Source organism: Pezoporus flaviventris, unplaced genomic scaffold (genome assembly GCF_033815535.1).
Source record: "Pezoporus flaviventris isolate CSIRO_AGI_PZ_B2104156 unplaced genomic scaffold, CSIRO_AGI_Pfla_v1 ptg000073l, whole genome shotgun sequence".
NCBI classification, from domain to species: domain Eukaryota; kingdom Metazoa; phylum Chordata; class Aves; order Psittaciformes; family Psittacidae; genus Pezoporus; species Pezoporus flaviventris.
The window spans coordinates 4,978,941-5,267,298 of record NW_026892621.1 but is presented as its reverse complement, the minus strand read 5'-3'; the positions used below and the strand labels follow the sequence as shown (position 1 = coordinate 5,267,298).

Here is a 288,358-nt window from a genome sequence, read left to right as displayed (position 1 = left end):
TTTTCTGATGGTCTAGTTCAAGAAAAAAACAATGTTTTTTCTTGACAAAGAAATCTATGTATCTTTTGCACACACACAAATGCAAATACCCTAGAGACTCATATGCAGAGCCAGGACTGCCTGGCCAGTCCATCAACAGCACTTGGCTGACATGCCTTGGTTTGTTTTTGTTTCCCCTAGCACACCTTATTTCCTAAGTTTTCCACCCAGCACACTGTACAGAAGGTGACCAGGGGTTCCTTTCTATGTGAAGTATGCAGACCTCTCTGCCCCAAGGAGACAATGCTTCCCTTGTTCACCTTCCGGAAGGGATGGCTGGAAGATGCAGCAGCCTTCTGCAAGGAGATCAAAGAGCTGCTCAGACATGCTGGTCAAGTACTTCCCTTTCATCTGGATATATTGTTTGTGACCATATGCCATTTTTAAAGGGTGAAGAAGGTTTCTAATCACTGCAGAAAGAGCACTTTGAGATGACAGCAAGAGAAAAAGAAAGATTAAGAGTTGCTTATAAGCAGGCTACTGTACGGGAACCTCAGGTACATATCTGGAGTAAACTGGATATAGGCAAAAGCAGCACTAAAAATCACAAATTCATGGAATATGAAAGAAATAATACTTTATGATGTGACAGAGGTTGCTTTATTCCCAGTACAAGTATTATACTGTTAGTTATGCAATTTGTTCTGCATTTCCAAGAATTAGCACTGCACTACAATAAAAAGGACTTAAATTCTTTTCAATACACTTCATCATTCTACAGAATCAGAGAATCACCGAGTCCATAAAGCAAAGCTGTGAAAGAAAATTCACCTGTGTTCTGATAAACCTTAGAGACAACTTGCAAAGGAGACAGAACTTTCTGAACTGAAAAAAAAAAAAACCCAAACTGAAAACCAACCACAGAATTTAAAGTTTCCTCTAGTACAGCTTTGCTTCAGTTCAACACCTCAGTCTGAAACCCCTGAACTGAAGTCTGTCCAAATTTCACTTTATTGTGAAAACATTTCTCATGATAAAATGCATCAACTGTAACTCCATCTACAGCTGACTTGCTTTAAGGATGTGTCCCCCAGAAGGGATCTACTTGATTCTGTAATTAAAGCAATGAAAGGAATAAGTATTTTTTTTATATCTCGTTTTTCACCTGGTGGCAGCACTGAAGGGACCTGCAGTGAGGAGCAGAGCCCTGATCAAAGCGTGGGACAAGGCCGGTAGCATGTCACCACTGCAGTGCAGCTGCAGCCAGCACAAGGACATGGGAGCAAGACAGAGCTCACTGCAGCTCGATGCTCCAGGGCCCTAAGCCAAGCCCTGGCAGCTTGGCACCCAGCTGGGATTGCCCAGCTGGAGGGTGCTGCGCAGGTGAGACATCACAACGTATCTGCACTGAAATATGTTTGACCTCCAAGAATTCAAGCTCATTCAGACCCATCAAGTGGTTCAAGTGCAACAGAAGTGCTGAAGGAGGGCAAAGCACAAGGGCTGCTGCATGCCTGACCTCCCCAGAAAGAGGCAAAGCCTTGTGGTTTCATAGGTCCCCTGAGGCCAACCTTCTCGCACACAACATCATGCCAGTGGCCTAAAGCTACAAGCTCCTCTAGATTGTTGCTATTGAGGAAGTTTTACAGTGAGTAATCAGTGAAGCATGTGAAATCTTGAGCAGCAGATGGACCTGCTATATTTGCCTGAACTGCATCATATTTCTGTCCTGGTCTAGTTTAATAGTAATATTTTCACTAAAGCAGAATGAAAATAAGCAGTATTAAGTGCAAGTATCTCCTGTATAAATATTTAGATAAGGAAGAAAAAGTGTCCTTGTGTGCAAGCACAGGTGCACAGACAAACACTCACCACCAAATTCCATAGAATAGCCTTTGGACAAGAAGCCCAGCAGTGTTTGCACAGATGGCTAGTTCTTCCAGAAATGCTTCATTTCTATTGGGTTTTTTTGAGGGCAGGGTGATGCACTGGAAACAAAACTAAGAATCTACAGCACCCTTCTCATTTAGCACTTCCCATGAGTTATACAAATGAGTTACCACAGCCCACAGGGTCACTGACACATGCAAGGTACAGAGCACCAAGCATGAGCTGTGGGAGTCCTGCTTGCAAAGAAGCAATAGGAAAGTTGAAAGCCTCAGGGGTCCAAAACTGAAAGACTAAAGAGCCCCATAATAACTGAGAGGCATATTAACAAAAAAAGCTTCAGTGAAAAGTGTCAGTGAAGCCTGAAATAGAGGAAAAAATTCTTTCAAGTGCTGCAGCTAGCTGAGGCAAGTTCCTTGGTATTTCCTAACTGGGAAGATTCTCCCCTTTGGCTATATACAGCTCCTGCCTACAACAGAGGAGAGAGCTCATAACTAGGATTAGGTGAGCTGGTCTAGATAAAGAACTGACTTGAACCTCTGCCCAAGGTTTGAACCCAAGGCTTGCTTTAAAATTGATATTAGGAGGTAGTTTTTCTCCTTTCCTTTTTCTTTGCTCCCCCTTCTCCAAAACCTGCTCTTTCCCATTCCTGGCGAAATCAGGATCCTGCATCCCAAAGAACATTTTTCTTCTATTTTACAGTCCTATAATCCCTGTATGTCCTCCCCAGTCTCCCAGTTTTGCAGGTTTGAGAGACTGGACTGAGAACAGAGCTCAATCATGTTATTTGAAATGGCTGGTCCCAAACCACAGTGCCACCTCTATCTCATCTGCTGCTGCTTCTGTAGCCTGCTAGTGACATCTCATAGCTCATCACCAAGGAACCTTTGGATAAAATTACTATATAACATAAAAATGTGGGAAGAAAGGTATTCATATTGAGGAGGAGATCCAGGCAATATCAGGGAAGTCATTGTGACATTAGCTGCTGCGTACAGCACACACAGCACCACAGCTGATGCTCTCTCTAGGCAGCACACTGTGACAAGCCAGGCAAGGGAAGGGTTTTGCCTGTTGCCACACACTTGCTGTTGACAGCCATAAGCTGGGTTTTTTAATAAACTCTCTTCTTCTACTGTTCTACACAAGTTGTTCATCCTTTAAGAAGCAAAATGTTTATACAGATGAAAAGTCCAGCTACCACCAGTTCTGTGACATTAAAGCACATGCTCTTGGCAAAGTGGTAATGACATTATTTGCGGTACTTAAACACACAGCTATGCTCAGAATATCAGGAACATTTGCTTGGATATTTTCCTCCCCAATGACTTAAAAAAAGCATCATGTTTCTGCTGCAGATCTGTTCTCTCAGTTAACTCAGTGCCATCAGTAGACAAAGTGGATTTGTCTCTCTTCATACTCCTATTACCTTCTAACTGTACTTTGTCTAACCAGAACTTCATGGAGCACACTATTCAGTCTCTGAAAGTAGACATGAGTAGGTGTGAATTTGCTTCAGGAGGTAATGCTCTAGGAACAAACAATTAGTTTCAGATCACTATCTAACAGATCCTCACCTCTGGAGCTCACATTTTTGTGATGATCTCTGTCAAAAGTGACGTCTATATTGCCCTGTTTATAGTACCTAAAGTGGACACACCATTCAGGAGTTTATCCACCAAGTCTTGCAACCCTGCTCCCAAACTTTCCAAAACACATCACCTGGCTATTGGAAACATACTGTTGTATCTTTGTCATCTCAGATTGTCTGTGTTGCAGGCAAGTCCACTGTAGAGGGTCCCCAGCGTTATCCTCCTCCTTATCCCCCTGGGTAGACAAGGCAGGAGGCAGGCAGTACAGCCATGCAGCTACAGCAGGGCTGGGGACAAGAGCAGCAGCTGTGAGTGATACCCGCGTAAACTGATAAAGCTGATGGAAGAGATATCACTGGGGATGTCACCATGAATGAGAAACATTTGCTCAGGAGAAAATAAATAATAAGAGCCCATTAAATGGGAAAACAGTAATTGTGTGCGCTGATTTTCAAAGGTTTGTATCTCTGTTCTCCATCTTGGCTCAGAGTCATTATGGTAAAATGATGTTCTATGCTTCCTTGAAAGGTATTTGGTGAAATATTTCAAGCATTGGCAAAGAAACAATCCACTAACAGGTAAACTCATTTCCAATAGTATTTTGTCTAACATCTCCAGGAAAACTGCCACCACCTCAGCCTAACATTGGTTTCTTTGGAAAAGTAACACCTTGCATGTAAAAAGAAAATCACTGTGTCTGATGAAGGTTCCCTTCTAATTTATGGAGCTTTCTTTGGCTGCCTCACGTGGAATGCTATGAGCAAGACACAGCTGCTTTTCCAAAGTCCAGGGATTACAGAAGTTCAGCATTGATGCTGACTAATGCAGGAAGAGTGATTGCTTAAAAACATGTCCAACACATACATTAATACTGAACCATGAAGGTCAAAGATGGATGAATGTTAAAGAAATTTAGGTAGAAGAAGACACTATTGGAAGCCCTCTGCATGGTAAAGCATACCTAATGTATGCCTAAAAATGTACTTTCTGCTGGCCTCAGAAAGATAAAGGAATCAAATGGGACTGGAAGGTGGTGTTGATAGGAATTTGTCTGGCCACCTAAAGTCTCTACAAGCAGTTGAGATACTTTGCAGGTGCGCAAAGCAGTTCAGTCATATGGGAGTATGCCCATGGCAGGGGCTTGGAACTGGATGATCTTAAGGTCCTTTCCAACCCTAACTATTCTATGATTCTATGAAAGCTGGTCCTGTATGCCAGGCAGGCTGATCTTCATGTCAGCTTTGGAAGCAACCTGCAGCTTGCATGCTGTACTGTTGCTCTCTCAATGTTCTAAATCCTATAAACTCCAAAGAAGTTCTGGTATTCAAAGATATTTAAATCACAGGATCATGATAAGATGCTTCATCCAGCATTCTCCAAGGTGTATGTGGGCTACCCAGTGATGTGATGCATGAAGCTACTGCACATTGAAAAGCTTGCTTGAAAGCATTTAATCATCTAGTTATCCCAAGCATGGCTGATGGCCTCCCAGATCACATGCTGAATGAGAATACTGTCTTCTAAAGCTGCTCCATGTGTATTTTAAGAAGAGAAAAACTTATTCAGTATGTGAACATACACTTAGGAAAAAATCTATAAAGATGCCAGTCAGGCATCAAATATCTATTTACAAATGGCCTCTTTTCTAAAGCCAGGTGGATGGTATCAGTAAAACCAGAATCCTTAACTGAAGTAGCAATCCCTACTCAATTATTCTTTAAATATTCAGCAAATTTAGGAGCAAGGCAAGATCAAACTGCAGGATAATCAATAGGAGCTAACACAAAGCTGACATTTTAGCTGCCTGCTCCTATTTCTTTTCCAAAATACCAGAAGATGATGAAATATGGTTTAAAAATGAGCACACTTAATATACTCTCAAATGAACAATAAACAGCTCAAACGAGCTCTTCTTTTCAATTGTGCCATCCAATAACACTTAACATTCATTTAAATACAAAAAGGCTTCAGAAAGGTGCTAATAAAAACAAGACATACTTCAGATTTAAACAGACAGGGCAATTTGGATTTCAATTAGAAAAAAAATCACTGTTCAGTCTTGAGGAGAGAAATACCTTCACTCCTACACTGTATCCATTCATATGCACACATTTTAGCATCACTAATGCAAGCCATGCTTCAGGAAGACAATTTAAATTGCCCTTCAAAAGGCAGAAAAAGGAACATATCATTAGTGTGACACCTCTACTCCTCTTCAATGCATGAAAGGTTGGTTGTGCTACAGAAAGTTACAGGTAGCTGTAAATGAAAAAAAATACATTCTTGACTTGGTGATAAGGCAAATGTAGAAACAGAAATGCCTGTGTGACAGACTGTCTCCTGCTTTTCCTAACTAGGAGATCTGACAGCTTCAAGCTGAAGCTACTTTATAATAAGATTGGAATCCTTTATCTATTTGGAATGTAGTACATGTGCTGCTGGTGCTTTAACAAGAAAAAGAATGAATACAAACCCCAACTCCTCACCTCCCTCAGTCCTTCTGAGCCTCATCGACATTTTCTGTCTTGTCAACGTAAGTTTTTATTGCTACAGGATGGTAGTTTTTTGATGCCACCATTTCTTGAGGCCAACCTACCTTCAGCTCCTGCACACAGCAGGTGGGGTGAGAAACCTGCAGGGAGTTTTGAAAACAAAATCCTCAAGAAAATTCATCTTAACTGTCTTGATTTTTAATTTAATCAAACGATGACCTAAGTTTAGCCAGAAGTCGCTATAGCACATACGAACATTGGCTTCAGTATGAGGAACTCTCACTACATGATACTGGAAACTTGGGAGAAAAAAAGCAGAATCTGCAATGGCCACAGCAGAATTACTCGTTTTGCTCATGATGCAACACAATTGATCCATCTCAATTGATTTAGATTTACCATTGTAGATCCAGGGCACGCTTCTGCTGAAGCTCCTTGTGGAAGTCACACATTCCGCTGGTGTTCTTAGGAAAAGAGGATGATATTTGTGTATGGAAATTAGTGCAGGCTGTTATGGGAACACCTTGAGCAATTTCATGGAAAACCTCATGAGCTGCCAAGCCAAGTTTTAGGCTACAAAGGGGAATGATGAAGATGATTAGTTCTGAAAATGTGCTGTAGAGATAAAAGCCTGCACAATAAACCCTCTGCTTCTTCCTATGAGCTAAACTAAGGAAAAGTTGAAGCTTGTAAATTGATTATAATATTAGGTTTGCTGATATAAAGTTCCTAAAGCACACAAGTTGCTAAAATCTTCCCTTTCTTCCTCATGCATCCATAGTGATTTGATTATCTCCACAAATATGGGTCTGAGACAGAAGAGATTGCTGCTTGTTTCCTTTTTTTTGGTGAGCTTTCTTTTCCCTGTGACTTTTATGATTTTGCCACTGTTCAAAAATATCTTCTAAATTCTGATGTAATAAAGACAGAATTACATCCCCAGGCCCTCAGAACGATCAATAAGTAAGTTAATTTGCTGAGTGGCCATAGAGCTCCTGGTTTGTAAGAGAGGAAAAAGGACTAAAGGACACAGAGAGACGGTTCCAGCAGCAAATGTGATTCCCTGCAACTATAGACATCTCTTATGTTCATATTAGGCAATGCCCCTTCTCCCTTCACACTAGGGCATATCCACGTCTCCCACAAATAAGAAGCAAGTGTCCCATTCCTGGGGTAGCATCTTCTAGGAGCTACAGTGGGGAGGAGGAGGAAAAAGAGATAAGGGCAGCAAGCAAGAAAAGGACATCTGTGAGGGTTTTGCCTCCCCATAGCATGGCCTAGGGCATCATTACCTCACCTGCACCATAGAGGATCCACATGCCTCCTGTTCAGACTGACTCCTACTACCTTCATGGACACTTACTCTCACTCCTAGGAATAACAGGCCGTAGAGAAAACAAAACTAATCATAGAGAAAGGGAAAGATCCCTATGGGGAGCAGCCACTCTGCTATCCTCATTCTCAACTGCAAACAGGTCTACTGGAAAAGGGGAAGATTATAAAATCCTTTTTATGACAATATTCCTGAGCTTTCCCACTACTACAAACTCCAGCTGGGTCCTGTTCACTTGAGAGCTGGACCCAGACCAAGTGCAGGGAGCTGCCAGCACATCCCCACTTGTGATCTCAGCACTGCTCTCCAGCAGCAGAAGACAACACATCTGCCTATCTGCCCAGTGCGACTCCTGACACATGGCAGGGCAGTTCCACATGCATTACAGACCCCAATGCCTGTGCAAAACGCTTTTACAGCTCAAGTGCTTTTACTGTCAGTCTTCAGCATGTCTGCACTATCGCTGCTGTCTGGCTAAGCAGGCACTATACTCCATACTCAGCTATCACCACATAGAAGACAACAGCTGCATAACTGCTACTGTGACTAGCAGAGGTCTCACTGCTCCATTTAATCTGCAAGTTTCCCATATAAGTATTAGTTTCAACATTATAAAAGTTATAATGTCAAGACAACATTATTCTCTTTTAAATGGGAACCTAATGGAGCAGTGTTAGCTGCCTTCACAGATAGAGGCTTGTTTCAGATTGGTTCTGATGGCTCTCAGCTACCCACTCTGTCCTCTGCATCTGATGTTTCTCAGTAGCAAGCCTCTTCTTTCTGGATTAATGATAAAAACAAAAGTAGCACAGGTCAAGTCTAGTGAGATTGCTTTATAAACCCATTCACTCAACAATTACTGCCTGATTTATAGTCAAAGGTCTCATTTTTAGCATATTTTAATCCATCTTGAATGCACAAATTCCTTCTATCGTTCCACGTGAACCCAAGAACACTCTACCCAAATAAATTGGTATTTCCCACCAGAGAGCTGACAAACAAAGCTTGTTCTGGCTTTGTGATATACCAAGGTGTTATTCTCCTTGAAGCCACATTGATTTGCTGACACAAACCCATTCATCTATTCAAATAACTCACCCATGTTTTGTGTGTGATGTGCTCCATCTAGCAGCTCTACAGTTGCTGTTGTCATTCAGTGTATATTTGTATTTCCAACATGAAGTCCTAATGCAACTCCAGAACTTCCCAGTTTTCCTCGAGATGGGGAGGGTGTGAGAATTAGGAAACAATATTCCTTTCCCCAGTAATAATAATTCATACGTTTAACTCTTCAAAAGCTTTGGATGTCTGGCATCTAAAGACACTATGTTATACTTGCTTTTTAGCACCACTGCTGTTTCCTGTTAGAAGAGCGGGTACTCTACTCTCCCACTACACAAGCACGCCTATTTTCCTTGTGGGAATTATAACCTACCTGTCTGGATGGTCAATGGTTAGGTAATAGTACTGTAGTACCAGATTTAAGTGTGATCCAAGTTCCTTTTGTACCTATTGCTCTTAGGAAAAAAAGGAACTTGACTTCATATTCATTGGCCCCATACTGGTCTTTGCCTCCTCTTGCTGCCACCTGCAGTAATCCAGAGAGGATTCACCAACATCAGCCCCTCTTGCAGCCACTGTAATTTCCCTTTCAGCTTAGCATTTTTCTTCACATTAAAGCAGAAAACCAGCCCATCACAGTCTTTTCTCTCAACAATTTAGTGGCTTTGTAAGCATCTGTTAAAATATCTCTAAACAACTCCCTATTTTAATTGTGGATTTTGAGTCAAATGCTTTCTCCCAGTGAATCTGGCTTACAGTCACTACTTTTCACTTTGGAGTCAAACCCAGTAAGGTTTTTAATGCAGGAGGGAAAATAAAAGAGCAAGACTAGATAAGTGAGAATAACCCTGGGACTCACAATGCAAGCCCCCAACTCAGGAGAACTTGAAACTCATTTTGCCTTGTTTGTAAAAAGGAGGCATCTTGACCGGCTCCTTCTAGGCTGGCACCCTGCAGTGCTGCAGCTCGGAAGAGGGTGTGGGGAAAGGGAAGTGTCAGTGAAGGAGTTACTCACTCTCGTGGCTGCTGAACATTAGGAAGGTTCAATCTTCCTGCGCTGCAGTCACTAAACCTGGATACTCAGATGAAGAATCCAGCCTTCATTCAGCTTGTGTAACACCCAGAGCCAATGAGATGGATCCTGGCACAGAAAAGTGGAAGATTCCTGTCTACTGTTAGTTAGGGCACATCTAGGCTTACCAAACCCCACTTCTAAGCTTGGAGCTGCCTGAAGCCCCCAGCAGGTAGTTTATCATACTTGTCTGTGGAAGAGAGAGTTCTAGAAATCACCATCCATGGCTGTTTCAAGGAGTGCTGAAAAAACCCATCATGTAAAATTTAAGGTAACACAGGTTCTGAATGTTGCCTTAATTTCAGTTTTCAGGGTTCAGATGTAGCATATCAAAAGTTCTAAGGCAATCGAATCCACTTCAATAGGCCTGTGGTATAAAGGGCAACACATCTAAGCTTTCCTAAGCAGCTAAAAAAAGAGAGTTTGCGTTAGGAGATATAACAGATACACAACTGTGCTCAAGTATTTTTATTTGTCTAACATACGAAATCAAACAAGTCGCAGCAAAGCATGAAACCTGAGGAGGATTCTACCTTAAGGAAAAAAGTGCTGGCTTTTGTAATAACAAATAGTTGGAAGCGGCGCATTGCTCTAGCGACATTGTTCCCTCCAGGACAAGTCTAAACGCTTCAACATTATGAAAACTCTGCCTATTGCTTTGTACCAAAAAATTTATTACCCCCAAATCATTTACAACAGACAGCATGCATTCCAAAACTGATTTGTTACTTTAGGCCACAACAACTCACTTTCAAAGCTTAAAGAATCCCTTATACTGTGCAAAGGAAAGAGCATGAACAAGACACATATTAGAGAGGCGTTTAAATGGAATTCCACTACAAAGTGTAGATTGAGGAAGCCTACAAACATGGCCATACAATTCATCTGAAGCATTCCTGGCTCAGGGAACTGGGGAAAAAGACTGAATACAACTTTTATTTCATAAAGTGTGCAAGCACTTGTCACAATTTCAGCAACATGCTTGGTTGGCTGGGAGAAGGAAGCAAGCCAGTTCCAGAAGTCAAATATGATTAACATAGGAACTCTTCTCTTTGGGAGATGTTATTAACTGCTTCCAGAGCATGTGCCATTTATTCTACTTTAGTGCAGCACAAAAACCAACCTCTGTGTTCAGCATCACTCTGGTTCTGGTTGCCCAAGCAACAGCAGGCACTCAGGCCAGTGGGAGCTGGTTGATTCAAATGCCTTATACATGTTCCAGCTATGGAGGCCACTGACATTTAACAGCTGCTTCCCTGGTCTAATGAGTTTTCCTGAGATCAGAGTGTTGCAGCTCAAAGGCAGAGCCAGCTCAAGGAGCACAAGCTGCCACCACACTTACACTGACCGCGGGTTTTCCCAGGCCAGGATGGGAAGCGGTTGCCAGAGCCTGGGAACGGTGCAGAGAGTGCGAGGCACTGAACTGATGGACAAAAGGTGACACAGAGGCTCAGGTGTCAGCTGATGCTGTGCTTGCTGTGGCACCGGGCTGAACATCTGCATTTCAAGATCAAAGACCTTCTGCAGAAAGCAGCTTCAGAACGTTACTTCCACGCTTGATTTACAGCCTCTTTCATCACACCAGACAATCCGCAGATTTTTTTTAATCACTGCAAATTCACATCATTAAGAGTCTTTTTCTACCAAGTTATAAAATTTGAAATGTAGAGAAAGAGTGTGTAGAAGTGATATGTATTTGGTTAGCATTTTACAGTCTGTGTTCCTTTGATCTGCAGCATACCCAAAGAGCTCAACCTAGGCTTTAAGTTGTGTGTAATTCTATATGACCAAAATATAGGAAACTGCTTTGAAAACAAAACCATGCACCACAATTGGGAGCAACTGCTGTAGGTGCTTCTCTGCCTGCTGGGGTGAGCCCACAGCAGCACAGGCCCAGGCTCCTGGCAGGGACAGAGTAGTTGAGTTGGACAAAGGGGTGTTTGCAGTTTACTTTCATTCAAAGCCACAGGACAAAGAAACCCCATCACCACAGAGTCCAGCTCGTTGGTCTTGCAGAGACCTGCTCAGGACCTGATCAAGCTCAAAACTGTCTGGGTTCCTTCATCTACTGTCACTCTTGCCAAGGCTATTGATGTTCTAGGGCTCCATCCCATAACTGCTACTGCTGGAAACTGATCTTTTTTTTTTTTTTTCTTTTAAACCACTAAACATCTGCTCTTCCTTCAGCTTAAACAATTCTCCTCTTTTATTTTATGCAAAACCTACAACTTTTTTGTTTTGCAGTTCTCACTTGAAATATCGACTATAAAAAAGCCCCCAAACTGGCCAAAACCAATCCAAGCTATTCTAAGCATACTAACTGCTGAATGAAGCAAACAAGAGCATCATTATCGAGCATTTAAATGATTTCCTTAATACTGCCATTTAAGACCTGGGACTTCTATGATCTTTGTCCAAGAAAAATCACCAGTGACCTGAATGAGGTTTCTTTAGGCATACATATTACAGCATCAAGGTAACAGGGGATTCTATAACACATGGAACCAACTAGGATTCAGGTGAGCAGGTGAGCATTTACAGTCAGTAACAGCCAGAGGGGCTACTGAATGAGCTTGTATCCAGCTGATTATTTTTTTTTCCTACAGTAATACTGCTTCTTAGTGAAGATAATACATCATAATCATGAGGGACTGTAGTGATATGGCAAGGGGTAATGGTTCAAGCTTTAACAGTGGAGACTAAGATGAGATCTTAGGCAGTTCTTCCCTGTGAGGGTGCTGAGGTGCTGGCACAGGGTGCCCAGAGAAGCTGTGGCTGCCCCATTCCTGGCAGTGTTCAAGACCAGGTTGGACACGGGGGCTTGGGTGACATGGTCTAGTGTGAGGTGTCCCTGCCTGTGGCAGGGGTTGGAACTGGATGAGCTTTAAGGTCCCTTCCAACACAAACCAGTCTAGGAGTCTATCCTCAAAGAAAATGCCTTCTTTGCTCCTAACAGCATATCTGTATTTCTGCATCTGGGTCAACTGCCGATGCGCGTGTTCTAAAAAACATTTCTAAACAAGGGCAAGATATCACCTGTAAATTGACTTAGAACCACGGAAACAGACTGAGTCCAGGCCCAGAGCAGCAATGCCCTGAGTTCTGATAATCCAAACACTCAGACACACACATGCAGCAATACAAAATACTACTAGAAAGCATCCAAAGCCAGGTTAGTATACACCCCTGACTCCTGCTCTCCAGCCAAGCTCTGCATAAAACCCTCCATGAGGTCAGATGAGGAAAATGCAGTAATGCTTCCAATAGAAATACAGCTTCCAGTTCTTACTTGCAATTTGCAGTGTCAAGTGTTCCACACACCCCCTGTAACTGTGACTAATGCTGAGCTGCACTTTGTAAGCTAAGAGCCAAAAGAGTATGTTTCTACTTTCAAACCCAAAAAAAGTCTCAGAGCTTTTTGCTCTCATGTAAGCAGTAGGGAGGCAGAGATCAGCACACACAGCACACGGGTCAGTCATCAGCCTTCTCTGCACCAAAGCCTTGCTAGAGCTGGTGTTGAAAGTAAGGGTTAAAAGGCCAGCTTTAAAAGTCCTGAAGGTTGAGGGGGTGGTTTCCACCCTGATTTTTCTTCACCTTTTTTGGTCACTAAAGTACTGTAGCAGAACAATGAAAACAAGAAATTTTGATTCCTACCTGGGAGAAATCATTTAATGAGACAAATGAAAAGCATTCCTAGTTCATCACAGTCAGCTCTGGGTACTGAAAGCTCTTGTGCAGCTGGTTCCCTCGGCCCTCTCTGAGAGTTCAGGACCACATCCTCATTAAATACATACGCACAAAGCAAAACCTTCAACTGCAGGCATGTGTGAGCACTGTGGTAGTAGAAGGGACCAATTTAGAGGATGCTGAAATATAATTACATCATATATCCATTAGAAGGACGGTCCCTGCAGCTCCCAGAGAACTTGGCAAAGCATTGAAAGACTGTCAAGGTTGACCACACAGTAACTAGAGGGGAGAAAGGAAAAACACAACAAACCAAAGCAAAACACTGAAAAGAGATTTCTGGTGTGCTTTTGCCTTTTTCTTTGATCTAAAATAGAAGTAGTACTCTAGAAGTAAACTTAGGACAAAGCACTGAGAACATACCCAGCACACCTCCATCGCCACTTTGCTTACTCCCCAAACACCAAGGGGATTCTTGGCAGAATCCTTTCTTTTCCAAGGACATCCCCTTTCTTACACATTTCCCTGGAAGGTGGGAGACAGTTTCAAGCTCCAAATGTAAGAGTGGAAAAGTTCTGCAAAACTGCCCCTGACAACTTTTCCAGCTGAAGTCCCAACTGAGCATCCATATTCCTTCATTTTAAATCTGCAACTTGTTTCAACCTCCTCTTCAGAGATTCTTTTATGGGGCAAGAATAAGTCATATTTCTGATCAGCTTTAATTGCCATATAATAAACACAGATTTTGATCAACTTATTTCCAAGTTTAGAGAAAACCATCCGTGTCCTCCTCTTCCAATTCCCACCTCTCAGTAGTCTCCCATCCAGTTTTAGAAAACTGAGCTTAGATTTGGAAACCAAGTTTGATTTTTCCTTTGAGGATGCCAGTAGTAATTTGTTCTAACTTCTTAAGAGAAGCTCCTTACTTGTCCAGCTCTGTCAGTGCTAACAGGTTTGCCCAGCTTCATGCAGCCCCTTTATAATGGTCTCCATGTACAGGGCAGGCTTGTTTTCAGTGTTGCTGTTCTGGAAATTAACAGGTTCATTTGTGTGTCAAGTTCCTCTTCCCTATAGTAAGGTGTCCCAGTCTCTGCTTGGAGAGCTTGCTTCCTGCTTTTCTCAATACCCTCCCTCCTGCTCTTCTGGTACAAACAATTGATGTTGGAGGAATAGGCAGACAGCAAAGAGAAAGTTTAAATCTAGACCTACCTAACTAAGTTCTAGAGAAGGTTTGGGTTTAGTTTCCTGCATGGAAGCACAATTTTGGATAGACTTGGGGTTTATAGCATCATAAATGGCACATTTATCAGATTTATCCTGCTGGAAAGCCAAGCCTTTCTGCTCAAGTGTTAGGTGGTGTTAGTCTGCGGTCTTCATCTAACTTGGAGCAAACCAGCTTCACACCAGCATGGGCTCCAGCTCACACTTTGTGCTTTTACTAAAGGTTGTTCTGAGCCTTCATTGCTAGCTTTGACTCAGAATACTCTGACACTTTTTCACCCCTTATGGCTTTGCAATGAACTTGAATAGATTTGATTTTCTAATCCCCTCTATTGACTTCTAAGCATGTTTTTGAAACATTAAATGATTTAGATCCTTCATTTGGAACAAAGACCCTGGCACAGGGCCTTCTCACAGCACAACCAAGCTGCTGCACACACTGAGTGGACTGGAAGAAAGTTGTAGTGGTTCTGTCAGATCTCTGGACTGAAAATGATGTCTCAATAGCAGTATCTGCCAGCCAAATAGTCTGACACCCCAACACACAGCAGCTGAGGCTCACAGCAGCTGAACAGCAGAGCAAGGTTTCTCAGCTGACTTCCACAAGGGTCCCTGGGATGGGGAGGCTGGAGCAAGGCCTGTTTGAAGGAACATTTCTTTTTCTGCATCTTCTTGCCTGAAAAGGGTTTGAATCTGGTTTTGCCGCCAGTCACTGGGACTGTGTGTGCAGGCAGCTATCCTCAGCACAACAGAAGTCCTTAGAGAATTCAAAACCAGCTTTGAAATGTTAATTGATGCTTTGTCAGAAGCATCAGAGGGAGAAGGGCCAGATCCTGGACGTGTCATGGCTGTAGACAACAGAATTAAGCACTTCTGTTTCTATTCTTCATTTTATACTTCGATTCTTTCTGGTATTTACCCAGTGCCATATCCACTACTCACTGAGTTTGACTTTCCCTACAAAGACTGCATCTCCAACAAGCAGTTTTTTCAGGCACAGAAGCAAGTTTTACTTTTAAATACATTTTTGAATAGGAATTATTTCATGATGCTTAACCACCTTACTATTATTTAAAGCATTTCACTGTCTTATTATGTAAAGCATACTTTGCCAGACATGTTGGTCCAAAGGCTGTGCTCAAAAACATAAGGCCATCTCAATGTCATTGTATACCTTGGAACTCAGAAAATATACAACACATATGAAATTTAAAAGATTCTAACCATTGCTGTCGTAGGACGAGAGCCCAAAGCTGCATATTTATCCTATGTATAATAGTTCTATCTTTGCAAGAGTGGGAAGGAAAGAATACCAGTCACTGCCTGCCCCCTCTGATCCCAGACAGGATCAGAGAAGATACAGCTTGGATCTGAAATACCAAAAGTTCTGGATGAAAAGTTCTAAATTAATTCAATATATCCCCTGGTGAATCCCCTGCTCCCCTTGAAGCAGCAGCTTATCCCAAGAATTACCACACCTTCGCTACAGAGCCGGTGTTCCTAACCATGAGTAACCGGAAGATATACGCATTAACAGCGATGTGATTTGAATTTGGCCTCAATACAAGATATCTTGAGGAAATTCCTTCTCTACCCTGTGAAGGAACAAAAGGCAAAGCCAGAGCATTCAAACCTTCTTACTCCAAGCTGGATCCTATTGCAGACACTGGCCCATGTTTCCGACTCCCACTTCCCACAGAAATAAAACCCCACACACCCGCATATGATTTTATAGAGACCAGCGAGCTCTACAGAACCCACAGAATATATGTGCTTTAAATTCAAATTAGCAAATGCACAGCCCATGTGCCTCCATTACCTTGCAAACACTGTATTAGACCTGAAGCCAGTTGGGATTGCAGTGAACAATGGAGAAAGAAAAGAAAAAAAAAAAGCCCCAAATGAATGCAGACTGAGATGAGCTCTTAGGCAGAAGCTCTTCCCTGTGAGGGTGCCGAGGCGCTGGCACAGGGTGCCCAGAGAAGCTGTGGCTGCCCCATCCCTGGCAGTGCTCAAGGCCAGGTTGGACACAGGGGCTTGGAGCAAGCTGCTCTAGTGGAAGGGGTCCCTGTCCGTGGTAGGGGTTGGAACTGGATGAACTCTAAGGGCCCTTCAACCCAAACCAGCCTGGGATTCTATGAATCTAAATGGGTTCTATCTCAGCTTGTGGAAACGGGTGCAGGGGGGCTTGCTGACACTTGGCCAGCTCCACTAGATGGCAACAGGCAGCGGCTGCGCTGCCCTAGCTCAGCACCAACACTGCATTGCTGACTGGTTTTCCCCACCTCCTACTTACTGTCAAATGAATATTGATCAGAAAATAGAAAAAGATTTATTTAACTTTGTGCTTGTCACAACTGAAAACATTGCCTGAAGCGTTGTAGCATTCTCATCTCACCGTGCTCCACATCTGCTCTCTGCTTCGACTGAGAATCCACCCAGCTCTCATGCAATGGGCAAAGGGTGAGAAGGACTATTTTATGAAGTAAGTAATTGTGTAGGAGTGGGGGTAGGTACAGAGCAAGAAAATCCACGAGGTAAGGGCTTCCATATTCACACTCCTCATGCATTGCTTCAGGGATAACCATTTTGCATAGCCCCATCATGCCAGAGTAGCACTACATTTCCCCCTCATGTCAGGAGTTTCATCTCCTTGCGCTCCAAACACATCAGCTTGCCTCAACACCAGCTGCACTGCGAGTCAGCCATGAGGGCCACTGCCAACAACAGCTCTCAGAACCAAGGTCTGACTCCTAACAATGCAAAAATCCCAGCTGTCTACTGGGACCTCCTGTAGCAGAATCTCCATCAAAGATTTCAAAGCCAGCTCTTTTTGTTAGAGCTACAATCCATTTCCCTCTCATCTTCACTTCAGGAAAGCCAGAAGTGAGGTCTGGTTACACTGCTGCCTTAGTGACAAGTTAACGTATTTCAATAAAGCTCTCTTCTTTTATTGCAAACCAGTATGTTCTACATGAGGCAGAATTGCTTTATAGATTATACTGCTTTTGATGTCATCTTTGATCAGATTTACCCCTTAACTTCAATAGAGCTACTTCAAGTAGCACCTGCCCAGATGACATCAGAATCGAGACCAACATATCCACACTTTTTGTGATTTCTGCATTGACTGATTACAAGTGTAAATGAGCAGAAAACATCTTCCTAAGAATAGGTGATGTGCAGCATTAGCAGCGCATCCTTCCACAGTCTGTGCTCCTGCTTGTTACAAATGTATGAAGTACAAAACCCACCCAGCATTGCACAACACGAGCCCAGGCCTCGTCTCTGCCCTGAAGAGCTGACTTCCAGGATCCTTCACAGGCAGTACCTATCAGCATGCAGTTCAGGTACTCCATTTCCCTGGCATAGGAAGACAACATAGAGAAGAATTAACTGACACACAGAGAGCTGAAATACCTACAGAGTATACAGAGCATATACATAGAGTACAAAGAGCATATGAACAGCAGAACAAAGATGAGAACCAACAGTTTTGGTTACCATGCTCCAGTGGTAATGCAGCCTTGTGATCTCCTAACGGATGCAATACTGTGTGAACCCCCACGCCCCCCCTGAAAGTGACAGACCTGCTCTGAATCTTCTTGCATATGTAACGCCTGCCCTTCGCTCGCTTACAAAAGACCCTCTTGGCCATACTCCCATGAGGGTACATTATCATGAAAGAAACACACCTGGGTTTACTGTGATTTACAAGCTTACATCCAAATGGAACATTACATTACACAAATGTAACATTCAATGTTACAGCGCAAACTACTGTCAGCTATGGTTATGCACCAACAACATGCCCCAGAACACTTCTTTTACCACAAAATTTGGTTTTGTTTTTTTTTCCATATACTATTCTAAGGAGGTTTACAAGGTCCAAGGATGAAATGATGTAAGTTAACATATGAGAGAAGAAACTAGAATGAAACTGGCAGGGATCCTAATGCCATCAGCTTCAGGATTTCTTGCAAGCTTTTAGTCTGGGGGGGCATTGCCATAGGCAGTGTAATGTTTCCTCTGCCACCAACACTCAATCCTGCAGAGTGCAAGTTTATGAAGGACTGTATTTCGACTAATGGTACATCATATAACGTTAAAAACATTTTCTGGGTTTGCAATATTTTTAAGAGAAGTCAGATGATGCATTACAATGCAACCCCTGTGGTCATTAAACTTTTGATCTCTTCACAGTTCCAGTAGCCTAGAAAATGAACCCAGCTGATAAAGACTGGAGTCAGCTACCAGTGCTAGAGACAGCTTTTTCATTCTTAAGTTAAATTCTCTCGTGCCAGTAGAATCACAGAATGGTTTGGGTTGCAAAGGACCTTAAGATCATCCAGTTCCAAGCTGCTGCCATGGGCAAGGATACCTCACCCTAGACCACGTCACTCAAGGCTCTGTCCAGCCTGACCTTGAACACTGCCAGGGATGGAGCATTCACCACTTCTCTGGGCACCCTGTGCTAGTGCCTCACCACCTTCATAGGGAAGAGCTTCTTCCTTATATCTAACCTGAACTTCCCTGTTTCAGTCTGAACCCATCACCCCTTGTCCTATCACTACAGTCCCCAGTGAAGAGAAAACCTTTTGTTGGTTCTACCTACCTCATTTTCTGGCCAATTTAACTATAGTTGTCTTAGAGCAGGATGCATGGTCAGAATTCAGGAGCAAGAAAAAGATATTGTGTGGCATAGGCTGGTATTTCTAAAGTCAGGAAAGATTAGCTATGTACAAGGTGAGACTGGAAAAGAAACAAACCCAAGGCATTTCCAAACCCCAGCAAAACTCTGATGTGTTCTTCAGTAAGAAACTTTCTCAGAGGGGTACGAAACCTCTCAAAAACCCAGCAAGCAGTCTTCTTGGCCACTGACTACATTTGCTGCTTTATTCCTGGGTGCCCAAAGAAGATTCTTTGCTTGCGACAGATTGTCATCTGCTGGCAAAGGATAATGGGGAAGCCCAGAACCCCAGGATGCCATTTGCTTCACCAACATCCAAATCCCCTGCGAAGAACTGGACTTCAAGACAAGCAAAACCACAGTTCTCTTAATGCAATGGAGGATTTGTAGGGAAAAAAAAAATCCTCCAAAGCTGTTAGGCAATAGCATGGATACAGTTCTTCTGCTTCTGCAGAAGAGGCATGGAAGAAAACAAGGTATAACTTATCAACACATCAAGATGAAGGAGGGGTGCAGACAGATGTTCTTCACACAGTGGTTTCTGAAGTATCCTGCAAAACAAGGTGCAGGGGAAGGGGCATGGCTGTTGCTGTATGGGTGACAGCACCCTTTTAGTTTAATCCACTTGTACAAGAACAAACAACTTTTTTACCACAACAGTTTGCTTTTCCTGCCTATCATTTTTTCAAACCTCTTTTGCTCCTATTATACCCATGGATGTGCCTGGCACTTCTGTATCCAGTGCCGTAAAAGCCCCTCAGACAATTCTGGTTTAACAGCTTTTGGAGAAGGACAGAAAGAAAAAGTTCTACAATTTCAGAATAAGGAGAGATTAATTTGTTGGCAGAATGACTCCATGGATATGCAGTAAGCTGAGACATGACCAAAAAATACTAAGGCAGGGTTTCAGCTTGGGGCAGAACCTCCACTGAAGAGCTGCCAGATAAAAGACTATATGGAATGGGGGAAAATATAGGATAAAGATTAATTAGAAATGTTAGTTAAATCCAGGCAGCCGTAACTTATGGCTAAATGGCAAAGGAAGGCCTAATTTTGCCATAGTTTAAAAATGGAGTGATGATACAGAAAAGACTGAGAGCTGGGTAAGTAAAGGATCAGTGATAAAACCGTGCTTACAAATGCATCTCCCGAATATGCCCACCTAAAAATGCAAGTTTTAGAGTGATAAACTCCCCAGAGGTCAGTGCTCTGCCTGGAGGGCAGTGGTACACCTCTGCCTGTGCCCATACAGGTTTGTCTTGTGGAGGAGAATGCCACAGGAGAGCACGCAATGCAGCTGGCACATGAGTACTTCAATGCATGTACAGGGAGGTGATAAATCATTTGGAGCTGCGGGGATTAGGGACTCCTGCCAAAGCCTCAAAAATGCTTGAAACTTGATAAGAAAGAAACAAAGAACAGGCAATATTGCGTAGGCTCTATTTCTCTAACATGGGCAATATTAACTAAAAAAAAAAAAAGAGATTATCAGAGCATTTTATACAACTTATCCCAAGCTTCATTCTTGTAAACAACCTGAAAACTCACTGAGTGAGACTGATGTTAAATCCCAAGTTTGTGCACCCGATTATTTTATATACAGAAGTCACCCATTATGATTTTCCCGCTGTTCCACAAGGGAAAGGGGATGCTCATCCCTGGCATAAATTTTCATTGCATTAAGATAATTTTCAAAGCCTGCTTTCAAACCTGAACTAACTGAGGACTTCTGGGCTGGCCACAGCAGAAGTAACTTGTTTCTCTAGAAAAGTTCTGATTTTGTTTTCTACCAAGACTTACCTTAGCAGGTATCTGAGCCAATCTGGTCACGTTCACGTTGGTCAAATTCATGTTATTCTGTTGGCTTGGCAGGAACACTTGTGTGAGACCTGCAAACCTTTCTGACAGCTCACACAATTCAGTGTGAACTCCCTGTCTGGCACCTGGTGACAACCAGTGTTCAGGCACATAGGCAAGTCCTGCTCAGCCATACACTTGACTGCTCTCAGAACATGCAATCCTGCAGTGCTTGTCAGGCACAGTTTCACTCTCTGACAGGCGAAACCACAGAAATTTGGGCTGGAGCCTGGCAGTCAGAGTCACTAAAAGAAGGTGGGAAATGCCTGGTGGGTCTGGCCAAGGTTCTGTTTAGTCTGGTAACATCTTTGTGGCAAAAGGAAGCACTACTTAGAACATGCAAGTCCAGCTGCTTTCTACAGGCCATTCCTCCTGCAGATCCCTGACATCCACAACTGTTGTACTGAGGCTGTCAAGGAGATATCCCGGCCCAGTGGCCCATTAATCTGGCTTTGCCTTTGTAGAACAGCTAATACTCTTTGTCTCCACCAGTGCTTTGGGCAGCGAGCTCCAGAAGGTAAACTCCCCAGAGGTCAGTGTTCTGCCTGGAGGGCAGTGGTGCATCTACTGTGTAGAGAAGTATTCTCCCTTTCTGTTAAGTTAGTCTTACAGCACTTCTTTCAGGTGTTTCCCAGCACTAATGCACAGTTCCGCACTGTTCATCCACCACAATTCAGGATGTCCTTCTGGGATAAATCCCTCCCAAAATCCCACAAAGAGTGCAGCAGAACATGCAAGTAACCCGAGTTCCTACGATCCTTGATTAAGTCATACACAATATTAATTACGTATGACTAGGACAAGACATTCCAGCACATGCAAACATATTTAAGTTTTCCTGTGTCTGGTAATATGCAGTGAAAACCGGGATCACAATCCACAGATATTTCACCAAGAGGCCTGTTCTCAAAAGTTGTTGTTGAGGATGATCCACTGAACACAAGGAAATTTCAGTTCCAGAAGTGCTCAACATGTAGTTTTACATGATCTACTACTAAAGAAAATGAAGTCTAGCACTGCCACAGCAGCATCTGACCAAGACTGAACTCTGTAATGCAGGATAAAAGGCTATCCTCTTGCATGTAAGATATACGTACCATAAATGATCACTAAGTACAGTCAAGCACTAGGATGTTTCCAGAGCCCTATCATGCACAACTGTCTTAGCAATTCAGTGTGGCATTTGCCAGCACAACAAACAACCTGATGGAAGGCCAGGCTGGATGTGGATCTGGGCAACCTGATCTAGTTGAAGATGTCCCTGCTTATTGCAGGGGGGTTGGACTAGATGAGCTTTGAAGGTCCCTTCCAACCCAACTCATTCTGTGTTTCTATGATTCGTTACGCTGCTGAATGCCTTGCCCCACTTGTCTGTGCAGAAACTGCTGCATCTTCTCAAACTAATGATTTGCTGCATCCCAGAAAAGCAAACAGAAAGTGAAGATGAAAAACAGTATTTGAAAAATGGAAATTAGACCTGTAGTAAAGCAATTTCCTTTTGAAAACATGACAATTGCTCAAGGCATAGGAACAAAGTGGCAATTCCTATTCACCAAAGTATTGGATCACTCACAAAACCGAAGTCATGGTGCACCCCTGCACCCACGAGCAGCTGTCGGGCAAGTAAAGACAGCTCCTGTTTCGTCAGTACCAAACACTGCTCAGGTGCTTGTCTGCTTTGCTCTCCTCTTCAACAGCTTGGAGCTGCAGAATGCAACCACCACTGTCATCTCCTCGCCTCCTGAATCACAGGCTAATTCTGACTAATAATGAGGCTTTAGATCCTGACATAAAATGTCTTTATAATACATTGATTTGCAACCCCAAACCAACCTCAGCAGCCAGAGCCCTGACTCACAGTGATAATCTGTTCTGCTCCTTCCACCCCCACACAAATACTCTCAGGCTGATTCCTTTGAGACTGGTAACTAAGCACATATCTGGACTCTGCACAGGCCACGTATGGTTGAGTGACCGCATGTCTTTATTCTATTTAAACTAATAAAAGAACAAATTCCCTAGATTTCATTCAACATCCCCTTCCTCAGAAGAGCACGCTTCAGAAGCCAAGACACTCGAGCAAAGGTCTGTTTAGCCTCAGGAAGATAAGTACAATACCTGCTGCCTCCTAACTTGCTCGAGCTTGTGCTCTTTTCCTCTGTGGTCATGAAATAAAATTAAAGATCAATATAACCGCCTGGAAGAAACAAACCTATAAATAAGTAGTCATAAAACCTAGAAGACAAGGCAGGAAGAAACAAAATCTCTAACAAAGAAGAACAGAGGCAGACAATTTAATTCCAGAACTACCTACAGAAAAAGCAAACTTACTGTTGAATAGTGCTGGGAAAGAAAGCAATTTACCATTTTTCCTGGAAGCACTTGTCTGTCATAGATACGCCCTGAAAAAGGCAGATTCATGTGTCTTGGGCTGCGGTTTGTTCAGTTCTATGGAAACCGAGAGTCCCTACCCTGAAGAGTCTACAGCCTCAGTGTGTTCACACTGCTGCCATAGGTGTGACACTTTTTGTATAGGCTTCCAAGCAAACAACGCTTCATTACCCAACATCTACATCAATCATTTACCATTCTCTAAAACTCCTCAATGAGGATAAAATGGTCTGTTTCATTCTAACACAAACTCCATATCTGCAAAAACGTGCAACTTCTGGAAGTTCTTATGCAACCTCTTGCAATTCTGATTGTAAAACCATCATAGAAAAGGTGCAAAGGAGCTGGCTTCTAACTCAGTTGTAACTCAAATATTTTGGGGGAAAAGTGATGACTGGGGTATACTGAAATATTTTTTCCATTTTATGAGAAAACATACATTGCTAACCTAAAATCTTTGCTTCATTACGTCAGTGACAAAGTTCCTCTCAACTTCAGTAGAAACAGGATCATGCTCATGAAAGTAGCATAAGAATCTTGCCCAAAATTCAGGTTATTAATAAACACTGATGACTAAGAGAGACAGAAAGGCAACTTACTGCTGCCAAATGAGAATATATAGTGGAACTGAAAGGCACCCACATACATATCCTTCTTCAGGACAGCAAATGCAGTCATGGGCTGGATTAAGCAATATGTTCAAAGGGTGAGGAAGAAGAAAATCATAATATTACTCAATTCTTTCACAGAGCTATTTCTTTTCTCTAGTTCTGAATGTTTATTCTAGAGATTCAATATTGGATATTCCCAATTGCAGTTCTGATGCTGCTTGAACTTCATGGATAAGGTATTAACCTGCTCGATCGAAAATTCTGTAACCTCAAGTCAAAAAGTGGCTTGTCTGATTCCTTGCTTGGCTGCTTGCCTGTATTCCAAGTCAGGCTAAACCTGTACATAGAGACCTTGGAGTCTATTCATTTTGGGTGGGGAATTCTCTCCAGAGTACATATCCCAAGGGGTAAACATTTGTTGCTGCTTTTACTGCTTGCTGAGTGAGTTCGCTTCATTGCTGATTTGCAACATGACAAAAAACAAAAGAATAACTAAGAAAAAGTACCAAGACAGAAACAACTTCTGTCTCTTTCCTTAGGGTAATGAAGTGTTTTGACTGTTCACTAAACACAGAGGCTGTAAAGCATCAAGATTTTATATGTTCGATGCTTTGCTGATTCAAAAGAATCTTTTAATGTAGCTTTCAAGTGACACTGAAAACTCTCCTTTCTGATATACTGATGTTTATAATTTCATAGAACGAAAAAATAAATCCTTACAAATAAATAAGAATTTCATCATTTTCTCTTTTGTTTTGGGAGGAAAAAAAAGAAAGAAAGAAAAACTCCAAAAAGATTAGGAAGCTTCTTTCTTCTTAAAGAGAATCCATACACCAGGGAGGTGGCATTGTGTGGTGGCAAGAAGAGACACATTTATTTAGGTTCCTTCTGGACTGTTTCTTCAGGTGTTTCTCCTAGCAAAAAGCCATAAAAGATGGTCTGTTCCCTCAAAACCTGTCGAAAAGTGAACTTGTCTGTTGGCATTCTGTTGTAAGATGCTAACACCTAAAGGGAAAAGAAGGAAATAACCCAAGATCTCAAAGGCAAGAAGAAATGATTGTTTCTATATGGTTTTTGTCCCATCACTTATTAGAGTTCTGATACCAGTCACAAAAAATAGGAAAAAAGAATTATGAACCACAGCACCACTTGACCTTTATATTCAGATAAACCAGATTCCAGCAGACTTCTTCCATGCCAGGCCCCAACACAAGCACAAAGTCACAAGTGTATTACCAAACCCTTCTTTGCTGCAGATGGGGGAAAGATGCTCATAATAAGGCACCATTGCTGAATGAACCAGGGAAAATGTGCAACAGGAAGAACCAAACCTATGTGTCTAATGCACAAACCAGCAAAGGCAGCTTTCTCGTTATGGGGTGAACATTCACTTATGGTTGTTGGGTCTGAACAACTTAGTAAAGAAATTTTAAATTGTATAAATAAAAAAAGAATTTTTAAAGGATTCAGCCAGAGACAATTCCACCTTAAAGGAAATCTCCTCAAATCCTCACATCCGCAGATTCTTGTACCTGCAGTTCCTCAAATGTGCAATCTCTACCTGTGCAAAACTACAGTTTGACAGCGTCGTCTTAAGACAGAACTTAAGTTACTTAAGACAGGAGAGTCTTAAGTAATGAACCTCTTTCAGAATATTTATTCAACTATCTAGCTATATAGATAATAGCTCATAAATATTTATGAAAGCAGAGGTGAGACTGAGGAGGGGCAGGGGAACTTCAAAGCTCCAAACCACAGGTCTCTGAGATTTCTGCAAAAACCACCTGAGGAAATATGTCAAGTTGTGGGTGTTGTGCAGTGATTTTTCATTAATTTTAATTACTGTCATTCTATAGGATAGTGAAGCATCCTCAGTCCTTAGCCTCCAAATTGCACTGGGATTTATGCCAAACTTCTTCTCCCTCTTTGGTTCCCTCAAGCAGTATTTAGTAATGGAAGCGCTTTAACATGTTTAAATAAGAAGTGTAAATGCCAAACACTTCTGAATGAGAAGAAACCTGTATTTTAAATGGCATATGAAGCCCTTATTCATAATTCTATGAACTAAAAACATGGACTATTTGGGATCAAATAAAAAGCTTGATCAGGCTTGAGAAGAGAGTAGATGGAACATCCCCATTTAAGGAATAACAAAACAAAACATAAAGGAACTCTAACTTTTCAAAACCATTAATAGAGCATACTGGGGGCAGGGAAGAGACAAAAAACTCCACAATCAATTCCCTTGTCTAGCTTATTGTTTTACTTAAAAATACACAAAATATTGCCTACACCAGCTTTACAATCCAGGTGGCCTAATAATGGTAATATCCTAGAGCTGTCTTCCTTGAGCCGTGAGGGTCCATTCTCCTCTCACATCCCACAGCAACCTGAGAGCTGCTGTTCAAACTCAGGCATCTTTGTTGTAGTGCTCATATTCAGGTAAGTCATTCTGATGGGGCACAAGTCATGTGCCTGTGCAGAGCATTCACTCTGACCTGTGTGTGGAGCAAGTCATAGCCAACCGCCATGTAGCAGAGCACAGTAGCATCATTTTGAGCCCAAATTAGGTGCCTGCTTCCTAGGAGGCAAGAGGTGGGAAGGAAGTGAAAAAGAAACCTGCAAACTAGAAGTATCACAATGGGAATGGACACTAAGTGAACAAGATCTTAGTGGTTTGTGAAGTAAAGATTTCATTACGGTGTGTGTGCTAAGTGGGAAGCTTAGAGGCGGCAGCCACAATACAGTTTCCTGTTCTTCCACTTGGATAGCAGCGGATGGGGCAGAGATGGCAATTCCATGTTAATTAGAATTTCATGATAGCTGTGCTGCATTTGCAAAAATAGAGAACTTCTTTTCCAAAAAGCAGCATTTGTAAAGATTCACCTGAATGAGGCTTTAATGCAGATACGCTGCATCAAGCATTGCAAACAAAAGCTTCAACCAAAAGCACAAGTCAGACTCTGCTCCCCCATAACAGCCATTTAACTTCAGAGACATTTCCTACTTCTAAAGGAGCAATCCATTGAGCAAACTTCCCCGATGTTCATCAACTTTCCACAGTTGACCGAAGAGCAACTCACTTTTTGCAGTTTATATTCTTTCACACCTACAAGTGGAGCTCACCCACAAGCTCAGTCTTTCTTCATGCTAACAGTGTCAGTAGGAAGGGGAATACCTTCCACCCTCCACAAAAACAGATGCCATCCTGGAATCCTGAGTAAATGCAGTTACCAATTCTTTCCAGATGCACCTACATTACCATGTCAAAGCTATTTTAGTTGAAGAAACAGGCTGAGAGAGCTGGGGTTGTTCAGCCTGGAGAAGACATGGCTCTGAGGAGATCTTCTAACAATCTTCCAGTGTCTAAAGGGGGCCTACAAGAAAGAGAACCTCTGGAGAGGGACTTTTACAAGGGCCTGTAGTGACAGGGTAAGGGGAATGGCTTTAACCTGCCAGAGGGGAGACTGAGATGAGCTCTTAGGCAGAAGCTCTTCCCTGTGAGGGTGCTGAGGCGCTGGCACAGGGTACCCAGAGAAGCTGTGGCTGCCCCATCCCTGGCAGTGTTGAAGGCCAGGTTGGACAGGGCTTTAAGCAACCTGATCTGGTGGGAAGTGTCCCACCCATTCAATTTGGGTACAAGTCAGTTGGGTGCCAGACCCTTGGCTTTCATAAGGTTTCCTACAAAAGGCTTGCCTGCATCCTGGCCAGCCCAAGGAAATCTTCCACTGTGCAGTAGGAGAGTCTCTGTGGTACAATTCTCCTGTGACTACTCAAAATCTCAGGGTATAGAAAGGAAATTTTGAGAGCAAATATGTGCTGAAGACTATTTAGAGACCTAAATTTAACAGAGATACATCCAAGGCTGAGTCAGAACTAAGTTACAGAAGTGCCTTTCAATGTTCAGAACAGGAGATATTAGAAGGGATTTACTCATTCACTGTTAAAGGTATTTTTCACCTATAAAACAGATCTAGTTGCCTCAATACTAAATTCCACTATCTAAATTCTATTTAATTAACTACCATTGTATAGTGGAAAGAGCCAGTAGGTGCACAATACCAGCATCATAGATATGTTGACCTTCCCTCTCAAGCTGGTTACTACTCCTTTGAGTTGCCCCAGATGGATTTGGCCTGAACTCTCTACTTTCTGCCTGCCTTTGAACAGTGGTAGCAAGCTGAACTCCACCACATCCCACACAGGGCTGTCACAGCCTCCAGACTGGGTGAGACCTTTCAGAAAGGATGTGGTTGTACATCTTTAAAGTTGGAAGATTAAAAGCTGATCAAGGTAGTTTATGGCCAGCACAGAAAGGGGAGTCCATCTGCAGTAGAACAGTGGCCTGGGAGAAGCAATGAATGCTTTCCTGCAGTAAAGAGCTGACCCTTCACATATTTAACTTGAAATCTGAATAGATTTTCAGTCTTCAAATTGAAATCCCATACATAATCATAACTTCTATTGTTTGACAAAAACCCCCAAACAAGCCACATCCCCACAAGATTTCAACAGCAGCTCTATTTTTCTGGCCAACAGACAGAGTGGAAAATGAGTTTAAATTAATTTGAGATAAAAGCTCTATGTTGGGGTGATTTAATTATTCTGTTTTAAAAAATATATCAGATAACTCTGTTATTTCAGAACAGAACTACAATTTAACTGAAAAGATTTGGAATTGTTCTTGACCCTTCTAACGGTTTTGCTGGTGTCAGTTCTTGGCTGAAATATTGACTTGAAACTCTTGAATCTTGATGTCTGTGCTGAAGTGTCCCTTAAGGGTTCATTGAATTCTGGTCACACCAGAATTTCAGCTTTGTTACTTGCTAGGTCTGATCATGGTCTTCAAGACCAAAGCATTTTCAGCACCACAGAGAAGGAAGGTAATAGCATAATCAGGAAGTGGAAGCTTTTGCAGACAGAGTACAACATCAAACATAAGCTCTAGGCGGCATGTGACAGCAATGTGTCTGATACGTTACATGCAAAACAACGGAGCCTGCATTACAGAGAAACAGATCAGGACTTTTACAGGAGATACAGGAGGAACAGCAGAATGCAGCCTCTGTGCTTGCTTTGGCTCACATTTGATAATGTGAGAATTAATTTTCCATAGGGAGGGGATATTTTACTCTGTATTTGATCCAAGTACATGGTAGCCAGTGTAATATTTAAATTGCACAAGCTGGACCTGAAATGTTCTGCATTCTCTAACCATTAGAAAGGTAACGCAGAAGCAGTACAGAGATCATTTCCATCCCCCATTCCCGTGCTGTATTCTCTTTTGCAACACTTTCCACATAGATCCACAGATAAAACATTAATGAGAGGTTTTCATAATCATCTTATCAACAGTCTGAATCCTTGCACTAATGAGGAGCATGGAGCACTTTTGTATCAAGCTGTGGTGTTTGTTTAACTTTGCATGACACATTAGAGCCCAACCTCTAAGAAATACAAGGTCACTCCTTTACTGGTGTTCTCTTTAGCTGCTTGGCACCGAGATTTGGACATGTGGAGAGACACATCTTTCAGCATCAGCAGATTGAGAGAATACACGCTCTGCTTTGAAACACAGGAAAACTGATGCTGCAGGGCTGTTTTGTTCATCAGCTCACCTTCAGGTGCTATCAGGGCACCTGCATGTTGTGTAATTGCAATTTCTTTCTCAACAAAATATCAGCAAAGTTTGTAGTTGGTAAAGGTTTACTCACAGGGAGTGCTACAGCCAATGGCACAGGTCAGATTTAAACAAGAAAAGAGCTAATTTAGACAGATCTATTCAGGAGCCTACCTGCTCCATTCCCTGTATCACATGCCCCTTGAACTGGCATTAGCTTTGGAAATGTAGCTGATACGAGCACCTGCGCTAACGTGGTATATAGACAGACCTTCCTTTGTGTTGAGCTTTCATACAAACACTCACATGAAGAATTATTCAGATATACTCAGCCTTCCCAAGGATTGGGGGAAGCTGGATTTGGCTGCATGGTTTTGGTATGATTGGACAGAGCAAGGCAGTCTGAACAGCAGTATGTTGACCTTGGTAGAATTTTTCCTAGCACAGTTGCTGAAGTTGCTTTGAGTTGACTTACATTAAAAATAAGCCCATAACAGTTTGAGACAAGTCTATGCTCAAGACCACAGGTTTTAAAAGAGGAACTCAGCATTAAACTGCCCTGATTTATGGCTACGCAAATCCACAAAGCACAGACACATGCAAAGCTTTATTTGTAATCACCTTACTAACTCAGGATAGATTTTGAAATAGCAGCAGGTCTTCAGCCTCGCAGTTTAACACATGAGGCCTGAGTGACACTGTGCCATCTGATAAAACCCCTGCTGGTAGGTATTCAACAGACATCTGTTCAGTTTTATAGGGGTTTTTTTTACATGATTCACCAGCATTATTCAACTGTGTGTCTCACTTCCAAAGTTACTCTTCTATTAATGGTGTTCTGTTTCCTTGACTTTAATGAAGATAATCCTCTACTTGCTGTGAACTACAAACAGATGCTTCCACCACCACAAGTTCTGGCTTCCTTTTCTCCCAGCAGGATTCCAGGCTGACACAGCAGCAGCCACACTGCTACCAATGCCTCCCTTGAAAGAAGGACTCCATTTTCACACACTGTCAAGCTCCATGGGCAAGATTTGAGCTTCCTCTGCACTTTCAGCTTGCCCATCACCTCTCACACATCTGCAGTTTCATGGCATGTTCTGAACTGTATTGATCTGTACATAATGCGGAGTAGTAGAGCTCATCCAGGAAGAAACTGCAATGAGATTTCATCCAAAAGTTATTTTTTTCTGTACATTCCCCAAAGAACTATGCACGCCTTGAAATTCTTTGTTTAAAAGACTTTTTCCCTCTCACTTTCTGATTCACAGTAATAGAACTTCCTTGACCTGACCTTGTCCAACTGTTCTTTTTAAAACTCACTACGATAGACTACAACATGCAGTAGAGCTGTTGTTCAAGAAAAGGCCCTGATCGTCATCTGTGGACAAGATTATGCTGTATTTTCTGTACTCACAACACAAAAGCTTTAGGATAAAAACCATCAGACTCTTACTCTGGACCAAGGACATGAAGCTGTTTTTGTGATGGGACAAGTAAATCACTTCCACCACTTCCTTTTATTCCTCATGAAATTATTAAAAGACAAAACAAACAGTAACAAAGCCCCAAATTTTGAAGAGATTAAGAATCAGCACAATTCCCCCCCATGGCTGGATGCTACGGCCCAGTTCATCAGTCTCAGAATCTGGGCTCAGTGTCTGGCTTTGTGGGCTTCTTCAACTGCACACTGGTAAGATATAAGATGTTGCTTAACTACTGACATAGCAAGCCATGGTTTACCTCTGTACATAATATAATGGCGTAAAGTACACAGCACTTGCCAGAATGAATGTATGGATGAATAAGGATGCTTAAGGGTATGCAACAGTAAATAGATATTTCTCATGTGACTGATCAGAGTGAAAACCATATTCCAGTTTATTACATAGCCTGCAGACATAAAATTGAACGGTAATTGTTTGAACTAGATTCAGCAATACCTACCACAACCCACTAATGAAAGAGACCTGTGTTGTCTTGCACTTTTGGATTAAGACTGTTGAATACATTGTATTTTTAGAACAGCAATAAGGATCTCCTCCATTGCTCATGAAACACATGACACAAAGGTTTATCCAGGTAGAACAACTACTCTGGCTGCACGAGAAAAACTGGGGGAAATTCAGCTTCTACATGGCACAAGACAGAAGTCTGCAGTCCAATCTAAGGCTATTCTGAGTCGAGAGGACTTGCACTGGTTTCACTGGGTTTTACTCTAGTCTTTATGGAGGCCAGTTAACAAAGTTACCAGATCAGTCCCTGCAGAGCTGCTTGGGGATTTTTCTTTTTTAAAATCTGGTCCTGCTTTCCTTTTAAAACAACAAATATTTCATATGTTTGCGTAACAGTGTGAGGTGTCCCTGCCCATGGCAGGTGTTGGAACTGGATGATCTTAAGGTCCTTTCCAACCCAAACCAGTCTGGGATCCTATGATATACAAGAACCAGATTAAACTAAAAGTACAGATCTCTGCCCCATACAAAGTATTGGGAACAACAACAGAAAATCCATGCGAACTTAAACATTTAGTAAGAATGTCTACAAGGATTGATAAACTTCTTCAGGAGTAACTGATGCAGAACAACACCTGATGAAGTCTTTGGCTTCACAATCTGCTATTAACACCAAAGCACAAGAATGCGAGCATGAGTGCCAACACACATCAGCTTTATTACTTAGAGAAAGCAGAACGTGCATTTGTCATGGGCAGCACTGACACATCAAAGTGCTGATTATGTGCCCCTCTGGAGCTACCCAAACTCCATTGTTCCAGCTCATTCAACATCAGTATTGCAAAATGTTGCAGACAGACTTTGTTGATTCAAAGGAAAGGACATCACTTGTTACAGCAAAGATGAGGCTGCTGGACCAGAAAGAAACCAGAAAGCAAAGTGGTACCAGGAGAGCAAACAAACAAACAAGCCCAGCAGCTTTCATTGCTTCCCTGACTGCTCTGTGCAGGCCTTGCTGTTACTCAGAAAAAATGCCTTAAAGCAAGCTGGGAGCAAAGCAAATGCACAGGACAGAGAACGCACTAGTGTTTACTGAGGACTACCTCTGGTTACACCCCAACCATCAAAATACCAACACATCCTATAGCAGATAAACCAAGAACAGTACTATAGTCCTCACATCAATTATTTCCTAAGCAACATTATTTGACACAAGACCACAGTCACAAGAAAAGGCCCAGTCCAGAGAAATCCCTCCCTCCCCACACGCTGTAACATACACTCCTGCTTGGAGTCTTAGCCATGAATCTCACAACTGCTGTTTTTCTTCTTGAAGGACTGGAATCATCTGTTGTAAAATTGGAGCTCTCGATATAATCAGAGCAGAAAGCTTCCCAGAGCTACAGAACTGGAAAAATAACACCATTATGCAGAATAACCCAATACCTCCACCTAATGTTCACTCTCAACAGGCTGAGGTGACTATCAGCAGTTGGGTTTGCTCACAGCCATGGCTAAGTAATGGTGGGGTAGACCACAGGGAAAGTGAGCCACCACTCCCAACGCAGAGGAACATCCGACAGCCAAAGCTCTTCCTTTAAAACACACAATAGCAGCTCAAAACGAGAGAGAAACCACCTGCAGGATAGGTTTGCCCTACCACCACTGTGATGACTGACCACAGGAAGATATGAGGCTGTTGGGCTGAGCCTGCCCTGAGCACAGGGGGTGCCTGCCCAGCCCTGGAAACCCCATGTTGGCCCAGAGCTGAGGCAGGGAACAAGCACTCATATCTACCTGTACACAGAGCCCACCACAGCCCCAGCCCTCTCCAGGTGCTTTATTTACATCCTTTTGGCTTTCATTTAAGGAGGACAAAAGAAATAACCTCGCAACCACAAAAAAGAAGTATAAGGGAGCACAATAAAACACGCTACGCAGGGCTGTGTTTCTTTTCTCTCCCTACACCAAGGCCAGTGGCTTCATTACAGTTCTCTTCACTTGACATGAGAGCACTGGGGTTCCTGCTGAAAGTATTAAATATTTTGTCTTAAACCCAAAATTGATGCCCAGTTTCAGGCTGCTCACCTTAGAGGCCTACAAGGTGGCATGCGGACCAGGTATTTTGGTGAGAAATGGAAAGAACATAAAAGTGACCATTTTTCAAGTAGCTTTTTATGATTTGGCTTTTAGAGTTCAGTCCAGATTGTGGCCTGAACAGTAATTTACATTCTGCTCAGATTCTGGCATCTGTAAATGTACCAGATCTGACATTTACAGGGAATGCCTAACATTAGAGCAAGCCAATTATTTCTGGAAAAGCTTTGCTAGGAATTAATAAATATGGATATTTTCTAAAGGAAAAGATGCATTCAGATCTCTCATTTTATAGTCATTTACACATAGCTTGTAGCAGGGGATGGGCTGCAGAGTAAAATTCAGTGCAGGGAAAAGAATAATGGTGATAAGGTAACAACAAAATAATGGTGTGTGACTGGATGCTCTCCTTTCTTGCACAGTATTGCACCTATTGTGCTGTGTAGTACTCTTACACAGCACAACACTGCACCTGAGGCACAACACTACACTGAGGCTTTAGCCCTTTGCCATGGCTCCTGAGATAGAACAGGAACTTGCATTACTCTCTGTAGTGTGTTTATTCTGGTTGCAAATATCCAGTGAGATACTTGAAGAAAGCCTTATTATCTTATGCATGTAATCTATGTAAACCATGTAAATGACATCTTTCCAAGAGTCAATTCAATCATGAGTCAATTAGACCAGGCTCAATTATCCAAAGCTTCAGCATCCAGCACCATAAATGCTGTTACTGAAGTACAAGCCTGACATCAATGAATGCATTTGAAATATCTTGTTGGCTGTTGAGTGCAAGTTATTGAGTCTTCCAGTGCATTTTTTTTGAGAAATCTATTATTATCTATACACTTCTGCAATGGTCAAGGAATATTTTACAATGTAGTTACCTTTCCAGTTTTGTTACCATACCTTCTAAGTGCCGCAGAATGATACTTCCTGTTCTTTTGAAGAGCTGCCTTTTCTTACTTGCTGCTAGCACATTTCTCTGTGATTTACTCCTTATTGGCAACCCCTGCACAGCAGAAAAACAGCAAAGGTGTTTTGCTACTGAATTAAAGGTATAAATTTGAGCTTTGCAGTTAACTGGTCTGGAAAGCCATACCCAGGCAAGACCAATGCTTGCACAGGACTATTAGGTGTGGGAGTCCAGGTTGTGCTTTAATTTTATTTACTTCTTTTTTTCTTCACAATTTCATTAGGTATCTCTTAATAGCAAACACTGCGTCAGACTCATGAGGCTGACCAGAACGGTGTTGTTTGCATCAGTGCTTGAGAGCAGTATCCATCTCAGACCTCACATAATAATAACAGTTGCTAAGAGATCTCAAAGGGAAAATACCCTGTTGATTACAGTGGGGACTGTGAGGAAGCTGATGGGCAGATGAAGAAGGCTGAGAAGGAAACACATTGAAGGTGATATGGCTATAAAAAAGAGGTTCCCATTCTTTCAGCACATTTGGATTTGCAATCATATCTCACTTTATTTGTAGGAAGCTAAAGAGCTACACACCCTGTTATAAATATGGACATGAAACTCCCAGTGATGTTGCTTATGGCTTAGAGAAAAGTTTGCTGCCATTCAGCTTCTCCATGTGTCAGCAGGTACAGTGATATTCACCTCTGTAGCAGAGTTGAGGGGTGCAGTTTCATAATATGCACTGGAATTTTCACAAAAGGGATATTACTACATCAGCTGCAATATTCCCTTTACATCTGATTGTGAAGGGAGATGTGGAAAACATTGAAAGAAAGTGTCACTTGTGCTAATCTTGCTGCTAATTATTTTAACTCCTATATTTGGAATTCCTGTATATGTTTCTTCTACTTGCCTTCTGAAACTGGGAGTGAAATGTACAAAAGGGCAGGTATTTCCTCCTTTCTGGTCCTACTCCGCCTCTTATTGGGCCATGCTACATGCCTGGGAATTTCATAATGGAAACTGGAAATGGAATTAAAGAAAAGGAAATTGCTACAAATGAAGCCATTTCCTGGGTGTAAACAGTGCTTGTCATTTTGGAGACCAGATTTAACACTAAAAGGTATTTTGTTCTGTCAAACAAGTGTGATGATTTGCTGTATATTATTTAACTGAAAACACTCACAAATAACCTCATTATAACTTCTGATGACATAAAAAAAAGGGGCTGAACACTGAAGTCCTAATTTGAGCAAAACTCCAGAACGTCAATGATAATTCTGTCTCAGTAATCACATTAGGATCTGGCTTTGGCAGGTTCAACCCTGACAGACAGCAACACACCCTGGACTAACTTTTCAAAAACCCGGTAACTTGATGTCAAAACAATAAATTGAGACTGGAGGAGCTAAATCCTATTGACGTGCACCAAAAGTAACACTTAGTGTGTTGGTTTATGACAACATTTAGATACCAGGAGGGTCTGCACTAAGTACTTCCTCAGATCTCAAACCATTGAACACTGGGCATCTGCCTCATGCAGTTCCTGTGAATGTCCCACTCTGACTGCATTATCTTTTAAGACAGAGTGTCGTCTTCAGGCCACAGGCACTGTCCTCCTGCAGCAATGCCCTCCAAGAGCTCCTATTTCCATGGGACCTTCAGAAAGCATTGAGGAATGTTGCCTCCTGGTGAGTGGCAGGCCACACCTGCCATTCATTGTATCTCCAGTTACCCAAATCCCTTTGAAACTCTGTTCCACAAATATTTCAGAAATAGCAATTCTGCTCACACAAAATTCTTTTAACTTCTCTCCTGTTTAGTTCAGCACCGAGGGCTGCACACTGAGAATCAGTCTTCATATCTCTGGGTGGCTCTGAATGCAAAAGATTCAGTTCATTTGTCAAAACTAAACAAGACTGCTTGAAGTTGCTGGATGAACTAATATTCTGAACATCTTAGTAGGTAACACTGACAGACAGATGTGTTGACAGTCACACTGGTTTGAACAGTTAGGGCTAAGTTCTGCCTTCTGAGAAGCCCACCAAAGTTCCCTGGCTGCCATGAAGAATGGATCTGGTTGATGATCTGTTGCACAGTCCACAACTGAAAAGAGCAGGAATGTTACATCTGCAAACACTGCATCCTGCCACTATACATAGCGTTGTGTTTTTTTTTTTCTTTTTGAAACCCTTTGAAGACTTTGGATCAAATTTAAAGGTATTAAATTCCATTTTAGCCTTTGCTCTTCCCAATCTCGTGGCCTGGTGAGTATGTGCACCATACAGGCACAAAACATCAGCGTCAAAAGACCTTACAGAACATATCCACGGCAACATGTGAAACAAATTTTACCACCACAGACTGATACATCAAAAGTAATGGAGCAAAAGTACATCAGACTTCAGCAATCCTGGATGTACTGGAGGTAAGAAAATCATTCATCCAAGAATAATCAACTTCTGGAAATCATTCACAGCTGCTATAACTGAGCACAATGCACCAGCAATTAGTTGTGCATCATTGCTTTCACACTGCACAAAGCTGACTGCAGTGGGGGTGGTGAGAATTTGTTAAACAGGGTTTTATATTAAGTAAAAGATCAGCTAGAGGAGGCATATTACTGGAATTTACATTTCAGGTCATATCTGGGAATTTACATTTCAATTGTAGAGTGTCTCCATTTGGCTTTCACAGCTAATGATGTCATAGATCAAAGATACTGGGTATCTTTGAAAGCCCTGCTGGAGAGATACGGTGAATAATTCCACATTTGCAGACCGGCTCCTACTCTTATTTGTACAGGTATTAATAAGAAGTGATTCCATTGAAACCAAAAGAAAATTTTATTCCAGTCAGAGTGATATCAGAATGAGAGAAACAGACCTCACCCATGGTTCTACTGCCTTCACAGTGGGCGTCAGGCCCAGAGCAGTCCACCCAGGTTAACTGCAGTACTTAAGCTTTAAAGCTATCTTCTACAGTCCACGAAGAGATGCACGTTGAGAGGGAAGAGGACTACAAACTACACAGAAGATTAAGGCAGCTAAACATAGCTCAAGAATCTCATTGAAACATTTGATGATAAACCAGATGAATTCATTGCATACAGTCAAGGCAATTAAAACACAGGTCTGCACAGTAAATGTCTGTGTTTGGATGAAGTACAAATGAGAGCACTATTCTTTTTTTACAAACATTTTGCAATAGCAAGAGGAAACAAGCCTGGGAGCATTTTGTAATAGGCTTTTATGTACTCTCAGAAAAAACAAAGAAACAAACAAATCTCTGAAGAAGTTGAGATTGAGGGCTCAGTTAGAGCCTCATAAAATCTATGGCTGAATTGTACCAAACATTACCATTTACAGAATCATAGAACTATGGAATCAAGTAGGTTGGAAAAGGCCTTTAAGATCATCAAGTCCAACCGTTCCCCTGATCTTGCAAGAGTTTTGTGGCACGAGCGGGTCTGGAAAGACTGGCAGTGGAGGAGCGCGAGGCTCGTGAGGTACCGGGGCTGCAGGCGACCAGTGGCAGCAACTCCTACACAGAACCATAGCGCCAGCTAGGTTGGAAAAGACCTTTAGGATCGTTTGGCACTCTCCAAAGAGTGTACACAAGCTCCATGCTCAGATGCACCTGTCAGTCTTTACTGCCAAACCCATGAACCACTGTGCTCTCCTACTACATTTGGCTTCGGTCCCATAGGAAAGTTTCCAGTTGATGCCCTTTGCAAACTTTCCCAGCCAGACTTGCCTCAAGAGATTACTGAAGGGACAAAAGAGCCAGAAGGTCCTAAAGAACAGGTTCAAACGGGGAACAGGATGTCCAAAGTGGTAAATGCTCTATCCCTGGCAGTGTTCAAGGCTAGGCTGGACAGAGCCTTGGGTGACATGGTCTGGTGAGAGGCATCCCTGCCCATGGCAGGGGGCTGGAACTGGATGCTCTTAAGGTCCTTTCCAACCCAAACTATTCTATGATTCTAAGACTGAAGAAGTATGACAATAAGCTTCTGATGGAACTTAAAGAAGTAACTGATCTCTTTACAAAAACACAAAGCTTGATACAAAACCAGCTTTTATTCAACAGCTGAGAAAGAAATAAAGTACATGGTTACTTTCCAAGCCCCAAGTGATTTGCCCAAGGTTTTCTTCCTCTACACAGATCTCTCTGTAAATTTCCTTTTATGGTCTCCTATTATTTTCACCACTTTCTTCTATACTACTGCTATCCTAGAGGCAATCTCCCCAGTCTCGAAGCCTCAGATGATTTCTGACTCCTCATTTAAATCCTTCCTTCAAACACCTCTCTTCCATGAAGTTATCCAAGAATGCTTTACTGTAACTCCTGCAGCCACACTGAAATGACTCTCATCCTTGGTCTGCTGCTTATGTGAATGGCCTATTATTTTTCCATAGGAAACTCTTCAGCAGCCTTTATATCCCTTTATGCTGCTGTGCAGCAGCTATTTCACTGACACTGCACAAGTAGGTAATACATCTGGGTAAGTTAATAGAAAAGCCCCAAATTACACCAGACCATTTGGTAAAAGCAATAATAAGGAGCAATAAATACCATTATCATTTGCAGTCAGAATATATTGACTACCCACCAGTCTGGCAGTTCAAAAGCGAGCTAAGAACTACATCAGTAAGCTGTTTCATTTTAAATAATTAGTTTTATAAGAGAACATTGATCAAAGGCATAGGTAGCAAGTTTAGTGAAGTGTTCATCATGTACAAAGTCACTGGAAAATTGCTCAGACCTGAACTGAGCCCAGCCAAAATCAGGTAAACCATAAATAATCAGGGTTAAAGATGTACTGTCAGATCTGAACAAAGGAATTCCACAGACAGGAAAGCATGGCTACAGTCTCAGCAGCAGTGCACGGTTTGTAATGAGGACCTCTGCAGGACTTCACTGCCAAAACAGTGGCACTGTTGTATCATCCGTGCTCTGAACAGGGCTTACCCCTTGGCTGCAGTGACGAACAGGTGAGCTCTAGAAAATGAAGTCCATGAAGCTGCTACTTCACACAGCAAAATGATTCTCAAGGGCAAGAGAGCTGTATGGAAGCTGCCCAGTGCCACAGGAAACCTGCAGTGACAGAAATGCAAGGTTTCTTATGCCATCTGGTTTAATTGAAAAATGGTGAAATAGTGGAGATACGGGGAAAAGCTCATAATATTTTGTTGTGAGCAGAGAAAATTCAGACTTTCTGGAAGAAGTTCTTTTCTGCTCATCCTGCTGGGGCAAGGTCTTAACTATTGCTCAGGGCTACACAAACAGCTCACTGCAGATACTGCAGTTTAGTAAACAGTTGTCTTCTATGTTTCCTGCACGTTTACAGCTACCTAACGAAAGGTTCCCCTAAAGTCAAAACATTCATATTTCTCCTATAAAATTTTCTGTATTAGTAAAAAAACAGCTAAAATAAGCCTTTCTGTTCTCCAAAACTGCTGGCAAAACAGCTTGTTATAGTGGCTCATGCTGTACAGACATGGTTGGTAAGGAAGCAAACTGGAAGCACTCATCTGAGTGAGCACCCATCAGAGAGGTCAGTGATTTTTCACCCTCTCCCATTGGACTGAGAGTAAAGAGATTGTATCCTCCTGCCAAACCTTAAAGTCACGCGGACTCACATGCAGTACTATATAGTTTTAACCTTCTAGGACAGTTTACTTACACATAATAGTTTATAGCTATAGAGCTTTTTCTTGCACTCCTAATGAGAAAGACATAAGTAGTTTTCCAAGTACATAAGATGATTTTTTTTTCCAATATAGAAATAAACTGGAAATTTCATGTAATTCAACATGAACCTGCTGAACAAACTAAGTCTAGTAATTCCTTATTCCCTTTTCTGGGAATCAGGGAGGGAAGCACATGTGATAACTAACTAGGACAAACTAGATGCTGCTTGAATTAGTTTCTAGCCCCTAGGAACAGTTGAAGTAAAGCTCCTTGCAGCAAAATGCCAGCCTTAGGCCTCTTGCTCTTTTAACACCACCACCAAGATAGTGGCTAATATTTGTCACTAAGAAAAGGTTAGCTTCTCATTACTTGTGGAAGTTCACATTCGAGACAAAACCCCGAGGAACTGAATTTGACCTTGAACTGATTCCAAAAATTTGGCTTGTGCACTTCCAGTTGAAAGCAAACTCAAGGATCCTGGCTCAAGGGTGAAATGGAAGCCTTGTTTGAACTCTGAAATTAGTGCAGTTGGAGAAAAATGACTGTGGAGCATGGGAACATAAATTAAAGGTAAATCATGAAAACAATGAGGGGGTTTAAAAAACCAAAATCACTTTCCGTTAAAAGTCAATTATTTTGCTAGAAGGTCAAATATATGTTCAGAACTAACAGTGTTCACCAGTAGACCATGAAGACCTGTGCACTTCTGAGATCTTTCAATATGCAGAACAGCAACTGGCTGTTGGAACAGTGTCAAACAGTCTCTGCAAAATTACAATGCAAGTCGGACCATATGAAGTAATCAAAGTCTCAGTTTATTAAAATGTGTTATTTATGACTTACAGAAAATATTTCTTGTCTGTGAAAGAGCAATGAGTTAAGAATTAACCCTTTTAATATTAAAGAGGTGGGGTTTTTTCATTTAACTTACAAATACTGAATTTTATTCATGAAGCAGGCAAAACAGATGCCAAGTCTCCCACATTATCATGTGGATTCATTTTCTTGCTAATAAATCTTCTGATTCACATACTCTCTTCACAGAATCATAACATCTTACCCTTCTGGCTAGGGTTGCTGACATCCTCTATGTAAAGATTTCCTTGGCTGCTGGCACTGTATGGCACTGTACCACACTGTACCATAACTACAACTAAGCAAACAGTGATTTGAAAGCTTGTTTTAGAATGGTTAATGGTTGTCTCAGACCACTGCTTGTCAAGATATGTTGTCAAAAGCAAGATAAAATAGGCTGTCCTCCTAGATCAATCTAGTTAGCATGAACACTGGCTTTGCCTGAGGAAATAAAAAAGAAAACAGAGCTTTGACAACCTTATCTTGCTTATTTTAGGGTCTGGTCCTTCTGTTCACAATTACATTTTAGCCAAAAAAATTGAAGACCAGTATAACACTTCTCATGCTGATGTTCCCTATATTTGGTCAGATGAAATATAGCAATAGTGAATTTGAAAAGCTTGGATTCATCTCATTTGACTTGAGAAACTCATGACCAGACTTTGGCACCACAAACATGCACAGCCTGCACCAGCTGCTATGACAGCTTAGACTTCGAGCCTGAAGGCAGAATTCCCTTAGATATAGCCCTTAAGTCTCCCATGGTAGCTTGACCCACAGTCAGGAGAAACTGAGTAGAAAGTCAGTCATTGCTCAGTATGGCTCTGCTACATGGACTCAAATCCTAAAGGGAGCCTTGGGATTTGACGATGATGCCTGAGGCAGGGAAGATATTTACACCTCTCATATATGGATACACTCTCACCTTCTTTAGTTCAGTTTTGATGTATATTAGTTTTTAAGATGACTTAGATTTTTGATGTGGAATGCTGATATTTTATGTGTATGTTGGAATTTTTGCCCTTTTCAGACAATATTATGCTTTGCCTCTTAATCCAACATCAGCTTTTCAGCTAAAGTTGAAAAAAATGCATTTTTCCATAAAAAGAAAAGCAGAAGATTCCTATTTTGACTTAAACACAATTCACAGCACAAAATCACCACAAGTTAATGATTTCCCAGGGTCTCCTGGTTAGAGCTCCTTAGGTCAGTATCTCCCTAATAGCTCAGGTGACAGCTGCACTGGTATGATCAGCAAGTCCCAAGCCCACCCAGAACAGATGTGGAAGACGCAGCAGATACCCACTGCTCTCTGCATTTGTCTGCTAATAGTCCAGAACACCGAACGAATAAGTATGAATTTATGTTCCAATAAGGTGGCAATTTTAAACACTTTTTATGTTCTGGCGTATGTTATCTAAGTATAGATTTGAAAAGGGAAAGATGTGGTGTGGAGAAGACACATCAACAGGCTTTCCTGGTGTTGGCACATCAGTGTGAGGCTGGCATCAGCAATGGTATGAACAAACAAGGCACTCAGCACCTGGCTACATTATACAGGGTCTTAAAAAGCACCTTAAGTCAGACTTCTTACTCAGCAATGTGGTTGTATTGAAAGGTCACATAAAATACATAATTAGTCAAAGAAATAGCCTTGGTCTAGTGATTTTGTCTTGTTAGAATACAGGAAGGTGTCTTTAACACGCAACAGTTACTTGTGCTCTATTTGCTCAGTGAGGGTTTGCTGGGGTTTTTAAACTCACAATATTGAAATGATAGTGGGTTTAACACTTTCCAAATACTTTTAAGTCTGAATACTTCAGACCTGAAGTAAGTCTTCCCTTAGGGATTTAATGTATTTAATTATCTGTGAAGTTTTATCCATCATAATAGCTAAGTGAAATCACTGCTCTTGTATGGAACAAAGGGAAGCCAAACATATAAATCAATATTTGATTTTTTAAAGTTATTTACTGGAGTAATATGACAGACACCGAAACAGTCAAAGAATTCCCAGTAATTATGTTTTTTTTACAGGAAACGAACAAAAGGGCACTTTAAAACAACAAAACTGGAGGCTAATTACTGCAGAGCAATAGAATTGTACTCAGCAGCATGGTGGGAGAGACAGAAAGATGAACAATGGAAACTTCTAATTACTTCTGCATTAATCCCAGCCACAGGCTCAGGTAGGACTTTGACTGGTTGCTGCTTATGTAAAAGTGACCTTGAAGTTGCCTGAAGTTACAAGAGACTTGCACAAAAGCCCAGGGTAGCTGAGCCATTTTGTATCCTTCCACTAGGAACTTCATAATTCTTTTTTCCTTTGTGGTCACACTAATACAATCCCTGGATATTTGAAAAAGCAAGGGGAGATGAAGGGTTTTCTAGTTCCATTCCTTCAACCAGTCATAGCCTTCCATCAACAAGATGCACAAAGGTATAGACCCCAGTGCAACCACTCTGAAACTATATTCAGGATCAGTTCCCACCTTTAGCAGAAGAGTGACTTTTCTTGTTACTTTTCCCTATCAGTGTAGTAGAAAAACGCTAGAGGATAAGATGAAATCACCAGTCCTTTTTCAAGCATTTCCTGTGGTCTGGAGCCAGCCTTTTGAGGCTCAGCTCCACTTCCTGCTCTTCTATCCAAAATTCCAGTCTCTCTCCAGACCAAGATCCCAGCCCAGGTTTCTGTAGTTTCTCATTCTCCAGTCACACTCTTGTGCATCCTACAAGGTGTGGTACACCCAGGCACTCATCTTCCACAGGCTCTATGGCCTGAACAGCATGAATCTTGTAGCCTTTACCTGTGAGCTGGGGGTATGATTGTCTCGACTTCAGAAGGCAAATGCCCCAGCTGCAGCCAGCTTCACTTATCCCTGTGTGTCCTTATCCTTGTCTTCACCTTAGGAGACTTCCAGGTGACTCCCTGACCTCTGTATGGCCCGACATAGCCTGTCACCTCCTGACACAGCAGATAAGATCAACTGAGAGAGGGCTGGGGCGTGCTAAGCTGTCATTTGCTCCCTGTAACGTGGCCACCTCTGCCTTGCGCACATGAGGAGAGCTTCATTGAGCCAGTGACTAGTTTATACTCCACTTTAGCACACAAACACTATGTCATAGCTCAACTGTGCACAACTACATCCGCAACTTCTAAAACCTTTGAGTGTAAATTATGACATGTTCTGTAGCCTTTATGTAATCCCATAGATACCATGTCAATTTACTTATAACTTATGTTCCTAAACTTTGTTTTACTTTACATCTATTTCCTATCATATTACTAAATATTCAGTCTACAAGGGATGTAGTTTGAAACATTTCCAAACCAGGCATAAACCCATGGATTAATTCTTGAGTACATTAATCAGTTCTTTGCCTGTTGGCATTAATTCCTTGTCCCGTCAGCACAGCACCACTCCCCCCACCCCCTCCCCGTGCTGAGTGGTGGTGCTTGGTCCGAGCTATCACTGCCTGCCAGCCCTACTGCCACTGAAGCTGGGAGCTGGAGCAGCAGTTAGAAAGAGAACTATTAGATCAGCATTACTGTGCTGACACGCCATCTCTGGGGTCAACACTGGCAAAGAAGTGAAGCAGCCAAGTGGGGAACAAGGACTAGAGTGCTGCCTAAATCTCGCATCCCTCCTGCAGTACCTGCAGTTCATGTGCTCTCCTTCCAGGATCTGAGGCACTTGGGATTAGCAGGGTCACACCCTGCTCAGAGGTAAAGGCAACACCACTCCTCCAATAAGGAAATCTAAAGCATTTCCTTGGATTTATCAACCCCCAATGTTTCCTGGCCCATGAAGTTTTGTTGATGTAGGGTATGATCTGGCTGTTGTCTCCTGGCTATTGCAAATGATGCAATGGCAAATGCACTACCCCACAACTACAATATGGAGAGATTTGATAGAAATTAGCCATCAGGACTTTACTCTGCTGGATAATACTACTGCAGGCAACAGGGGAATAACAGCTTTACGAGAGGAGAGACATATGGAATCTCAATTTACAAACAAGAAAACTGGAGCATATGGAAGAAAACAACTCGCACAACGTCACAGAGGGAACCAGGACTCCCTGGGGAGTAGAAGCCAAGACTCCATGTCACAAAAGCACTGTTAGATGCCACACATTTCATATACATGATGGGCAATAACAAATGCTGAACATCATCTACTGCAGGTATGCACTGGGAAATATCCTGGTTAGTATTCTTGTATTTACTGTAAGAAGCTGCAGTGAGTGACCATAACACTGTACACGTATTGCAGGACCAATTCCAGAGGAAAGCTGGAAGACGTAGAAACGTAAGCACAAACTGACCAAGGAACAGGAAGTTATGTACATTCACGATCAACACCTGGAGAGACATTCAATTGAAGCAAAATAAATTATCCCAACCAGTGTTAGAAAGGGAGTCACTGGGCTGCTTTAGGTTTTTGTTTAAAGGGAACCCTGCAGCAATTAGATACCAATCACATCACCACACAAAGTTACAAACAGGAAAGAGCTGCAGCCCAACGCATGCACACAGGTTTCTTTAATCCTTTTTCCTTTCAGGCAAATTCCAGACTATTCCCACCTGCCTGCTGTACCCTTGCTGATCAATTATCCTGTTGAACTGAAGGTGAACCTGCTGCAAAGGGCTAAGGTGGCTGCACTGGCGCAGAGTCAATTGCATGGAAAACAAGCTGTGTAAAACCCTCCCGAGAAGCAGGATCAGCAGTAATAATACTGATGTCCAGCTTAGCAGGTGTCCCAGATGGACCGTTTGGTTTGTTTCATTAAGTGAAAGGATCATAATGTAATGAAGTGTAAATACTGTGGTCATTTTAAAAAGGATCAGGATGTTCTTTTTGAGACAAGACTTACTCCTTTAAAAAGCCCTAAAAATACCACAAAAGGTGCCATGGGCACTATACTTCCTAAGGCATCAAGCTTACCTATTTAGAGCACTTAGGGGAAACACAATGCCTAACTCACCAAAAAGATACCCATTCTTCAATTTAATAAGAGTCTTGAAGTATGAAGGTCCTTCACAGGGTACATCAAGGAAGGGCACCAAGAGAGGTAAAGTTTGTCAAGTGGAATTGTGGCTGTCCTGACACCGAACTGTAAGTGCCACACTGTGCAGGCCACCAGTCACGGCACAGAAGCCAGCCTCTGCTTGGCTGCTCCGTTAACAGTGTCAGTAAAGGAGTCATTTAGTAGTAATAGTAATGGTTATATTGGGACATCTGTGCTCTGCAAACAGCATCCAGAATGGCCTGCCCTACAGAGCTCACTAAACTTTCTTTAAAACTTCAACCTTTGCTGTCACTACTAACCAGACTCACTCTGAACTGGCTCTCTGCTTTTATGTATGACCCATTTTCTGCCTGGATACACAGGTGAGGACACTGCACAATTAATATTGCTCAGAATTTTGCATGTTGTAGTTTGTATTCGGATTCTCTGTTCTAATTTACATTTTAGAGTCTGCTCTCTCTTGCCTCTCTCCTTTAATAGATATATTATATATATATGTATTTTCCAGAAAAATATTAGTTTATATTTTCACTTGGTTTTCAAGAATTTTGTCGCTGGAATTTGTGAGGATTATCTTGATATGGAAAAGATTCCCCCTTCCTTCCTTCATTCGTACCGTGGGCACGTACTAACAAGCCATGGTATGTCACGAATGTCAGAGAAAAGATCTCTGCAGCATGCTGACAGAGAACTGACATACAGCGGTGACGTGTTATCTCCTGAGCCAGACTGATGTGCCATATGATTATACATCCCATCCTGCCCCAACTCACCTGAAACCAAAGACAATGGCAACAGGAAATTTTAACACTCATGATCTCATGGGGAAACAAAGCTGCTGTTTCACAACAAAGTAAAGCATTAACAAGTATTTGCACTGTCCTAGCTATAAACCTAAACATTCTTTTCAACAGATATGATTAAGTTGCTGGTTTTGTGGTATTGCAAACCCCTCACCCCTTCAGAAGTCATGAGTCAACCCCCAAAAGCTCATCAGATTGGCTAGAAGGGATCACTGAATATATAAATACATATAGATATATATGTATAAACACACACATGGATTACTATTTGCCTGCGAGATATCAAAACTTGAGGCATAAGGATTAATTCTGAAACATTCTGCTGCAACTAAGTGACCTTCAGGAGCTATCTTTAATAAGCAGATGAAATTCTAACATGAAAGATTATATTCAAGAACTAACTCAACTTTAAAATAGAAAATGGTGTTCTGTAGTACAATACGATTAGGCAAAGCTATTAAAGATACTATACAATTCAAATTATTGGACTTGGAGACAACATTACTGGATGGCAGGTTTTAAGGGGCAGCTTCAGAAGTTCTGGTGTTCAGTGGCAAGATCCAAGCTGAGATCAGGCTCCTTTAGATAGGAAATGAAACTGCCCTGTCCGGCAGGTGTTACACTGGATTATAACAATGGTTCACGTTTCCCCTTTAAAAAACAGCAATCCTTAGACAATTAAGAATTAAATATAAATAACTCAAAACTCAAACAACAGAGTAGTGGGGATCACTGTGAATTAAAGAAAACATCTCAGTTTGTTTCATTTTCTTTGCAAGGTCAGGATGGGCAGTGTGCTCTGAGGAACAGTTTGCTTAATGCGCAGTCTAATGAAAGGGCACCTGGTCATCTTATTATTAAAGCAATAAGTTAAAAGCCTCCAGATGCCTCAGAGAATGATTTTGGATTCGTCATTGTAACTTGTTCAAGAATATACTACCCTCAATGCAGCAATCAGACTGATCTTGTCAGACTCTCTGGAAATGTGGAATATCTCCTCATTTTGGCTATGACAAAATATAGCACTGGAATGGTTTTCTGAAGAAACTTTTATTTTAAAATCTTCCAGTAAACCAACATATTAATAACCAGAAGAGTTAATGTAATCCTAAAGCCTAATCCAAATATTCTCAGAGCAGCCTTCCAGTATCTGAAAGGGGCCTATGAAGATGGACTTGTAGAGGGGGACTCTTCATCAGGGACTGCAGTGATAGGAGGAGCGATGGGTTTAAATTTAAACAGGGGAGATTCAGGTTAGATACAAGGAAACACTGTGAGGGTGATGAGGCCCTGGAACAGGGTGCCCAGAAGCAGGTAAATGCTGCATCTCTGGCTGTGTTCAAAGCCGGGTTGGACAGAGCCTTGGGTGACATCGTCTGGTGTGAGGTGTCCCTGCCCATGGCAGGGGGTTGGAACTGGATGCCCTTAAGGTCCTTTCCAACCCTAACCATTCTATGAGTCTATGATTCTATGATTCTATGAAATACGCCTCAAGTCCAGGGAAGTCTTTCCTGATTTTAAGCACATCCCAGCTGATGTTGGGCAGGCAGTGCTCAGGATGGCCATGCAGTACTCCCAGAGTGGTTGCACAGACAGACCTGTCACACGATGGCCTTGATTCCAAATGCTATATTTTCCAAGAAAGGATATTACAATTTTTTCACTGGGTTATTGCATCATCAGAGATACTTCAATACCTGCAGGTATCTGCAGCTAAAAATCTCTAACCTGTGTGAACTGGCCAGAATTACTGTTCTATCTATGCTGAAAGTGAGACACACAGGTCAAGCGACTGTCCAGGAGACTTGAGTCATTCTATGAGCTACGCACAAAGCATTGGTAGGACTAGAACTTGGCACCTCCATTTCAGAAGACTTCAGTGTTCTTTCCAGTGGAACTATGCTCCCAGAGGACACACAGGGAAGTAAGCTGCATTAATTGAATTAGTGGGTTTGAATATATTCTTTACACTTGCTAAAGTGTCATAAATGTGCCATTGATTCTCTTTTTCAGTAGTAAAAAGGTGTTAAGTCTGAACAGGAGCCAATTCTGTTCATGAAATTTATACTTTGAACATGACTTAACTTTGAGTCTCCCAGTTTGAACAAGCCATCAGATACCTTTGGATTTTTAAGGCATTGAGTGTTCTTATCACCCCCTAACTTGATGCAGCTCCTTTTTCAATGGGACCTGAGGGTACTCAGCAGCCTTTCTAAATTCATTTGGCATCTTACAGAACCAAGAAGATAACATTTAGATTCAGCATAGCAGCAAACAGCCACTGCTGACCCCTAATAGGCAATGTGCAGCAATGTGTCTTGACATTGACACCATGAAAAGTAATCCAGGTGCTCCTTCTGCCTTTTTTTAACCCTTCCACATGCCTCTTTATCATGTTTCATTTTTCTTAGTGCCAAGGAGCTTTCATTTACAGTGCCACACTTTCACAGGAGGTACAGGGCTTTCCTGTACCCATTGTGTATAACAGAGATTCTGGCACTAGAGCATGCAACTCCCACACTACTACTATATTTGTCTGAAACAAGCACAGGCAGATCACAGAGACAACAAACTGTGATAATAGAACATTATGAATGTGCAATGCAGCTTCCAAGTATTTGGAAATGCTCTCCTACAGCATCTCAGCCACTGTGCCAGAAATGTTGCATTTTTAACTGAAGGGATTGCTCCTCCAAGTCAAATTCTGCCATGTCATATACATCTGGATACAGGGAACAAAGAAAATTAAACAACTGGCCCAGTTAGAAACATCCCCAACAGCACAGTGAGACTCAAAGAGGAACACAACAGGCCTCTCTGCAGCACAGACACATCAGGGAAAGAACTTCCCAGAAAGAGACAAGGAGCAGGGGAAACAAATGCCCACAGATTTATTAGGTAGCTGGGCGTAAGAAGTATTCTCCCATTAATTCCATGTGCACACTTCCCTTTTTTATTAGGGAGAAAAACCCCACAAACCTGCCATCAGTCTGTGATAACACTTTTACTACTGTATAGAGCTAGATACACGAACTAGTCTAGCAATAATTGATTCTGTGATTGTAAAGTGTTGGTTATTCTTTTAATCTTGCCTTGATGAGAATATAATTATGAATTTGCTGCTGCATTTTTGTTTGCTACTGAAACCGCTAGATTATGTATTAAGAAGACACACAAGAGATTCATGCTTTGATATGACCTATCAGAATAAATGAAACAAGGATCAGCTCCAGCAGCAGCAGCCTCAGCGCAGTTTGGTTGCCCCTGCTTCATGGGTGGACCCTCTGCAGTCCCAACATACAGAACTTGTCCTGCAGCTGGGGCATTCAGAATGCTTTTCACTCATCTCTCTAGCAAAAGCCCACCCTCTGCTCCTGCCTTTTCCAATAGTAGTAAAGTCTCCTACATTTGACCAGATACTTTTGTGAAACCTGAAGGAACTTTGAAAGTATTGCCCCTTGACCACATCTAGGTGGAATAAGCTGAGTGTCAGACTGGTGGGAGAATCCCACTAGCTCCTTAGAAAATGAGCTAAAGAAATAAAGGTTGAAGAAATGAGGAAAATGACAACAAAAAGTCTCTCAGCTTAAACCCAACAGTCTACACGCTATTTAATTGCTTACTCTGTTTTCAGTTTTAAGCATATGCTGTTGTAATCATCAAGTAAAAACAGGGTTTAGGTATGTGAGATAAGTTTGTGGATAATGTGAAAGAAAAAATGTTGAGGGATACTATACTCCGAGTATTTACATTCCTGTTTTTATAATTACCTTAATTAAGGAGTAATTATTTCACTCACAGATAGGCTTATCTCTAACATGAAACTACCTGTCTACCATAAGTAAAATTGAAAACCATCAAAATTGCACTTTTTACTGTCTTTAATGGGTGTTCTGTACTTTAAATGCTGTCTTCACCGCAAGGAAAATACATTGTTTTACTCACTTGGTATTCATTTTCTGTAAAGAGCAGTCATGTTGCTAATAATGGAAGCAGGATTTCCAGAAGCACAGAATCAGTTGGCTAACAAAAATACGCTTTCACCTTCTGTGAAATACAAGATAAACCCATAAACTGCCAACACAGGGGTAGTGATGAAAAATTAAGCCTGGCCACCAGTAAAGCGAGGACCTACAGTCAAACACGTGTGAGCTCCTTCTGTTTCCTGCCTTCCCCTGCTGCTGCCTTGTGCCTGGAGAGCACCCAGCGAGGCCAAGCCCCAGGCCCTCACCTGGGAGATCCTGGATCAGGAGCCAGGTGCTGCTGCAGCTGAGCTGAGCTATCAAACAGGCACATAATCAGGTTATCTTTTTGGCTGGCATCTGTGCTCCAGACTCCCTTTGCAAGACAGAACCAGGTCTCGTAAGACCCTGCCTAAGAGCTATCTTATGACATTAAAAAGTGCTTCTATTTGTAGGTAAACAAACCCAGGCATGTGAGACAGCATATGTATTTTCACTAGGGGTGACCTGTCTTCCCATGACTTGACAGCTCACTTGCATGCGGCCCTAGATCAAAGTGGAACAAACAGGGGCCTAATCCCAGGGAAGTTGCTGGGTTACCATTCTCATGGAGAACTGGCAGGGAAGAAGGTGGGACTTTAAAATAGGTCAGTTCACAAAACTTAACTCACAGGTATTAAACACTGCCTATGAATTATGAATTGGGCAAGGTCCTAAAAAGCTGCCAGAAGTCATACTCAGACTTACTTACTAATCCCTGGGACCAAGGGAAGCTCTCACCAATAGGACTATCTTTGTCTCCAGTGTATGTGCTACTTAAATAGATGTTTAACTTATCAGCTGAGGCACCTTCTAACCCCACTTATTTTCCCAGTCTAAATTCTTTATTTTCTTTTGGGGTTTTGGAGGTTAGTATAGGTAAATGATGTATTCCTTGTTCCCCAAAGGCTTTACTGCTTAGCTGAGCCTAAGCCTGTTTCACCTTCAATCACAATGACATGGCAGCAAGTACAGAAGGTGGACCTTAACAGAGCTGTGCTTGCTGGCACCAGCTGGGTTGCTGCTGAGAAGATGGTAAGACACTGCATTTTAGTATCAACAGCTTTTCTACTCCCTGTTGTATGCTGTAGGCCCACTGCACCTACTAGTTTATGTCATGACAGAAGGCACTGGATTTGTGGCATGAAAACAAACCAAAAGAAGCTACAGTGCATCACAAGAGATGCAGAAACCCCTGGGACGAGTGCAAAGCAGGAGGCAGGGGACTGGCCTTTCCTCCCTGAGGAGTGACAAGCACAGCACTGTATTAATGGCACTTCCCTAGTTTAAAACATGCTTTCTGAGTACAAACCCACCTCGCTTCCGCTGTGCCTGCTGGTTCTGTCACAAGGACTTTTAAGTTTAGTACATACACTGCAAAGGCTGTTATTTCTAGGAGTAATTTTGGGGGTGGGGTTTGTTAAGATATGTTAGGGACATTAATCTATACTAGCAACCAACTCCTTGCAGCAATATGAACACTCACTGACTTGTGTCATTCTATGTTGCTAGACCATTTGAAAGTGCCTGCAAGGTTTTCCGGAATGCTGTTAACCACATCACTGATACTGAGCAGAATGTATTCCCTTTAATAACAAACAATGGCAAAATCAAACCAAAGCCCACCCTCAAGAATCCACAAAGATCCCTTCAATACGGCACCTAAATCTCTTTACTTCTAAATAACTGGAACAACAGAACAGAAAACCTACCAAATGCATGGAGACAATAGTTCCTACAGCCATATGGGACAGTTGCATCACAGCTATGACCAGGTTGATATTTATAGCAGATACACAACAGTGTTTTACTTATGCAAATAGAGTAATCAATGAATTTGTCCAGCTTATGTGTTTTCCCAAAATAAAGTGAATTTCCAAACCAGACATGGTTTTGTCTACCAAAATTTGCCTGTGATGACACCGTTGAGCTAAAGCCTCAGCATATACTGCTGTCACATAGAGATTTCTTGGGTGTATTTCATTTTTGGCATTGTTTCTTCTGCAGCATGTTTTGCAGTGTACCATGAGTGCTCCAGGAGCCTTATGCCATCAGACTTCACAGAAGAATTTGCTATATATTGGCAAAAGGTCTTGACTCTTACTCAAAAGAACAGGAGTTTCCCCTCGGATTATTTGTGTCAGGATTTTACTGCGTAAAGCTTTAATGACAGTGTCTAGAACCGGAGCAGCCGAATACTGAAAAGAAACGTCCTACACACATAAATCTCTGCAACGTGAAGAAAGTCCCGGCTTGAAAACAGGTTTCCTCTGTCTCTATTCCGCCCTCCAGTGGTTTAACAACGGGAGAGGTCAAGGCAGAGCAAAACAGAAAGCACCGACCGAAACGTAGCAACCCGTTTCTCTGTGTGAGTAATGCACTGAGGGGTACGCGGAACAGGGCAGGGCAATGCTGAAATTATCACATTTTTAAAAAGAGAACAAAATAAGATTTTTTTTTTTTGTACGATAAAGTGTCAATAAAACAGAGACAAATGCTTCTCACTGAGGAGTAAAATCACTTTGGAAGTGTATTTCAAAGCCTCACATAGAAGCAGATTTGAATTAACTCTTTCTGAATAATATCAGAGTGTATCAACAGAACACATGAGCTGCTGATGCCAAAAGAACAGCCTCTGCCCATGGTCTATCCCCATGAAACATGAGCTCTCCTTATTGGAAGAGATTTCTATTCTCACCTAATCCCTTCCACAGTGATTGTGAAATTGCATTTTCCCAAAGTGGCTTTGTCCCGTACTCTGTATTTGAGAATGTGCCTTGTATTATTTTCTATGGTGTCACGATCCACAGAACACAGATGGGAGGGTGGCACAACATAGAAATACACTTCAAAATCTTCACTGAGACATCTTTACTTAGAATAAAACCTCAGCTTCTATCCTCTTCTGAAGTTCTTGGTTTCCCCTGCAGGAAGTAAGACTTTGGGAACGGAAAGAGAGCTCAGGTTCCAAACAGGTGCAGGTTTTTTGTGCCAGTGTTGAAGCCTGTGCCTGACCATTACCACTGCCTGGTGGGGTGCCTGCTGGTGGATGTTATGTGGGAGCATATGGATGGTCAATGCTACCATTAGCAGGAGAGACCTGCAGGATGAATGAAGAAGCCCTCCTCTCCTGGCTCTTGCTGCTGAGCTTGTCCTCAAGGACAAGTGTCTCACAGTCCTGAACTCTAAATGGCCATTGCGTTCCCCCCAGTTTACCGTCAGCTGGCTGTCTAGTGCCCATGTAAGACCACACAGAGCCAGGACCTGTGTGTTTTCTTCTCTCTGAGGCTAATCTTCCTGAGATAGGTGAGGTTTGTTCAGGATTTCTTCTGTCAGTCCCAGATGCTGTTTTTCAATCTGTGGTTTGACCTTCCCATGTATTTTTCCCCCTGTGGCAATGTTCTTTCTAATTCCACCTTGTTACAACCTTCCCTGTTTTCTGTGGTTCCGTGCCACACATCCACAGCTCTCCCTATTTCTATATCTTAACTGTGTGGAAGGATGGGTCCCACATTACACATCTGCCTTTACTGTTGGTTACTGGCTAAAGAAACATTTCTATATGAAAGAGTTAGGCATATGGCATGGTGCAGGACCAGTGGTGCAGTGCTGCACAGAGCTGTAGTTCCAGTCACAGCTAAAACGCAAGGAAACTGCTCAACCCTGCAGCAAGCAGCTTTTGAGGTTATGAGAATACCACAACTCAACAGCAAGTCAGAGGGGCAGAAGATCATTTTCCCAGAGCTGGGATGAGGAATAGCCCTGCAGTCTCCTCCTTCCCCACGTCAGGCAATAAGTTACAATCAATGAGATTTTAAAATAATACCTCTTTGACTCTTTTAGACATCACTGCTGGGTTTGAGCCTTCAAACTCTTCTTGAACACAAAGGCATTCACCCCACACCAATAGTGTGTATACAAACTGTTAGTCTACTGATCAGTTGGCAGTTGACACCCTTCTCATCCATATGTCCTTTCTTAGTGCGCAAACCAAACTGATCTAGTGTGGTTATTCATGCCCTGGTTTTCCTTCCAGCTTCTGCCACTCACTCTCTGTTCAAAGCCTGCATAAGTGTCTTAGTGGACCTGCAGTATGTAAAGCTGAAACGATGAACCTCTCCTTTCCCCTGCATATCAGCTGCCTCAATTCCACAGCTAATGCAGTTTTATATATGAAAGCTTCCTGGAGGTTCATACCTCTGAACACTCCCAGAATTGCCCCTGCATTGAGACATGCACCTAATCAAGATCTACACAGCAACTCAGCTGTTCCACTGCCCATGTCCTGCAAGAAACTTGGACAGGGGGTCTTACTAAAGAATGCAGAACACCCAGGGACAAGGTGTGTTCCTCAGGACAGGAGTGCCAATTGCTGCAAAGTTCTGATGAGCAGCACTGGGTATTATTTTACAGTAGCCTGATTTTTGAGAAGTGCGAGATAGAAGCTCAGCGTTCTGCCAGAGAGGAGCTGAAGGCCATTTCCCTCCCTTCCCAACAGGGCTGGCTGATCGGCCACTGTCCAGTCCATGGAAGATAGCACTGAGTGGTACATAATTCAAGCTCTTTTTAACATACTCACTTTGGAGTGGTTAGGGCCACGGACTAGGCATGGCCAGGCTATGTTCTGGTCCCAGCTGCCACATCTGCTTATACATCTTGAACATCAGAAGTTAGTTGGTGAAAACTGAAGTGACTACAACAAAGGGCAGAGACGGAGGTCTGCAGCTCAAATGCAGCAAGAGGAATGGGGTGAAGGTATCAGCATGACTTTGAGAAGCAAACAGACACAAAAATTCTTGTGCTCGGATCCCATTCTATTGAAAGAGGCCATCATTTCTGCTCATTGTATGGAAAACAGGCTTGCATGGAATGAAAGTTTGGAATAGACAACATAATTCCCAGACCATATTTCTGGTTCATAATGCAGCTTTTCCTTCTGAAGGGAATGACCAAGCCTTAACCACCTCTGTCTGCCTGAGAAGTTGCAACTTGGTGAAACATGTTCACAGTTGCACAGGGGAAAGGAGGATTTTTGCACAGATACCTAGGCTGAGGCTGGTTTCACAGTTGTTGTAACTGATCTAATACAAATGAGGAAGCACGAAGCACACGAAACATGACAGAAGCATGGCAACAGATATTCAAAAAAGAGTCAGACTTCTATATAGCTTTATAGTCTGGAGTATAACTGTTAATATGTGGAGAGCACTCCAATACCACAGTGATGGACAGTACCAGAAAAAAAACATGAAATCTTAAAAGAGATCAAACACTGATTCTGAAGTATTCAGAAACAGAAGGTGAAACAAGAACAATCAGCAGAACTCCATTATTCAAGATTTCCTCCTTAAGAGCACACTGAGCTGGTCCAGCTGAAGTCTTGGTTAGGCCCACTCCACAAAGACTTGAAATCCATGAGCTATGTTTTCCTCTATGTGTCACCAGAGTAACTGAAATAGTAAAGGGAGTTTCTGTGATCTCACACTACTAACTATAAAGGGAGGGTGGCATCTGGTTTTCGCTGAGAACATTAAAACACTGACTGATCCTTGAGGGCCATTAGGAAATGCCATCAGTACCCACACAACTGTTGTTTTGGGTAAACTTCTGTTGTGACCGGAACCAGGATTATATAATATACAATAAGGAACACAGACGAGGGCACCAGCTTCCCATTCCTGTCCCACCATATGACACACTTTCTTCCAAAGGGAATGTTTAAAAGTTCTATATTTAATGTTTAATCACAGATGTGCAGAAAAGGGGAAGGAAAAAGGGAATTAATAATTACGTTACTAAAACTAGTTATAACCGCCTGAACCATAAGAAGTCTTTAATAATTTTTAATAATTATTAAAAATAATCTCTATTATTGTTACAAACTTCCAAAAAGCTGTGCTGATTTTAATATTGTTTCCTCCAGACAATCAGAAAACTGGGTTAACAAAATGGTAAGAAACTACAACCTGGGAAGTTCTCACAAGCTATAAGTACTCTGCAAGTGCCAGCCACTGATTATTCTCTTCTAATTCATTAGTGAATCTTCCCAGCGATTCAATCAGAATGTCTCTGGTTCATTTCCCATCACTTGGTATTATGAAAACCAGGCTGGCGTTTAGTCAAACCAGGACAGCTTTACTGATAAAGCCAGTGGGGGAAGCAAAGAATTTGTCAAATCTTACTCCTCCTAAACATAAAGAGCACAGCAAATCAATACACGGAAGTGTTCTTAGTTTGATTCTGACTGCAGAGAGGAAAGGGCAGCACTGTGTTCACTGTCTCCAGCCTAATTGAGTGAGTGCATTCTCCATCATATCTACTTCTTACCAGAAAGGAAATGTGCAAGATACTGTGTCAAACTCCAGAGGGAAGAAAGGAGAATTAAGAAAAGATTTCTTGATCTTCACCTTATTTAGATGAACACCCACCCAGCTGACTGTATAGCATTTGATGGATGAAGTAGGATTCAACAGTTTCTCATCAAGAAAACATGGTGAACATAAATTTCATCTAAAGTATCTATAAATAGGCTCAGAAAATACAAATCCACAGTGCTGGATTTATCTTTAGCTACATTTATTGTTTTCCATATTATCATTTGTCATGGCTATGATTTCATGACATCTGCATTTTTGGAAACAAAAACTGAAACCATGCATGAAATCCATGTGACAAATTGATGTTCAAGACTCCAGATCTTTGCTAATGTCATTCATCAAAAACTTTGTTTCATTAATTGTGAAAAAATATTCGTAACACTTACAATAATGTCTAACAATCTAACCAACCTAAGTGCCAACACTACAGCCTGGAAAGTTTACCACCTCCGCGAACTCAAGTGCAACATTAAAATATGACCAAAGGCTGTGCTGAGAGCACCCATCTTTCTAAAAGGACAGCAAAAGTGAGCTGCTTGCAGCTCAGGCACTAACAGATTGTCACAACTCGCCCAGGTTTGCTAACAAGTCAGTAATTATCCCAAAGAGTCCCAGGAATACTAACGCCAAGAAAACTATTGCAATGTTATGAGAGTTGCATGAACATTTCTTTTAATCTAAAATTATGCAGTGAAGAAATCTGACTTTCACACACCTTTGCTTCCCCTCAGTGTCTCAGGGCTGAAACTTACTATTAAAAAGGAACACAAATACATTCTTTTGTTTGATAATGGCCTAACAGAGAAAAACAGCATTTATTTTGCTCAACTACTCTGTATGTCTCACATGGGTTTCATGCTTTCCAGGCATGCAAATCCTGCACACAGGCCCTCTGTCTGGCTCAAGATTTAAGATGCTTGTCTCTCCTCTTTATCACTGGTTAACTTTTATGCCAAAGACTCATTTCTCAACTGCTCCGTATAGTTTGACTCCGTCCCCTTAAGATACTCAGTGCTACCCTCCTATTTCTTTTCATCTTGGGTTGGCCCCTAAATTACAGTAGACACCAGCTTCACCTGCTGGCCCTGGCCTGGCTGAGGGCAGCACGCCACATTCCCAGGACTCCATTCCCAGCAGAGCACAGGAATGCATGTCACCAGGTACGTTTTGAGAGAGAAGCAGGCTGAGGTGGGTTGGTACTGCTGCTGCACTAGCTCACCCAGTCTGCAGTTGGTTCTGTGGGCATGGTTCTGTGACTGGAAATGGGCAGCCTGTCTCAACAGGACAGTGCTCATCCTGAAGATCTACGTGATCTTTTGATGCTGAGAATGAGCCAAATTGACATAAGCCCTTTAACTTCCAGGTTTGTGGACTCTTCTGTTACCCCACAGCTTCAGCAATAAGTTTGTCTTTTTTAGTACATTTTCAAAATGTCTCCAAGAGCCTTGAGAGCAGCGTGCATGTAGAAAAGCCATTTCACTGGTTCAGATCCTAAAACTACTGTACAAGCCACCATTTCTTACCCAAAACCTTTGTTGTAGCAGTGTGCAATATATCAGAGCTTATCACCTTTACCATGACAAAGAATCTCCTACTGCCAGCATTCTCAGCTTCCAATCAGACAAGTCATTCCCATTCTTCCATTAGGGCAAGTACTCGAGAATTAGTAACACGCTAAGGAACATCTTCTTAAAGGAATTCTTGCTTTCTGGGATGTTTACACTCATATTCTGAGAAGGGGAAGACCGAAGCACCTTTTCTTCTGAAAGAAAGTACATGAAATAATTAGAAGAACCAGAGACATACAGTCCTGTGCTTGATACACAGCTTAGCACTTTAAAAGGACAGAACCAGTCCTGGGAGCAGGGAACTAAAATCTCCCCTCCTAAATGACTTCTTTAAGAGTTATGTTCAATCCTTCCCTTCTATCTGGCCTAGAGTCCAGCAGGAGTGTGGAGGACTTCCTGTGTCGAAACTAGCCTGGCAGTTTAGGCATTCTCCTTCAAGGTGGGAGTTGAGGATGTTAATGCAACCAGACAGAGGAGGGAATTCTCTACCTCTCCCTGAAAAATCCCTTAGGACATTGAATAGCAGGTTGCAGAGCAACAAACTTTTGGAAAAAAAAATAAAATAAATCCAATAGCTTTGGCGTTTCTGTAGGAAGCCTGATCCTGTCTGTGCCATGGAGCAACCACATTGTTCAGGTCATGTTTCCTTTTAAGATGATATTTTCTTGAACATGGCAGTCATTGACAGTATAAATGCTGTTTCCTAGGGCAGGAATTAGTTGTAGAATCATTTAAATCAGGTGAGAATGATTTTTTGGAGAACAAAATCACTTCATTTCAGCTACACAAGACTAAACTCTAAGTCCAAACATTGCTTGCTTTCAATCTTGAGCCAATGGAACTTTTTGTTGCAGCATTACACACTGGTGGAAATGCCTGGTAGGTGGAACTGAGGTATCTAATGGCTATTTGGAGCTGTGTAAGAACACTGAACATTGAAACTATGGTTATAATATGAGACAGTAAAGTGGTTTAGTGGGCACTGGCAGCTTCACTTGCACTAAGAGCCATATTTAAGAGCATTTCAAGAAATGTTGTTTCAGCATCACCTGTTCTATAGTAATTGTATGCAAATATTTTGTATTCCAGATCAGTAACTCCTTTCCCTCAAGTTGAAGTCCTCCCAGGACATGAGAACAGCCAGGTTTACATTGAAGTAGGAATGAGTGGTATAGATCTGGGTAGTACCAGATGTAAGTACCTAGAAATGTTGTTTTTTTTTTAACAAAATAGATCAATTGATATGAAAGTACTTACTGCAGCACTGTATTGATTTAATTAATGTATAACAACAGTGCAATATGGCATCAAGACACATGCCTTACAAAATATCTTTTTCTGAAGCCATAGATAATAGAGCATCACAAACACAGACTTAATAAAGAAAAGTGATGCCCATTTACCTTGTGTCAGTAAAATCATCACCCATGTTATATTTAGCTAACAGACAAAAAGTTACAGGGCGTGAGCAGGCTTTTGCAGGAACATCCTCTGGCAGCTGATTCTCTGAGAGACATTGACTGTGGCCTTGGGAGGAGAAGGCTGTGAGATTAGCTTCTTCCTTCTGGTGGGAGCACAGCCCATTGCCTTGCCGATTGCAACAGAGACAGGAGAAATGATGCTAAAAGAGCTTGGGGAGGGGGGATTCATATATATCAGGAGGTATCGTATTTACAGACACCAGACAAGAACCGGGTAGAAGTCATGGACGGCTCTCAGAACTATAAATCACCTCTTTCCTGCCCATTTGCCCTCTCCTACTTTCCCTTCAGGAAGTACTCACACACTGCATGCATGCATGCTCAGTGTGGGAAGGGTATGCAGAAATACGCTCCTACAGCTTTGCTCTTGCAGTGCTAGCTAAGGCACAGTCACCAGTGTGACTGTTAACAGTATCTGCACTATACACATCTGAGTTAAAACATACTGAGCAGAGAAAGGGAGCAGAGGAGAGATGATATGGAAAATGCAAACAGTGTAAATGCATTTAGCAGTTCTAATCTCCTAAAAGACACAGCATTTTCCTATTCAGTTACAATCACAGAGAAATAATTCTTAGGAGGAAAACTAGTGAGATTTGTGTTTAATGCAAAGGTGTCTCTCATGCTTTCAGATATTAGATGTTTCTGGCTGGGCATAATCACACGTAACTGCACTCCTGTCTGATAAAGTGAGATAACATATCTGCATCTCTAGTCAGTGGTTCCTTTCCTGGAGCACTGTAATGCTGCCCTATGTCTTAATCGATAGATCGCAAAGACCTATCACAGTTCCAGAGCTGTTGAGGCATAAGAGGTGATGTTTTGCATCTCCAGCTTCTGTATTCAAGAGAGGGCTAAATGACGCACACAACAGGCCAGATTGACTAGCTGCTGCTGCACAGCACGAGAATACACTGATTATAAGCGTCTGTCTTCCAAGCCTCTGCAGCATGGCCTTACAGAATACCTTGTGCCAAAGCAGCACAAGCAGGCAACAAAAAAAAACAACCATTGTAATGAGAAGTAATTACTTCTTGAACAACATTGCACACAAGAACATGTGCGTGACTAGAGTGACATATATCTCCATATAAAAACTGAACTAGGGAAATAAAGTCATTGCTACAATAAAGCTTCTACAAAGCTATGTAGAAGTCCCACATCTGCAAGAAAACTCCCTTCCTGTCCTTTTGCAATCAGCTGACAGCGGTGGTTTGCTGCTGTTTCAGCTAGTGATGGCCACTCACAGAAGCACAGTCTTGGCCCTGTTCAAAAGCCATGTTTTCTAAATAACAAAAAGAAACGTGTGCCTTAGTCTTCAGCAAAAAGAAGAAAAAGTGCTGTCACCTGAGGTCTGGACCTTAGGACACATGCACGGAGTTGCTATATTTGCTGTCAGATTTAGTGCTACAGTGTAGAGCACTCATGAACCAGTTATTCATGCCCCCAGGCTCAGGGTTAAGTACAACGATTGGGCAACATCCCAGTAACAATACACCCAGCTTCCCCAGGAGCATTTGGTTCCCATTGTTTCCTAGTGGTATTTTCCATTTGCTTCCTAAGTGTTTACATCTCTTGCACCCAGTAGGCTCTTCAGGATACCCCAGTAATAGAGAACGCTCATCAGGAAGTCTCAGAGCATGAAGGGTGAAAGGCTACAATGGCTTAGAGAGACAACCTGGGCCAAGATATGCAGTGCCCTGAGCTCATTATCTGCCTGCAATCAAGACACTACCTAAGCAAATAAGCATGTCCAGCCTGGAGAACCTGAGCCGTAACTGCCTGAGAGGAGTCACCAAGACAGAGAACCTTAAAGCAAGATTCCAGATGCAGCTGCTGCAGGTGACCCTGCACAGACGAATGGCTGGAAAAAGGCTCCTTTGTCTCACATGGAGCTGTTCTGGATTAACATAGAGCCGATGCCTTCTTTGCTGGTAGAGATTTACATCCTGTGATGATCCTGAACCCAGTGGTTTAATTTTTTTCCCCTCTCCTTTCAGGGCAACTGAGGAGTTTCTCAGGACACTAACTTTACTCAGTGAAGTCTGTAGCTTTAATACATAAATGATTTACAGCCTTTCTCAAAAATACATGTGGGCTGTACCTTCCTGTCCACACTTAAGTCCAGTCGTGCTATTTGGGGAACTCCCTGGGGTCCGAGTTTGTGGTCAAGAAAGGGAAGGATGAAGACTACTCTTATAGTAATTTTAAAGAGATTCTGAAGAGCATAAAAGGAGCCACTTGGCCCAGATCTCTAACTGCTATCTGCCTTCTGCAGGCTTTCCCCAGTGAAGATCAGGCTGCCCTGAAAAACTGATGAGGAGAATTCAGAATCTTTGACAGCAGCTTCCACCACCAAGGTGTCGTGGTTTAAACTCGGTCAGACATGCAGTCTCTCTCTCACTCCCACCCTTCCTTCCCCCACTCCCGGAGGGATGGGGAGGGGAATAGAAAGAATGCAACTCCCACAGGTTGAGATAAGAGCAGTCCAGTAACTAAGGTATAACACAAACCACTGCTGCTGCCACCAATAATAATAATAATGATAAGGGAAATAAAAGGGAAGAGAATACAACAGCTTGCCACCCGCTGACCGATACCCAGCCCAACCGAACAGTGATCTAGCCCTTCCGGGTAACTGACCCCAGTTTATACAGTGGGCATGCCGTGCTGTGGTATGGAATACCTCTATGGCTAGTTTGGGTCAGGTGTCCTGTCTCTGCTTCCTTCTGGCTTCACCCTCCTCCCTGGCAGAGCATGAGACTCAGAAAGTCTTTGGTCAGAGTAAACATTACTGAGCAGCAACTAAAAACATCGGTGTTATCAGCGCTGTTCCCAGGCTGAAAGTCAAAACCACAGCACTGCACCAGCTACTAAGGAGAAAAATGACTGCTACTGCTGAACCCAGGACAGTATCCACCCCTTATTCCATACCATTCACGTCATGCTCAGATCCCACATTTTCAATATACCATCACTCTTATATATATACATATATATATATATCCACAGAGAGAGAGAGAGAGATCATTCCTTAGTGCATGGACCAATTCCCATAAAGCTGCTGAGTCCATCCGGTCCATGATGTCGGGCTCCATCTCTTGTAACAGTCTTTCAGAGCAGGAGAGGGAGTGTAATACAGTCAATCTGCCAGGCCTCCCCATATCTGTGCTTCAGCCATCGTCCTCCATACCAAAGAGGCTTTAACCGCTTGCCTTGCTTAATTGCAGCATGTCCACCCCTCGATCATGAGTCCATCTCTATGTTGCATCTCTGCCCTGATGGCCTGCGGTGTCATGGGCCCACCAGGCCCAAAATAATTCACCCTCCCCTTCAGCAGTTTCTGTAACTTGTCGCTGGGAACTCCATACAGCTGCCTTCCATCTCCAACACAGCACTGCACCAGCTACTAAGAAGGAGAAAAATGACTGCTACTGCTGAACCCAGGACACAAGGGAACATGCTTTGAGAAGTGATGGCTGGACCATGGGCAGGGGAAGGAAACATTCAAATTACAGCAGGTCTCCAAGAGTCCAGCAGATGTGGTTTCACAAGACAGCTAGCCAGCAAAGTCAAATAGACCCTGCCTTCTGCTGGCACTCGTGTCCATCCCAGATCTGGAGCTTGCCTCATTGAGGGGATGAATGCTTGCTGATCTGATGATACTGTCTACCAGCTCATGTCAAACACCTTACATGCCTCATGAGCTTAGGAGAGAAAACTTTCAAGACAGCACATCAGTCACAATTAAAACTAGAACAACCTAGAGCAAACAAAATGATATTTTTACCCAGGGACAATGTGACAATGGGCAAGCCCATTTGGGCTTTGGCAATAAACAGACACCAATGCTACTGCGTGCAAGGGCATGGTCTGCACTGTATTACACCCACTGAGAGAAAACAGAAGGGGATCTTAGGGGAGGCGGCAAACCAATGTATTATGAAGAGAGACTAAAACAATAATATTATGGAAAAGCATGGCAAAGAGAAATTAAACTACACCATAATAAAGGAAATTGAATTAATTGTTTACAAGTAGTTATGATTTATTTTTAATGACACAAAAGACAATGATCTTGAATGGAACATACAACCCCATATATATATCCCTGTCCAAGTCCTTTTCACACCCTTTCCTATATTTATAATTGCGAAGGAAGTCTTCTGATGATGTGCCTCAGGAAGAATGAGAAATTACTTGGGTAAGTTAAATAGCAGCTTCAAGTCCTCCTGGAAAATGGATTATGATCAGAGGTCACATTCATCAGTAGGTCTGAAGAGAATGAGAGAGACTCTTTGGACATATTATCCATGTGTAAATTAGCCACATTTATGTGTAATCAATATACAGCATATAAATAGTACGTGACTTAAGACAGCGGGTTTCCTACAAGCTGCTTTTGCACAGGTACTGAGAGTTTGCTTTTAAAAATAAAGTCAGTGTGTTATTTTGGTTCCTTGATGAGCAAAGCTCATATAATAAGGGTACAGCTGCACAGAATGGTGGCTTTGAGTATGTTAACGAAAATAGAGTCTTTACGCATAGAATAGCACCTTCAAATATAAATAAAAATCATCACTGGCCTGATACTGGCCTGAGGGAAGTCAGCTGAGTAACTGGCTGAATGCTGTCTGCATGCACACCTCCACTTGCCCAAAATACACTGCACCTACCTGGGAGCATCCTCCAACAGCTCATGACTCCCCATTAACAAAATCTGAGTGTGGAACATGCACATTGCTATCACAGCTGTGTACAATGTGGTACATCGTAGGCAGGTAGAAGGCTAAAGCACTTAACCTCTTACAAAGGCCTTGCAACCTGAACTTAAAACCTGTTTCCATTTTGCTTCTTGGATACTCAAATCTTTTACCTTTACGAAGAATTTTCTTTGTTGTTCTTTATGCATGCTGAATTTTTGTAAACTACTTAAAGTCTGGATTGCTTCAAGGACTGCACTTTTCTGGATGAGAGCTCAGCCTCTGTGCAAAGGTTCCTTCCCTCAGAATGAGTAGTTTTAATTCTATAAATGAGTGTCACCTTGGAAAACTTGACAAAACCAGCTTGACCTTGGCAGTGTATGTTCCTCATCTTCCCTTTTCACACACAACTCTAAAGATCCATTCACTTTGTTTTCTAGCCTCTGAGATCTGCCTTTCTCCTGCAGCCACAGACTAAATTATGGTGTTATATGCTATAGAATATGGTATCTATACAATATTGGTACCTATGGCTTCTACAGAGCATATAAATATTTAATTCCATATTCGTCTGAAATTTTGTTCCCTGTGTTCTCAGCTTGCATTTATCCAGAAGAGATAACCATTTCCCTTATGTCATAGGTCCTGCAACTCTCACTCTGGTAAAAGACAAGAAGACAATAGTATTTCAACAATATGCAACTGAAAGAGCAAACTGCTGGAAAGAGATGGGCCAGAACTTCCCTGTTTTGTTCACCAACATGGTAAGGTATTGCTTTGGCCTAGTCCAACCTGAAACAGCCTGGGACTGACCCACCTGAGTTACTGCTTTTGTCCTCATGGCTTTTTGTCAGAGTTGCTGAACCCTCTCATTATAAAAGAGCAAGGAACGGGTGTTCTTTGGGTGGACTCCAGGATGCTGGAATTAGTTCTTTATCTTGGCCCACACAACTGAATTTGTTGCCCTGCTAGGCATACTGGAAATAAAAAGGTTTGAAATGGAATGAGTTCTGCTTCCCTCAAAGATCCAGAGATAAAAAGGCATGAAGAGTCTTTGAGCTGTCATCATTCATCCACTCCAACCCAGGCTTAACAATGCCATTTTGTAAGATAAGCAGTAAGAGGGAAGGGCAGGCACTGACAGGGTGGGTTTGTGGAGCAGGGCACTAGCAGTTGGGAACAGAGCCCAGCAACTCTCCCAGGTCAATATGCTACTTGTATGACCAAGATAGCAGGCACTAACAAATGGAACACTACCAGTTTCTATTTGTGTTGTTAATTGCTCAAACTGACACTCTGCCTTTGAAACCTGGGTAGCTTTGAACTTGTATCATTTTAAACAGGCAGATTTTTACTTGGTGTGAATCTGAGTGAGTACAGATCGCATAAACACTGAGGGAACTGGGCACATGCAACTGGCTGGGTGTCACCGGGGCACGCAGTGTCTCTGGCTTTGCCTGTCTCGGAGTGACTTCTGAAACCTCTGACGTGACTAGATGTAATCTGGCTTGTTCTGGTGATGCATGCTCCCAGGTCACATCTTGTGCGTAACACAAGGTGACAGTGTTAACGAAGCAGGACATAGTGGTTATCCCAAATCATCAGATTTCAGTTTTGAAGTTTATAGTGAAAGTTTCCTTTAAAAATACCTCATTTTCCCCCTCACTATTTTCATTTGTTAGTGAACAAAATTACATGCTCAGGTCAGCAGTGTACTTGGCACATGCCTGTCCCAAGGAAAAGGAGGAAGCAATTATACTTGCAGCCTTGCAGCCCAGAAAGTACCAGCCTGCAGCCCAATTCTCACCAGACCTGTGTGTCCATGGTCCTTGGAGTCAAACATCTCTATGGCCAGACTCACTTATTTACATCACCTACAGACAACACCACAGTGTTAAAAGCGTGGTTAAGGTTGGAAAGCACTCCAGAAATACCAAGTGCCTCAGTCCAGGTCAGTGCGTCACGGAGCTGCTGCACAAGCCAAGGGAAACAGATTCCCACTGGTTCTGGTGCAGTTTTGAGGTGCTCAGTGGCACAACAGTAGTTGAGTCCTGCTGGCTTTGCCCATTCCCCCTAGAGCAGAGCAGGGCAGCACACCCCAGCACACCCACCTCAAACCTGTTAGCCCAGGGTCAATTTGACCATTCAGGAGAGAACTTTATGGCACCTTTTCTCTAAGCTCTTGGCTGTCCAGAGTCTTCCCCAGCTTGGCCCTCCCGTCACACAGCCCTGACCCCTGTTCCGTTCCTCAACCCACCACCGTTTGCCCATTACCTCCCATAGCCAGAAGAGGCCCCTGGCACCATGTCCCAGCTTCCCTCGGTGGCTCGCCACAGCTCCACGTCCCACCCGCCACAGGTCCCTCTGTCTGCGGTGACCAGCCCAGAGGAAGCCTCTCCTGCCCCGAGGGACACTGCCCTCCACACTGGGGGGGACACATGTCACCCCCCACCCTGAGGAGGGGACAACACATGGCCCTGCACCAAACGGCCTACTCCGCACCAGCTTAGGATAACACGACATTCTCTGTTGCTTCCTCTTACAACCCTACAGAGGATGAGCCCGTGAGCGCAGACAGGTTTCCGGTCCTCAACACATGCTGGGGACCCCTGTGAGGATTTAAGGACTTCCGCAGCAGCCGCAGCGCCGGGCGCGTGCAATAACCCCAGACACCACTAGATGTCACGGTTGACGCATTAAAAGGTCAAACCGTCCCGTTTCGATTCCAGCTGGAAACGCCCGATGTTCTCAGAGCAGTGACTGCCCAGGTGAGTTCCTGTAACAGGGACGAGTCCTTCCCAGGGGCACCCGCCCACCCAGCAGTCCCGACCATCGCCGCGCCTTTGACATCGCTGCCGGCCCGCACACCGGAGCAAAGGCAAACACTCGTATTGCTGGGCTGGCCGAGCTGAATCCGTCCTGGCGAGACGGAAACGATCACTTGGGCTTTAAATGGAGTTGGGTAAAAAACATGTCTTCTGGGCCTTGAAATCCCAAGTCAGAGCAGGTTGCCTCCCCTTCCCTAGCCAGGGCCCCGTGCCACCTAACCCCTTCCTGCCACGCCAAACAACACCTTTTTCATTTGTTTAAATGCGGATAAGACACATTTTCCCCAGGGATATATATTACATAGGATGCTGAGGAGATCTGCTCCGATTTCTTCTTTTCTAGAGCATATCTAAGGAAGGAGACACTTGCAGGAAAAAGTTTTCAAAGAGAGGCCAGGACTAAATGGCACATCTGTGCCCCAGGAAGCAGAGAAAGAAAAGATAAACGGGTGGGAAAGTCTTGGGGATAAAAAGAGATGGATACTGCTGAGCAGGGGAGGCAGGTAGAGAAGTGCAAGCAGACAAAGGGATAAATGCTGGCAGCTCCTGTGATCTTTTGACATTGGAAGCAAGGATGAAGTGGCACTTGATGTACCTCATGACAGTGAAGTGACCCAATTAGTAAAGGCTAAGGCTGGCATCTCAGTGAGATGAATCTACCATGTGGGAGAGAGATCTGCAGCTGAAGGCTAGATATGCTTGGAAAGAGGAAAAGGGACAGGATGATTCCTCTATCTTCTTGATACAGAAGGTGGAGAAACGGCAGCCGTGGGAGGCAAGGGCAGTAGCAGAGCTTGTAGGGATGGACAGACAGCTCATGGGAGACCACAGGTCCAAAATAAAGAGCACCTGGAGGAAGCAGAGGTCACTCAGGACAGTTATCAGAAAGAAATAAAGGGTGAGTAAAACTACAGTGACGAAGAAAGCAGGCCGGTGCTTTCCTTCACATACTATCCACCGAGTAGGAGAAAAACAGGAGATATGCCCACAAAAGGGATGTTTTCCTGCAGAGCAAAAGCATTCACAGTTACAAGCATCCTAAACTGTGAACATCTCCATCTAACAAAAGGCATGGCACCATTTGAGGTCTGCAGTTTCTACATAAGAAGGTTCCAAATTAGTTTTAGTTCTCAGGCATAGGGGACAACCCTGAAGCAATGAATGTCCATGGGTATCGCCTGGAAGAGATTCTGTGAGTGGTTAAAGCAATGTGCCCCTAGCAAGAGCTCAAAGCAAAATATCCCTATTAATTGGAGAAAATTTGTTAAAATTCATGTTGCAGAAAGGGAGCAAAGATCTGTCCTATATTCATTTACAACAGTAATTCACATAAGTGGAACTAAACTACTATAAAACTTTTAAATAGAGAACTGGCCTTGTGCTTTGGCAGCTTTTCTTTAAGTTAGATTTTTATGGCTTGGCTAATTGTTCCACTTGCTGTTCTCCCCTGAAGAATCCTGATGGGCTTTGCGTTAATTTGCTGAAAGCCAGGAATCAAGTAAAAATGTAATTTTACCCTTGCTAACAGCTGGAGAACCAATATCAACTTCAGCAGCTTGCTGAGTAATGAAATCAGAGGACTCACAACTGACAGAAACCTGACATGAGTGAGCTGAAGGGCAGTGCCATCACTTTTATTTAACCCACTGAACCCACCCTTCAGACACAGCTCAGGAGGGCACTGGGCATATCTTCTGAATCTTAAAGGAGGTTTATATTCACAAACAATACAATGGTAGATCACAGAAAGAAAGCCTGGTTTGTATTAAACTATGAGCCAAAACACGAAGGAAGATACTTGATAAGCTCTAATGTCTGTACATGCACATCAGCCATCTGCACAGCTCATGCCTACAAGATCTAGGAGTAGGAAAGGTTCACTGGGAGAGTTAGTTGCACTCACCAGTGCCAACTGTTTGCCTGGGAAGCTGCCAGACCCACGTTTGCTGCTCTTAAATTTAGCATCTACTTTTGATTATTTCAGAAGATACTGGACAACCTGCAGCATCATTAGCCAGAGTTCAGTTCTGTTGTACACCTTTCTGGAGCAAGGTCCAAAGGGATGCTCCTCTACAAGAAAACTGACTTGGAGTGAAACAACGCTCAGCCACCTTCCAGCTATCCATGAAGTTCCCATTGCTGTGGACCTACTACCCTCCATAAAGCTCAAAAGTGCTGGATTTGCTACTCAGCAGTCACCACACAGTCTGAAGTTAAAGATTTATTTGTGGTCACTCGGCCTATAAACAGGCAGAGGGTGAAAATAACCCACTGAGCAAAGACAGAGCTGTCTCCATCACTCATTAAAGAGCCAGTTTTTAAAACACAGGCCTACGTTTTACAGGTATTAGATTACTGATGCCGTTGGTATAAGGTACACATAATTCTTCTGGGAATAGGGAAGCCTGATATCTCCATTTTCCAAAACTCAAAGCTGAGCTGAGGGCTCTTTAAATGTGTGGCCTCAAAAGTCAACAAATGCCTTTGGACTGGTTATTGTACTGTTTATTTGGCACACCCCTTTCATCCAGAGGATCCCAAAGCCTTTGTAAGGATGAACTAAATGAAGCTTTCAGTGTCTGAGATAGGCAGATAGGTAACGAACCTTGAGAGATTTGTGGGACAGAGAGGAAACCAGCAATAGCTCCAGCTCACAGGGAAAGAACCCTGCCATATTCCTCGCCTTTACTGTATGATCCAGGTATTTGGAAAGGCAGAAAAACACAAAAGATTTTGCCTTACAGCCAGAAAGCCAGAAACTGTGTTTCTCTCCCACTGCTCGCCTCCTCCTCCTCTCTTGGGTGCAGATTATACACAGCCCCATGCACTGCTGCTTGCTTTCCAAGTGTTGGAAATAAGAGCAGTAAGATATGCCAGCCAGAGGCAAGAATGCAGCCTGGACCCATCTCAGGTAGAAGGACTTCATATTCTCCAGATGCTGTAAGAGGGTTGATGGCTTTGAGACACTCTATACGCTGGGTGGTGCAGGCTCCAGTGCTCAAGGCATCCTGACGAGGCTTTCCTTACAAGAGAGCTGTGCTCAATGTTTCTATGAAAGAGCCACCACCTTTAAAAGCATTTCAAGTACAATTCACTGGGAAAAGGATGCTGAAAGTAATTAGTGACTTGAATTTTTATGCCTTGGAAATTAACTGAGCTTAAAAATAACCCAAGCATATTAACATCTTAAAGAGAGACTGCACAAACTGGCTGCTGTAAGGCTATGGTGCATATTACAAGCACTTGCCCTTTGCCTTCATGATCTCTCTCCACATAATAAGGAATAAAAGGACATCCAAAGATCAATTTTTCTTTAGCAAAGAAACCCTGTAGGAGCAGCAGATAGCACAATGATTCCCTTATCTTACTTCCTCTCCGCAACCATCACATCAACTCAGCCCACACAGAAGATGAAACATGCCTCTCTGCTACTGGTAACAGCAGGTTTACCAATGTAGGGGTTGGGTTTATTTTATTCCACCCAAAAACATGATCTGCCACAACTTGGTAATGTTGTTTGATTAGAAAATCTGATACTGGAAAGTGGCCGATTAATTTATTATTTGTAAAGCCGGTCCCGAGTTTGCCATATAAAGCAGTCTAGTTCAGAATATTTATTTACCACTGACATACAAAAACCTCCTTTTACATCACAAATTAGAGATGTAGGCGAAGCATGTACTGGGAACATGCTCCTTGCAGGATAAGCACGTTTATGGATTAGAAGAAAACCCACCAGTTTATTAATTACTATCTTTTGAACTGATGGGTGGCAGCAACAGCAATGTTACTTCCAGACATCTGATTTATGTCGGCATGGAACTGCTCATTAAAATCCATAATGTTTATTTGCAATGTGCAGCTGGTAGGGATTCCCTGAGATCCAGTTCTGCCAGCAGGTACAGTTTTCTGCTGGGTAAGATCTTCCTGTCATCAGCGGATTAAACATAGTTATTTTTACATGCAACTGAAAGGCAGGTGAGCAATGTCTTTATAGGGAGAAAACCACAATATTAAAATCAATCTATACAGCTATAAAGGCAACACCACCTTTCCTCAATACTGATCCAAAAAAAAGGGCTTGGATAGAAGCAAACTCCTAACTTACAGTGCAGACTTCAATATGATGTGAACTGGGAAGTCTTCAGAACATGGTATCTACAGTGCAAGTACCCAAAAAGCAATTTCTAGCAGAAACCCTCTTCCGTGGTACATGCTGGCAACACTACTTCTCTTCTGCTTTTACTCCTCACACAGATGTATGAAATAAATTCAAGGGCAACACCCTGAGACGTATCTGTATTTGAATTACATTCAAGTCCTAACCTAACTGTATGTTATGCTGCTCCTTGTCCCTAATTCTTGCCTAAATTATGTATTATCTTCTTCTGCACACCAAATGAATTCCTAAATCCTCTGAGATCATCTCCTGGCACTAGTGCACACAAAGTGCACAGAACACCAGCTTTATGCTGCTCCAAGACCTGTGCTCCTCAGGGGTCCATTTTCTCCCCACAAAATAACTTTAGACACAATATACCTCAGGTTATATCACACAGTATCACAGTATGCTAGAGATTGGAAGGGACCTCGAAAGATTATCTAGTCCAATCCCCCTGCCGGAGCAGGAACACCTAGATAATGTTACACAGGAATGTCTCCAGGGAAGGAGACTCCACCACCTCCCTGGGCAGCCTGTTCCAGTGTTCCGTCACCCTCACTGAGAAGAAGTTTCTTCTCAAGTTTAAGTGGAACCTCTTGTGTTCCATTTTGTACCCATTACCCCTTGTCCTATCATTGTTTGCCACTGAGTAGAGCCTGGCTCCATCCTCATGACACTCCCCCTTTATATATTTATAGACACTTATAAGGTCACCCCTCAGTCTCCTCTTCTCCAAACTATAGAGACCCAGCTCCCTCAGTCTTTCTTCATAAGGGAGATGCTCCACTCCCTTAATCATCTTTGTTGCCCTGCGCTGGACTTTCTCCAGCAGCTCCCTGTCCTTCTTGAACTGAGTGGCCCAGAACTGGACACAATATTCCAGATGGGGTCTCACCAGGGCAGAGGAGAGGGGAAGGAGGACCTCTCTCGACCTACTAACCACCCCCCTTCTAATACACCCCAGGATGCCATTGGCCTTCTTAGCCACAAGGGCACAGTGTTGGCTCATGGTCATCCTGTTGTCCACTAGGACCCCCAGGTCCCTCTCCCCTACACTGCTCTCTAACAGGTTATTCCCCAACCTATACTGGAACCTGGGGTTGTTCCTGCCCAGATGCAGGACTCTACACTTTCCCTTGTTATATTTCATCAAGTTATTCCCTGCCCAACTCTCCAGCCTGTCCAGGTCTCGCTGGATGGCAGCACAGCCTTCTGGCGTATCAGCCACTCCTCCCAGCTTAGTGTCATCAGCAAACTTGCTGATAGTACACTCAATTCCCTCATCTAAATCGTTGATGAATATATTAAACAATACCGGTCCCAGTACTGACCCTTGAGGCACTCCACTAGTTACAGGCCTCCAACTAGACTCAGCCCCATAGACTACAACTCTCTGGCTTCTCTCCTTCAGCCAGTTCGCAGTCCACCCCACTACCTGATCATCCAGTCCACAGTTCCTCAATTTAGCCGTGAGGATGCTGTGGGAGACTGTGTCAAATGCTTTGCTGAAGTCAAGGTAGACTACATCCACCGCTCTGCCATCATCCATCCACCGTGTTATTTCCTCATAAAAGGCTAAGAGATTGGCCAAGCATGATTTCCCCTTGGTGAAGCCATGTTGACTGCCCCTCATAACCCTCTTATCCTTGATATGCCTTAAGATGGCACCAAGGATAAGGTGTTCCATCACTTTCCCAGGGATGGAGGTGAGGCTGACCGGTCTATAGTTACCCGGGTCCTCCTTCTTGCCCTTTTTGAAGACTGGAGTAACATTTGCCTTCCTCCAGTCCTCAGGCACCTCTCCCATCTCCCAAGACTTGGTAAAGACGATGGAGAGTGGTCTAGCAATGACTTCCGCCAGTTCCCTCAGCACCCGCGGGTGCATCCCATCTGGACCCATGGATTTATGGATGTCCAGATTGCTCAACTGATCTCTAACCCATTCCTCATCAACTAAGGCAAACCGCTCCGTTGACCTGACTTCATCTAAGGTCTCAGGGGTACAGGGCTCTTCAGGACTGCCTGCAGCAGAGTAGACAGAGACAAAGAAGGAATTCAGTAACTCTCCCATCTCTGTATCTTCTGTCACCAGTGCACCCATCCCGTTCATCAGTGGGCCTACATTGCCTCTGGTGTTAGTTTTGTCTGCCATGTATTTGAAAAAGCTCTTTTTGCTGTCCTTGACCCTTCTCGCCAGGTTTAATTCTAAGGATGCCTTAGTCCTCCTAGCTGTCTTCCTACATCCTCTAGCAGCAGCCTTATATTCCTCCCAAGTGGCCAGCCCCTCCTTCCATGACCTGTAAACTCTCCTCTTCCACTTGAGCATACCCAGCAATTCCCTATTTAGCCATGCAGGTCTCTTGGCCCTCTTCCTTGACTTCCTACGTGTCGGGATGCTCCGATCTTGAGCACGGAAAAAGCAATCCTTGAATGTCAACCAACTATCTTGGGCCCCTTTACCTTCAAGCAGCCTTGCCCATGGGATTTCCCCTAGCAATTGCTTGAAAAGGCCAAAGTTTGCCCTGCTAAAGTCCAGGGTTGCAATTCTACTTGCTATTCTACTAGTCCTACCACACAAGATCCTGAACTCCACCATCTCGTGGTCGCTGCAACCAAGGCAGCCCTCAACCCTTACTGCTTCAACCAGATCCTCCTTGTTAGTGAGGATGAGATCCAGCAGCGCTCCTCTCCTGGTCGGCTCATCCACCATTTGCAGGAGGAAGTTATCAGCCATACACTGGAGGAACCTCCTGGACTGTGGCTGGGTTGCCGAGTGGTCCTTCCAGCAAACATCAGGGAAGTTAAAATCCCCCACGACAACCACAGCCTGTGACTGTGAGGCCGCTCTCAGCTGCCTGTAGAAGGCCTCGTCAACTTCCTCACCCTGATCTGGTGGTCTGTAACAGAAACCTACAACAGTATCCCCCCTGCCAGCCTGCCCCTTAATTCTCACCCACAGACTCTCAACTCGCTCGTCATCTGTCCCTGGACAGAACTCGGTGCATTGTAGTTCCTCCCGCATATAAAGAGCAACCCCACCACCCCGCCTGGCTGGCCTGTCTTTCCTGAAAAGGACATAGCCCTCCATGACTATATTCCAGTCATGTGAGCTGTCCCACCACGTCTCTGTAATTGCCACCAGATCATAGTCTCCTGACCTGACACAGGTTTCCAACTCCTCCTGCTTATTTCCCATGCTGCGCGCATTGGTGTACAGACGTTCCAGGGAGCGAGCTGAGCACACCGATTTCACCCTAGGATTATAGGGGGCCTCCCAGTCTTCATTAATTCTGGAGCGCTGCCCCACTGGGGCAAGCCCAGCTACAACCCCATCCCCCTTCGAATCTAGTTTAAAGCTCTCCAAATGAGCCCTGCTAATTCGTGCCCCAGCATCCTTTTGCCTCTGTGAGACAAACCTTTCTCACTTGTCATTGTCCAGACTGGTGCCCTATAAAACCAGCTGTTATCAAAGAATCCAAAGCCCTGCCTGTAGCACCAGTCTCGAAGCCAATCGTTTATGAGCTGAATCTTCCCATTCCTTCCCACATCATCAGTGGAAGATGGAAGGAGTGAGGAGAAGATCACTTGAGCCCCAGACTCTTTCACCATCCGCCCCAAGGCCCTGTAGTCTTTCTTCATCCCCCTCAGACTGCGGGAAGCAGCTTCCTCCCCACCTGTCTGGAAGACCAGCAGCGGGTAGTAGTCTGTCGGGTGCACCAGGTTGGGGAGCGCCCTGGTGATATCCCTGATCCGGGCTCCAGGCAGACTACACACTTCCCTATGATGAGGGTCAACTCTGCATATCGGGCCCTCTGTTCCTCTCAGGAGGGAATCCCCTACTACAATGACCCTTCTTTCTTTCTTAACAGAGGCAGTCTTGAGGTGCAAAGTCGACCCCCTTTTCCTATGTGGCCTTGTGGGCTGGCCTTGCCCCACATCCTCACCTACCTCTCCTTCAAGATCCAGGGCCTCGAACCTATTACGGAGGGACACCCGGGGAAGCAGGGCAGGAAGGGGGGAGGGTTTCTCACGACACCAAACCGGAACTCTCTTCCAACCCTCGTCGTCTTTTTGGTCCCCTACCTCTGCGCAACAGCTACAGGGCAGGGGCTGTCTCGGGCATCCCCCTCTGTGTGAGAAGGCAGGGGGTCCTTCCCCTTTTGGGGGGTATCCCCCTGGAACCGTTCCGACTGGCACGCCAGGGAGTTACTCCACCAGTCGATCTCCCTTTCACGCTCCCTGATGGTCCTCAGCGTCTCAACCTCCTCCTTAAGTCTTGCCACCAGGCTAAGCAGATCTTCTACCTGCTCACACCTCCCGCAGGTGGAATGCTGTCCTCCCTCCCCGGCAGCAGCAGGCTCTGGCGCTCCCTGCACCCAGAGACCTGAACAGCCACGGTTTGGGACGGGGTCTCTGTCTGAGTTGCTGCAGTCACCTTACTGCAAGCTCTCTTTCTGGAGGCGACCATATTGGTCCGCAGTCTGGGACACGGGGCAGCAACAGGGGCAGCAACACGACCTGCTCGCTCCTCCCTGCACCCGGTGGGCAGCCATCGCTGCCCTCACCGAGGCTCTTTCAAGGCAAGCGGCAGGGGCGTGGTCACCGTCACCGTGGGCACGCCCCCCGCCACGTCAGCCGCTCTCTCGCAAGGGCTGCTGGGGCTTCGGGGATCGGGAGGTGTCGGGGGTCGCGATGTCCCTGCGCTGTCCCCGCTGGTTTTCCTCATCTCCGTTGACCCTCGCGGTCGCTGAAGCGTGCCGGCTGTGGCTCTAGCTGGGCTAGCTCCGATCAGCTGAATATAGTCAAACAGACCCTGAGAGACTGCAGAATATGAGTCAAACATCAGCTTCTTACCGCAGCACAGAATCTGATCAAGGAAAATAGTCCATAAGGTAGCACAACCCCTTTACACCTAACACTGGTGGCATCAGGATATGACTTAACTACAAGAGGTTAGACTGCCTGGGGTACTAACCATCTCCACCGCAAATGCTACTATGCAGTGAGAAGCAGAATGAGAACAAGCTGATTTCTCTGTATGAAGCAGCATGAAGTTCTGTGCAGGCTCCAAAATCCTTCCAGGATTTTGTGAACACAAACATGTGATTGACCTGCTTGGAGCTCCATGCTGCTCTGACTACTCAAGATACCCAGTTTGAAGCTGGCTCAGAATTAGATGCATATCAGTCACCCTTTTGACTTTAATTTAAAATTAACTGAACTGTCCATACAGTCAACTCATGAAATAAAACCATTGTCAACAAGCAGCTGCTTTCATATAAAAGAAAGAGGATGAGCATTTATAAAGAAAAGAATGTTATTCTTAAAAGTAATCACTGTTGCAGCCTCCATGCTTTCTCCAGCATAGCTCCTGCCTGTTGCCATACTCCAACACCACCCTTTGCTTGTGGAACGCATCCATCCTTGTGGAAGGAACACTGCTCTCAGTTTATGCCATTAGCTACACCAGTCTCCTGGAGAAAAGCCTCTTGCTCTTCCTAGTTTGTCCTACTGTGGAGAGAAGGTTCAGAAATAATCAGATAAAACTTTAGGTGGAAAGGCAGATTTTAACCTAAGACAAAAAAAGCACTTTCACCCCCGAGTAAAAGCACTGAATTTGGTACAAAGCAAAACCTGACTTGAAAAACTCTAGTTTCAAAGAAAGTATGGTCATGCTACTGTCAATGCATGGCTTAGAACTTACCAGGTTATAGTTAACTTCTTGTGCCAAGAGGGGTATCAGAACCTTGCCATGCTGAGCAGTGGTTCTGTCTCAGTATCACCAACAGAAATCCTTGCCTTAAGTAAGGAACTCAGTGTCTGGGGCATTTCACACCACCCCCCCCACCCCCCCCCCTCCAAAAAAACAACCACCAAACAAACCCACCCCAACAACAACAAAACCAAACTAAAAAATCCACCCACAAAAAGCCATACACCAAACACTCCCCCCCCCAAACCCCAACAACCCAAAACCAACCCCCCAAACCACATCACACAAAACCCAAAACCACCCCCCCAAAAAAAACCCACTATAACAAACTACAGCTTCCCACCCCCCCAAAAAAACCCTGACAACAACAAAAAACCCAGAAAAGTATCATAGCAGATGGTAGGATTAAGTGCACACCTGAGTCACTTTAGGCTAAGGGGAAAAAACATGTAAGATAGAGCAGAATTGAGAAATGACATTAGAAGCAGCATGTACGTGTTTATGACTTCTTAAAGGGGTGCAATACACTCAGATATTTCCTTCAGATGTCCCACCACACCCCTTATTATTTTAATAAATTCTTTGTAAGCAAGAGCACCCTGCAAAATTATGGGACATTTTCCCAGTCTAATCCAAACCACCTCAGCATTTATATTCTCAGTTGGTTTGGGTTTGGGTTTTTTTTTCAGGACTGATGCAGGTATATACGATGCAAGTTGTGAATGCTCCATCCCTGGCAGTGTTCAAGGCCAGGTTGGACAGAGGGTGCCATGGTTTAGTGTGAGGTGTCCCTGCCCATGGCGGGGGGGTTGGAACTGGATGATCTTAAGGTCCTTTCCAACCCTAACTATTCTATGATTCTATATTTCTTTTTTAACATAAAGAAAAAGAAAATCCTATAGATAGAAGCTTGATATTCTGGCTGTCATCCCAGCAGCTCTTAAAAATGTTTAATACCAAGAATCCCTGGACTCTGCAGGTTGTTAATGTACAAGCACAGAAGTTTACAAATAAAAATAAAAATCTTGGTGGCTTTTCTTCAGAAAATTCTCCTTTTTTTCTTTCTTTTTTTTTTCTTTGCAGTAACAAGTGAGTCACCAGCAGCTCCCTGAGCACAGCCTTGTCTCTGAGGAGCTGGACTCACACTGGACACTGATCAGCTGCACAGGCAGCTGATCTCCCAAGGCAGAAAGCCAGCTTTGCCTACTACAAGCTTTTCCATTTTCTTTCCCAAACCTACAAATATATCCCACATCAAAGCCTGTTAGGAGTTAGGGGGAAGAACATTTAGTATGGACTGACAGCTACTCTTTGGAATAACTTCAAGAGCTGGAATAGGAGGGCTCTGTGCAGGAAGAAGAGGGAGTCGGGATCTGGAGGCATCTTAAGGCCTGTGAGCTGCGCTGCAGTTACTTACTGTAAAACCTGACCTCTCTGCTGTAAATGAAGCATTTTTAAAGCTGTCTTTCCTTAAGGGCAGAACGAGTCTCTATCCTGCCCAACAGTGCAGATACTCTTGAAGGATTTCTTCTAGCAAAATGGCCTGCAGAGAAACATGGAATAGCTTCTGGCATGCAGCGAATTCTCTTAGTGTTGAATTACTGTGAAGGTTGTCCTGCATAAGATTTACGTACCTTATAAACTAGATACTTATGGAGAAAATAGGTTGTAAATAGGTATTGTGGTTTCCTGAACATGAACTTTATGTTCATTGTGAATTAAGCATGTTTTAACATGCGTATTTGTGAAGTTTCCAAGGGGAAGTTAGATTAATTTTGCTCTGTTTCTGACCTTTTGTGCATCACTCACTCTTAGCAGCCAATGTTTGCTGAATTTTAATCTGCCTGGGATTTTCAAAAGTAAGTATTGAATAAATAAGTAACTCAATAATCAGATGGTTGGCTAATGTCCCAAGGTGTGATTAGCCTACCTAAGCCATGAAGCAGAGTTCAAAGGGCTACACTGCATTCTGTACTGGTTTAATCTCCCACCTTAAGGAAACCAAACTCCCCTTGGTAAAATCTTTCAGCAATGAGATTACTTAGGTGGCTCTTGCTTAATGAGTTGATATAAATTCCTTGTCATCTAAGCATGAAAATAAGTGTGCCTTGTGCCTTCTTGTGTCTCAGAGCAGCATGTATGTCAGCCCATCCTCACTCTTCAAAATACACTTTCAGTATAACTTTTCATTGGAAACAAATGCCCAGGAATGCATGTCTGCAGTTAAACTGCACCCAATTCATGCATCTGTTAGGTACTTTGAAATAGAATTACATTGATAAAGATTTCAAATCCACAAACCAGGCTTTCATATCTTGTTTTGCTACTGATTCACTGTGGACCTTTGCAAATCATTTCATCTCTGTGGCAGTCTCCCGTCAGACCCATCTCAATAGGTCTGCATGTTGTTAGGACCAAGACAGTCTCTAACCAACTTTTAGAGATTGTGAATAGCCTTGCCTAGTTATCGGCAAGTTTTAGTTGAGAATCTAATAAAAAATAACATTCCACTTGTTTCTAAGGTAAGATCCAAACCAAACCAAAACCTTTCCAAACTGTTTCAAAGTATCTTAACAAAATACTTTCATTGAAGTCTGGTCAGAAGCCTTTCTTATTGATTTCTCAGCTTTGCAGCAGTTGAAGTCAATTCAGATTTAGCAGTGCACTACAGTAAATCACAGTTTTCCTCTCTTCCCCTTCTCATTTTTCAACACTAACAATACCTGTAGGATTACTAGACAGTCTCTGTTAAGCTGCTCCTGGTGCTAACATTCCACTTGAAGTCAAACACCGTCTTCAGCACCTGATTCTGCTTGGAGCTATGAAAATGACTACAGCATGTACGGAGATGCAAGGATGTGTTTAGTGCTAATGAGTCCAGTCTGGAAGTGGTCCCTAGTCCCTAAATGAAGCAAATGGTCAGAGTGTTTCTATGCACACTGCTCATGTGTAGACCTGCTTTAGCTCCGGTGTTTGTCCAGGTCTTCTCCAGGCTTCTCAAGGGATCATGTGCCCATAAGACATCACTATAATTTTTTTCTGAATTTGGTTTCTGTCATGAGGACTTTCACCCAAAGCATTTGGAAAACAACTCAGTGCTTTCCTTATAGGCCTCAAGAGTGATAGGGTTTTGGAATAAATCCAAATGTGTGCACTTGTGCCTTGCATTTGAAGGTGCAAGCCTTTACAGGATAGCAAGGATGGTACAGGACAGGGAAAGGTAGACCTGGCCTGGTCTTCACTCTGCACACTGGGGAGAGTTCCCGTAGTGAGGTACCCCAGGCCTGCACAGAGCCCATCTCAGAAAGAGACAAATGGTTAATTCACAGCAGAAGCAGTACCCAAGAGTGAACACATGCACAAAGGGGTAAGGATCTCCAAACACACCAGAGGACTAAGATATAGCCTGTACAGGCATTCCACAAGGGTTTCATGTTGATAGTACCACACAAGCATTCACCCTTGGTATTTATAATCTCTGTTGTAGTAAGACTCACAGAGTTTGCACCACCTGTATTCCAACAGCTAAAGGACTGATAAACACAAAAAATAACACTTGTGAACAAAAACCAGTTGTGATGGAAGCAGTATTTCTACAGAGAAAAGTACAGATCTACTGATACAGCATGGAAAACCCCAGCACGCATGACCTTGCAGTTCCTAAGTCTCTTAATACGGTGCTATACAGAGGACTACTTTTTTTTTTCTTTACAATTCATCACGATTGTATGCAGCCAAACAAAGCAATTCTGTTATGAGGACTGGGAAGTCTGGAATTGCCCCACAGTAAAGGGAGACCATCCGGACGACCGTGTGCTAAAGCTGTGCCTTTCTGAATGCAGCAGTGAAACAAAACTGGTCACTAGGTGGTGGTGATGAACCACTACAGAGCTGCCAGCTACATGCTTGGTTGATGAGCTCCAAAGCACCGTGGAGGGGAAAAAAAAAGCTAAATATTGAAAGTACTAACATTTACCTGGTACGTGTAGAGCTTTATTTCAGAATTCATTGTACATACTGGTGCGTTTGTCCTCCTCACACGCCTGTGCGGATGCTGCACTTGTCTTCCGCGCAGGGGAGAGGGAGGTTCAGGGGCACAGGGCTCTGCCAGGAGCCCTTGGGGCTGTTGGGCTGAGGAGGATCTCAGGAGGGATCCCAGGCACGATCTGTCTGGGGAAAGGGAGGCATATGCTCTCTGCATCACCTTTAAGCTGCATCATCTTGAAGCTCCTCTCTGAGCATCACAGCAACGCTGATAGCAGGGGCTGAGTGGAAGAAGGCAGGGCCTTCCACCACTTCATGGCTATATGTCTACTGGACATGATGAAAGAAATTCTGGCATAGTGTCTGCACCTGAAAAGGGATTATGCAGGTTGAGAACCCTCCATCTCCCAAACAGCTATACGTAAGCTGCAGCTTAATGTTTGCCTAGAGGCCTTGGTTTAGGAAGAAATAGACTCATATTTTCACTGCATCCCTCAGTCTTTCACTCAGGGTAGCAAACTATGCTTTGTCAGATAGAATATGATTTTTCTATCATTAGCTTTTTCACACAGGAACCGTGTTTTATTAACACTACCATGAAACACTTACATTCCTCAGAGGAAAGATTTCTAGACCACGCTTTGAGAGCAAGACCTTAAAATCCCCTCCACTGTCTTCGTATTTCTAGAAGCAATGTGTTCTCCCTACCCCCTTTGGGCAATCAGTCCAAGATGAAATAAATGAAGGGACGGTTGGGAGCAATGCAGAGAGATTGCAGCACGAAGTTAAATGATAAAAGCAATCTGTTTGGCTTTATTTAAATTTCAGTCCTCACATTAGAGACTACAATAAAGCTGAAGGTCAAGCACTGATAAGCGCTGTTGAAGTATAGCAGCCATGCCATCCATCCCTGTACCACTGGCCTGCTGCAGTAGTTCCAGTGATGTGAGACAGAAACTACACCAGGATGGGAGATGCAGGTACTGTCTTGAGTCACCCACAATGGAGTATTTCAGCCTACTCTTTCTTTTCTTCCCTTCACATAGCTGACATACTGTCTTTCAACCTTGTGTCCCCTCTGCAGAACCTTTAGCTTCCTAGCCATCTGCCCACTGCAGCCAGCTGGGAAGACACAGACATCTGGATGCCTCAAAGCCCAGCCAGTATTTTCAGTAAAACTTTTCACACACTCCTAGCCTGCCTTCTGATGAAAGAACTTGTGATGCAGAGCCCGTTTAACAGCAGGAGTAGCAATGGGAGTAATAGGGTAGTGCAGTGCTAACTGTGGCGCTTAGTGACTGTGACACTCTCTGACATTGACTGATTAAGAGGCTGAAACACTGAATGTGGCACTGGGCTGTTAAGAATAAAATGAACTTTCACTTCTCATTCATACACATCCATCACTAGCAGACAAGTCTTAGCTTTTGTAGTAATGACTGCATTTCTTTTGTGAGAGAGATACAAGTAAGATGTAAATGCAGTTTCTTCTATAATTTCAAAACCATTTTACTTCATCAACATTTTTTGAAAGGATCCTTAAAGAAGAAATAAAGCTCTTTGGTAACACAGCTGGGTTTCAGCATGTTCAGCATCTCAGCTCTCAAAGTCTTTTCCTTGTTTGGCTGGGAACCTGGCTAGAGATTTTGGAGTGGTTGTGCGTTGTTGTTCCCTTGGTGCAGCAGTCGATCCCTGTGCAGGATGGCTGTCAGCACCTACCAAAACACCAGGGTCTTGCCTGGATCTTTAAAGCTAAGAATACTCTGAAGCCCTGCCTTGGACAGAGCGCATATCTGGATGCTATAAAGGGTATCTCTATGGAATCAGCTTGTGCATTACAGGGTGCTCCCAGGTTTCTGTACTGTCCTATGCGTACATCTCCAACTATTTTGGCTTCAGTATTAAGCAAGATGGCAGCTGTGATTCAGGGCCTGGCTAATGAAAGTGAGAAAGGTCTGTGTATTAGATGTTAGCAGTTTAAATAAGACAGAAGGAGACTCCTCCTTACTTTGGCTTCTGCTTTTAGCCTTAAGGGACCCACATGCTAAGAATTCTTCATGTGATATTACTGCAGCCTTGGGCTGCTGCAGGAAGATGCCTGAAAACTTCATCAAGATACCAAGTCACAACACTGAATCAAAAGAACAAGCCAAAACAAGCTTCTAGAATATAAGCATTATCTTTAGGAATAATGACAGTACCATGAGTTTCTGAAGAGGTAATTGTCCTCAGCAGACACTCAGGAAGACAATATTACAAAGTCATTTAATACTGCAATCTGAAAGTGTCAGTATATAGAGACAGTGAGTATGAAAGCACAAAGACCCACTCAGCTAAATCTTTAAAGAAGCAAATAGTCATCAGCTGAAAAATATACTGCCTAGACTGGCTCATAAGCAAGTGCTTTGCTGGACCAAATCCCTTGGTACTATTGGATTGCCATGTAGGTACCATATTACAGTTCCCAGCACTGAGCTCTCTTGTTCAGATCATAAAATGACTTGGGTTTTTTTTCAAATTAGTTGACACAGAGCCCTCAGCTGCATCTGGCTCCAGTCTACTTTGAGCTCTCATTTTCCCTCGATCCCAAATGCGGGCTATCTTCAAAAAAAAAATTAAAAAAAGGCATTTACATCATGTTCAAATTAAGGCAGATTCCAGGAGAATTTCATCCATCCGTCCAGGACATTTCAGTTGTTGGAAACATGACATGCCAACCTCCGTCACCCTCCTTACAGTGTTGCCACAACATCGGAGTAAGAAGATGGCTACTGAAAAAGCTATTTAGGACTATTCCCATGACGTTAACTGCAACATCACTTGCCTAGTTCCTCAATTCATCCTCCACAGTTCGTCTTTCAATCTGTCTGATCCACTCACTGTATCTTGTCATAACCTATACTCCAGCTGCTTCAGAAATGGACAGCCTGTCACATAATTACACATCATCTAACATTACGGTGGTCCAAAATGTTGCGGCTGTACCAAAGAGCACAGGATCTTCACTGCAAGTGAGAAATAGGGGCTCCAGAGTGTTAAGTGTTGTTTAATTTGGAACTTTATTAGCCTCAGATCAAATACGATCCAAATGCAGGCATCAACTAACAGCATTTGAATGATTAATTTATTTGCCAAGTTTTACTATTGTGCTAATGAACTACCCAAATAGGAAACAGCAGCTTCAACTGTTACAAGATACACACGTTGCTCTAGTTCCCTAACAGGATGAGCAAAACTTTTAATATTTGTGATCAAAATAGACCTCAAAAGCAAAATTGAAAGTCATCATTTGCTGGTGTCCACACTTTCAAGTTAAAATTAGCTTCCAGCTAGTATACCCATAGCAAAATAAAGCCCTTGATGCCTATATGTTCCTACAGGAGGAAATACAAAGAGGGTGTGAGCAGAGCCAAAGCTAATCCATTCAGCAAGATGAACAGCTATCTGCAGAATGCTCTTTTGGAGAAGTCAATCAGCACAGACAGCTATGATGCTTTCCTCTTCAAAGAATGCTGGCCTTTCATCTAGGCTGGCTTTGTGCATAAGGAGAGTATTTTTAGCAATGCATTGAATGATTTGACATTGAGAGAACTGAGGGACATTGTCAAACTGGGAAAACTTGGATTGTTAGTACTTGTCTTCTACTTGAAGACTTTCTGGGCCTGAAGAAGAGCTTTCTCCTCTGATACCAGTCTGGAAGAATTCATAGACACGATAGTTATTTAGATTTCTACATCATGCATTTAAAAGAAACCTTGATGCTCTCATACCATTATCCAGTCTTCCCAGAGAGTGCTAAAATATTCCTGTGTGGACATCCCTTCTCCTACTTTATATTCAGGATTTAAGTAGACAAAAGGTCAAAGATGCTGGAAACTGTGTGGTACTTTAGTGGTATAAAACACAAATAGAACCAGATTTGTCTGCAAATACAACCTACTTCCCCTGGGAATACGGAGTCAGCACAGTAGCTGCATCCCTGTGGAACTTGCAGCCTCTGGAACCTGAGATTTCATGGGTAAAGATGTTTTCCACAGAAAATCTCTGCTCCTTGGTCATCCCTATTGCAGGAGACAGACCTTTGGAGCCATAGCATTCAGACAACTTGATCTAGTGGGCAAGAAACTGCCCCATCCCAGGAGACTTGTCATGTGGAACAGAAAGCTGTGGCTGGAGGGTGTCTTTCCCTCATTGTCCCTGCTGACCACAACCGCCCTATACCGCAGATACCTAACCAGGGCCTTGGACCAAACAGATACTGCCAGGGTAACACTGCATACTGATATTATTACAGTCTTAAAAGGAGACACCCAGTAGATGTAGACAATATATACAGTTATAAAATTGTATGTTCACCTTCACTACCAAAGCCTTTAGCTCTCACATTAATATTCTGCCACTGCAAATCCCAAATTCTGTATCTAGCTAATTAGGACCCAAGTGTTACACCATAAAAACCAGATCTGTCCCATTGGTGTCTATTTCAAGATGAAAACCTACAGTCCTTAAAAAACTATTCTAATGACAGCATTCTTAATGTCTAACTGAAAACTAAGAGAGAACTAATCAATATGCAAAGCCTTTCATGAACCAGAAGTCTTAAATTATGACTGCTATTAATTGTATATAATTGAAATTATAAACTCCAAGATAAATCTTATCTCACTTGTAAATCTTAACAAATATTTCTTCCTAACCTTTATAAGTAAGTCCTTGCACATAAGCAGTTACAGATTAATGCAGATCTATGGATGCAACATCTTTGCAAATGAACCTATGTCAACGTCACTGTTATTTATAAATCCTAGGCTCCATTTTTTTTTTGTCAGTGTAGCAGGTTATGGATCAAGGCATTTTGTTGTAGCTTGGCGTATAGGCCTTTAGAGTCAGACAGTGGCTCTGTAATCTAATTTCCCCAGAGATTATATAACAAAAGTGATAAACTTCTAGTTAGCACAGCAATGGTTTGACAGCTATAATTTTTTCCCCAGAAGAAAGTAATTTGAATTTTGATTAAGATACATCACTATAGCTTTCCTTATAAACTGCTGGATTAAGCTTCCTGATTGCTCTGTGTGCACATATGCCCAAATGAACCAAAATGTGGAAATTAAAAATGTAGGAAGAGAGAAGCTTATGCATTCCATTGACCTTTATATTAGTTAAGCATTGGAATCTTAATATATGTATGATGCGTACTTGAATTAAAGTATAAATCAGTACTCTGAATTTCTCAGATTTATGAGCCATGCATCACTGATGCTTCATTCCAAAACCTTCCAGCCAGAAGGCTCTGTTATGGAAGCATGTTGCCGTATGACACCCTGCTACATGCTGATAGTTAAAGAGCACAGAAACTAAAGGTGAGAACTTCTGGCCAGTTCTTATTTTCTTTAATTTAAATTTGAATATGAAGGTAATCAGAAGATTAGGGAGAGAAAATATTCTATCTGGCTGTGTAAATTAATAGTGACAGAGGAATCCAAGCCTTCTCTGTCTTCTTGTACCTAATCATTTCATAGTACAGTCTGTCTGTATTTTCCCTCAAGCACAGGGTAATACATATGTGCTCATCTTCTACTCTTGAGTAGAGAGTACATTCAGTTCGTAGTGCGGCACTGAAGTATACTGATGTAACAGTGGGTCTGCTGTCTGCCCTAGTGCCATGGAAGGGAAAGGCTGTATTCCCCCTCTTTTCAATACCATTTCACAAGAAGCTGTTTAAAACAAGCAAACAAACAAAAATTAATAATACTTAAAAAATAAAACCACAACACCCCCTCCCTCCCAAAAAACCCAACATATACCCCACCCCACCACAGCTCCCAACCCCACACCAGAAAACACTCCTTCAGCACAACCTACTTATGGAGTACATGAGGCTCAGAATCTTGCCTGTGTACAGTTTTTATATAAGTGGAACACAACAAGCACATCTTTCACAAATAACCACTCTGAAGGCTGCTAAGAAATACATATATAATTCCTCAGATTGACTGTTCAGTACTTCCCCTTCACAAATCCTTTACAATAAGTTGTATATTTATAGCAGCTGAAATGCATCCATCACAATTACCATTACTCACTACAACATTTCTAGCATGCTCTTTTACTCCCCTACCTTTTGTTGTACTGCAAAGCCACACAATTCTAAAAGATGCTAAAATTTAACTCTGGTTGGGGAGATCTCATCCTGCATTTCTATTAACTCTCATTAGATTTCTCCGGTGAATAGATGAGTCCTGGAACACTAGTTTGGATGGAAGACTCAAGGTTTCTTGCTTAGATTGCACCTCTTAGGAAGGCAAACCAGACCATCCTTGGAACCCTGCTGCTCCTGAAGCAGTCGCTTGGCTTACATAGCCCTCAAGATCTCAAGGACCCCAGTTTGAATGCTCTGTGAGTAACTGTGTTCTGTTGGGAAAGCAGGACTACAACAGAATTGAATCTCTGGTTGGAGAATGTCTGGAATTTTGCTTAGTTCTGAAAGAAACCCTTGAGGAGTGGGGCTTGATGTCGGTCATACTTCTCCTGGCAGGGTGGTGGTACCCATCATCTTTCTGACTATTTCTGCTGATGAATGTGATGGAACATTGTGAATTTTGTTTAGTTTTAAATCAGCTGATGCTCCCCTTTAGAAGGAATCTTTGTCCTCTGCAGCTGAGAAATAGTTCTGGCAACAGTTAATCATGAGTGACAAAATCTTTAACAATACTTTTCTCATTCTGGCCTATGTATAGTACTTAGATGTTGTTTCCACTCAGAACAATGTTATCTGAGATGGCACAATAGTTTGGTTGTAGTGCTGTGAAGGCAAATATAGGATCTGAGCCTCACAGCCTGTCTGCTGCCTGCAGGCAGCCTGATCCTGCCTCCAAGGCCTCTAGATCCATGCAGGGACAATGGTGTAGAAGGCAGAACTTTAGGAGTGCAGGAAACATACTGAGGTGCTACCAGTAACCCTAGAGTTAAATGAAACCTAGCCATTTGCACTGCCCGTTGCCTTCAAAAGCTGGTTTTTGCCCCTTGTGCATCCTACAGTTTTTGCCTACATGTTTCACAAAACACTGTCTCAGCACATACCCTGACCTGCATTTGCTCCAACTCAGCAGTTTAATGCCTTCTTTAGCAGCCAGGCTACATTGGTTACATAAATTTGTGGCATAACTGAAGGCAGTGGCCATTAGCCATACTTCTATTTTGACTTGTAAAACCAAAAACATTTGCATAACCAGGGGGAATGCTGAAACCAAGAGGGGAATGACAGCTGTGGTGTTGCCTCCTCCTATTATTGTGCACTATGTGATCATGCTGTGAGGACATCACCAACTGCCCACTAAAAACAGTCTACTTCGGATGCTAGTGCAGGGTTAGTCAGTTTGCAGAGTCTGTTTTAGCACTAGCTTATGCAATCAAAGAGATAATTAAGCAAGATCATTGTGGGTATAACTCTGTTGAGATGGTGCATTACATCACAAATGACTTGTGCCCAGTACTCCAAGCCTGGCTGACAAGCCAACTGGGGCTCCAGGCAGGAAAGGTGGAGATGCAGGTGTGGGAGCATAGCCAGTAAAAGTGCTGCAGTAAGAGAACTGCTAATTAATTCAGTACCAAAATACTTGCTTAGGTAGAAAGCCCCCTCTGTAACTCACACAGACTGAAAGAGCCGCATTGCAACTTCAACATTGCTCTGAGATTTGCAGCCTTTTCCTGAAAGACTCCAAGATTTTAATCTTAGCAAAGGAAAGAGATAACTGCAAACCAGCTTTCCTCTGAGCCATATGTGGTGGTATCCCCTCCGGGCCCACGCAGCAGAGTTCCCACTCCTGTCCTTACAGCTAACTTATCTTTAGAAACTGTCCTGCTACCCATTTCCCTCCTGTCTCATTCACGAGAGCCCCTCCAGATTCCCACTCTGAAGGAAGCAGAATGCATTAATTTCCCTTCACATATTCATGGGGTAAAGAGAATGTCATTGTCACTGGCTGATGGCAACCATTCAGGAAAGTCCAGCAACTTCAGGAGCACTGGCATGCTCAGAGCCTTGGAGAAACAGCATTTATTTTTTATAACAGGTCTTAATTGTCTCTGAAAACGTGCCCCTGACTCTCAAGGACAGAGTCCTCTTTTCTCTCAAGGCTCGTTTCTGTGGGCAGGTCAGTTCCCTCTCCTGCCGCCCTGGCTCCTCCATTCATTATTCCCACCCAGTCTGCTTTCCCCTCCTCTGCTGGCAAAGCAATCTCATCCCTCTCCCAGCTACAGCTGACATTTCTTTCTTTCCAGTTGCCGTTACCCACTTTTGTCCTGGGAAACACTGGATAGTCATAGCTGCACTCATCGCCCCTTCAAACACATAGACCAAGAAAAGGGATTTCTTCCTGAGTCAACTCTTCTTTCTCCACATTACTGAAGAATACAGGCAGTGTTTTAAGAGTTCCACTCTGGCATAGTTGTTATTCCTCCCACTTCAAACAGAGAGGGAGAAAACCCCAGTGCAGGGGAAAGCAGTAAAAAAAAAAAGAAAGAAAGAATCTATTGTGAAAAATATTCTACGAGCATAACCTAGTTGCCTAAGTTTAGAGATGGTATTTTCTGAAGGAAGGAGTTAGACCAAAGTCTCCTAAACCTTGTGAGCATCTTGTAAACTACCTAGCCCGGCAATCCTCTACTTAAAGGAAAATGAACACACTTACTGCCTTAACAGACCACACGGATAAGGGACAATACTTAAAGGAAGAAAAAAAATAAAAGATAAAAACAAAAAAGAGGCAATTGTGTTCTTTTGTTACATATTCCTTGAAAGAAATAAAGCAGCATCTTTCACAGTCTTTTTGCCCATCTGCTTTGAAATTCCCTGTGAAAGCTTCTGATTGTCCTTGATAGCAGATGAGTTTATTTTTGGTTTCAGCTTACACTGCTCCATCACTTACAGGGTGAGATCAGTGACTGCTCCAACTTCATTAGTCTCAATATGGCATCTAACCAGGAGCAGCAAACTTCACAGCAGAGGTAGTGGTGTGTTTAAACGTACAAAGACGGTCGTGTTTACTGGTTGGCTTTATGTTTTCATTTTCTAACTAATTCTTTCTAAAGATTCAGTAGGTTTGTCACAGGAGAGACAAGTTATGCCAAAACTGGAGACAGCCAACATTGTCTCCCAAGAAAATATGTATACATTCTGCATTCCACAGTGCTGGTGTCTGGGGAGGCCATCAGGGTACAGGCCAGGAGAAACTGGAGAGAGGGGCAGCAATCCTAGAGTACCAGGAGATGTTAACCTAACCTGTTCTTCTTCTCATGAGACTTGTGTCTTCCATCAGGAAACCAGTGAAGGAAAAATTGAGCATTCTTGTTCTTTGAGTACATCACATTACTCTGAATGGTGATAAAGTTCTGGTCACAGTGCCAGATGCTCCATCTGCAAGTGGATGTTACCCAGTGCAGCCCTAATCCTGTTCTCCCGAAAGCTTTGATAGGACCTGAAGATCAGTATCTATCATTTACCATCCTGTTGCTGCCTGTCTAAATAAGGAACACATTGCATTTACCACCATCTTCTGTCATCGCTTATCATGGTGTAGCCCATTATAACCCTTAGACATCCTCCCCTCAGTACTGAGGAGATGCAGGATTTGGCCAACTTAAAATTAATAATAAAGATAAATTCTACCTGAAGCCTTTCCTATCTTAGTAACTCACATGGGCTTCTTGTTTTGTGATTTGGTTTTATTGGCTTGCACTTAAGGCTCAGATAATTAAGTAGATTTGTATTTGTATTGTCTTAGTTACTCATGCCTGCTGCTTTAAACCTAAATAACAAACAATGACGTTACTCAAGTACTTATGATATCCACAATCTAAATTAAGAGCCAGTACAAATGACTGTTTATTTTGACTTTATGGATAAACATTCAGCAGTAAAACCAATGAGGACAGCAAAGACACCCTTACTCCCACATCCTCTGCCAAACATGAGGACATACAGCATGCGTTAAAGGTGGGCCAATGCAGACATCAATATCAAGTATGGGAAATTAAGTTAGAAAGTCAAATCCTACTCGTGTAATTTTGGACATGAAAGTATTGGAACACGAGCAAGACAAATTTGAGGGAAGAGATAACATCTTTATTGCACATAAGGGTAAACTGGTAGAAAGAAGTAAGTATTCAGGCTCAAAATGGTTTTGCAGCTTGCATGCTCTAAAGCTTCTCTGTTTTTTCCAAGTATATCATTATATCTCACGAACAATATTATCTCTCCCTGCAGACTTTATAGTGCTTTAAATGTCAGCTCCTCTTGAAGATCTCTGCTTTGCACCTTCCATCTGTTCCCAGAGCTGGAGCTGCTGTCCATCACTCCTTCTCACCCCTCCCACAGCAACGTGGGAAAAGGTACACTTGTAGATAGGCATTTCCAAATAAATTATGGCTTTTAGATGAGCATTAATCTCCTTTCCATACCTAAAGCTAGTGGCGGAGATCACAGAGCATGGATATTACATGCTTGCCATATGAAATTCTATTAATAGGACCCAGCTCTCAAAGTAAGCACAAGAAAAAGTTACAAGTTGTTTCAGTGCAATGTGTGTACAGTAAAATCAGTCTAAAACCCTCAAGAGAAATCTTTTACTAGAAAAAAAAAGAAGAGTTAAGAGGCAAAAAGCTGGTGGGTGCAGCAATATCAGTTTCAGTTCTTTCCAAAACAAACACCAAAGCAAACAGGAAATACCCTAACCTCATATTTTAGATGCTTGGGCAGCATTTGTTTTTATTAGAGGGAAAAAAATTATCTTCCATGTTCATGCAATGTGTGTTAAGGGCCGGTGTGTTTCCCACTGTGGGGAGGAGAGCCAGGTAAAGGGGGTTTGACTGATTTGACCGGTCACATCAAGTCTGTAGCAGTACAAAGAATTCAACCTTCGTCTCCCTCCAGAGGAGGTGCCCACACTACAGCTGGTCTCTACGCTTTGCACAGAGCATCCCTATGAAGGGCCACAGCCAAACCAGCTCTTGGGTGAAGTCCCACCGTGTTTTCACAGAGGACAGAAGGGAGGAGAGGCTACTGAGTTTGAGTTTCCACTCAAACGATTTTGCATCATTCTGCATGCAATAATGTGTGGGTAAGGTGGCCACAGGGTGAGGACAGGTTTGATTTATATCCCCTGAAATCCATTTACACCCCACTAAGGCCTCATCATCAACGGAAATGAGGCCCAAGAACTCAGTTGCCATGTTCTGGGTTGGCCTCCATCTCAGCAGCAGAGGGGCTGTACCACCATCCAAACTTAAGGGGACAGGGTCACAGACAGATGCAGCAGCGCTGCGTTCCCATGAAAGATCCCAGCCTTTCTGCCAGGTGCAGATGGAAAGATGCAGTCTCCTGGCCACAGCTGCTAGCTGGGGCAGCCCAGTTGTTATCAACCACTAACACTGTGTGCTCACATTCTCGATGCCAGCCACGCTTGTGGATTCAGGAGCACCAGCAAGAAACCTACCCACTCCTCTGGCTCCTTTCTTCCACAATGAGTCAGTCTGTTATAAACCACTGAAGCCAGCTAGCTCCCCATCAAAGCTCTGCACTCATGTAGTCAGAAATATTCCTCCCTTCTGTTCCTGCCAGCTTTCAGCAAGGGGGAGTTCTGCTTTGCTCCACTTTTTCAGCCAGCCACATGCCATACTGTGATGACTTCATGCGAGTCTAGAGACTAATCTTGCCAAGAACTCAGAACTAAACTGCATCCACTGAACCATGGTAAACCTCAGCACTTATGGTCTCAGGGATGTAATTCCTGGCAGGGATGTCTTAAAACGGTGCTTTCCAACTCTTGACGGTGGAAAGCCTCCAGAAGCGTCTGTCCCAGCGTTGAGTCTCCAATGTGTACACCATCATGCAAGGATCTGGAGCTCACTGTGTAGTAAACAGCTCACGCCTTCTGTCCGTGGCTTTTTGGATGTGCATTTCTTCTGTCTGTAGCTGAGAAAACGTAGGCATGACAGAACGGATGGGAATGCCTCGAGGTGCTAATTATGAACCAGTTTAAAACATTTATCAAGTCTGCTGATCATTACCTGGCTGCATGGCTGGGATGACTGCAACTACTTCAGTCATTGCTTTAACCAATTGCACTTAAAAGACATTCTGATTTTTTCCATGGGTGACCTGCTTTTTGTTTTCCTTTTTATGTGGTTTTTCCATTTACTCCTTTATGATGCTCCTCCCTGACCAACTGTACTGCAACATCCCAAAGAACACAGGAGCCAACTGTAAGTGTGCGACAGGGCAGGTATAGAGGATTATAATAATCTCAACTGAAGTCACCAAACCTAACTTCCTCCATACTCAAAGAAAAACATTCTGCCACCTTGAATCATTAAGACTATTTTAACATCTTCTCCTTTTCCCATAAGTATATATATTAATGCTTTTCCCCTTTTGTTCTGAGTTGCGTGGTTGCTCATTGTTTCTAAAATGGCCCTTCAGTACAAAAATGAAGAATGGCAGTAATTTCCTCAGGAAGCTCATAAAAACACTCTTATAGTCTATTCTAGAACATAAGAAATAAAGAGCAGATCAGAACACCCCTCACATTTCTGGGAATCTTTACATGTATTATGGATCTTGAGATGGTTAAATGGCACTCAAGTAAACAGGGAAGCTCCTACCAAAAAAAAAGCCTTGTTTGAGATAAAAAGTTCTCTTTCACCTCAGCATCAAATTAAGATGTGAGGACTATCAAAGATGTCAGCAGTCCTGTGAAGCTGGTGTTTATGAGGTGACAAGGGAAAAGCCTGCCCTGCACGTAGGCTCTCATCCTGCACTGCTGCCCCGACACCCTAGCCCAGACTTCCTCTGGGAACTGCAGCCCCCAGTGACTGTGCTGAGCTCCTGGCCCTTCCCACCCAGTGTGGGATATTCTTGGCAATAGGGATAAGGGCACTTGCTCCAAATAAGGAGAAATCTAGAAACTGGTTTGTCTCGGCAATCTGAGCCAAGCAAATCTGCCAAAACTGATGGGGCAGCCACAGAAGGCAGGAAAAAACACCAACAGAAAACCCAAATGAAGCAAGAATGAACTTGTGACTGTCTGTCTAGCCAGTACCAGCATAATCCCATTAGAGAGCCATGATGAAACACACTGACAGCAAGTGTTAACAGATTTGATGAAAGACCTTGAGATGTTTATGCTAATACAAGGCTTCGGTTTCACATTCCATACAAGCTTTTCACACAACAACAGTGCCAGGAAACTGGGAAGAAGGATTATCTTAAATTTTACCATCAAAAAACCAAAACCAAACCCCAAACCCCAACCCCTGCTCCCCTGCATGCAGGACAGGTTAAAAAGGGGCTCTTTTAAGTGGAAACAAATGTTTGAGCTCAGCCGTGGGACGAGCCTGCATTAGAACTATGCACTGCTTCAGATCACCATGTTGCCAAAACCTCCACTTAGAGTTTGCAGAAGCAACGTGGTCCTTATTCTACACCATGGAGGAACTGCCCCGCTGCCTTCACAGTTACTACACATGTATTCACCAGCAAGACACCCGTGTGCAGACAATGAACAATTTAGCACTCTGAAAACGAAACAACCCCCCCTAAAAGCTCTAGTCCTGGTTCAACTCCAACCATGCACTATTTATTCTGTCTGCCCCCATTCTACTTCCTCCACTTTGATTAACTAATGGCCAAGAAAAGCAATTAGCAGCATAAGAAAAATATATCTTTGGTATCTCGGAATGGCTGTGAATGCATTACTTTCTATGAGATGAGAGGAAATATTTCTCCAGTGGCTCAGATGAGAAACAAAAGGGAAAAAAGGTAGGAAGAGGTAGGGGAGAAACCATTATTAACTGATTAAATCAGCGTTGGAAGAAAATGAGCCTGCCTGCAAATCTCTACATTATTGATTCTGAAGGGGAAGCTGTAGTATACAATGGAGATAATGAAACACCTTGATTTGCATTTGAAACTGGCTAGAGCTGCCTGGGCAGGGGGATCCAGTGATCTGCTGCATCACCCAGTCCTGGTAAAGGGGCAGAGGAAGAGATCACTGCCAAGTGGCAGCTTATGAAACAGCTATCATGATGCTCCTGCTCACCATGAATGCCCTACTCCGGTGCTCTGGACAACCAGTTATAGCACAAACCTGGGCCAAGAAAGCCAGAATAGTACCAAGGAGGCCCCAGAATGACCTGACCTTGTGAGCACCAGTTGTGGGTCAGAGTAGACACTGCCCATGCCAGTTCTGTTGCTGGCTACCAGTGACAGTGACACTTACAGACACACACTGTAAACTCCAATACCCTCCCAGGAAAATGTACATGAAGAACATGTGGGAACAAATATTCAACATTAAACTCTATATTTGCTTTCTTCTTCTAAAACACTCTGAGAGAATGAAATATAATGCCTAAAAAAGGAGGAAACCCACCAAAACCAGTGGAATTTGGGAACACATAAATCATCTTTTATTAGTCATTTCCTAGGGCAGTCATTCAGCAATGGTCCCCATGATGTCCCCAGAGGCACGAAGCAGCTGCCTGCCTGACCCATAGCACTGCACTGTGTGAAGGCACAGTGTAATGTAAAACAATACTGTCCTTCAGCTCCTGACTGGGCAGTGGTGGTGCCAGCGGATGATGCCCTGCCAGCGCCAGGGTGGCCTCGAAGGCATCAGTGAGAAAGGGCTGATGGTTTTTTGGATGTTTCTGTTTTTGACCTGTGCCCCTTTCAAAAGGAAGAGATGCGATGAAACGGAAACCTCCTGGCAGTGGGGCAAAAGCACTACAGCTTACAGAAGGCAACCATGGAAAGGGAGAGGCTACCAAACACTCTGTGAAGCTCAGGGGTCTCTAAGGGTGAGAAGGCTGTGAAATGGGGCTGATGGGAGCTTTGCAGTCCTGAGCAGGTAAAAACTACACCGAAAAAGCAGCTCTGCACTACATGCCAAAGGGCTTGGACTCTACCCCAGTGAGGAAGAGACTACCCAAACAACGTACTCACAGCAGCGACAGGGACATCCACCTCCTCCTCCTCCAGACTAATCTAACTCACTAAACACACAAACCAATCCCTCAGTTCCCCACACACTGTGTCCGTACAGGGTGTGAGGTGGATGGAGGGATGGGGGGAGTCCCACAGTGACCAGTCTGGCATCTCCATTCCTGTCTGTTACCTCCTCAAGGTTCTTCCTAACTGGGGCCAGGCCTTCAGCTTCCTCTGACCCCTGGATTTACAAGCTGAAAGATGTGTTTTTGCACAATAGTATAGGTACCTATGTGGAGTAATTGTATTCTTAAACAGCCTTCAGCACTAGAGATGTGCGAGTCTTCCAGATGTGATTCAGGCAACATTGCAGACATCTGTCATGTGTCTTTGTTCCTCTCCCCAGGGGAAAATTAAGTTAGATTAAAGCTGTGTCTTCACCTAAACCATTCACTGCAATGGAGCTCTGCGTCCACAGCTGCTGGGAAACTGCAGAAAATTCTTCCCTGAAACAATTAAGTGTTTTTCTGAGGAAATCACTGTTTTCAGGGTCACTGAGGTTGGGGTTTTGTTGGTTGGCTGTTCTGGGATGGGGGTTTTGGCAGATAGGAGAAGATGCCCCGCGGCCCACAACAACTCTACATTTGTGACAGCTGGGAACACCCTCAGCCACACCAGCCACTGCTACCAGCTCTGGTGTCTGCTATGGGAGATCCTCAGGTGACAGGGAATAGTCAGTAGGATTTGTTCCAGCCTCTAATGCAGTAGATACCCAACCACAGATACTCTCACAGGGTAGAGAGTTTATTTTATAACTCTTATCCTGCATGCAAGGACATGTAGAGGCTGTAACTACGTGCATCACAATTGCTTTGCACTTGGTTATCTGTTTGGATAGAGCCCAGAACAGACTCCAGCACTTCCAGATCCCAAATCCCAGTGGAGTACTCAAACCTTCCCAGTTAATGGGATTACTTGCATCAATAATTGCTACCTTTGTGTCAATGGGGAGTGCAGACTCTTGCCTACATGAATTGTGGTGTAATATGTGGTACAGGGTCTGTCTCCACCCCCCCCCCCCGTTCCCTCAAGGCGTTTATGTCCCATTTTGGATGCATTTTCCTTAAATTGGAAACTGGTTTTACTAGCATGCTTCATGGTTACTTCCTAGAAACAGTGGCACTGAGGAGAGTTCTCTGCACATTTGGCTATTATTCCAAAATAAATTTAGATTTAAATCCTTCCCACGACCACTACTTCTCCTCCTCCCCCGCAAAGACAGCATTCATCACTTTTCTACTGGGTCTACCGAGTCAATAGAATGGGGTCCATAGGGTCTATTAATTCTACTGAGTCAAATATTTGACTCCTTCAGGTGGCCCTTTCCATAACCAGTGTTTCTCTTCAGAATCTTCATGTTTCTCTGTGAGATTTGATTTATTGCTTTAGTTATAGGCTGCTAATAATGAAATAAATACCCATGAGCCCTGGGTATAACTAATTTCATCTGCATTCTCATATGTTGTGTGTTGACTAACCTGGCCCTGGGTCACCTGTGAGCACAAGGTGTCTCACCCAAGGCCAATTCTTTCCCTGGAGTGAACCTTTCCCATCGTGCTGGTCTTGGTCTGACAGACTGGATTGTCTTGTTTGCTGCAGCAGCTTCCCGATCCCTGCACCACCCGTTCAGTTCTGCCAGCCCACCATCACTGTTGAACCATCCCATGGGCGGAGCAGCTAAACCCTGCTGTGAATTCCTGCAGTCAGAACAGTTCTCGGCTACCACACGGAACACAAGGATCTCCTCCTTGCCTCTCTCAATGGGGCCCCACAGCAGCACCCTCTGCCTCTCCAACCCTAGCTAATAAAGCAAAACCCACTGCACACGTTGTAATGTTCAACCCCACCACAAAGGGAACCTCAGCTCACCAGAAGCCGATGTCACCGTCTACCCTGAAACAGCTCCTGGGCCAAGCAAGCCCGTGCTGGGGTTGCAGCTGGAGAACCCATCCATTGCTCCAACACTGCCACCTGCACTGGGACGAGCCCATGGAGCAGCCTCAGGACAAGGGGTGACACTCCTTGTCAACTCCTCCAGCAGCATATGCCAGGGGACACCAGGCAGGAGCCCTTGGAGGGTGGAAGCTTATCTAAAGGTCTCCAAAGCTCTGGAATAGTCCTACGCATGGACTGCTGTTTGTAGAGAACCCCCCGGATAAAGAATTCTGGTTTAGAAGACAAAAGTCCCAAGTGTGTGACTTCAGTTTCACAGCACTGGAACTGGATATAATTAAATCCTGGTTTCCAAAAGCCTCTTCACAATGAATGTCTCTGTGATGCAGAAAACTCTGAAAGTGTGAAGAGCCTTTTGTTTAACCTCAAAAATCTATTTTTACTCTAGAGTCATAATTCTCCCTGGCTGGAAGTTTCTCTTCCTCCTCGCATGGATGAAAGCAATGGAAAGATGAAGGGGAAAATAAAGAAGAATAAGTGGGGAAGAGCAGCCAGGGGCTCTCGCATGAGCTGTAGAGGATAAAGAGGGAGACAAAGAGCCAAAGAACATGGAACAGATTCCCTATATCCTGCAAACCAGATGAAAGAAAATCCCCTGCAAAGGTCTGATGGGAAGCACAGGACTTACCCACCCCCAAAGGAGCCCAGTTTTAATCACACACCCCGGACTTCACCCCAGGGCCACACAAAATCCCAAATGCAGCACCAAAACCACCTACGACAGCACCAGGGAACTGAAGAACCTTACTCCAGTCTTGTTTAGTTTCACTGTTCCTCTCCTTTGCCTTTCAGTTTCTGCAGGCAGCTCCCAGTGCTGCTGCCTCCGGCTGGGCTGTAAAGAGCAATGTGCTGCAGGGCACAGCAGCCCCAAGGCTGGGTGAAGGTACCACCCCGAGCAGAACCTGCAGGCAGGGAGGGAGGGAGGGAGGAGCAATGCCTCCTCCAGCTCAACATAAAGCTGAGCCCTGCCAGGCGCTGGGCTCTGCAAAGCCCCACCAGCCACGGGTCCCTGTAACATCACCTGAAGTAATTTGCCACCGGCTCTGCCCATCCTAACAAACAACACCCAGCACCAGGGCTGACAGGGGTGTTCTGGATGGGACCTGATCCGCTGATGTTGAAGCCTCTGTTGCAGCATCACAGAATCAGACTGGTTGGGGTAGGAAGGGACCTTAAAGCTCACCCAGTTCCAACCCCTGCCACGGGCAGGGACCCCTTCCACTAGAGCAGCTTGCTCCAAGCCCCTGTGTCCAACCTGGCCTTGAACACTGCCAGGGATGGGGCAGCCACAGCTTCTCTGGGCACCCTGTGCCAGCACCTCAGCACCCTCACAGGGAAGAGCTTCTGCCTAAGAGCTCATCTCAGCCTCCCCTCTGGCAGGTTAAAGCCATTCCCCTTGGCCTGTCCCTGCAGGCCCTTGTCCCAAGCCCCTCTCCAGGTTTCCTGCAGCCCCTTTAGGCACTGGAGCTGCTCTAAGAGCTACCCTTCAGGAGCCTTCTCTTTGCAGAGTGAACCAGCCCAGCTCTCAGCCTGGCTCCAGAGCAGAGCTGCTCCAGCCCTCTGATCATTATGTCTCGTATTGCAGCTTTAACCTCAAAGGATGATCCAAACCATAAAATCCACAAGTTTGAAATCAACTTCTGTTCTAAATCACTAAACTGAGGAATAACTGATATAAAGAAGAAGAAAACGTACAGTGAATGAAGTTCTGTTTGTGGATCCTGGGTCCCATTACAGTTAACAGCTTGCTCTTCTGTGATGGATGACACATAGACTCTGGTCCCTTAGTGTGAGGAGAAAGGGTAAAGCCCAAGCTGAGCAATCCAATGCCTTTTCTCTCCATCAGGCTCAGGCAGGGATGCACAGACCAGTCAGCCACTGCAGTAACCCACAGACTTGTACTCTTTACATACGAAGAGACTGTAAAATGCTTCCTCCCTGGTGCAGAAAGGAAACCGTTAAAAACATCAGGTAAAACCTTCTTTCCCACCCATCTCCTGCTATTTCAAGTCTATGTTATGTTAATTCCAGCCAAAAGAACATGCATTGTTCAGAGAGGTCACATAAAGGCCATTTCCAATTTCGGGAATGTACTAATAATCTGAGTTCTTACACATATATAATCATCTGCCCCACGTCTGCTCTAATTCTTCATTAGGTTTGCAGCTCTTGTCTTCCTCATGAATTTATCAGCTTTCATAGCTCTTGAGTAGCTCTTCTTGATCCACCTCAACCAGGCCACAAGGAAGCTGAGGGAATAAATAAAAGCTACTTAACCCACGTGGTCATAAAGGTGCAGTCAGGCCTGAGCTCTTCTTGCTGAGACCCTTTGTGTACGTGGATATACACTCACATTCCCTGTCTCTGTTACCCAACCAAATGAAGCAAAAGGAGCATTCCTGAAGATGGGAACTGGCCCTTCTAAGAGCTAGACCAGAGGCAGGAGACTGAAGCTCCAGCACAAAGCCATTTGGACCCAGTGAAAGCCCACCCTTGCTGGCCAGTGGGTCTTTGGTGGACATGTCTGCTCCAGTTCAATCATGAAAACAGCCAAGGCTGCAGTGCCAATGGCCCCTGCATTGCAGCTCCTCCCAGAACTGACAGGGACCACGCTTTGGATTGGTAAGAGATCCCTCTGATCATATTGGGAACAGAAGAATGGGAAATGGTCTCCCACAAGCCTTTCCTTTGCTTTGACCAGCTGCACTGAATAACTACCTCAACCCTCTTTAGAATGCCTACTGTGCACAGTGCTGATGGAGGCAGACTTTACTTGTAATATAGCACTTCCTGATAATCGTATGCAAAGCCTTTCCTAAACTTTCCTCATCAATTACCTGTCTAGAAAATGAAATGTTGGTGTTGCAAACTGCCAGATCCTTCATATGATTGGCTGTGGCTGGGTTTAGTCAGCAAAAGGTCTCCAAGTAACAAATGGCTTGTCCATTTGTTCTCTGACAAGAGCGACTGTCGAGGCTCGAATATCATTTACGCTCAATCAAATAGTAACACTGATGGAAAACTCTGGTGTTGGTGACTCCTGATGTACCCCCACTGGGGCTTGGAGGAAGGTATCTCCGCTTAACACAGATCCTGCGCAATGGATGGGAAAGGCTCTCCTACTTGCTGCTGTGGCCGCTTCTTCCTGTGCCAGGGCTGTGGCTGTGAGATCTGCATTAACTGAGACGACAGATCACATGAACGTGTATTTGTCAGCTGGCACTTCCCCGCTCAGTGCCTATGGAACTGTTCACTAAGGAAAACAAAGGACGGATGGAAGAAAGTCACTTGTATGAACCAATTTTTACCGAAAAACCAAAGAAAAGCTTGATGTATGCAAACTCCCACAGCTCCCAAGTTTTACAGCTGGAGAACAGCAATAATTTTTCCCTGGTAATAGGTCTTTATGATATCAGATACAGAAAGATTTGCACTTTATTACTGGTAAGAGTCCAAATTAAAGAAATGACTTGAAGTGGTAGAAACTGGCCTTGGGCTATAGCGAATACAGAACATCTCCCTTCTCACCATACTGGTGGTGTTTACAAGACTTGAAGCTGCAGTTCAAACAAGTATTTTACAATATAATAAAATTGTTGGTTATGGCATAAAAAGCCCCAAGATTTGGTCTCTCCGTTTGTTTTGTGTACACACAGGTCAAAATAAGATCAACTGCAGAAAAGAGCAGCTGATTATTTTACCAGGCAAGGTTGGAGCAGATGACCCGTGAGGTCCCTCCTAAACTGGTATTCTATAGTTCTGTGATTACTGAGCTGTATGTACTGTAGCAAACATTCATAGATTGTAGCTATGATTTTCCTTTGAAACATTTTGCAGAATATCTATTTCTAGCTGGAGCAAGGGAAGCTCAGAACATTCCAGCACTGGAGCTTCTTTGCTGTTTTGGGAGGGAAAATAAAAAAAGAATTGATTGTGTGGAAGATAACTTCCTTCTGCAAGTAATAGAGAAGCGGACAAGGAGAGGTGCCATGCTTGACCTCGTGCTCACCAACAGGGAAGGGCTTGTTGGAAATGTGACTCTCCAGGGCAGCCTTGGATGCAGCGATCACGAGATGGTCGAATTTGAGATCCTCAGGACAGTGAGAAGAGCGTGCAGCAAGCTCACTGCCCTGGACTTCAGAAGAGCAGACCTTGGCCTCTTCAGGAACCTGCTTTGGAAGGTTCCATGGGATACAGCCCTAGAGGGCAGGGGGGCCCAAGACTCTTGGTGGATATTCAAGGATCACCTGCTACAAGCTCAGGAGTGTTGCATCCCAACTAGAAGGGAGTGCAGCAGGAGGGCCAGGAGACCTCCTTGGATGGATAAGGAGCTGCTGAGGAAACTTAGAGGGGTAAAAAGCAGCTTATAAAAGGTAGAAGCAAGGACAGGTGGCCTGGAAAGAATACAGGGATGTTGTTCAGGAAGCTAGGGACCAAGTCAGGAAAGCTAAGGCCCAGTTAGAATTGAGTCTGGCAAGGGATGTGAAAGATAACAGGAAGGGATTCTATAGGTATGTAGCAAACAGAAGACAGACTGGGGATAAAATGGGTCCTTTCCAGAAGCTACCAGAACTGGCTACCCTGCATTTGGAGAAGGCTGAGGTTCTCAATGACTTCTTTGCCTCAATCTTCACTGGCAAAGGCTCTGACCACACCACCCAAGTCTTGGAAGGCAGACGCAGGGACTGTGAGAATGAAGACCTTGGGCCACTGTAGGAAAGGATCTGGTTCAAGACCATCTTAAGAACCTGAACATGCACAAATCCATGGGTCCTGATGAGATCCATCCGCGGGTCCTGAAGGAGCTGGAGAATGAAGTTGTGAAGCCACTGTCCATCATATTTGAGAAATCATGGCAGTGAGGTGAAGTTCCCAAAGACTGGAAAAAGGGAAATACAACCCCCATTTTCAAGAAGGGGGAAATGGATGCCCCAGGGAACTACAGAGCAGTCAGTCTCACCTCTGTGCCTGGCAAAATCTTGGAGCAGATTCTCCTGGAAGACATGCTAAGGCACATGAAAATCAACAAGGTGCTTGGTGACAGCCAGCATGGCTTCACTAAGGGGAAATCCTGCCTGACCAATTTGGTGGCCTTCTATGATGGGGCTACAGAACTGATGGACAGGGGTAGAGCAGTTGATGTCATCTACCTGCACTTGTGTAAAGCGTTCGACACTGTCCCACACGACATCCTTGTCTCTTAAATTGGAGAGACATCAATTTGATGGATGGACCACTCGGTGGATAAAGAACTGGCTGGATGGCTGCACGCAAAGAGTTGTGGTCAATGGCTCAATGTCCAACAGGAGACCAGTAACGAGTGGTGTCCCTCAGGGATCTGTGTTGGGACCGGTCTTGTTCAACATCTTTGTCGCAGACATGGACAGTGGGATTGAGTGCGCCCTCAGCAAGTTTACCGATGACACCGAGCTGTGTGGTTCGGTTGATACCCTGGAGGGAAGGAATGCCATCCAGAGGGACCTTGACACACTTGTGAGGTGGGCTGATGCCAACCTCATGAAGTTTAACCATGCCAAGTGCAAGGTCCTACACCTGGGTCAGAGCAATCCCAGGCACAGCTACAGGTTGGGCGGAGAAGAGATTCTGAGCAGCCCAAGGAGAAGGACTTGGGGGTGTTGGTTGATGAGAAAATGAACATGAGCCGGGTCCAGTGTGCGCTTGCAGCCCAGAAAGCAACCGTATCCTGGGCTGCATCAAAAGGGGCGTGACCAGCAGGTCGAAGGAGGTGATCCTGCCCCTCTGCTCTGCTCTCGTGAGACCTCACCTGGAGCATTGTGTGCAGTTCTGGTGTCCTCGACATAAAAAGGACATGGAACTGTTGGAACAAGTCCAGAGGAGGCCACAAGGATGATCAGGGACTGGAGCGCCTCCTGTATGAAGACAGGCTGAGAAAGTTGGGGATGTTCAGCCTGGAGAAGAGAAGGCTGCATGGAGACCTCATAGCAGCCTTCAAGTATCTGAAGGGGGCCTATAGGGATGCTGGGGAGGGACTCTTCATTAGGGACTGTACTGACAGGAGAAGGGTTAACAGGTTAAAACTTAAACAGGGGAGGTTTAGATTGGTTATAGGGAAGAAGTTCTTTACTGTAAGGGTGGTGAGGCACTGGAATGGGTTGCCCAGGGAAGCTGTGAATGCTCCATCCCTGGCAGTGTTCAAGGCCAGGTTGGACAGAGCCTTGGGTGAGATGGTTTAGTGTGAGGTGTCCCTGCCCATGGCAGGGGGATTGGAACGAGATCTTAAGGTCCTTTGCAACCCTAACTGTTCTGTGATTCTAAGAAGAAAAAAGCCATAAGGAAGTTCTGATATTCATTTCTAATTCTAACAAATACTTTGATTATTCTTTGCTTTGTCACATCTGGCCTTCAGCTTTGGACCTCATCCAGTTTCCTGGAGAACCAGAGGAAATCCAGCTCAAAACTCTGGTTGTGCTCTTCTTGAAATGGTGTGATATAAACCACCAGCTGAACCAGCATTTTCCTCTGCACCACTTAGTAACACAAATGAAGTGATTTTGCTGAAGAAGAGAAGCAACCCTCCTTTGTCTTTATTTGAACTCACAAGTGATTCTTCAGTGGCACACCCAATCTTTAAAATAAGGAGCAGTAATGGATTTTTTCATTATTTCCATGTTTCCTCTTGGACTTTCCTTTGAGAATGGTAAAGCACTTACAGAACAAGAGAATGACAGTCCCTATAAAGGCAACTACTAAAAGTGGCAACGTGAGCTTCCACCCTAAAGCAGACATTCTTTTAAGGCCTTGGTCTTGCAACCATTTAGCATATAAGCAGTCCCACCAAAGCAAGTCTCATTCATAGGCTTTTTCTCTGGTGGAGGTTTCTTTTATTTATATATACTTTAGGCAACATAGTATGAAAGTTGGAAGGAGGAAAATAAACTGGTAACATGAGATGAGCCAACTATCAGTGTACACGTACGGCTGCCAACAGCATCCCAACACAGAGAAACCTCAGTGAATCCCGTGGCTAAGCCAAGATATAAGCTGGTGTCATAAAGAGAAATTGCTCAAGGTTTTTTTCCTTACTGGCAAAACCCAATACTCCCAAGTGAACATCCTTCCTCTCTAGTGCAATACCCTGCAGATGTGACTAAAACTAAAAGTCATTGCTAAGAAAAGGTTCCAGCATTGAACACAATGTACGTGCTGCCTCTGTAACCCTTCCTTCGTTCCTTGTCAAACGATGATGTAAAGAATTGCTTAAGAAAACAAAACACAAAAGATAAAAATTAACTTAATTTACACAACCAATAAAAAAGTTTAAAGCAATGATAGAAAAATAATATAAAGGCTAAATACATGAAATGCCAGTTCAACAGGATTAAGCTTTGGTAGAAGAGCTAAAGAGCATAGCACCAATAAAATCCAATGTCAATACATGCTTCAGTACGCATGAGCTGTGATGAAAATGTAAATTTTGGCAAGAAAAGTGGTGTATGTTCCCTGACGCCACAGTTTCATTTCCACATCCAGCAAAAAGTCTTTAGGCTCCTTCACTTGTCGCTGAAGATAGACAATGCCCGTATACGAGTTCAGCCTTCGAGTGCTGAAGTAGTTTTCTTCATTTCCCTTGATAATAGTAAGGATTATGTTGTCTCCAGCATAGGCAGGCGATGGTCCAATACGGAAAATGTGAGCTGGGACCACGATGTTGGTTTGGAAGTTCAGCTGGTAGTAGGTGATGCGCACTGGGGTGTTCTGGCAGTCCAGATAGTTAAAACAACTGATTCGTTCACACCTCCTAAGACATGAGAAATGAAGCACAGTCAGTGCACATGTAAAAGCAGGAAAGGGTCTATGTATTTAAGACTACAGCAAAATATTAGCCAGAGGAGTCCCAAACTTCAGTGTGCAATTACCAACTGCTTGTTCTGCTTTTACAATGCCCATAAAGCATTTGTAAATGATGTAACATTGTCAAAGTACAGTATCAAAAGGAAAAGATCATGGACATGTGCAGCTGTTTTGGGAAGTTCCACAATGAGGAAAGAATCACAGAATCAGACTGGTTTATGTTGAAGGAACCTTAAAGCTCATACAGCTCCAGCCCCTGCCACGGGCAGGGACCCCTTCCACTAGAGCAGCTTGCTCCAAGCCCCTGTGTCCAACCTGGCCTTGAACACTGCCAGGGATGGGGCAGCCACAGCTTCTCTGGGCACCCTGCGCCAGCGCCTCAGCACCCTCACAGGGGAGAAAGATCCAGTCACACCGCATAGAGCTTGGAATAGGAGTCTGTGATTCACCACCAACAGCACAAGCCCAGGAGAGTGCCCCAAGAAATACAGCCAAAAACACCCTTAAAAGGATAGCTAAAACATGGGAATGGGAAACAAGCTCCTCAACTTGCTGTTCCATTCTTTAAGGCAGGAAAAGTATGTTTTAAGTCATAAGCAACTAAATGTGGATTCCTAAAGCACTGGCAGCCACTAAGGCAGGAAATGGGGCTCCCAAGCCTCAGCTGCTGAGTAGCTGTGAGCTGTGGGATGTGCCATTCTCAGAACCCTGCAGCCTGGCCAGCTCCTGCTCCTGCTCCCCTTCAACGTTTCAACCCTCTCTGAGGAACTGCAATCAGAATATGAAACTGGGAGCCCCAGACCCACTGTAAGTGGTGACTGTTGCAGCCACTGCTGCTGGAAGCAGCATAGAGGATCTCATTTTTTGAAACTAAATTATAAATAGAGCTCTTCTAGAGCTGCAGCAAGTAGAGCTGCAGGCTCTGGTGACTGCTGTTAGAGCAGCAGTTGGAGGGCAAATGGGGGCTTGAGGGCTTGGAAGAAAGAAGAGGCAAAACCAGCCAAAAATTCTATACTGGGAAGGTCGATGTGTTCCAGGTACCAAAGCATCTCCTTAGAGCTCTGAGCACTTACATCCGCCTCATACAAACTAAAGCACTACGTAACACCTCAGGCTCTGGCCTGGGCTGCTCACTCTGTTCTTGCAATACTCACATGTCAGACACTTTTCTGTAGTTGGAAGGGCACTCGAAGGACAGGCAGCGGAAGCTACCCTGGATGTTATAGCAAGTCTCTGCAGCTGAGCAGTTGTGGGTTCCTATTGCACATTCATCGACATCTAACGAGAAGAAACACAAGGATAAAGACAGGGTAAGTTCACAAGTGAACACAGTTTAGGGGATGCAATATGCTCATGGGAGACTGTGCACAGGAAGCAAGAGGAGCCAGGGGCTCTGCAGGCTGAGGGCTCTTGTCCTCACCACTCAGTTGCTGTGTTACCTCTTCAGGCAGGACTGAGCATAGAGGAGACCTCGGGGGTGTGATGCACAGCCAGTGGGGTTTGCCAGGGTCACCTTGGTGCACAGGCACTCTGGGTGACGGGTCCATCACACTGCTTCCGACCTGCTAAAATCCATATGTCCTCAGTGAAAAAACATCCCTTCCTTGCCATGACCAATGAGAGCTGCCAGCACTGCTCAGTGTGTGCAGCAGCCAAGGGAGCCCACCCTACCAGCAGCCTGTGAGCCTTCCCCTACTGTATGATAGTCTCTGCCCTGCTTGGCAGCCAGCATGGCCAGGGCTGGCCCCCTACCACAGGCTAAGTTTGTCTCTGTGCCTGTGCTTTGCACACTGGCACACTCCTGCGGACCTGGCTGTTCTCATTCCAAACACATGTGATGCAATACAGGGTTTAACCTTCAGTGGAGAAACAACATGAGAAGGAGAAAAAGTCCTCAAAACCCAGGATCCTTCTGTCTTGCCGCTCCACACTGCAATAAAAGCCAAACACAGCCATGTTTGGCTCAAACCAAATGTGTACATCCAGACAGAACTGACCCTGCTGTATTCTCCCTTGCTCCTGATGTTTTGTAAGTCACATTATAAACCAGGCTGAAAGGAAACACAACGAAGTAACTAGGTAGCAGTCCAAGGCAGTGGAACCCTGAACTTCTCAGAGCAGCCAACCTGTCCATGCCCACAGCTGCTGTGTATGCATTCACCACTGCTTTGCTTGACACTAGTTTTCAGTTTCCTGAAGGTGATGGGCCAATTCTGACAGTTTCACAGCTCACTGGTACTCGCTGAACCACAGGTTCTTGCTCAGAGCCAGCCTATGTCATGCAAGGAGTTCCTAAACAAGCCTGGTGGATGTCCACTACTGTGCATGTGTGACAGGCTCATTGGCTGGAGGAAGCATCTACCTGGTTTCAAGCATCAGAGCATGGGCACAGACACTGGTCTGTGCTCCCTCTTCATGGATGAGGCTGTAAAATGTCCACATAGCCCAAGCAAACAAAGCTTGCAGAGGAGCCTTCCCCTCCTCAGAGCAACCACATGCAATGGATGGAGGCATATTCTCTGTCTGCCTACACATTAGCTATTCCCATGTCACATTCCCATGTCATATTCCATATTGCGACAAAAGCTATCCCTCAGGAATAAACAGATCCCATCCCTCAGGTTGCATCAGAATATAACCAACCCATGCTAAAAGCCAATAGGACCTTCTCACTGAGTTGTTGAGAACTGAGAAAGCTGGGCTATGTCAGGAGAATTTATCTGTGAAGAAGGTTGCTCTGGATTAAAGCATGGGGCAAGCACAAAGCAAAGTAACCACTGCAGACCAGCTGCAGTGTCCAGGAGGTACAAGCTCCAACAGATCAATGTGAACACTTTCTGAATGTGACAGAATGCGAACAACGCTTTAGGAGCAGTGCACACCTTTCTGAACATGTAAATTAATGCCACGGTTTAATCCCAGCTGGCAAGTGACTCCCACACAGCTGCGCACTCACTGCCCCCAGTGGGATGAGGGAGAGAACTGGAGGGTAAAGGTGAGAAAATGGGCGAGCCAAGTTAAAGGCAGTTCAGTAAGTAAAGCAAAAGCTGCACATGCAACTAAAGCAAACCAAAGCATTCATTCTCTGCTTCACACAGGCAGGCAGGTGCTTAGTAATGCCCAGGACAGCAGGGCTCCATCACACCTAATGGTAACTTGGGAAGCAAATGCCATCACTCCACATGTTCCCCATTCCTATTTCTTCCCCCCACTTTATCTACTGAGCATGATGACATATGGTCTAAAGCATCCCTTGGGTCAGTTGGGGTCAGCTATCCTGGCCGGGTCCCCCACAGCTCCTTGTGGACCCCCAGCCCTTGCTAGTGGGGTGTGTGAGGAGCAGAAAAGCCCTTGGCTGTGTGTAAGCACTGCTCAGCAATAGCGGTGTGATCAACACTGCTTCCAGCACAAAGCCAAAACACAGCCCCGTACCAGCTACTATGAAGAAAATTAACTGTGCTCCAGCCAAAACCAGCACAGTTAAATATAAATATCTCCCTGTAATGAGAAGTAATGCTGCAGAAGACAAAAAAAGAACATTTAAAGCTCAAAGACACTTTATGGCCTAGAGCATAAACATGGTTACCTAAATAAGGCCCAAGCCATGGACCTTAAAATGTTGAAAACCAGATGCAATAACAAGGATCCAGCCTGAGCACAAAATACTGGCAAAGACCTCACAGTCACATTGTGTACTCCCAAATGTCTAGACAACGCACGGAGGCTTTAAAATGAACTAAATGCTAACAGACAAACCATGTGGACTGTGCAGGGCTCTGCAGTTCTGCCAACTGTCACAGAGGAGAGAGATTCTTCAGAGGAAAACTATAACCTCCCACACCCTCCATTCCCCTGGGACGAGAACTGATCTCATGCACTGAACTGACTGGTTTAAAAGTCTTGCAAAGAAAAGCATACAACAGGGAGGAGGGAATCAAAGCAAACGAAATCCCTGGCTGATCCTCAGACGTGCCTCTAGGTGAAAAGAAAATTTCTTCCACATTGCAATCCCTGCCGTGAGACCCTCCCTTCACCAGCTTGGCTGTGCTGAAAAATACCACAGGCAGTTTCTCCACAAAGGTCCATATGTTGAGATGTTATTACATGAGCTACATCTCGTCTGTTTGGAATGAAAGGTACAAAGAATATACCACCAGTAACTCGTAAGAGCTGGTCAGATGATGTGCAACCGATGAGCAATCTTAGGTGGTGGAAACCAGTATCATCTTCTTGAGTTTAGTACAGCTGACACTGGTTCAGACTTTCTCTGACCATGGTTGCAGGGTCAGCATGTAAGCCTGCCCAGACCTGCAACTATGGACTTGCAGAGCTCAGGAAAAGGGCATGTACCTGGCGTTACTTCAAAGGCTTGACTAAATGCCACATGCAGAGCTGCAACACTCACACTGTTCTGCAGGTTGACCACCTTCGCCCTCTAAGGAGGGCACATGTACCAAGTGGCATAGGCACCTCGAAAAGCTTCTCCAAACACTGCTGTTTGGCTGATCTGTACAATAGGAACTCTCTCCACACAGGAGGAGTGAGCAGGGAGGATTTGACCCCATGTGTTGGTCCATGTGGCAAACCCTCTTCCTGCACCTCCAGTGACTGGAGCACGCTGGGTGCCTCCAGCTTGGAAGGGCTGTGCTGGCCAATGAATGAAGTGACTCACACTGTTAACTCTGGAACTGGTCCTCAGCTCCAGCCCCAGGTCTGGCAGAGGTGGCAGAGAACATGCCAGCAGCACTTGAGTTAGCAAAGGAAAGAAACCAAACAAACAAAGCCTGAGGAGAGGAACAGCTGCAGTTTCTAAAGGTGACTTTTACATGAGAATTTAACTGCACATGGATGTGACCACGTCCATACTTAAAAACTGAAAAGATTTTGTTGTTTAGTCTGCTCCTCTGCTCCAAAGTCAGGACCAAGCACGTTCATGCTGTTCATGATTTACACAGTGTAAATTTACTGCCCTTACCACTAAGAAGAGAATTTAAGCCTAGGAGAGACATAACCAAAAGTTATGTGACAGGTTCCTCAAAACCTAAGAGCAGGAAATGCCTGGTAGTTAGTGTAACAGACTGCAGGAATGCATGTAGAGTACGAAAAGGTAACCAGATCTTCAGTCATTCCACAGTCAGGGCATCCTTTGGAAATGAGGGATTTTTACTTCAAAACCAGACAGCTGTGCACCAAATGAAAATCATCAGACACCCAGAACACATTTCTACAGCTCTGGAAAAAATGGTGTATGCGTGGAGGACATGCCATTTACACTAACATTTAATAACACCAGTCTAATTAAGCTTAGGTGGCAGGCTTCTGGATGCCCAGGTCCTCATTAGAGCTCCTACTTTCACTCTCCCAGTTTTCCAGGACAGGAAACTGCAACCCGTAACAAAGCCACAGATTTCTATGTCTGGCACCTCTAAGACACCAGATCACTTCCTGCTGTGCCAAGGTGCACATACAGCTCACGCAAGTAATCAAGTGCACCAGTCTGAATGATGAAGCGGGGTCCCTCAGGAATTAATTTAAGCAATTAGCTCCAATTGGCAGCTGGGTTGCCACAGCAAAAAGCTGACACAGCAGATAACAATATTTGGCAACTTTGTCAAATACTGGCTTTTTAGCAGTGACTGATATAAAACATGGAGACTTGACTGAATCACCATAATAGCTTAGATCTTTCCAAGGATTAAAGTTTCATGACATAATGGCTTCAGTTCCTAAACTCCTCATTACCTCGACAGGTTCTTCCATTGGCTGCCATGGTGTATCCCTGCTCAGGACAAGCACACTGATAACTACCAGGAACATTCACGCAGCGGAAAGTACAAAGAATGCCTGCACTCTGTGTGCACTCGTCAATATCTGGGGAAAAAACACAGTTACAAACACATGTAAATAAAAAAACAGGAATCTGGAAAGGAAGGCTGCAGAACACAAGGAAATTCTTATCTGATGCATTTATAATACATTCTTAAACAAGAATGCAACCATGAAAGTTTGACATTGCTCTAGGACCACTGATGGTGCATTCTGAAATGCTGAACATGAGGCTGCTCCCCAAAAAACTGGTTGCAAGTAGTATGGATCCATGGAAAAGAAAAAGCCTAGAGCACATCTGAGTGAAAGGCTCTCTCTGGTAGCTCTGTAATTCTTCTAAGATTAGTTTGGGAGCTTCCTTGTGCTAGGAAGAACATGGGTTTCTTCATAATTTCTTAGAGACTCTCCAATGTCACTATTGGTAACTCCAAGCAAACGGGTAAAACCCTTCCTTTCTCCATTCTGATCACTCCTCATTCAGCTAACATGAGCAGAAATAACAACAACCCTTCACTCACCTATGGCTCAGTGGAGGCTTTAACTGATGCTACATAGGTAAACCTATCTTCACTTCTATTTATTTATTTCAGAAGCTCTAGCCCCATGAGACAACAACCCCACCAGTTCTACGGTCGCACAAGTGTATTCCAGCCCCAGCTGAAAGGTATGAAAATGAATTACATTTCCCAATTTGCAGTGTCTGTGGCAGGGTGTAACTCACAATCATCCTTAGGCATCACCTGCAGCATTAGGTGCTGTGGAGAGTCAGACAGCCCTGCCTGTTGAAGAGTATACACATTTAACTTGATCTGCCAAAGCAGCAGCCTTACCTTTGCAAGAATGCCCATCTTCTGCTAGCTGGAAACCTTGCCTGCAGTAACACTGATAGGAACCATAAACATTGGCACACTCCTGGCTGCAAGGACTAGTATCACATTCATTCACATCTGTATCCAAAAACAAACACACACACGTTGCCACAGTAGGTCAGGTATCTTCCACTATTTTTTACTCTGAGAGCAGTTACCAGGTCCTTCTGGTCAGAGTGAATAAGGAGGGACTAATTTGTACCAAGAAGATGTTTCTGCTTTAGGCAGAATGCCAAGAAGCATGAGGATGTCTGTTCCACCTGAATTTTATGTTCATATATGCCAATGAAAACACATATACATGCAAACTATGTTTCTGACCTTATGTTACAGTTGATTAAAATTATGTAATCATTGCCTTAAAAAATCATGGGTAACTTTCAATTCAAAATCAATTTTTTCAGGTTTTATCACTACCATGTTTCACCCTTACTAAAATTGGCATGAACAGTCTCCTGTCCTTACCTTGTTCTGTTCTCCTCTGTTAACAAAAAAAGTATGAGAGGGAAAAGAAGAAAGGGAAGAAACTTGTTGGCTCTCATCTGACAGTGTGAATATTGAATATTTGCAAATTTGAGGACATCATGAGTTTACTGTATTTATACTGAACCTCACTCCTTCTCTAAAGTTCCTTAAATCAGACTGCAATTTCTTCTGAGTGGGAAAAATGTCTGGTACCTTCACAGTGCTTCTCATCATAGGACAGGCGGAAACCAGAAGAACAAGTGCAGTGGTAGGACCCAGGGGTGTTCTCACACGTGTGCTGACACAGGCGTCCAGGGTAGTTCCAGCACTCATTTATATCTGCCAGCACACCAAGCAAACACACACTCAGCTTAGAAGCAAAAGCATCAACCAAAACGCAGGTTATTTTAAAATGCGTCAAGAGATTGATCTGCAGAGCATGAAATGCTGCAACCTCAGGTTTTATGCTGTCTGACTTTGTGCTCTAATTGGTGCACAGCAGTGATAAATCACAAGATGCCGTATCTTATGAAGAAAGCTGTGGCATCTTCAGAAAGATAAATACCTACAGCAGCAGAAACATAACCCATATGGAAGTACCTTGCAGATTACTTTAATTGATAACCTGCAACTAACCAAACCAAGGGCACCTGGGCCACAATCACAACACAGAATGGCAGAGCTCTAAATGGCTGGTCACACTCGGCGATGGCTGCTTTGGAGGTGACTCTGCTATCTACTGAGGCTCTGCATTGCAGAACTCATAACTGCACACTACAGTGGTGCTAAGCACTGCCTTGAGGTCCAAGGCTCAGTCAATCAGTCTTTTCATCTCATCTTGTGCCTTACATACCAATACAGCTCCTGCTGAAGGCATCGTACTGATACCCCATCTTGCAGTCACAGCGGTAAGACCCAGGAAGGTTATGACAAATCTGCCCTTCGCCACAACGATGCACACCAGTTTGACATTCATCCACATCTGCAGAACCAGAGAAAGTGATCAGTTAAATACGGTTTGCTAAAAATCAGTGTTTATGAAGAGAAAACACAAAGTAACAGGAATAGAAACTGCTAGGGTTGTTCCCTGCACAGAACAAAGAGAATCAGCCTTTCCCACTGTGCTCCTCTGGTCAGCTTTACATATCCTAAGTAAACTTTTGAAAAGGAATGCATTATCTTAGAAGTGAAAATGGCAACTGCAACGGACCTTTCCCAGTATATTCGGCATTTCAACCTACACACATTTTGATTCTGATCAAACCATGACATTTAAACACCCTATTCTGATGTTCTGCCATTCTGTGAGTCACGGCAAGGCATTTAAAGCAAACCGAGAACTAGCCAGAAATTCTGCTCATCCCTTCAATTAAAGCAATTGCTATTTTCATCTCCAGTTGCCCTTTCAGTCTTGCTTCTGCTGTCTATACTTTACTCTTTCTCAATGTTGATCTTTCTTCTTTTCTCAATCAACTCACATTTTAATATTCTTCATGGCCTTTCATCCAAACCCAACACCAACAAATTAGCTGCTTCTCCACTCACATGCATCACTCCCAATCTCATTTTAATAATGCTCAAATGAAGATGAGAGTTTTCAATACACACTGATTTACAAGACTTGTAACATGACTAAATAGCTCATCAGTATCTAACAAATCCCTGTTACCATCTGTGACAAGAAGCATCAGAAATTCTGATTAGCCCTCAGAAACTTGTATTTCTTGAAGCATTCTGAGTTCTGCTGTTTCCTAAGCCATCGAGTTCTGCTTCCTTCCTGTTACTGAGACCTTCAACTACTTTTACAACCCAAATTGCTGTTCATGTAACACTAGTTAGGATGATAGTCTAAGGCTGGAGGTTCTCCCTACTGCTCTCTTTGAAGTGATCAACTGGAGCACTATTTAACTTCAAAGGTTTTCTGGGCAGTTCTCCAACAAACAGCAGCCTTGGAGAGCACTCGGGAAAACAGTCACTTGTGGAGAAAATCCTAGGGAAGTGAGAGCAAGTTACCTGCCACAAAAACCTGGATGTGGAAAGGTGGGGATTGTATCAACCCTGGTGAGAGGTGCTGACAAATACTGCTCAATACTCAGCACAGACTCCCACCTAAAAAACTCCTGTTGGCACAGGGAGGGGTCAGGGATGGCAGGGAATGTCACTTGCCAAGCAAGGAATTCCTGACAGGCTCACAGATTTCTGCTGAAATGCTGTCTCACTTTCTTTTAATCCAGAGGCAGTATTAGAATAAGGAAGTTTTAAATGCAGATATACATTTGTAAAGTAGCAGTTTTATCTGTAATGTATTTGTGTGTGTAACCATTTTATTACTTTGTCCAGGATTATATATTCCATTGCATTCAGACTTTAGTTCTAGGGCATTATACCATCACCAGTATGCTGTATTTCACAATAGCTACAGTATTTTTCAGTTACATTATGAGGTAGCTTCTAATGGCTCATTTATTAAACCAGAAAATACCAACATTTTAAAGAGAGGTGAATCCTCTAAGCAGAGAAGATAACCATACAAGTAGAGTTCTGCTGGGGAAACGTGCAGATTATGTATTTACTACTGTGAATAAATTTGAATCAGGAATCTAATTAGCATTGTAATGCCTTAAAGAAACTAGTCTTTACCACAGAGAAGGGAAGTAGGACCACACGTTTGGGGTTTCTTTTCCTGCATGTCTCTGACTACTTAAAGAAAGCCATACAAAAAAATACCAGAAGATCCAGACTGTGGAGACACAGTGACATGGCAAAGACAGAAATCACGAGTTTACATTAAACATTTGTTTTCCCAAAATCAAACTAGAGAAGCTTCCTTATACGTGCTCCTTAAAAACATTGTCAGTCATGTAAAGTGGAGACAAAGCATCATCAGTAATTACAATGCATTGTGTTATCTCATCAGCCTATGAAGATATAAATGCTGCATGAACGGTGGCAATTTCCTCCTGTGTCACACATTACAAATACTCTCTTTTAGGAACAACTGGGGAAAGAAGCTGGCTTCTTTCTATAAATCATCCACTTGAAATTTAGGAAGAGGATTTGCACTAGCCACTGGCAGGACTTGAAAGTGAAGGCTATTAGCAATGCAGCCAGTACTTCAGAGCTGCTCAGTGATAACTGCTGACCTGTGAAAGAAATGGCAGTCATGGAGATGCTGGCATGGTGGAAACCCTAAAAACAATGTCGGGGCCATCACACTTCAGGTGGTGCAAGCGTACCCAGCCCCCTGACTTCTCTGCAACAGGACTGATGGAAACCAGCTGAAGAGCTGTGTCTTCACAGCAACAAAGAAAGACCTTCGGGGCCTTCCCTCTGTGACAACTGAAATACTTCAGGCTGCCCTACTCTGCCCCCTGGAGCTGTTTTAGGAAGCTTTCTCCACTTCCTCAGTTACACACAAACTGTCCCCATCTTGTGCTACTTCCAAATCTTCCCACCTTCTCAGTGGCCAAGCATGGTCTGGGTAGTCCTGGGGGTAAAATCACGAAGGGAGACAGAGCATAATGAATAGCAAAAAAGGAGAATGCAGAAATTTATGCAGAAATGGGGTCTATCTATACCACTATTTTTCATTTCAACTTGCTAATCACAGAATCACAGAATCATACAGCTTCTAACACAGTTTCCACCCACCTGGCGCAGCACAAAGCAAATCTTCTTTATTTTCCACCCTTCCTTTCATTCAAAGGTACTATAAGCAGAAATCATCAGGATTTCATCACTAACCAAAATGCTGATTTGTCTTATTTTTTTCTCCCCACTCTTGTTTTATGATTTCCTACTCTGTGTAACACAGAACATAGGGAATTAAAGAACACATAGCCAACCCTGCCTGGCCAAGCAGCAGGCTTTCAGTTCCTCTGTGCATAGTGTGCATTTACAGAACAAATGTTAATAAGAGACGAAATCTGCTATTCTGTGTCAGTAACTCCATAAACACATTGGAACAAATACAAATCAGAATCAAGCTGCATGCCAGCCTGTATGAATATTTCAACATTTTTTCACAAAGAAAAGTAAGAAGTTATCCTAAATAGACACACAACTGGATGTAAACGGGGAGCACCATTCATAGTGCTACGAAGAACATCCACTTAGTGCTACTCTTGTGAGTCCATAAACTCAGTGTCTGTCTTTGCTGCATCCCATGGCTTCAGATCCTGTCACTCACAGTGAGATACTGTAAAAATAGCAAAGGATTGTGGTTTTGACTGACAGCATGAGTTTGAAAAGTAGCTAGAGCACATTCACTCCAGAACAGCAGCCAGTAAATCCCATATGCAGTCAAAACCAGTGTCACCTGGTGTACCAGGAGGAACTCCATGCAGCAGCCAGACATCAGTGCAGCATCCTGTAGTGCAAGCATATCGCCGAGCTCATTGGACAGCAAATGCATACAGCAAATTCCCATTTCTCAAACACAGTTAGCAACCTCAAACCCCCTTTTTTAGAACTGAAATGTTCTTCTTCCTCTGAGAAAGCACCTGAACAGACCCTGGAGTCTAACCTTACCGACGCATCGCGTTCCCTCCTCGTTGGAGTGGTAGCCTCTGCTGCATGTCAGCATGTTCCTTTGGCAGGTGTAAGACCCAACGGTATTGATGCAGTTGAATCCTGGTTTACATGGCTCAGGGAGAGATGTGCATTCATTAATATCTGGTGAAGAAAATGAATTAGAATAGTGAGAGAAGCTACTTAACCTTTCTGGTCTGTTTTCTTCCAGCTGTTACTTCTTTTCCTTCATTTCAATATATTGTGCTGATGAAGGTCTCCTGTGGCAAGACTTTCAAATTCAATAAGCAAGCACGCATATCTTTGAAAGGACTGCGACGTTTAAGTTAAATTCACAGCAGGATTTGATGAAAACTACATGTGGTCAATATGTACCTTTTGGAGAGGCTAAAAGGAAGAGGAGTTGGCCAGTGCTGCTGCACATATGACAAACATATTCCCAGTCAAGACTTACCCACGCAGTTTCCCTCAGGGTCTTGTAAAAATCCATCCATGCAGCGTTGCTTTGACTCACAGTAGAATGATCCTTCTGTATTCTGACAAACGAAGTTTACCTTGCAACTGTGAGTTCCCCTCTTGCACTCATCAATATCTGTTATCAGATCAAAACACCAAATTGTGACCAGTGAAGCTGTAATTTTCAGTAGTCTTCATGACTAGCTAAATTCTCAGAAGGGAAGTTAGGAAGCATTACTGAAATCAGATAACAAACATTGCCTATGGGAAATCTGAGGTTTAGGTGCGTTTGCTCTTGGCCATCCATTTTAGCAGAGGCTTCAGAACTTGTCTACAGCAAATCTGACTGAGATCCCTACTGCCTTGGTCACAGCATCTCTTGTAAACCACAAATACTCAGACAACTGCAGTTTTAAAATCCTAAAGACCCAAATCAAAACTACAAATAAGGTACACAAAATATGTTCCACACTCAAAAGCAAAATGGTCTCTTGCTCCTCAGTAATTCCAGGTAGAAACCTACCTCCACTGAATTTGATATTAATAGGGCACCTCATTTCAACAAGGCTGGGGTTTCCTGTGTACACAGGTACATGTGTATATATACATGTACTTACATACACAGAACAAACACTTATCCAACTCTGAAAACTATACTGAAAAAATGGGAATGACAGACAGTGATATTAGTAACCAATGTTCCTCCTCTGCAGCCAGAGGCCAACACAGATTTCTCATTTCTTATTACATGTATGAGATTATTTCTCAGAGATGCTCACCAGCCCAACACTTGCTTGCTGGGCAGACTGAAAGCTTTAAAGTTTCAAGCTTATCAGTTTACACTCAACTGATCTGTGTTGAGTAACTGCAAGTACCAGCTGGTTTGCTGCCACTTTCCAGTGGAAGGAACCTCACCCAGGAAGAAACTTCAGCTGTAAACTCATTCAAAATTCAGTTCTGTGAATATTTTCAAACCCTGCTGGCTCCTACGAACACTCCCTGTGATGAACATCTTTACTAGAAGATAAGACAGAGGAAACTACATCTGCATCCCCATTCCTCCAGGAGGACAAGGATAGAACTGCTGGTACTTCTCTTTCTATTCTAAATCCTCAGTTAAATGCTAGGGCCACAAGGGAACATGCAGAAGGTACAATATTCATAGGTTCATAGAACCACAGAATAGTTTGTGTAGAAGGGACTTTAAAGCCCATCCAGTTCCAACCCCCTGCCATGGGCGGGGACACCTGCCCACCAGACCAGGTTGCTCAAAGCCCAGTCCAACCTGGCCTTGAACACTGCCAGGGATGGGGCAGCCACAGCTTCTCTGGGCACCCTGTGCCAGCGCCTCAGCACCCTCACAGGGAAGAGCTTCTGCCTAAGAGCTCAGCTCAGTCTCCCCTCTGGCAGGTTCAAGCCATTCCCCTTGGCCTGTCCCTACAGGCCCTTGTCCAAAGCCCCTCTCCAGGTTTCCTGCAGCCCCTTTAGGCACTGGAGCTGCTCTAAGTTCTCCCCTTGAGGAGCCTTCTCTTCTCCAGGCTGAACAACCCCAGCTCTCTCAGCCTGTCATATATTAATTGTTTTCTTACCATATCTATAGACAGAGACAAAGAAAAATGTGGAATTGAGTATTTCATAAACTGCAAATTCAGGAGATATCTGTAGGCAATTTTACAGAGCCGTTCTGAAACTTTAGTCTTTCTTATAGGCCATTAATTTAAAGGGTACTTTAAAACAATTTGTAAAATTTTGTAACCTTTTATAACCTAACTTTAAGACTAGAAAGATTAGCAATAAATGTTAGAAATGCTGTAGAATCAGACAGCAGAACAAGACATTCACAAATAACCTCTTCAATTAAACCAAGGTTTCTTTATAATGGCTGTATACAAAGCGAGATTTCTGAGCAGTTCTGTTTATGACCTTATGGTATATGTCAAGAGCTCAGTTCTTCCCCTGCACATCTCTTACTCCAGCTGTCAGAAAACTCTTTGTGTAAAAAATTTAGGAGTAAATAGCACTGACTTTTGCCCCAGAAGACAGGGCACATGTGTCTATTGCACACTCCCATGCTGCAGAGCAACTTCTGCTGTGCTGATGTTAGCAGCTCCAGTCGACCTCTATAACAGGCCAAGAAGGGGGAGATGAAGAATAACTTCTTAACCCCATGAGAATTCCAAATGTAAATAAATGCAAGACAGACCTCCTAAACACAGGAAGGGCCAGACTGAATCAACCCCACGATCCACTCAGGCTGTGATTCAGTGCTCAACAGCAAACAGTATCAGCCCCTTCAGAGAAAAGAAGAGCTGCGCAGAGGAATGCAATAGGAATTCCTCCATCAGTGAAATCTCTCTCTAACACCTTAAAAGCAGGGTAAATCCTAATTCAAAAGGTTTCATCAATTTTCAAATAATTTATAGGTATTGCTGGACTATTTCAAATAAATGCATTTCAGAAGCCAAACATTTGATCAGCCTTTTTTAGCTACAATCCTGGTATCACAGCCCAGCCGCAGTAAAATGCTTTGCTATTTCTTCCCTTTCTCTTTTGCTAACAGCTATTGCATCAGCTGAAGAACACTTGTCTTACCAACACATTCTCCATCCTTCAGTTCATAACCTGGCTGACAGCTCAGTTCCTGGAGACACTTGAATGATCCCACTGTGTTGAGGCAGTGCTCTCTCCGCTGGCAGGTGTGTGTGTCTGTCACACATTCATTGATGTCTACAAAGAACAGTTCAACAAGTCAGTGCCATGTATTGGCAAGGGATCTGCCTCTTCCTGCTCTTTTGGAAGGAGTCAAAAGCTCAAGTGAAATCGTTTTTTTTCCAAAAGATAGCCAATACAGCCTGTGCTCCAGTATTCTGATGAAAGACTTTTGTCCCAGGATCTTTTGTTAACACAGAGTAACTTAAGACACAAATCACAGGGAGATCTCCTTCTCCTCCCCTCTACCCAAATGTGCAGTGGCATTGAGGACAAGGGATGCACAGAACTGATTAAATGCAGGGTATGGGCAGAGGATTGATAATCAGCTTCTGATTTACTGGAGAGAAACCTCCTGGACAACTGAATGAGAAAGTGGTTAATGCTCATTGGTCATGACCAGGTTTTCCCAGCTCAGCGTATGTAACAATCTTGCTGCTTCATGCCACATGCTTCATGACAGGAGCTGCTGGTGTGGAACTGCTGCTGGAGACAGGAACTGAAACTGCCTGCCTGGCTGAAGGTGAAGGAGTCATGTAACGCACTGATTGCCTGAGAAATATGTCCATAGAAGTGGATATAACAAGGAAACATGGAGAGAGAAAACCTGAAAGGCTCAATCAACTTTGTAAATTTGTATTTCAATATTAAAAAAGATTTGATTTCAGCAGGTGAAGAAGGAAAAAAAGTCTTTTTTTTTTAGAAAAAAAAATAAAATTACTTAAATACAAGGTTGCAGAATGTAGGACAATGTGGGAAGGAAATACAATACCTCTAAAATGGTACATTTTGATAGGTTTGGGTGAAATAACCTCAGATTCAGGTTTTGCTTATTTTAATAATGAAAGCTAGAAATAGCAAGTACTTAAAAGCAACAAAAAAGGGGTAGAGACTGGGAGAGAGAATGGCCTGTGCTTCTCCACAAAATCTTACATATTCACATCTCTGTATACAGCTAAGAAGTACTTCTGGAACTAACAAAAGCCAAATGTGACCATAATCATTACCAGTCATCTGGTTTCTCTGTGCATGAAGCTGTTTTCATATATACACTAATGCAAGTAATCTTGCCCCTGAGCTTGCCCCTGTTCCAGGGCAGTCTGGATCAGTCCACGGGCAGATGGCAGGGCTGTGTTTCCATCCCTAAAAACAGAAATGTCAGAAGTGGGATTCGAACCCACGCCTCCAGAGGAGACTGCGACCTGAACGCAGCGCCTTAGACCGCTCGGCCATCCTGACCTGCATGAAAGTGTGCAGGTGATGATGTGCTCCCGTGGATGTGCTCATCTTGGCTGTAGAACCTCATTTTCGGAGCAGTACAACATCAGATACATTACTTCCCCTCATGAAGCGTGAAAACAGGAAAAGCCATTTTTAAAACTTTTTGTCTCAGAAAACGTGTCATTTTTTTTTCTACCAAGTATATTAGGACGAGCACCAAGACATTTCAGCTCCTGCTGAAGTCAGCTAACTGGTGACGTGCACCGAGTTTGGCAAGACCAGTGTGTTAGCTTGGTGCCATTTTATTTCTCATTTATTTGTGCTTTGTTTTCTTCTCACCACTATTATTCACATGCGGTGTACTTGCTATCCAACGGCACCTGATTAATCCACAGCAAGGTCACTGCCATGCTGGAGATCTCTCTGCCTGTCCCACACGATGCTGGAGTACTTCCACTGAGTGGCAGGTACTTGCCTACCTCAGTGTTTTTACATAGTGGTGTCCTCCTAAGGCTTGCACAGTTCCCTACTTGCTACAGATTAGAGTGAAGAGTAAGGAACAAAATTCTTGTAAGTGGTCTTGGCTCTGGGGAAACACAGCCAAAACAAAGAAAAATCCCCAAACCAAACGACCTCCCCCTCCAGCTCACATGAGCTGCTGTGGTAGACCTCTCTCACCCGATCAGACCTAGCTCTTAAGTAAATTTGAGAGATTTTTCTTCTTGTTGTTGTTGCTTGGGTTTTATTGAATTTTAGAGGTAAATGGCTCTGGATAGCCACTCAACAGCATCCAAACCAGTGCAAAGACTCTCTGCTGGCTATACAACAGATCTGAGATTATCTTTTCTTGGAAACCACAAAAAGCCTTCCCACATAAACAAACTGTCAGCACTACACTGCATCATGTGAACTCCACTCAGTTCAGCACGATGTTGGAAAAGCCAGTGGGAGGAAAGCGTGCTTGTCTGAAACACTACCCAGAGAAGGTAGGAGGTGTTCCGCCTGACTCCCAGGTGTACACAGGTAGAAAGAAGGTCAAGATTTCACAGAGGAAAAAAAGATCTAATATAATTTCCTGGTTTGTCTACATTGTTTCATTCAATTTTCTAATCTCTGAGTACTTGAAAAAAACAAGTCCAACAGGTCAGAATGCATCTGAAGAAATTAGAATGATGGGAATTAGAATTTCTGTCTTCTGTGAAAGTTTTGTGCACAAGTGATGCACTGACTATCTCTAAAGCCTAATGATTGTGACCTGGGTTTAAATTGTGAGCCATGCAGTATGCACAGCTCTGCTCTGTCATATCCACTGTTAGGGTATGAATGTCATTCTCTGGTATCAGGCCAGTTGCCAGCCCACTGAAGTTCCCTTTCATTTCATTACAGACATGCCCTTTTTTGTTCATTTTCCTAAACACATTCCTAAATGGTCATGCCACAAAATGAGATCTCTGAAGACTTCCACCATCTTCCTCCTGAGTTCCCACCTGCCCGTGTCGTTGCTCCTCCTACCAATACTTATTGCAAAACAGCGTCCCTTAGCATGAGCGTGGGAAAAGGCATCCCTGGAACTATGGTCGCAGTTTGTGCTGGGGCAGCACACAGCTGTTGCACAAGCTCTGTTCAGCCCGGGCTGTACCTACTATCACTTTGCTCTACCATTATGAAACACAGTAGAGGGAAGTGATGACTGACTGTATTTCTATAAAACAGGACAATCTCTCTCCTTTTTCCCTCCCTGTTGATTACCCATAAAATCAAGAATGCCCATAACCTGCCTCTCTTCAGTACTGGAAACCAGCTCAACAAGTCAGAAAGATGATTTGCAGAGCGCTAGGAAAAACAAGAGTTATGTTTTAAGTTTGAAACAAAGTTAACTCCCAACATGGGAAGCTGCAGCCTTCATCCAGTGCAGTTCAGACTGAGAGGTAAGGCAAGATGGTATTTAAAAAAAACAGGAATAAGAGGAAAAATAATTCAGTAAATATTAAAAACAAGGAACAGTTTGTTTTTTAAAAACCTACTAGGTCAATGTGTGTGGCAACAACATTCCTCATGTGATGTCAGTAAAACCAGAATGAAATGTAATCATGTAATACCTCTTCTTTTCAAGACGTACTTTGACATTAAAAATTAATTTTTATGCACTTTTTCTAACAATGTGAAATGCAGACTTCGTTTTTTCCTGCAGCTGTAGTTCCTCAGGATTTTTTTTCTCTTCAAATGACTTCAGCTCAGTTTGCTTTATGGAATACATCTGCTTAATGTAGACCCGCTGTTACTTTGCAACCACCCATCCTGTACTCACGCACAGTCCCTGTGGGTCAGCAATAAAATGACCACTTGCTGGTCACTGGCAGAAGGGGGAATTTAGACGGGAAGAGCAAAGAAAGCAGCAGTAAAGTAGCCTCCTGTCAATGTGCATGTAGGTGGTGGTAATGACTTTGCCTGAAAGTCACCAGGAAAAGCAATCCACATTAAAAACATCCAACCTGGCTCTTATCTCTGGAGAACATGGAGCTTTCAAGCCTAAAGACATTTTAATATCTGTTCACAAAGTTACACAAAGCTGGTGTGCGCAAGCTGTTTAAACAGCTGGTGACTCTTCACTGTGCATGGTTGGCTTTCAGGAATTCTGGATATCTGCTCTTGAGTGCACCTGGAATTATAATCTTCCACAGTCTGACTAAAGGCAATTCAAGAGATAAAAGGTTATCGGCTGTTTTGCTGCTGTGCAAAGATTGCTCCTCCTGTCCCTAAAAATATGCAAAGAGTAACATCATTAAAACAACAATAATTTGCAAACAAATTACCAAGAAGCTTCCCTCATGGAGTTTGAGATAGCTCAAGATGGAGCACAAAAGCAGTTAAGCTGGCAAAGGATACCTTAGGTGAATATGGCTGCAATGAGACAGTTGAACAAAACAAACCACAGTATGCTCGTGGCTTTCCCCTTTGACTAGAAAAGCAGAAAAATGTTAACTGCTGCAGATGTCCTCCAGCACCACAGAGGGCAGAGCACACAGGGCTCTGGTAGGGAGCACACAGGGCTGATCCAGCCAAAAAAAAACACCAAAAAAAAAAAGAGAAACTTCAAGTTTTCTAGATTATTTACAAGGATACCTGTAAAAACCTGACCTGCAGTAGAGAAATACAGAGGTTTGATACTTAGTGAAGGAGAAGAGGATCTTTTATCTTTACAAATGAGAGCTGTATCCTTCATTTAATGAGCAATGCCTGAGGTTTATCTTTTCTCAGTCACAATAAAACTCTCTATAATGTCATGGAGTAGAGGACAGGAGAGGAAGAAAGTGAACAAAAGGAAGCACTTGGCATCTTCTATAGCCTCTTATGCCAAAGATGCTGACAAACATGCATTAATTTACTTTCAGAGCGCTCATGGGAGATGTAGAAAAGGACAGCTCTCTATATATATATATCTGCATAGTCCGGGAAAAACATCAGGGGATTAAATAGCAAGATCTTCGGAAGCAGAATGCAAGGTGAGGCAGTTCCTTAGGCTGCTCACTTACCAGACCTTCTATTCAGAAGCGTGGTACGTACAACAGGCTCTGTGAAAGCCATGAAACCCATCATGCAGACTGTGGCCAACTACAAGTACCATTTTCCATCTCACAATCTGGTACTTTCACTGTAAAGACATCCTTATTTCCAGTAGCGTTCTCTCAGCCATTTAATTTAAACTAAATAATTTCATTAGTTTTCCATGTATCTCTGATTTCAAAAGAAATAATAAAACTAAATAAATAAAAAAACAATTGTGACAATTTAAGAAAAACTCAGAAGATACTAAATTGCATTTCTGCTCTAAACTATGACAATGCATCAACTTTCCTGCTCATGCCCTTATGCCATATCACAGAGTCATGGAATTGTTTGGGTTGAAGGGACCTTAAAGTCCCATGGGCAGGGACACCTTCCACTAGAGCAGCTTGCTCCAAGCCCCATCCAACCCAGCCTTGAACACTGTCATGGATGGGGCAGCCACAGCTGCTCTGGGCACCCTGTGACAGTGCCTCACCACCCTCACGGGAAGGAGGAACTGCTTCCTAGTATCTAATCTAAATCTCCTTTCTGTCAGTTTAAAACCATTCCACGTATGATGCTCATTAATAAGATGAGATCATAGAGCTTTAAAAGATAGGAACAAAACCAAAGCTGTGATTGTCAGAAGATCGATGTTATAAATGTAGGAGAAGGACAGGGGTGGAAGGAGGTGAATGTATTCACACATGACATTATAGTCACAGGCACTGCTGCTTTCATTAGTGACTACAGGTCTCTGCGTGCTCCGTTTTTCCAGCGTTACCACACAACACTGCTGCAGTTCAGGTGTCTCTTAAACCAGCCTCTATGAAAGAACCCCTAACAGAAACTATTTCATAAGCTCAAGCCTTGGCTTTTGGAAAGAAATTGAATCCTCATAAATGCACTTGTAAAAACAGATTGGTTTCTTACATGAACTTAAATAGCAGGGATGATACAGCAGAATTATGATGCATCTTTGACATTACACAAAGAAATTGGTGCCAGAATCACTAATAGACTAATCTGAATTTTTTCCATTATTTTGGAATGGATCTTTTCCACTGCCCAGACTTATGCAGATTTCTTGAGCTGTATTTATGAAGTTTTGTCATTTCACGATGTCTGGGGATTTGCCAGTATTGACACTGTCCAGAGAGATCAGCTGCTGTTTTCTTAGTCCACTTTAATAGTCATCAATACTGCTGTGGTCATCATACCTATGGAGTTTTATGATTTTTTGCACAAAGTTATATGTATCCTGAGAATGTATTGCTAGGGAAAAAGCCAAATAGCATACAACTCATGATGTTAAGTGGCTGAGCAAATGGTGCACATGTGTTTTTACTAACTCATATTGAAATGTCATATGCAAAGATGGCCAGAGAGCCTTTGAGCACAAATGGTTTAAATGCATTGCAGAGCATGAAGAATTATGATGCTGTGGTGAACGGCTTACACCTATCGTCTTACCAACACATTTTCTATGCCTGTTGAGTATAAAGCCCTCTGCACAGATCACTCTGTGGTTGACACAGTAGAATGATCCCAATGTGTTCACACATAATTGTCCTCTGGAACAAGCGTGAGCACCTGTGAGGCACTCATCCAAATCTATATCAACATGTTGCAGCCAAAAGGGAAAAACAGAATTCTATTAGAACAATTGCTGAAATGAAACAATACTTCTTTCACACTGGAGATGTCCAAATGAAGTGTGCTGGAACTACCGCATCAGCACCATGCTATAATACATACAGTGTTACACTGAAAATAGGGCTGGAATAAACCCCCAGAGATCATCCAGTCCTTGCTTGCACCCCTACACTGTTGTCATCACAGAAAGAGACATTCTTGGAAACAGGCAGTCACACAGAGGCCATGCACACTCTGCAGGAAACCTGCTCCAGTACACCACCCCCCTTACCATCAAATCCTTACTTGAATACAGATAAGAAATGTCTCTTGCTGCAATTTAAACTTACTATTTCCACTGACATCACCACATTCTTTCACCTCCTGTAGGAAAATGATTGCCTGGAAATGCCCCTTTTGATGCTGACATCAATTAATCAGATTAGTTTCCACCACACTTGAGTAAGCAATGCACAGTGACTATTTCAGCTGGTGATATTAAATTCCCATTTTCTTCACAGACTCTCCAGAATTTCATGAAAATGATTTGTGATCTGTTATTCAATCAGATCTGAGATTAAGAGGGATGTGGATCATGTGTGAGCAATTCTGAGCATCAGAAGCTTCTTTCATTTCTCTGCTGGCTGTTATTGCTTTCATACTTCCAGATTTATAATTAAAGTATGTCACAGGGCATTGCTTTTTAACCTCCAGCCCTTTCCCGAGCAAACATATCCTTCACCACTACCCAAACATGTCCATTTAAGATTTATACAACATGAACAATCATGATGCAGCTTTGGAATTCACCATTCATCATTGTGCAGGCCTGAGCTTCAGTGTCAAGTGAAACACATGGAGCTGAACTAGCTCACAATGGCACATTCTTCACAGCACTGAAGCCTCACTGGATTCAGGTTTTCAAGAAATAAAACCAAACAAAACAGATGACAGGGCAGAGCTATAGCTCTGAGGGGGTTCCCCAGGACAACAAACATGCCCAAGTCCTGCTAGCTGCTCCCGTTCTCAGGAAGAAAAGCTGCATGTCCATAGTTGTGTAGACAGACACTGGGGAGGAACAGCAGTGGGAAGAGAAACCAAGAGGGCTGAAAAAAAAGCCTGGAATGTCAAAGGGAAAAAGCACGTGTCCAGGCTTGTCTTCACCTAAAGTCCCCAAGTAATAGGCACACTGGACAGATGTGCTTCAGGAGTCATCTGTAAAGCAGATCTGGTATTCCTTCTGCCACTGATCTCTGTACTGCCACTTACAAGTCACAATACTGAAAAGAAGGAACTCTTAGAGAAACACCTAGGGGTATGAGGTAGAAAAGTGCTTTAACCATGTCTCTGTGGTGAACATGAACCACTTACCTTCACAAGAAATCCCATCAGCCATGAGTGTATATCCAGACAAACAAGAGCACACAACATTTCCTTCCACAACATTGCAGATGTGTTTGCAGGGACCATTATCTATACAAAGAAAATTGCGAAATACATTAGCAACCACAACACAGATCAGCTGAAGTTACAAACCTCCAGGTCACCCAAATAGAACCCCAGTTTAGGCAATGGGGAATGCAGTTTGTAAACAATCTGTCCAGGCAGCCCTAATCACTCAACTCTCCTATTATACTACCTGTATTGCTCACACTACGCTGCACAGCTGTCCTGCTTACCTTGAACTACACAGCAGGTGTGCAACAACGCTGAAATAAGAGAATAGCCTCAAATTACTTCCAGAGCTTTCCCCTGACAATTACTCAGCCTTATGCCAGAAGTAACAAATTAAGGACGTGCACTGAAAGCAGATTGGTGAAGGGATGTGTGGAATTCTATTCTGGCTCTCTAAACATTCCTCACTCATCTGCACCTTCAGTTTATACCTCCAACATACCTTTACACTTATCCTGCTCTTCTTCTAAAGACATGATGCGAAGAGGCTGAGAAGGAGAGGCTACCGGAGGGATGGTGGCTTCTGCTTCCAGCCTTGTCACCTGTCCTCTGTCAGGATCTGTAAGGCAAAAGAGATAGATCAGAGACAGCATTACCTCCACCATCACCCCATGGCAAGGCTCCCATTCATCCCACTCCATCGTGGTTTGCAGGAGGAAACATCCTGGTGACCTGAAGAACTGCCTTTGCATGGAGGTGAACAGTCAGTTTTAGAAGCTGCCATCTGTTTGATATGAGCAACTGTCTGACAGCCCAAACATGTAGAGTACTGCAAGCTAATGGAGATGCTCACAAACACCACGGATACAGATCAGGGAGTCTGCCTGAAAACAACTTCTGGAGAGTAAAATGAATAAAACAAAGTGTTACTTCTGTTTCCTCAGACACTGTTCTATTGTAAACACAGCGGCTGTCTTTCAGTCAGTGTATGACCAAAAAAATGCTGAATCCAAGCCAAGTCTTTAAAGTTCTTCTGTACATCCCATTTCAACATGGATGAAAAGGATCCACCTTTACAAGCATAGGATACCCTGGAATGACTTTTACACAACCAAGTGGAAAACATGACAGCTGCTATCTGTCACGAGGATTTTAAACAAACAGCAATGTTAAAGGTATCAGAATAGTTAAAAAGAAAAAAAGCTCTAGTACGTTAATAGGAGTAATCCAGTTTATCCATATCACCAAATCAGAAGCCTAAATCATAGAATCACAGAATGGTTTGGCTTGGAAAATACCTTAAGATCATCTAGTTCTAACCCCCTCTGCTAAGGCTAAATTCTCTCTGAAGAGGGATGTGTCCTGTTCTCATTGATCTGAGTACAAGTGTCACCCGGAGCAAAGTGTGAGCCACGGAACAATGACAACATTAAATGAATGTGATTGCAAGGCAGGTTTGAGGTATAGAAAGAGCCACTTAATTAGAAAAATATAAACATTAAATCAGAGACAACCAATGGGCTATAACACAGAGGCAAATAAGAGGTTATGCTTGTGGTATAACCTGAATTCCCCAGAAAGAGAGCAGAGAACAAGAAGTAGCTTCTGAAGTTTCACCAATGTCTGCTTTCTCCTTGCCTCGCAGAGCCACTGCAAGCACATCCTTCCTTCCAAGCCTCCGGAAAAAGTGTGACACGTTTTAAAAAGCAAAAGTTAAATGCAAAGACTTTCACAGTCCATCGAAGAGCAGGAAATGTGCTGGGAAAGGTTCAAATACAAAAGCATTCTATCTAATCACAGGAGTAAAAATTACCACCAGTATGAGATTCACAACTACCTGGTGTGGGTGCACAGAGCACATGACAGAGCCGTGCACATACACAGAGAAAAATGGGAAATGGAAGGCCACCGTGCCACGTTGCCAGGTAGAGCACAGCTCATGCAGGTGTAACAAGTGAGGTGTTCTGCCCTGCCAGCTCCCTTGCTCAACCTTTGATTTGACCCAGGACTGGAGGACAGCAGCAACCCTCCCTAACCTCACTCTACCTATGTGTCTCAGCTGTGTCACTTGCAGTCCCTACCCTTGTTGCAATCCTCTTCCTCAAGGGATAACTGAGCCCCCCCTCAATTCTTGGCACACGCATGAGGACTGCAGTCCTGCACATCTGCACTGACTACCCAGATACAAGGTGCATGAACCCAAATCTGCACTCAAGTTAGTAGTGGGAGAAGCAAAGCCAAGCTAAACCACACACATATGCTCCAGGTGAAGGATGCAGCCAAATTTTGCAGTGCTAAAATAAGAACCATTTTTTTTTGCCTCTTTTGGATCAGGTTCCTTCCCCAGAATTTTAATATAAGCAAGAGAGCAGAGCACTGCTGCAGAAACCCTGTCAAACACATTATTGATGCAAGCACTGTAGCATGACGTTGAGAAGAATGACATAATGAATGCTGTTTGGCTTGGGCAGAAAGTATCTGAAGTCTACGGAACTTTGTCATTGGATGGCAGCACTTACTCTGCTTGTTAAATAACTGAAAGCACTTGTAACTAATATAAGGTTTCAACGTTAAAGGTTATCTGATTTCAGATCTTGCCATTGGAGAACTCCAGACATCAAAATAATTACAGCACAAGAGACTTTCTTTTCAAGCCTTCCACCACACTAGATATATTAAGATTTTGTATCACTGTGTCGTGGTTTAAACCCAGCTGCTACTGCTGAACCCATGACACGCTGAAAGATGTTAATGATTTTAGATAAAAATCAAAACTCAGGAAGCAATGATGTCTGGGGAAAAGTTCATTTAAAGGGAAGCTAACTGTGAAATACAAAATGACTCTGAGAAGAAAAGGTATTTCATTAACAACCTTTACAAATCCTCTTTTGAATAGTGAAAACAGTCTTGATTTGAACATATTAAATACCACCCTGCCCCCATGCCACCAATACACAAAACCAAGGCATAATTAAGTTGCCTAAATTGTTGGTTTCCTCTGTATTATTAACCTGTCCAATTCCTACAGCAAATGTCTATGCACCAGTACCCATCAAATACCTCACAGAAACAAAGCAAGCTTGATAGATCAATGCAGTTGGCACAAAGACACCATCATTCATGGTGTTTCCTGCCCATTTTCTCACCTGGAGAGCAGCTGGTCCCATCCTCTTGCAAAGTGAATTCTGGAAAACACGAGCACTTGTAGGACCCCACCGTGTTTATACACAAATGCTGACAGAGCTCCCCACCATAGATAAGACATTCATCCAGGTCATCTCCAGGCAGATTATTTGACAGCTCAGCTTCATTATTGATGGACAAAGCTTCATTGTGATCTTCTGTCTCTGAAACTACAACAGAACAACACTTGCTGTTTCTCTAGCAGGATTAGGACTCTACAGTACAGAGTGTTTTACCAGATGAACTCCAGATATCAAATCCACCCAGAACAATCCAAGAGCAAATGAACCCATCCTGAAGACCATTGTGCTGCAGATCCACCACCTCCTTCCTGGAGGGACAGTCATTTTACAGGGGCCATTGAGAAATACGGTGACACTGGGAGGTCACAAGCTCACCTTTCACGTGGACTGCTAACACCGTTGCTACCATTATTTGAACCAATGCATCACACTGAGGACCTGTCTGAAATTGGCCCCACTGAAGAACAACACTGAATTTCAAATTTCAGGAGAAAAACTTGTCCAGTTGGTTTGGAAACTCTTGTCAACACAAAATACTACTTTATTGGTTACCTCTGTAGATAGCATCACAAACCTTCGGGGACCCTCTTGACAGTGACGTGGCTATCCTTCCTACTGCTTTTAAAGCCTCCCAGAAGCACGATACTTTTCCTTTCTTGACAAGGTTTGCCAAGACTTTCTACCATACTACAGTAAGTTTTTCAGCAAGTTTTTTAGTCAGTTTTCCTTAAACACATATGTGCAAACTTCCTCGCTCAGTAAGGCCTCAGCTAGGTCAAAATAAACCCTTACATTTGTTGGTGAGGAAGAATACACACTTAGTTCACAAGAAGAAAATGGGCAAAAATGGAACTCCAGCATATGCAGGAGGTCACCATGCAACTCATGTGTGACTGGTGGCTACAGAGCGATATCAAAGGAGTATGGTCTTGGGCTGAGGGAAGAAGCAAAGCTGTCCAAGTTCCACATTCCTCATGCTCCCTTTATCACGCCTCTTTGGCTGCCGGGATTTGACTCAGATCTTCAGCATCACCATGTTTGCATGTTGAAAGAGTTCAAACTAACTTGCAGTCCTCTGAGGCTTCTCCAGAGTGTGCTATGAGAAAGCTGCTGTGATGTTCAGCAGCACAATAGAAAATCTATTCCCGGGATATTTCACTGGTATCAGAACCCATGGGACTACTTGCTTAATGAAGAATCTTTCAGGATTGCTTCTGCTAAAAGACAAATGACCAGCTTCAGCTTTACTTCTTACCAATGTCTTGTGGCAGGTCTCTGTACTATGTGACTCGGGGAAAACCCAAACCCCCACACTACTAAAGAAGGTATATTTTAACAACCAGAAGCACCTACTTTATTATTATTATTATTATTATTATTATTATTATTATTATTATTATTATTATTATTTCAAACTGTTTTAAGATCAAGGAACTCTTTCCTGCAATGTCTTCAAACCATGACTGGACACTTACCTTTCTCAGGTGTCACTGTTGGCAGAGGTTCAGGTTGCCTTTTTATTTCTGGATGGATGAAGTGGTCTCCCCCTTCACAGCAGGACAGCATCACATGGCTGCAGGGATAGCCCAGATTGATGCTGGACTCACAGGATTTCCCCTCACTCCTCAATCGCAGGCCCAGATTACAACAGTCACAGCATTGCTGCAAGAAGAGATCAGTAACAAGGATTTAACACAATCTGCTCAGGGGTGAGCCCACACATAGCCCTGCAAAGATCTGCACTGTCTTCAACAGTGGAGCATCTGGAGAAGCCCCTTGGTTTAGACAGTTGCAGACATCAAAGCTTTGCTGGTGCTTGGGTTTGCCATCCTACACTAACTGTGCCAGGCTGCAAACCAAGTCTCAATGTGACAATGGTTTCAGCAACTCTGCATGCAAGGAAGTAATGGTGCCACAGACCATCTCTTTCTAGCTCTTGCACAGCCATTGCTCTGCATATAGCATATTCTAAACAAAGTAACACAGATGTACACATCTTTGTATTAGAGCTCAAAAAATGTTTAGTTGTTTGAAGCAATTTGAAACGACTTGTAAATATCTTGCATGGATATGAGGATCAGCATCAGCATCTCAGCTCTGGCAGTAAAGACTTTCCCCTGTGAACCACTGCCCTGCAAACCTACTTGTACCTTTAATCACTTGAGTGTCCAGGGGACACCCTCTTGCTAAGACAGTGGCTAATGAAAGACCAGGGTGTATTTTGTGAGCTATTTGCCTTCCTTTTCTTTCCTGAGTGCACCTAAGCAGCAGCTTCATTGATGATGCAATGGGGCACCCCTGAAATGTCATCTCTCCTCCAGTTTTCTCTGCTGCAGGATGCAGACAAAAGCTATGTTATGCTTTACTCAGTCACATCCAAATCTATTGCAGTCAGGCAACAGAAATATATCAGGTTTCTATCAGATTCAAAAAGTGCATAATATGTGGATACCTAATCAAGAAAGGAAGCTGAGGAGCTGCAAGTCTCTGCTAGAAACATACAGGAGTTATATGAGAATTGAAGATGCCTGTCTGGGTTTAAATGCAAGTGTCCTAACATCTCTAATATATACATATATTTAGGTGCTTTCATTGACAGAACAGTTATAAAATGCCGAGTCTCTTCCCCCCTGCAATTCCTTTCAGGGTCAGGACATCCAGCCCAGCAGCACTCATTTGAAGGTTGCAGCTACACTGTAACAGCCTCTCTGAACTAAGAGAAGTGATTTCAGGGTCTATTCAGATACTCAGTCTATAAAAAGGCATCAGACACACAAAATGAAGGTCATAATTCAAACTGGCCCCGGTTGCATGCGTCAACAGAAAGCCCAAGGATGGAACCGAAGAAAACTAAATTAAGCCCTGCTTCCCAGGAGAGGAAAAGCCCTACTTCCCTGACCTGAGGAGAACAAATAAGAGCAGCGGTGTTGTGAGGGTTGGACACAGTATGGAAGTGGAAAGGAATCAAGTTTCATGATTAGCAATCCTAGATGCGTATTCACACAAACCCAGAGATTGTCTCTGCTAGGAAGGCTGGGAACACTGTCCTTTAACAGGACTCTTCCCCCAAGTCACCTTTTTCCAGTTTCAAACACTGTTGCTTTTAGTTTTGAGCATTTCACACGCAGTTTGTATCCCTTGCACGTTCAGCGCAGTACCTATGACTGCACCTCATGTTCTATGTTCCTCTTCCTAATCTGAACACCTGCTCCAAACATCATAAATATTAGATGTTGTTCACATTTGTAAATATGCACAGCCATAAAGAGTTGCTTTTACATGCCCAGATACATGTTTGTGAAAAAATTAACAGAGCAGGTCCTGAAGATGCTGCATTATTTTTTATGCTAACTGGACTAAATCATCTCTTCCAAAGATGCATTAAAAAATAACATTGACATAACGTCTTGTGGTCATGCTAGAAAAGAGAAACATCCTGTCTTCATCCCCCCAAACCCAGAATACCCACATTTAAAATTTTATGAACTGAAAATTCTACTTTCTATACATGTTTTTAGTATGGCAACAATTTTTTCAGCTTCAATATGCAAAATAGAAGTAACTAAGAAAAAATGCATGTTTTTACTGAAGTATTGTAAAATACTGGAATATTTGCCTTGCAGAACATGTATTTTTCAGTCATAGATTTGATTCACAGTTTCTCCTATGTGTAGGCATCACAGGGAGTATTAATTCACTCACACACTTCTCACAGGGTTCACATACTTTCCAGGTAAATAGAAGTGTTCCATTTTCCAGTGGAAAAACTTGTTCATTGAAAAGTTCCTTTTAAAACGTAAAAACTTTAATGTCTTGTTCTTTTCTGAGCTCCCTTTTGAACTACACCAGAGTCCACAACTGATTTTATAACAAATATGATTATTTTTACATTGCAATCAAGAAACACACCTTGACAATCACTCTAAGATTCACAACATTCTATGTTTTTCTCAAAAATATCTTTGCAAGGAATCATTTACCATGGTGGCGTCTCCATCCACTAGGAAAAAGTCCCTAAGCATGTGCTTGTTGTATTAGACTAAGTAACAGCTGAAGGCAGCCTAAAATTAAGTTGTATTGAACACAAGTTGAATACCTATAGCTAAAGACCTGGCACTCCTGCATTCATCTAAAAGTAAAAGAAAGGACCCCACACCTAAAATGCCTGAAGAAGACCTACATATGTTCATTACCTGAAGTAAAACACCTGGCTTTTGGCAGGACAGTCCAAACATCTTGCAAAGTCTTTGGGGAAAAAATCTTTTCACATTCCAGACAAATACCTTTGATCTATAGCTCTCAGACACAGCAGTCACCAACAGCAAAGTGGATCAGGGGAAACACTGCTATACACGGTCAGCATTTTCTGTGAGGTCACCTCTGAAGGAATGTTTCATAGAATCGCAGACTGGTTTGTGTTGGAAGGGACCTTAAAGCCCCCCCCCGTTCCAACCCCCTGCCATGGGCAGGGACACCTTCCACTAGAGCAGCTTGCTCCAAGCCCCATCCAACCCAGTCTTCCTAACGTCTCTTCTAAATCTATCCTCTTTCAACTTAAAGCATTCCCCTTGGCCTGTCCCTGCAGGCCCTTGTCCCAAGCCCCTCTCCAGGTTTCCTGCAGCCCCTTTAGGCACTGGAGCTGCTCTCAGGTCTTCCCTTCAGGAGTCTTCTCTTCTCCAGGCTGACCCAGCCCAGCTCTCTCAGCCTGGCTCCAGAGCAGAGCTGCTCCAGCCCTCGCAGCATCTCCATGGCCTCCTTTGGCCTTGCTCCAACAGCTCCACATCCCTCTTGTGCTGCTGCCCCAGAGCTGGATCAGGGCTGCAGGGGGCAAAGCTGTTCCTTGATAATTTACCATTTCAGATAGTTTCTCTTGAAGGAAAACATGACATCGGCACTGGCATGAGGAGCTATTCCACAAGAGTATTTTGTAACTTGTTTCAGTTCAAACAGGAATTATGATGTTTTCCCTCTCCACTTCTTTCTGAGCAATGGCATGTGTGCTAAGACTTACTTTACAGCTCGTGCTCTGTCTGGCATGTAAGAGATCCATGGTGAAAACCTCAGGATAATAATCCTGCCAGACTTCAGAAATATTAATGTTTTCTCTCAAAGGTACAAATTCTCTTTCTATGGCAAACTCCAAACCCAAGTAAATAACGGCTGTGAAAAAGACAAATCAACACAGCTGATTAAACTTGAAACTCCTCAGCAGTCACCCATGTATTTTGCTTTTCCAGTGAACAATTATCCACAAGAATCACCAGCGTATGAGAACAGACAGAACTAATGAGTTCCCTGCTGAGACAACGGAAGCTGCACTTCAGCTTTGCTATAGCTATGTAAATTGTTATGAGAGTGAAATGACTTCTGATATGCACCCTTCTGGTAAAATGAAGAGCGAGCAAGCAAGATACTGAATCTTCGAACTGGTTTAAATTGGTTTGGCTCCACTGGTTCTCATAAAGCAAATCTCATTTGTATAAGCTGAGGCTGTGGCTCATGATTTGCGATTTGAACCATTCTTTAATGGTCTCTCTTTATTTATGAACAAAAGCTTTCATCATCATCTCAAATGCTTCTTCATCTAAGCTGTAATCTTGTTTAACTGAGAAATGAGGCTGCAGCTCAACCCTGCAGCCAAGTAAACTCTTCACTAATGGGTTTCACATCAGATCATTGATTCAGTTTTGCTCCATCATTTTCTAAAGCCTTCTACTCCCAGACAGAAAAACTAAAATGGTCTTTTCAGCTGTTTCCAAATTGAGGAAGCAAAAGTAATACAGTAAGTTACACCTTAAAAACAGAGCTGGAAATAATTCAAAGCAACATTCCTGTGAAGCTTTTGAAGAAGCTGCATCACCAGTCAATTGAAACCTCAATGCAAACAGTGTCATTTCCTTGCCACATTCCTGCAACTTTACAACCTTCAGTGCTCCATGATAATGTATGAAGAAACTACTGCTAAATGCAGGACATGAGGACACCTCATATTAACAGCAAAGCCCGTAGAAGCATCAGAGCAACTCACCTTGTATGCTGATCCTCCGCAGGGATCTCCTTCCTCTGGCCCACACACATCTCCTTCCTTCGCAGCAATCATGCCGGCCAGGCAGCTGTTCTCCTTCACGGTGGAGATGCAGCACTGCTTCTGAGCAATTCTGCAAAGGAATATGAGCTCAGGCACTCACTCACATTGAGAAGACATCAGGAGGGGATGCAAAACGCCCTGGACCTATTGGATTCACAACGTATTCCAGAGATGTGGTCTCTCTTTGACATATGTCTCAATACTAGTGTAGATGGTACCACTGACCTTTGCAGGATGTATTTTGTTCATATTACTAGTAAAAAAAATCATTAATAAATGCTCAAGAAGCATTGAGTTTAGGTCTCTCAACATCTGGTCACTGATATCCTTTACAGCTCTCCTGTATTTGTGCAAGGGTCCCTCTGCCCTAGGTTTTATTTCTCTGAAGTCTTCAAAGGTTTCAGAAGCAGCAAACAGACAGAAGCCTTCTTCCCTGGACAGCGGCAAAGGGAAATGCACCTCTACACACTTCTTCACCAGCCAGAGGGCTGAAGCTCTGGACAAAATTTAAGGGAAGTATAATGTCACAGAACCCCTATAAACTCTCCTTTATAGCTCCACAGATTGTAACCCAGAACTTAAGCTTCTGGTTATCAAATAGAAGGTTATGGGTGACTCGATCGCTGTATATAGGGTCAGTACTGGGACCGGTATTATTTAATATATTCATCAATGATTTAGATGAGGGAATTGAGTGTACTATCAGCAAGTTTGCTGATGACACTAAGCTGGGAGGAGTGGCTGATACGCCAGAAGGCTGTGCTGCCATCCAGCGAGACCTGGATAGGCTGGAGAGTTGGGCAGGGAGTAACTTGATGAAATATAACAAAGGAAAGTGTAGAGTCCTGCATCTGGGCAGGAACAACCCCAGGTTCCAGTATAGGTTGGGGAACGACCTGTTAGAGAGCAGTGTAGGGGAGAGGGACCTGGGGGTACTAGTGGACGACAGGATGACCATGAGCCAACACTGTGCCCTTGTGGCTAAGAAGGCCAATGGCATCCTGGGGTGTATTAGAAGGGGGGTGGTTAGTAGGTCGAGAGAGGTCCTCCTTCCCCTCTACTCTGCCCTGGTGAGACCGCATCTGGAGTATTGTGTCCAGTTCTGGGCCCCTCAGTTCAAGAAGGACAGGGAGCTGCTGGAGAGAGTCCAGCGCAGGGCAACAAAGATGATTAAGGGAGTGGAACATCTCCCTTATGAGGAAAGACTGAGGGAGCTGGGTCTCTATAGTTTGGAGAAGAGGAGACTGAGGGGTGACCTTATCAGTGTCTATAAATATATAAAGGGGGAGTGTCACGAGGACGGAGCCAGGCTCTACTCAGTGGCAAACAATGATAGGACAAGGGGTAATGGGTACAAACTGGAACACAAGAGGTTCCACTTAAACTTGAGAAGAAACTTCTTCTCAGTGAGGGTGACGGAACACTGGAACAGGCTGCCCAGGGAGGTTGTGGAGTCTCCTTCCCTGGAGACATTCAAAACCCGCCTGGACGCATTCCTGTGTAACATTATCTAGGTGTTCCTGCTCCGGCAGGGGGATTGGACTAGATGATCTTTCGAGGTCCCTTCCAATCTCTAACATACTGTGTGTGATACTGTGATATGAAGTGCTTTGGGTAGGTACATTTCCTACACATGGCTCTTCAAATCAAACATTTTAACAAGATTTACTGAAGGCTGAAATGAAACATATTAAAAATCTCAATGGCAATTTCCTAAATGAAATTCAATAGATGTTCATTGAAATAATATTCTTCCCTACTATTTTAAAGTCTATAGTGTATTTCCCCACCCCAGCCCCTTCAAAGAGGTACATGATTCTTTTATTCTTGTACAAAAGGGCAGCAAAATCAGTCCCTTTGGCTGTACCCCATGGCCCTGTCTCTCAATCCACGAATTGCAGCACCAGGAGGAACGTCTGGTCCTGGGAGAGGGAAGGGTCCCTGTGATAGGGAAGGGTGAGGACTAAGAGCTTCAGACCACAAGAATTCGCTTGAGGGGGTTATGCTGAGTACGTGACCTGTGGATTGGGCATATGTGACACAGATAATGTGTTAAAGCTCAGATTAACTTCTGTATTATGTTATATGAGTTAGGGTGAACTTCTGTTCTGGACAGATCTGGTGGCATGAAGGAATTAAACAAAGTTTTTCTTTCTCCAAGAATAACCTAGGTGTCTAACTATCATTTGCTGATGCACTGTCACAGGGCAGGCTGCCTTGTAGGGCACCCTGGTAATGGTGAATGGGAGGCTGATGCATTTTAACAGCCAGCATCTAATAGCAAAGCATTCTCCTGCAACAGAAATATTTGCAAGCAAACAACTTTTGTCAGTCAGATACCATTATTACTGAAATAAAATACAGTTGTCCAGGAAACAAAAGCTTTCCTTTTCTGAGAAGAATATATTTCCAATTCACAGCTTTCATCCTAATGCTTCAATTGAAATTAAAAAGGAAAGAGATGTCTCTTATTCCAGTAGAAACCCATCCACTTTCACAAGTGACAGCCACTTGGCCACTTTCCCAATGCCAGTGGCCTGTGGTGTCAGCTTTACATTAACATTTTTGTGCTGATAACATAAGGGAAGTATGACCAGGAAGCTGTGATTTGAGTTTGATTACAGGAAGTGGAACACCACCTCCATGCACTTTGTTTTCAAGGAAGTTAGTTTTCTACTCCAGTATTAATTACCAACTGGAGAAATACCATTTTTGGAGCAATGAATGGTTACTACCCAAATATATTTAAGTACCAGTAATTTAAGCACTACTGCTTAGCTAAGACACACCAACTTTCATTGAAAAATTAAAAAAAAAAAAAAACAACAAACCGAAAAAGCCAAACTAACTGAAAGGTTTCACCATTTGTTGAAATGACAAAATGCTACTAAAAGCATTTTATATATGCATAGTGTTTACTGCATTGAAACACTCCATAGATTCGTGTTCTTCTGAAGTGTGACATTTGTCCATGAGAAATTTCTTTCTGGTGTGAAATACATCCTGGGAACAGCACTGGCTGAAGCACTAGTGTATCACTGACCAGTTGTTATGTTAGTATTTCTTTACCTATCAGCATAGCTCAGGTTCAACTGCTCCTTCCCCAGAAATGAATTGGGAACAGTATTCATCACATTCTCTTGTTTCTTCTTCACAAACCTCCTCTTTGCAGACTCGATAAATGAGATGTTGGCTCAAAAATAATATTCAGAACATTTCTGCTTTAGGGGAAGAGTTAATGAGTTCAGATCAGTGAAATGATGTCAGCATCTTAAACTGATGTGAGTCTCTAATCAGGGCACAGTGTCAGCAGAAAGCAGGATTCATATTTGTACAGCTGATGCAAATGCCACCCAGATAAACACTGATCTGCTATGAAAAAACACACATCAGTTAGGAGATAAAAATTGCTATCCTGGGTCAGAGGAGATTCCATCTAGCCCAACATCCTATTTCTGATACAGCCAGTGGCACAAGCTCTGCGAATATTTTTATATCTGGCTATCAACTGACTATCTAAGGATTTCCTTAACTTGCTTTAAGTTCATCCACAAGTTACCACACATGACCTCTTTTAGGAAGCCCCAGGTCCCATCCTGCAGTTAGGGTTGTTGGCTGCTACACAGAGATAGGCCAATTTGATACATGAACGTCCAGAGACATCAAGATACATAAAATCCCAGACTGGTTTGTGTTGGAAGGGCCCTTAAAGCTCATCCAGTTCCAACCCCTGCCACAGGCAGGGACACCTTCCACTAGAGCAGCTTGCTCCAAGCCCCTGTGTCCAACCTGGCCTTGAACACTGCCAGGGATGGGGCAGCCACAGCTTCTCTGGGCACCCTGTGCCAGCGCCTCAGCACCCTCACAGGGAAGAGCTTCTGCCCAAGAGCTCATCTCAGTCTCCCCTCTGGCAGGTTAAAGTCATTCCCCCTTGTCCTGTCCCTACAGACCCTTGTCCAAAGCCCCTCTCCAGGTTTTCTGTTGCCCCTTTAGGCACTGGAGCTGCTCTAAGTTCTCCCCTTAAGGAGCCCTCTCTTCTCCAGGCTGAACAAGCCACATGCATAGTAGCTTTAACCTTTAAGTTTTCACCACCCTAAAACCCCAAAATTACGTTTGGAAGCAACAGACCCGTCAATTTGCAACTTCTCTAGAAACAATCTCCAGCCTTGGCACAGGGGAGGCTTCATCCATTTGCTTCAGCTGAAGCAAATCAATCCCTTTTGCAGTGATGATCACTTGTGAACCCCAAGTATTTATAGGATAGAGGAACCAATTTTTACAGTCAATACCTATCTTCCACTTTCTAAAATCTTTAGGTACTGAGTCAGGATAGCAGCAGACCCTTTGGGAGCTTGAATTACTTGCAGGCACTCTGCCATACGAAGTGGTGCACTTGAGGTTTGGATATGTGTACAGTGACCAGGTCTGCCACTCTCCAGTGTGGGAGCAGCAAGGTCCGGCCTATGCTTTCCTTTCTGAGACCACAGATTTGAATACGTCTCCACATCAAATGTTTGCTTTACACAGAATATTTACAGGTGGTTTTAAATCTTTAAAGCAGGGACACAACTGAAAGTTTGAAAGTAAAACAACTGAACTCCTGATAGCTTTTAAATCCCAACAGATTCCCAGGCATTGTAACATTTTGGATGTGGGTTTTTTCATCTAACCCTGGCCTCAGATGTGCACGTGCAGCTCATTACTGTATTGGATTTGCACCTACTTAGGGCAAGGCTGGAATTTTTTAATCTGTCTTTACTTCACAGGTGGTTGGTATGTGTCAGTTATGTCATGCCACATCCAGGTGGGGGGAGGACTTTCATCTCCCAGTAACTCCAGAAACGTGCAATGATACTAACTTTGATAAAACCAATTATCCCAGGCTCTTTTTAATGTTGAAAACATTGGGATCACTCTTAAAGAAGTCTATCTGGCTCACGTTGCACTGTGTGAGTCTCAGATAACTTTGCCTTCATCTCTCCCTAAGTCCCATTTCAGACTAGGGGGGAGGAGAGAGAGATAAGATGAATTACAGCCAGTGCAATATGCTGTCCATGTTACTCTGCACCCATTCTTCTTTCCTTCCTGTGCAGTTGGAATCTGGCACCCTCACTCAGTCCAGATGCTACCAGTACCAGCAGTACTGCCAAGGCCTATGGTCCCCACTCCAGCTGAACATAGACATCATACTGGACAATGAACGCATCATTTAATGATACAGATAGCCATTGCATTTAGCATTGCCAAATGGAAGACAAACTCTGCCCTGCTATTTTTCTGCAACTCCACAGACGTGCATAAAACTGGGAAGCACAAAATTGTGCTCTGCTCATGTGAGAGACAGAAAGAAACCCTAAGAGGTTTTTGTTTGGACTAAATTTTGGAAAATTGGAGGAGAAAATCCTTCTTTCTAATTTGCCAAGACACATTGCAAGTCTACCAATATTTCACCCAGTGAATTAAGCAGCTCCCAGTCTCCTGGACATCCCATGAACTGTACAATCATTTGATTTCTCCTGAAGGGCTGCTCTCTACATTAACCTAAACCACTCGGGTTTGCCTCACGTACCTGCAAATGTCACCATCCGTTCCACTGACAGGGATTTCTGTGCACTCCCCGTTGTCTATAGCCCACTGCTGGCCAGCTCCACAGCAGCTCTCAATCAATTCCTTTGCGGAACCTGCATAGAACACACACCCAAAATTATTTAAATGGAATGAATTGGGTTTAGCTCTGTTTTCTTAATTGAGAAGATCTTTAAAATAACAGTAGTTCAGCTTTTTCTTCTTTCTTTTCCCATCTCACTTGGTTATATGCAAAAAGAGGCAACTGATACCTGCAGTATCTTGACATGATCGATCATATGGTAATATCTTTCAGGGAGGAACAAACAGCAAATTAGAGTTTTAAACACAATAAAAGACACAACTGATTTGAAGACAACTCCATCTTTGACATCTCTGAATAAAAGAAGCCCTGTAATCATGCTTGGCCACCTAACTCAAGTTGGTTTAGTAAGTCATTATGCTGTTGTAACAGTGCCTTCAACACAAGACCAAGTTGCTCCTGAACACTGCCAGGAACAGGGCAGCCACAGACTCTCTGGGCACCCTGTGCCTGCACCTCAGCAATGGAAGGCACACATGTGCCTCACATGTCAATACATGTAATAAAGATGGTCTTTAAGACCACAGGGCTCTGCTTTCTCCACAAAGAGTCAATGGCCCAGTGCTGCACCTGCTCTCTCCACTGGCTCATCAGAATTGAGTTCACCAGTTCCTTTTAAAGCAATTTATATGAATGTAAGGAACATCTTGTGAATTTCATTATTCATACTTCCAGGCCAGTTTCTGGGATGGTTTGGTGTTGTCATAAAGAGGAAATAAGACAAAACCATCCCAAGTCGAGTTGTAGGAGATGTGTGAGTGCAATGGACCTTGGATGTCTCCACAGCTGGGCACTCTCTGACCAACACCCAGCAACCCCACGCTGCACAACAATGTGTTTTCAAGAACCCTCAGCTAGTTTTGGGCCTTCAGTCTGTGCAATGCTTCCATTTTATGCAGCATTATTAACAATGTTAAAAATATACTTCAGTCTCAAAAGCTGTGTTATGTGTAAGAGGTGCTGTATGACACGAGAGGGATGATATATGCAGTTAAACTAAGCAGGAAATACACTTGGTGCCAGGTAATTACAAGACATTGCTATAAAACAGTGTTTCAACACCATTTTAATTCAGTCCTGTGGTGGAAATGCCATTCATTTTACCAAGTGTTGAAACACATTTGTTGCTATATTACTGCTAGGTTTAAAACACAAGAATACATCAGAAATTACTAATCTACAGTAATCTACATGATTTATAATTCCAATCAAAATTAATTGCTCAGTCCTCAGTAAAGATTCAATGGCAGATTGCTGGGCTCGAGTGCCATTCTATTGAGCAGTCACACTTACCAAATATATCGCCTTCTGTTATGAGCTTATGAATAATTAACTCTAGAATGCAGTTATAATAAAATGAACTATTCCATTTTATCTCAATCAGGAATTAGAAAAGCTGAATAATTCATAGTAGGACTCAGTAGTTAGAATGGATTTATGATACTTTGATTTTACATTAGAACTAGATACATGTACAAGACTGAAGATCACATAGGTCTATGCGGGAAGGAGACTTTAAGCTATAACAGACTGAAATACTTAAACATTCAAACAGAGCTTTGTTTATTTGGGGCTTTCATAATTTTAGCATGATTTAGAAGTAGATTTGCATCTGCTCATGGAAAACAAAGTCATTTTAGTTGAGAACACCATAATCCTGAATATTTGTTATACTGTGCGCATCTCTGATACTTCATAGAGTCATTTAACAGGACCTGTTAACAGATAATTTGCTACTTATGTATTTCTTCACAAGGAAAAGAAATAACTTATTTCAGGCTGTACTATCAAACACCATCACATCCCCTTACTTGTTTTCCATTTAGTAACTTATTTCCTACAATTATCACTCTATGTCACTCTGAAGATATGAACCAAAGCATATTTTGACGTAATCTCAAGTTTGTGTATTGTCTTTTAGAGGCATTTAGAGTTTAATTGAAATAGTTAGAGAAACATTTCCCCCCCAGAGAACTTTAACTCCTCCTTGACTGCGCCTTGAAATGTCACCTTGTCTCAGTGCTGGGTACAAACCCGACTCATGGTGCGACGGCCTTCCAATGACCCAGGGACACATCAAAGTTTTCCATACGATATCTCTGCAGCTTTGACATGCTACTCCTCAGGAATTTCACCTTTCAGCTACAAGAACTGAAATACCTGCTATGGAAGGTAGGGGTTTGTGTGTGTATTTTAAAAAGCTCAGCTGAAGCTCAACCTTACACCGAGGAAAGGAGACACTTAAAGGCTACTGAAGTGCTTACACAGGGAGATAGAACAGCAAAGGAGACAAAAAGGATTTTCAAAAACCCTCCCTTCCTTTTCACCCCCACCCTACCCCCCCACCCCACCCCCGTATTCACAAATCATGTTTTGAGAGTGATAAAGCACTGGCCAGCTCTATGATGGTCAAGAAGGGATAGGATATTCAGCAGAGGTTTCCTGACACTAAAGTTCCACTGATTTCAGCTTCACCTGAATTTCCACAAACAGGCAACATTCGTACCTTCATAACTGAGCTGAGCTCTTGTTCTTATGATGAAGCAAGCCATCCAGCTACTATACCTGAGGAAAATCATTTATCTTCCTCAGAACTGCAGTACTTACTCTTGGGAGGGACGGACAACACTAAAAACCAACAAACACCACAGGATCTTGCAAGGAAATGAGTTTGTGCACTGAGATTAATTTTGATGTGGAGGCTTCTAGAAATGAGGCACTCCATTAAGATGCACCTTCATTCTGAAGGTCTCATTGCTCATCCACAGAGGAAGCTGACAGCCGTGACTCTCAAGCCATAACATCATTTTTGAACAAAACCACTGCACAAACTGTCCGAGCCCTGAGCTGCCATAAATTATCCACCCCCGAGCCCAGTAGAGCAGCCTCGCAGCCCAGCATCACCTGCAAGAAGGCAGCAGCACATCAGCTTGATGAACCGGCCTTGGAGAGCCCCAAATGAGCCTCCTCAGCAACACCCATGGCAGATAACAACTTAACAAGTAGCAAAGAGTAGAACGATAGAATCCCAGACTCGTTTGGGTTGGAAAGGACCTTAAGATCACCCAGTTCCAACACCCTGCCATGGTCAGGGAGAGCAGGAAGGCTGATTCCTTCACTGGAGCACACCTAGCACCCTCCTGCACCTTAAAACCAAGCTGTGATGTGGTATAAAAGTTGATCTGGTGGGATAGGTTGCTTTCACCTGCTGCAACTACTCTCATCCATCAGAGATGAGTGGAAAAAGAACAGAAATGGTACAGATCAGAACAGGAGCAGTTGCCATCACCTTTCCATGAGCAAACATGATCAAAAAGGGATCAAAGCAGAGTGCTGCTTTTCCTGTCTAGTCAGTGCTCATGACTTGTTTCCTGCTCCCTTATGAAAAAAACCCAAAGCACCTTGAACATATGTTTATGGTTTCATATGTGTCTATCTTTCCTCTTAAAAGAAGGGGTATCTAGACCTGCAGAGCAAGCAGCACGTCCATGTCACAAGATTTGTTTGCTCACACTGGAAAAAAAGGTATTGTATTTCTTTATCAAATACGCACCTTAGAACATAAACCCCCACATTATGGCGAATAATGAAGAACTTCACAGAACAACAATTAACTTGACGGAGTCCTTAAAAAACTGAAAAATACCTGCTTCCAGGGGGCCTTCTTTCTGCTCCAGTCTCTTCATCACTTAAAGCTTTAATTAATAACAATAATAGTACTGTAGCTTTCCCCTGTAACAGTTTGTCATTTCTTACCTGTCAACAGTCTGAGAGGCTTTATTAAATTCCCTCACTGAATTTTGCCATTCAGTGTGCAGTGCAACATGCTCTTGATTCATCAGAGGTGGGTAGGAAGACATTTTAATGAGTAAAGGTGAAGAGGAGAACATTTATCTTGGCAAAGACAGGGGAGGGGAGAGTGACAACACAGCATCAGAGCCAGTTGCTTTCACTTCAATCTGAACCACCACTTACGTCATTAGGCCTGGTTAAGCTTTCCTCAGGACCTGTTCCCAGATAAATGAGTGCACGGTTTATTCTGTGCAGGTTATTGCAAGCTCCTTAAAGTGCTCAGTGTCCAGAAGCAGATTTGACTCTAAATCTCATTGAAATGAGAGTAGTGCTCAAGTGTTTCCATGACCAAACCTCAGTTAGCTCATTGCTCGGGAAGGGGCTTTAACCCACATGCACTCATGAGGCTTTTAGGCTCCTCTCATTGGAAATAATGAAAAAGCAGATTGCAGGAGAAATACAGGCTGAGCTGAGTTCAACACACATCCCATGGCTTCAGTCCAGTACCTAATCCTTCTTCCCTCTTTTCCATCACCCCATTCCATTCCTACTGCACTCAATTTGCTATGCCATCACCACAGTAATGTGACTGAGTTCCATCACACTTGCAGCAACGTGCCTTCATTTTAAACTTCAAGCAAAGTGGGTTTCTACGATCTCCTTCTTCCCCTCTGGTCACCTGCATCTTTTTAGAAATCCATCCCACTGTTCATCCAGGACAAGTTCCTGTTATATTGCCTTCACTCCTTGGGAGGCATCTGCTTTCTATTTCAACCTGAAAATTCTGTTTCCTACATTACTCTTTTTTCATAAATTCCTTATGCTGGCTCACTTGGCAAAATATGAAGAGTTGCGTCTGCCCAAAGGCACAATGAAAAACTGGATAAACCCAAGTGAATGTTCTCATTTTACTACACACTGTACAATAGAGACATACATCAACATTGCCTCAGCCAGGATTGTTTGGCAGATTTTGTTCAAAGTGTGAATGAATAGCAACCTTATATTCCCTCTGGCTTTAGTTCTGGATAATCCTTGTAAGTCAAAACTTGTATTACCTGTGCCAGAGGTCAGATAATTTAGACTATGTTTTTGTCTATGTTTCCATGACAGCATCCTTTATTAGCTCCAGGTTGGAAGAATGGGGGGGAGAAGTGGTGGTGGTGGGGGATCAACTAAATAAATTCTTTAACCTTTTTCACCAACTAGAAATCTAAGCAATTTCTCTTCCTGCTTCTGAAAACTTTGGCTCACTGAGATCTATCCTTCTGTCACTGAGTTTAGAGTGAAATGGTTCGTACACAGCCATCCTTCTACTAGCTACAATAATAACTCAAAGCAAGCATAATGTTTCTTGCCCTTCAGCGTAGTCTTGGCTGTATTTTCCTCCTTGACTTTCCTTCCTCAGATATTGCACAGAGTATATTTCTGCTGGCTATTAACTTTCAAAAGAGCTGAGGCTTTGGAACGCCTGGTTCCCATTATCCTTGTAATTCCTGCCTAAGGAATTTTATCTTGGGGGAGAGTGCTCTTTGCATGCTCCTTTTTGTAGCTAGGTAGGCTCCTTTCTTCACAGCCATCATTTCCACCAGCCCTGTTGAATTTCCAAGTTAAATCAAAAGGCGCAGTGAGATGTAGGCAGGGACTGTCTGTCACGCAAGACGACTGAATCTGCTGCATCTCAAGCATTTAGTAACACAAGCACTTTGAGTATGTTCTGACAAATTGAGCTGAGGCTGGAATGGGAGTTAAATTACAGATATAATATTCCTTAAAAAGAAAAAGCAAATAAACATAAAAAGGCAGAAGGATGTGTAAGAGGTTAATGTAGCTTATGTGCTCCCCCACTTATGTGGGGTTTTCTACAGAAAAAATCACTAGTTTCACCACATAACTATTCAACCCCCACCACTGCAATGCTAGGGACAGCCACCCATCAAGACATGTTGCTGCTTCTTTGAGAGTGTAGCAGTGAAAAAGGTCTTTGGAAGGTTGATGAAGGACAAGCCAAGCTGCTGTGTCATGTCAGAGTTCAAGTGCTTAACAATGCTAGATACACCTTAATCATGCAACCCATATCAATAATATATGTATTTGATCCATATGTGATATATATGATCCATATCTCTCACCATTTCATCTCATACCAATCAAGGCAGAAATTGTACTTTTGTTTAAAGTCACAAAGAAGTGCTGTACATTTGTATCTGGATCATATCTTCTTCACTGGGGCACACACTGCAGGTTCAGACACTTCACATACACTGGCGGAGCTAACACATGAGAGGGAGCTGCTTATGAAGCCAATCCCAAAGTCCGCCCATCTTTCAGGTTGCATCTTTCAGGAGCTTTTAGGTATTTGAGTTTTGCAATTTGAAAAAACAAGAAGCCAAGCAGCTGACCAGTGCTTGATGTGCTTCCATCAGTCCAAGCACACGCAGCAAAGAGCCAGAATACGCACCCCGAGCTGCTCTCTAGGAAAGCCTATCCAGACACTGTTCACAGGACAACTCTTGGATCATTCTGGGAGAAAAACAAGCCAAGATTTTCTTTCTCTTCACAACCAATTCATGCAAAGTAGAAACCCAGTAAAATTCATCAGAGAAGTTATTCACTGTGAATTGAATGCTCATCTCTATTCAGAACATTGCTGAAACAAAGCGGGAAAATTGACTCACTGACTCATCCCCAGCTGCTGCCTTGTTTTTCCTGCTGCATTTCTCAGCGTGGCTTTCAAAGTAACCTGACACGGTGTTAGCAGGGGTTTCAGCCCTTGCAAACCACCTTGCATACCTTGAGAAGGTAACCGAAGGCAGGATTACACATCAGCATCAGGCATCGACCCGGTGTCCCAGGGGAGGTATGTGCCCTCCAGCTCTGCTAGGACTGAGCTGAGGCTTGCTCACCACAAACTGCTCATCAAAGGAGGGAAAACTCCAAGTTTCATTGAGTTTCTAATTAGTGCATAGGGATGCTTAAACTGCTCAGAAAAGCTGCTGCGGGGCTCCAGCTCTCCTTAGCTGGGTATCCTCCTGTACCTATTGCTAGTCCTTGTCAAGTTTCTAATCCTAAATGACATTGTTTATTTGGTTTACAATGTTCTGAAGAACCTCTCATTTCCTTTGACTCTTCTTTATGAAGTTCTGCGGTCAGTGTTTGTGCAAAGATTGCAGCAATGATTGTGGCCCAGGGCATTTCCTGGAATGATGACAGGCTGGAAGAAGTTGATGGCCCAGGGCTCTGCCTTGATCCATTAACCCCAAGGACTTTCAATTCTCTAGGAAACACCCATTGCCAGAGCAATTATTGCAAAGGAAATTCAGTGGGATACTTTAGTCAACAGCACAGAACAACCTTCCCTTTATCCTTCACAAATGTAGGAGGAAATATTAATTTGAATGAGCTGATAATGGTGTTTGGAATGTTTCAGGGGAGTTTTGCAGCCACTAGCAGGAAGCACAGCAGGAAATTTCTCTTGCCGTGCAGTGTGCATCAGAACCAGAGCTGTTTGGAAAAAAGATTGTTCAATTCCCTAGGAAATTAATAATTTGGGGGGGAAATTCGGAAATGAAGCACCTTGTTTGAAACTGGTGCTGTGGTTTCACACAGGAAGTAGTACTAGGTACTCATTTGTCTCATTTCCACTTCCAACTTTAACTCCAGCTCAAACTATCTGGTCTCCCAGCTGCAGCTCAGCGTAATCCCACTAGAGCCTTTGACCACAATACACTAAGAGAAATACAGTGACACAAGGTGTTTAATTCCCTGTTTCCTCCCTGTCAAAAATCTACACCACCCAGATCACAGGCAGAAGTCCGGTTTTGTTTCAACTCCATGTTTCTAATTAAAAGTAGCAAGTCTTGCTTGTATGTGCATATCAGTATTAACGATACTTTAGTTTACTTGCAAGTACTGTTAGTGAAGCCACCTTCAAATAAGACCCCATTTGCAAATTATTGTAAACTATGGTCAAAGTGGATGTTTTCACCTGAAGCTAGGGCTTGAACCAGTGTCCATGGAAGCCTACAGGCCCTGTCTGCTCCTCTACAAAAAAATTAAAGCACAGAGCCCTTGAATATGTAGAGTAACTCTGAACATGTTTATATCCAAGCAAGTCCTGAGTTCAGCAGCATTGATGAAACTCAGACACGTGCTGACTGAAGTCCTGTACGAGGCGCAGTGTGATCGAGGATAATAGTGCTTCCTCCAGGGAACATTCAACAAGAAACATCTGTCTCCCACAGAGTATGAACTAATCATAGGGATGTTGTGAATAGACTGGCATTTCATTAGCTGACAGCTTGTCTCCACAGAAAGTATTCCTTCAGCCATATCAGCATTTTATGCTTTACATAAAGACAGTTGTGATGCTTTTCCTTCTCAAGCTCTTATGCATACACCACTTGAACTAAGTACAAACACAACTGAGAAGAAGGAGCCACGGTCCAGTTTAGCCATGTTCTCCATACACAGCTAGGAAGGAGGTTTCCCTTCCTGATCCTGCCCAGCTGGGGGAGGTCTGTGTGCCACAGCAGCACCAGGGCATGCCCACCCACAGCACCTGAACCAGGCACGAGTTAAGTCTCAGCCGGAATTCCATCTCCTGCAATGGACTCTGGCTACACTTCCCACTTGGAAACTACAGACTGCAGCCAATTTTAAAGGAATTTACATTCCTGAACATATTTTACTTTGGAACCAGAGATGAAGAGAGAGAAAAGGGACTGACTTGTGAAAAACTCCAACTCTGACTCAAGTGTGTTTTGGAGCATTTGGGATAAAGGCCGCAAATTCTACTGAAGGGTGGAGGGGTCTCTGCATCTCTCCCACAGAGGCTCATTACAGTTACTGCAGGAGACTTCTGAAACAGAGTAAAAGAAAATACTGAAAGAGGCAGAGCTTTACATGCCACTTCATCAATACATTTCCAAAAAGCAGAATTTATTATTTGTATGTAAAGAGTCCACTGCTCACTTTCTTTCTTTTTTAATATCCAACCACAAAGTGGGAAAGCAATGCCCACTGGCACACAGCACCTGCTGAGGCGGAGGAAACAGAAGCTAGATAAGGGACGAGGTGATGGAGAACAGAACTAACTGCAAAATAGAGGAGGGAAGTGGGTTTAGTGCTCCATGTTTAAAGATCAAATTGTAATTGGATGATGGAAATATCAGGACAGTTCCATTTTGAAACTTCTTAACCAGGTTTCCAGTTCAAGTCAGCTTGCTACTAGCTAACAATTGGTGCACAGTCTCAGTACAGTACTGGAGGCTGTTGATAATAAGATCCATACGAAGCACTCAGTGGTGATGGAAACCTTTTGGGGCAGCACATAAGAAAGGAGCTGAGTGTCTGTACGCTTAAACCCAGAAAAGTCTGCACACAGCTGCAAAAAGAAAATAACTTGCTGAGTCATCAGCCATGAAGAAGGGATCCAAGTGGTTGAAACCAGGCTCTGGGTGGCTGAGAGGTTTTGGAGCACCACCAAACTGTAGAGGCCCACACAGGCAAGCACAATGCCTGGGAAGGACGAGGTCCTTCACATCATTCTCACAATTTTAGTTCTTAGCTTAACAACTGTGCTCCATTAGCAGAGTTGGCCAACAGCTTCAAACAGGACAGTGTTTGTTTATTGTCTTTATAGGCTACAAAAGGCTGATGCAGAGTCAAGCTTTTTAATGTCTGCCTGGGTTCAAAATGAAAGTTTTTCTCTTCCCTCTCTTGAGTTCTCAGTGGCCTCTTAATTTATAAGAAAAAAGAGCACAACCCTTGCACCTTCACTGAGAAGGACCTGCCCATTTTGTCTGGGGAATGGAAAAATACATTCACAGCCCTATAAGGCATAAATTTATCTTCACATATGAGACAATTACTTCATACAGAGCTGCTTGCATTCTGAATTGCTACAAGCACAACTCTGGTAAGTACTGACACATGGTTCACACAGTCTGCATTCAATCTGAATGCAGAATGGCTGAAGTGCGTGGTTACCCCCTCAACTGTGTTCCAACAATCCAGCTGCATTTCCACCCTTGAAATCAAAGGGATATAAATATATCCTGCACAGAGACCAAAGTCACTAGGCAGATACTGGGTTTCAGAGCTTTAATCTCCCTGTGTCAGTACACCTTCTGAAAAACAGATCCTTTAATATCTGAGAACACAAGTGAAAGAAACTCATCCCCTCTTGGTTGTTCAATAGATCCAGGACAAGAGGAGAAATATCTTAGCACTAACTATTCACTGGCTGTACTTGCAACCACTGACATCACTCTGTAAAGGGACTGTAATGTACATTTTAAATCCTGTAGCTGACAACCTGATTTGTTCTTTATGTGCACAAAGGTAAACGAGCACAAACCAGGTCTTTTATAACCTACTCCATAGCAGCAGGACTCTGCATAACTTCTAGTCTCTCCAGCAATCACAGAGATCTAATTTGGTTTTATCTGCATTTCCCAATTACATCTTTCTATACTGTATCTGAAATCTCAGATGGGGTGGAAAATGGATCTGTAAAGGCAAATAACAACACCAGGCAACCCAGAGATCCCAGTGAAGTGCCAGTGGCATCTCCCCATTTTCCTCATTGAATGCAATTTCTCTACTAACCTCCAAGCCAGCCTCTCTTGCTGAGAAAGACCTCTGACAAATCAAGATCCCACACATCCCAAATGGGATCCTGAAGGCAGGAAAGAGGCAAGTTCCTGTGGGAAGGACTCTCTTTACCACTGCCAGGCTCCAGGTCACATTTAAAGCCACAAACTCTTTACTTCAATACCTGACTAACACATGCAAGGGGAAATCCTCTCTTACAGCGCTAGAACTCAAATGGTTCAAGACTTCAGAGATGAAACTTGACATAATGCAGCCACTTCAGAACAATGTGTTTGCTGATGACACCTATGAGATGAAAGCTCTCACACTTGGCACCAGCTGCATTTCCACGTGGCCCAGGAGCTGTCGCACCACTTTCCACCCCCACTGCCCCATCACTGATAAACTGATGCAGACCTCAGCAGGAAGAAGGGAAGCAACGTGCGCAACAGTGTGGGACAGTACACCATGTTCTTGGCAGTGTCCGGGCACCAGCCACATCCCTCCCCCAGTAAGGAATGCATCTTTCTTAATATCAAGGGAGAGCTTCAACTCTGAACTTGCTGCTTCTCCCAGTCAACAAACACTCTTTGCTAACTGTCAGCTGTTTCCTAATCACTGCAGGACATCAGCTTTCACATAGGACAAGAGGTGAGAGGTGAAGAACTGCTCCCCCCCATACAGCTGGAAACATGGGGTCAAAATCTGACTTGTGATGTGGCTTTGCCAATCTGCATTAACCTGCAAGGAAAAGGAAGGGGGTGGAGTGAAGACAGGGTATGTATGATTCTAACAGAGTATCAGCACATATCTTCAAAGTGTCTGCATACCAAAATGAAAGCCAGAATTCTTTATCACATCAGAGAGGCAAGTCCTTATAAATAATTAAAAAACAATGTACCTGTTCCCAACACAAGAGTGCTTGGAAAGCCATTGACCCAACAAGCCCAAGCTGCAGGTATCTAAGATGCTTTTTGACCTGAAGGATTTTCCAGTCCTTTCTGCAGATGAGATGATAGAAAGTTTTCTGAGGCTCAACACTGTCCCCATGGCACTGATGTTTGGTACAAGGACATGGGAGAAGGCTTTTCTGTCACAGCAGTACCATGACAAGTTTAAGCTGCTGTGCCAGGGGGAGCTCCCAGGCTGTGGGAGAAGCACCCACTCGGAGCCCTGCTCTTGCCGGCAAGGGCTGAGACCACCAGCAGTCTGTTGGCAAGGCTGCTTTTAGGGAGGAGTTGTTTGTTTTTAAGCTCAAGTTAAATGCACTGCAACCACATTATAATGACAGATTGGCTATCTGGCAAAAAGACAACACAAAACCTCTTGGGATCACAAGCTTTCTAGGCAATTTGTTACAAAAACTTTCGCACAAAATATGAATATTCAGCTTTCAACAACAGAGAAGTGCCACCCACATGTTTCAGGTTAGGACCGCTCTAATCTTGCCTCACCCAAACTGCACTGAGCAAAGGCAGAGCTGCGCATGCAGCTATGGCCTGAGCCGAGTCTGTGCTCACACGGCACTGTACCGTGTTGATAAAAGCATCAGTAACCCAGCTGCTGGGACAGACAGAAGTAACCAGAGCAGCAGCAGCCCCTCCAACACTAAGCAATGGCATCTGTGTCCAGCTGGTTTCCTGTAGCTCTTACCCTGGAAGGTTTCTCTCTTTCACCCCTGGTTTTCATCTCAGAGTACCTTAGTCTTCTCCCTTTGCTAACAGCACATATTATTCCTATTTTCCTTGACCCTTTTTCCTTATCTCCCCCAAATATCTTTTCCCATGTCTTTTTGGAAACTCTCCAGCAGAAAAAAAACAATCCTTTCATGTCAGGGCACAAAACAACCATTCAGCAAGCCCACAATTCCTGATGCTCCACACACTGCCCACCACACTGCTCACACAGTCTACATTTCCCCTTGCCCTTCATCAGTCTTAAACCTCTTTGCACTTTGGCTCAATGACTCAGCAAAGCTTCTGATTTCAGCATGTATTAAAGGTCTGGGAAGAGGAGATCCATTCTGCTGTTGGCAGCACCAGCACGTAGTGTGTCTGCACTGCACCACCCCACCACACAATTCCTGCCTGCAACCACCTCAAGCCAATGGATGAAATCAAACTAATACAACACCTACACTGAATTTATACAGTTGGAAAAGATGTGATTCCTCTGCAGCAATTCGCTGACTTTCATAGGATGCTCCATCTCCAGTGTCTTCATGAGCTAGCACTGTAATAGAGTGAATAATACTTACCATAGAATCCCAGGATGGAAGGGACCTCAAGGATCATCTCGTCCAACCTTTCTTGGTAAAAGCATGGTCTAGACAAGATGCCCAGCACTCTGACCAGCTGAATCCTAAAGTATCCAACACTGGGAAATCCACCACTTCACTGAGGAGATTATTCCAGTGGCTGATTCTCACTGTGAAAAATTCTCCTCTCGAGTCCAACTGGAATCTCCCTAGGAGAAACTCCTACCCACCTTACCTTTTCCATCACCCCTTGTCTTTTCCATGGGGTTCCCTATAAAAAGGGATTCTCCATCTTCTTTGTAGACACACTTTAAATACTGGTACACAGTGACAAGGTCTCCTGTGAGCCTTCTTCTCTCCAGGCTGAACAAGCTCAGCTCTCAGCCTTTCCTCACATGCTGCCCAGTCCTTGATCATCTTTGTGGTCCTTCTCTGGACCTCTTCAGCCCATCCACATCTTTTTTGTACAGCATGGACCAAAACTGAGCCCAGTATTCCAGGGGTGGCCCGACCAGCACAGAGCAGAGTGGGACAATGACATCTTTACCTCTGCTGGTGATGGCCTTGTTGATGTAACCCCACATCCTGTTGGCTTTCTTTGCTGCAGCTGCACACCGGTCACTCCTATTGAGCTTGTGTCCCCCAAGACCCCCTTTCCACTGAGTTGTTCCAAATCCAGGCAGATTCCAGCCTGTGCTGCATGCCTGTGTTTTCCCAGGAGCAAGACCTGACACCTGTCCTTGTTGAACTCCCATCAGGTTCTTGTCAACCCCCTCTTCCAGCCTGTACAGGTCAACCTGCAGGGTGGCTCTCCCTTCCTAGGTGTCCACTTATCCACTCAGTTTGATGTCATCGGCAAACCTCATCAGGGTGCATTTAATCCTATCATCCAGATCACTTACGAAGATGTAAAACAGGTATTTGAAGAACTTGAGAGAACACAGAAACCTGAGTTCACAGTTTCATGAATTCCTAATGTTATTGAGGTAGCTTACATTTCCAGCATGTTAAGCATAGAGCAGAACTGCCTGGCGTAGCATAACAATTTGTTAGTAAGGCTGATTTCTTTTCTACACCCTCACCTGTTCCAGTAATGACCAGTGCAACTCCATGCACTTGATTTGTGGATTAAAGTTATTTAGATAGGAAGTAATATTTAATACTGAAAGGAGTGAAAAGAAGCCTTCTAAATACATTTTTTGCTTTCACCATTCTCATCCCCTCTATAAATCTCACATTTTAGTTGCTTAACTGCCTAGGAGTGGGGAACTGTTTCACCACCTTCAGCTTTCCAAGGCTTTATGTCAATGTTCATCTAGGATACAAAGTTTAATGACATCAATTGTCACTGACAATCAGAGATAAAAGAAGTTAACAAACATCTGTGCAGTGGGGTTGGCACATAAAAAACAACTGTGAATGAGCAAAATATTTTAACATTTAGAACAGGTTACATTAGTTCCCAAGACTCAACATCTGGCTTCAAACAAAACCAGCCCAAGGCCAGCAAGAGCCCAAATTGTCCAGTTCTCTGCCAGCAACATACAGATCCAACTTGAACAGAAACACGACAGGTAAGACTTCTGAAGGCTTTTTTCATGGAGCAGTTCCAAAACACCTCATATGTTGAAGAAGTCAATTAAATTTGATACGGTTGCTTGACATCCAGTGACATTTGCTAAAAAGACAGACTTGACATTTTTAACTCTTGATGTAATATTTTCACAATCCAGCCCAGCATAAGAAAACAAGTTACAAGTTGAACTTCCTAACTATTTACCTAGCACCATCCAGTATCGATCCTGTTGGAGGAATGCAAGCAATCTGAAGTTTTACAGGTATACATACAATCAGCAATGTAAAAAATTATTATTGATTACAACCACACAGCTTCACAAGTGACAGCTCCTCTCCTGATATTTCCCACTGCAATACATCCACTTTTTTAGTCACTATTTTCTCACTTGAAAGTCTGAGGACAGACTGACCTGACACGCATTAGAATGACTTCAAGCTGAGGACACTTTCCCTTCAGTATGGCCACAAATGTAAACCCCAGCAGCCTAACTCACAGCAATCTCTCTTTATGCATATCTTGACAACCTTCTCAATGCCTTGAGAACTGTTCTGGCTGTCAGCATGAAGTATTGTGCCCATATATGAAGCTATGTACAGCATGGCCAAGGTCACCTTCATTTCATACAGATCTCAGATGACTTTTCCTTCCCTTGTCACCCAGATAAATAGATGGGTCTGTCACACCCCATCTTTGCAAAATGATTTTTTTTAAGTAGGACCCAAGCTAACATGCAAGTTTTCTATGTTTTTTAATCATCTTATCAAGGTACTTTTCCCTTCATAGTGGTAATCTTCAGTTACCAGAGCTGGTGCAATACAAATGCCCCTCCCAGTCCTCCTTCCCCCCTAAAAGAAAAGATTATGCAATTTTTTATGGTTTGTGAAAAAAAAACATTTGTTTTCCCTTTGTAGCTGACAGGATTTGAGGAAACCAGGGAATGGGGATAGTGACAAAAGACTAAAACGTGGTGGGGCTCCTGACAACAGCAGGGAGGGGTAGACTCCTCCGGACAATGAGAAAAACATTGCTGCCGAGTTCCTGCTCCACGTCACTCGCTCAAGCGAAGGCTGCCAATTCCCGTGCCAAGAGCGTCCGCAGGTGCCAATATCCGCTGTGGAGCCAGAGGCAGGGAGGTGCAGGCAGAGAGAAGGTGCCAGCAAACCCCCTCAGCTGCACGGAGGCAGCAGCACACCCGGGCCTGGGATGACCCTCCTGTGCTGAATCGTTTTGCATCTGTGAGGCTCTCGTGGGCCAGGACACCCAGCACTGGTGCCCAGCTGTGGTCCCAGCAGCAGAGCCCTGCGCCAGCCCAGGGCCACTGACTTGCTGTGCTCCAGAGCAACCCACGTTCCTCCTTCACAGGGGCAGGAGCCAACAGGCCAGGCTCTCTTAGCCGAAGTTCTCCTTTGTGAGCTATCTCCCACTGAGGAGTTCATTCAAACCATGCGCATTGCTCTCTTCATTTACTACAACTACGAAACACATTCCTGCCTCCCCTCAGGAGACCTGGCTCAGCCAGCTCCAGCTCACAGGTATGAGCATTATGTTAGTTATGATTTACTTCCACATAGATACAAGTTTATTTCAGCAGACCAAAAAAGAACCCAAGAGAGAAAAAAACAACAAAAGATGCTGGCCATATGTCCCGTCAGATCCAGAGGATCACACTTTTTACACCTGAATTTGACACTCTGAAGAATGAAGATCTGTCTTGTCTCATCACATGGCTTTTGAATGTCATGTTCAAGAAGTACATTTGTAAATAAGGCATAACTGGCATAAACTGAAGAACACAGGTCAAAAAGAGTGATGCCCTGGCAAGAAACCAACAAAAAGTAGGCGCTACATGTACTGCTGCTCCTTTCTGACTTCCTTAAAAATGGATATGGAGATCCACCAAAATCCCCCACACTTCACTCCCTATTCTGTGTTTTCTTTAAAAATATCTGAGAATTTGCAGTGCAAATTATAGCCATGTCTGCAGAGCAGAGAGGAAGCTGCAGTCACTTACCTAGTACCTGACACAATAACTCCTTTGTTTTCTTTTTGTCCACAGGCTTTCACAAACTGCAAGTGACAGAAGTGGACTTTTGACCTGTAGGGATTGATGCTGCTTATCATAACACTGTCCCCAGAGGTAAGCCATTTTGTGTAAAGACCAGCCTTAAAGCTGCAATGACAGCTGAAGCAGGGATGCTGAGCACATCTTCAGACAGCCCACTCTCTGTTCTGCAAGCGTCACGGCAGCTTTAAGCCCTGTGTGGTGCGAAGCTGTTTGCTTTGCCAGGCTGTAAGAAGATAGTTAGCTTTTGCTTTTTCTTAGAATCACAGAATCACCTAGGTTCGAAAAGACCTTTAAGATCATCAAGTCCAACCGTTCCCCAGCACTGCCAAGGCCACCAGTAACCCACTGGTCCCTGAGGGCCTTGTCTACACAGTGTGTGAAACACTTCCAGGGATGGTGACTCCACCACTGCCTTGGGCAGCCTGTTCCTGTTCTTTCCTGACTGAAGAGCCTGTGTGAATGTCCTCACATTTGCCCATGGCTACGGTGCAAGCCACGCACACAGCCCGGTGCAGGCCTCCTTGTTACTCGCTGTCCCCTCAGCCTACCTGTCATTTACAGGCTGCATCCACCATGACTCTGATTTTAAATTTCTGATTAGGAAAACCGAGATACTGCTGCAAGACCCCATGGGAGCAGCACACAGGCCCTGCTTTGTTTGCTTTTGCACTTTTTTCACCTCATACCAAAAAGAAATGCCCTACAGAACAATACATTACATGTCTCTATAGGTATGGCCAATCTTACATTTTTTTTTTAAAGTTGTCAGCTAGACTTCCAGTTGAATCCCAGAATCCCAGCCTGGTTTGGGTTGGAGGAACCTTAAAGCTCATCCAGTTACAGCCCCCTGCCACAGGCAGGGACCCCTTCCACTAGAGCAGCTTGCTCCAAGCCCCTGTGTCCAACCTGGCCTTGAACACTGCCAGGGATGGGGCAGCCACAGCTTCTCTGGGCACCCTGTGCCAGCGCCTCAGCACCCTCACAGGGAAGAGCTTCTGCCTAAGAGCTCATCTCAGTCTCCCCTCTGGCAGGTTAAAGCCATTCCCCTTGGCCTGTCCCTACATCCCTTGTCCCAAGCCCCTCTCCAGGTTTCCACTGGAGCTGCTCTCAGGTCTCCCCTTCAGGAGCCTTCTCTTCTCCAGGCTGCCCCAGCCCAGCTCTCTCAGCCTGGCTCCAGAGCAGAGCTGCTCCAGCCCTCACAGCATCTCCATGACCTCCTCTGGCCTCTCTCCAACAGCTCCACGTCCCTCTTGTGCTGCTGCCCCAGAGCTGGACCAGGGCTGCAGGGGGGGGTCTCCCCAGAGCACAGCAGAGGGGCAGGATCCCCTCCCTGTGCCACTGCTCAAGCTCTGGGGGTGCAGCCCAGCACACGGGGGGTTCTGGGCTGAAGCCACACTGAAGCCAGGTCATGGGGAGCTTCTCACCCAACACCCCCAAGTCCTTCTCCTCAGGCTGCTCCATCCAGTCTCCCCCAGGCTGTAGTTGTGCTTGGTGCTTGATGTTGCTGACAGCCAGCCATATCAAGGCTCCTGGAAACACTGTGAGGCTGGCTGGCCTGGGCACAGAGAAGCGGCCCGACTGCAGCGCCACGGGGAGGACCAGCCTCATGTCAGGCAGCACCTCACACACAGACCTCCTCTCTGGAGGATTGTTTGAAATGCCTGCCCTCCCAAGGAGGCTCAGCTTGCACGAACAGTATTTAGGACAACTAACACCGTACTGAAGCGCAAAATAGACTTTGGTCTTTTTAAAGTGGGCAGACCCACACCTCAAGCACAAACAATTTAGAGACTGGAAGATGAAAACCAACTGTGCAGGACTTTGAAATGCCCTCCCCTTGAGCAGCTTCCAGGCTCTGATGGAACAAATGGTTGAACTAAACTGATTTGGCCAGAATGGAGATGATACTCTCTGGAGAACCTGCAAGTGCCTGACACATTTACTGCCGGGCAAGGTCAGGCCCCATGCACCCAGGTCCGAATTCACTCCTTTCAATTCAGTTCAGTTCCCTTCCTTCCTCTGAGAAAACTTCAGCTGCACATACCAATTGTTGCAGCATTATTACTCAGAGAAGCTGTGGCTGCCCCATCCCGGCAGTGTTCAAGGCCAGGTTGGACACAGGGGCTTGGAGAAGCTGCTCTAGTGGAAGGGGTCCCTTCTCATGGGAAGGGACATCACGTTTAAGGTCCCTTCCAACCCAAACTATTCTACAAATCAATAAAATCACAGGTAGCTCACTAGTTAACTAAAATGCTTTTTATTTTTCACACAGACACACTATGTGCTCTTCCTGTTCCAGCTGCAGAAATCCTTATCACATAGGATATACCTCTGCCTGCCTTGGCACTCTGGCTATCAAGTATTGCAATGTCACAATGCATCATCTCCTCTGCTCCCAGATTTAGGATTTTCTATCCACCCCCCTCAGCCTGGAAGAGGCCCAGGGCAGAGTCACCCTTACACCTCAGTGGAGCCAGCCTTTTACTTGGGCACAGATGCAGTGCAGCCATGAAACTTTCATGTCCCTTAGCACAGCATCTCCCTATTTACTTATTTCATACTTCTTTCATCACCCCTTCAAGTGTTCTTTCCATTGTGACAGTGACATTTCACTGGTGACGCTGGAGGACCACATGGATTGGCACTGCACTGGAGCTCTGCTGTGCAAGAGGCTTTCTTGGACCACAGACTCTACTGCTCAACCCATGAGTACAGGCCCAGAGATGAACAAGTTCAGAATCATTATGATGAGTGTAATTCCTTCAAAAATAAAGCTATTCTTACATTGTCTTACCTGCTTCAGCAAAAGGCAAAAACAATGACAAAAATAACACACAGCTATTCACAGAGTGGGAAATAGTTTAGGGGTTCATTCTGGCTGTACTAAATCCATCACGTATCAAATGTTCAGTTAAAGAAATACCTCTAAAGTAAAGAAGAAAGTCTTATTCTACTTTTTAAAGAAGTATTTAACAGAGTATTTAAAAGTCAAGCTCCATTAAAATCAACAGAAACCACCACAACAGCCTGTTACCTATCCAAGAGATAACAATTTCCATCTGTAAAAATGCAGCCCTGAAGTGACAAGACCCAAAGTGTGTGATAGAGAAACCTGCTTATCTGCTCATTAAAAGACAATTCAAAACTAAATCTCTCATTCTGCTGAACCAAATTACTAGCAAACAGATAGCTATTAAATGCTACTAAATTAATCTTTGCAAGCCTCAGACTCTTGATTTCTTGATTGTATGTGTAATAAATACCAAGAGCTTGAGGCAATACAATATTCAAGAGGTCTGAATCATTTCTTGGCCATACAAAGAGGAGATAATTTTAAAACTTTATGTAATCTTAGCAGACTGACAGCTGAGGTAACCACCTCAAATGACAGTTATAGCTAAAGAGCTATATGAAACACAGCATTATCCCAAAACTCCTCTCTCTCTCATCATTCACTGAGTGAAAGTTATTGTCAGTGTGCAACTTTGAATACTAGAGCCTCTTTTCAGCATGGAAAGAAAACCTTTACCCAAAATATGAAGCTTAAATAACTGTAAATAATACACGGAGTGGAAAAGTCAACCAAAAGTAAGGATGATTTGCTATCATGAATGTGGTACAGGCAACAAGAGGATAATTCCAACTAGTACAACGGCAGTGCCAGTTCACAGTACACAACTTCAGTAACGAAACCCATAAAATAGCAAAACAAATTATTTACTCACTACAGTGCACTGTATATTGAACATCAGCTTCCATTTTGCTCATAAAAAGATGAGAGTGACTTACAAAAGGAAAAGAAAACTTACCTGTAAGCATCAATACAACTAATGAGTTGGTTGATGAACGTTCTGACCAGTAACCCAGACCAACATGCAGACGAAGGACTGAGGAGGAGGAAAGACTCATCTGTGCACAAGGCCATCACTTCCCTCTCGCACACAGGACTCCAGGCAGCAACTTGTGGTGTTCCTTCAGGAGCAAAAATGTACTGTAGCCTTAAAGAGCAGATGTAAGTCTTAGATGTGTACGTACAGGCAGTTAATTCTAAGGAGTTACACCTTACAACACCTGCACCTCCACTCCTGCAGCCCAGCCTGCAAAGTGAGAGCCCTAAAAGGTTCTGCTGCAGACCCCGAAGCTGACAAACATGTCACACCAGCAGTACAAGCACTACATGACACTTGCCCACCACTGTAGCACAGCTCTGGAGCCTCTGAACTCCAGCGTGCCAGAACATCCTGCACAGAAGCACGTGACACTTCAGAGAGTTGTAGCCCTCACAGTCTCCTCTAATCAACAAGGATTTCTGTGAATCCCATGGGTTTGTTGCTCAGTACACTGCCCACCAATTAGCTTCCTTAAAACTTTACATTCACTACAACTTCAGTAACAGAATCTCAAACCTGGTTGCAAAGGTGACAGGTGACATCACATAACTCCACACAAACCATGCTATAAGATGCACAGATCATACTGGGAATTCATTATACTGGCAAACCACTCACAAGAAAGCTGAAAGATCTGTTCCCATTCTAGATAAAAGGACTCGGAGGCATACATCTTTGCAATCTGGGCTTCAAAGCTGCAGCTTCAAGACTTGAGACAACCTGAAAACATGAGAAGTGAATTTTTACCCTAAAACTTCCTTAAAACTCGAGTTAAATTTAAACGTGTGGCCAGCAGTGCCAGTCATTTTTAAGCTGGATGGGGAGTGAACTCCTTAGTGAGGCATACATTTTCACAGCACAATGGCAACGAGAGAAGACATTGATGACAAAGAAGCTGAGTCAGATCAGGAATAGACAGCTTGAGAGCATCTGCAAAGCAGGATGGCTGAGAACTTTCTGGGATGAGTCACCGGAGATAAGAAGGAAATGAGGATTACTCAAACCAGGAACAATTATCAGAGTTTTTGATGGGAAATTAATGTTTTATTCAAGTGATGTTTGGGAGGTGTAATTCCTTGCATCCAAGCAAGTCTAGAACTCCAGCTCCACCTTGAAGACGTGGCTCTGATGAACTCCCACAACGGCACAAGCCTCCTGAATGACAGACGTGGATCTTTTCAAAAGCTAGGAAGCAGAATGCTATAAATGAGATTTATCAGACATAAGATCACAAAGATGTGGATGCATTTTTGTTAAATAGATAAAAGCTCTTTGGGAACAAACATTTATCTCAGTATAAGGTATAAAAGATAAACAAGCACTGTAAAGTCTTCCATAGACTTTGAGAAAAGCTGAGCCACAGCGAACACTCAGCTCCAGCCTTATCCAGAATGTAAACAGTTTCAGGGGGCTGGTTGCCGTGCATAGCCTGCAAGTAATTAAACACTAATTCTCTACCACCTACTGAGCAAGAAATTGGAGAGGAAATATGACACAATGTTCAGTATGTGCTTTTCAGGCCAGACTGTGTCTTCTGCGCATCTCTGTCATCTTCACTAGAGCAGTACTTACTGACTTGCCCTCCCCATATAACAACACACAGATGAGGCTAGAAACCTCTACAGGCAGAATGACAGATTTCTATCTTAAAGTGAGGGATTTCCATGTCAGCTGAAATTGTCTCAATACGTCCAAAGCCACCCACAAAGCAGAAGGATAAGGCAAAAAACATTCCCAGTTCCCTAAGTGGGGCTCATTAGTGATGACCAGATCCTTGAGAAGACCTTCATACATTTCACCAAAACATTTTCCATTTTATTTGCAGATTCTTTTTCACTCAAAGAAGATGAAAGGCTTTGTTGCCTTATCTGTAATTAGACACACACTGGCCACACATTCCTGGGACAAATAAACTGAATTTACCTTAATAGGATGCCTTCATCCAGCTGAACTACTTAAAATGTGCTGCTGCTTTGTTGCACAGAAACATTTACAAAACACAAATCAAACCCAGTCCCAGGATTCCATGGCATTTTTCCGAGCTCTACAGACCTCCTGGGGCAAAAAAGGAGGAGAAAGTGTTTGAAGCATGAAGGATTTTTCCCTTCCCAGTCTCCAGGCCTATGTGAACCCTTCCTGGAGCTGCCTGGTGATGTCAAACGCATCCTCACCCTCTGTGGCAAGGCTGAATCAGATTGTGGCAACGCAAGCATCAGCGTCGCTCCTCAAACCCACTCGGGTTTCATCCCTAGGTCCAAGCTTTGCCTTGGCAGACAGACTGAACGCCTGGTCCAGACCTCTATTTCCAATTCAGACCTGTATCTATGGCAACTATGATACTATTTGAAACCACTCCTGTTTAGCTGCCTCCAAGTTGCAAGCGAAAGAGAAAAAGCCAAGCCCAGCCTATCACCCACTCCTCTACCAGCATAGTGTGTGACGAGCAGGACATACCTGTCTGGTCATCTCCCCACCCCTGCTGAAAATTTCTGCAGGGCTGATTTCCCTCTCCAGTGTTCTCTGTTAGGGCTCAGCAAGAGAAATGCCTTCATCTGGATCTCACACTCTGATTTTACCAGCTCCTCTCTGGGTCCTCCCTGCTGCAGTGACCTTCCTCTGAATGTGCTCCAGGTACATACACGGAGAGGTGCTCAGAAAGATGGGTCCCCCATGGGTCACGGCCACCCGACCTCAGCCGCCATGTCCACAGAGCATGACAGCTGGAGAAGGGCTGCAACAGGGCCTGAGCTGAAACATGCACATGTATGAATGCTTTTCATTTGCCTTTTTTCCTTTTTTCTTTTTTTAATTAACTTTTGCTTTCTTTTTTTGCTTCTTCTAATTGGCTGCATTTTATTTAGAAGCTGGGTTGGGTTTTTTGCTTGGTTTTAAACACCTGAGATCTACTTTTTCCCTTTGAGGAAGACTGTGGCTCTCTTACAATTTAAGTGAAAGATGATGTTTTGGGACAGTCACATGACTCTGGATGGTTTACAAATAACCGTAAATATCAGATTACTTGAATCACAGCGTAGGATTTGGCACTCCTTCCTTAATTCTGTAGGTGATGTTCAAGGCATGCATTTCCATGCTGGAAAATGTTTATTAGTCTCCCTCACCTACTTCAGCACCCTCCTAATCCTATCTCACATCATCACATCCTTAGAAAACAAAATGCTTGACAACTAAAATACTACAATAGTTTATGAAAAACACATCTTATAAAACGAAGAGTGAAGACTACACCTTTTCTTAGAGTTCCCAAAACATCTCAGTGTAAGTGGGGCTGTTCAGCCTGGAGAAGAGGAGCTGTGTGGAGATTCATAGCAGCCTTCCAATATCTGAAGGGGGCCTAAAGGATGCTGGAGAAGGGCTCTTCATCAGGGACTGTAGCGATAGGACAAGGGATGATGGGTTCAAACTGAAACAGGGGAAGTTCAGGTTAGATACAAGTTAAAAATTCTTTACTGTGAGGGTGGTGAGGCACTGGAATGGGCTGCCCAGAGAAGCGGTGAATGCTCCACCCCTGGCGGTGTTCAAGGCCAGGTTGGACAGAGCCTTGAGTGACATGGTCTAGGGTGAGATGTCCCTGCCCATGACAGCGGGTTGGAACTGGATGAGTTTAAGGTCCTTTCCAACCCTAACCATTCTGTGATTCTGTGATCTCAGAAAAAGAGGACTCAAACCTCTCTCCCCAACTCTCAAAGCTGGCATTTTACATTAAACTATTTCCTGTTATCCCTCATCCCTTCCCCTCCTAAACTACCCAAAATGCTCCACAAGAGAAGCCCTGAACAATCTCCAACACAAACAAGTCAACAATAGCCCTCAACCAGCCACAAAAAACATCCCTACACCACATGAATAAAACATAGCCACCCCGCTAACATCCAACTGAACAGAAACCATCCCCCACTACCAACAGTACCAACTCCTAACTTTCAATTCCGAATAAACTCCCTAAGAGCTGCCCCCATGACAAGTATTGAAACAAGACTCACATATACCCCATAACACACCAATGCCCCCAAAGCCTGGGTAAGGGCTTAGCTGCTAAAACAACAGAACAAACATTATTTTGCATGACTTTGAGGGCTTTGGGCTCACCTTCACCCAAGCAAAGGCTCCCTGGTTCAGGAGGGATACCCTGCAGCACAGCTCGATCTCCAGCTACCAAACCCAAGGGGCTCTCTGCAGCACCTCACTTTTCAGGGACGTGAATATAGTTTCCATCTGTCTATATGCTGAATCTTTACACTGAGATAGCAAGCATTCCTACACCACCATGCAAACCTGCGGAGTAATTCTGCCGCTCATAAAGCTCCTGCTTACAAAACTTCTCTTTTCAATGGCCATCACCACTGCAGGACTGAACTCTCCCCTGCTTGACAGACTGAGTCAGAGAACGTTAAGAAGTATTTTAGTGTCAGATTGAGGTGGTTTTATAAATACACAAGTACTTGAAAGTCACTCAGCAGTTTTAAAGTTAATAATCAAGTCTTGCTAACCAAGGAGTAAGAAAAGGGCAAACAAGACAAAGTCATTTTCCAGGTCCCCAGCACACAGCTGGAAGTTACTTTGCACTTTTTCTAAGGTATTTGATACCCAACACAGAGTCACACACAACCTGTACATCAGTGTTGGCGCTATTTACACATTCATACTTATGGTCAGGTGCAGGATTAACTCCCTGGAGGAGAATGGACTTTCCTGTGTCCCACCTGAAACACAGCAGCGTGGACCTCAGTTCTGTTTTGCAGGCATGGATGGGGAAAGCATGTTCATGGATCAGCACCAGCTATTTTTCCTGCAGGACTGTGGTTTGTGATGCCGGATCAGTCGCATCGAGCCCCTTCCTGCCTGTCATGGGAAGAGGCATTTAGCACTATGCTGTGCTGTGGGCTCAGTCACTGCTATCGACTGCATCTTCATAAATATCCATTATCCTGACATTCGATTTGTGGAATTTACAAACAAAGAGACAAATGGGTATCATAATGTATTTGCATAACGATCGTGGGGTTTATGAGGGTTTTGTTTATTGTAACTTGAAGATCTGGCAGGGGAATTTGAGTCTGCCTGAAAAATATAACATACAAGATTTTTGTGACTGCAAAGGAAGGCGTGTGAGGAGAGAGCAACCGCTCTATGCTCATGGGAGAGGTGAGGAGCTCTTTCTTACAGATAGAATTTAACTTTTAAGATTTCTAGCGCTTAACAGTTGCCCTTCATCACTTTAAAATACTACCGGAAGCAGCAATACAGCTAAAATGAGTGTATTCCTTATTGAAACAAATGGGGTTAATATGGCAATGATAGGACAGGATTTGACCTTCAAAGTCTTCTTTTTGAAGAAATGTTACCAACACGATTGACAAGCTGAATAGCAGTGTGCAACCCCCCTGAAATATCAGGTTCAGATTTCAAGACTATGTAAAGCTGCTCCCCATTCCAAAACAGGACTTTAGTGTCACCTAATAAAGGTCAGATCCCATGGTTTGAAAGACTGCAGACAAACAGCAGTGCTGATGAAGCACCCACCTTTGAAGGCCCTGACGTTTTCTCACCCAGGAGCTGCTTGCTCTGCACAGCTGCCCTGGAATTCTGCAGGGCCAGCACTCACCAAAGTGAGAATGTGCACTCAGAACTGAAGGACAAAGGATGCTCAGTTTCAGCCCCAGCATGTTAGACACATTTAACCTTAGCACAGAAGTGTGAGTATAAATATTAAGCCCATGCTGGCCTCTCTGCTACATGTCAGAATTTTTCAGCATATCAAATTATTCACACTGAAAAGCAGATGTAACTGGTTGACTCCACAAGCCCCTGTCCATTTTAACTGATTGGTTACATTCATCAAGAATAAGAACACCAAGAGTATAACTCTTTTCTCATCTGATTTGGTTAGTTTTACCTAATACTCAGGGAGTTAAAGTCCCTGCCTGTCCAACAACAGAAACTCACAACAATTCAAACCTGCTCCTCTTGTCCCTGAGGCCAAGAACAAAGGAGAAATAGTACAGGCACCACCAGGAATATTGCTTCCCAGGGCCAGAGGCCAAGCAAGGGCAAAAGTCCATTCTTCAACAACATATGTAAAGCACATTTGTTAGTTTAATGAAACAACTGAAATCTCTGAGACCAGTGCACAAGATCTTGGGAAGTCTCCATACTTATCTTACCCCTCACTTAGAGAGACAAGAAAAACACAATTTGCTTGTGACTCCAGTCAATCCAAGCTGGTTCAAATTAAACATCTATGTAAAGTTCTAATATCAAACCCAGCCATTGCTGGTGTGTACTATAAGTTTCTTTTGATTTCAGTGCCATGAGTTAACGCAGAGCTTATCAACTTTGATCCAGAACCAGCAAAAGTACAAGTTTTATCATTATTACACGAGACATTACTTAAGTGTATGTTATCTTCAACGAAAACAGTCCCTCAGAGTAAATCTCTTACAAAATCATTTGGCTAGAAAGCTGCAGTTCTGAATTTGGAAATTAAAGCTATGAGTAGTTTCATGAAAGGAAATTCCAACAAAAGGAAAATTAATGCACATTGCAGAGGAAGAATTCTTGGATTAGAGGAAGAACTACACTAATCTTCGGCAGCTTATAGGCCATAAACAAGATGTTTTATAGAAATAGCTGAAGAATTACAATAGGGTCTACTTGAGCTGTAGAGAGAAACAGCCATCAACTGAAGGCTTGATGGCCAAATACTGACAGTGTTTGGCAGAGGTGTTATGTGTGTGTAAGGCTTTCCATGCCACCAAGCAGCCAATGGATTGACTTAATACTCTTATCTGGAAGTCCTCCTCCTAGTGATCTCTCAGAATCATTATTAAAGAAAAAAATAAAGAAAGAAGACTCCTTAAACACCATTGAACAAGCCGAAAGTTTCCCTTTCTGCTCGCTCAGTGCAAAAGAGCTCTTTCTGGAAAGAGTCATAAGAAGTGACCATTATATACAGTAAGCTCCACTCTCGTTCAAAAGGCATGTTTTCAGTACCAAAGCTAGCCAAGGCTATCTGCTTTCACCACCCAGCTGCAGAAGATGACATGCTTTTCAGGTCAGTGTTTGCAGAAAATTCTGTTCTGCACTGAAGCAAGGTTTGTGTTTCTGGAATGTCACTGCATGTGCCATGCGCTAGTGGCAGGCTATAGATTTGGTATTCAGTACAATAAATTCTATGTTACAAATCACTGACAGCAAAATATAATTGTTTCCTAAATCCCTGTAGGATGTCTCAATCAGAATATACGAATACAAGAAACACTTCTGATGCTTCACTTCATACAAGATGTATGACTCTGTAATATTAATCAATTTAACTTGTGCTCAGAAAATGCTTCCAGTAAGTAGCACATACAATGTCTTTCAAACCTCAGACAGAAACTAACATATAAATAGCGAGAGGTGAGAAGAAAAGGGAACTGAAGTATAGCCAGATGTTCTTGCTGCAAGAGCTCATTCATTTTCTTCTCAATTCTGTTCCCTGCATATGAGCCAGCTCCAGTCAAACTCCAGCTCCCCTGCTCCAAACACAGCTGATGTTGTTCACAGTGAATATAAGGAGGAGGTGAGTACTATTACAGCTTCATGCCAGACTGCAGCCCTCACATGATGCTATCGAGGTTATGACTCAAAGAAATACACCAAAACATCTCGGTGACATACTAAGACCAGAATACACCATGTAAAGTCAGCTTAAAATTTCTTGGACTATGTATTTCTTGGGCTATGCATGGCCATGATGTTTTAACCTGTCTGGTATTCTTCTGTCCCTTTTCAGCAGTGCTCATTGATGATCCCGTACTAAGCACAGTTTATATGGGTTTTGTTAACCTGGTAACTTCCCTAACACCACTGCAGGCAAGACTTTCTCCTGCAGCTCTCTCAGAAGAGTTTCTCCACTCATCTCCAGTGTCTGGTGGCCAACACCAGGCTGCAAATTCCCTGTGCTAGTCCACCAAGCCCCCAGGCTGCGCTGCAGCCATCCATTGCCACTTCAGCAATCAGAGGCTGTCATTCTACCCCAACCTGCAGCTACCAGCATGCCCCAGAGTGCTGCTTCAGGTGGAAGGAAACAATTCCTTAATTGAAAAAACACACAATGTGGCTCCTAGAGGGCTATGGGGAGAGAAGAGGAGACAGCATCAAACAAGGAGGGGGGAAATCCATAGTGAGATCCAGTGACAGCCAAAAAACAGGGAAGGTAATGGTGCAGCACAGATGGGTAACACAGGAGAGAAGGTGCAAATTCTTGCTCTTGAAATAAGATTTCTACATAGTGACCTCATACAAAATAAAGCTTATTCTAAGCACTTACCTTACTTGAGACACACTCATATGCCCAATTCACCACATCACCCCTGTGGAAAGGGGTATAACTCTGTGTACAAACCTGTTCCTGTACCGTACCAGTCACTGGAGATGCAAGCAACAACTTGTCCTGTGAATGGTAGCAGTAAGGCTATAAGGTTCCCTTTGATGATGCTCACTGCTTTTGAGATGCGTATCATACACAGGGGATGCAGCTCCCTGGCCTCCAGGCAAAGCTAAGAAAGGGAAAACACTTCAGTGGAGGTTTGCTGTTCCTAAACGTAGCACAATTCCCTTTTTTCCACTTATCCTTCTCAGACTCTGGCTTAGTGCCCAAACCACCACTGCTTTGGGATAGCAGTTTAGGACTTTTTGGTGGCTTTGGAAGAGAATTGGTCATCTCAGGCATAGCACAGGCAGACTGGGAATAGTCAGTAAAACATAAAACCTGCTCACACATAAGGGGATCTTTATGAAATTCCAATTACTGCTGGCTTGTTACCTAAGAATCCCTAAGAGGTAGGAGAGATTGCTCACTGTGAGGCCCAGGGTAATGAAATTACAAATCCTTTCATGAGTAAGCAGATGCTAGAAAGCTACGTCTGTTTGGCCTATGTATTTGAAACTGTTCAAAAGGTTATTTATTGTCTCATCAAATGTGAATCACACGGTACTTTTGCCTTCCTCTAACAAGGAGCTGTATTCAGGGTCATTTTTAATTCCTCAGTGATTGATTAGAATACTACAAACACTGCTGCAAAGAAGTCTCGTTTCAATTCTGCCTTCCGAAGAAGTATCAATCATGCAAACGAACCCAAAAATACTCTCAGATACATGCTATAAATAACCAGCAAACGCAGTCCCCTCAGAAAACCTGTTGAGCCCAGCAGCCTGAGCTTTTCAAGTGCTTCATTCATTTGTTCAAGAAAACTCCCATCTTATTTCCACGGTTTGTCTCCAGCGTGTTTTAATTTCATAACTGAGATCAAATGTTCCTGTCGCACGCCATGGAGAGCTAACTTTTCACAAATGGTGATGTTTACCTCTACAAAATAGGTACACAGGATGGGATTCCAAACATATTTTGATGCCACCATAGGTCAAATTCTCAACTCCAATAGAATTTATTATTTCAACATGTAAGATTTGTACTCTCTTGGTAACTAAATCCCATGAAGTTAAGGATATCTGTGTTCAGTGTGACTGTGCAAGACCTGTCCCATGCAGACACTGCCTTTGAGGCTTGTCCCAGCAGCCCCGTGCTCCTGCCCCCCTGGGCAGGAAGGGACATGGACACCATAGTACCCACCTACAGTCCTCAGCCAGGTGTGAATGCTTCATCCTGCTTCACTTTCTCTTCAAACGTTCTCTGCACCTCTCCTTGGTGCCAACACAATGAATTTCCTTATAAAACACTGCTCCAGTCAGCTGCCTGAGTACCAGTCCTTGTGCTGCAGTGGAAGAGCTTCCCAGTGATGGGAAGTCTGACTACACCACATTATCACACCAGCTGCAGAAGATGACATGCTTTTCAGGTCAGTGCTTGCTTTGCAGGAAATTCTGTTCTCCACTGAGGCAAGGTTTGTGTTTCTGGAATGTCACTGCATCTGCCGTGTGCTAGTGGCAGGCTGCAGATTTGGTATTCAGTGTAATAAATCCTATGTTACAAACCACTGACAGCAAAATGTAATTGTTTCCTACGTCCCTGCAGGATGTCTCAATCAGAATATACAAATAAAAGAAACACTTCTGATGCTTCACTTGCAAAGAAAGAACAATGCTCCACATTCAGTATCTGCAGCTTTGAGAGGCACACTGACCTGAAGCCAGCTGGAAAAGCAGCAGCAGTGGTCTGGCCCCCAGCAGCTCCCAAAACACACACAGGCAAGCAGCAGTCACGCAGCAACGTGCCCAGAGACCAGCTAGACACAAACACAAACCCATGACCACTGACCCCACAGGTACGCTTGGGCAGGGCAAGGCTGGGTGCCCACAGTTCAGCTGCGTGCCTCGGCTAGCAGGATGCATCAGCTCTCCTGATACATGCTTAAATTCCTCACGTGGGACTACAGGACTAATGCTGCTTCCACTGAAAGCAAGAGCTTTGGAAATGGAAAGTCAGGCTGCATCTGGCAGTCCAGGGAATCACAGAATCAGGGAATCCCAGGTTGGAAGGGACCTCAAGGATCATCTGGTCCAACCTGTCCCACAAAAGCACAGTCCAGAATAGATGTCCCAGCGCCCTGATGAGCTGAATAGTAACAATTTCCAGTGCTGGGGAATCTACCACTTCCACAGGGAGATTATTCCAGTGGCTGGTTGTTCTCAGGTCTGAATGCCATTGTTGGCACAACAGAGACATCTATTTTGCAGTTCTCTCTAAAACTCTTCTTAATTTTACAGCATTTTAGTCTTCCTCTATCTCAGCCTGCCTTATCTCCATTCACACTATCTTCCTCCATAATCTTACTATCTCAGAACTTCTACTACCAAAGAAACAACTGAGCACAGTCCCCAGGGGCTGGAATTCATGCTGATTCACACTTGCAGGCCCAGAGGCTTTTCTCTCCACACCCCACTCTCTCAAGGTTTATTTTTATTCCTCAAGTTATCCTAGTTTGAGGGCTCAGAGCTGATTGCTTTCTGTTGCAGAGAGAATTGGGATGAAGTAGACAAAGTAGAATCTAGCCTGAGGTAATTTAAGAAGATGTGAAAGAACACTTCACTTGATACCAAAAAATACAACGTAATTGCAAACAGCTTGTGCTTCTGAGGCACCATTCATAGCACCCTCCCACCTGCAGGACATGTTATGGTGGCAGAAGGAGTGATGAAGGGTTGGTGTGCTCAGGGAAGACCTCACTGCAGGTCTGCTTCATGGAGCTCATTTCCAGATTGTCCTCAGTTCAGAAATTCATGAGACTCAGTATTAGCAATCATGCAGTAGATGGGCTGTTTGAAACCTCAAATGCATCCTTACAAGTTAAGAGAGCCTCCTAGTACCTCCTACCTGATCAGGATTCACATGCCATAAATGCCATTCTCTCATCCACTGCTCTCAGCTTGCAAATTGGTGAGAGCAGCTGGAGAGCAATTATCCTTATCTCTAAAAACAACCAGGATAAACTCATACACAACTGGGGACTGGTTTAAGTGGAAAAGTACCTCCATTCTGAAACACAAAGGTTCCAAGCTAGACAAATTCCTATCCAGCCTGCCAAACCCAGAGTACAAATTAAACCCCATTCACAACAAGGCTCTTTGCAACCTGAGTTACATTGATCCAGGAAACAGTACTCCACTGGCAGAGCATGGGGAAATGGGGAAAAAAGTGGGAAAATCATAACAAAAGTTGACAGTAAGATCTTTAAATACGTTTTATCCAACCTTCCTCTGTTCAGGGCATTTTTAGGATGAGGAAATATGGAAAATTAAACTCCCTGTGTTTGCTGCTCTTGCAGTATGTGACAGGGTATAACATCAATGTTTGGAAAGAGACTGTATAATGAGAACATTCTCCATCAATCTCAACCCTTCCCTTGGTGAAAGTACTAAATTTATACTTTCTCAGCAGAGCAAGTACCTCTACTTTACACTTACAGCTCCTTTACGAATGGAGCAATTAGCATTTGCCACAGAAACTGCAATAGATCTATATGTTTCTGAAGAAAGTTGCTCTTCAACCTGGGTAGGGCAAGGTATTCATGATCTATGACAACTGCACTTACACATGGGGTAACAGCCCAATGCTTCCTCTGCAGGGGAGTGCTATGGGCTGGCACTGAGCAGTGTGCTGGAAACCCCCAGCAGCCACAGCCACACCTGTCAGAGGGAGGAAAGCATCCACTGGGATCACCCAACCCTGCAGAGCTGGTGCTGTGTGTTCCACCTTGCAAACAGAAACCAGCTCCCCAAAGTCACCCCCTTACCAGTGGGTTTGCAACAGAGCCCATTTCTGTGATGGCAGCAGCTCCCTGGGGCTGTGAGTGCTGCTGCTGCCCCAGATCACCACCAGAGAGGGCCAGGTCCCACACAGCACCCAGAGAATCACCACGAGGGTGTTAAGGCGCTGGCACAGGGTGCCCAGAGAAGCTGTGGCTGCCCCATCCCTGGCAGTGTTCAAGGCCAGGTTGGACACAGGGGCTTGGAGCAAGCTGCTCCAGTGGAAGGTGTCCCTGCCTGTGGCAGGGGGTTGGAGCTGGATAAGCTTTAAGGTCCTTTCCAACTCAAATCAGGCTGGGATTCCATGAAAGCAGATGGTTCCAGAAAAGCTCAGAGCAGCTAAATAAGGAGAGGGGAAAAAATGCCCCCAAACACATGGCACCTCACTGGAGTCCATGAGTGAAAATGCTAAATGGATCATCTGAGCTGGCTGATGCAAAATACAGTGCAGTGTAACATCTGGTTGCATATGCTTGTGTCTAACAACAGCAGTTTTTCAGATGCAGTTATTGCTGTCCCTGGGTTGTCCTCATCAGGACACAGACTCTCCCAGTGACCAGACCAGGGCTCAGTGGAAGGGAACCAGCATGGGTCATACTGAAACACAGGGGAAAGCAAAGTGCAAAAGGAGAATCAAAACTCAGTTAACCTTTCCTAAGCACCAAAGTCCTCCACATTGTTTCCACCATTAGATTATATATGAGCCATTAGAGATTTGGGAGATGAAAACTCAGCTACATATAAAACCAAAGTGAGATATATAAAATATACGTAATGAAGCCAAGTTTTTAACCAAAGGCATCAGGGATCCAGCCACAGTTGAGTTCTTCTGCCAGGACACAGCTAATAAGAAGAACAAATGCAATAGCCATCTAGCTTGGGCTGAATTTTTAGTGAATTCCTGTGAAGCCTTCTATACTTTTCATAGAATCCTAGAATCCCAGACTGGTTTGGGCTGAAGGAACCTCAAAGCTCATTCAGTTCCAGCTCCCTGCCACAGGCAGGGACACCTTCCACTAGAGCAGTTTGCTCCAAGCCCCTGTGTCCAACCTGGGCTCAGACAGTTTTCTTAATTCTGGAGAATTATTACAAAATCCCACCAAACTGGAACTATCCTACTGCCACTAACGTGTATCTGAGTGACTCTGGAACAAATGTCAGAGAAGAGCTTTGTGCTTAAGCTTCACAGTAGTACTGCAGATTAACTCAGTGTACCACACAGGCTGATGCTTTTTGCCACTTGCATTTGCACTGGGCAGATGAAGGTGTTATGGACAGATCCTCTTATTCATGTTACATGAACAGGAATGCTGCAATCAGTTCACTACTCCCCCAGGATAATCAGCCATTCACCCGTTTGATTCACCTTTCATATAACAAAAAGGAGCTAGAAATAAAATACAACAGGCATCCATGAAGAGAAGATAGTACAAAGGTAAGGCTTGGAGCACAGGAACTATCTATTAAATCACTTTTGAAAGACTATACTTCCTAATGGCATCCCACTGGATGGTGTGTGTGAGGTTCTTCAAGCAAGATTGGTTTGTAGAGCCTCGTCTTGGTGAAATCCAGAGGTCAAGTCACCTCACTAACTGAGGTAAATGTTTACAACAAAAACAGAAGTGGAAGTGACAGATAAAAGCCACCATCTCCAATCACAGACCTGGCACATCTTTTGTGTGGTAAACAATCATGAGGTGCTGTTTGTGTTGGACCTAGAGTCCCAGCTGCAAATCTGCTCTCCTCCTATCTCCCCTAAGCTTCTTGAGTAGATGGAGTAGGCAGCTCAAGATGTTGAAGGGCAACCTCGATAACCTGGGAAGAAGTGTCACTGTCTAGGGAGTAATCAGTATTCTCTACTCAGACTGCAAGCACTATACATCTGAGTCTCAGGGGACCATTTTGTGTCACATCTTGAAAAAGAAGATATTACTCTTGATTTGACGAAAAATGAATTGGAAATATGAGCTGCATATGTGCTAATTTCTAGCAATGAAGTTTGCATTCATTACAGTAATGAGCATTGCATAAAGCATATAATCAACACCTACTGCAGATGTCAAGAGGAATCCAGAGGCACAGAGGAAATACGTATACTTGCCACAGTTGATCATAAACATCATAAACTTCCAGCCCCCAAAAAACATAAGGCAAGAGGCAGTCCTTTTTCTCCCTACTAGTCCTCAGGGGTATTTGAGTGTATCTATCAAGTTCTTGTACTAACCAGCTTAGACAACCTTTCAACCATGGGATAAATATTACAAGAAATCCTATCAATATTTCTGTAGTGGAAGCACAACGTACCACTTCCTCCCCAGCAAAAGACAAAAGCTACAAATGTCATTACATTTAGTTGTAATTGGAGGATCCAAGCAGAAAACTGATTAAATCCTGGTGTGTAGAGTTATGATCTTTCTCCAACATCAGATTAGAAATTAAAAGCAAGTAATGGAAAGAAAAGGTTGGAGTTCAACAAATCATCATCTGAAATAAAGTCCAAATACCAGAAAACACTATCCATTGTCTGTGAAATCAAAGCAAGGCAGGCAATAGTGAAACGGGATCTATTATGTCAAATGAAATACAAACCATCTTCTGACAGAGATCAAAGAAGGTAACTGGTTTCATGCCTGTGAGGAGCAATAAGGAGAAAAGAACGGTGGGTATGCACCAACATTATTATGAGTAAATGTTCTCTAGGCATCTACAATGGAAGCAGTTCTTACCTTCTGGCAACCTGGGGTTAGCGTGAATAGAGTTGGGGTCCCCATGCTCCTCAGGATGGTAACGATAAAGCGTCTGCGACTGCTTTTGGGATGACTGACTACGGTCTTCCTTTAGAGCAACAGGAGGAGAGGTTGTGGCACTGAACTTTACCTTGGGGAAATCATTTCCCTCCTGTGTTTCATGGGAAGATTTTGATGCACTCGGCTCTGTCAAATTCATCTCTTTCAAGCCTAGATACAGGCTGTTCCCTAGGTCGTCTTTTCTGGCATGCTTTTTCATTTTAGAGTGTGGGGCTCTTTCCTGATCTTGCTTCTCTTTGTCCCCTTGTTTTCCCTTTGGTTTCCTCTCCAATTCCTCCATGTGCTTGGGTGTCTCAGTGGTGGCTCTTGTGTGCCCTGGAGGAGCACTGGTGGTTACTGGTGTTCCCTTATGTGTCAGTTGCTGGAGTGATGCTGCAGTGGTGCGGGGCACCCTTTTTCGCTCACTTCTCTCTGTGGCACTTCGAACTTCAGAGGGGGCCCTGGGCACTGGTGTGGTGAGCAGCGCAGCCAGTTCCTCGGAGTCTGGCTCACCCGGAGCCAAAGCTGAAGGAGCAATGCTGGCTGGTAGGTAGTCATAATCCTCACTCTGCTCCTGGCTGATGCTCTCTTGCTCTAGGTGGGACGAGTAACTCCTGTATTTTTTTGGAGACTCCACCTGGGTGTTGTCTCCTTCTGGTGCCTCCTGGTCATAGCTGTATGGATCATCATAGTGCCTCTCGGGCTCGCTGTCTTCAGCATCTATTGGACTTGCAGTGTTCAGGGCAAATGTGTTACAGTCTGGAAGCTGGTAGCACATCAGCTCACCACCAGCGTTCGGGCAATGGCAAACCTTGCAGGGGGGCATGTGGAAGGTGTGCCCCGCTACATACTTCTGACCTTCGTGGAGGCAGCCTATTCTCCCACATTGAGGACACCCATCTGCTGGCACCACCGCATCGATGCAGTTGGGGGGCAGCTCTGGGCACAGCATGAACTGGCAGCTGATCTTGCCTCCTCCCTTGGGGCATGAGCACTCAGTACTTCCAAAGTCCACAAAGTAAGACTGCCCCTCAGGTACCTTGCCGTTGATGAAGCCCACGTTGACACAGTCGTAGTACTGGTAGCCTTCACATGTGCAGCCATGCTGCAGGCATGTGGCACAGCACTCGCCGGGCTCCAGCACATCCTCAATGCAGTTGTCCAGGGGCTGGCACTCCGCACCCGTGCAGTCTCTCTGGGCATGGGAAATGCTGCTCCATAGCAGCACAAGAAGGAAGGCATTCAAACAGTTCTGCTGCCAGCTTTGATACCTATCCATAGTCTTCCGAAACAAACACAGCTCCAATCCAAACTTGCACATTTAATGTTTTCGGGGTTTTTTTTTCCTAGAAGGCTGTAGATTTAGCTCCGAATCTGCAGTGTTTTCCTGAATTACCTTGTCTCATAGATCCTAGAGTTATGAAAGAAAACTCTGTTAAAGACCATACTCAGCACATATCCTGTTAAACATTAGAGGTCTTTAAAAGTTGGGACAAAATCCAACATCTGGAAACCTAAGTACAAAATTAATCATAATGTCTTCCAAGCATCGTAGGCACTAAGTTTGGAGTTGCGTGCTTCCCCCTTGCTCCCATTTTGAAACAGAAAAAGAAAAAGAAAAAAAGTTTTGACTGCTCTCTTTTGAATCTGTTCACAAAATGTAGATATTTTCAATGAAAAGAATGCTTTTATACTTCAATGCCTTTTTGTTAATCTTTCTAGCTAAAGAGAGAGATTTTTTTGGCAGATAAGAAGTAAACACACAGTTGTTCCTCTGCAGATGTAAGTTTAAGATAATTACTCTTTTTGGTTTAATTACAAAGACCCAAATCATAAAGATCTTTCTCAGACAAAACTTAGCCTTGAGACGTGAGAATTTGTCTGTACACATGTTAACTCAAAAGAGGAGGAGGCTTTTTCCTGCCTCCTTCCCCTACTTTGCAATCTTTTGTTCTTCAGGCTTCAGCATTAACAGCTACTTTTTTGCTCTAGCAGTGCTAAAATAGAACTTCTTTGTATACTGCGGTTACTGTGTGGTTAAACATCATATTAGCTATCCTGTAATACAGATTAGAGGCCGGATCCTCAGCTCACAGAAGCTGGCACAGCTCCACAGCAGGCCTGCAACTACAGAGGTATCAACTCTGACTTCACTCGAGTTTCAACTGTACATGCAGTAGATGTTCACACCAGCTGAGCATATGCCACCATTGGCAAGTACCTCTTATTTTTGACATCAGTAACACCTAATAGTGAATGATTATACTATGAATAGAATCGATATACATATATACACTAATACATAAATGAACTGGTATAATAACACTTTGTTAAAATGTGCTGAGGAAAAGGAAGTGGTTTGTTTTTAATTACTAAACCCTTTGACCACAGAAAACTTTAAGAGTTAAAGTAAATCAGCTGGTGTCCTTTGTATCAAAAGCACGCTCAAAAAGCTACACAATTAACAAGGAAAAGTAGTTAAAACCAAAAAGGTTTCCTATACAATTTTATGGGATTAGCAGCCTAATTCTTTTTCCAGAACCATTCCCATCAACAAAAAAATAATGACCCACAACCATTAATCTAGGGGGTAAAACGTAGTCACATCAGCACGAACAATGAGCCACACACACAACAGGAACCCTGCCAGAAAATCCATTCAGAAAGATTACTTCTCCCATTGAAATTGGGCTTCCAGCAAGTGTGTGGGGCGCTGCTGGCAGGGGAAGCTGTGCTGATAAGATACGGACACGCTGTGCTGAGAGTTTCCATAGCTCTGACCCACAATCTGAATGACTCCAGCATGGTGCACAGAGAGACACTTCTTACAAAAGCAGGTTTTCCACTACTAACGTGAGTGTAGTGGCGTCAGTATGCTCAAGGATACTGGTTGAAGGAAAAATGGCAGAAATATGGCTTAGAAGAATCATAGAATTAACCAGGTTGGAAAAGACCTTTAAGCTTATCAAGTCCAACCTCTCCCCAGCACTGCCAAGGCCACTAGTAACCCATGTCACTGAGGGTCTCATCTACATGGTGTGTGAACACTTCCAGGAACAGTGACTCCAGCACTGCCCTAAGCAGTCTGTTCCAACGCCTGAGCACCTTTTGGGGAAGGAATTATTCCTCATCTCCATCTAAACCTCCCCTCCTTGAGGCTGTTCCCACTTGTCTCATCCTTTGTTTTTTCGTGAGCAGAGACCAGCCCCCTCCTGGCTTCATCCTCCTGGTCAAGCAGTTGTTGGGAGTGATAAGGTTGCCCCTGAGCCTTCTCTTCACTGTTTCAGAACTACTCTCAAACCCAGAATATTTTGTATGGAGGAGAATTTTCAGTATGTGGTGCTGCAATTAATTCTTCAGAATCTAGGTTGGGAATTAATAATTTCTCCTACTTTCAGCAGCTTTTCCAGGTAATCCAAATTTGTAATTATTACATAGCTTTAGCTGGAAAATAATGAATGGAAGGACAACTAAATATAAACTTCTTCCATAAGGGTCCCACAGCAGGATGTTGCCATCATCCCCTCCCATTGGTACCTCCTGGCTCCAACACTCCAGCGCACACAAGTCCCTTGGCCAGACTCTGTGCTGGTGCCAGCTGAGCACAGCTGATAATCAGCACCCATAGGCCACATCAAGGGCAAGCTTGTGTTCATCACCCACTTCATATCCAACCAGCAATTGCTCACTACTGCTGGTAGTGAGGCAACTACTGCTGCCCTGGTGCTGTGCAGCCTGCAAGGTAAATGTGACAATGGAAGTAGGACACCCCCGTGAAACAGTGTTTACCCTCCAGCTTGTACCTTCAGGTTTCTCAAAACAAGCACTCACTTCTCAGGCATAAGCTTGAACTCCCAACAAGAAACCCCCAAATCACCTCATATGCTGAAGCAAGAAGCAGAAAGCCAGTTATGTCTATATCTAACATGCCTGGAAGTTCAAGCACACCTGAGGGTTTATCATGGCACAGCCCTGTTTTTGTGAAACAAGCTGCTCAACTGCCCTCCCCTGTACAGTTGCCTCCTCCTCTCCCCATCTGCATCCTTCTTCTGCCCAACGTCTCACTTGCTTGCTCAGGTCACCTCCATTTTTCCCCTCTGGTTCCTCTCCTTGCTCCCTTGCCTCTTGCCCACAGAGAGGCTGGAGAGCTGGTGGCCCCTCTCTGCAGCAAGCCCTGTCCCTGCTCCCCACCTCTCAACCATTCTGCTCAATGCCTCATTCAGTCCCTCTGTACCCTTTCTCTTTTAATCATTTCCACATCCCTCAACATTTGGTTTCTCAAGCTACTAACCTCAAACCGATAAGGCTGAAATCCTTTTTCTGTCAATAGCATCACAGTCTTTCCTATCCTCAGGCTCACTTTCCTTCATTAGAGGCTCCTTGCTTCTAGTGCAATGATCCCAACAAGAGTATCTCTTTTAATTCCTCTCAAGCACTGCATTTTCCCTGTGCTTTCTCCATCTGTTCCCCACACCCATCACTCTTCCACCCCATAAACTTCCATATCAAAGAAGCAGTCTCTACTTCAGGCACTGAGAAAACAGCTTTGAGTGAAGCACAGGCACGGCTGTTGAGCCCCACTGTGAAAGCACATCCCTCCAAACTGAGTGTGTGTGCTCGTGCCAGCCATGCAGCTGACATGCCATTGCCTCTGGATCTATCCCTTCCCAGTGCTCAAATGATGCCCTGGAGGCAGCAGCTAATTACTTGCTAATGGCATGAAAAGCTGGAGCTGTGAAATAGAGGTGTCTGCACCAAGAGGGTAAAAAAACCACTATCTCTGGAGAATAGGGGAGTCTAACACCAACAGATATTATTGCAATCCTTTGTTTCCATTAAACATTTTAACGCTTTCCTTAATGTCCTTTTACACAACCAGGACAACAGATTCACCGAAATGAGAATCGAGTCTTCTTACTCTCAGCTCTGTCCTTCACCCACAGTTAACAATGTCATGGACTTTCACTGCTCAGTTGAGATATCACTACAAATTAAGCCATGCACATCTGAAATAAAGGTCTTCCGAAGTCTCTGTTGAAAGCTTTACAGAGCTCTACAGCAAGATAACCCAAGTGTCACCCCAGTCCTGATGCCCATGAAGTCCTTCATGAACCAAAAGGCTTCAATTTACGTCCTTTGTGGAGCTCCCTAACCCACTGTGCTGCAATGTCTTGTTCTCCTATGGTTCGAGGATTAACCCCTTTGGCATTAGCAGGGCTGTACTGGGCCGCTATCAGTTTAGTTGTTGCCAGTCCTGTGCACAGTATGTGTACTGAGCAAGCATGAGTGCCCATGCACAGGAGGACCAGTGCTCTGAACTGGGACTAAGTCCCTCAAGGTCAACAGAAGTAAAACTGTGAGGTAAACCAGCAGTAAACAGAGGATGGTCAGAACACCAAGGAGTTGCTTCTTCCTCAATTCCTTCATTAACAATGATTCCTAGGACAGGCAGAGCACAGACACCGCATGGAAAACCAGCTTGAAGAAATAAGAGTCCATATGAACATGAAATATAGGCATACATATTCATAGAAAAGGAAATGAGAATGTTTCACACTGCAGATGAAACCATTATCTGTGTGACAGAACATTGAGGGCTAACAGCAACCACCAAAATTGTAACTAACATTGGCTGAAAACCATCATATTCCTGTCTCCTGGCAGGGAAACAGAACAGAATTTCAAAATGCTTACTTCAATTCAATTTAGGGCCAGAAAGTTATAAATTCTGATGTTTTTGCAAAACAATATACTCAGAGTGATTTACTTCAATCAAAGCCATAACAAAGTCAAAAGGAAGAATGTTGACTTGATTAAACCAGTTCAGCAGCATTGCTTGAAAATGTTGATGAAACCAGCATGCTCCCACAGAAGATCTAGACATTTTAAATGTGCAACTTCTTTAAATTAAGAGGAGTATTTTATTAGGAGATTCTTTTTCCAGATGGTTTCATTTCAGTGCTGAACCAAAAAGCTTATTTTAGGTAAGCAGAGGTGACAGGAGGCACTTTTCTTCAAAAACTTCACACAAACACCATCTTTCTGTGTGAAGGTTGCTTCAGAGACAGCAGAACAACAGCAGAACATGTGCACGTGTGGAAGAGATGCTGCAGGATCAAAAGCATTCTTTCAAATGTTCACTGCATAAAGCAAGGCAGCCATTTATAAGCAAAAAGCAATAAATAGAATAATTCAGCCCGTTGCAGGGGACACCACCTGCATGAGCACCCACTGACCTCCAGCTGTGCAGATGTACCTGCCATTTAACCAGCTGCAGACCCCTGCAAACAGGTTTAGACACAACGGTTATTCTCCCACTTCTCAATTCCTCACTAAACTGCCCTTTTTAAGGATGCTAAAATAGAAATGCTGGTTTGATACACATCATCTCCTGTTGAACCATGTGCAGGGCCAGATGCCAGCCTGATGTGAGGACAGAAGGTGGCAGACACACGCAACCCCTCCTGTGCCATGTCCTGGGAGCATGCTCCTCGCTGGGTGCAACCATGGGGTTTGCGCTTTGGTTGTCCATTAACCCACATGCAGGTTCACACATACAGAGAACAAGCCTGGCTGTGCTCTGAACTGTGGGAAAGCAAATGAACTCGTGGCAATCACCACCTGTGCACAAAGTAGGTTCATCAGCCCACAGTGATGCTGTAAATGGTTCTCCTGGGCTCCAGGCTCAAGCTGTCCATGGCCAGGCACCAAACACAGCCCTGCTCTGTGGCATCGCATCTCTTCTCCATCACGTTGGTGAGGGCATTGCAAAAAGCCCAGCAGCAGTCTGAAGCACATGTGCACACCCACACTGAACACCCAGGCGAATGTGTTTCACCAGCCTGTGCATTTGAGCACTTCTCTGCAGCCAGCAGTCTGTCTGCTGAGTTGCCAGCAGCTCCTGAATGGCTGCGGTCATAGTTTAGACTAAGGGAGGAAGGAGGGAGGGGACGGAAGGAAATATCCATTTAAAAACAATCCCTTTTAAATGAAAGAGAAAAATGGAAACTTGTGAGAGAACTTTCTCGTATGAAAAGCAGAAAAAAACCCTGAGCCTGGTCACTCCTGTGCCAGGCAGTGGATTAGCTCTTCCTTTCACACCCTCCCAGTCCGGAACCTGGTGATCTCATGGAGTGCTGGAAGGGCTGGATGGCTGCACCAGCGGAGGTACCAGCAGTGTTGCTCACTACACGGAGCAATAAGCAGTGCAGAAGGGTTTCCTCCACTGCTCTTACACAACATCCAGTGCACACAGACCGGCATGTCTGCCTGCTGACGAACACAATCTGGACGGGCTGGAGCCAGCCTTTGCAGTCTGGGCACCAGAGGTGGGGAGAAAAAGGAGAGGGGTAGGATAAACTCCAGCATAAAGCTAATCTCAATGAGCTGCTTTTGCTTATCAAATGGAAAGCACAAGATGCTTAGTCACTTCAGCGTTGTCAACACTCCAGCTCTTGGCAAAATCAGCCTGTTTTCAGCAGTCATAGCTTTTGCAGGCAGTTTTCCTCAGCTTTATTTTCAATAAACCATCAGTTACAGTTAACTGCCTTTTCATGGAAAAGATTAAAAAACCGGACATTTGGAAGTCCAGAGGATCAGTCAGGGAACTTGAAAGTGGGACAAACACAGAGCAAATAGCACGGGATCAAAACTCACGCAGCTTACCAAAAGCAACTCTGATAAGTCCTCCCTTCCCAGAAGCAGTACCCCAGGAAGAGATGCTCCCAACACTCTCCAGGACACTCCCAACACTCCAAATAGGAATCTGATGTGGTGCAGTAATGGAAAAGCATCACTCAAGTATTTCAGCTGAAGTACCCAAGTGTTAGCACTAGTGACAGGGCAGCTCTGGGATGTATCCTTCCAGACTGTGCAGCTTCTGAAGCCGTTTCTGAAGTCTTGGAGTGTGAAGGCAGCTTTTTTTCCAGAGCCAAGGAGGGGAGAATCGTGTCTTGGGTCTCTTGTGTCAGTGCTCCCTCTCACCCCAGACCAGCCCAAACTAATAGGGCAGGTAGCTGGCTCACTGAAAGGTGTCCTGTGCCATTAGCAGTCTCCACTGCAGCACGTCCAAGTGATAAGCAGGAGTATGGCAACTGCAGAGGAGCTAAAGAGACATGGAGGAACGGAGGTGAACAGAAACACTGTCATGCCGACCACATGGGGCTGGGCATAGAATCACAGAATAGTTGGAGTTGGATGGGACCTTCAAAGCTCATCTAGTCCAATCCCTGCAATAAGCAGGGACATCTTCAACTAGAGCAAGTTACCCAGAACCACATCCAGCCTGATCATGAATGTATCCAGGGATGGCACATCCACCACCTCTTTGGGCAACCTGTGCCGGTGTTTTAGACCATCATGGTAATCATTTTTCCTCACATCCACCCTGAATCTCCTCTCTTTTAGTTTAAAATCATCACCTCTCATCCTGTTGCAACAGGCCCTGCTAAAGAATCTGTCTCCGTATTTTTTACAGGCCCCTTTTAAGTACTGAAAGGACACAGTAAGGTCTCCCCAGAATCTTCTCCAGCTGAACCACCCCAGTTCCCTCAGCTATTCCTGACAGGAGAGGTGCTCCATCTCTCTGATCATTTTTGTGGCCTCCCCTGGACCCTCTCCAACAGGTCCATGTCCTTCCCGTACTGAAAGACTCCAGAGCTGGATGCAGTACTCCAGGTAGAGTCTCACCAGAGCAGAGAGGGAGAATTGGCCTCTGGGCTGCAAGCACACACTGCTGGGTCATGGTCACTCTCCCAAATCTGACCCCCTGGTAACGGTGAGCTCAGCAGAGGGGCTGTGTGTGGACAGGGGGACTGGAGCAGCTGAAACAGGACAAGCACGGAGCCTCTAACAAACCAACAGAGATCTGGTTTCCCTCAGGACAATGCAAGAGCAGCTTCCATGCACAGCAGAATCGGCATAGCCTTGCAGCTAGGCCAGGGTCACGCAGCTCTGCTCTCCAGTGAAAACACGTGCACTTGTTATTGATACATGCAGGTTTTTACACCACCAGGTTTCAGGTGACTATATATGCACCTCAAAAACACAACTAAATAATCCAGCTATTTCCGCTCCAGCCAAAAGAATCTGGGCAAAGATTAAAGCACGGCAACAGCCACTCAGAAACGTTTCCCAAGGCACAGCCAACAAAAACTTGTCAAAGCTCCCAAGTAATGAACCAATTTGCACAGAGAGCACCTCTGTCAGCAGGCAGAGCATGCCCCTCAGCGTGCTGCTCAGCACTTCAAGCAGTCATCCATGTCTGGACACAGCCTGAGGAGATGTGGCAGCACAGCTCCAGTGACGGCCCTGCGCCAGTGCCAGCCCCAGCTCAGGTGAACACTGTCAATGGGAACACTGGTGGCTGCTGTGATGAGTGAAGAGAAGGATTTTTTCCCATTTACTTAAAGAGCTGCACTCTTCGCTTTCCACTCAGGGACAAATCCGTTTCCACAGTGCTCCCCAGCACGTAGATACCTCTTGATGAGAAACTGTAACTCAAGCAGAGCATAACCCTTACAGACTCATAACTAGCTCCTCAAAAAGTATCCTTTCAAGTCCTGGATTACATTTCTCTCTCTTCTCCTTTCTTTCCCCATCTTCCTCCAGGATACTCCAATTCGCTGCCTCATCCAGCATTTCCCAGAGCTCACATTTCTGCAGGGCTGCTGCTGACTCCCACCAAGGAGAAAACCACCTGCAACCTCAAGGACAGTGCCATGCAAAACCTGAGCATCCCATTTCCACTCTCTGCAATTCCCTCTCCTCACTTCTTCTTTCCTCAATGACATGACTATGATGCCTCTTGGAACTTTCTGTAAGCACCAGATTGAAGCTTTGGGTTTGTTTTCTTAATCCAGTCTTACATTATACATGAGTCCTGCCACTGCTCTGAGCCCCACTGCCCTATGCAGGGGCCAATACAGATGATCTTTTGTTGGGAAACACATTGGAGCACCTGGCACTACAGAAGTACATCTGGGCACTACCTGCCTATTTCAGGCAGCCCTTTTGGAACAGCTGAAAATGGAAATTCCAACCCCACCTGAAACACGAATTAAGCAAATTAAAGGCTGCTGTTTGCTGACAGCTTTGCAAATGACCTTTCCTGCCCTGTGCACTGCCCCGTGCCAGACTGGACATAACGAACAACTGTTTGCATTGAGAGAAGGCTGAGGGGAACTGCAGCAGCCTTCCCCAGCCTACCTGTGAGGCAAAACTACTCACAGAGGAGCAGTGGCTCCTCCATCGCCTCAGCTTCAACTCAGAACTGAAGACTGCGATTTGAGACTCTCCAGAGCAACTTGAGGCGTTTGCTTCATCCTTCCAATTAATTCCAAATGAGAGCCAAAACAAAACGCCAATACAGGCAGTTTGTAGTAAATAATTCTTTGGTAAACATGTCCTTGCCTTGTCATTGTCATGATTAATAGTGAAATTCTATCTGCTGATGAGGTGAAAACACCACATATTATACAGTGAGCACTCTACAGTCTCTTACTAATTCGGTTCACAGTTTCTCCAGGGCTTCCATGCAGCACTTGATCAACATACCTCTTGTGATCCACAACACAGAGTTGCTGCCTACAATTATGATTTCCTAAGAGTAGACTATGAATCTTGACAACCTCCTCAAAAGGCAGAACAATTTTTCACAATGGAGCAAAATCCCCAGACGGACCCAGGATCAAACCCTTTTCTTTGTAACTCAACAGGATCCCTATCTGTCCCTCAAGAGTGCTCCAACTGTAACAACAAACCAGCTCCTTTCGTTAACTGTGCTCTGCTCCACAGCTGAGAAAATACATGTAGGGCTGTCACAGCTGCAGAGCACACCTACCTGAGCCCTGAGTGAGTGGTGAACTGCATACCCACCGTTCTGCCTGCGCTATACCTCTTCACAAGTAACACTGACACACAGCACACCAGGCCATCACTGCCTCTGCTCCATGCACAGAGGGCATCCTCTGCCCTGTTCTTCTGGATGAAGCCTGGGCGCACAGGGATGCCACTGGAAAAGGAAGACTCCTTAGCTTCTTATAAACTGCTAGCTCAAATGTAGCCTTTTCAGGTTTTGGAGGTATCATTGCTGTCATCCTCACCTCCACCTTACACTTGAAGGAAACATCTCTGTCTTGGGTCACAAGGATGACATCTTCATTACAGTGTGTGTTCCAGAATTTTTCATTTACAGCATTGTCAGCCCCTGTGTAGCCCTGAGCACATGAGTACTGCTGGAATTACCCCCATATTTGCTAGTTCTGCCCTTGACAGTGATCCTGAGAGTTTGCTGTGCTCTAATCTGCACAGAGAGTCTTCCTGTTAGAAGGAAGGAGTAGGAATAAATAGTGTAAGAAGGAACAATTGTCTTGACCACTACTTCTGCCTATAATGAACCAAGACCTGGAAGCTTCACTGCAGGACAGGATGGGCAGGAGCTCTACTGACTGAACCTTCACACAAGAAATATGGCTACAGGACGAAATGCATGGCCCTACAGAAACTAGTACCAGTATCACTGAATACTCTACTCCTTTGCTTTCCTGCTCCTCAGCCCCATTTCTTCATTCCCCAATCCTGTGGTTTTCTACAAGGACATAAAAGTTTAGAAATCAACTCCATGAAGACAGGCTGGGGGAAGGATCCAGCCATGTAGTACTGCCCTGAAAGATGTTCAGCTACTTAATCTGATTATCTGCCCAGACACTCTTTAGTGGGAAAACAAGGAACCCGTGTTTATTTCAGCACTCCCATCCATGCCCTCTCTCCACCCCACCAGCAGACAGTGGGCTGCAGACAGAAGAGTGTCTGTAGAAGTGGATGGGATGTACCATGAGGCATATTGCCAATTATAAATTAACGAAGCCCAGAAAAAGCAGCAGTGTCATTCCTCAGGAACAGTCTCCTCTCGTATGGTGAGGAAAGAGCTTTCATATCAGGGTTATTCTAGATACCAATTAAATTCTTTAGCAAAAGCAAAAAATACATTATTTTAATGGAGGAAAAACTAGACCATTTGGTTACAATGTTCTCCCAGAAATGTTAATTACCACAGGCATTAAGCAAACGGAAATCAAAGCCTGCCATTTGTTGAGCACTTTGAAAAGTTGTAATGCAAAAAAAAACAACAACAAAACTTGCTGGAAAGCAACCTGCAATTTTTCCTGATGAATGAAAGCAAATCCCTGTAAACGAAGCTACATCTACCACACTGCTAATCAGTCAGCAGCCGCAGATGCAATCCATCAATCAAAACTGGTCCTGCACCAACTCTCCATAAAAGATAATAGAATTAATTTGGTGTGTTGGATACCAAAATGCAGAAAGCTGCTGCTCTGCTATTCCATCTGAGAGCCTATTGTTCAGAGGCAACAATAATGCCAGATGTTACTAACAAGCTACACTTGCAACACCTCCCATCTTCCAATCTGTGGTTATTCTTCAGTCATCCTCAGAGATTGTAAAGAGTTGTGTAAGAGAAGCTGAGAGCTCCTGTGTCTGGAAAGCAAACTACCTGGCACTCCACTGGCTGGGCACGAAGCTGAGGAAGGTTTTGCTCCTCAGCAACCAGCGAGTCCTTGAGGTGATGGGACAAGCAGGTTGGGATCCCATGTACCCCCCCACACACACTGCCTGGGATCTTTTATTGTATCTGCTGTGGCACACAATTGTATAAACTAAACATGATGCTGACCAGGAAGATGTCTAGATAGACAGACAGGGTCAGTTCTCTGCTGGACAGGATGTGGATGGATGGTGCTTTGAGCCTTAGTTATCCTTCAAGAGATGTCAAGGCCAGTAATGGTCCTTTCTTTATTGAAGATTAAAATCTAGAGAAGTGTTTCAGAGGAGGCATCATGGAATCACAGAATCAGCTAGATTGGAAAAGACCTTTAAGATCATCGTATTACATGCTGGAGAAAGCCTGGTTTGTTTCTTCAGTGATAAGACCTGTTCTCTTCTGGGCAGTAAATGTATTTATAACCAACCTGACATAGATTTAAAGCTCTTTAGAGGCCGTTATAAAATGGAAGCTGTGACTGGTACTTTGAAACTCATAAAAGCAAACTATCTAGTATTAATTCTTGCTGAAAGGTTCCAACATAAACAGATACAGAAACTTGTAAATAAACACATTTCTTGTACTCCCCTGGCATGTTTTTGCTCTCCAAGGGAGGCACACAATCCATTTGTCTGCTGCACATGTGGAACTCCAGATCCTAACTCTTTCCATTGATCTCAGTAGCTTTGGACTGGGTCCAAATTGTCCAAGTTGTAACCTTAATGGGGAGGATGATTTCCTGGAGATAGGAGCACTGTTTTTTTCCTGTATACTGTAGAGAATCTCAAGCTGACGTACTCAGAGATCACCAACACAGTTTGCTGCATGTTTAAAAGCATTCAGCCAACTTCTGCCCTCAGATACACAAATTTAGTTCTTGTGCTCTAATGGTTTGTGGTTCTGCACCATATTTACCCTACAAACCGGAACAATTATTAGAAGAGCAAATCTGGTCTACTTTTTAAGTTATACACTACATTTTCTGTTACCACAGGAAGCTAACATGATCTGCTGTGCAAACAGGCAATCCATACTCCTGAAGATTTTAAGTTACTGATCGTCAACAGATACAAGTAAACCCATGGAAACCTGCAACTAAAGGCAGAACACCTACATTAGAAATCTCAGCAATCCACAAACACTGACACTGCAGAATTTGGCTTTATTCTGTTGGGGAAGATACTATGGGTTTACGGTATATAACAACTTGCAAGTTTAACTGCTGCCCAGAAAAGAATAGGTGTCGTCACTGGAGAAATCAACCAGACTTCTCCAACCTTTGTGAGAAAAAGACAGCTCCTTTCACACTGAACAGTAAGCTAGCCCTGTGTTCTGGTAGAGCATTTGCGGAAATGCACACGCTGGTGTAAACGTTGCTTTTCATGTCAGGCTACACCCAAGTATTCTGTCAATGCTGGAGAGAGAACCCAGTGCAATCAACTGATGAGAGCACTATTTTTGCATCAAATATGTAGCTGCAGGTAGACACACTAATATAACGTGCTGATTGAATATTTTTATGGTAGTTTATAGAGGTGCATAGAATTTAAACAAGAATATTTCCATTCACAACATCTTGTTTTTGTAGAACACATTAACCAAACAATAAATGGAATCTGATTTTCATTGCAATTAACAATACTCCACTAAGGTGGCACTGACTAGTGCACACAACTGGTTTAGTCTTGGTGCATTTAAGTATATATGTATGTATGCTTTGGTCAATCTTTCCCTGGAAAGGGAGGAAGCTGGTTTATTTTCCATCTGAAGAAATCTTATAACTGTAAAGATGACTTACGCAAGGGGAAAGAAATCATCAATGCAACAGAAGAAAGAGCTCATACTCCCCCCTTCCATGCTGCTTATGCACAGTCCAGCATATAACTGACAAGAAAAATTAAGATGACTAAATTACTAATCTGGAAAAGATAAAATAACATCTCCCCAGCATGACAGAACACTTGGTACTTAAAAAGCAACCCCCAGACTCCAATAAACCCAAACACGATGGAAAGTAAAGCAAGCTGAATGAGAGGTACCCCAGCTGCCCAGATCCTCTCAAATTCCTCCCTTGTGCTTCCACGAGCACAGGCTCCATCCAGCAGAAAGGACACCTGCAGAGAGGCTTCCTGAGGCACGACCTTGCCTCACCCCACATGTGATGTTACACACTCTGGCAGCCCAGCCAGACCTTCCCACCAGCTGCCTCATTCTGGAGGCTGGGAGAGGGAACAGTTTCACTGCATTTGCAATACTATAAAGGTACTACAAATTTGCAGAATCATTTCCAAAAGCAGGTTGCCGATACAGTGACCTTGGGTATTCAAAGTACAAAGAACAAGACTAGAACAAAGGAAGGGGACCATGAACTAGATTCTGCAGATCACATGTTCAGTTTAACTTCAGTTTTCTAGGAGTTACTTCACTGCTGAAGCTTCCTATACAGTCAGTGGAAAGGTGGGTAAAACTTCAGAAGGCAACTAATATCACTGATACTCTGTTTATGCCCCCCTAACAATATCACTGATAGTGTGGTTTTGCCCCCCTAGGTGTGAGCTTGTCTTCATGACCATACGGGGACCTTACATGATTAATCAGCTAATTTTCAGGTAGATAAAGCTGAAGAGCCTGTGATTTTTCAATTTGCAAAGGAAAACTCTACAGAGAATATGAAAAAAAATGTACAGAATTGTAAGACAGACAGATAAACTGAAGGGGATGTTACTTCAGCAAACGCTGACCTCAAAAGTGCAGAGGCCAGTGAAGAGAAAGCAATCATTTCCCAGGAGGCCAACTGGAAGAATCTCAGAAGACCTCTGAAAAGCATGGATTCCATCACTCTAACAATTCCTGGTCATTTAGAAGAATGGAGAAGGAAAGTGGAGCAACTTCTCACAATGTTGCCAATCCTCTGTTTGACCTTAACTTTCATGGAAGGTGCAAGATAGGCATTGCAATGGAGATGTTCAACTCAGTTCTGCACAGTTGGCTACATTATATATTGACATGAGGAGGACTGTCAGGAACTGGGTGCTCATGGCTTCCACACTATTCTCAGAGAGCCAAAGCTCTATAAACTTTATTGCATGGAGACATGATGAAGCCATAGCCAATCTATCTGACTGCAAACGTAACATACTTCTGTTACACTCAGACTACTGTCAGTACATACTGATCAGGTTATATACTGAGCACTGCCTTCCAAGCCCTAGTACATAAGATCGTCCATTGGGAATGTTTAACCAAAGTAAGTGTTCATTTAAATAAAGGTAAGCTATAGCTTTCCACATTACCTTCCAATGCACACTCCCACCTTAGCGTACAGGCACTGGTTTTCCTTCAGTAGAGAATTTCGAGTTTGACTCTACCCTGTTTATTTTACACAAATGCTATTCCTTTCTTACAGATGGATATGATCTATTGAAGACCTGGAACATTTTATCCCATTGCAAAACTCATTCAAAAGTACCATCTGTTCTTCCTGCAGGGGCACAGTAATGCCAGAAACTGTTTAACATTCCATAAATTAAGACCATATAATGGATAGCTCATTGCTAAAGTGAAGGAAGGAATTGTTTGGAACCTGATGACAGACATTTTGCTGGGGTTTTGCCTTAAAAATAGTATCCAGTGTATTATTTTTGGTTTGCTGCTTTAAAAACCTCACATTCAATATTAGACAGCAAAGGCATGTTGCAATCTAGACCATCTTAATGCCCGGCTTTATCCCCACTTCCATCAGTGTCAGCAGGGTCCTTTCTAATAACTTCAGAGGAAGGCTTGGACTGGGCCAGTGGGTTAGAACAGACTCACTGAGAAACCAAATTCTGCTCTCATTTACCCTGGCATGTGTCTGTTGTATCTGCATGACACAATTCCTAAGAGAACAGAATTCAATCTTCAAGAGCCATTAAAATACCTCTTATTTTATAACAGTACACTAATATATCACACACACAGAGAGCTCCCCACCCTGCCTTTCACTTATTGGGAAGAAACCTCAGCCAGAAATGAACTGCCATTTGCTATTCCTTTCTACATCCAAGTGCTAAGACATGCAGATGTTTAATGAATAAAAAGGCTGGACATAAAATCCCGCTATGAGTATGTATCACTGGAGTCAACATTCAAACAGCCTTCATTTGCCATTCATACAGAGAAACCACAGATGTAAAAAAAGAAAGTTTACAACAAAAAGAATAAACCAGGCACAGAAGAGCTCAATAGTGCTTAATTGGAACAAAATGGCACTGTGAAACCCTCCACCCGAGAGCGGGCTCAGTGGCACCATGCCCGGGGCTCCAGGCTGCCTGGGGACATGCGGTCCAGCCTGAGTGCAGCCCCTGTCACACACGCCAGGAGCTGAGCCGAGTGCCCGCACCTCTGCAACCACAGCACCGCTATGTACGGGGGCCATTCACCACCGAGACACAGAAGCAGGTGACACTCATGCACTCAGTTACGAGAATTAGCATCTAAGAATTGAGCTATTTAAGCACACAAGTCCTTATTTAACACTATGTGTGTAAGCATGGAGTTATTATCATCTCGTGGTGAGGCTCGCTCATTGCTACAGCAAGATTTGCAGAAGCAAAGCACTTTCAGCACAACCATTACTATTCCCAGGGACAATGCATATATTTTTCCATCACATCAGATCCTGGCTGGTGGGGGAAGGGCAGGAGCAGAGGGAAAGGGGAAATGCAACTTGAGAAGTGGTAAGCGTGTCAAAATCTAAATTACTTGGAGATATTTTGCAGCACAATCATCCTTTATGCTTGTGCAGCGTGGCTCATATGGCTCACATTCAGCCTGTCACAGTGAATCATTGCTACTTCTTGACTTCCATTAACAAAAACAAACCTTACTTTCGCTGCAGTACGTGAGGTAAAATGCCCCGAATTCCCACTCAAAAGGCCAGAAGCGGCGTTAAAAATAATTGTTTTTGTAAGAAGCGCTTCTGAGGAGAAGAGGAAGAAAAAAGCCCATGAAGATCTAACTAATGGCACAAACACGTGTTGCTTATGGAGTGGCTTGCAGAAGAGAAAAAAAAACCCTGACTGCAAAAAGCTTTGTCCAGAAGCAGACACAGCTTTAGCAGTGCTAACAAAGCCAACCCACACGGATCTACTTGAGTCTCCAAACTTTATCAAACAGAAGAAACTTAGCAAGAGCTTTAGATGAACAGTTAGAAAGGAAATCTGGAAAACAAAGTACAGAAGCAGAGAAACACATCCAGACAGAATCTTTGCAGCTAGCAGAACACAGGCACACAGCAAAGCCAGCACTCAAACAAAGTTCTTTTACACTTCTCCAAGTAAATTTGCAACAAATGGCCAGTTAGGAAGGGTTTCTGCTGACCTGTGGATGCGCAGCAATGCGGATGCAGGGAGTTTTTCTATCACCTTTTGTTCCCAGCCATTTCAGCTGTGCTCTGCTCCAAGTGCTGCTCTCACTCCCAAATCCCCTTTTCCAGCTCTATCTTAGGAACTGCCCAGATTTTGTAGTGTAATCTGAGCAGGGAAGTACCATGTGCCTATGATATGGTTAATTCTCGTTTTACCCCCCTCCCCAGTGCCTAAAGAAGCTGCTTCACATTTCAAAGCCCTTCCTATAGCCGCCTGACCCAGGTAGGGCCAGGGCAGCACTGGGGCTGCCTGCTCCACTCGAATGGGGCCCTTAAGCAGCTTGTTCCCACCTACCAAACTCTGGGATGGGGGTCACTGGGCCAAGGAGGCATTTGTCTCCTCTTCCCCGGGTGCCCACCGCAGAGGGGACCATAGCCCACACACTGAATGGGGCCAGCCCTCCTTGCTCAGGGCCACCACCCCCGTGCTGGGGCCACCAGCTGATACCAAGGGCCTCCACTGAGATAGCTCTGGTGAGGCTCAGTGAGGTGCCTCGAGACCCAGCAAAGCCTGGGCAGCTGGTTCAGGATCTTTGGCAATGAAGGTGTTACATAGGTCGAGCTGTAAGACTCCCATCCACTCCTCTCCAGTGCTGTTATCAGCTAACTGAGAAACAACCTGTTTTCTGCCAACAAAACAAAACTTTCTCCTAAAAAAAAAAAAAAAGTGAAAAGGTGCCTCTCAACTTTCTGTTCTTATTAATCTACTTGTGGTTTGTACTTGCAATCATCATCATGGTTAATGATAAGGAGACTACACTACAAAAAAGAAGGAAAAGCCTCTGTCCTGCGTTCAGCAATAGCAATCATTTTTCTCTTTCTTAGTAGCTGGTGCAATGCTGCCTTTCTGACTTTCAGCCTGGGAACAACACTGGTTCTGGGTTGCTGGCTGGGCTTAAACCATAACAGCCTCTCAGAATCATAGAACAGAACAGAACTTCTTCACCAGTTCTGCACAGGGAAGAGTTAAACCAGTTGTGAAACACACAGGCACAGAAAAGGCAATGGAGAAGAAAGGTAGAGTAGCCCTCAATTGCTGTCACTCCTGCTCATCCAGCCCCAACCACATCACCAGGTCCTAAGTGCTGTGCACCAAACCCAGGTGATTGACAACTAGCACCAGTCTGGTGTGGGCTTTTCCTTGATGTTTAGGTCTTGAAAAACTGTAAAGTGAAAGCTGTTATTCCCTTATTTTCTTGAAAGCCAATTCCATTAAATCCCAACATCAAAATGGTCAATGTCTCAAACACTGCTAAATCAAGTTACGCAGGGAGGCTGAATGATCCCACTTAACAAAGAAAGGGGAGGTTTCTACTATTCTGCCAGACCCAGGCAGATGTGGGGAGCAGCTGTAGCTGCTGTGAAACAGCTAAGAAAGGGCCCTTAAAAGAGATTAAAGGGGAGCAAAGCTCTTGGAAAAGCAAGGATGTAAGGCACAAAGATGGCAGAAAATAAAAAAGCTGGGGAGAGGGGAATTTTAAATCTTGGCCAGAAGACAGCAAAGCAACTTCATGTAAGGAACCTGCTTTTTACATTCTTGGCCTTGTAACACCTGCAAACATTTGTGTGGGATTTCTAATAATTGCATTATGCATCTACAGAGGTTTCCTTTCTTCAAACTCTAGCCTTTATTTTAATGCAAAGGTGCTAGTTGCAGCTTCCCTGTTGCATAATTTACTAAGACCAGCTATGTTTGAAAACATCATGTAAAACCTGACATAATGTACTCTGTAAGACTATGTCAGAGAAAAACATGCATTTTTCAATGATGAATTCAAGATCTCAGCTTGGAAACGTGAACTTGATCAGCAACTGCTTAGAAAAAAGTAACAAAGAGGAAGTGAAGTGATCTCAAAGGTTAGGAATTACGGCCAACAGACATCTCTCTTGCTGGCTGGCTGTGCTTCTGCCCACAACTTGTACCTCTTTCAGGCACAAGCATCATCTCCACTGCGCTCTGGGCACTGCTCTGTGGTCCTCACACCATTCAATAGGACTCTACGCTCCCCATCCTGACTCCTGACAGTGATGCTGGTGCACCTCAAGCCCTGCAGGTCTGGGCTAGGCGATGAGGCTGCACAGCGAGGGTGGGTCACAGCTAGCTGCAGGGAGCAGCTCTTCATTGCTTGCTTTCATTACCCCCCTGTAGCACAGGCTATAATTTGCTGAAATGATGATTAATCAGATCTTATTTTCCTCTAAGGCAGTTAATGAACAGCCAATTCTGTGTTTCAGTAATTCTGAAGTGACAAAGGAACACTTTTGTGACAAGAAGCAGCTACTTAACAGCACAAGCTAGCATCACAGCAGGAGCCAGTCTGGCTGACAGGGCAGAAGGTACATGACTAGAAGGTCCTTTCACCAACAACATCACAAAGTCACCAATTTTTCCTGCTTCAGACAGCCCTTAGAGCTCAGGTGCCCTTTACTGGCCACTAAGCATTCCACGTCTGGGTGCACCACCACCACCCTCCCTGCTTACTCCCAGGGCGTTTCCTTTTTCTTCCTGCACCCCAGGCTGCAAAACCCCTCCCTTTCCCAGCTGCAAAGGGAACCAACGAGTGCCTTCAGCCTTCAGCCAAACCCCTGTGCCCATCACTACCCCTCAGGCCTCTGAGCAGTGAGGAGAACCAAGGGACTGGTACCTCTGGCTGGGATGTTGGGAATGAGGGCAACACATGGCTACAGCAGCTCACCACCCAGCTGGGAGAGCTTGAGTCTGTGCATTCAGCAGGGCAGCGACTGCTCAGTTCATATCTTCTCCAGACAAAACCCATGAATGCTTGGTTTTGATCTCATAAATCAGGGTAAGATTAAGATACATAAACACAACTTAGTGCTGTACCCACGAAGCAAAGAATGACTCTTTTAAAAGAATCCATAATCTTGTTTTTGAAGTATTTCTTCAGTGGGAGCTATGCTGGAACAAAGAATGCAGAACTCCAATGGTTCCAAGAGGGGGTCATGTGAAATTACTCTATTTCAAGATTTTTCCAAATCACTAACATTTTGATTCTGAGTCTGTGTATTGGCAAGAATCTGCCAACAAGCCCTTTTTCACCAAAAGAACAAACAAGTCTTTGCAGTTTGTAACTGGCCTTCTTTCCAGGTTGAGAAAAAGAGGATTTCGTAGAGAACTTCTGCAATCCACAATGACACTGCATATTTTTTTCAACTAAAAAGCACCCTCCAAAAGAAGAACAAAGAACATCCTTTGTTTCAGACAAAGAATTTCAGGAGAAACCACAAAATGTTCAAGCAAAACATTAAACATTTGATTTTCCACCCCTTTTGCCAGCAGTCTAAGTTTTCCCATAGTCCTAATATCAGCGTCAATAGGAGGGGAGGAGAGGTGGGTCAGATGGATGACACTCACTCTGCAGCTTCAAGTCCATGCTAATTGAATGTGGATGAAAACAGGATGTGATTTGCAGAAAGCAGTTTTCTTTAACTTTGTTTTATTTTAATGAATTAACGAATTTTTATCTTCCTTCATTTACCCATCAGGAAAGACTGCACTGAAAAGCAGTTCGAAGCTGTTCAGAGCATCATTACCCAAACCCTGGGCTCTGCTTCTGCCCAGTCCTGCTATGAACCCCTCACTCTATGCCCATTCCTTGGGACTTACGGGAGCGCCATATGCTGGGCACTCCCAGGGACGGGCCAAAGTGAAGGGTGTTCCTGATGGCAGATGTTATTTTGGCTCTTTAAAGGAGTTTTAGAAAAGCAGGCTTAAAAAGCAATGGAAACATTTTCTTTTAAACCCAGTGGAGACTATTTTGTTTGAAATACACACACATGCTTGCCCAAACATTTCCCTGCCTCTTTTAGTGGGTTTTTCCCAGTGCAAAACAGACCACAATCATGGCAGCATGCAGAACCTGAGCTGTGTGTTAAGGGTACCACAGTGCCCAAACATGCAACACAGTGCTAGTCACAGCCTCAAAGCCAAGCAACCATGAACTAGAGACACGTAACCAAGAATCAGAATGAAATACATGCAACTGTCTAATCTACATCAAAGTGCTAAGTTTGTTTTCACTCTTGACAGAAGGAGAGATTATAGGAAACGTAAATACATACAGGTGAGTTTCCTTTTTGATTATGAGCATCTAAGTTAATTCTGTTTCAAAGCAGGAAAAGCAGTGGTGCCCTCAAGTTAACCTGTTTGCCCAGACAGGTTGCATATTCTTGCTCTTTTACACATCCTTAATATTCAGACACTTCCAGCACCCCAGGGTATAGTGAACTATGGCAACACTTTGAGAAGAATGCAGAAATCTTCATTTTTATATACAGCCATTGCCTATCATGCACTCCTGCCACTTCAGAAAAGCCCACAAATGATTACAAATGCTTTCCACAGAACGTATCCTTCTGGATACGCAAGTAGCCATGCCAGGAACCAAACTGCATGTCAGAAAGCTGATCGTCTGTTTGGTTTTGCTCTAAAGGCAAACTAATGTTTCAGAGTAGTTCCTCTTACTGAGCGGATCCATTTACCCTATTTACCAGTCTGGAACTGAGGAGTAAACCCCTACATAAATCTGCTCTGCACAGTATCCGTTTATATTCTTTCCAAGTGGCCATCCAAGTTTTACACACTAATCATACCCAGTCCCTCAAGATCATCAGGCAGTATGTGATACTGATTATATATATGATAGAGCTCCATGCATGAGGCAGATTAGTTTGGAAAGGAGAACATGACATGCTACCAAATATAAGTGTTCTGCTTATGAGAACTTAATAAGTAAAAACTAAGCCTCATCAGAGGTGGTAGAGTCACAGGGCAAGCCTCAGCAGCCCAGAAAGAAAGATGTTCTCCTTCAGTAAGGACTTCATTAGGCTGCTAGTGAGCCATGGTGACTATCCATCCCCCACCCTCAGCTACAGCAGTGCTGGTGAGGAGACCTCCATCTGCCTGCCCTTACACCAACAGCCCAGCTCCCTTCAGATGTGGCTGGTCGAGCAGCCTTTCATGGTCCTCCCTCATTCACTTCAGGAAAGTAAAAGACAAACCCAAAAGCCAGCAGGATTCTCTTCAGTAGTCTAATTACTGTCTTAAAATAATCCACTTGATTTGGCCTAAAGCAAGTTAGGAAGTGCTGCTGTGAACCACGTAGCAGGAGGACTGCTAGATTCGGCCAAGAGGCAGCACTGGGACCACACAGCCAATGTGAGGGGAAGGTCTCGCGCTGGGCAGAGAGGCGGGATATCTACAGATATGCCACCCTTGACCCATTCTCAAGGGGGTTCAGAAGGTGCAAAGCAGGTCCAGTAACTCTGCCCAGGGGAGTTGCTAGCATGTCTACTCCAACATGGAGTCTAGCCAACTCCATGAAAAACCAGCAATACATTCTGCAAAGCAAACTGATATTATAAACAAAACAAAATGGGGCTTTGGTATCAAAACTAAACCCTGGCAGCCTGTTCCCATGCACAAATCCATCACAAGTGAGACATTTGTGGAAGACAGCTGGAATAAATCCACGACAATTCATGGCATGGTAAAAGCAAACCTTGAGCAAACAACTTTAAATCATTTGAAATACTATTCTGAATAGACGAGACTTTACAGCACTCACAGGTTAGAATAATTCATCATTTCTAAACAGTTAGGTTTAATTCTTAAAAAAAAAAAAAAAAAAGAAAAAAATCATCATTTTCAGAAGTGTTTTTTTTTTTCCCATTCCAGACATATATTTAAAGTAGCATTCTCCTGTGAATAGGTTTCAGGCTACACAACACTTCAGAGTGTTAGATGTTCTGTCTCTCCCCCACCTAATGATTCACGATGCTAGCAAAACACCTTTCCCAGCTTCCATCTTCTTTTATAAGTAACCTGGCCTCCAAAGCCCAGTGCACAGGACAGAAAGGCAAAAGTTCTAGAAGCTGTTTCTATAAATGGGATTGCCACAGAAACACAGACATCAAACTGCCCTTCAATTTAAATGGGAATTCAGATCTGAAGGCATCCTCTCAATCTCTGTCCACACAGGAATATCCAGTATCATCCCAGATGGTTCATGAATCCCCAGGTAAAAGAACAAGTCTGTCCTTCCATGGGCAAAGTAAGTATTCACTCTGAACCACAGCCACCTGCAGGAAGGAGTTCAGCCAGTCCCACTCATGAAGTGTCCAACTGCACAGCAGCAGGGAGCGACCTGTGACATCTCCCAGGAAGAACTGCTAATGGGAGCAGAGCTCAGAGCTACACACTGAGGTGATTTAGGACAGCACAAACATGAGTATAAGGGGCACATCTTAAGCTGTCTCTGACAAACGTTGTTGATACTGAACAAAGGCTCAGCTCTCATTTAAGCAAAGCCTGGGGGACACACAGTCTCTCCTGGATGTGGCTACAGCAGAAGCTGGCTGAGGACCAGCAGCTGGCTGGTAGTCCTCCACCATACATTTGGCAGGAGGGACAGAGAGAACATTCACTGCACTAGTGCAGACTCAGCTAATTTAGGTCAAAACCAAAGGTGGATTGAGCTAACCTGGCTGGCTTTGCACTGAGGTGGATTAAGAACACCCATAAGATGCCTTCTGCCAGCTCTGTTAGGGATATAACCTTTGCTGGTTGTATTTTCTGCTTCCAAAAAGTCATGTATCCATGCCCCAGGAATTGCTTTCTCTCCCTCCATCACAAGTCTAGACAAAACCACATTAAGATCCTTTTTTGACTATACATGTACAGGTGTAAAGGGTTAGCAGTTACTAAAAGGTTTTGTGGATACAGGAAAAAATGAGCACCTTGTCTCCAAGGTGTCTTAACTGAATAGAGTCAAGAGTGAAAACCAGAACTGAACCGAAACAAGTTTCATGCTGAGGATCAAAAAGAAATTCCTACCAAAACAGGCAGGAGAGAGCCTGTGAGGCGAGAAGGGACACTTTGTAAGCCTTCACAACACAACACACTTCTTCACTTGCTCTCTCCAGGGTGCCCTGAGCCCAGGCCCCCCACAAGCACAGGAACACCATGGCTGTGCTGGGACTGGACACGCTCCCGGCTCCTGTCTCCACCCTCGTGGCTACAATAGCAGATTGCTGGCACCAGTGGGGACTGCCTTCATTCATAAAATGAGACCACCCTGAGGGAAGCCACAGGCTCCAGTGCTCCCGGGGTACAGGTCAGCGACATCTTCCGGCCAGACATTCACTTCCATAGCCTCCCTGATGTGGGAAGCCTGGAGAGCACATCTGGACAATGATGTCAGGGCAAGCTACTTGTGTGAAACAGTGACAGTGCTTAAACTTCTGCCTGACTTTGGATTTAATCCATAGAGTTCATTAGCAAACAAGACAGACAGGAATGTATGTCTGTCTTAAAGCAGACCAGGAGATGGAATTAACACGGCTTAATTTTCATGAATAATATATTAGGGTTGTAACACCAGAATGAAAAGGTAAAACCCAAAGGGTCTGGTCTGGCTCTAACCATGTTCAGCAGAAGGAAGACTGGATCCAGGCCACAAGTGAGCTGCAATTTCTTCATACCTATGCAGGATACATATTTGCTTCAACAGTTTGATTTCTTACAAAAAGACCACAGTAATGTAAGCAGGAGAAAATAAACCACTTTTCGGAAAGTCCCTTTCAGAAGTCTCTTTTCTTTTAGCTCTAGATCTGTACAAACACGGGAGTCAGAAAAAGGACTACTTGGGATATTAAATCCAGACCTATGTTATTAAAGGCAACATGTCACCTCCAGAAAAATGGAAGGATAATGTTATGCCAATGAGCTAGAAGGAAATCACATTTCTAATGCAAGAGAATGAGGGGAAAAGCTAAACAAAAGTGAATGCATGAGACCATAGCACTGTATCAGAGCCTTACTCTTAAAACACCCAGGCTTTTGCCACATCTAAGAGGAGATAAGAGGCAGAATAACTAAGATCAAAGTTCTTAATCCCACCAGGGATCTGCATGCAACTTTGCAAAGAAAGCCCTCAGTGCAGTTCAGCCCTGGCCAGAGGAGGAAGAGGAGCTCCAGCAGACACAGCCCTCTCATGGGGCAGATATGGCTCATGGAAGAGTCGTGCAGCCCTGGCACTGGTGGGCCACCCAGCAGCCCTCTGGTTTCTTCAGCTGGAAAGACAGAAGGCAGCTGCAGGAAAGCATGTGCCCACTGTAAGTCTTTCAGCAACCGCAAACATCTCTGGACAACTTAAAGGACACTTCTGGTCTTGCCAGAAGCAGTTGAATCCCACCTCTGACCTGCAAACTGGGGGAGGAAACTCTCAAGCATGGAAAAAATTCCAAAGAACTGCTTGAAAGAGAAGACCAATATTGTAAACATTTGTCTCCTCCTGAAATAAAGGAAAGAAGGCATCTGTGAAAGGCATGTTTGGCAGTAAACTTGGTTTGATTTACACAGGATAAAATGTAAGGGCACAGGGATGACAAGGAAGGACCCTCCATACCCAACAGTCTCCATGCAGGCTTTGAGAGCAGATACCAAACACTACAGCAATGAGCCACAGGAGGTTCAAACACACAGAAAATAGGGACAAAAAGCATGATTTTCAACATGGAGTGAAAGCAGGCCACAGCCTGGAGATAGGATGTAACTACTCTCTGCTCCTGCAAATCCTGAGGAATAGACATCCACAGGGCTGGAGTGGTTCTGGCAGTGTGGAAGTGCCCCAGCACTGTCCCTCCTGCCAAGGAGGAACTGTCCAGCAAAACAGTGTTTCCCAAAAGTGTAACAGCAGAGCTCAACACAACCAGGGACACAGCAGCTGAGAAGATGCCATGTCGTCAAAAGAGCCAAAAGCCAGCCTGAGGTGCCTGGTGGACTACACCCATGAGCACCCCAGTGCAGACTCCTGTGTGCAACTGATCCTCAGCTCTGCTTCCCCAGAAGTCTGCAGGTATGGGCATCGCTGTAGCTCTCCCATGCTGCATGCCTGAGTGGGACAGAAGGTGCTGATGGCACTGGAATATCACCTTTAATGCCACCAGCCTCTGTGGGACTTTGCTCAGCACCACCCCTGAAAGGCTACCTACCCCTCAGCGCACAGAACTGCATAAGGATGGCTTCTTCCACCTGCATGGAGACCAGGCAAATTTAGCAGTATGTAATGTGACATTATCACCTAATGACACTGAAAAGGTCTTCAAGTGGATGGAGGGATAACAGTGAGAAATCTCTCCAATTACAGAAACGGATTTTAATTAAAAGAAAAACATTTTTTCCTAGGATTTAAATACCTGCAGGGCTATCATTTACGTATTATTTACCCCATCAAGCAAAGCAGCTTCCTGCAGAATGCTCAGGCCAGAGGCCCCACAGGAGTAAAGCCATGTTTGTGGGATGTGCCCACAGCCTCCCTCTGCGACCCAAAGGATGCCTGAAACAAAGATGTCCCATGAGGAGGAGCAGGAAAGGAGAATTCAGGTGCTGATGATGCGCTACAAAACCATAGGAACAGCTACACTGCCAAACACCACCCCTCTACTCATCACCTCTAGGTGCAAAGAAACAAACCTCAGTACTTGTATAGCTCAGCATTAACATCTTTTCCTTCAGCACCAAAGGCTTAGAGAAAAAAACTCGCTGTGGCACCACTAAGCTCAAAGGACCTTCCTGCAGGTCCAGGAGGTGGTACAGACCCTGCGCCCAACCCCACCTCCTCTGGCCTCACTCCCCGCGGGTGGCTCAGCGCTGGGTGGACCTCCACGCCCCAGCACAAGGCTTTGAGTGACAAGAGGAAGAGATAAGGTGAGGAAGGCGTGGGGCAGAGAACAGGGTGGCTCTCGCTGAAGCCCTGTACGCGCCGGGGGCGACTCTGCTGCCGGGCTGGATTTCTGCAGCGATCCTGCAAGCCTTATTCCCCAAATCCCCCCAACACAGCCCACCCTGCCAGTGAGGCAGCTGGCAAGTGCCCCTCTCAGCACCCATCACTCCAGGAGTGCCAGCACACCGGCAAAAGCACGCAGAAAGCACTTTCCTTAGTTACCCATCTATTTCCTGCTCTTCTTTTCAAACTTGCCATTGGCTTTGGTTGAGCTCGCACGACGTAGTCCAGCCTGCGCAGCTTGGAGAGCGCGCTCCTGGAAAAATTCTGCCAGATCTCCCCCCACCTCCAAATGACATATGATTTCCAAACACTCCCACGGAACCGCAGGCTGCTCCCCCTCCACCCAGGGAGTTGTCTGCAGTAAAGCAACAGCCCTGAAACATCTACAGCAACTTTTCTGCTTTGACAATTTGCCACTTTCGGAACTACAGAAACCTAAAAGGAGAAAGCGCAGAGCAGCAGCGTAAGGAAATACCCGCGTGTCCCTGCAGCAGGGAAAGGGCTGTGGGTCGCGTCCCCCGCACGGAGGGGGTGCAGCCGGCTCCGCTCCGCCCGGGACCGGGATGTTCCGCTGTGCTCCGCGGATGGGGCACCGGGGCCAATCCGCGCCCGGGGCTCCGCTGCCGCGCTGCCTCCGCCGCTGCCCTCACGGCGCCGCGCTGCTTCTCTCGGCTCTGCGGGGGAAGGGGCAAGCGGACCCCGGGAGCCAGAGGGAGGGGCCGGAAAGCCGCGGCGGGGCTGCCCGAGCGCGGGGTGTTTGTCTAACCTGACACCGGCGCCGCCGTCCCGCTCCGTTCCCAGCGCCGGCAGCCCCGGCGAGCGCAAAGCGGGGCCGGGCACGGCCGGACAATGAGCGCGGCTGTGGGGCAGCGCGCACGTGAAGGAGGAGAAGCTGCAACCCGTTCCCAGGGGCTTGCCATTGAAAAGCAAACGCCACCACAAAACAAAAGGGGGAGAGAGGCGAAGGCCGAGCCCCGCGCCCTCCGTGGGGCAGAGCCGCCTCGCCTCCGGAGTCTGCCCAGCTTCACCCGCTCAGGCCACCAAAGGAGGCCTCAAGACTCTGCTCAGAAGCGCTTCTCGGTTTCTTTTCATCCCACCGCTGCTTACCGAGGTTTAAGCAGCCCCAAACTTACAGCGTTGCAAGCCACCATGGAAGCGTTTGGTGATTTCGATCCTAATCTTTACCTCGAGAGGGTCCAGTTGTCATATTTCTATGATAATAGAGACTGCTTATAGAAACCCATCCTGGTATAAATTAGAGTCAAGTCCCTGGGAAGAACAAAGTCACTGCAACACTATGTCATCGAGAAAACATCCTTCAGAGGGCCGTAAGAATAGCCGGGGTGCCTTCTCCCTCCAGGCAGCAGGATGTGCTTGCAGGCAGAGGGAGCTTGGCCCACCCTGGGTGGGGAGCTCTGGGACCTCGCCTGGGACACCCTTATGGCTTGGCTGCAGGGCCAGCCCTGAACCTCTGAAGCAAGACCCTAGGACAGGGAGCACAGGGAGACCCAGCTGGGCTTGTTTCACACTGCAGAGCTCCTCCTTCTTCTCAGGCATTTAGTTATGGGAGGAAGGGACTGACCAAACACCCCCAGGTGTGTCCAGGCCCCATTGCTTGTCCTGCTCTGGCCAGGCCTGCATGGGAAGCACCAAAGCGTGGTGCTCAGTGCCCCACCAAGGTTGCCTACTCAGCCCTCAGCACAGCAGCTCTGCACTGACCCTGCCCTGGCCCAGGCAAGGTGAACACCAGCCTGGAGCAACCAGCTGGGGAGGGTAGCACAGCAACCATGGTCTGGCTGCTGGCTTTGCCTTTCCTTGCAGTCAAGGGGTGGAGCAGCATCTACTCCTGCAGTCAGAGATGGTGGCTCCCTGCAGTGCTGGGTCAGCTTCTCCTATCACTGCCACTCTGGGGAAAGGTTCCTTGTCATGCCCTCTTCCTTCAGCGCTCTCCTCTTTATAGCAAACACAGCCCAGCCCTGCCTGTGACTGGAAAAATGCAACATTATCAAAGGAAGTTTGGGGCTGCCCCTGGCTCTCAGCAGCTCCCATCCACAGGCAAGTCTGAAATCTGCACAGGCACAATGTGCATGCAATTAGGGAGAAGCAGCAGTGGAAGAGTTTCCATTTCTGAATGCTGTGGTATCCTGTCTCTGACACAGCCAAAGCTTGGGAAAGTGGGACTATTTTATTTTGTGATGTTACAGCATGTGTGAGGGCAGGGATTGCTGCCGATTGCTGCTGGACACCCTCAGGGCTTGACCAGCTTTACAAAATCATTGCATAACTTTAGACAGAGAGAAAAATGGTTTTTACTGTGAGGGGAAACAATCAACCCTCAAAAACTGATCCTACACACTCCTGGGATTTCATTCACGGGAGAAAAAGCACAGTAAGAGCAGAGGACTCTGATTCCTCTCTGACGCTGCAAAGGTGCAACATGAGCACTGCTGTTCTGAAGGTGGCATCTACAGTCTCCTTAAAACACCTAGTGACAGCCCTTGAGTGCCACTTGCTGTCACCTGCTGCACCATGAGGGGCCGGGAAGCAGCAGGACCCACAGTAATGCCTCAGTCGAGTTTGGACCTGGCTTTGTGGCTGAGCTGAGAGCGAGCCCATGTCCCCCAGCTCCACACCCTCGAGTCTGAGTCACAGGTGTTTGGAGGAGACCAGGAGAGACCAATGGAGTCACCTCCAGCACTGGGATAGAATGAAAATGGGAACTACAGGAGACTCCCAGAATCACTCCAGCAGTTTTTGCTGTTAAAGTCATAGTGGCCTCAGCAAGGCAGAGTCTCTAAGTAGGGGCAAAATCTCTCAGAACAACTGATGCACATTGAAAATACTTGAGAACTTTTCAGGCACATAAATCCATCCTCAGATCTAAGTGGGGGTGCAAGCTGCCCCGGCTACATTAGACCTTTAGCATGAGGTTTCCTCTCCCTGAAGTGCCCAACTGTGCCCACCATTTTTGCCCCACTCACACAACCAACACAGGCAGAGGAAACGGAGATCCCAATATCCAGACCCGTTAAAGACTGGTTTACAATTCTTCTCACCACTTGTACAACAGCATTTCCAATGTCCTTGCTACAGCCAGAGTTGCAGGTACAGCAATGGGGGGGACTTCAGGAGGAAACACAGCCACAGACTCCATGTTTGTTGGTGCACCTTTAGGAGAGGTGTGGTGAAGTCATGCTCAAGGTGTCAGTCTTGTGTCCAGCAGCTGACGACCGAGCTGAAGGAGAGCAATGGCATTGTAGGGTGGGTAAGTGTGACATGGGGAGCAGACTCTACCCTGTTCTGCCATTAATCTCCTCACATACCACTGGGACAAGCAATTCATCCCTCTACATGCCAATGTAAAACAGCAGTGATGGATGCAATACAGCCCCAGAGGACCTTGCTGTAGAGCATAGAAACTTCTCACCACAGAGAGCAAAATGGCTGTTAAGAACCTGCCAGCTCAGCTCTGCTGCACAACACACCACCACTCACCTGCATAAACCCAGGAAGCCCTAAAACTAAATGGACAGTTGGAGTCCTATGCTGGTGGCCTGTCCTTAGGTAGTGCGTTCACTGCCCAAGTGAAAACATGGCTCAGAAACAGGATTTTTTTTAACAACATCAGCTCACTTAAAACATTTTGCTTTGACTTCAGGTGGCACTGAAGAACTAATACATCTAGGATTTAATAAAGTGAGGCTAAATGGAAATATCCACCATTCGTGAATGAAAGAAAACTGACAACATTATCTGGGGCCTGAAATGATAAGGCAGGTCATATGAACCCAGACAAAGATACAAAGCAGCCATCATCAGTGGTGTGATTAGCACATACACACATAGGGACTAGCTTTGGAAAACAAAACTAACTCTAGAAGTCTGACTTAAGGAGGGGAATTTTCTATTGGACTTGCATTCAGCCATTTTTTTGCATCTCTAACACTCCTGAAACTGAGCTCTGCACTGGGCACCAAAGGGGAGAGGGGTAGCACTGCCTCCTTCCAAGAGACAGGCAGGAAACCAGAACATATAGAGAAGACTCTATACATGGTGTGGTTAATCCCAGAGAACTTGACACACTTAGAATCAACTGGAGCTTTCCCAAATAAAAGCCCCAAAGAAGTGGAACCGAATCAGGGAAGGGAAAATGAGACTTTTTAGAATTCCAGACTTAACACAAAAAAAAAGTCTTTAATGTTTTCCTAAGCAACCATTTCCTAATTGCAAACCAGTGGGAAGCACATCCCAGTGTCCTCTGCCCCTTTTTTTTCTTGCCATTGTCAATAGGAGGAACTCATTTGTCACATCTCTTCCACGACTCTCTCTTCCACATGGCTACAGCATTCCCACTTTAAAGCAGTGCTACTCTGGTTGAATAACCACAAAGCAGAACAATTGTCAAGTGCAGGCAGGCTCTGACTGAAACATTTCCTCCCGTGTCCTCATCCTGCCACAGTTTTTCAGACTTTGGGAAGATGTCACACAGCAGCAGAAGACAATGCCTACGTGGCCAAAGTCAGGCTGGGCAGTGTGCCTTTGACTGCAGTGTACAGGTGAGAAGTGTAAGACACGTAAAGCTCACACAGGAAGAGCTTTTAGAAGATACTGCTGCTTTGAAATGCCAGAGTCTAACACATTTCAAATGGGACAAAAATGGCACAGTTTATAGACTAGCCCAGTCCAAACACATCAGTTGCAATGTATGTGTACTCTGAACCCAGGGCAGAAAAGCTCATGCTGCTCTGGAGACTTCTGCTCACCAGGACTCACAAAGGTGTCCTATGAATAGCACAGTTGAATTCTTAATGTGAAGTTAAAGAAACAGCTTACAAGAGAAGGTTCCTGCAGCACTGGATGAGTGCAGCGGGAGAATTACCTACTTAGGCAGTTTAGGAGGAAAAGGGCATCACACTTTCTTTATCATTAGAGATGTGAAAAACTAGGGACTATGGTATTGTTTATTAAGATTTATGCTAAGCCTGATGTAAAGATTAGACAACAAAAAAAAAAGATAACCGTGGTCGCTTGTGCAGATTAAACCAGACACCGCTTGCGCAAGTTTTGAGGAAACATCTGCAAGTTTTGAGGAAATATCTGCAAGATGTTCTAAAAAAAAAAAAAAACTGGCAGACATATGGGTGGGGGCAACTATTGCTTTGCTTAAGTGCTTTACTTGCATAAGTTGACACCAAAATTATTTACAAACCGCAAGACGCTTACTAAGGGCTTTTGCAAAACAATTCTAAAAATTATTGCACAGCAAGTTGAAGACCATATATGGAAAAGGATATCTAAAGGTAACCGAGGAGGACTTCAAGCCTTCAGCCTCAAGCAACTGGGGCATGCGCAGAGTACTCCGTTGAAGATACGAATGCGGAACTGGAGGACTGATAAAAAGGGACTGTTAGAACTGTTCAGCACGGCAGTTGTCGGAGCGCAGACTCCCCTGTCGTCCAGCGCTGTCTTTGCTCATATTCTACTTGCTATAATTAATAAAATTCAATTGGATTATGATCCGTTGTGGTCCCAATTTATAACAATTACTTGGTGCCGTGACTCGGATAAGGAACGGTGGGCTTTGGTCCTCCGGGGAGGCGCCCCGCGACATTTCGCGGCCCCGCGACCAACAGCTCACCCCAACCTTACCGACGAACCTAAATTCTAGAATAATGAGCAAAGGAGAAACCGGTAAAATCCCATAAAATTCTGTGCACAGGAGTCCGGACGAAGACGCAGGACGCGTAAGTATATTGCGAAATTTTTCGTGGGTTTGCCGTTCGGGCGGGATTGGGTTTCCTGGAATATAACAAATGAGAGGTTCGATATACTGAACCAAGCGAGTGTGGACACTTAAGTACTGCGTTTTCCATCTCCCGCGAGGGACTGGGCCAGGAACAAGGGGAGTGACTGAGTGTGTGTTTGTGGATATTCCAGAAGATGGGGGCGAAGGGCAGCAAGCCTTCGGCTCCCATGGGAAGGGTACCTACTGTACCTAAGAATACCCCTCTGGCATATATCTTAGATAATTGGAGATATTTCCCTGGAACCCAAGGGAAAGATAAGCAGAAGATGATAGAATATTGTACTAAGATATGGGGAGGGAAGAAGATTTTTAAAAAATGTCTTTTGGCCAGTCTATGGGTCAGAAGAAGATTGGGTAAGACAGCAATTAAACCTCTGGGTTAATAGTAAAAAAACCCCTTAACCCGGAGGAGAGTCAATATGCAGAAGTCTGGCTGGAAAAACCAGGAACTAGACTTTATCCATTGAATGAACTGAAAACTAAATTAAAGAAAAAGAAGGAAGAATTGGATGAAACCCTTCTGACCCCCCCTCCTTATATTCCTCCTCCTGCTCCCACAGCCCCTCCAGAGGCCCCCAGAGCATCCACTCCCCCACCAGAGTCGGAACAAGAGTCTCCCCCTCCTCCTAGACGCGTAACTAGAAGTCAAAAAGGGGCAGCTCAGATGTACCCTCTAAGGGAAATACCCATGGGGGACCTCAACCTGTGATCGGATATATTTCCGTACCTTTAAATTCGGCTGACCTACGAGATTTTAAAAGAACCGAGATGGGAAACTTAATTGAGGACCCACTCGGAGTGGCAGAAAGATTAGATCAATTTTTGGGACCAAACCTTTATACTTGGGATGAGATGCAATCTATCCTTGGTCAATTATTTACTACTGAGGAAAGAGATATGATCAGACGAGCAGGAATGAGACTGTGGGATGCTCAACATGTCCAGGGACCCCAAGCAGATATTAAATGGCCACTCCAAAGACCTAATTGGGATAATCAAGATCCGGTACATAGAACTCATATGCAGGATCTGAGAACTATAGTAATTCAGGGAATTAGAGAAGCAGTACCCCGTGGCCAGAATATCAATAAAGCATTTAATGAAATGCAAAAGAAAGATGAAAGCCCTACTGAGTGGCTAGAACGACTGAGGAAAGCCCTTCAACTGTACTCTGGGGTAAATCCAGACGACCCTTTAGGGCAAGCGCTCCTCAAAACTCAGTTTGTGGCAAAATCATGGGAAGATATCAGAAAGAAGATTGAAAAGTTAGAAGACTGGCAGAATAGAGGGCTGGATGAATTACTGAGAGAAGCTCAGAAAGTTTATGTAAGGCGGGAAGAAGAGAGCAGCAAGCGACAAGTAAAAATGATGGTAGCAGTGGTCAGAGAGGATCGCAAAGGGCGAACTGGTGAACACAGATCTGCTGGAACGAAACAAGGGAACGTAGTAGTAGAGAAGGAACAGAGATATTTTTTTTACTGTGGAAAGAAGGGACATATAAAGAAGAATTGCAGACAAAGGATCAGGGATGAGGAAATGTTGAAAACAGAATAGGAGAGTCAGGGGCTCTATATCTTAGGGGACCGGAGTCATCATGAGCCCTTGATAAAATTAAGAATAGGTCCCCATAAACAAGAGTTCACCTTTTTAGTAGACACTGGGGCTGAGAAATCAACTATTAAACAATTACCTGAGGGATGTAAAGTTTCCCCTGAAAAAGTACAGGTAATTGGGGCAAAAGGAGAACCCTTTAAAGTAAACAAAATCAAGAATGTGGTATTCGAAACTGAAAATAAATTTGGAATGGGTGAACTCTTGCTCGTCCCTGAAGCAGAATTTAATCTGTCAGGACGAGATTTAATTGTTGAATTGCAATTAGAAATTAAAGTAAAAAATAATGAACTAACAGTGTCTACTTATCCTTTGACCGTGGATGATCAAAAACAAATTAACCCCGATGTCTGGTACTCTCCGGATACAATAAGTAGACTGGAAATCCCACCAATTAAGATCCAGATTTCCGAACCCCACATACCTGTGAGGGTGAAACAATATCCCATCTCCCTAGAAGGACGGAGAGGATTAAAACCAGAAATCGATCGATTGTTGGCAAAAGGAGTCTTAGAGCCTTGTATGTCACCCTTTAATACTCCCATTCTGCCTGTAAAGAAACCAAATGGGAAGTATCGGCTCGTACATGATTTAAGAGAAATAAACAAAAGAACTATTACCCGGTTCCCTGTAGTAGCAAACCCATACACATTGTTAAGTAAACTAGGACCCCATAATTCCTGGTATAGTGTAATTGATTTGAAGGATGCTTTTTGGGCCTGTCCACTGGCAGAGGAATGTCGTGATTATTTTGCTTTTGAATGGGAGGACATAGAGACAGGCCGTAGACAACAATTGAGATGGACCGTGCTTCCCCAAGGGTTTACGGAGTCCCCTAATTTGTTTGGACAAGCCCTGGAAGAGCTCTTAAAGGAATACCAGGTCCAAACGGGAAATGTGTTGTTACAATATGTAGATGATCTACTCATAGCAGGGAATAATAAGGAGGATGTAAGAAAAGAAAGCATTCGACTCCTAAACTTTCTTGCACAAAAAGGACTACAGGTATCACAGGAAAAGTTACAATTTGTGGAGGAAAAGGTGAAGTATTTGGGACATTATTTGTTTAATGGCAAGAAGATATTGGATCCAGAACGCATTAAAGGAATTCTGGAATTACCTATGCCTGTCACTAAGAGGCAAATTAGGCAGGCATTAGGGCTATTTGGGTATTGTAGGCAGTGGATAGAGAACTACAGCTTTAAAGTTAAATTCTTATATGAACAACTATCTAAAGACAAACTACCCAAATGGACCCCACAAGATCAAGAGCAGTTTGCCAATCTCAAAAGGGAACTAAGCCAAGCACCGGTTTTAAGCTTACCAGATTTAAAGCGGCCATTCCATTTATTTGTTAACATACATGAAGGTATGGCATTCGGAGTATTAACTTAGGAATGGGCCGGACAAAAGAAACCGGTGGCATATCTATCAAAGCTGTTGGATCCTGTGAGCAGGGGTTGGCCGAGTTGTTTACAAATCATTGTGGCTGCTGCCTTATTACTTGAGGAAACGAATCGCATTACCTTTAATGGAGAAGTAGTTTTATATGCACCTCATAACATCAGGGGAGTGTTACAACAAAAAGCAGAAAAATGGCTTACAGATAGTTGATTATTAAAGTATGAGGGAATACTTCTAGAATCCCCTAAATTATCTTTAAAAACTATTGGGGCAGTTAACCCCGCTGAATTTTTGTACCCAGGAGAAGGTAATGAACTATTGCACAATTGCTTTCAAACAATTGAACAGCAGACACGTATTAGACCAGACTTAGAGGAAGAAGAACTACGATGTGGAGAGATACTATTTATAGACGGGTCATCACGAATCGTGGAAGAAACAGCTGTCCGGACTGCTGAGAGCGGATGGACTCATGCCAGTCGCATTAAAGGCCCAGTGACGAAACCCCACTGGAAAGTAATCAGTGCACCAGGTGATACCAAGATAATATTAAGGAGATAAAGTTATGATAGAGACTTGGTTTGATTATTTTAAAGCTTTACCCTTTGGAGTTAAGTGTGTGATTTGTTTTGCAATTGCTTTTATAATGTCTTTAATAGTGTATTACCTGTGGAAACATACCAAGTGCGGTCGTAAAAATTGTTAAATACCCATGCAACCTGATATAGACTATAGAGACCCCACGGAAAATAAGGAACAATTATATACAAAACCTACGATTAAGGTGTAGCAACCCACAGTGTGATTGTTATCCATTTGTATGTTTTAAATGCAAGGTATGCCAGGACAAATGGTGGGTGCACTGTTATGAGGGGTACCCTCCGAACGGAGTCTGTGAACGATGCTATAAATTTGAAAGATGGTTAACCGATTGGAAATTAAAACAATTTGAACAAAGACGAGAAATTGTAAAAGGATTCCCCCAATGGTGGGATATTTTTACTAAGGGAATACACCCCCAATATTATTGTTACCACTCAAATCAACCAATCCCTTTTGTGATTGAAATCGTGGCTGTCCAGTGCCGGAGGGAAGTACTAACCGTGTCTTGCTTGGCCCCATTAATTAAGGCTGTAAAGTGGGAAGCCTATGTAAGCAGGCAAAAAGCCCGAAACAGCTATTCTCCTGAAGAATTCGCTTGCTGCCGAGAAGATGGTACACCCCGTGGCTCGAAGCAACCGAGTCGACGGGCGAGGCAGAAGAGAAACAAACCGTGGAGAAAAGAGCCAGAAAAATGGGATGCAGAAGCAGCCATGGCCGAACTTCCCCAGGACTGGTAAGAATATATTTAAATTGGCAAAATTGACAAACACCCTTTTTCCTGGTATACCATTAGTCTTGATATTGATAATAACCCAGGCAAAAGGGGAAAACCCACATGAACCATTTAAGTGGGAACTAGTATCTTGGGAAGGAACGAGAACAATAGCCACTTTTAGCGACCCAGGGCCACCTGAATTCATAGTGGAACTTTATGTGAGACAATAGCCTCAGGCTGGTCAGTAAATGCGTACAGGTGATTATTGTTCTGAGGAGGTGTTACACCATTTTGAAGGAGACCTGAATAGACAAAAACGAGAGCCAATTACAGTGGTAACCTTAGCTACACTGCTGATAGCGGGCGGAGTTGGAGCAGGCACAGGCATAGCCTCCCTAGTAAAAGGTCAGGAATTACAAAGTTTGCAGATGGCTGTAGATGAGGATTTAGCAAAAATAGAACAATCTATCCAAAATTTAGCCACTTCAGTAAAGTCTTTATCAGAAGTAGTACTGCAAAATAGAAGAGGATTAGATCTGTTGTTCTTAAAGGAGGGAGGGTTATGTGTAGCTCTCAATGAAGAATGTTGTTCTTTTGCTGACCATACGGGAGTAGTCCAGGACACCATGTCTGAACTCCGGAAAAGGTTAGATCAACGTAAGAAAGATTGTGAGACGGGCAGGTCATGGTATGAGAACTGGTTTAATGTTTCACCCTGGCTAACCACTTTGTTATCTACTTTAGCAGGACCGCTTATTATGCTAATCTTAGGACTTGTATTTGGACCTTGTATATTGCGTTATATTTTACATTTTATTAAGGAAAGGCTTGACATAGCCAAATTGCTTATTCTAACTACAAAATTCGAAACAAAGTATAAGAAGGTATCTATCAATGAAGAGGAAGAATACTGTGAATGTACTATACCACGAAAATGCTATGAATGTAACTGCGAGGTATTACCTTGTGAATGTTATGATAAGTGTTGGGAGTGTGGGAACAAATTAGCTTACAGTACTGAGAATGAAAATGAAAGTAACATCTAATAAACAATAATAGGATAAAAAGAAAAAGGGGGGATTGTGAAAAACTAGGGACTATGGTATTGTTTATTAAGATTTATGCTAAGCCTGATGTAAAGATTAGACAACAAAAAAAAAAGATAACCGTGGTCGCTTGTGCAGATTAAACCAGACACCGCTTGCGCAAGTTTTGAGGAAACATCTGCAAGTTTTGAGGAAATATCTGCAAGATGTTCTAAAAAAAAAAAAAAACTGGCAGACATATGGGTGGGGGCAACTATTGCTTTGCTTAAGTGCTTTACTTGCATAAGTTGACACCAAAATTATTTACAAACCGCAAGACGCTTACTAAGGGCTTTTGCAAAACAATTCTAAAAATTATTGCACAGCAAGTTGAAGACCATATATGGAAAAGGATATCTAAAGGTAACCGAGGAGGACTTCAAGCCTTCAGCCTCAAGCAACTGGGGCATGCGCAGAGTACTCCGTTGAAGATACGAATGCGGAACTGGAGGACTGATAAAAAGGGACTGTTAGAACTGTTCAGCACGGCAGTTGTCGGAGCGCAGACTCCCCTGTCGTCCAGCGCTGTCTTTGCTCATATTCTACTTGCTATAATTAATAAAATTCAATTGGATTATGATCCGTTGTGGTCCCAATTTATAACAGAGAGTTTTTCAGCAGGTATGTGGTCAAATTCAATAGTCTGCTGTACCCATCCAGTGGCCTTGGAGGAAGTAAAGTTATACATGTGAAATAGAGTAAAGCATAATTCTTTAAGCAAGGAGCAAGTGTGCCTGACAGCAACTTTAATGTTTTAACTTAACTTAGTTAATGTACTAACAAACCAAGAGCACTTTTAAGCAGCATTTGATAAGGTGTTCTTTCAGATTCCGACATTTTACTGCAAGTGTCTGAGAAATGTACCCAAATGTAAGATCAAAGGGCTCTTCCAGACAAATAGCAGGAAAGTTATCCCTGTCTTGGAACCTGACTTGAAACTACTCTTTGTTCTCATGCTCTTTCACCATTTCCTTTTCCATCGTACAATGGAAGGAACAGCTCTCAAATCAGCACTCTGATGCCAGCAAATGTCACCTCATTGATGAACTCTCAGATGGCAAAGGCTACTGAAACAAACCCTCTGCCAAGGAGAGCTCTTCCTTTACCCCATAGTCTTAGAAATGGGTACTACATGCCCTCTTCCAGGGCTTGTTACCTTCATTTTTGTCACACACAGTCCCCAAGAAACGCCAGCAGAGCACACCCGACACCCTTTAGTTTGGACTGATTCCTGGTTATGCAGTAGTGGCTCAAACCCGACATCCACACAGATGTGCAGAGAGCAGGCAGAGTTGTATTTCCCCCCAGTGACCCCTGTTGGCATTTCCAGTTTCCTCCTGGCTATCCCAGTTCCTCTCACGGAATCTTCTGTACCTGAATGTTTTGCTGGTGAGGAAGTTGAGGGTGCAATTGAAACAACGAGTTTCTTTCTACTGCTTTTTTTTGAAAGGGTTAAACATTGACCTTGAAAGTTTTCAAAAACCAGATGAAGCTCTAGGTCTTCTCACGATGGAGGAGCCAACTAATGCACACTGTTCAGATTTGCTGCAGCAAACAGCATGCGGGTTGTAAACTAAACACCATGGATATTCCAGATAAGAATAACCATCAGCACGCTGCATCATGCAAAGCTACCCTCCAAGTAATGCTTCACATCACGATTCTGAAACATGCTCCTAATTTGGAAGGGGCAACAGTATTGAAATGTCATTTCAGCAGAGCATTACGAATATTTAAGGTTGTCAACTAGGACCCAGACCCCACAGGCTTTTTCTGTGTGGGCTCTTTTCATGTGGGTTTTGCACACATACAGCTCTGCTAACGTCAGCAGGGTTCTCTGTGGGTGCAGTGATCTGTCAGTGCTGCCCAGCCTTGCCGGATATAGCAATAGGTAGGATGCAAGAGAGCAGCCAGTGTGAAAGTCAGGATGGCTACAGGTTGCAAGAAGAAAGTAAGCAAGGGGAAGCCTGGCAGCCATGCCTGAGCAGGGCTGAAATGCCCTGTGGAGCTGTGCACACTCTGTGTGGCTCTTCTTGTAAAAAGCTGCTTCAGTTTTCAAAGTCTGGAATCCTCTTATACTTTTGTCCCCTATTGGTGCATGGAACAAATTAATGTCACAAGACAGTAATTTGTCTGGAGAGGACATAATGACAAGGCAAATAGGTGGCATTGCCCAGAGCTATTCAGAGCTAAAGAGGAATTAAGGATCAGGGTATCTCCTAAAGAACATTGACTGAGCAACTGGCAGGTGGTAAAACAAGGAGAGGGCCTGACAGCAAAGGGAACAGGAGGAAGCAAAGGGCCCCTGTTTGGTAATATGGGACCATTGCTTCTCCACGGCTAGGCAGGATCTGAGAATGGCTCAGGGGCACAGAGTGCTCCCAGGGGTGCTCAGAGCAGCCACTGAGAGGCACACAGGAAGCTGGGCAGCAGCCATGGGCCAGGGGTGAGAAGGGATGATGCTTCTCATGGAAGCTTCATGGAGAAGCGGAGGGGCACACAGCCAGCCCCAGGCAGCATGGCTAGGTAACTTCAACCTCTCTCTTCAGTTTGTGTGTGGTTGTTATTTAATCCCTTGCCCTTTCAATGCAAGCAAGGACTTGCCAGGTCGCTAACCTGAAGCTAATTATATCTTCTGTCATTCCTTTACTCAGATACGTAGTTTATGTCCCTCCCAACTGCTGAATTTTGCCTGCTCCTCTTTTACTGCCAGAAGCTCTTCCCTTTCTGCTCCCAGCGGTGTAGTGGCTCGTATTTGCATGAGCACCTCAAAATTAACAGTTCTTGCATTTGCTTCCAAGGTGAGCCCATATCCACCTCATGCTGTAGTATCCTGTAGCTATCAGAAGGAGCTGGTGCTGGAGTCAGCATCCTCATATACACCCTGCAAGCACCACAGAACTCCCCAAACCCAGTGTATGTGTGTTCACCAGGGCATAGACAGCACTGCAGGCACATGGGTCTGCACTCTTATTTCTGCTCTTGGAAAACCTGGGTTTCACTCTCATGTCCATAACATCAACTCTGTGATTTTCACATATCCCAGCCTACGCAGGATCCCCTTCTTTCCTTTCCAAACTCTAAATTAGTTTTGTAAAGGTTTCATTCCCATCTAGATGCCAATGGAAAGCTCATCATCCCCATAACACACTTCCCAAAATGGGAAGATTGTGTCTTCCCAAAGCAAGATATGATTTCCATCTGATCCTTCTGTGCTTCACTGCATGGGAAGCACCATTTCTCAAGTTTCTGCTTGGCCATCTGGCTTGCCCACTGCCTTTTCCCACTCCCTGAGGTACCAGAAAACTACTATAAACATACAACTCTTCAAACCCACTAGAATCATAAATAAGACTACCTCTGTCTCATCTCTGTACTCACAAACACAGAGGAAACTACTGTTTAAGCCTTCCACAGAGCCCCTCTATTCTCCAGCAGGGTCTCAAATCCCAGCGGTACTTTACATCCCCTTGTTAATCAAGGTGTGGCTTTGTTTCATCTGCCCCAGATACCCAGTCCTGCTCAGTCCCCACATATGACTCACACAGAGACATTTGTTCTAACCAGCACCTGGATTGCTGTGAGGACCCTGGTGTAACCCGAGCTGTAGTAACACACAAGACTGAGGCAGAGACCACCACTACTGATGAGAGGTTTCCAGCTCAAGCTGGTGCCAGTGAGTGCTGGTCATTGGCAATAACCTATGCACTTGGGAGGTACAGAATGGTCCCCTTTGACAAAGAAGCGCATAAGCCCCTAGAATTACTTGACACAGGTCATTGTTTTCTTCTGGTGGATGTCTCAAATAAAGATGTTTGCACTGAGGTCAAGAATTCAGGGTCTGAGCCCTAGTAACATCCTGTATTCATAACAAATACCTACCATACAAATAAACCACCCGAATGGCTGTTTCCCCAGACAACCAAAGTTACCCAGTTCACAAGTTGCTGTTTGATGCTGCCTGCTTTCCTGAAGGAGCGAGACAGGCAATTCCTTGCCAAAATACCTTTCGGTAGCTATTACAAGCCATTATGGTTAGAGCATGTGAGAAGCTGCCCGAGCCTGAATGTGGGTTCAGCCATGAGGCAGGCAGAGCTGTGCCACGTTGCCTTGCTCTGCCCTTCAGTAACACACCATCATGGGGAAAACATAGCACGGATTGCTGGTTTTACCAATAAACCTGTCTCTCAACCCCACCAGGCAGGGGTGACCACCACCAGAACACTCTTTTTCCATTTTCTTTCCTCAAAGCTATTTTCTAATAAAAGCATCATCCTCAGGCTTTTGCCCTTTTTTCTACACAAAACCAGCCTTATGCTAGAATAAACCACTTAGGTTAGAAATCAACTTATTGTTATTTAGTATGCAATTGTCATGACTGATTTCCTTGTATCTTTTAAAATGCAAGTCCAAAGAAACAAGAAAAAACATGCTTTGACTGCTGTGAGGAAAAGGGTGACCATCACCAAGTACTGGCAGACCATACCTCTCAGCCAGGAACAAGGCTTCGTGTTAGAAGCTTCCCAAATTGGGTAAGGGGTGGAGCTAATAAAAACTTGAATCAGCCTGGAGACCTGATGACTAAATGTTGGAAAGCTGAAGGCCATGTGAGCCAGTTAGTACTGACTTCTACTGTGATGGATCTCTAACAACATGTGAAAGTTATCATCTAGTGAGGCAAAACATCCCTGTTGTTGGGCAGCACAGATGCACAGCTAGCCAAGTTCTTAGCAAAACCATCTCATGAGCCCCACAGGGACTATCTGGAGATGTCATCCTGCACAAATGTATCTAGTTCACACAAAATCATTTCAATTGAGAGTTAAAAAGTGTTCCCAATGTTACCTGCTCTGGAAAATCCAACTGCAAAGTTTCCTTTTCTTTTTTTCCACTGCAGCTTTGGAGCTTGGTCCATGCAATAGGCATCCACATACTTCTTTGCTGAATTTATGGATGCTGTTGCATAGGAAAGTAACAAGGCTGTATGTAATACTGTGTAGCCCTGGTTAGTTCATACTCAAAGGCCAGCTCACTATTGCTTTGGATGCGCTTCTCCTGTTACTACTGAAGGGAATAGATGACCCACACAGTCATAGAGCAGACAGCAGCAACGCCCCTTTCACAGCTGTCTCCGGTTTCTTTCTCTCCTGAAATCTGGCTCGGTGTTTTCTTCCAGACTCAGAGCACAGATGTAAACTATTTAGGAATATCCCTATAGCCCTTAGTAATGCCCGAGAGAATGAAAAATGTGGCCCGTTAGTTTTATAACCATCAGAAAGCAAAAATAAACAAACAGGGACCCCGCTTTCCAGCGTGGGTCTGACATGCAGCAGCCTGGGCTGTCTGTTCTTGACACAGCACGCTCCATGGTGAAGTGTTGCTCTGCAGAAGTGTTGGGGCAGGTCCCACGCCGGTGGTCTCCAGTGTAAGCCATGAGCCTTTGCAGGGGAAAGAGAGGGTCACAGGGGAAAGGTTGGTTGTTGGGTGGGTTTGCTGTTGTTGAGATGGGAGAACTGGGGTTACCAGAGCACTGTGGCAGCTGCTCATCAGAAAGGCCCCACTGAACCTGTGCTACCTGCTGACCTCCAGGTTTCCTGGAACAGTTACAGCTGGGCTACACTCTGCCTTTCCACAGGGGGAGAGGGAAAACTGGATTCCATCTCTGCCACCAGAGCAGGAAGGAGGGTCTGATTCTCCCCCCCCCCAGTTTTAAACACAAGCCAGGCTTTAGGAGGAGGAGAGGGGATTCCACATGGCTGCCAAAGCCCTGTTCAACATGGTGAGCCCTTGGAGACAGGGCTCCTCCTGCCCCAGCGCCTCTGCAGAGGCTGCACTCGTGTCTGTGCAGGTGCTGACCAGGCCGTGCCTTGGCCCAGGGCCAGAGGCAAGGGAGGTAGGTAAGACAGGGAGCATGGAGGAGCGCAGCTTACAGCCCATGAGGAGGAGCCTCTGACCACGGGGGAGGGTTTCAGGCCAGGGGAAAGGCGACAGGCAGGAGGACAGTGTCCCAAGATGAATGAGCTTCACTTACAGCTCCTGCTGTGTGAAACGCCAGCAACAGCCATGGGGAGAGCGCTGCCCTGCTGCGGGGCGAGGGCCGGGCACCCGCAGCTCCTTCCCGCCTCCCGGCGCTCACCTTTGCCCAGGTATCCTCGGAGCAGCGCGGTGCCTTCTGCTTCTCATGGTTTCCACACAGAACCTGCCTTTTCCGCTGCCTTTGCACTGTGGCCATGGCGGGCCTGCAGGGTCTCTCACAGGAGCGGCCGCGGCACAGACATGGCCGGTTCCGGCCGCTCAGGCGCCTCTGAGGAGAGGTGGCCATGAAGGTTACAATTCCACATGGCCGTGAGGAAAAAAAGTGTTAGAACCAGCCCCGCGATGCCCAGGAGAGAGCAGGGAGGTGGTTTAGGGGTTTGTTTGTGACGGTCCTGGTTTGATCAGCAATAAATTACATTAATTTTCCCTCAGACCGACACCGGTCTCCCAGAAACAGGAAAAGACGACAAAGATTTCCCTCTGAAGTGCTGCCTGCATAAAGATCATTGGAAATTGTTGCTGTAAGTAACCACCTCATCCCGTTTATGGCAGGAGCAGCTGATCTGCTCGCAGTTTCGGATGAAACCGGACGGCCAGCACCCGCCAGCTGCCCCTCCCGCCCAGGGCAGCCCGCCGGCCGGCACACGGCACACGAATGCCGCCCCGGGGCGCTGCACGCACCGTGTGCTTCCCCGTCCGTGTGCTGGGGCAGCGCCTGGGAGACCCTCTGGAGCCGAGCCCTGCGGCAGAGCCAGTCCCGTTTGCAGGGCCCCGCAGTCACGGTTTCCAGCAGACCTTTCCGCGGCTCCCCGCGAGGGTCGGAAGGGCTAAATTGAGGCTTGCTGTTATTTAAGGGAAAAGATAATCAACTCACTTCTTAATGAGACATATCTGTGCGCAAGGCGCTGTGCGGGAAGCGTGCGTGGGCTTGAGGAGTGGGTGAGAGCTGTGAATAGAGTCAAGTTTGTCCGCAGTTACCAGGAGTCTGCTTGAGATGTAAATGCATCCTTAGTACCAAGAGCTTAAAACCCCGTGGAAGCCTGAGCTCGTGTTGTCTTTCATTTTGTGTAGACCTTTACCTTCAAATGCTAAAGCGATGCTTCAGCCTATGCAAGGCACTGCTGAAAAGAGAGAGAGAATGTCTTTTATCTCCTACTTTGTTGTTCTGTGGCCTCAACAAAGCATCTAATAAAAACCATCTTGATATAATAATAATAATAATCAAGTTTGTTTTCCAAACAAAGCTGTGTTTGGCCATAGTAATGTAAATTCGCAGTTCTCCTTCACCCTTCCCAGATGAGGAGAGAAAAAGACTCCAAGATCTCCCCAAAGGAGAGATTTAATTGTAAAACAAAGCACTAAGTATGACATTTAGCTGAGACTGTAAAGGCTGCAGTAATTAAAACAGACTAAAACATATGGTGCACTCATGAGAGTCGTTAACGTGATCTCCCAAACCCTTATAGTTACTGAGAAGAAACAGGAAAATACAGCTATTCTCCTCAATCCTGAATCACAAAAGAAGCCTTTGCTTCAGTCCTGGTGAATCAGGAATGGCACTCCCATTTTAATTCAGTTAATCCAGAGGAGAATTATTTCCTTTCATCTGCTAAGCAAGATATGAGGTACAGTTGTGATCTGCTAATGCATTTACAATCTGATATGAGGGAAGGATATTGTCATTAGTGGCTTGTAAATAGTTGGTTACTATTACAAGCTGATGCCAGCTCACGACCCTGCCATGATTCAGGTGGACAAGTGTCAGATAATAAACACTTCAGTTACACTCAGTGCACCTCTCTAGTCACAACAGCTAGGTTATATTTCAGTGACGTTGTAGATGTAACATGGACCACAACAAAGCTTTTGTCAGGAGGCTCTTTGACAGGCTTCTAGTTGGAGATGTTGCAATGCTGTCAAATCCCAGAACAGCGGACCTGGAGATAGAAACAAAACAAAACCAAGCCCACAACAATAACAACTTATGTAATCAGATAATTTATAGGAGCTGAGAGCCAAATCCTTAGCTGGTGTAAATTGGCACATATACACTCACTTTCTCCATTCTGGGCTTAGTTCTCATTATTTCATAGTTTTTAAGCTCTACCTTCCCACTTCAAGGTGCAGAGAGAAAGACTGTAAACTTAGAGCTAGCAGTCTGAAACTATTTGGTGAAAATCTGTGCTTGTTTAAAACCTGTAAATGTCTTTTCCAAACATTTACGTCTTTTGCTGCTGTGCTTCACTTGGGTACACACAGCTTGGAAAAGTGTTCATTTCATTTAGATGAGCTCTTAGGCAGAAGCTCTTCCCTGTGAGGGTGCCCAGAGAAGCTGTGGCTGCCCCATCCCTGGCAGCGTTCAAGGCCAGGCTGGACACAGGGGCTTGGAGCAAGCTGCTCTAGTGGAAGGTGTCCCTGCCCGTGGCAGGGGGTTGAAACTGGGTGAGCTTTAAGGGCCCTTCCAACACAAACGAGTCTGGGATTCTGTGATTCTATGACTGGCAAAGTGTTCATTTTTGACAGTATGTCAGTACCTGCTAATTACTTGAGCCTTCCATCTGAGAATGCACTATGAATTAAACTAAAAGTGATGAATATTCACAGGTTTTTTGCTTTCAGGAAGATAGTCCAAAAGGAAGCCAAGGAAAATGGTATATTTCTTCTTTCTGCTCCCTGAAATGGCAGCCAGAAAAATAAGAATATCAGCAAAAGGCAAAAATACATATATGAAGAGGGAAGTAGCTAAGAAAATACATCTGACTGCCATTGAGTCAAACATTTAGTATCACACACTTGCCTGTATGAGCCAGTGTATTACATGTACGCTATGCTACATACAGTGTATCACAAGAAGACTATCTGATGCTAGGCTCATTCTAGCTCCCAGTGCAATCCCTGGGTGTCACTGGGGAAGATGCATTACGCAAGCATGTGAGTGTAACATTGACCAAGAATCCTCTTCCTCAGTGTAAGCAGCCCCCACCACATAGAGTTTCCTCCCTGACCTCCTTTTGAATTGGCTCTAAATTCACAGTCACTTTGCTCTCAGTCACAAACACCAGCACCCAGGGGCACATGCTGTAATAACCACACTCAGGGCAAAAGCAAGCCCTGTCCTCGCATCTTAGCAGGCAGGAGGGCTGGTCCATCCCACGCTAATTGAGTCAGGATCTCCATCGATTCAAAGTGGCACTTAGCAAAGGGAAAGAGAGAAATTTTGGCATGCTTTCCCTGGAGGGTAACCTGAAGCTCATAGCCTTCTGCCAGCACTAGATATAAGAGATAATTTGCCCAATTAAATGACGTGACTGGTCAGGAAAGATGGGCTGATCTGTCAGACCTGCAAAGCAATAAATGTCTTGGACAGCAGCTCCTAGAAGAGCAAGTGCATAGCAACAAGTAGCCCAAACCTTTAGCAAAGGAAAGAAAATTCTTCCCTGAGATACACATTTCCTGAAAAAGTAATATCAAGCTCATAAAAGCTGGTAGGTTTTATTATCTTTCCTTCTTTTTCTTCTTCTGTATAAGTAACATGGAAACAAAACGGAAGAAAGAGGATAATTTCTCTGATGTTAAAGTTCTTTCTGACTGCAGCTGTTTCTGGATTCCACAAACCCAACAGTTGCAGTTTCATCCCGGTTGGAAATGGTGTGGCTCGCTTTTTTGGGAGACAAGATCTCAGATTAATTTGTGCAGATTGGGATACAAATTACTTTCAGGCTCAGCTTCCACCACGATGACAAGTCTTGTTTGTGACTCCCCAGCTGTCTGCAGTCTCCAGTAATTGTAGCAGTCTGTAGGTATTCTCTCAAATTGGGTTTACTTCATTCATTTGAGAAAGAGCTCAAAGGCAGAAATACATTCTCTTCTACCAGATGCCTTATTTAGATGTGATTTACATAAGGGAAAAGAAGTGTGAGAAATATCAATATTTGCATTTTAAACATGATTCCAGGATGTCAGTCATGGTTCATTCATCTGCTTTTTGGCTCTTCAATAGATTTAGCTCACTTTTATTTGCCTACACAAGCATATGGGTCTCATTAGCTTAATGATGTGCTTATTTATTCTTCATCCTTGCTGGCAGATTTTAGCTGCAGTGGGGGTTTAGGTGAACTATGTTGATATTCAATATTGCCCTTATCATAACTAACCTGATTGGTAACTTGTTGATCCTGGCTAGATACCCAGGGAAACCAGGTGATGATCATCTTGGACTTCCTCTTTTTAGGTAAGATGAGGTACCTTGCTAAGCAGAGGCTTTGGATCTGGAAGGCCATCAAGGAATGGTTTCTTGAAGCTGACTCAGGACTTATAAGCCTCCAGGCATTCATGTTCCAAGTAGGCTGTCTTGGGTCTCCTGCTGCCACATGGAAACCAGGAACAAATATTTTTCCTGCAACTGTCCTGCTTGAGCAACCAGGCAAAATGCTGGAGAGAAGCACCCTCCAGAGGCACTGGTTTAACACAGGCATGTGTGCTGGTGACTGTCCCAGATGACACTGGGGTGGCACAGATGCCTCCCCAAAGCCCAGGGCAACCTCCAGTGCAGAGACAGGGCAGTTATGATGTAGGTCCAATGGCCACCTCTAGCTTTGCATTCAGCTCCATGAGTTTTCCTTAGAAATCCCTGCAGGTTACCTGCTCCCCTGGTTGAGTTCAACAAAAGCATGACTTTAACTTGGGTAGTGTTAGAATAGCAGATATTTGACCTTTACTCTGAAGGAAAGGAGGTGCAGACATAGATATATAAAATTAATAAAAGACTAAGCCAGCTCCTAGGACACAGAAAAAACTCTGTGCTTAGATCTGTTCAACAGCATCTGTGCCCCTCAGAGAGGAGGTGTGAAAGGAAGGAGTGCTGGTTGGAAAAGCTACTGAGAAAAATGGAGTAGCTGTCTTTGCTAAGGAAGTACTTCAACAGCCATTTAACACTCCAAGCTGAGCTCACATGTCTAGGCAATACGTGGGTAATTCACCACTTACCAAGCATTAGTGCTGCATTGAGCCCAGCAGCTCACAGCACCGACCTGCTAGATATCTGCAAAAACACTCCGAGCACATCTCATTTTTCACTCTAATCCAGCTGATAAATACAATACAGCAGTTTTGACCTTACTTGTAAGATGTTTACATTACTGCTTCCACTGCTATTTGTATTTCTCTGTTGGCTTTTCTTCCATCGTGGGTGATGACTGACTGATGCAGGCCCACAGGCTCACTTCCAGCAGCAATCCCACCCTGCTTGGTGCCCGCTATCCCTTGCAGCTGCTTGGTGCCTGGCTGCTGTTGATGTCGTGCTTAGACTTTATAGTGAGTCCCTGTGGTGGTAACAACTTGAAAGCATTAACACCCACCTGACATGCCGGAGACAAGAAAATTGGTGAAAAATAGAGCAGTTGAGTTTCCCAGCTTCCTGAGTGGTGCTGAGCAGCCTTCCCCCTCTTCAGGCTTCACACAGAAGTCTCTCACTTTCTGTTGTTCCATCTATGCTGACAGGGTTTAAATGTGAAGCAGGCTGTAGTGATGCAGAGCTTGTTTCAAAGCTCCCCTAAGCCCCTGCCACTGGGACTTTCTAGCAAAGGCACAGTTTGGCTCCTGTACCCTCACTGTGCTTCCCAGAAAAGTAACTCCCCAGAGCTCACCTGATTAAATTCCATCTTGTAGACTGCCAAAAATATCTTCTTATTTAAAGTCTACCTTTAACATTATACACAAGAGCTTAATTTTTTGTAAAGAACTACTTTGCATGATACAGAAATAACACATGAGAGAGGTTAAATAGAAAATTATTTTTGTTTCAAGGAATCAGTTCCAGGACAAGCTTCCAAATGCAGATATATTGTTTCCTTTCAAATGTCTGCTTATAGCCAGCAGGAACACCTACAATAATCTCACTAAAATAGAAAAAAGAAGTAAAAAAAATAGCACTCTCCAGAGTAAAGTCTTCTGTATGCAAGAGCAAGTGAAGCCAGTACATTTTTACAGCACAATTCACTCTGCTGCAGAAGGAATGTCCCCAGGGCCCAGGGTTTACATACTTTATCCAATCTGTCCTACACCTCCCATATGAAGATAGGCTGAGGAAGTTGGGGCTGTTCAGCCTGGAGAAGAGAAGGCTGTGTGGAGACCTCATAGCAGCCTTCCAGTATCTGAAGGGGGCCTATAGGGATGCTGGGGAGGGACTCTTCATTAGAGACTGTAGTGATAGGACAAGGGGTAACGGGTTAAAAGTTAAACAGGGGAATTTATATTGGATATAAGAAGGAAATTCTTTCCTGTGAGGGTGGTGAGGCACTGGAATGGGTTGCCCAGGGAGGTTGTGAATGCTCCATCCCTGGCAGTGTTCAAGACCAGGCTGGACGAGGCCTTGGGTGATATGGTTTAGTGTAAGGTGTCCCTGCCCATGGCAGGGGGGTTGGAACTGGATGATCTTATGGTCCTTTCCAACCCGAACTATTCTATGATTCTGATTCCTTGCTCCCTCCTGCTCCTGTGTCTTCCAAACCAGAGTCCTCATCAGCACTTGGGGGGTTGCAGTGGGCGTAGGGAGTTAACACCTGACCCCAGCTAAGCTATCCTGTGGAACCTGAGGGGATGCTCAAGGGCAGTTTAAGTTTAGCTCCAGAAGACAATGTAGAATTCTGATCATTTCCTCACAGGGATGTGTGAGTTTGCAGAAATCAGTGGTTACATCCTCAGGGGATCCCAAAGGCAGAGGTGCTTCACTCCTCAGAGGGGCAGAGCAGGAGGAGAGGCAGCTCCTGGCAGGACACACGCACTGCAGACTTCCCCCCAGCATCCTGGGTGGATAATTATCCGATTTCCGCTAATTGGATACATGGCCCTGGCCATTTCTGTAGCCTTCCATGTCCATCTTAGGCTGAAATTTGACAGATATCTACCTACAAAGCATCTAATAAGGGGTCATTAGTGGAGAAAACAATGAAGTATTACACTAGTGCTACGCAGAGATCTTAGAGAATGAGTTAGCTGCAATAAGCCAGCTTGTCACCCGAAATTGTCACCCTGACAGCCAGGTCACCCCAGGGAGATTAAGAGCTCAAGAGCAACATGGAAGGTTTGCAAAGTGATAAACAGGCAGAAGCAGCATCCGGTCAGCTATTCCCACAGCTTGGACTGAATAAATAGTGCCAACCGATGGAACTGTCAAACACTGCATGCTACCTCCTCCACTGCAAGCACAGACCTTCTGGGACTATGTGAAGAGGCATGAGGCATGGGAACCCATGTGAGCTCAGACCAGCCACTGCCTGGGAGCTGTTCCTCTGCCATCTACCAATTCCACACTCCATCTTAATAGACGACCTTAAGATGCAGGGCATAGTATCATCTGCCCAGAAGAATAACTTAATAAAGCAGTTGGTTGCCGACACGCTCCTGACTTTTTCCAATTACGAAGTGCTATGCACAACTATCAGTTTCACAGGAGCTGGGGCACAAGCAATAAGACTGTAGGTAACATCATTATGTACCAATGTCGAGAAGAGGGAAACAAGGACTCGCCCGAGATCCTGTCTGTGCTCCCAGCACAGCAGTGATGAATGCAGTGGAAATGCCAGGGCAGCTCTAAGCCTGGAAAAGAGGAGATACTTTGCTGGAATGGCAGAAACAAAAAACAGAGCTCATGAATGTAGCTGCAGTCCTGATACCACTAGTAGTGAGGCTGCATCCTCTTCAGCCTCAGGCTTGCAGGCAATGTTAGTAGTGTTTTTAGCTGTACGAGGAATGCTGAATAAAGCCTTAAATTGGTCTGCTGTGACAACAGAAAATCCTACATAGGAGGTGAGCTGCATGAGCATTAACAATGAGGTTTTGCAGGTCTGGTCTAATAAAACTTTACACACCACAATGCATAACAGAAAATCCAAAGCTCTCCGGCTGAGCCCAGCAAACCTTTCCTACCTGCCTTTATGCACTGGATCTGCTTGGCTGATGGTGCCTTCTGTGTTATGGTTTAAACCCAGCGAGTTGTTTTGTGTCTCTTTAACAGAATATGGCCTAATATTAAGAAATGTTCCCTTAATATTTTGAGAATTAATGATGCATGAGTAATGCAGCAGTCTGATCCAAGAAATGTTCCAGTATACTTTCGTATTATCAAGTTTTTCCAGATACCTAATTTCACCAGCTACCCACAAACATTGGAGGGGACTAGTCAGCAGCAGAAGAAGCAGTGGCTGTGGGTTTAGGAGCTGCAGCAGTGGAGGCTGCTCCGGTCCCTGCCAGGCTCACCGACAACACAGGGCAGGAGATTGTGAAGGGGCATCTGCAACACATGCACTCTCTCTCTGGAGGCTGTACAGCTTCTGAAACTCACTTCCATGAGTTATCTGCATTCGTTTAGAATTTGCAAAGAGGCTTTCCCAATGCAGTCAGACAGAAAGCTCTACACAGGCATATCCACACAGTTCTGCAGCAGTATCTCCAGGAGCCAGCATGCTGTGCCATGCAGCTCTTACTGCAATGCCTGAGAATTTACAGTCCTGCTTTCCTCTGCTTTGTCAAACCACAGGATTCCTATTAGCTAAAAGCCTCCTCCTAATCAGCATTTTCTGAGCTTTTGGAACTCAAAGGATCATAGGTGGTTACTTAATGAATCGCATGGTTTGTATTGCTTCTGCTTGTTGATATTTTTAAGATAACACTCATTAGTCTGCCTCACCCACTGGTGTTTGTCAGCTGGTCCATCGCCAGGATGTTAATGTGGCTGTCTTACAGTATATGTTGCATTACAATACATTTAGCTCCCCTAAAGCCTGAAGTTTCTTTCCATTACTGATAATTGCTCAATTCTGTGGTGAGGACACCCGCAGTGTCTCTATGAACTTGGAGGCATATTTCCTAAAGAATGGGTAGATTTGGGCCTTTCCAAAGTATTAGCAAGTTCCTGAGAGGTTTTTCATGCACCCCTTCAAGTGAGCCTACCTGACTGTGCCCTGGAGGTGGCAGACATCAGGATGCGGCTGCACGCAGCCCACACCACCGAGGCCCTTTGTACTGCTCTTTGGTTCAGCTCCAACCTCCTGTTAGTGACCCCTTTCTTCCAGTGCAATTCCACTCTGCAGTTTGACATCGGGAAGCGGGCCTGGTGGGGTTTCACAGCAAGCTGGAAATCCATGGGAAACGATAATATGTGCACAGTTCACAGGGGGGATTTTTCCTTTGCTTTTTAATTTATTGCTAAGACTACAAAACCGAATCTGGGATCTGACAGGCAAGCTGGATTCCTTCCTTGTCATACCCTAGCAATAAAGAGCTGTAGGAAAAACTCGCTTAACCCTTCTGCCTAATGAAAACCATGCAGAGCTCTGTCTCCTGAAGCTGTTTGCGCTCAGCAGTTGGGAGGGAGGAGAGGGCAGGGCAAGGACAGGGAACCAGCACTGACTGAGCTTGTACCTTTATTGAACTTGCACCTTCAAAAACTAGGCAGTGCTTTAAATAAACCCAAATATATTTAGTACACTTTTTGTCAGCAATGAAACCCAAAACCTATTTCCAGTAAAATCCAGGTGCTAATTAGCTTGTTAATGTTACTGTTAGATTCTCCACAATTACTTAAAACTGACTGGATAAAAGGGAAAAGCTTTAACAGAGCAAAATCAGAGGTTTGATTCGATCTCTTATTTCCCTGCTGTAGTCCAGACTCACTTCCCAGCCTTTGCACACTCCCCAGGGATTCTGTCTGTCAACTGGCTGATCTGAAATTTTGGGTTTAGCTTCCTCTATTTCTACCCAAGTTCCCATAGTAAGTCTCAGCCATGTATCACCCTGAGCCTCAGCCTTGTCTTCTTGATTCTCCAGGCTGTCTCCACCTGATTGTAAGGCATTTGAGACATATAATCCTCTAGCAAACCCTTACTATTTAGCAAAGGTAAATGCTATGGCTCTGCTCCCATCTAGTCCAACTGCCAAGGCTATCAGGGCAGTCAATAGGCAAATATTTTGCTTGGAAGCCCTGGTTGCAGTAGGAACATTGTTTTGCAAACTGAATTTAATGTCCAGAGCAATGAGTTGCTTTGTATAATGCCCTACAAATTATACAGGAAAGTATGCTCAGTTTCCTGTACCTAGTATGGAAAGAAAATTACTATAAACCACATAAAAATGTTAAATCAGTCTATCAGTTGATGGCACTGCTACTGTAAAGTGAGGAACAGACTGGTAGCTGCAGTTTGAGTATACACATGTGAAAACCACAGCTCATTACACTCATGGAGATGAGATTACTTGAAGGGAACCCTGATGTGCAGAACAGAATTCTCCTTTCCTTGTTATAAGGCAAAGATGACAAACCAGTAAACAGTTGTATTTTAAAGACATGTGCCAAGAAAATACCGAAGCTGCTGTTGTAACCTTAACAGAAAGAAGCAACCATGTCAATATTTCCCATAAATCCTCATGTGGTGTGAAAAATATATGTGGTTTATTCTGCTTCTGGAGCTCTAAATGAAAAATTGCTCCATCTTTCTCCCAGAGCAGCTCCCTGTGCTATTGTGCAATGGAAAGATATTTCAGCACAGTGTAAACTTGGAACTGGATTTCAAAAATGCTGGGGGGTTTCTTCATGGTTAATACTGCTGTTATGCAGAAAAGAATAATCTTTGCTTGTACCAAGTCCCTGTTGGCTTCACAGTCCAGAGACCTTTGCACAGGGAAGATGTGATGCGGTATTTGTATATTACACACACACACAGAGCCCTTTACTTTTCACTTAGAATCATGGAATCCCAGCCTGGTTTGTGTTGAAGGGCCCTTAAAGCTCATCCAGTTCCAACCCCTGCCATGGGCAGGGACCCCTTCCACTAGAGCAGCTTGCTCCAAGCCCCTGTGTCCAACCTGGCCTTGAACACTGCCAGGGATGGGGCAGCCACAGCTTCTCTGGGCACCCTGTGCCAGCGCCTCAGCACCCTCACAGCAGCTCCTGCTGGGAGGGAGATTCCAGGGCACAATCCTCCACCCAGCCCCATTACTGTAAGAATATTTCCTGCATTACTGTACATAGCAGTGGGTTTCCCAGGAGGCAGCAGTGGCCTTCTTGTCATTTGACCTAACCAGCCATAAAGAGTCAAAAAGCCAGTTTAGAATTGAAGGCAGTTTGGAGAACAGATGAAAAACTCCTAATAAAACAAAAATACAACATTTTTCATTCCTCCATATAAGGTGGTTTTTAACAGTTGTATTTGACCAGAATACTCACAATTTAAGCCCAGGACCATCTGGTCCCATTTTCAAGTAACCAGCTCTCTGCAAGACCTTGGAAATCTGGCCGCTGCTTGGACCAAACCAGAGATATTTTTTGGTAAGGCAAAGAACAAGCTGATGGCACCTCGTTCAACTATATCATTCCCAGAGCTGCCTCCTGCAGCCCCATCCCAGCACTGTAACACTGGCTGTGGTCCTCACCCTGACATTTCTGTGCTCAACAAGAAGTGCTGCTCTGGGATCCTTTCGGTCCCCCATGAAGTTCAGTTTCTCATTACCTCCAGACAATCTTTTTTTGCCCCTTACCTTATTCTCTTTGCTGCCTTCAGCAGAAGTACAAATGAAGCTTATCCATACCGGCTCACTGGCCTGTGAGCCGTCTGTCAGCACCCAGAGTGGGGAGCCAGTCCCTTTTGATCTCTTTTCTTGCATTCAGGCTCCAGCCCTGTGCGGGGTGGTAGGACCTCATTAGACCTGCAGCCTCTTGGACTTCATTTTGCACCTACTGCTCAGCTCCTTAGGGAAATCCTGCATGACTGACTGAACAGCACAAGCATTTTAAACGTGCTTTGAGCACACAAGGTGTTTGTCCCTGTGCCTCTCTGCAAAATTCCAGCTGGGCACTCTCCTCTTCCCACATTGTTCTTGCTGCAGGTGAAAAGCTGGCCTCCATCCTGGGCAATACTAAAGGACACGGCCACCACTGTCACCACAGGCAGCTGAAGCAGCCTCTGGCACTAGCACAGCCGTATAAATTACATGTGTTTCCTTACTTTGTTCCTGCAGCTAGCGGAAATGTTTTGTGGCTACAAAAGATTTAATACAACTCGACTGAGGGTCTTTAGGCTTGGTTTCACTTGTTTCTTCGTATGCTATATGGAGGCATCTGCTGCCTGGGGGAGTGAGGCAGCCACAGTTTTACCACGCAGCTGGTTCTGGAGCTGCTTAGGCTTCTGGAGGCAGGAGAAAGCTGAGGCTTTGCATACGGCATGCTCTGAAGTTCTTATCACATTCCCATTCCTCACCAGCAGCACAGGCATTTCTGACACAGCAGTGGCCAACTGGCAGGCGCCCGCAGAGATCAAAGCCTTCCCTGCAGCTCCATGGCTCTCCAGTGGACTGCTCGCTGCAGGTCAGGCCAGTGCTTTGTGCTGTGAATTGTGTGACCCTCATGAACCTGCTGAATCAGGACCAGAAACATGTTTGTCCCATCCTCGCATCTGTGAAGCCTACAAAGAGCAAGGCTATTTTTCATTAATTGCTAACTATTCCTCTTGGCAAGCGCCTTCTCCTCCCACTTTTATTCACTTGGAAAAAATTATCAAGAGCCCATTTACTCCAACACTACAATGGGGCTGAGAGTATATCCCTAGTTTCTCTTCCAAATTCCCATACAAGCTATCAAATGTTGGCACGTAACAACTAATTCAGCGTATCAGCCACTTGAAATCTGAGATAACTGTAATTTTAAAGATATCGTTTAAGTGATGCTTAGTGGTCAGTCAAAACCAACACCGTGCTTCAAAGAGAGAGCTGCAAGCCCAGCTGTAACCAAGCATGGTGAGAAAAGCAGGCAAGCTCCTCTTTCACTCACAGCAAGAGACTGTTTCTGTGAGGACAGCATAGCAATCACTGTGGGGACAGGGTTTTGGATGCTGGCTTCAGTTAGCCACATCTAGGGCTTTCCAGGTCACTCAGCTCTGTGTTTCATAGGCTGGTCCTGACATAAAGCTGCTGCACCCTTCTGCATTAGCTGCTTCACACTCCTCATGCTTCCAAGCCTTGTTTTCCACCACACAGGACAAGATAGACAGGAAACCCACAGCCAAGGAACACGGAGACTGTTTCAGAAGCACAGAAACACTCTTCCAGTGGGAGCTCTGTCCTGGTGCCCACATCTTCCTCCACAGCATTAAAAATTGAATGCTTCGGGTGTCTCTGGTATTTCCTGCAACACAAAGTACAAAACATTCTGCTGATTGCTCCATCCTGGACTCAAGAGCTCTGCAGCCTCCCAGCAGTGGCAGCGCTGACTTCTGATCAGTTTTCATCACAGCTCGAAGTGTCAGGCTGTTAGTATGATTCTGATATAAGGCTGTACCTTTCCCCTTTCCTTCATTTCATGCTAATTTGCCTTTTCACTTAACACTGGTATTTACAAATTTAAAATACATGTTCCTTTTTAGTCATCCATTAAATATCTGCTTTGTCTTTAGTGAGAGTGGAAAGAGGCTCAGCCATTTCCTTGTTGCCTGTGAAACTCATTTGAGAGTTATCACCAGATCAACATGTCAGCAGTGTCCTCTTTTAGACATTACCCCTAAATAACTGAGGGCTGCAGCAGCCCAATAGCCCCTGTGTGAAATTCCCCCTCCCCACTTCTCTGGAGTGAAGGTTACACCAAGTCCACAAGACAAGCCATATGCTTGCAGGAGAGGAGGGAGACAAGAGCAACACTCAGAGGTCCATTTCATGTTATCATTACCTAAGCAGTTCTCAGTCTAACCCCCAAAATCTCACAGGTGATTCCGTTTTCCCCCACCCTCTTTCACAAGATTGAAATCACAGCATGCAGAATGTTTTGGATACAGCAGAAGCTGTGCCTCCTAAGCCTCCCCAGGCCTTAAGAAATGAGGCTATGACAGTTTCAGGGTACTCCATACAGCTCAAGGGCCTTGTTTTATATAATTTTTTTTCTATTTCTTAATTTCTTCCACTTCTCAAAGTAATTTCACTTAATCAGTATGGATGGCTGGGTGAGTGGCTTTTTGTCCCTCATCCACAAGTTATCCCTGGATCACAGGGTTCTTTGCTGAGGAGACACCACCTTCAGAGCTGATTGAGTAGAACTTCCCTTCTCCCAGCAACTGGAGTTTAAGTTCTGATTCTGATTTGGTAAATTTGGGAGAAACATTCCTATTTTAACTTATAAAACCTGAGGGAAAAAAAAAACAAAACAAATGTAATAGCTAATTATGTATTCCAAGCCCCTCATAAGGCACCCAGTAAATGTGTCCTCCCCAATATAAGCAGATCATCTGCAATAACCATCAGCTCCTTCTGGATAGCTGGCTGCTCCTTTCACTGTCTGAACATTCAAATAGAGGTCTTTACAAAGCAGTGACCCAGAATAAACACGTAACTAGAAATGCTGCCTGTTTATGAGCTGTCATTTGACATTACTGAAACTCAAAAAATCCTCTTTGTAAAATATCTATTGATTTTGTCACTGACTGCTAACATTGGCGTAGTGATAGAATTCATGTCTCATATGTACTATTATAGAATCATAGAATCATAGAATAGTTAGGGTTGGAAAGGACCTTAAGATCATCCAGTTCCAGCCCCCATGCCATGGGCAGGGACACCTCACATTAAACCATGTCAACCAAGGCTCTGTCCAACCTGGCCTTGAACACTGCCAGGCATGGAGCATTCACAACCTCCCTGGGCAGCCCATTCCAGTGCCTCACCACCCTCACAGTAAAGAATTTCTTCCTTATATCCAATCTAAACTTCTCCTGTTTCAGTTTGAACCCATTACCCCTTGTCCTATCACTACAGTCCCTAAAGTTTAAGTTATTAAATCTTTATTAATATCCATTAGAAAGAGCAAAAGCTGTCTGAATTTAAGACCATTGTAAATAGAATTTCCTCAGTATGTTTGTTCATTGAATGATCAAAGCAATCCAAAGTGGAAATAACAAAATACTGTATAGAGTGTAATTACATAGAGAATATGTTAAAAATGTAATGCAAAATCTGTGTTACTACATGTGCCAAAACCACAGCACAACACTCTGTAAGAGCATATTGTGTACATGTGTACCAGTCTAACAAAGCTCTGGGGACAAAAAGCAGGGGACCAGAGCACAGGACAGTATTTCATCACTAGCCACCTGCTTTGGGAAGCATTCCTTGTTCTTATCAAGTTTTATATTAAATATATTGTACCTAGAAGATGAGAAGGATGTAAGAGAAAAACCTTGACAATTAAGAAGTTCTGTATTTTATTTTGCGTGGGTAGCTCATAAAATGCCTTCAAGGCCTCTCCTTCAGTTTTGTGCTACAGTGCTGGATGTCCATGCAGCTGACATCACATACAGCCCCAGGTGCTGTCAGTGCTCCCAAGGCAGCGGTTACTGGACCAAAGCGGGTTTGGCCTCCTGGTATTGTTAATTCTTTCCCTTTTCTTCCCCTCCTCCCCCAGCTACAAGGTCCTGTGCTGGTGTGTGCTGGTCCTGAGCTCAGCTCATGTGGCTGACCTACCCTTGCCCCCAGGCACAGAGAAGCTGTACCACGCACCATCAACTGACCGCTTCCTGGGGCTGAAGAACAAGGCACGCTGCAGCAGCGCTGGCACGAGCATGGAGCTGCTTTTGCAAGGAAGCACATGGGAATTCACACAGAGCCCAGCCAGGCTGAGCAGCCAGATCGTGTGCAGCTATCAATTAGATTTACAGAGGGTGGTTCAGAAGGTTCACCCAACACCTCCCAGTGAAACAGCACGGATCTGTTTGAAAACACTGTACAGGAAGTTACTGTTGTTGCGGCATTTGCTCAGACTTACAGAAGGCCAAGAGGGGTTTTTCCCCACCCAGGTTATTTTGGCTGCTGAGGTACCAGGGTTGCCAGGGAACTGCTGCAGCAACCACCAGCAGGAAAACAGTCCTTGCATATGGAAAAACACCTCGGGGAAGACATTCATCTCATCTGTTCCTGCTGACTAAGGGTCCTCCATAGGTATAGAAGAAGTTTTGTTCTTTAACTGGGCTATTACTTCTTTTCAGTCATCTCCAACCAAGTCACCTCATTAAACTGAACTTAGACTGTCCTGGAGGTGTGTGGTTTTGGTTTGGTTTAGAATGGTATTTGGCCTGTTTCTTCCTCACCTAACTTCACCATTACATCCTGTGTACACTGCTGTGAGTCCCATGTGCTTCCCAGTGGTGTGCTGCATCAGTTTGGAGTTTTAAGGCCCATATACCTTTGAAGTGGTTATGGTGCTATGCCTTCACCAAGAACAAAGACATTCTCATCCCTTGAAACATTGCACCGCTGAAGAATTTTGTCTACCAGATGGACTGCAAAGTGAAGTATTGCCACAGACGAGAAGTAATTTATGATTTCCATTAATTCCTGCCACCAACCATACTAACTGGCATTTATCAGCAAGGAATGGATGAACAATTAGTCACAGGAATAAAAACAAGGGAGTAGACCCTTGAAATGGAAAGAGGATTATTACTGCTTACAAATCAAAATTATATTGGCTCCTTTTTAAGAGATTAGGTGGGGAATTTATAGGAAACTATGCCAAGAGCTCAAACATGAACCCACTTAATTGTGGGAAAAAATTATAATGGATCTATGTGCTTTGGTGGGTACTGTCAAACTACTGCTGCATGAGACGTTCTTCCAAGATTTAAGTGATGAGGATGAATTGCCTTCAGCCCTTATTGCCAAATAGTCACTCATTTCTACAGTTATTAGGGAGGAATTTCAGTGTAAGAGGAAGATGGAATCCAGCCCTGGGACAGGCAAAGAAACAGCTCCGGCCCTCCCACGTGTCCAACAGCCCAAGTTCCCATGATCTTCCCTCAGAAAAGGACATGCTCAAGTTCTGCTGCACTCGAAGACGCTTGAACATGGTCCCACGGAGCAAAGTGCTTATTGTAGTCCACTGAGCCCATGCAAAGCCAATGACAGTGTCCCTTCCCTCTACACCACCCAGGCTGCATCCCAGGGGCTCTGCAGAGCTGGGATCCACGAACATGAGTTTGTCTGTCCCAACAGTTCTGGTCATTTCCACAGCTTACACTCGGAGCATCGTGTTTCCGGGTTAAAAGATTAGATCTGTAGAACACTGATATGAGGAAATATTCCCTGTGGGTTTTTAAAGAATTCAGAGTCCTTCCCTGAACTATGGTTTTGATCATTTTCTTAATGGAATGCAGCTGGCTGAATGAAAAGGAATAGTCAAGAATCGTTTATTCAGTGACTGATGGGAAGAAGTGTCCCAAATAATATAGTTGTACTCTGTGAAAATGATCTATTAATGAAGGCATTTGTTCATAAGAAGTATGTTCAACAATGGTGGTGAAAATTAATCAAACATGTTACTAGCAATTATTCTCCCACCATTTCTAATTTAGAGATAAAATGTCCTTTAGCTATAGTTTCTATATGAAGTGCACAGGGAAATAATTATTCAGGTACCCGCATCAAAAATAGCTCAGCAACGGATGCATCAGACAATATGAATTAAACCCATTCTGGCTAAAAATGGCAATGTTCTCCTTGGGGTTTTCGCTGCTTTCTAGTTATTTTGCATTATTAATTTGGAGTAATGCTTACACAGAATACCAACAGGAATTTGACAGGAAATTAACGTAGTGACTCCCCCCAGAGATCTTCGATGTTGCTAAGCCCATTTTTCCTTACCCAGAGTTAATGAGTAATGATCTCCTTGGCAATGGTTCCTGGAGTACAGACTTGTACTTGGGTTCCTGTTAAATACAGAAAAATAAGAAGTGTCAGATAACGGAGGTATCGGAGGATTTATCTAAAGAAACTTAGTGAGTAAATATCCTCCAATGCAATGAGTCATTTACTTGCTCCAAACTGTTAAGAATATTAATACAGCTAACTTCAGTTTTAACGAAAGTTTTATATACAAGTAACACTTATTCCTGATCATTCTAAAGATCCTTTCATGTCTCTTCCACATCCAAAAGCAGCCCCCCCTCCAACCAGTTCAGAAGTCCAGGGATTTCTTGATTCTTTCTTTCTCAAGTTGTAGGACAGCTTCTTTCATAGGTGCTGCTCTGGTATTTCATTGCTGAATTTATTGGAGGTGCAAAGGTGAGTGCTGGAAAGTCATTTTCCTGTTGCTCTTGTGCTAAGGAGAAGCTGGCCTTGGGGGCAAACTTACTTGGAGCAGAATTCCCTTGCAAAACCTGAACCGCTGAGCTTGAGCTGAACACCCACTGAAGCTAACAGACCATTGATTCAATCCCACTCACTGTCTGCCGCAGGATGGTGCTGCGGTGGCTCCCAGAGCAAGCAAGCTCCACTTTTCACTCCTCAGTGTGCAACACCTCAGTACTGGTGTTGTGCAGGCCAGGCTCTGAGGCACCGCTGCTTACCTGAGCTGTCAGTGACTTCAGGCGGGAGAGTGAGACCACGGTGGGTATCCTGATCTCCATCCCCTCCAGTGCATTGCAATGGGACCAGAAGGGCACAACAGCCATTTCCAGGATCAGAGCAGTCTTGTCTTTATAGGCTGATCCCTAATATCCACCCCAAGGAGACACAGAATGACAGTGTTCTCTCCCAGAGTAGATAAGATTGTCTTGTCCAGAGAATATTCTTCATCATGAGATGTCCCAGCTAAATGCTAGTGCCAAATTAGATCCAAAGCTAATTTATTTTTGCTCCATAGCTACCTCCAGTAATCCCCTTTTCCCTCTAACCACCCACTCAAGAAGAGCTGGAAGAGGCGGAAGAGGATGCTCAGGATCTTGTGTGGTAGGGGACCAACCAATGTGCAACTTCACCATCACTGAGCATGAGATGAACTAAACACATAAAATCCAAACAGTGTGAAAAGCAGGTTTGTGCCTGTGGTGGTGCTGAGCTGTGTCCCTGCTGCCCCTCCAAGCACGGCTCAGCACCTGCTGAAACCCATGTCAGCGTGGCTTGGCTCAGCACATCCCATCAACAACCAAACAAATGCTTTACCATCAGTTTTCCACATGTGCTGCAACAGCAATAATATATGTAAATAGATCAAACCTTATATGAACTTTTGCATAGACTAGCAATGCGTGATCTAACATCATCTTCCTATTTTATATGTATTAAAAAACGAGATATGCTAACCCCCTTTGAAATCCTCATATTTTTAATGCACAGTGTAAATAAGGTTACTTGGGTTTTTTTTCAATGAACATTTAGAATTACCACTGACATAAGAAAATTCTGTTTGCAAGTCCCATTTCTACACCCTTACAGTCACCTTACTCAGAATGGTCAGTTCCAACAGGGACTGCAGCAGCAGCAAGTCCCAGAAAACACCAGGGGAACTAAAATTCACGTCAGGAATACAAAAATAAAACACATACACTGTTTAAAATGGACAGCCAGACCTGAAAAACTGATCTTACACATCTGGAACTGTACTTCTATCATTAGTGTCACAGGGAGACAATTCACTTATATTCATTTCTGCTCATGTCCATGCACAGGGCCAGGCACCAGTCCCTGGAGTCTTTGAGGGATGCAGTGGTGCAGTGATGCAGCTGGTTTGTGGTGGCTTTCATGGAGGATGGTTACTATGGCCTGGGGCTTCTCAGAGGTGAGACTAGAAGCACCAGAAGCTGTTTCCCAATATTTCTCGTCATGGATTATAACTGAGTTTTTCCACATTCAGGGTTGGTTTTTGCTTATTCCCTCTCCTTTTTAAAAGCAATATTCTATAGTTGCACTTTGATTTACTTTAATAACTAACAAAGGTACTTGTTACTCGTAACAAAGGTACTTTTAATCTGGCCTATGTCTACGTATCCCTCTAATTAAACCTTTCAAGAACCACTTATGTTAGAACTGGTTCTTGAACCACTTCAAGGTAGAATTATCTTATAAAAAAGGCAAAAAGCACATCTCCATCCTGCAAAGCCTTCAGATTAGCTGAGCCATGCTGGGCTCTGTCACCTGGATCTGTGGGAGGAGCCTGGCAGAGTTAGCCCAAAGAGGTGAGTGATTGATAGTCTAGAAAACGAGTTGCAAGTAGAGGAGAGGAAGGGGCAGGGACTCCGAGCTGTGCTTTAAGCCCTTGCTGTCAGACCACATCCCCCCTCAGGGGACTCCCCACAACCCCACATGATGGAGTCCCCCCAGACAGGGCTGAGCTCTCCATCTTGCTGTTCAACATCTGACCCTGAAGAAGTGGCTTCACCTCCCTGGCCTCTGTTTTCCCTCCTGAGAGTACCACATGCCTGCTGTCAGTACCATCTGGAGGTGAGAAGGGGACAGAGGATGAAGAAAGAGCAAAGGCAAACAGTGCACAGTGAATGCTCTTGCGCAAGCACGCACCACCTTTCTGTAGGATGCCAAAAACCAAACATGGTTTGAGTTCAGCCATCGCTCAAACACGGCTGTATCTGTAAATTCAGCCCTCTAATCATGAAGAGCAAGAGCAAAGAGATCAATCCATCCAGCCCACTGGGCATCGCCCTGTGTTTGGTAAGCTCTGATTGGCGTCATTAAGTCCAGGTTTCTGTTTGGAGAGTTCAGTCTCCTCCTCAAACGAAAAACAAACTCAATGAAAAGGTAAATGTACAAAAGGATCTTGCTCACCTCGAGGTCTCTGGTGGGTGCCGAACTCTGAATAATGCCGAGGGCAGTTCTCCTCTGCCATCTGCATCCAGCCTTGCTTTGCCTGGGCCCAGACTAGGGAATCATCACCTTTGCAGTAACTTCAGAGAGCACTCTCAACTTGTGCAATGGTCCTGCTGTTGCTCAGACTCCCTTGCAAAGATCAGGAAGTTCAGAACCCAGGCGGTGACTTTGGCAAGGGCAAGGTGAGGCTGGCAGAGCTCAATCAGAGGAGGGAGATAAGTCCAACTGAAATGACTCCCTTGAGGTGGCTCCAGCATGGGACTGCAGGCAATGTCAAACCGCAGCCTGTCCCTCCTCCTGCAAGAACATTTATCACTGAAAAAGGACAGCTTGTTTCTGAAACACTTTGGGAAGACCATGGTCATGGAGCCACTCCACCAAAGCTGGGGTTTTCCTTCAGCATGGGGGGGTGCCTTCCCCAGCAGAGCGCTGGCTGCTGCTCACCCCTGTTGAGAGAGGAGCCCAGCTGAGCCTCATCCACCAGTTTATCCTGTAGGAGCTCACTGCTGGGACTGCCCATCAGCAGCCACTTCAGACCTGATGGAGTAATCACTGGAAGGTTAACTGGGGAGGCGCTCATACGTTGTAATGCATGGATCACTTCATTAGGGTGTTTATTTCTGCTATCACCATCCTTTGCTAAAGCAGCCTAGAGAATGAGAAGACTGAAGGCACAGGAAGTGCTCTTAACGAGACATATATCTGAATGTGGATCATTCCTCTTGGTTCAGGTGAAAACAGAGCCATTTTAGGTAATGTTTGCATCCTGTAATGGTTCCTTCAACACTTACATAGACAAGGGCAGCAACTGGAGATTTTGGTAAAAGCAGTAATTACATAGAAGTGGTGTTGGGAAAGGAGGAGGTAGGAAAGTACAGGTGAAAAGAGAGTTCATATGATGTAAAATTATCGTACTGTTTAATTGATATACTGCAGGACACTGTTCCAATGGTATGGGGAAAAAGAAATAATGATCAGTTAACTCATTATTAATGTTCATTTTCTTTTGCAGAATTGCCAGAGGCTTGAGTTAATTATTAAGCATGACAGTTGGGCTTTAATATATCAGCTATAGATTCCAGTCACAGCAGTCTAGTTCAATAATTGGGTCTCTTTCTGCTTCATTTTGACTAATAGCATACTTACAGCAATTATTAACATTCATCATCGCACAGAAATAGGCCGTTTGAAACCTCACCAAAAATGGCAGCACAGCAGACCTCAGCTTGTTATTTAGTGCTGAATTCAAAGCAGGTACTTGGAAAACATTGAGCAACTTCTCTGATAACTTCTGAACAGTCACATCAGAACATGGATGTCCACTGAAAGCCAGCGATGCCTCAGGTGAGCCGCGGCAGTGTCAACCGAACAGGCTGCATTCAGATTGCACAGGAAAATACACTTACCCCTGGAAATGCAAATTCATACACAGTTCTTCAGCTACAGGTAGTTCAGTCATGGAATGTGGTGTTTAAACACTCTATCATCAGACTTTGATAGTCCCCCTTCAAATGGCTGTAGGTGCAAACGGACACAGCTTCTGCCATGAGGAAACTGAATCAATGGAGCTGTTGGAGTGAGGCCAGAGGCCACAGAGATGCTGCAAGGGCTGGAGCAGCTCTGCTCTGGAGCCAGGCTGAGAGAGCTGGGCTGGGGCAGCCTGGAGAAGAGAAGGCTCCTGAAGGGGAGACCTGAGAGCAGCTCCAGTGCCTAAAGGGGCTGCAGGAAAGCTGGAGAGGGGCTTGGGACAAGGGATGTAGGGACAGGCCAAGGGGAATGGCTTTAACCTGCCAGAGGGGAGACTGAGATGAGCTCTTAGGCAGAAGCTCTTCCCTGTGAGGGTGCTGAGGCGCTGGCACAGGGTGCCCAGAGAAGCTGTGGCTGCCCCATCCCTGGCAGTGTTCAAGGCCAGGTTGGACACAGGGGCTTGGAGCAAGCTGCTCTAGTGGAAGGGGTCCCTGCCCGTGGCAGGGGTTGGAGCTGGAGGAGCTTTAAGGTCCCTTCCAACACAAACCAGTCTGGGATTCCATGATAATGATGAAATCCTCCTTACCAGTCTTGTAGCCTCTTTAAAGAAGTAGTTTAACTTCCAACAGGAGCACAGCCCCACATAAGCATACTCAATGTAAGACCTACAGGTATCATGTCAGTCAGCAGAAGTCCTGCACATTCCCCCCATGCTAGAGAGGGAGGGGCCTTACACCATAACTGACAATTAAGCAAGATTTTGAGTGTTGAAAGAGACAATTAGTTATAAAAATATAAAATGAATACAGAAAACTTGAGCAGAGCCAGGCTATAGCCGCTGGAGAGGGGCTGAAAGGACTGCAAGCGTCTGACTGACCATCTCTCACAAGTCCACCAAAGGGATGGAGCCAAGGTTTTGAACAGACACATGGTATGGTGAAGGCAGTAAAACCATTATAGACTCGAAATCTGTTCACAAGTGAACATAAGGTCAAAGTAATCAAGAGGCTGGTAAATGCCTCACTATTATAAAAGGCTGGATAAATTTGTGCTTAAACATGACCCACATAAATCATCACCTCTTGTGCCCATCACCTGGGCTCTGTTCAGGCAATAGCCCTTGAAACAAGTTGCTCCTGTGGCTGTGCTCTGGCTGTAGCCCGCACAGAGAAATGGGTCACCACAGGCCCATAGAGGAGCAGGGAGAGAAACTGTAGTTGCACCTTGAAGATGAAAAGGGAGCAGTTTGTACCTGAACAGCACTTTCACCCCCTAAATGATCTAAAAGTGAAAGCAGAAAAGGCTTAGTAATGAAACAACCCTCGGATTAATATTTGAGCAAAACTAAAGGCTGGAAGGGTAACAAGGCTTACCCCAGAGATCAGTCAGCGGCACTGATCACAACACTGATCACTGATCACATCACAACCAAACTCATCCTTCAGCCACTACAGCAGGAGAAGACCGTGGAAGGGAGAAAACACCAGTTTGTTAGATTTGCTCTGAAAGAAAACCCCAAGGAGCACCACGCGTCCACACACGGTGCTCCATCGTTTCATGCTATTGTTAAGAGCCTTGTTCTATGTGCTCCGATGCTGCAGAGCCCACCAGTAGGCTGAGCAGGCTGAGGCTTGGAAAACCAGAGAACCCCATAAAAGGAGTGGAAATGATGCTGTAATTGCTGGTTTGCATAGTTGTCTGCTTAAATGATCACCTCTACATAACCAGCTGAGCCACTCCACCTGGGAAGCAGAGCAGAGCACACTGCACACTGTGCACACACAGTACACACCTGCACAGTGCATATCTAATGCTGTAGGTGCATATTGAAATGCAATAGATTTTTATTTTGAAATAGATTTAGCAAATGATGATCCAAGACACTGCATTATACTGAACACATGGACTGCTAGCATGAGAGGAAGCCTGAGTTAAATAACAGCTATTTGTAATACCACAGGACATATGTAGAGGATTATTCTTTCCCCATGTGGAGTGACTTAGGTAAACAAGTCGTAGAAACTGCAGTAAAAGATGCAAAGCCTGTTTCAAACACAGCCGTTCTGAAATGAAGTGTTCTGTGCCAATATGGGGTGAGAACACAGTTCAGACAATGTTGTGGCAAGAGTTAAAGATTTCCCATAGCAAGGAGCTCTCTGGAGATGTACTAAAATACACATGGTTTTAGGTGAGACAAACCTACATGCGGCATCCTCTTGGTTTCGTCCCAGTTTTGGACAGTAGCTTTCAACTATGTGTTAAACCTGGCTCACCTGCCTTACGAGCCTTCACTCAACAATCACACCAGTCACCTCACATGAAGGCTTTGAGTGATCTCTGAGACCCCTGGGTACCCTGTAGGGTTTTTGGATGGTTAGGTTTTGGGTTTGGGATTTTCCTGACACTCCAGTGTGAAGGACTGCAATATAAACTACCCCAAAATGGCATCCTGCAGCACTACCCACCCGCTTGGCTTGCCAGTTGCTCTTGCACAGGCAAACAAAGGGCTTCACAGGAGCTGCTCCTTGGACTCCTTCATCTTCTCCCACAGGCACTGAGGGCAAGGCAGGCTCACTGCAGTGCTCACAGCTTGTGAGCAGAACTGCCCAAGGCCTCTTCATGGCATTTACCTAACACATCCCCATCACAAGTGCTACTTGTTTCATGTAGGTGTTGTGAAGTATGAAATAATCTCAACCTGAAGCAGTTGCCATAACATTCCTGTGTCTCTGTTCCAACTTTTTAGACTACTCATTCCACTGCAGTAACCAGCATTCAGAAAATACCAGGAATGCAGTTCAGTTACCTGGTGCGCAGCAGATGCTGCTTTGGCGTTTGCAGTAATGGAGTGAGTAAGCTCAGACATGGCTGTAGCAAACCCAGAGTGCTCTGCACCAGCGCAGCAGTGCAGAGACAGCACAGGCCCACCTGCCCACATGTCCTCTGCATCGTGAGAAGCTTCTGCTCGTCTTCTGGCCATGCACAGTCACATGGATATGAGCACAGAGACATGGCAGGAGTGACCAGGATTAATAACCCTTGGCTGAGCATCATCAGATGGCATCCGCATCTCTGCTCAAAGTTCGGTCCACACCCAGAGCATGAAACAGGAGCATGTGCTTCAAGCCCCACCAAAGCACTTGCTGGCACCAGCACCTCTCTCTCATCAGGTGTTTGCACCCCCTGTGCAGATTTCTGTTTGTTGATTTAAAAAAAAAAGGTAATAAATCATAAATGGTTCCTGAATCCACTGCGGCAGTTTCGCACCTCCCTGTTCTAATCAACAGTAGCAATTCGACAGTTATAAATTGCATTTGTAAAGTGTCCATCTTACCTAACACCTAACTTTTAAACAAACTTTACAGGTGCTCCTTGTCTTTAATATTAAAACATAAATGAAGGGAAATTCTTACACCCGAGGCCACACTGCTGGTGGCGGTGTCTGTCTGTGTTACCTGTCCGGTTTTCACCACTCATAGAACATCAGGGAAGCAATGTGGGACAGCATCGAAGACCCATGGAGGTTTTAAAACCCACGTAGTTTGTTCATGTTTCAGACCTGGGCTCCATTTCCTGGTCTCACCCTAGAGGCTACATCTGTGAAAGACCAAAAAATAACCATTTCACTCTTGCTGTGCTGGCACATGCAGTTCCTCCACAGCCACTATTCTCTCCAGGAATATTACAGTGCACCAAATGCCAAAGTTCTAATTTCATTGGTCATAGTTTTAGCTAAGATAGAAGCTTGTTCTTCTGTATCACGCTATTGGACATAATACCTGTTTATGTGTGGTTTTGTGGAGTGACCAACCTATGCAGCTCAGAGATACCCAGAAGAAATAAGTGTAGATATAGAACTGAAGCTGCTGGTTTGCTCATATGTGTATTCGGGTCAGGGTTTCTGAATCAATCATTGCAGAACATCAAGTAAGTATCAGCATAGAGGCAGCCTTCTCACCCAGCGTTGCTTGTGCAATAGAAACAATAACAGTCTTTATTTAAAGGCATATTTGTTGTTTTCTAGGACAATTTGGGAATCAAAGGTGTTTTTCCAGCCCCTCATCTTCACAGACGCTGCAGTGCACACTGGCTGCTGAACACCACCTTTACATGAGCTCCTGACTGATCAGCCAAAACCTCTTTCTTGTCACCAAGCTCATCCTTAGCTACGACTCTGCACATTCAGAAATTAACTGATAATGGAAGGTTTTATCCCCCTAATAACAATAATGCAGGATAGTAGCAGATGCAGTTTTACACTTTAATCAAAACCTCGTCCCCAGCGATGCTCCAGAGTTACCCAAGAGTTCAGGAAAGTCCCAGCTCCCTCAAACACAAGTGCTCCAGCCCAGGACATTTCATTTCATGGCCCGAGGCAGCAAAACACCACTGTTACAAGGCTCTGATGCCAGCGATCCACACTCCAGAGCAGATACTCTCTTCTCTTGCTACTGCTTTTCTTTGGCAGGGGTGGAGGAGTGGGAGATTTAACTACTGAGCTCACCTGGGGCTGATCAACATCTAGGAAACGGGTTTTGTTGTCTCTACGTGAGGGCTCAGGAGTAGGGTCCCAGCCAGGTCCTGTCTGCGCCAGGGATGTCACCTCCTGTACACACACCTCATAAAAGCATTAGAAACCACGGGCATGCCCCTGCTGTGTTTGCATTACTGTGGGGTTATGTCAGTGCTTCCATCATAAAATCATTTCAGCAGGTTGTAAGTCAGGTGTAAAAACTCTCTTTGGGCTGAAACTTGGCACGTGCACACATGCAAACAGACACACACAGCCTGATTTCTGGGAATGGGAGAACAGGGGAGAGATCTGCATAACTTCTGGATCCTGAGCAGGAGCAGAGGATTTTCTGTGGGGAATTCCCATGGGGAGAAGCTGCACAGCGCCTGCAAGGGCAGTGGGGAAGGCAAGGACTGCTACAGGTGTGACAGAGAAAGAACTGTCCTGCACTGCCATTCCCAGCCCCATCCCTCCTAGCTCTGCAAATGAAAAGGGAAAGGTGACTTGTCTGTCTCGATGTTAAGGTCCCTCTCCAAGGGGCGCTTGGACACTCTCCAAGCTCAGTCTAAATGTGAAAGTGTATGTGGACTCCCCTGCATGTACTGCAGTCCCCTGGTGCAGCGAGAAACCTGGAGAGGGGCTTGGGACAAGGGCCTGTAGGGACAGGCCAAGGGGAATGGCTTTAACCTGCCAGAGGGGAGACTGAGATGAGCTCTTAGGCAGAAGCTCTTCCCTGTGAGGGTGCTGAGGCGCTGGCACAGGGTGCCCAGAGAAGCTGTGGCTGCCCCATCCCTGGCAGTGCTCAAGGGCAGGTTGGACACGGGCTTGGAGCAAGCTGCTCCAGTGGAAGGGGTCCCTGCCTGTGGCAGGGGTTGGAACTGGATGAGCTTTAAGGGCCCTTCAACACAAACAATTCCATGTTCTCTTGGAAGCCCACAGACCAAGCCAAGCCTTAAAACAAGCTTCAGGTTAGTCTGGATGCCCCTCTGCAAACTGCAGAGGAGAAATGCCCTTATATAACCAGGACTTTCCTCGGACTCCACTACGAAGCGTGCAAACCCCACTGCTATCAGAGGACCCTCCTACAGGGCCCTCCAATTTCAGCGCTACTAGTGAAAGGAGAAATCATGCAACTCGAAGCTACATCCAACAGTGTTTGTACAGGACATTCAGGGGGACCAGGGGAGGAGTTTTTAAGAAGCATAAAGGAAAAGAAACCCTCTTGCTGTCTCTTGACTCTTCACCCAGCTCTGGACCAGCTCCTTGTTTCAGAACTTGAGGCTTCCTACCAGAAGAGAGCAGGGCAGGGACTGACTGTGGCTGCAGCATCCTTTGGCTCATTTGCAGCTGAAGGTGTTCAGCATACTTGACCTTTTGTAATGCAACAAGTACATTTTCTTCACACTTACTTCACAGCTACAAGTCTCCTACTAAAACAGGCCAAACTTCAAGCAGCCATTTGCTGTGACATTTTGTTCCCTGAATAACACAATGCTCCACCTTTATGTCAGTTTTACTGTAGTTTGCTGGGTCAAAAATCCATGTCTAGCCCATGGGAGGTGAGTCATTACCCCATGTGCTTCCACTCCTGCTGCAGCTGCAGCCCTCCTAGAGTCTAGATGATGAACATACATTAGGAAGAAACATACAGAAAGAACTATAATAATATATTACTGTATCATCTGGTGATAAAAAAAGGGAACATGGGTGACAATAAGGGTATTCTTATTCAATTTCATGCAACCATATTCAGTGATATTAATGGTTTGAGCATTAGTATCCGTCATCCCAACTAGGAATTATCTGACTTTCTGGTTACAGACACCGTGTGAGCTCAGGAGCCCATTACAGCTCCATCTTTCCATGGCACACACAGCACCAGCTCTCAGTGACTCTTCACTGAGCAGACCCTGAGCACGGGGTGATACCAACTAAAAACTTCCGAAGGATAAATTATGAGGAGTATCATTCCAGCAGGAACTCCGATGGTTATCATGAGATAATCATCACACATCTGCATTTATAAGACATAGGGCATAGTCTGGTGCTTTCCAGTCCCGAGTGACATGATCTCATAACCACACACCCCTGGAGCTGTACTGTGGCTGCTAACGGAGTGCTTTATGGTGGGGGAAGGATGCTTTTCTATGCTGGAAGAACATGGAATTGGCAGCTCATTGCTGTAGTTTACACAAAGCTGTTTGTTCCTTGTAAACAGATTTATTTTCCTTCAGTGGTAGGGACCCAGGAGACTCACCACACAGCAGTGTAACAGAGAGCATCTTCTTGCAGCGCAGCACCAGGGGAAGCATGGACCTTCCGGCACGGGCAGAGTGCTCCCACGGTGATTATTTAAATGAAGAGGTGTAGTGAATATGTAAGGTTAGATAAGGTCAGGAGATTCTTCTGCTGTATGAATGAACTCCCCACTATTTGTGTTGCTGTGGTTCCAGGCATTCAGGCTCCTGCTGGGCTAATAATCCTTCCCAAACGGAGCTGGTGCCATGTTACTCATTCCCTGGGTCTGTCTATGACTATTTGGCTATTCCTCAGGAGCTATGGCTCTAACCCAGTCCTCTGCTTTCTAATCAGTAGTAAGCAAGATTAAAATGTCCCTTATCACCCATGCAGAGAGATCTGCTGATACCGACCCACACTCACTATGGAAAACACCCATAGCCAGAACACCACCCTGGTAAGGCCCTGGTTGACACATGCTGCCATGTCACCGCCGAGGGGCAGCAGGAGAGCTCTGCTGAGCTCCAGCTCCCCCAGCACTCCTGCCTCCTCAGGTGGATGTGGGGCCTGTCTCCACCCAGCCTGCCCCACTGCTTCCCCCCGGGGAACATGGGCAGTGCCCATCAGCAGCCGAGGCAGCAATGGAGCTTGCACAGATGAACTTCAGCTCGCTCTGATCTCACCAGCTTGGTGTCCAGGAACAGCACAACCCTGAGCCAGCCACGGGCTCAGCAGGGATTGCAAAACCTGCTGGAAACCTGCAGCAACACTTGGGTAGTTTTCCATACTAACCTCCACTTGTCCTGTGCTGTTCACGGTACCTGTGCTGGGTGAACCCAGGATGGAGATGCTCTTTGAGCCGAGAGGAACTTTTGGGGCTGGCTGCTTAATGGCAAGGAGGTGTCAAACTGAAGAGTTACTGGTGGCCTCTGTCTGCCCTGCCACAAATCAGGGTAAGCACTGTGGTCTCCTTCCCCAGTCATAGAACCCCAGACTGGTTTGGGTTGCAAGGGAGCTTAAAAGCCCATCCAGTTCCAACTCCCTGCCACAGGCAGAGACAACTTCCACTACAGCAGCTTGCTCCAAACCCCATTCAACCTGGCCTTGAACACTTAAACCTTCCCACCTGGTTTATTCCTTCCACATGCTGGGAGATGCACTGGAGGGTGGAGGTGGAGAAAATGGTGGCAAGTGGACCAAGCCATTTACACAGGAGAGAAAGAAGGGCAGTACTTTTCTGCAGCCCTGTTTTTTCTCCACTTCCTGCTCCAGCAGCTGAGGCAGTGCTGGAAAGGCTGCCCGACCCCTTTTCCTTTGTCCCATGCAGAGCTTCTACAAGCTCCTGAGAGAAGAAAGGAGAACTCTGACCCAGGCTCCAGCTGCCTGATCCTCTCCTCTCACAGCACAATCCTCACAGTGGGATTGTTCCTCCAAGAAACTCTGCAGCCCCCTCACTGCAAGGGCTTCCCGCAGCATCTCCTGCTGCACCTGGGCCCAGCCACACACCAGCATTCCCGGTGTCCCTGGGGATGGAGCTGCCCCTTTCACACTCTGCTACCTACCGGGACTCCATTCTACTCTCCTTTCCACCCCAGGAGATGGCAGCTGCTGCATGCCCAGTGCCCACAGAAGGACCCAGCGCCTCCTCCAGCACTTGCCCACATGTCAGAAGTGTTGGATGAACAGGGACTCTGAGGAGAGGAATCCCTTCTGATACAATGAAGGGATTTATGGTGATGTGAAAGGAAAAGGCAAATTGAAGAGAAATTTGCCTTTTAGGAAAAAAAGTTCTGCAGTGAACATGCTATTTTTTATCACAAAGCCAAATTATTTCAAGCAACATCTGGTTATTTCTTGTAATCAGAGTTATTTACTATGAGCAAGAGGAGAAAAAGAGAGGAACACACACAAGCATATTGCCTAGGATGCTCTGCTCCATGGGTGACTGCTCGGTACAGTCACTACACAATGGAGGACATACACACAAACACAACAGTGGCATGGCATGGCATAACATGGCTAAAAGAGGCTAAAAGAGCCCCATTCCAGACCCCCATGGAACACACACACACACACACCCCCCAGAACCTATTTTCATCTGGGAAAGCCACCATGAATGCATCGTGCAGCTTCTGCAGCTGCAATAATACACCAGCCTTTGAGAACCAAATCCTCACAGTGGGCACGTTTTTTCTCCTCCTATTTCCAAACAAAAATCAAACATAAAGACTAAAAAATCAGCCCATCTTCACTAATGAATGGCAGCATGAGAACATCAGCAGTGGTTTAAGTGAAAATCTTTCTGGTGCACTGAATTAGGTTTTTCCTGGAGTGGAGCAAGACCCTTTGTGCTTGAGCAACTCACGTCCCAGTTAATCCACAGGCTGTGGGGAGGAGTGGCCTTTTTTCTGTTTTTAGTCCTTACTCAGTTTTTCACTTAGTTTTCCATACCCTGTAATTGCCAAGCACACTGTAAGAACCCAGTAGCACTTAAATGACTCATTCTGAGAGCAGAAGGTGCAAGACTGAAGCATCAGTTTATTGCATGACTTCTCCTGTAACAGTGAGTAAAGCTGGCTCCTCCGGAGCAATCGCTCCCTTTCCTGCTCCCCACCCTGCCAACCCCCCCCACACTTGTCATGAACATCCTTCAGAGCATGAAACCCTCACCCTGCCCCTTTCCTGGGACAGGGCTGCAGTGGTCTCGGCAGCAGCACCACATCCTCATGGGCTTTGGAAAGAAACCTTGGCGCAAAGGCAAAGGGGAAAATATAAAGGGAGATGCAAAGCAGGTAACAGGAGATGCAAAGAGGACAACAAGCCACACAGAGAAGATACATTACAAAGAAGTACAACATTGTTCAAGGCCATACATTCACTCACAAAGAGGGGCTCCAGCTGTGCACCTTCTGGTCCTCAGGCCCTGTGGGAACTCCAGGAAAGGCAAACCCTGGTGCACCCCAAGGGGCCAAAGCACATCTAAGAATCCCAGAATCCCAGAATGGTTTGGGTTGGAAGGGACCTTAAAGCTCCTCCAGCTCCAACCCCTGCCACAGGCAGGGACACCTTCCACTAGAGCAGCTTGCTCCAAGCCCTGTGTCCAACCTGGCCTTGAACACTGCCAGGGATGGGGCAGCCACAGCTTCTCTGGGCACCCTGTGCCAGCGCCTCAGCACCCTCACAGGGAAGAGCTTCTGCCTAAGAGCTCATCTCAGTCTCCCCTCTGGCAGGTTAAAGCCATTCCCCTTGGCCTGTCCCTACAGGCCCTTGTCCCAGGCCCCTCTCCAGGTTTCCTGGAGCCCCTTTAGGCACTGGAGCTGCTCTAAGAAGCATGGAAACACCAGTCATACTGAACTGTGAACGTCGTGCACCAACACGATGGGCTGCAGAGCTCAGCACAGTGCGTGTCCTCCCAGAGTGCTTCCCCGGGTGAGTGCTCTGCTGGGCAGCCCTGCGCTGGGCTCAGCTGGACCACAGGCCCCTGTGCACGCTTGCCCTGTGCCCAAGCTTCCTCAGCCGTGCCTGGCAGCAGGAGCTGTCCTGCTCTGGTACTTGGAGCAAAGCTGCCTGTGTCATTGCTGAACATCCTGGTGCAAGTTCAGTGAATCATCTCTCACCGGGACATGCATCCAAATATGGAGGAGCAGGGACTCGTTGACCTGAAAGGCCTTCCATAGAAACAGGAGGGCCCGGACCGGCAGGACTGCTGAAGCACAGTGGGGAGAGCATCCAGGCTGGCTGCCCTTGGCCAAGGTTGGGGCAGTGGAAAACCCACAGTGGGAAGTAAACAACAGAGCACCTGGTATCTTGAAATGCAGCTGCAGTTATCCTGGGTGTCACTAGGAACAGGCTGAGAAATCCCTGTGCTAAGCTGGTGTCTGTCTTGGGGCTGAGCCATGGGGTGTTGCTGGAAGAGATCATGGTGGGGTCACTCAGGTCACTGGGGTCCCCCAGGCAGAGCAGAGCCCATCTGTGGGATCCCACCCTTCACATACAACATCAAAAGGTTGCTGAAGTGATGCATCGCCACTCTGATGGATGCTCACCTGCGCAAGGGGCATTCAGCAAAGCAGCCCCAGGGACAAACACCTTCCAGCAGGCTGAGCTGCAGTGCTGCTCTGCCCCAGGCACTCAGCCAGCCTGGCCTGAGCAGGAGAGCACAGGATGGTTTCTGCAGGAAAGAAGAGAGGCCCAAAGCCTGAGGTTTCAGCAGCAATAGCAGTGCTGTTCAATGGAGGGAAGGCAGCAGTGCACCTTCCCTGGAGGTCTGTCTCCCATCACAATGGGAGTAGGGCAGGGCGGCGAAGAGGAATCATCTCCAGGAGATGGCTGGGGAGCAACAGAGCCTCCTGTGCCACCACGGCCAAGCACCAGGAAAAGAAAGCAAACAGCAGCAGAGCAGGGGATTTTCTTTCCTTTACTAGACTAGCAGGACAGCAAAGTGTTTGTGTGCATAAACATCATTATGGAGACAGAAGCGTGCCGGTGATGACATCTGTCCAGGGAGCCTATGCAGAGTGACAGCCGCACAGGCGCAGCCCCCATTGAGGGGGCAGTGAGGTGGGAGGAGAGGTGAAGAAGGTCAGACTGGTCCTCAGTGCCCTCAGCACACCTGCAACCACGGAGGTGTGAGAGGCGAGGCAGGAACCATCAGCTGGCCATCAGCAGCTCCAGTAACTCCAACAGGGAAACGCAAATGCACCCTTGGAAACCTTTTGCCTCGGTTCCAAGGGCCGGAGCAGGAAAAACACTCATGAAGGGTGTGTCCGGCCCCTCCCCCTGTGTGAAGGGCAGAGGATCCAGCCTGGGATGACCACTGTGCCTGGTGAACCTCCCCAGCCAGCAGAGCTCCAGCTCAGGGCTACATCCACACCCCCAAGCGCCAGCCACAGCTGAGCCCAGCCCCTGCTGCGAGGCTCCACAAGAGTGCTGCCATCCAACAACCACCACCCGCGGTCCCGCAGGCACTGCGGAAACGTCTGCTGCAGCCCCTCTGCCCGCAGTGCAGAGACAGCCTGAGACGAGCCCTCCAGGGCTGCTACCTGCAGCACCAGGCACCGGGACCAGGCTGGCCAGTGCCTGCAGGGCATCCTTCATGTCACCCATCCCTTCCAACTTGCAATGCCTGCAGGGCATCCATCATGGCACCCATCCCTTCCACCCTGCAATGTCTGCATGTGTCATGGTTCAAGTGCAGTCAGTAACTCAGAACCATGCAGCTGCTTGCTCACTCCCCCCCCCTCCCCCCTGCTCCCGGAGAGATGGGGAGGAGACTCAAAAGAATGTAAACCCCACGGGTTGAGATAAGAGCAGTCCAATAACTAAGGTATAACACAAACCACTGCTGCTACCACCAATAATAATAATGATAAGGGAAATAACAAGGGGAGAGAATACAATACCACCCGTCAATACGCAGGCTGATCAAGCAATAAGCCAGCCCTTCCAGGTAACTCCCAGTTTACATCCTGGGTATGACGTGCTGTGGTATGGAATACCTCTTTGGCTAGTTTGGGTCAGGTGTCCTGTCTCTGCTTCCTCCTGGCTTCCCCTCCTCCCTGGCAGAGCATGAGACACAGAAAGTCCTTGGTCAGACTAAACATTTGAGCAGTAACTAAAAACATCGGTGTTATCAGCGCTGTTCCCAGGCCGAAAGTCAAAGCCACAGCACTGCACCAGCTACTAAGGAGAAAACTGACTTACTGCTGAACCCAGGACATTCCTTCCACTTTGCAATGCCTCCAGGGCATCCATTGTATTACCCATCCCTTCCACCTTGCCAATGCCTTCAGGGTATCCATCATGTTACCCATCCCTTCCAACTTGCAGTGCCTGCAGGGCATCCCTCATGTCACCCATCCTTTCCGCCTTGCAATGCCTTGCAAGAGATACACAGAGGAACCAAAACAGTAGGAGGCAGAATCCCAATTCTTACTCTCAAAATAAATCTCTAAATAATCAACACACCACAGATCTCTTAAGGTCCTGTTATCATACACAGTGAAAGGTGGGAGCACTTGCATAGGGCTGTAAAAGACCAAATGAACAGTGAGAAGTGTAAGAAGGTTCTGATAAAATTCCTCTCCAGGCCTGCAGTGAAAAGGAACAAAACCATTTCTCCTCCCAGAAGTGAAATTTCAGAACCCTGAGGCTGCATTTCTTCAGAAGGCTGCCTCGTGCTCTCTAGGAAATTACTGGATTGGCAAAATCAATCTCTGACTACGCAGAGTGGGGATAAAAAAGAAGTGATGAATTTGTATCAAGAGAGACCTGAGCAGATAAAAGCAAGTATCAGCTGTGTGATCAATTCACATGCTGAAAACAACTGCCCATAAACAAATCCAACCACCTTACAACCTGTTTTTCTACAAGAAGCAGTTTTTTTCTACCAATAATAAATTATTTTTAGGGCTAAATCCCAAGCATAGAGGAATGCACTAGGAAAACAAACAAAGTTTCTGCAGTATCACCTGGAAACCTCAGCTATAAACCAGGATCCCCCTCGGGCACATATTGCACAGTGTAAATGCTGAGCATCACCATCAGCAGCAGTTTTGATTTCATAGTATGGTTTGTGTTGGAAGAGACCTTAAAGCTCATCCGGTCCCAACCCCGGCCACGGGCAGGGACACCTTCCACTAGAGCAGGTTGCTCCAAGCCCTGTCCAAAATGGCCTTGAACATGGCCAGGGATGGGGCAGCCACAGCTTCTCTGGGGTTGGAACCAGGTGAGCTTTAAGGCTCCTTCCAGCCAAAACGAGTCTGGCATTCTATGATGCTGTGGGAGACTGTGCCAAAGGCCTTACAGAAGCCCAGGAGAGATGACAGCGGTAGCTCTTCCCTTGCCCACTGGTACAGTCACTCCACTAAAGAAGGCCCCTAGGCTGGTCGGGCAGCAGATACTCGCTGTGTGCTCTCTCACAGCTTCCTTCTGCATGTCAGTTTAAGAGAATATGTTTTAGTTTACTGATTGACTTTGTTCTTTGAGGACCCGGACAGAAAGTCTTCCCTTAAACTCCATGGGAACAGGAAATGGAAAAGTAAAGGCTTCATCTTTCCTGTAAGGTGAAAGTGACTTGTGAGCCCTGAGGTCCCCCAAGGTGCCAAAATGGGCTCCAGCCTGGGAGATGCCTCCAGGAGGGGATCTTGCACCTGCTTTGGGACTGAAATTGCTCGCTCCTCACCCCTATAAGCTGCTGGTTCTGCACCTGAGGAGGTCAGATCTCCCTTGGCTGTGGTTTCCTGTGGTTCTCGGGGACTGTGAGCCCCTCGCTGCCCCCATGACAGTGCCTGGAGAGCAGGACAGAGCTGTGGGCTCAGCTGCGGGTGGGCTGTGTCCCAGCCCCTGGAGCAAGCTCACCTTGGAACGTGCTGCCCTCCACAGATGGGCTGAGAGCTGCCCCCACTCAGCTTGGCCATGACGTCACAGAGCCCCATGGTGCCAGCCAGCAATAAGAGCCACTGCTCAGCCCCCAGCCCTGACGGCAGACTGCAGCGGCAGTGGGGGAGGCCATAGCAGTAGCTGTACAGCTGTAGCAGCAGCAGCAGCAGCAATAGAAGCTGTAGCAGCAGCAGCAATAGCAGCAGCGGCAGCAGCCTCAGCAGTGTGCTGCGGATGCAGGGGGCAATGGCCCTCACTGACCACCTCCTCCTCATCCTCCTCCTCCTCCTCCTTGCCCCACAGGCTGCAGCTGCTCCATGGCGAACACGGAGAGCAGGTGAGCAGTGGCTCTGCTGCTTCAGGCAGGGGTTCCTCTTCGAGCAGGAGCACTCCTGGGAAGAGCGCCCCAAGGGGCCTCATGTTGGTCCTTCCGCCCCTCGAGGGGTGTTGGACATGGCCTTGAAAGAGGGTTTGTAGCTGCTACATGCCAGCCAAGAGCTCACAAGTACCCCCAGAAGCTCTGTCAAGCTCCCACATTGCTACCTGACCCTCGCAGTGCCTGCAGTTCACTAAGTCAGAAGTGGATCCCAACATGTAGCGGCAACGTTTCTCCCCTGTGCTTGGGTCTAGATATGGCCGGTGGCAACGGTCAAGAAGCTACTTGGCAGGATGCTGATTTAGTGCCCTCGGAGACCTTGGAGCAGCCTGAGGGTAAGTCCTCAATGTCCCTTTCCTTGACAGAATCAACAGCTGTCAATGTGGCAAGAGCTTATGCGTGTGCAATTTTCCTTCAGATCCTCTGCAGGTCAACAATGTCCTAGCTCCTACTGCTGATCTTCTCCCCAAGCCTGAAAGCAATCCCAGAGCTATGTCAGAGGGAGGAAGAAGGAGAATACGTCCCTGGAGCAGTCTGAAGACTCAAGGCAAATATTGGAGGAACTGGAGAGAGGACATGGCGGGTTTTCTGTGACTATTTGTGTGAAACTGACCCAAATACTTCCCGTTCAGGTCTTACAAGAGCAAAGCCCCAGGATGAAAGAATAATAACTACCCCAGAGCCCTCTGAAGTTCTGAGGCAAATACTGGAAGAAATGAGGAGAGGACACGGTGGGTCTACTTCACTCTGCTTTAGCTGTGAGGCTGTAGCTACACATCTGGAGCTGCCATAGCCTGCCAAGAGGGAAGGGATCGATCAGAGTCTCACTGCAGCAATGCTGCTTTCATGCCTTGTAGGAGCTGGAGAGCACAGAGATGGGTCAGAGCCTCTGCTGCCAGATGTGGCTCCAGCGAGTGCCAGGGGCAGCTGCTCCCCAGTGTTGCCATTACAGCTGAGCTGGTCTCTGCAGATGGCAGTAGCAGAGCTGAGGCCTAGCCTGGACCAAGCTTGTGTTCAGCTCATGTGCAGTACTGCTCACCCACGGGGCCAGTTCCAGGCAGGAGCGAGGTCCCAGCCAACCTGGCGACCCTTTCCCCGCTCTGGAAGTGAAGTGGAGATGCTGATTCGGCAGCTTCTTGGGATGTGTTCCATTTCCTGCCTGCAGAGCAATAGCTGGATGGGATGAATGTGAACACTGCTGGTGCTGATAGGGATGGGTGCAGGAGCCCTTCTCAGAAAGGCTGTTTCCCCACTGGCCTCGCTGCAGCTTCTTCCTGTCCTCTCTGAAGGACCATTTAGCATCACCTTACAGGGGACAAAATGCACGCGTGCACTGCACACCATGAGGCATTTGCCACTCCGTGGTCCCCAGCGCTCGGGCTTGGAGTAGTGACGAGGTGCAGTGGGGACGAGGTGCAGAGTGATGAGATCCCCAACACTACTCCTTGCAGTAGTGATGAGGTGCAGCACCAAAACCTGATCGATGTTCTTGAGAACTATTGCCTCATGAAGATGCCACCTCTCTGGTGGGGAACGGTTCCATTAGATCCAACTTTCTTTCCCAAGCGATGGAACAAGAGGCTGTGCAGAGTGAGGCGGCTGTGGGAGGACACAGCATCTCAGGGCCTGTCTCTGCTCAGCACAGTTGCAATGCAGGACACTGACAAGCCCAGTAATTGCCCTGATTGCCAGATTGGGCAGGGGCTTAGAGGGAACCTCCCTGTCCTCCTGCCCCCTCTGGGCCAAGCTGAGGCTCTACCTGTCGTCTCTGCTTTTTGGCAGTGCTGTCACAGCCTGGAGAGGATTCGCATGGCCGCGTCTATGCCTTCTATTCAGTGGACTCAGGTACTGACCGCTCTTGCTGGGGTCCCTAAGAAGGAGACACATCCCACATGGGAGGGGCTGTAAACCGTGCCTGTACTGGAGACAAGGCAGAAGGGGAGAGCAAGGCTCAAGTCTCTCCCAAGAGGGGTGACTGTTCCCTTGGGGTGTGGGAGCTGGCCCGAGGCGAGGGAGAGTTGGGGCTGGCACTGCCTGCAGCAGGGATGGCTTCTGTCCCTGTCCCTCGAAGGGGCGGCTGGTCAAGCAGCTGTGCCCCCCCCCCCCCCGGCTCTCCTCCTGGCCCCCGAGTTGTGTTCACTGGGACGCCCTGTCCCAAAGGCAGGGAGCGGCCTACAGGCACCAGCACTGCGGGAAACAGAGTCTTTCCTGGGCATAGCACTGTGCTGCCAGCTTAGCAGCGGTGCACAGGCCATGCTCACCTTCTGAACTGCCCCTGCAGGCGCTGGCAAGGAGAGATCCTCGAGCGATTCCAGTGCTCAGGGTGCCACAAGTTTTGTCTGTCCACAAGACGTGAGAAGGAGCTGCATGATCGGCACAGCAGCCATCGTGATTTCTGTGCCTCTTGCACTTGCATTTTGTTGTTGCATGTACAGGCGGCAGAAGTCATAAGGGTGAGTTGGTCATTTCCCCCCCCCACACTGCTTCCTTCATGCCTGCTCTTGGTATGAAGCATTTCTCATCAGGCTGCTGTGGAGTGGGAAGTGAGTGCTCGGCCGAAGATGATCTGGGGAGGTTTCTGCTGCAGTCACGTGTTTTAATGTGCCAGGAATTATGTGGCCCTCCTTATGGGGAGCCTGCTCTGACTTCAGCCAGTGCCAGCTCCAACACCCTGCTGGGACAAGAGCAGCTCCCAGGAGAGACAGGCAGAGGCAGGGCGAGAGGGGGCAGGGGATGACATTGCTCTGCAAATGGGTACTCGTGCCCTCTTCTGACACGTGAACCTGCCCACAGGAATGCCCCTGCTTGCTGGTGCTGTGAAGTGCACGTGTTCACCTCGGCCACAGTGTGCCAGCAGCTGCACTCGTGGTGGCCTTGCCAGCTCTGCTCCATGCTGTGGAGGAGAGTCCCTGTGCTCCATCTACAGCTGAGGGCCTCAGTGGCCTCCTGTCCCCACAGGCACCTCTTTGCAGTTCAACAGACCACCTGGAAAGTGGTGGCTGCCCCTCGTGACCGGCAGCAGGACCATCCAAACCATCAGTCTTGGGAGCTGGACCATGCAAACCATTACCCCTGGGAGCTGGACCATCCAAACCATCACCTCTGGGAGATGGACCATCTGAACCATCACCTCTGGGAGCTGGACCATCCAAACCATCACCCATGGGAGCCAGACCATCCAAACCATCACTCCTGGGAACTGGACCCAACACCAAGAACTGCTCCTGCCCGGAACACCATTGCTCTCAGCCTCCCCATGGGCCTACACCTTCCATCCTGCCATCACATTGTAAGGAGCCCAGCATCCTGTAGCTCCAGCTGAAACGGCCCCACTGCTCTGGCCCTCCATCTGTGGCTGAAGGTGCCCCACCAGTCTAGGGACTGGCGGTGTGCTGACAGAATAACCCACAGCTTTGGAGATCAGCCCTTTGTGGGAGTAAAGATGGGAAGCTCTCACACAGGGGTCCCAGAGGAGAAAAAATGCAGAGAACCTTGGATAAAGTCAATGTAATAGGAAAGACACAGCCTCAATCTGTGGATCAAAGCAGAAAAGGGAAACTGAGGAGTCCTCCATCACCACTGAGCGCAAGAGGTGATGGGAGATGTGGTTAGACAAAGGGCCCTCCCTGAGTGCATTAAATGGGCTTGCAACTCCCAGTTACAGCAACTGGTCGGGTTTCCCCTCATGAATTCCTCACCACTGTCCTGCGGGGTCTGTGTCAGGAGAGGGATTGACACCATACAATATGGTGTTCAGGGTGTGAGCCCCAGTCTATCAGCACTGAACCTAGGCTGCCAACATGCAGGAATCAAGACTCAGACCTTGATCCTCAGGGCGCTGTCCCCGCTGCTCTGGCTCCCAGACCTGAGCTGATGGCAGCTGTTAGTGACTGCTACTTCACAGCATTCCTTATGGACACAGGCACCCGAAGATTGATGCTAGATAGGGACACATGAGAAGGAACAGGCTCCACTGAGGAGGCACATCATTTCTCTTGCAGGTGGCAATGGCAACTACCCGCTGGTCAGGGCTAAGTTAATTCTACCTAACGGACAGTCTGGCTTTACTTCTAGGTCACATAATAGGTTTGGTATGGATGCACAGAAGGGTCACTTGAGCGTGGACTCGTCGGGAAGGTGGGAAATAGGGGCACCATTCGCTCTGCCCCCCAGTTTACTTCCCACCAAGACATTCCTGGGCATGAACCTGTTGCAAACACCACTAGCAACACCACAGCACATCCAAAAGTTAACAGACACCTCACAGTTAGATTATGGGGACCTGGTTTTCAGAAGGATAGATGGGAAGTCCATATCCTCTTCTGTGTAACATTCTCCCACAAAATTTTATGATCATTTGTTGTCCTTAAGACCCTAAAGACAAGAGCAGGCTGCACGCCAGCCCACAAGAGTTCACTATGCAGGTGCCCCAGGACAGCCCAGGTCCCAGGATTAACACTGGGAGCACAGAACTCAGTGAGACAGGTTTCCTTGACCCAGGCTGGGCAGCAGTGAGACAGCCCCCACAGCACTCCTGGCATCAAACCAGGCTGCTCCCAGCTTTGGAACACTTAGGTTCCTCTTGGGCACTGCAGCACAGCCGGCAACACGGCCCCCAACAGGCCCCCAGATTCCATGCAAACCAAATAGTGAGCAAAGAACAAAACCTGCGGCCACCCCTTCCCGCAGCCTCCCTCTGTGCATTGCTTCCAGTGCTGTGGCTAGATCCACTTCAGAACATCAGCTAAGTGCGTCGGTTTGCCTTCCTGTTCACCCATCCCCATAAATATCAGGATGGAGACAGAAGAGTGCCGGTGATGACATCTGTCCAGGGAGCCTATGCAGAGTGACAGCCGCACAGGGGCAGCCCCCATTGAGGGGGCAGTGAGGTGGGAGGAGAGGTGAAGAAGGTCAGACTGGTCCTCAGCGCCCTCAGCACACCTGCAACCACGGAGGTGTGAGAGGCGAGGCAGGAACCATCAGCTGGCCATCAGCAGCTCCAGTAACTCCAACAGGGAAACGCAAATGCACCCTTGGAAACCTTTTGCCTCGGTTCCAAGGGCCGGAGCAGGAAAAACACTCATGAAGGGTGTGTCCGGCCCCTCCCCCTGTGTGAAGGGCAGAGGATCCAGCCTGGGATGACCACTGTGCCTGGTGAACCTCCCCAGCCAGCAGAGCTCCAGCTCAGGGCTACATCCACACCCCCAAGCGCCAGCCACAGCTGAGCCCAGCCCCTGCTGCGAGGCTCCACAAGAGTGCTGCCATCCAACAACCACCACCCGCGGTCCCGCAGGCACTGCGGAAACGTCTGCTGCAGCCCCTCTGCCCGCAGTGCAGAGACAGCCTGAGACGAGCCCTCCAGGGCTGCTACCTGCAGCACCAGGCACCGGGACCAGGCTGGCCAGTGCCTGCAGGGCATCCTTCATGTCACCCATCCCTTCCAACTTGCAATGCCTGCAGGGCATCCATCATGGCACCCATCCCTTCCACCCTGCAATGTCTGCATGTGTCATGGTTCAAGTGCAGTCAGTAACTCAGAACCATGCAGCTGCTTGCTCACTCCCCCCCCCTCCCCCCTGCTCCCGGAGAGATGGGGAGGAGACTCAAAAGAATGTAAACCCCACGGGTTGAGATAAGAGCAGTCCAATAACTAAGGTATAACACAAACCACTGCTGCTACCACCAATAATAATAATGATAAGGGAAATAACAAGGGGAGAGAACACAATACCACCCGTCAATACGCAGGCTGATCAAGCAATAAGCCAGCCCTTCCAGGTAACTCCCAGTTTACATCCTGGGTATGACGTGCTGTGGTATGGAATACCTCTTTGGCTAGTTTGGGTCAGGTGTCCTGTCTCTGCTTCCTCCTGGCTTCCCCTCCTCCCTGGCAGAGCATGAGACACAGAAAGTCCTTGGTCAGACTAAACATTTGAGCAGTAACTAAAACCATCGGTGTTATCAGCGCTGTTCCCAGGCCGAAAGTCAAAGCCACAGCACTGCACCAGCTACTAAGGAGAAAACTGACTTACTGCTGAACCCAGGACATTCCTTCCACTTTGCAATGCCTCCAGGGCATCCATTGTATTACCCATCCCTTCCACCTTGCCAATGCCTTCAGGGTATCCATCATGTTACCCATCCCTTCCAACTTGCAGTGCCTGCAGGGCATCCCTCATGTCACCCATCCTTTCCGCCTTGCAATGCCTTGCAAGAGATACACAGAGGAACCAAAACAGTAGGAGGCAGAATCCCAATTCTTACTCTCAAAATAAATCTCTAAATAATCAACACACCACAGATCTCTTAAGGTCCTGTTATCATACACAGTGAAAGGTGGGAGCACTTGCATAGGGCTGTAAAAGACCAAATGAACAGTGAGAAGTGTAAGAAGGTTCTGATAAAATTCCTCTCCAGGCCTGCAGTGAAAAGGCACAAAACCATTTCTCCTCCCAGAAGTGAAATTTCAGAACCCTGATGCTGCATTTCTTCAGAAGGCTGCCTCGTGCTCTCCAGGAAATTACTGGATTGGCAAAATCAATCTCTGACTACGCAGAGTGGGGATAAAAAAGAAGTGATGAATTTGTATCAAGAGAGACCTGAGCAGATAAAAGCAAGTATCAGCTGTGTGATCAATTCACATGCTGAAAACAACTGCCCATAAACAAATCCAACCACCTTACAACCTGTTTTTCTACAAGAAGCAGTTTTTTTCTACCAATAATAAATTATTTTTAGGGCTAAATCCCAAGCATAGAGGAATGCACTAGGAAAACAAACAAAGTTTCTGCAGTATCACCTGGAAACCTCAGCTATAAACCAGGATCCCCCTCGGGCACATATTGCACAGTGTAAATGCTGAGCATCACCATCAGCAGCAGTTTTGATTTCATAGTATGGTTTGTGTTGGAAGAGACCTTAAAGCTCATCCGGTCCCAACCCCGGCCACGGGCAGGGACACCTTCCACTAGAGCAGGTTGCTCCAAGCCCTGTCCAAAATGGCCTTGAACACGGCCAGGGATGGGGCAGCCACAGCTTCTCTGGGGTTGGAACCAGGTGAGCTTTAAGGCTCCTTCCAGCCAAAACGAGTCTGGCATTCTATGATGCTGTGGGAGACTGTGCCAAAGGCCTTACAGAAGCCCAGGAGAGATGACAGCGGTAGCTCTTCCCTTGCCCACTGGTACAGTCACTCCACTAAAGAAGGCCCCTAGGCTGGTCGGGCAGCAGATACTCGCTGTGTGCTCTCTCACAGCTTCCTTCTGCATGTCAGTTTAAGAGAATATGTTTTAGTTTACTGATTGACTTTGTTCTTTGAGGACCCGGACAGAAAGTCTTCCCTTAAACTCCATGGGAACAGGAAATGGAAAAGTAAAGGCTTCATCTTTCCTGTAAGGTGAAAGTGACTTGTGAGCCCTGAGGTCCCCCAAGGTGCCAAAATGGGCTCCAGCCTGGGAGATGCCTCCAGGAGGGGATCTTGCACCTGCTTTGGGACTGAAACCACTCGCACCTCACCCCTATAAGCTGCTGGTTCTGCACCTGCGGAGGTCAGATCTCCCTTGGCTGTGGTTTCCTGTGGTTCTCAGGGACTGTGAGCCCCTCGCTGCCCCCATGACAGCGCCTGGAGAACAGGACAGAGCTGTGGGCTCAGCTGCGGGTGGGCTGTGTCCCAGCCCCTGGAGCAAGCTCACCTTGGAACGTGCTGCCCTCCACAGATGGGCTGAGAGCTGCCCCCACTCAGCTTGGCCATGACGTCACAGAGCCCCATGGTGCCAGCCAGCAATAAGAGCCACTGCTCAGCCCCCAGCCCTGACGGCAGACTGCAGCGGCAGTGGGGAAGGCCATAGCAGTAGCTGTACAGCAGCAGCAGCAGCAGCAGCAGCAGCAATAGAAGCTGTAGCAGCAGCAGCAATAGCAGCAGCGGCAGCAGCCTCAGCAGTGTGCTGCGGATGCAGGGGGCAATGGCCCTCACTGACCACCTCCTCCTCATCCTCCTCCTCCTCCTCCTTGCCCCACAGGTTGCAGCTGCTCCATGGCGAACACGGAGAGCAGGTGAGCAGTGGCTCTGCTGCTTCAGGCAGGGGTTCCTCTTCGAGCAGGAGCGCTCCTGGGAAGAGCACCCCAAGGGGCCTCATGTTGATCCTTCCGCCCCTCGAGGGGTGTTGGACATGGCCTTGAAAGAGGGTTTGTAGCTGCTACATGCCAGCCAAGAGCTCACAAGTACCCCCAGAAGCTCTGTCAAGCTCCCACATTGCTACCGGACCCTCGCAGTGCCTGCACTAAGTCAGAAGTGGATCCCAACATGTAGCGGCAACGTTTCTCCCCTGTGCTTGGGTCTAGATAAGGCTGGTGGCAATGGTCAAGAGCCTACTTGGCAGGATGATGATTTAGTGCCCTCGGAGACCTTGGAGCAGCCTGAGGGTAAGTCCTCAATGTCCCTTTCCTTGACAGAATCAACAGCTGTCAATGTGGCAAGAGCTTATGCGTGTGCAATTTTCCTTCAGATCCTCTGCAGGTCAACAATGTCCTAGCTCCTACTGCTGATCTTCTCCCCAAGCCTGAAAGCAATCCCAGAGCTATGTCAGAGGGAGGAAGAAGGAGAATACGTCCCTGGAGCAGTCTGAAGACTCAAGGCAAATATTGGAGGAACTGGAGAGAGGACATGGCGGGTTTTCTGTGACTATTTGTGTGAAACTGACCCAAATACTTCCCGTTCAGGTCTTACAAGAGCAAAGCCCCAGGATGAAAGAATAATAACTACCCCAGAGCCCTCTGAAGTTCTGAGGCAAATACTGGAAGAAATGAGGAGAGGACACGGTGGGTCTACTTCACTCTGCTTTAGCTGTGAGGTTGTAGCTACACATCTGGAGCTGCCATAGCCTGCCAAGAGGGAAGGGATCGATCAGAGTCTCGCTGCAGCAATGCTGCTTTCATGCCTTGTAGGAGCTGGAGAGCACAGAGATGGGTCAGAGCCTCTGCTGCCAGATGTGGCTCCAGCGAGTGCCAGGGGCAGCTGCTCCCCAGTGTTGCCATTACAGCTGAGCTGAGGCCTAGCCTGGACCAAGCTTGTGTTCAGCTCATGTGCAGCACTGCTCACCCACGGGGCCAGTTCCAGGCAGAAGCGAGGTCCCAGCCAACCTGCCGACCCTTTCCCAGCTCTGGAAGTGAAGTGGAGATGCTGATTCGGCAGCTTCTTGGGATGTGTTCCATTTCCTGCCTGCAGAGCAATAGCTGGATGGGATGAATGTGAACACTGCTGGTGCTGATAGGGATGGGTGCAGGAGCCCTTCTCAGAAAGGCTGTTTCCCCACTGGCCTGGCTGCAGCTTCTTCCTGTCCTCTCTGAAGGACCATTTAGCATCACCTTACAGGGGACAAAATGCACGCGTGCACTGCACACCATGAGGCAGTTGCCACTCCGTGGTCCCCAGCGCTCGGGCTTGGAGTAGTGATGAGGTGCAGTGGGGACGAGGTGCAGAGTGATGAGATCCCCAACACTACTCCTTGCAGTAGTGATGAGGTGCAGCACCAAAGCCTGATCGATGTTCTTGAGAACTATTGCCTCATGAAGATGCCACCTCTCTGGTGGGGAATGGTTCCATCAGATCCAATTTTCTTTCCCAAGCGATGGAACAAGAGGCTGTGCAGAGTGAGGCGGCTGTGGGAGGACACAGCATCTCAGGGCCTGTCTCTGCTCAGCACAGTTGCAATGCAGGACACTGACAAGCCCAGTAATTGCCCTGATTGCCAGATTGGGCAGGGGCTTAGAGGGAACCTCCCTGTCCTCCTGCCCCCTCTGGGCCAAGCTGAGGCTCTACCTGTCGTCTCTGCTTTTTGGCAGTGCTGTCACAGCCTGGAGAGGATTCGCATGGCCGCGTCTATGCCTTCTATTCAGTGGACTCAGGTACTGACCGCTCTTGCTGGGGTCCCTAAGAAGGAGACACATCCCACATGGGAGGGGCTGTAAACCGTGCCTGTACTGGAGACAAGGCAGAAGGGGAGAGCAAGGCTCAAGTCTCTCCCAAGAGGGGTGACTGTTCCCTTGGGGTGTGGGAGCTGGCCCGAGGCGAGGGAGAGTTGGGGCTGGCACTGCCTGCAGCAGGGATGGCTTCTGTCCCTGTCCCTCGAAGGGGCGGCTGGTCAAGCAGCTGTGTCCCCCCCCGGCTCTCCTCCTGGCCCCTGAGTTGTGTTCACTGGGACGCCCTGTCCCAAAGGCAGGGAGCGGCCTACAGGCACCAGCACTGCGGGAAACAGAGTCTTTCCTGGGCATAGCACTGTGCTGCCAGCTTAGAAGCGGTGCACAGGCCATGCTCACCTTCTGAACTGCCCCTGCAGGCGCTGGCAAGGAGAGATCCTCGAGCGATTCCAGTGCTCAGGGTGCCACAAGTTTTGTCTGTCCACAAGACGTGAGAAGGAGCTGCATGATCGGCACAGCAGCCATCGTGATTTCTGTGCCTCTTGCACTTGCATTTTGTTGTTGCATGTACAGGCGGCAGAAGTCATAAGGGTGAGTTGGTCATTTCCCCCCCCCACACTGCTTCCTTCATGCCTGCTCTTGGTATGAAGCATTTCTCATCAGGCTGCTGTGGAGTGGGAAGTGAGTGCTCGGCCGAAGATGATCTGGGGAGGTTTCTGCTGCAGTCACGTGTTTTAATGTGCCAGGAATTATGTGGCCCTCCTTATGGGGAGCCTGCTCTGACTTCAGCCAGTGCCAGCTCCAACACCCTGCTGGGACAAGAGCAGCTCCCAGGAGAGACAGGCAGAGGCAGGGCGAGAGGGGGCAGGGGATGACATTGCTCTGCAAATGGGTACTCGTGCCCTCTTCTGACACGTGAACCTGCCCACAGGAATGCCCCTGCTTGCTGGTGCTGTGAAGTGCACGTGTTCACCTCAGCCACAGTGTGCCAGCAGCTGCACTCGTGGTGGCCTTGCCAGCTCTGCTCCATGCTGTGGAGGAGAGTCCCTGTGCTCCATCTACAGCTGAGGGCCTCAGTGGCCTCCTGTCCCCACAGGCACCTCTTTGCAGTTCAACAGACCACCTGGAAAGTGGTGGCTGCCCCTCGTGACCGGCAGCAGGACCATCCAAACCATCAGTCTTGGGAGCTGGACCATGCAAACCATTACCCCTGGGAGCTGGACCATCCAAACCATCACCTCTGGGAGATGGACCATCTGAACCATCACCTCTGGGAGCTGGACCATCCAAACCATCACCCATGGGAGCCAGACCATCCAAACCATCACTCCTGGGAACTGGACCCAACACCAAGAACTGCTCCTGCCCGGAACACCATTGCTCTCAGCCTCCCCATGGGCCTACACCTTCCATCCTGCCATCACATTGTAAGGAGCCCAGCATCCTGTAGCTCCAGCTGAAACGGCCCCACTGCTCTGGCCCTCCATCTGTGGCTGAAGGTGCCCCGCCAGTCTAGGGACTGGCGGTGTGCTGACAGAATAACCCACAGCTTTGGAGATCAGCCCTTTGTGGGAGTAAAGATGGGAAGCTCTCACACAGGGGTCCCAGAGGAGAAAAAATGCAGAGAACCTTGGATAAAGTCAATGTAATAGGAAAGACACAGCCTCAATCTGTGGATCAAAGCAGAAAAGGGAAACTGAGGAGTCCTCCATCACCACTGAGCGCAAGAGGTGATGGGAGATGTGGTTAGACAAAGGGCCCTCCCTGAGTGCATTAAATGGGCTCGTAACTCCCAGTTACAGCAACTGGTCGGGTTTCCCCTCATGAATTCCTCACCACTGTCCTGCGGGGTCTGTGTCAGGAGAGGGATTGACACCATACAATATGGTGTTCAGGGTGTGAGCCCCAGTCTATCAGCACTGAACCTAGGCTGCCAACACGCAGGAATCAAGACTCAGACCTTGATCCTCAGGGCGCTGTCCCCGCTGCTCTGGCTCCCAGACCTGAGCTGATGGCAGCTGTTAGTGACTGCTACTTCACAGCATTCCTTATGGACACAGGCACCCGAAGATTGATGCTAGACAGGGACACATGAGAAGGAACAGGCTCCACTGAGGAGGCACATCATTTCTCTTGCAGGTGGCAATGGCAACTACCCGCTGGTCAGGGCTAAGTTAATTCTACCTAATGGACAGTCTGGCTTTACTTCTAGGTCACATAATAGGTTTGGTATGGATGCACAGAAGGGTCACTTGAGCGTGGACTCGTCGGGAAGGTGGGAAATAGGGGCACCATTCGCTCTGCCCCCCAGTTTACTTCCCACCAAGACATTCCTGGGCTTGAACCTGTTGCAAACACCACTAGCAACACCACAGCACATCCAAAAGTTAACAGACACCTCACAGTTAGATTATGGGGACCTGGTTTTCAGAAGGATAGATGGGAAGTCCATATCCTCTTCTGTGTAACATTCTCCCACAAAATTTTATGATCATTTGTTGTCCTTAAGACCCTAAAGACAAGAGCAGGCTGCACGCCAGCCCACAAGAGTTCACTATGCAGGTGCCCCAGGACAGCCCAGGTCCCAGGATTAACACTGGGAGCACAGAACTCAGTGAGACAGGTTTCCTTGACCCAGGCTGGGCAGCAGTGAGACAGCCCCCACAGCACTCCTGGCATCAAACCAGGCTGCTCCCAGCTTTGGAACACTTAGGTTCCTCTTGGGCACTGCAGCACAGCCGGCAACACGGCCCCCAACAGGCCCCCAGAATCCATGCAAACCAAATAGTGAGCAAAGAACAAAACCTGCGGCCACCCCTTCCCGCAGCCTCCCTCTGTGCATTGCTTCCAGTGCTGTGGCTAGATCCACTTCAGAACATCAGCTAAGTGCATCCGTTTGCCTTGCTGTGCCACCCGTCCCCATTCCAGGAGCACACCAGAGGAGGGGAACACGCCAGCGGGTGGCAGCCCAGGTTATTCATATGACAGAATCATCAGGTTTGGAGGGGACCTCTGGAGATCTAGTGCAAACCCCTGCCAAGGCAGGGCCACCCAGAGAAGGTTACACATATGGGAGAGCAAAGCAAACAGTGCACTTCAGCCATCAGCTGAAAAGGAAATATTCATGTCCTTCTCCTTTAGCAGCCAGTCTATGGAAATCTGTGTTTGACGCAACATCGTCTTCCTCTTTCAAAAAGTAGTAAGAGAAATCCTCTCTGTATCTAGTTTTACATGTAGAGGGACATCAGTGAAAAACAACCTGGTGAGAGCACAAGAGAGTGACTGATGGTGTTCGCCCCACCATGGGCTGTTACCTTCGATTTACATTTCAGGAGTCACACACAGACTGGAATTTGCTCTTCTTCTCACACTGAGGTGACCTGGGAAGTGCCAGGCCCCTTGCACCCTGCACAGGGCCTGGATACCAGCCCTGTGGCAACTCAGCTCCTTTTAATCCGCTTACTGATTTGTGTGTGTGAAACTTCAACAGTGACACGTTCCAAGGTCATTTATATCTTTAGACACATGCGCCTGGGTTGGTTTGGGGTTTTGAAAAAACAAGCTATCCATGACAAAAGAGTCAATGTCTTTCATAGGGATGGGTTCTGCAGTTTAGGACCACCCCTGTTTGTCAGAGGATTATTTTCACAGATCTGGGAAACCAAAAATATTCTGACCTTTCTGCATGAAACAGTAGAATTAATTACCTGTAATCCTTAATCTTGACCCTAGGAAGCACTAAGATATCCCAGTGAGGAGCAGCCTCCTGGAGAGGCTCTTTTGCAGTTGGAGATTTGTACCTAATCACAGCCAGATCAGCCACCACCATGGCCATTCCAGGCCTTTTCCAAGATAGCTTTGAAGGAGTTTTGTTCTTTTCTGCAAAACCACTTCATTTACCGGGCACCTCTGTGTCGTGGTTTAAACCCAGTCAGGTAATTCGTTCACTCACCCCCCCCTACTTTCCCTCCCCCTACTCCCGGAGGGACGGAGAGGAGAATCGAAAAGAATGCAACTCCCACGGGTTGAGATAAGAACAGTTTAGTAACTAAGGTATAACACAAATCACTGCTGCTACCACCAATAATAATAATGATAAAGGAAATAACAAGGGAAGAGAATACAACACCTCAGCACCAGCTGACCGATAACTTGCCCCCCAAGCCCGACCAAGCACCGACCGATACCTCCTCCAACCCTGCAGTCTCCCAGCCCTGGCTAACTCCCAGTTACATCCTGGGCATGACGTGCTGTGGTATGGAATACCTCTTTGGTCAGTTTGGGTCAGGTGTCCTGTCTCTGCTTCCTCCTGGCTTCCCCTCCTCCCTGGCAGAGCATGAGGCTCACAAAGTCCTTGGCCAAACCAAAACATCCTTGTTATCAGCTCTGTTCCCGAGCTGAAAGTCAAAACACTGCACTTCACCAGCTACCAAGGAGGAGAAAAATGACTGCTACTGCTGAACCCAGGACATTATCCACCCCTTATTCCATACCATTCACGTCATGCTCAGATCCCACATTTTCAATATACCATCACTCTTATCTTAGTGCATGGACCAGTCCCTATAAAGCTGCTGCGTCCATCTGGTCCATGTCAGGCTCCATCTCTTGTAACAGTCTTCCAGAGCAGGAGAGACTGTGTGCAGTGTTCACACTCGTGAATAACCTGGGCAATAGTGTCCATTGTTAAGTCCACCCCTCGATCATGAGTCCATCTCTGTGTTGCATCTCTGCTCTGATGGCCTGAAGTGCCATGGGCCTACCAGGCTCAAAATAATTCACTGTCCCCTTAAGCAGTTTCTGCAGCTTGTTGCTGGGGACTCCATACAGCTGCCTTCCATCTCCGACGCTTCCAAAGCACTGGAGGGGCCCAGTGGACTAGATACTTGCCCATACTGTCCCACACACCCTGCCACTCATGACTGTCCAGCCTTGGGGAAAATCTCTTGGTCCCCCTATATTGTTGTCTAACCCCAGACAAGACCCAAACCTGACTCTGCTTAACTTTTGAGATCAGACAAAATGGTGGTGGGTAGAACACACTCTGTATGTGTGCCAACATGCTGATCCCCATCACAATCAGCAGGCAGGTCCCAAGGATACCCAAAGGCCATTCAGAGCCTTCAGAACTCTCAAACGATGCTGCTGTACTTGTCACTGGGGCTGGTGTAGCTGCTGTGCTTGCCGGCTCTCCCACTGCCAGCTTCCTTTTCCTGAGTCCAGCTCTTCCTCCTCTGCCTTGCTGGGAAACGCTGCGTGGTCTCCTGCACCCTCCTGGGGCTCGGCGGGCGGCTGCCGGGGAATGCTCTCGGCCGTCGCGGGGCTGGGCTCGGCCGGGAGGCTCGGCTCCTCCGCGGGGCTGGGCTCCTCCGCGGGGCTGGGCTCCTCCGCCGCCTTCTCCCGCTGCTCGGCAGCCGCCTCCTTCCTCTCCTCGACCGCCCCGACCTCCTCCACCGGCAGCCGTCCCCTGGCGGCCTCCGGCCCCGCTCCCGCCGCCGCTTGGTCCCCGGGGCCGCTCTCCCGGGCCGCTTCAGCAGCCGCCGGCTCCCGGGGCCGCTCCCCCTCAGTTCCCCGCAGCCTCACGAAGATGGAGAGTAGGGTGAGGGCCAGGACGGTGAAGAGCAGCCGGACGGCCAGGTACAAGTCCACGGCCACGTCCGTCCCGCCCTGCTGCTGGAGCCCGCCCGTATTACAAGCCATTGCCATAAAGCACAGTGAGACAAGAACCTTAGCCCAGGCCCCACACTTGATAAACACTAACACAGCAAATACCGGCTCTACATAAGTTACAACGGTCTGAAGCTGTGAGATCAACAAGAACAACTCTGATAGCCAATAAATCAGCATTGTGACGAATGACTATTAATCCAGTCAAATCTGTCGTTATCTCAACCCTTCGTGCCCCACGTTGGGCGCCAAAAAGAACTGTCGTGGTTTAAACCCAGTCAGGTAATTCGTTCGCTCACCCCCCCCTACTTTCCCTCCCCCTACTCCCGGAGGGACGGAGAGGAGAATCGAAAAGAATGCAACTCCCACGGGTTGAGATAAGAACAGTTTAGTAACTAAGGTATAACAGAGATCACTCCTGCTACCACCAATGATAATAATGATAAAGGAAATAACAAGGGAAGAGAATACAACACCTCAGCACCCGCTGACCGATAACTTGCCCCCCAAGCCCGACCAAGCACCGACCGATACCTCCTCCAACCCTGCAGTCTCCCAGCCCTTCCGGCTAACTCCCAGTTACATCCTGGGCATGACGTGCTGTGGTATGGAATACCTCTTTGGCTAGCTTGGGTCAGGTGTCCTGTCTCTGCTTCCTCCCGGCTTCCCCTCCCCCCTGGCAGAGCATGAGGCTCACAAAGTCCTTGGCCAAACCAAAACATCCTTGTTATCAGCTCTGTTCCCGAGCTGAAAGTCAAAACACTGCACTACACCAGCTACCAAGGAGGAGAAAAATGACTGCTACTGCTGAACCCAGGACACTCTGACAAGGTCACCTGCCAGGATGCAAGCACAGCAGGCTCCAGGAAGCTCCCAGGGACGCCATCCTGGTTTGGGCTGGAAGAACTCCCTCTCCCTGGTGGAACAAGCGGGGTGCTCTTAGCCCCATTCCCACTCCTCCAGCTGGAAATGCAGCACCGATGTGGCTCCCGGCTCGCTTTCCCATGAAACTGATTTCAGTGCTGTGAAAGACATTACCTCTGCAAAACCAGCTCAGCAGGATTTGAGAAGCTTTATATCCTTGTTTACATTAGCTTGTTGGGTTCTCTGAACAAGAGCTTAGCTTTTGAGTGATATATTTCACCTGGCAGAAGAACTGATGCTCCATTTCTTACAGAGGCTAAACTCCCATTGACTTCAATAGCTGTCTGGCCAGCATAAGACCTGGAAAACCATTTAATGGAGCTATTTAGTACCAAAAATGGCCCAACAACCATATGAAAAGAAGCTTGTTTGAATGTTGGAGCCGATTAGAGCACCCCTTAAATTAGTCAATGGCAAATCTTTCTCCCTCCCTCCCCTCCATGACTTGGGAGCAGCATGCTTTGACACAGTTCTTTTTCCCAGAAACTAAACTGCCCGCTTTTAATCTGGAAAGAAAAAGTCAACGTGTTGTGTGTTCTCATCAGCATCAGAATGAGCTGCTCAATAAATGCACGTTAACAGCTCTGACTGTGGAGTTATTTCCTCAGACTGTAACGCTGAAGGATTTCTGCGAGCAGTTATAAAACAGGCTCTCTCACCCCATGCAAGTGTAGTGCTATAATCTTCAAAAGCAGTTTGAGGCAGTGCTACAGCCTCCACACATCACTCTGGAGTCAACCACAGCAATATGAACGCTTCAGTGATCAGGTCTACACCGATACCGACGCCTCTCTCACATCTGGAGCAAACACCATACCATTTCACACCTGAACAGCAAAGCTGCCCATGGAGAAACACAGGCTGAAGGGGCTCCAACTCTCAGGACGGACACTGTCATCCTGCAGTAGGACTGGATGGAGACCAGAAATTATATCTGGCAAAAAGAAAACAAGGCGGCAGAGGTCCCTGGAGCCTACCCAGACCAGAGCTCTTCCAAGCCCACGGGCCTGCTGACACTCCAGGTGTGAACAGCTCCACAGCTCAACCTCTGAAACCTGCGATGTCCTGCAACTGCAGTACCCAACACAACGAAATGAGGCAAATCCTGCTCAGCTATCGGGAGCAAGTCGAGCCAAGCTGTAGGCCGTAGGCTGGCTGCTCTGGTCACCGTCCTGCCTAATCCCGGCTGCACCCTGCTGTGCTCTAAATTTAAACCACCCTTCTGCTCTGTCGGATGTGCTGGGGTCATGACACCAGGACTCTCGGAAAGGCCTCAGTGTGAGTGGACAGCAGCAGCCTGGCTCCACAGAGCACACACTGATAAGCTTTGGCTATTTTGAGAGTACAGACTTGCAGCCCTAAGGGGGGAAATCAAAGCCCAGGGACGCACTGTCTGTCATTTTATCAAAAGGCTTTGGACAGGGATGAGGGAGCCCCATTCTTCACAGCTAAAGCTCCTCTGCCCTGTGAGGACAGGAGCTTTCTCTCTGGTTTTCTGACATCTGTTTTACACCGGACAAGAGGGGTGGGATTTATTTGGCTCCCTCAGTAAGGGAGCCGGGAGCCTGCTGCTGCACCTCTCATTTCTGGGGCTATCAGAAAACTCACCTGGGCTCTTTCCCTGTGCAGCGAGTCCCAGCTCCAGTCCCTCACGCATCCACTGCCCACAACGAGGAGCAGAACAAACATGCTATGCAGGCAAACCCAACATCTGCTTTCCGGATGAGAGTACGGAGTGAGGCTTGGGCTCTGCATGTGACTGGAGTAGAAGGTCTAGTGCAAACATAAGAGACACTTACACTGCTGTTCATGTCTTTGATGCTTGCAGGGTGCTGGTTAGTTACAGATTGCTCTCTGTATATTGTTACAGATGACCCCTGGTCTTTTCATTCTTACTTGTTCCTTTGATTTATCTTTCTCTTCCCAAAAGACAGAGCAACAGAGGTTGGAAGTGCTGGGGCCACCCTTTCAGAAGCTGTCAGGGGCACAGAAAAATCCATGTTAACTTCTCTGCTATACCCTCACCAACTCGCAGGCACCGCTCCAGGTTAACTCACCTGATCAGAAGAGGCTGTGTGCTTTAGGAAACTACATTATTGCTGATGAATAGAACTTCCCCCCCCCCCCCCCCAATAAGCTCTTAGCACTGCTTAAAGGTGAATTAATAGTTTGAAAGTTAAAAATCCCCTCTGACTGTCCCAGAGATCACAAAATCTCCCCCTACATGTACAAAACCACAAGTGAAGAATTGTCTCAAGGAGCAACTGAAATGTAGAAAATGTTTCCTTATTTACTAAAAGCTTAATGACTTCCTAAACCACACAAAACCAAACCAACAACCCCAGCCTTCCCTAGTGGAAGTGGGACTTGTTAAGTCCAGAGGCCCCTCCTCTTCCTCCTTCAGAGCATCCCTGGCCTGCAATATCTCCCTGCTTTGCATCTCTGACTCCCAACAGACTTGGGGGGGGGTCGAGTCACGAGTCACAAATCCCAAAACGAGCCTATGATGCTCTCCCTGATGTTGCAACCCCAGAGAAGCTGTGGCTGCCCCATCCCTGGCAGTGCTCAAGGCCAGGTTGGACACAGGGGCTTGGAGCAAGCTGCTCTAGTGGAAGGGGTCCCTGCCCGTGGCAGGGGTTGGAGCTGGAGGAGCTTTAGGGGCCCTTCAACACAAACCAGTCTGGGATTCTGTGATTCTATAATTTGAAAATGCAGGCAGTGTAGCAATAACTACTGAAGACAGGAGACAAGGTATGTATGCATTCTCACCCTCACAGCAGCTGCACCCTTGGCCTCTCCTTCAAAGCATCCTTACCTTCAGAGAATGAAACACAGCAAATGTGACGTGGCATGAAAGGGGAAATGGAGGTCAGCCTCTTGCTACTGCCCTCCTCTATCTTACAATTCCTACACATTGCTTTTGCTTAAAACTCCCTTGACGTTTGCATATTTTTCCACTTGGGTGCAAAAGAAGAAAACTAAATGTGATACTTTGGGTTGCCCCAACATGACTGTGTTGTGCCTACAAAGAACAAACAAAATGCTTTTGCCAGTGAACTCAGTATGTGAAGTACTGCAAGGTTCAGATTTCCTGCCAGATTTTTGTGTTGCCCATCCAGACAGCGTCAAAGTATTTCTTTAATGAAAAACAAACCCAGGAACTCCAATAAAAACCTGGGGTTAGTTGTGACTGGGATGAATGTAGATGTGGAGCAGAAAACAGTGTTGTAGTTGGACTCGGCTGTACGGCCGAATCATCTGAGAGCAAATCCCTTGCCATTGTTGTGGGCACATTAAGATGTGTTTGCTAACTTGGAAAAGAATAATGAAAAATGTTGTTTCCTAAAAGGACAGCCATGCTGATGGGTAATGGAGAGCAGATGTCAAAAAGCATTTCAAAGGCTTGAAAAAGAAAGCAAGCAACCTCGGGAAAGCAGCACGCAGGCTGCAGTCACTGGCTGTGCCGGAGCTGCTCCCGTCTCTGTGACAATCGCCAATGTGTTGTCACTTTAACTGGGGAGCACAGTCCCTGGGGGCTCCGGCATGTGCCCATCCACCCCTTCCGCAGCACAGGCCTGGCCCAGGCAGGGAATCTCTTCCCAGCAGTGGGAAATCTCCCTTCTGAGGAGAAATTGCAAGACAGAGGAGAACGTGTGCGGCACTACCAAGGAAACACACAGCAGGGATGCACGCCGCGCCCCAGGGATGGGTGCCATGCACACTGGCTCTGAGCAGCCTTCCTACCATGCTCCTCCTCCTCCTCCTCATCTTCCTCCAGGGCCAGGGCAGGAGCCAGGACTCTCACGCCAAGGGGAAAGGCTGGATTCTCATCTGATGCATCGCGGCAGATTTGCTTTGGCTTCAGGTGGCGGTTTACACCGCTGAGTAACCAGCTCATGTTTTAAGCGTTAAAATTGCAAAACCGAGTTCCAGTTTCATGTGCGATTTTATTAGAGGACAGAATTGCAGCCAAGTGTTTATCTGGTGTCTGGCCTAAGTGCTGATAAAGACTTGGCTGAAACTTATATAATCTGCCATTAATAAATGCAATTTATGATAGTCTCAAGGAAAGACACGACCACTGCTGGCTCCATTAATGGTACACTCAGCAGAGGCCAGGGATTTAGACTGTACAGAGACAAGACTTAATTCATTTCTTGTCCCTAAATGCTCGTGATTTAGGTCAGGCCCAAGACAAAAAAACTACATAAATCTAAAGGCTCCATCCAGGCTTTGCTAATATGAGCTCAGTTGCTTTAATACAACCCAGCACCCTACTTTATAATACCATCTAAAGCAAATACTGGCTCCAATAACCACGCTCCAGTTAAAGTGATAAGCCCTGAACCTGATGTAAATAGATGTCTGAGCTTAATTTTACACACTAGGAGTAGTTCTGCTGGAGAGCAGCAGGACAGAGCACGGCTCATAAACACCTTCTCAGAACCAGAGGCATTGAGATCAGAGACAGAGACAAACTATTACACTGTGTGGCCCAGGCTCCCCCTCTGCTCTCCCTCCTTTCTTCCTGCTGTGCTTTGGTGAGCTGGGAGCTGCACAAGCTGTCTGTGTGCCTCACCTCTGCCCAGCACCCACCAGGTCTGCCAGGATCCCAGCTCCATATGGGTCTGCTCAACGCTCATCAGCTGCTGAACACCCCTGTGCACGTGCAAGCTGATAAAACAAAATAGAGAATCCCAGACTGCTTTGGGCTGGGAAGGACCTTAAGATCATCCAGTTCCAACCCCCTGCCATGGGCAGAGACATATACACAGCAATAACTTTGGTTGCCATTCACGATGCCTGATGAGAACAGAATTAATTCAAGGAAGTAAATTTACTTGCCAAATGCTGACATATTTAAAATGTAACCCCAGCTTAACACAGAGTTGCATATTCCATTGCCAATGATAAATTTAAAGTTTACACTTACCATTAATGGAATATATACAAACCTGATCCCTATGTAAGCTCTGCAGATTTAAAGGAACCTATTTTTAATGTACATACACTTTATAGTTTGAATTCATCCTTTGAAAAATTCCATGGCCCTATCTGAAAGCCAAGAGACATTTCTTTTCAAGATCTGTGATGAATAAGATCCAGACACAGGGCTGTTTCACTAAGTATGCCAAAAGCTTCATCCAAAGAAAAATTCCAAGAACAATTATGAGGATCTAACTACCAAAGCCCCAGTTCTGCTCTATTCCAAGCAAAAGAGAAATTTATAAACGCATGGATAAACCACTTAAAAAGTACATGCCAGAAAACATTAAAATCAGGCACCTAAAATAATTTCAGAGATATTTCTAAATGAGCAATGTTTGCATTATCTTTTTAGCGTCTAATATAACATCACTGCAATCTAGTGCTAAAGGACCCCAATATGTTTACTCATTTTAACCTGGAATTTAATCGTCAGAGTTTGAATCTTCTAGATAATCTGACCCTGCAACAGGGCAAAATTCAAAGGAGACAATGCAAATAACAGCAAATGCTGCAGAATTTCACTGAAAAACATTTAAAACTCATCCAAGCTCTTTTCCCTATCCCCACCTACTTCAAACTGCTCCACTACCCCCAGCCAGAGGGGACTAAAACTCTTGGCATCAAAGGTTACGCCATGGCCAGACTTGGGCTCCAGGTACGAAGCTGTCCAGGACAAATCTCTGCCAGCTCTTGCCGAGAGACCCAGTTCGCAGTCCTCTTCCTGGTGTCACCACCCTGCTCTCAAGCACCCTCAGGTGGTGGGACCACAACACCCGCTGGCTGTGGGTTGCCGTTCAAGTGCAGACATCTCCAACGCGCAGTCCTACCCGTGCTGGGCTCTGAGGAGACCTGAGAGCAGGCAGAAAGCTGAGCTCCTTTAGACAGTGCCTGAAAACAGCAACAGTCAACTGCGAGCTTTTGGGAACTTGGGCAACCCTATGCTATCAACTGCATCTAATCCACGGCAATGCAAGTGAAGCAGTGGAGATGAACTCCATTTACAGCCACTAATGGGGAAAGGATTTCACCTCTGTTGAACCCAAGACAACCTGATCACACAGGGGGTAAAGCAGCACGCAAGGGTGTACCTGCTGCTTTTCAAGGAACGGTGCTGCTGCTGTGGGGTTCTCTGTCAGACACCTCGACCCTGACTCTGCTCAGCCATCCCTCACCACAGTGATGTGGGTGAAACGTCCACTGGGAAAGCTGGGTAGAGCAGAGACCTGAAGACCCTCCTTGATTTGGTACCTGAGGGGGTCCTCAGGTACTGAGATGTGGCCGAGACAACTCTCACTGGCATCCCAAAAAGAACAGCCCAACTAGTAGGTATTTCTGTGCTAAAACCTCCCACAACTGAAGTGCAACATATCTATAGCCACACTGATGAGAACAGATGTTGATTAAAAGACAGCAAACATTGCAGTGCTGAGGCCTTTAGACAGTGACTCAGCAATGGTGTCTGTTTAAAGAACAGAAACATGTGATAAGACTTGATACTGTGAACCACGACACTCATATCAAATAAATAAAATGCTCTATAATAGCACTACACTTGAAAAAACATTCAACAACTTCAGCAGAGGACACATGTATGGAAAACACTGCTTGTAAACAACATGATTATTATGTGTGCTTTTGTCATAGGACAGAACAGTTTGTGTTGGAAGGGCCCTTAAAGCTCATCCAGCTCCAACCCCTGCCACAGGCAGGGACCCCTTCCACTAGAGCAGCTTGCTCCAAGCCCCTGTGTCCAACCTGGCCTTGAACACTGCCAGGGATGGGGCAGCCACAGCTTCTCTGGGCTCCCTGTGCCAGCGCCTTACCATGGCATAGGTGGCTTCCATTCCCATGCTACATGCCCCTGATTTGCTCTCCCACAGCAGGTAGGCATCCCTTGATGATACACATGAGAGAAGCCAGGACCGTGGTTACGGGAATCACACACCTCCTTGACTCAAAGAGGGACCACAGTGTGGCTGAGGGCATCCTTCATAGCGTTTGCTCTGCTTCAGGGGTGGCATGCCCACACTTTATGGCTCAGGCATTCAACGGTGCTGATCTGGGTGACTTGCCCAATTGTGCTGCAGCGTGATTTTAATGCTTTTAAGTTCGTAAGCATATTGAACAGACCCATTTACAGCTGTTTTCATCACAGATTTGACTTAAACTCCCCTCACCTTAGCTGTGCTGAATGTGAGAGGAGAACAGATACAGCACTAAATTGCAGAGACTGCATCAGCAGCTGGGATAGCTGCATTAGCAGCTCTCTCCTCCAAAGAGGAGCCAGCTCAAGATCCAGAACACAAAGAACTCTGCCTGAGCAGGTGATGAGGGTGATGAGTCAAGGTAGACCTGCAGGACTACTCACCTCAGCAAAAATCACCCATCAGCTGGTCTGACACAGAAGGAAGCTCAGTGCAGTCACAGAATAGTCCTATATCCAGTTTTAACAACAAACCCAAATGCTTTCCTAGTAAAATGAACACAAAACAATTAACATTTATCATTGCTTAGGTAATTGATTTGGGCTTCCAGCTGTACGAAAGTGATCAAGCTCCCTGTACTTCCATGCATGAACCGTTATTAGCTACCCAACGTTACATTCCCTTTTTCCAAGCAGCACTGTGTTCTGAGCAACCCTGTTCTTACCAAAGCTTTACGGCTACAAATCTCAGGCACCTGTCAGTCAAAAATATGTTTCCCATCTGGCTGCCTTTCAGTCGAGCTCAAGCCTCAAGAGACCTCTGAGCAGCTCTTCTGTTGTTCTGAGAATCGCTTTCGTGCAGAGTACAGGAACAGAACTCACCACAATTACAACAACGGAAATAAATACATGCACTTGTGAGTGAAATAGTGCTTGCTGGCAGCATCCAGCAAGGAACTCTGCAGACATGCTTTCTGACGTGCACAGAAACGCTGCCTAGGAGTGACCAGTTTACCTTGAGACACAGCCCCTGCCACAGCCGTTTATTGGGGTTCGTACATCTGCACCACAACATTCATCTCCTTTTAGACAATTCTGATAGTTTTACTCCTTTTTTAATTGCCATGAGGTTCTTCACTTCTCCATTATTAGTAGAACAACACCAAATCTTCCACATAAAAGGGGTATTTGGGATAGCTTGTATTTATGGGGAGCAGACACCTGTATGAATATTCATCATGGAGGGAGCTGCTGAGACCCAGTGAGATGTGCTGCAGAGAGCAGCAGTTTTTATACAAGGCACATGGGCACACCGATGTTGACACTGCACAGGAACTGACTGATTGATACTTTCAGACTATCCCATCTCCTCATGGTTATAACAGCACTTTATCAAAGCTGAATTCACTTGGACACCTCAGCGATTCACAGCAACTGAACAGAGCCAGTTCTGTAACATAACCCAGCAAATTGCCTCTTTCCAATATGCAGGGTATGGGATGCACAAGCAAAGTAGCTCTTGGAGGAGATGCATTTATCTGATTCACGAGGGACGACTTCCCAAGTCAGTAAGTTCATGATGCAATTGAAGTGAGTTGTGGGATTCAGCAGAAGAACATCTATATTCACTTATTCCTTATGGTTATAGCAGCTCTGTGGATGTAATCAAAAACCTAGATACATTCCTGCTACCGCCATGGGACTCTGTTACAATTCCATACCCTGACAGACGAAAGCAGCAGCAAATTCTATCAATCTGCCCTGAAGCATACCTATATTCTCCTGCTTGGATCCCGCTACATAAAACAATGCTCTTTGATGGACAGCCTACTTCTGAAGCTGTCCCAAGATGGAGACAGAAAAAGAATTGTACCTTCTCCTTTCTCTTCCCAGAGGAAGCAAAGCTCTGCCCCTGTTGCCTACACATACCAGCTCCACACACTGGACTGCAGCACCATTCACTTGATGGCCTCCTGATTCTGCCATAGCCAGAGCACAAGAGCATCGTGGGCTGGTAAAGCATGAGGCCATCCCACCCAGCTCTGCCATCACCCTGTGGAGGATTCCCAATGGGAACAGTGTCTTTCCTGCTTCCTCTTTGCTGCTCACAGGATCAGCATGGGATCTACCTTCTTGCACAGTCCTTGTGGTGTGCTTTAGAGCAAAGGCCAAAGTTTATCAAGCCTGAAAGAGACTCTAACAATAAGTGTGAGCCTAACCAATTGCTCACAGAGGAACTCACCCAACTGGTGCTTCACTCTTTATACTGCAGGGTCTTCTAGCAGTGCTTTCCACTAAGCAGTAAGACCAGATATTTTCTTTCACCTGGGGAAGGACAACATAATTGTCTGTCTTTGGGCCCTGGCTCAGCTTGAAGTAGAATCGGAGCATGGCAGCACTATGGATAGTTACAGTGCAAAACAAACAAATCTTACCTGAGATTAAGTTAATCCAACAGGAGGACAACCCCTGTAATTTGGCATTTTGAACGCGCAGTGATTAATTTCCCTAATAATAATAATGAGGCAGTGTCCTCTAGTGGTTAAAGCGCTGGACATGGAGTTATGAGCCCAGCAGCTCACTCTGCTCTGCAGGTAACTTCTGCATAGCCTTTGGCTACTCATGCTGGGTATGTTCCATGAAGCCACCGAGGTGCTTCACGTGCACTAAATTAGCCCAGGGAGCCCAAATATTTTCAGGAACTTGGGGTCCAGCCAACACTTACTGATGCCCTACTTGCAACATTAGGACTTTTTAGAACCTTTTATGTCTTCATTAAGTCATGAAGACACAGAGACACCTCCCAGCGCTAGCATAGCACTTCTAATAGGCAGGATATTGGAAAGGGCATGGACAACCCTTCACCACATGGGGCCCCATGGAGAAGGTGCTGGGAGGCCCACGTGCAATATCTTGGCTCTGCTCCCCAAATTCCCCTTTAAAAAAAAAGTACATCAAGCTACTCACCATGAAGACTCATGAAATCAGCTTGAACCATGCACATCCTAGGATAAGGGGGGTCTAGGGGATCCAGCACATCATACGATCAAAGATTTGGAATACACTGAGACTCCATGAAAGATTAGTGCCCTGTTTTACTATAAGCCTACCGTATTATCAGCATCTTCAGCCTGGAGTGGTAACAAAGGAAGAGGGTCTTTGTTCCCTATGCAAACTACATTGTTCTTTCAGCTGAAAACGGTGAAGTCATTTGTTGGGCTACTTTTTAACAACTTGCTTGAAGGCACCATGCCAAACCAAGAAAGGTCTGGTGTGAGATCTCAGGTACACCGCCAGCCAGGTTTACGCACTACAAATCTTAACTTTGATTCAGCAAAGATTTCTGTATTTCCACCCAGAAAGACCATCTAGATACAGTTCTTACAGAGATTTAAAGATTAAATAGACTGAAGTAAGCCATTATCATAAAGTTCTCATTTAGTATGGTTATAACAAGACTACTAGCTCAGGGACTTTTCAGGTCTCCTGTATATTTTGGTTTGGATTATACCGAGTACACTTCTGAAAGCATAGCTAATTCTGCTTTAGCCCAGAGTTAAGCGACTGGATCCTGCACACATTCTATCAGGTTAGGTTGATTAAAACTATTGCAGTTTATAGAATTAGAATAGATAAATACTCACAAAACTCAGTCAATCTCATCCAAAGCATGTAACATACAGTGAAACAACAGTGCGTAACACAAATGCAGTCTGAAACCAGAAGGGAAGGGAATTATTTTGATCAGACCTCTCTCCTAAGAGAATGTCATCCAGCACATGTAATAAATACTCTCGGCTCGTTGCAAAGTTGGTAGGTTTCCAAGCAATAACAATTGTGATACATGGAGACACGTTACTAGGGAGCCTGAGGAAATGTTGTAGTTGAAGGGTTTTTTTGACCTAGTGGGAGTCCTGGAATCTCTCAGAGCATTGCATGTTTCTATCTCCATTTCAGT

The 288,358-nt window shown here is 45.1% G+C and overlaps 1 protein-coding gene, 3 long non-coding RNA genes and 1 other non-coding gene across 18 annotated transcripts; 1 reads left to right on the top strand and 4 right to left on the bottom strand.

The window, feature by feature from the left end:
- Positions 1–89,287: 89,287 nt before the first annotated feature.
- Positions 89,288–99,579, bottom strand: LOC133279383 (uncharacterized). Its single transcript, XR_009746870.1, has 3 exons — positions 99,413–99,579; positions 90,455–91,144; positions 89,288–89,375 (listed from the first exon to the last, which is right to left on the bottom strand). It is a non-coding gene; the product is annotated as an uncharacterized LOC133279383 (long non-coding RNA).
- Positions 99,580–105,192: 5,613 nt separating this feature from the next.
- FBLN2 (fibulin 2) lies at positions 105,193–223,637 on the bottom strand. Of its 8 annotated transcripts, none has more exons than XM_061472999.1 (18): positions 223,192–223,637; positions 179,285–180,755; positions 144,013–144,124; positions 138,384–138,513; positions 133,831–134,017; positions 132,296–132,502; positions 129,652–129,768; positions 129,434–129,463; positions 129,126–129,227; positions 121,236–121,370; positions 118,642–118,779; positions 118,188–118,331; positions 114,511–114,639; positions 113,871–113,996; positions 113,154–113,270; positions 112,240–112,368; positions 107,652–107,775; positions 105,193–106,444 (listed from the first exon to the last, which is right to left on the bottom strand). In XM_061472999.1, exons 2-18 carry the CDS (start codon positions 180,663–180,665, stop codon positions 106,087–106,089), a joined length of 3,666 nt encoding a protein of 1,221 aa, XP_061328983.1. In that variant the 5' UTR covers positions 180,666–180,755; positions 223,192–223,637; the 3' UTR covers positions 105,193–106,086. The 8 variants fall into 8 exon arrangements, with proteins under 8 accessions (XP_061328983.1, XP_061328982.1, XP_061328981.1 ...); XM_061472998.1 differs by lacking the exon at positions 223,192–223,637 and adding an exon at positions 208,256–208,526; XM_061472997.1 differs by lacking the exon at positions 223,192–223,637 and adding an exon at positions 208,308–208,526.
- On the bottom strand, positions 122,509–122,591 carry TRNAL-CAG (transfer RNA leucine (anticodon CAG)). Its single transcript has one exon. It is a non-coding gene; the product is annotated as a tRNA-Leu (tRNA).
- Positions 223,638–225,236: 1,599 nt separating the features above from the next.
- LOC133279367 (uncharacterized) lies at positions 225,237–246,408 on the bottom strand. Of its 7 annotated transcripts, none has more exons than XR_009746860.1 (8): positions 244,969–246,408; positions 242,053–242,117; positions 237,203–237,556; positions 235,915–236,053; positions 231,879–231,978; positions 226,917–227,055; positions 226,168–226,319; positions 225,237–225,503 (listed from the first exon to the last, which is right to left on the bottom strand). It is a non-coding gene; the product is annotated as an uncharacterized LOC133279367 (long non-coding RNA). The 7 variants fall into 7 exon arrangements; XR_009746855.1 differs by lacking the exon at positions 244,969–246,408 and adding an exon at positions 244,324–244,712; XR_009746857.1 differs by lacking the exons at positions 231,879–231,978; positions 244,969–246,408 and adding an exon at positions 244,324–244,702.
- Positions 244,987–249,850, top strand: LOC133279368 (uncharacterized). The gene is made up of 3 exons (XR_009746861.1): positions 244,987–245,083; positions 249,029–249,143; positions 249,224–249,850. It is a non-coding gene; the product is annotated as an uncharacterized LOC133279368 (long non-coding RNA).
- Positions 249,851–288,358: the final 38,508 nt, after the last annotated feature.

Bases quoted from the DNA above. Each gene is read 5' to 3' on its own strand.
- FBLN2 (XM_061472999.1), bottom strand. From the start codon at position 180,665: ATGTGCAAGTTTGGATTGGAGCTGTGTTTGTTTCGGAAGACTATGGAT. The intron at 121,371-129,125 runs GTAAGTGGTTCA...TGTTCTTTGTAG, and splicing joins TGATGGGATTTCTTGTGAAG to ACATCAATGAATGTGTGACA. The intron at 113,997-114,510 runs GTATGTAAGGCA...GTGTGCTGGCAG, and splicing joins CTTCAGCAGGAGCTGTATTG to ATATAAATGAGTGCTGGAAC.